Raw genomic sequence first — 250,478 nt, 5'->3', positions numbered from 1 at the left:
GGTCACTAAGATGGGGAGTAGGCAGGCAAGAACCAAGACAAGGAGCACAAACTTGGCTCTAGAGGGTACCACCCCTGCCCCTCTGCAGCAGGGATCTTTGCCAAGAAAACACATGTTGTCTGTCTTAGGATTGGGGCTCCTTTGCTACTATACTTCTAAGCCAGCCATGAGTATGGAGCAGAGACTACCTGCCAACCACCAGAACACAGGAACAAAACACGCTTTCACTCGTGTGGAGGTATGGCATTCTAAAAAATATTCTTGGAAAAAAATTATACTAAGTGAAGTGAGCCAGACCCAAAGAAACATGGACTCTATGGTCTCCCTCATAGGGAATAATTGGCACAGGTTTAGGCAAGTCACAGCAGAGGATCACAAGAGCCTAATAGCTATGCCCTTATGAATGCATAAGATGATGCTAAGTGAAATGAACTCCATGTTATGGAAAGAACTGTTATATCACTGTTGTAATTACTTTCAACATGCCATGTGAAACCGTAGCTTCTATTGTTGATGATCCTCTTGTATCCCCTTCCTGTGGTTGTACCCACACTATCACTGTATCTTATCTGAGTACATTGGAAACCGTGTGTACAGGTATTAGAACTAGGAAACTGAAAGGGAATACCAAAATCGAGAGACACAGGGTAAAAAGACAAACAACTCCAAAAGCAATACTTGCAAAACCATTTGGTCTAAAACAACTGAAACAACTCATGGGGGGAGAGAGGGGGGAATGAGGGAGGAGGTAACAAATAGTACAAGAAATGTACCCAAGGCCCAACGTATGAAACTGTAACCTCTCTGTACATCACTTTGACAATAAAAAAGAAAAAAAATCCTTTTGAGATTCAAGTAAGCAAGAGAAGGAGCAAGAGTAAGCAAGAGTAAGCTTATGGGTAGTCTTTGGGCCTACCACAGGGGTTTGAACACAGCACCCTGTCTGCTTTTCCTAGCAGTGTGGTAACATTGGATAATTCCAACCCCCAAACAGGAAAGCTAATAATACTCATTTTTATAGGCAAAGAGCCAACACTGGCATATGCTCCTGTTTTCTATGATTGAGTTTTAGTAGTGGTACTGGCAAATCTTTCTCTATGGTTTCAAGGAACAGAAATTAAATGCACGGAACAGAAATAAAATGCATGGAGGGGTGGAGGAAGCATTTTTCTTAGCTCTCAGTATAGCCTGCTAACTCCAATTTAAGTTGTGCTTCATTTTTAAATGCATGGTGCATAAGGTTGTCTTTTTTTTTTCTTTACTGAGTAGAATAAGTAAATTTGTGCTAAGTGAAACAAAATTAAATAGTATAGCTATAGTATCTTTATATTTTTGTTACACGGGTTTTAAAGTCACGCAAAGCACTACTCATTCCTGATTGCCAAAGAAGAGGAAATGATCACGTTCAATAGACTTCACACTCCACAGACAGCTGTGTAATTCAGCATTTGTGTTCTCTCCCACCACCCATCTGTCCAGTGTGGCTTCCTAAATCTCTGAGGCATGTCAGTGGCAACACATGTCATATTTACTACTGAGTATTTTGAGGATTAGGTAACAATCATTAAAATACTAGCAATTGAATGAAAAATATTTATTCAAAAATGAGAGGGGAAAATAATGCTTGCAGAACGCATTCCGTTTTTAAGCAAGAATCCTGGAATTGTTTGAAGTACAGTTAGATTTCTACACATCTTGATCATGACCTTCCAGAAAGGCATACATAAGTCTGATATTTCCCAGAGTGCTTTGCCAAAAAAATCAGTGCTGAGTTACCAGAAAATCGATAGGACATGTAGTATGCATATATCCAGACAGTAATTCAACTTTCCCTCCCTCCCACCCCCCCCAACCCCCCCTCACACACACACCATTCATTGTTCATGGAGCTTCAATTCAGGAGAGAGGTGGGTGTCCTAACTAGATGGAAGGATTCATTTATAAGTTGCTTTAAATAATTGCCCCAAACTGGGAATACCCCTTTGTTTATGATAAATAACAAACTCCTTAATGTATAATACTCATCTTGAAAAGAGATCTTGCAATGTCTTTTGAATTTATTTGTCTTAGAATTTGTTTATGCAATTCATCATACAATTCCATGAAGACCTGGAGTCCTGCTTAATCATTAATGCAGACTACCCTCAATTTAAATTCCATTTTCCTTCCTCACATTCTGTGTGTGTATGTGTGTGTGTGTGTGTGTGAGAGAGAGAGAGAGAGAGAGAGAGAGAGAGACAGACAGACAGACAGACAGACAGACAGACCGAGAAACAAAGAGACCAGAGTCAGAGAGACAGAGACAGATTCATTGATATCCTCTCAGCATCAGTGTTTCAGAGGTTCACACTCCTAGCTCTTTTATTCTAAGAGTGGGGGTAAAGTTTCCACAAATCTGGCCAGGAATCCCTGGCCACTGGGGATTGTGTTTTCTTTCTGGGTCTGCTTGTTTCCACACTGTTTCAGAAGTCTTTTCTGTGCCTGGCTGAAAGCCCAAGATATTTAGATAACTTGTAAAATAAATCCTCCCATATCTGGCTAGTAAGGTCCCTGAAAAGCCCATGTGTTCTAAGAAGATCCCAGGGTTAAAAATGAAAAAGGCTGGGGGAGGGGAGAAAGGAACAGGAGCCTGGGAAAAACTGGTTAGGGGACTTTGGGCTCTTCCTCCATCTGGGCTGTTACTGAATCATTGCACCTTCAACCAGATCCTTAAGAGACCTCAAGAGAATTCCTGGACTCAGTAAACAGATGACTCCCATGAGCGAATCTTCTTTGGAACATAAATTAAAGAGACAGAGGGGGGGGGGATGTTTCAGGCTCCCATCTGTCTATTTCAAATAATTTATCTTGTCTTCTGAAAACTTGAACATCTTCATGTGTTGGTTTTATTTTGTTGAAACTAAAACTCCAGTGATTACTCATAATGCAACAACCCAGATTCTGCCGAGTTTGTGCTAAATAGGTACTGATTGTCAGGCACTGTAATGGAATTTTCCTATTTCTTCAAGGCAAAATGAAGAAATAACTCAGTATTATTTTTTTAAATTGAAATGATCTCCAGTTGGAAACAAGACTTATGAAATATACTGGTACTGGTCATGAAAGTTCAAAATGCAGCAGTAAAATTGATGTATTCTGCTATGTCATTTTAGGATAAGTTACAGTAATTATGTCCTGCTGTCTACATTTGACCAGAATGTGAAGTTGTGTGTGTGTGTGTGTGTGTGTGTGTGTGTGTGTGTGTGTACAGAAGAATTCTTAGATTTCCTCTCCTTGATGACTGTTCTATCTGCACTTGAGGGCTTTATAGAGTTCTTTATTGCTCACTCCTCCGGGGAGGCGATGGGAGAAAAGAGGAAAAGGAGGAAAGATCGCTAAGTATGAAGAAAGGCCAAGGATTTTGAGGGTGGTCATAAGCCAGTTGCTAACCTGGACACAGAGGCTGAGATGTGTTTGATCCCTATCCAACCATTAACTAAGTGTGCGAATTGAGCATGTCGTTTAAACTCTCCAAGCCTCACTTTCCCCATCTGCAAAATGGGGACACTAATGTGATCATAGTTAACTGTTTTGTATATCTTGTGTGTGCCAGGCAGTGTTCTAAGTGCTACTATGGCCATATTACCACCACGAGGCAAGTTCTCAGGGTTGAAGAGAGAATTCATATTATTATAGAATTATAGAATTCATATTATCATAGAGTATGCCTTTTGTTATCTCTCTTATCTATAATGTTATTTTTCTCACCACGTCTATGAAGTTACCATCATCCACCTTTACTCATGAAGAACTTAAAGAAGGCTAATTTCCTTGCACAGATTTGCTTAGCTGTTAAGAGACAGGATTCAAATTCAGCTCTTTGTGGTTTTAACCTTTTCCCCTTTTCACTATATTACAATCCAAATTCATTATATGGGAACATTGTCTCTTGCCCTGTGTGGTATTCCTTCTTATGGCTGTGATCCTGCTTTAAAGGTCAGAACTAGGTGCTGGAGACAGGAAAAGGCGGCATTCACTGCAGATGGGTTTAGCTGGTTCTGTTGTCACTCCCCACTCAGTTCCTCACCTGGGATAGCTCCTATCCACCACGCCAACTGCCTGTCACCACTCAAACCACTGCCACCACCATTGCCAACACAGTTACCACTACCACCATCATCACTAGCACCATAACCACCAACACCATCAATGCCACAATCATTACCATCACTGCCATCACCAGCACCCACACCCAAAGGCCCACCACAACTACTATCACAACTAAAACCTTACCCTCCCTTGCCCACCCTCTCCCTACTATGTCCTCATTAACCCTTGCTCCTCTTCCAGGGCTTGTTTCAAGCTTAGGGAACTCTATCCTAGACCATGATATATTCTTTTAGTCCTGCATTCAGCAAATATTTTAGAGATGGTTCATTTTGAATCAGGACTCTTATAGAAGCTATGGTATTGAAACAGCAGATAGTATTGAAGTAGCAGATATATCATTGAAACACCTTGCCTGTAGGGCGCTTTCATTGTTCTTTAGGTAAGTCTCCCCCACGGCATTCTGAAATTCTCCCTTACTACATGACATTCTTGAGCTTATTTATGGGTACGAATAGGAATGACTTGAACTCCTCGCCAATAGTCTGTTGTATCCATGCCCTGATGGCACCTTTAGGTCACATGGCTTGCAGAGGTGTTTGGAGTAGCTTGCACGTGTTTCTTCTTCCACACTGGTCAATCTCTCATTGTCCCCGTGGTGACTATCTGAGGGCTCTGAGGGTGCCCTCTCTGCTGCTGTCCTGCATACTGAGGAGGTAGACGAAGCTGACAAGTCCCCGAGGTCATCGGAGCTGCTTCTGTTGACCCTGAACCTCTGTGGAGGAGCTGCCTCTGCCTCTGCATGTGGAGGTCTCACTACCCACCTGGGGCACCTGGAACAGGCTCTGGTCTCTCGGTTCTGTAGAAACAAGGTCACAGCTCCCACTTAGTTCTGAGGTTGGTGACCTGTAAGCACAGCTATAGCCTCGGGCTGTATTGCAGGTGTCCTGCTTAGTGGACTGTCCACTCCTGACACTGTTGTTCTGTATCACTAACATGCCTTACCACAACTCATGTATCAATGTTTGTGGAACCTTCACTCTCCAGGCAAGATGCCACCACAGAGATGCCATATCACCATGGAGCAGAATCAGCCTTTACTGTCCCACAACAGGCAGCCATACTTCTTATAGTCAGTGGTAGCTGACAGAGGCCACACCTTCCATTGTGATGGTCACGGGGCCCAAGTAGCATCCCGGTAACTGTGAATCCAGAGATCAGAGTGCCAGGTGAGAAAGTCTGAAAGAGGAAACTGTAGGGTGGACAGGTAGAATGAACGTAACTACTCCAGTGTATCTTACAGGAGTCATCAAGAACATTTGTCAGGCATGCATTCTCAGAGGGCCTCAAAATTTGATTTTTGACATTTTTATTGCCAGTATTATAGCTGAGGGAGTTTGTATTGAGACTTGGATAGGGTTAGTAGAGGAAGAATGTTATACCACTGAAAGTGGGGCACCTTATTCATGATACAAAATTTTGTGGAGTGCTTTTTGATGACAAAAGCACTAATTTATTAAATGGGAACAGTTATAGTAGACTACAAAAATTTGAAAGCCTCTTGTTTGTTGATGAATATGCTTTTTATATTTAGAGGAGAATAACAAAAATGACATACATGTGGATATGTATGTGTGTGTATATATGCATACATATACCTATCTTCTGTCTGTCTATCTGCTCAGAACCACATGAATGGAAGTAATTAGAATACTTCTACCTCTGAGAAGCCAATGATAAACACACACGCATGCACACACACTCACACTCAATCCTCTTCATTTACACAAATAGAATCAGAGACCACAGTTTTTCCCCCACTTGGTAAAATACAAACATCAATCCTTCTATGTCTATCTGGATCCATAGCCTGCTAGTTAATGGCTTCACAATTTCCTTCATGCAGAGAGACCATAATTATTTATATGCTAACTAACTGATCAGTCCTATAAACTCTAAGTTAGGATGCTGTAGGTCATTGTAGCACATTTAGCCAGCTATATGCATAGGGTCAATCTCTAGGCATAAGATTTCCTTTGACTTGTCACAGATTTTTTAAAAGGCCTTTTTATATATTGCTGACTTCCCTGCAGAAGTTCAGTCATTCACATTCCCACCAGAAAGGCAGTACATGGGCTGCTTTCCCCCAGCTGGCAGCAACTGGCCAATGCCAGTCTATATGTGTGGGTCTGTGTGTGTGTGTGTGTGTACTAGGGCTTGAACTCAGTATCTCATGCTCTTTGCCTTTTTTTGCTCAAGGCTAATGCTCTACCACTCTACTTCTGGCTATTTGCTGATTAATTGGAGATAAAGAGTCTAACACACGTTTTTTCTTGGGCTGGCTTTGAACTCAAGCTTTCTGAGTAGCTAGAATTACAGATGTGAGCCATCGGGACTGGGTGCCAGTCTTCTTGATCATTCCCATTCTGATATCTGGTTCTTCTTTAGGAGCCTCAACTCTAGTACTGATAGCTTGATCCTTTTCAAGGTTAAGCAGGCTGGACACTATTGTTTACAAAAGCTGACAAATCTGCTTTCTCCACAAGCCAGTGAATGTTTGCCTTGGTCCTCAAGGTTGAGCTAACTTTCCCTTAAATGTGGTTTCACTGGCAAGGACAAATTGAGCTCATCCCCAAGCTGAATAAAACCTATGGGCAAGTCAAGGATCGTGTGCAATCAGTGACAACCCAAACTAGAAAACCACCCTGGCCACCAGCCCTCTGAGTTATCTGAGAATTCCAGCTAAGCAAAATTCTATATGCTCTTAAAAACCTATCTATTGTTCCATCATACAATTTTTTTCAGGCATTTAAAACTTTGTATATAACAAGGCATCTTACTCAGATCAAACAATATTAACATTTTGTATTTGCTTACCATTTTGCACAAAAGTAATTGTAAACTAATTAGAGAAAATATTTAAATGACAGTTGATCTACTAGGAATGATTAAATCTTGTAATTTGTTTTGCTTTTTGTTTCTGAATATTCAGAGTATCACTTGCATAGATAAATGTAAACACACATGCATATATATAATAGGGTAATTTCCTACCAGGATTCATTTATCCTATCAAGAATTTATCTTTTGTCTTCTACTGTAAGATGCCTTGAGAAGCAGAGCTGCCCACTTCATTCTCCCAGTGACAGGGATGGCAAAGCAGTTCATTCTCTCTGACTCAGCCCTTTGTGATTCAAGGACCAAGTTCAGGGTAGGGACCCTGCTCTACTCTAGGGTAGCACAGTTGCTTCTTTTTAACTTGAGCTTCAGGAACAAATTGTAAATGGTAGTCAACCTACTTGCATTAAATATGGAGTATTTTTGTTGTTATTTCTTCCCTTACCACCACACACACACACACACACACACACACACACACACACACACACACACACACACACAATGAATTCAGGGCCTAGGTCCTATCCCTGAGTTTTCTTGCTCAAGCTCATTGCTCTTGGAAATAAGAGTCTCATGAATTTTTCTGCCCCAGCTGGCTTCAAATTGTGATTTTTGGATCTTAGCTCCTTGAGTAGCTAGGATTACAGGCATGAACCACTGGTGTTGAAGTTTTGGGTTTTCTTAGAGTTACATTTTGATGACGTGACTTAGCATATATTACTGTTCTTGTAGGGTAAGTGCATTGGATGGCTTTAGGGTCTGACAACCAGAAGAGCAATGTTGCCTTTGCCCACAGCGAATGCAGGAAAAGAGGCCCCTGTAAGCAATGGGAGGAAGAGGAGGAGCATATGAATTGGAGGCATATGTTGAAAATTCTTCCCTGTAAAGCAGATTCTGGGTTTCAGATAGGCAGCATACGTGAAAGGTACAAGCTTTCAAATTAGGCAAGAATGTGTCCAAAACAGAGCCAGCTCAGCCATGTTCTGAGTGACTATGGCTCTGTTGGTTTCATTTCTTTTTTTATTTTGTGTCAGACCTGAGGCTTGAACTCAGGGCCAGGGCATTGTCCTTGAGCTTTTTTTGCTCAAGGTTAGTAGTCTATCACTTGAGCAACAGCTTCATTTTCAGTTTTTGTTCATTGGAGATTAGAGTCTCGTGGACTTTCCTTTCCTGGCTGGCTTTCAACTGCAATCCTCAGATCTTAGCCTCCTGGGTAGCTAGGGTTACAGGCTGAGCCACTGGCATTGTGTCTTCTTTAAGCCTCAGCAGAATTCATTTTAGGGTCATTTTAAAGATTAAATAAGCAGATGCATGTAAACCTTTTAGTACCTCAGGTGTAGCACAGACTGTTCAATAACTTGAGTTATCACCAGTATTTGAGATGTGAAGACAAGCACTCTTTACACATTGCCCAGTGTACCATACTTCAAAGCAGCATTAGGAAATTGCAGCCTGCAAAGCACATCGAGTCTTCTGTGTATGAACTGAGAACACTTTCTGCATTTACAAGTGACTGTAATAAGAACAAAAGAAGAATGTTTTGTGACATATGCAAATGATGTGAAATTCCAACTCCAGTGTCCACCAATAACATTCTTCTGGAACGTAGCCACACCCAGCACGAATGCATTGACTGCGGTTGTTTTTGCGGCACAGGGAGCAGAGGGGCATAGAAGCAAAAGTGGCCAGATGCCCTGCAAAGCCAAGAGCATTTCCTCTCCATCCCTTTATGTCTGTGGTTGGGAGTGCCATTTTTCCTTTCACAGGATAAGAGAGAATGCTGCCTGTCATCTTCTGCATGTCCTCTGTGGGTTTTTCTCCACATGGTTATGTTGTTCCCTGAGACCCAGAACAATCATCCCCAACAACATACTAGTTTATATGTAACAGCTGACTTCATGGAAGGAAAAGAAGCTCTGCTTGGTAGTGTTGCTGAGTGCTATGGTTTGGCTCACTCAAAGCTCACCAGCAGGACGTCAACTGGCTTACCACATTCTCATGACTTTGATCATGGATTCTTGTGAATGGAGCCAGCCAGCCAAAGCACACCATTGCCCTTGATCTCAAGTGACAGCCTCACCTGCTTATTGCCCTGCTCCCCAGATCACCAACTCTGTGTTATATGAGGGGGTATGACTGGATTTTGAGCACAAAAGAGCAGGGAGTGAGGTACCCTTCTAAGTGGGGCTTATCTCAGGATCAGTTACACAGACAGGCACCCAAGACACATCCAACATGGGGGAGAGTTCACACATACCTGCAGAGAGAAAACACTGTGAGGGAGGAAGTGATATGGAGAAAGATCTGGTCGGTGGAGATTTAGGTTGGAGAAGCTCAGTGGATACCATAGACGCTACAGACTTGTCCCACTGATGCTGTTTGTTTTTTGAGCATGCCTGAGGGAGTGAACCACGAAGGTATCTTTTGAGTGAGCATTCAGTTAGGGAGATTAGCAAGTGCAAGGATCCTAAGACAATTGCCCTTTTGATTCACTCTGTTCTGTGTGCTTCTTGTGGGGTGTGATTTTTCAACACTGGTGTTACTTTGGGAAAGTATTGGATCGATTGTTTACACAGAAATTGGACTGTTAGCTCCTGAAGTTAGAATTATCATACTTGTCTTTGTATCTCTGGCACTTGACACATATATCACACTCGCTGGATACCTAGCAAGTGTGTAGAAACAGGACATCCAGCACACAGCATCAGATCAGAGTAACTCCCTCACCTACCTCCTCTGTGTGTTCTTACCAGTCATTTGTCTTAGAATCCTGAGAATCATGAAGCCCTACAAAGCAAGCATTTTCAGAGGCCCATGAAGCCTCTTTCCCCATCCTTCCCACCTCCTCCCCCTCCCCACTCTTTCTCATATCCCAGGAGAAAGCTGGAAAGTTAAGACAGAGAGAAGACCAGCAGGGGATTTGAAGCAAGTGCACAGAGCATGGAGAATTTGCTACAAGTTTCTACCTTCAAATCAAGTTAGGAGTTTTGGGGGAGAGGGGTGATGGTGGAGAAACAGACTGTAGTCTTCCATGGTTCATCAGTGTGTGAAAAATAAATTAATCCTAGTCATTGGAAACCTTCAGATTCCACCCTTAGAAAAGGTGGAGTGGGGCCAAGGGGAGAGGGGTAGACAAATGAAGAGAAGAAGGGGAGAATGCAGTTAGGAGTTCAATGTGAAGCCTACAAAATTAGTAAGACTGAGGCAAGGGTGGGCAGGGAGGGATGGATGAGAATGTTGACAGGGTGACATTGATCAAGATGCATTGCATTCATAAACTGCTTTGTTAAATGGCAAGTCCTTTGTACAACCACTTGAAGAGAATTTTTTAAAAGAAAACCTTCAGAAAAGTTTGCATCTAGTCTTCTTTTTGCCCATCAGCCTCATAGCCATTGCTCTGTCTTCCTTCTTCCCAGCGCTCTGCCCTTACTAAGCGACCAACACTCCCCTCCCCCTTCCCCCCTTTCCCCCTTCCTCCTCCTCTCCCATTTCACCTCCATTTCCTTCCTGTTTCCTTCCATTCCTTCCCTCCTACCTTCCCTCCCTCTCACCCTCTCCCTCTCATTCTCCAGCTCCCTGTCTCTCTGTCTCTGTGTCTAGATGTCTGTCTGACTCTCTCTCTCTTCCCTCCCTCCTTCCCTCTCTCCCTCTCTCTATCTGTTTTTCAGTGACTTGATACAGAGCCAGGCTGTCATGAATCTTCAAGTTATGTCATCTCTTCTAGGTTGTTTCCCCAAGGTGATCTAGGCTGGGCTACGCCAGTCCCAGTAAGCACCTATTTTAGGCAGAAGGCACATTGACTCAGTGTTATTTTTACATTCCTTGTTTTTCTGATTGTAACCATACTCCAGAAACACACTTGGATTGAAACTTATGCATGACGCATAAAAGCCTCCAGTGTTTTGTGTAGAGTACAATTTTAGTTCAGACCACCAGTCATACTAACAAGCAGGGGAACTTTCCACTGCACCTTCTCATTCCCTCTGTGTTGGAGCAGAAAGCAGACTTGGGATTTGCCTGTGGCTTGTGTGCCAGGTTATGTTGCCCAGAAAACTAGAAGGGATGAAATTAAGACAGGCAAACGAACCCAAAGGAAAGATGGATTTCCTTGGGGCCAATGTCCATCACTCCTATGATGACTTCTTGTTTCTTATCCTTTCCTAGTGAGTGTGCATGTGCGCACGCACCCCTGTGTGACTGTGTTCATTATTAATGTTGACATTACAGCCAAGGACAAAGAATGTCTGTAGGCGTGTAGATCTGTCACCTCACATCCTATGGTGCAATACAAATATTCAGCTTCCTTAACAAGACATGCTTCCTTAATTAAGACTTTCTCTTTTTATTTTTTTTCCACTTTTTTTTCTGTGGGTACTAGGGTTTTGAACTCAGGGTTTTGAACTCAGGGCTTTGAACTTGCTAGGCAGTCTCAGCCAGTTGGATGATACTCATAATCTGTTTTGTTCTGATTATTTTTCAAATGAGGTCTCATTTCTTTTTTTTTTTCTTTTCTTTTCTTTTGTGGTTGGTCATGGGGCTTGAACTGAGGGCCTTGGCACAGTCCCTGAACTCTTTACTCAAGGCTACTGTTCTACCACTTTGAGCCATACCACTATTTCCATTTCTGGTGGTTAATTGGAAATAAGAGTCTCACAGATTTTCCTGCCCAGGCTGGCTTTGAACTATGATCCTCATATCTCAGCCTCCTCAATAGCTAGGATTACAGGTGTGAGTCCCCCAGTGCCTGGGAGGGTCTAGCAATTCTATGGGGCCAGCCTTGGACTTTGGTCGTACTACATATGGCTTCCCACAAAATAGCTAATATCACAAGTATTCACCATCATCCCAGGCTTGTTGGTTGAGATGAGGGGTTTTGCTTTTATCCTGGGCTAGCCTCCAGCTGTGATCTTCCTAAACTCTACCTCCTGAGTAGCTGGGATTACAGGTGTGAGCCACCACACCAGCCTCTTTGTCACATCTTAACATCTTTAATACCAGGCTAAGCCTCAAAATCTGCAACATACCATAATCTAATCGGTAGTGGATTTTTAAAATTTTTCCTAGTAAAACCCACAAAATTAATAATGCGACAGTCAATAGCGTTGCATTCAATGTTATTGTCTAAATGTTTTTCTGAGGCTCTCTTTGTCATACAGCTGACATTTATTGAGCTCTTACTACAGCCAGGCAAAATTTTAAGTACCTTTCTTATCTATCTTCATGATGCTATCTTATCATCCTGTTTTGTTTAGGGTCAGAAACTGTACTAGTTATGTAAACAGAGAAAATTGAACAGAAAGAACTCCTTCTCCTTCCTTCCTTTCCTTCCTTCCTTCTCTCCCTTCCTTCCTTCCCTTCCTTCCTTCCTTCCTTCCTTCCTTTCTTCCTTCCTTCCTTCCTTCCTTCCTTCCTTCCTTCCTTCCTTCCTTCCTTCCTTCCAGGAAATTTAGATTAATGCATTACATATACATAGACAATGTCTCAGGCAGTAGGCTACACATGCTGGGAGTCAAAAGAAAAATACCCCTCAGCTGAGGTGAGCTGGATGGGCACTGCATGGAGGGCCCTGCATTCAGAAGCCCATTGTGGCTCCTGCTGAGACATTCAGACATTATAAGAAATGTAAAGGAATGCTACTGGTCCACCAAAGAGGGGCCTTCTGGAGGTGGACATCCAGGGAGTGTCTCCCAGAAGAATGGCTCTGCACATGGATTTCAGAAAGATTTTGTGTACATCTTATTCTCAAAGTAAATTGACATGTATCAAAGAAATACATACTGACTAAATATCTTGAAGCTAAAAACATGTAGATCATGAATACATCCAAGTAAATTCCAAAAACATACCACTAGTCCTATATTTATTTATGGGTACAAAATTAAATGGCACACACACACACACACACACACACACACACACGGACACAAACATGGACACAAAGAAGCTGTAGAAGAGTAGTGATTTCAGCTGAGCACAGTACCTCACACTATAATTCCAGCTATTTGAGAGAGTGAGGATTGTGATTTGAGGCCCACTAAGACAAAAAAAGTTAGCAAAGACCATAGTACCTTGCCTAGCAAACACTAGGCCCCGATTGCTAACTCGAGAATGGCCAAAGGCATGGGGAGTATCTCTGGCAAGGAAATACAACTAGGAGGTCTGAAAGGGCCTGCAACTGGGTCATCTTTACTGTTTTATTAAAAACAGAAATGAAGTAATTATGTATTGACTTACTTGATTCATATGGTCTGAATTAAGGATGCTTGCTATATTGTTTTCTGTACTACTCAAATGTTTCATAATAAAGAAAGAATCAAAGAAGGGAGAAAAACATCTCTTTACTATTTCAAATACAGGAAGTTCTTTCTCTCCCCAAATCTAGAAGCCTGGAACCTGCCCACGGATTGCACCTAGCTGAGCCATTGTAGCGTGGGGAATATGGATATTCACTTGCATTTGGCTTGGCACTGGGCTTATTTGCCTGAGAGAATTTCTTTATCTCTCATTGGAGGTAAACTTGTCAAAAGCAGGAACCGGAGCAGCGATACTTAAGGTTTCCTCATTCTCCCCAGGAAGAGCAGTAGTATCTTGCTTGCAGTGGGACTTCAATAAAGGCCAGTTAGATAAAGGAATTCAGGCTGATGTTCCATGTGCTCTATGATATCATCCACTGCATAGTGCTCACAGACTACACCTCATGAAGAGTCACCTAGAGCGGGAAATGGGCAACCCAGTCCACTCATTCTGTCAGGATGCCTGGGCAGAACATACAGCAATCACATTTCCTGTGAATAAAAGATTGTTCACCCTGGAGACTTGATGGAGGTGTGAAGCTCTTACCTGGAGCGGGTAACCCATCATGTCATCATTCTCCATCATCACATTGGCAACTTACCTTTATCAGATTGGCTTGAGACTTAAAATGGAGGGGAAAAAACTCCTTAGTAATATAAATGATTGGCTTCTGGGACCAGAGAAAAGTAGGGATATCTAATGAGAAGCTGGGAAGAACAGCGTGAAAACAGCTATGGGAGGATGCCAAAAAGACACTGAGTGAGAACCATTACGGCAAGGAGTAAGGTAGACAATAATAAGAAAGTAGGATAGTCACAGATTTGGGGCACAGGCTATGGAAGGCAAGCAGTGACAGATTCATTTATTCATCAGAGTTAATGCAACCCAGCCCCCCGCTGTGCTTTGTGGCCTGCTGAAAGTTGTCAGAATCAAAATGGAGTCATTTCCACCAGATCCTATCATCATGGAGTCAAGCAGCCATAAAAGACAAACTCTCATATGCCCACATGCATATGACCAGAGACAACGCCAAAGAATCTCTGAAAATCACACAAGGCCATTGTAACTTTCCACAGAGAATACTTCTGCAAGGACATCTGCCTGGTTAAGTTTGGAGAGATGCCACCCTCGTTATTGACCCTTCTAGCCAAGGATAGTTGTTTCAAAATAACTTATAAGACCTTGCCCGTTTTGCCTTTAAAACTTTCCTCTGGCTTCAGGCTCTGCATATGCCTATGATCCATCACCGGATACATATCCTGGATTATAAACTGTTAGTTCCTGAAGGAATCCTTTTCCTTGGAGTAGCTCTGAGTATGTGTGGTTGTGGTAGGCCATGGTTTATAACCATACTGTGAGTGAATGTCCACATACTGCCTGGGAAAGGTGCTGGTGCCCCTGGTGGCTCCCCAGGAGGCCTCTTGCATTCTGCAGGTCTCCCAGAGAGGACAGCGCTGTCCATTCGGTGCCAGGACCTGCCTGTGCCTCCCTGTGGCGATGTAGGCTCAGACTGAACATTGTAACTGCGCCTCCAGTCTTTTGGCCTTTTCTAAGTCCCTGTGCTGTGTCTGTAAATGACTGTCCGATTGCAGAAGTGGGTGAAGGCAGCTTTGGGGGGATGCTCTGGAAGGACTCCCATATCATAAAACACCTTACACGTGCCCTGATTTCTTCTTCCTGTCTGTTACCTTACTCAGACTTGGCAGCTCCTCTAGGAAAGTCTTCACTCCCTGCTCTTTCTAGGATGTGTTTATGAGGGTGTCAACCAGGACATTCATGCACACCATGATAGTACCACAGAACGATGGCACAAAGCATGCCTGATGACTTCCTGCTCACAGAACAATGTTTCCCTTTCTTTCTCTTCCTTCTACTTTCCCATTCTTGGTCACAGAAGCAGCCTGAAAACAGGCTTTTGAGGTGGAGGGCCAAGTTTCATAAAAGAGTTTTACTTACTCCTGCACTAGGCCACCCGCAGGCAACTGATCAGCCTAAAGAGGAAAGAGCTGTTGAAATAAATTCCTGCCTGGGAAGCAACCAGAAAGCAGGCCAGCTGTGCTTCAGGGACCTGCCAGGCCATTAGAGGGGGAAAGCCAGCTCTGGCCCCAACTTCCCAAGAAGCAACCTCTGTTTCCTAGGAAGATTCAACCTTCAACCAGAAGTCTGTGCTGGATTACAAACAGACACGACTGCATCATGAGCTTTCATTTTCTAAAAAAAGAAAATCTAGATGTTTTCAAGAATACAAAGACCATGTGTCTCCCCTTTTCTTAAAAAAAATGTAAAAAGCATTAACTTGTTAAATGAAAATAATTAAAATATGACCTATTAAGAAACTCTTGTTTGGACATATTTGTGTATATTTTAATACAAACAACCTTTCTAAGCAGTCCAGTAAGTACTTCTAATTACTTTCCACTTTAAAGTTAAGAAAGCAAAGCAATTGGCCATTTGTTGGCTTGCCTTATATCACTTCTTCCGCCTTATTTTTTTTCTTCCTTCTCTCCCCTGCCCCAATATTCCCAGGTCATTTTTGCTCACCTAGTCCAGCTGTGCTCTCCTTTATTACCTTGGATTGGGTGTATTTATCTAACTTTTCAACATGCTCCCAAATCCTCTCAGGTGTGGAATTTCTCAGGGACCTTTGGGTTCTCTCACCCTAAGTCCTCACTACCCCCCACCCCCAAGCTTTATTTTTTCTCTCCCTTCCTTTCCTGAAGCCTAGCAGTTCTCCTGCTCCTATGCCAGGAGCACAGGTGGGAAAGTTCCCTAACTTGAATTTTACTGCTGGTGTTGCCAGTTGAACCATTTTGCAATGTTCCACAGTAGAAGTTCTGTCTGCTGTGTAGACACTTTAACAACCCTTTTTGGAGGAGCAGTTGAAATATGTTGATTGGTGGCAGCTGTTGCTAAACAGCTCCCAAGTGAGTTTAGGCACTGCCCCCCCCCCACCCCCCAGGCCCTATCCAGAGAGAAGGAGGCCACACTATTCAGAAGGAAATTGTCTGGGAGTGAGGGCTTAGAGTCCCTTCAAGACTTCACCTCCCAGGGGGACTGGAGGAAGTATTTTTGAGAAGCTAAATAGCCATATTCTGATTAGTGGCTGAGGAGATAGATGGACTAGGCTGAACAGATTCCAGCCACTTAAGGGTGCTCTCAGTGGGAGAAGACAAATAATTAAATATTGATCTTGCAAGAAGAAGCGAGGTTAAGAGTTAAGTAAGAGCAGTAAATGCACAAAGAGTGGTTCTCCTGTATTTCCTAATTATGAAGTGGACAACGAAGTGAAACATTCGGAGAAGTGGGGCTTCTCAGAGGGTTCTGGGTGCAGAAAAGTGAAATAATGACCAAACAGGATTGTACAATGTGTGATGCACCACAATTTTCTAGGTAATAAACTCAAATGGGAACAGGTTGACTGTCTGCAAAAGAGGAGCAGGCAGTCTCACAACAGTGTACTTGAAGTGTCTTTTCAGAAAGCGCAAGTGTGGTTCAAGTGGCAGAGCCCTAGCCTTGAGTGAAAAGAGCCAAGCAAGAGTGTGGGGGTCCTGGGGCTGGGAAGGTGGCTTAGCGGTAGAGTGCTTGCCTAGAATGCATGAAGCCCTGGGTTCGATTCCTCAGTACCACAGAAAAAGCTGGAAGTGGCGCTGTGGCTCAAGTGATAGAGTGCTAGCCTTGAGCAAAAGAAGCTTAGGGACAGAGCCCAGGTCCTAAGTTCAAGCCCCAGGACTGGGAAAAAAGAAGAGTGTGGGGCCTTGAGTTCAAGCCCCAGGTCTGACACAAGATTTAAACAACAACAACAACAAAACAACAACAAGATTCTGATGAGGAAGTGAAACAACATTCTCCAAGAAAAGAACATACACAAGGCCCCAAGTTCAATACCCCCCACAACAACAACAATAACAAGTAACAGAAATATAACAACAATGACACCTTAATCCCAAACACTGAGAAATATAGAATAGAGAGCTTTAATGTAGTCACAAAGTATAAAAAAATCAATTATAGAGGGATGTTAAACCAAAAATGAACTGAAAGAGCACATTTGAAACTTGAACAGGAAGACTGGAAGTTTCCAGAACTCAATATCAAGTAATCTACTCTTCTCAGAAAAAAAATCATTGCATTGAAAGTGCATAACATATTTTGATTGTTACTCTTTTATGAGAATGTTTCTATAAAGTTCATGAATTTAGAGAGGCTCCTTTTATCACACCAAGGGTTTGTAGTTGGTGAAATGTGATCATTTGAATTGTTTCTGTTAAAGGTCACTGAAGCTAGAACCCAAACCAATGAAAAGATTTGATTTCTGGTTAACAGCAGGCTAACAAATACTTATAGGCCAAGACAGTGACAGTACGGACAAAGACTGAATGGGACTCATTGGACACAGAAGTCTTGTTTCTAGCTCGCTCTTGGAGGTCTTCTGGTTTATGCTGCAGTGAAATTAACTTATTGGGAACCAATCCCTGGCAGACCTTAGAGAGTGAGAGTTGGCTTCTTGAAGGGCGGGAACCATTTGGCAAAGATCCTGAGAGAACAGTGAGGTAGTGGAACAGGGCTGAAAGCCAGGGTTCCACATATAGAGCTGCAACTGCAAGACTTGCACCTGAGCTCCTGCTCACCGTGGGGAGGAGCCAGCCCCACCCAACGCTGAAGGAATGTGGACATGGCAGAAGAAAGGAAGTCCAAAAAGGCTAGGACCCCAGATCCTCTGCACAGCAGGGACACTGGTGCCTCCCAAACAGACAGCTATGTCTACAGCACTGTCCCAGAATGCAACAGGCTCAGGGAGAAATTCACAGCTGCTCCTCCCTGCTCCCCTCTCCCCTTCAACTGTCAAGTGTATGCAGTGTTAGACCACTATTCAGACATGGATGTGCAGACATGATCAATCCCTCTTCTTTTTTCTTCTTCTTCTTAACTCACATTTTGGGAAGAAAAGGGGAAAGCAGGAGAGGAAGGAAAAAGGAAAAGCAATGTTTTCCTTTCCATCCAGGATCACGTATTATAATGACTTGCTTTGTAAAGCTTTGAGGCATTGACTGCACTTCTCAGTCCAATGCCTCCAGGAGGAGGCTGGACACATGAAGGTGTTTTGTTGTATCAGGAAGCTATGGCTGAGTCAGGGAGGGAGGCCATGTGTCCATCACACTCTGGAACTCATGGTGGACAGTGAACTTACTCTTTTTTCTGCTGAGTTAGCTCAGATGATATGTATAGCACTTTAAGTTAGAGTTAGTGCCCGATACCTTCATGCATGTGGTGTGTGACAAACAATGCTTTGTCATGTAACTCAAAAAGGATGAATCCTGGCCGTCCAACAGTGAGTAGGGGGTGGTGAAGTATATCTGAATTTTTTTAGTGTAAAAAAAGCAGCAATAAAGCCAGGCACTAGTGGCTCACACCTGTGATCCTGGCTACTCAGGAGGCTGAGATCTGAGAATCACGGTTCAAAGCTAGCCAGGGCAGGAAAATCTGTGAGACTCTTATCTCCAATTAACTGCCAGAAAACAAGAAGTGGCACTGTAGCTCAAAGTGGTAGAGGGTTTTCCTTGAGCAAAAGAGCTCAGGGACACTGCCCAAGCCCTGACTTCAAGCCCCATGACCAACCAAAACAAAAAAGAAAAAGCAATAAAAGATTGGAAATCTATTTTGATTCTCCAGCAAAAACGTAGACCAATGGGATCTAACAATTTTCTTGTTCCTACTTCATTGCTACTGGTTATGGATTGGCCTTGACTCATTTGATGTTGGTAATATTTAAAGAGAACTATAATTCATAGGTTTTGTTATGTTGAGTCCACCATGAAATAAAGCCATTGAGATTACTGTCGTTCAAAAGATACTCTCAGTACACAATTGTAGATTGTCAGACAGATAGGAATCTCTATCAATTACTCTCATAGTTCTTAAATAAGGCCTACCATATTCCTAACCTCAGTTCCTTTTTGTATGTGATGGAGAGCACTAACAATGCTGAAGGTAATTTTCATCTACCATATAAAGTTAATATTGCATGTAAAATATTTGGTATAGAATTTGGAATACAATTCGTGCCTAATTATTGGTAACCATTACTATAAATATACAAGTGACATATAACTCTAGGCCTTGTGATATTTCCCTAACCTAACGTTGACTTCATCACTCGCTATTACTTCCTACTAAAGAGAGAAAAAAAAAATCCTAGCAGCTGCTTCCATGTGGATTTCTGATCTTGTGAGTCACTATTTAAAACTTTGGCTGCCCTGACCAAAACTTCGATAGTTTTGCAAGCTGTTCAAGAGATGAATCACAGTCTTTAAATTTTTTTCTTTTGCTCTTTTATTGGAGAAATGGAAAAAAAGGAAGACTTCTTTTTGTTTGTGTATTTTCATTTTTGTCCTGAACTTCATAAAGTTGTACAAGGATGTTGCAGTTTAACATCTGAGAGTAATTCTTCATGATCAGTCCACCCCACTAAGAGTTACAGTCTTTTCTGTGGAAGTGGTTGTTTGAGCAATTCCTGCTTTGGCCAGATGTCCTGGTACTGGTTGATTATTTAGACAAACTTTTAACCACTCACACAAGATTATGAACCTAAATTCTGAGCAGTTGAACATTCTCTATTTGTGAATGCTATACTTTAGCTTCTTTGTTCCTTTAGAACCTAAGGCCTTCTAGAAGGGAGAAATAGATCAATTTTAATCATGATCACACCCCTGTGATAGACATAGTTATCACGAACTTTGAGGACTGTTCCTAGCTAGTCATCTTGGGCGCAAAATAAAGGAGGGAGTTTATCATCATGTTTCCAGAACCCCAAACATGTATGGCATAAAGGTGACATCACTACTGTTGGAAAGGCTTTCCTAAGCCTCAAAGAACACGAGAATATTTCAGCTTCCTCCTTTGCCTGCCTTCCATTGGCCAATCAGCCACACCACCTGACAGGATGGCCTGTCAGGTGCAGGAGGCAGGCCCCAGGAAAGCAGCATGCCAAGAGGAGGGATGGATCTGAGGACCAGCAGGAAGTCAATGGACAGAAGATCTTCACTTCAGTTTCTTGAAAAGGCCATTCCAGTGTCAGAATATTTACATATCCTGTGTCTTCTGCCTATCATTGCTCCATTTGTGTTTTTCTGGTTGTTAATTGGAGATAAGGGCTTCACAGACTTTGCTGCCCAGGCAGGCTTTGAACCATTATCCTCAGATCTCAGCCTCCTGAGTAGCTAGGATTACATGAGTGAGCCACCAGTGCCTGGCATTCTTGTGCCATTTTTATTTTTTATTTCTAACACTTGATAAACATAAATTGTATGCTTCAGTTCCACACATACTTTTAAAATATTGTCTAGAATGCCAAATTTCTACATTTAAAGGCTTCAAAGCCCATTAGGAGAAAGTTGATATATTCTGTGATCTGTCAAAATAAAAACTATGTTGGCAAATTTTAAAGAAAGATTCTCTTCCTCAAATATATGTAACTGGAAAGAGAAAGATGTGTACAGGGAAGCAATTTATCAGCTGCAAACTATGCTTAGGTTCCGCAATCTCTTGATTTCTGTTCTTAATAAACTGTAGAATGATGCGTTTTCCTTGACATTCCCTAGTATACCTTCATTATGTTTCTTCCACAATCCACTTACCTTTTAAATTTTTCCCTTAGTAAAAGCAGCTTCCCTTTGCTTTCTAAGCCCCTTATTCTATCTGCTGTATGGAAGCAGGGTAATGGCCCATGTTTTACAGATAAAGCAAGCTGGGATTCTATATCCTGTTTTTCCTTAGATTCTGCCCTGAAGTTTCAAGGCTTTCTTTAGTGTTAGTTTTTCTAACCTCATTTACCATGAAAAGAAAAACCCCTGCCATCTCAGGAAATAAAGAGTTAGGGTGGTCAACAGGAGTCTCAGGTGACTGGCAAGGCAATCAGCATGAATAGAGCTAATGCATTCATGTCACAATGATCTTGGTTGATACTGTGAGATTTATTCACTCATATGCCTACTGTGATCCTCTCCTAAGATCCTCTTTGGAGATGATCACAAAGGCTCAACAGTTATGGGCATATGATCATATAAAATAGTATTTATCCAGAAAAACTCCAAGAAATGGAAACAAGAGTTGTTCTTTCCTTTGTTGCTGTTTTTGTTTTCTTTGCCTTCTGTCTTGTTTGTGAGTTTATCTGTTTGGAGGGAGGTAAGGGGAGCACAGAAAGGGTGGGACCAAGGGTGAACAAATGCAGCAGTGTCTCTCACTAGATACTATGCTGAAAATGAACAATACAGGGTGGGGACAGAAAGGAAAACCTGGAGGAGAGCTAGGAAAGGAGTGACACTGTTCAAAAAGAAATATACTCATCTATGTTGAAAATGAATAATACAATTTGTGGGGAGGAGGTGGGAGTGAAAAATGGGAGACTGAGGGAAGGGGTGACATTGTCTAAAAAGAAATGTACTCTTTACCTGACTTATGTAACTGTAACCCCTCTGTACATCACCTTTACAATTATATATGTGTAATAAAAATGCGTACTATGTGCTAGCCACTACGCTTGAGCCAGAGTTGTAATCATCAATAGCTATAGTTTCAGTTCTCTAGGATCTCAGTGTGCACAAGACAAAGAAACAGGCAAGTAACAAGAGTTAACAATTTGTTGTGTCAAATGCTTTAAGGAAGGAAATGCAAAGCACTATGGGAAGACACAAAGAGTTCCTAAGCCAAGGGCAGGTGGTAAGGGTGAGGCAGTGAGGGATGGTTTGGCAAAGGCTTCCTGAAGAAAATGATGCATCATTGAAAAATGAATAAGACTTGCTACCATTCAAAGCATAGAAGAAAAAGTAGACTGTATGTGCAAAAACCCATATTGGGGGGAATCATACGTTACTTAGAGTCAGGTGCAGGACAGGAAGGGAGCAGGAGAGGAACTGAAGAAGGACACTGGGGGCTGAGTGTTGACAGTTTTTACAGCAGGTAAGAACCTGTTCCTAATCATCCAGCCCTTCTCGGCTAAGTCAGGTGAAAAGGAGTTGATGACAGGCAAGGGGAGGAAGTCAGACTTTGTAGTCTGGCAACCAGAAGTTGAACCTTGGTTAGGTCACTGTTTTTGTGACCTTGAGCAAAATTACTTAGCCTCTGTTGCTTTGGCAATAAAGAGAGAAAGAGAGAGAGAGAGAGAGAGAGAGAGAGAGAGAGAGAGAGAGAGAGATAATATCTTCTCTAAAGGGTAATCATTAAGACTAAATAATATAATGTGCATAGTCTCTAGCACATTGCATGGTGCCATGTTAAACCTCAGTAACTATTATAGAATAAATTGCTGTAATCACGAATAACCTCACAAAGCCTTGAGTCACATACTTAAAGGAACATAAACATGACTGGATTGTCTCTTGTTACCAGAGATATGTATCCTGCCTGAACCTGTTGAAATCCTCTTGTTTTGTCTCGTTGGCTCTGTGCCTTTAATAGTAACACATGTATTTCACAATTTGGTGTCATTTCACTACCTAACAAACAAATGAGTTGTTTGTAGTGAATTGTTGTGTCTTCAGATTCACAGCAATTTCATTTCCTTTTTGACTGAGAATATTTTTTGGCTAAAGAAGGTAATTGGGATTCAGTTATGGAAGTTAAGAACATAGCACCATGGTAGAATTAATGTGTGTGCTTAGCAAACAAATCAAATACCCAACCTCAGTGCAATGGTGTCTTATGCTGCTATGTCTATGCTGTGCGGTGCTACGGAGTAGCTAAAGGGAATCACATCACTGTCTACGTACTAACGTGAAAGATCGCCAAGACGCATTAAGAAATAAAAAAGTAAGCTTCATGAACGATTTTCACAGTGATGTACTATCATCCTTTAGACCATTGGTACTGGAAAGTAAATGATTCCAAGAAGATCACCATTGAGGAAAATCCATGAGTGCTTAGGAAACAGAATTAAGTCCTGTCTACAGATGCTCAATTCATTTGTTCCCAAATGTTAAGCACATTTATAAACAAAGTTTTATGCTCTCTATGGTTTAAGCATAATGTTTAAGTACATTGGAAAAGTCTAGGAGGATATATGCTAAAATGGTAAGTGGATATTCATTGTAACATGAACAGATAATTAGCTTTTCCAGAAACATTTTAGTTTTTTTATAGGTAGTACTCATACAAAGAATGAGAAATGGCTTAAACAGAGAGTGAGAATGAGAAATGGCTTAAAAGTTGAGTGAAATTGGCTTAAACCCAGGCTTAGCAGCTTGTTAGCTCTATGATTTTTCAAAAGACAGGCCTCTTCTGTGTCAGTTTCTTATCAAGAATATAAAGCTATTCCTCACTACTTGTCTTGCAGATTGGTTGTAAAGACTGAAAGTAAAAATTCAGTGTCCATATCCAGGTGCTGGTGGCTCACACCTATAATTCCAGCTACCCTGGGAGCAGAAATCTATAGGATCATAGTTTGAAGCCGCCTGGGCAAAAAAGTCTGTCTGAGTCCATCTCCATTTAACCAGCAAAAAGTCAAGCTGGTGACTAATGCCTATTATCCTAGCTACTCAGAAAGCTGATATCTGAGGATCATGGTTCAAAGCCAGCCTGGTTAGAAAAGCCCATGAGACTCTGATTGCCAATAAAATACTCAGGAAAAAAAAAGTTAGGCTGGAGCTGTGGAATACCAGCCAAACAAGCAAACCAAGCAAGTGTGAGGCCCTGAGTTCAAACCTCCATACTGTATACGTGCGTGCACACACACACACACACACACACACACACACACACACATTCCCGGTAAGTTATCATTACTGCTTGTTCCCCTATGCTGAATTCAATGCTTCTTTCTTTTCTTTTCCAAAGTTTTATGGTTTTACAAATTAAGAAGCAGAATACAAAGTGATTAAGCCATTTTTCTGGAAGTCACACTGCTGGCTAGTGTGAAAGTGAGGACATAGCATAACACAGGAGTCCCCCTTTCAGTCAGCATTGTTCAAAACAGAGGAACTGGAATGATGTGGAATGTGGCTGTTTCTAGTAATAGTTCCAGCATTTAGATTCCATTTTACAGATTTGTTATGGAAAATGTGGCTTTCTAGGCCTGGGCGGCAACTGGACAAACCAAACCAAGCATGGCCAGAGTGTGCTGGGTATATGTGCAGGGTTATGTCTACTGTGAGTGTTCTATTGATCTTACTAACACAAAAGGAGCCAGTCAACAAAATTTCCCCCTTTGCTTGCACTAAACAAACTTTTTTGAGATATTTGTGTGACTTCTTGATGGACGAGCTATAGGTCCGAGTTCAGCTAGAAGCTTTGAACGTGGTAATGGACTCTCCCATTGGCTCCAATTTTTCTATTTCTCTCCCTCTGCCCCTCACTCCTGGAATTGTGGTTCCTAAAAACATAGAGGAACCATACGTACATTGCCTCAGATGCTGTTTTCTGGGTTATATAGGCTGAAAATACCACAGAATTCCAATGGCAAAATTATACCAATTGAGCCTTCTTTGGTAGTGTTTTTCTTCCCTGAGGGATCCTTTCTGTGTTGGGAAAGTTACCACATCTCCTATATTAGCAGAGAAAAGAAAGGGGCTTCCATGTTCACTGGCTTGTACTTAATCATTTCACTTTCTGCACTCTGGGCTGATACCGTTCTGAATGGTGCAGAATTCTCTGATCTGAAAGCACATTCCACTGGTTCTGAGCTGTGGAGAAAGAGAGGCAGAAGGAGAGGTCCTGACCATACTTCACCTGCCTCTCACAACTCACTATCTTGGATTCTAGAGTTTCAACTGTGTTGCTTTTAGCTTTTACTTACTTATGAAGAGACATATGTGGATTTAATGTTCTGTCTCCAGCAGTCAAAGATTTTGGTCATTGTGATGTTTGTGGGGAACTTGATCAATGACAACTTCTCCCCCTCCCCCCAGGTGTAGATTTTCATAGTAGCAGGTTTGGAGGTCACTAATTTTTGGTTTTGTTTAACATGTAATTTTTACATCCAGTGAAAGTGAATAAGGTTCAAGTATTTCAGCACCTCATATAGGAAGCTAGGATGAAAAATCCCACTGTCTACAAACCATTGCATAATGGTTTTCTCAGAAACCACAATCCTGATTCTTCCTCCAATCTCATTTTGTCCTTGAGTCTGGAATTCTTTTTAAAAGGAGAAGAATTGGTGCTTATTTTCCTTTGCTAATATAGCAAGTTCAAAATACCCCTCACATTTACACCCCTGTAAAGCAGATATCTTGTCTATGATACCTCTTGTCTAAGGTTCTCTCCCCCAAAATCCCGTAGCCCTCTAAATAACAGAAAATCAAAGCTCAATTTTTAGGCTACCTTTTACGACCACTTTACTGTGGTCCAATCACTGAAAGTTCTTTATGCCTGGTGTTAACTCAGGAAAATGTTAAATACTTCCATATTCTTTTTGCTCCTCTTCTAATGGCACCTGGATATGGGCATGTGGGTATGGATTAGGTGCCAAAACAGGGGTAGTAAAATCTACGCAGTGTTATGAATCCTCATGTCTTCAGATGTATAAAGGGCTAGAACAGCACCCCTTCCTGAGGGCTATAGCTCAACCCATCACACTGTTGAAGGATGAATCAGCACTCACCCTGAAGTCTCTGTTTTTTTGATACTGGTTTGGCTCCTGGGGTAGAAGAATCTCTGTGCTTTCCTCTAAGCCTAGACTTCTGCTGATCTGCCATTATGATCGTTCATGAACTGAATTCTGGTTCTAAAATTATAGGAAGCAAATTCCTCCTCCTCTCTCATTCCATATTTTATAGATACATTGCTCAGGATAGCCTACCAGAAGTTGTACAGTGAGATGAGCCAATTCTATTAAAGAACTCCAATACTAAAATTTACCAACACACACACAACACACAAAATGCCCACAATTTCCATAGAAACCAATCTCCTGTTTCAAATTCCTCATGCACAAGCGAAGTCTAAAGATTATAATCCTTTCATATGAGATCCAAAAGACTGTACATCTGAAATCTGATCATCTGGTTCTTTGTTAAACTTCAAAGGAATTAAATTCTGCTCTCCTTGTGCATCTGTGCAGTCTACCATTCGAGACCCACTGGCAGAGCTGAGGTTCTCTTGCTTGCTGCAGCTCTAGTAGCTGCTGTGTCTCTTGTAGCAGGAAGCAGTTTTCTTAGGGACTTGGAAGCTAAATTCATCTTTTGTGAGCCTTACTTTATCATGATTCTCCTAAAGAGAAAATTGGATGTAAAAGGATTAATACAGAACTCCCTTTTTAAAAAAAAGTCAATGCCCACAAACTAAAGTCTTTACAATAGGCCCAAAGGAAAAGTATCCTAGAATTTCAGAAATAGGTACTGTCAAAGATCATAGAAGACAATCAGCAACATCTTCTAAAATGGAGTAGATCTTTGAAAGAATCCCGATTCCAGCCTCACCAGCAAACCACTCAGATTTGGTTGGTTATTTGTAACAAATGTTATACTTGCTGGGATTAAGGATAAGAGCAGCAGGTAGAATCTATCTATGCAAGATCGAATTAGCCATTTTGCATATTCAAAGCCTGTTAATTCCCTTATGTCTAAGACCTTAGTGTTGCCAGGAGAGGGGGGGTTTGCCTAGCAATAAAGCTTGCATCAGGCTCTTTTGTGGAGGATTTTCAGCCCTATGTGCCAGAGGCTGCTGCCACTGCCTCATGCCATGGATGTAATAGGGCCTGTGAAGACCCCTCCTGGAGGAAGGGTTTCCACTGATCTTCATATTTGTTTAGATACTTCCTTTCCTTCAAAATCCAGTCCTTCACTTGATTGGTCCTGCTTACTAAGGCTCCTGCAGTCTACCAACATCTTCTCTGCTCAGTCTGTACTTGCTTGCTGGGCCCAACACTATATAGTTAAAAGCCAGGTTCTAGTGGTTCATGTCTTTAATCCTATTTTCATGGGGGCTGAGATCAGGAGCATCCTGGTTCAGGACTGGACAGAAGAGTTCGTTAGATTGTTTCTCAATTAAGAGGACTAAGAGCTGAGCAGGGTGGTTGGTGCATGCCTGTCATCCTAGTTCTGTGGGAGACTGAGATAGGAAGGCCTAATCCAGGAAAATCCCAATCTCAACAGAAATGGGTTGTAATGGCCTGGGCTGTTCATCCCACATATAGTGAGAATTGAAAACTAAGAGGATTGTTATACTCCAAGCACATGAGATCCTCTCTCAAAAATAATCAGTGAGGAAAAACAAAGGAAGTGTGGCTAAGCAGAAGTGTGAGGCCTGAGGTCAAACCCCAGTACCACCAAAAAAGTTGTGATGAAGAAATCCATGATCCATGGCACTTCTAAATATAGGCAGAAGATGTAGATGGAAAATTTCCAGAGCAAATATAGATGGCTAGTAAGGATATAGTCTTAACATAATATATGAACAAAAATATGAGTTTTTGCCCATACACGGATAAAATATTAAGAAAAGTTATTTTGACCATGTTAAACACTGTAAATTGATATGAATGAATGAATAGGCTGAATGAATCCCTGCGATAAATATATATATACAGGCCTTCCAAAACCTTCATTTGTCTTAATTTTTTTTACCATTTGTTTCAATAGTTGACCCTGTAGACATACTCAGAAATGCAAAGACTCATGGATTAATCATTATAATATTTAAAATAGTGAAGAGGTAAATATAAACTGGAAATCACAAAATAAAGAATATTAAACTTGCAAAACTGGGATTTTTTTCTGATTCTATCATCCATGCATTCATTGTTATTAGTTAGACTTCTATTATAAGAATGCCTTCACCTTTTCCTCTCTATAAAGACTCTTCCAATTCAGGAGTATTATTCCTTTTTAGAATTATACAACTGCATGATATATTCATTGTAGTTTGTTTGTAACACCCTATTTCATACATTTGTGTATTTAGGTAGTCTCCAATATGTTGCAATTATGGTGTAAAGAATACCTTGGGCATATGTATTTTTATATTCGTGAAGAAGCAATCCTTGAAGTAGGATTACTAAATGGAAATATAAATATACATAGGGTTAACAGATTTATGTTATATCTCTCTCCATAGGGAGTATACCATTTTGCATTCCCTCCACCAATCACTGAGACTTCCTAATTCCTCTCAGCTTTGCCGAGTTTAAAAAATCTTTCTGAATCAATGAGTTGGATACAGAACTTTGGTGTTCTTCAAATTTGCATTTCTCTTATAAATAAAACTGGACATCTCTTTACATGTTTAAAGTATTATGCGTATAATCTATCTATCTATCTATCTATAATTTACATTCACTTTTTTAAATTTTGTTTTTTCCCCTGGGTCTTTAAAATTCTTTAGCTGTTATGGAAATTAATATTTTATCTGTGATGTATGTTGCAAAGATCTACTCTCTGTTTTACTTTTGATTTTACTTGTATTGGGTCTTACTATGTAAGAGTTTTGATTTTCATATAGTACAACCTAGTAACATTTTACATTATATCTAAATTCTAAGCCATGGATAGATAGCATTCCATCTACTCAGGCTATAGACAAAAGCATCTGTTTCCTCTAGCATTCTATAGGTCATTAAAAAAAAAAATCTAGGGGCTGGGGATATAGCCTAGTGGCAAGAGTGCCTGCCTCGGATACACGAGGCCCTAGGTTCGATTCCCCAGCACCACATATACAGAAAATGGCCAGAAGCGGCGCTGTGGCTCAAGTGGCAGAGTGCTAGCCTTGAGCGGGAAGAAGCCAGGGACAGTGCTCAGGCCCTGAGTCCAAGGCCCAGGACTGGCAAAAAAAAAAAAAAAAAAAAAAAAAAATCTAGACTCCCTACCCATTAGGGCTTATTTGCATGTGTGGTATGATGAACTACTAAAATTTTAGCCTTTTCTCATTGCAAAAAAATTTTTAGCAGGGGGCTGGGAATATGGCCTAGTGGCAAGAGTGATAGATTCCTATACATGAAGTCCTGGGTTCAATTCCCCATCACCACATATATAAAAAATGGCCAGAAGTGGCGCTGTGGCTCAAGTGGCAGAGTGCTAGCCTTGAGCAAAAAGAAGCCAGGGACAATGTTCAGGCCCTGAGTCCAAGGCCCAGGACTGGCAAAAAAAACAACAACAAAAAAAAAAACAACCACTAAATTTTTAGCAGAAAAAAGACTTTTCAATAATGTGCAGGAATGTATCTAATAATGCTAATTCAGAAATGGATTATTAAATACCTGATATGATATATACATCCTCACATATATAACATAAATCACATTAGAAAGAAATGCACCAATAAGTTACAAATATTTGTGTCTAGTCAGTAGTGTTATATGGAATTCAATTTTTTCCTTAATATGATTTTCATATGAATACTCATTATAATCAGAACTCTATAAACAAAAAAGGCAGCACATGGTCTTTAAATTTAAAAGACTTTTTTTTGTCTGAAAAAGACATTTAGAACATATATACTCAGATAAGGTAGAAGGGAATACAACCAGTCAATATATGCTTTTCCTTTTCTCTTTCCACATCTCTCTGCCCTCTTCTCATGTTTTGACTCCCATCCTCTCACTCTCTTATGTCTGCAATAAAACACATGCAGAAAATGTGCAAGCCTTCCACAGCTTGTTATTTTATGGCTGCAAAAGCTACTCGGGGTTAATTCTTTCATAAAACATGGCTGCAGGTTATGACAAGAACTCAAGGAGACCACAATGCTAATGGACAGTGTAAAGCTCTCTAGCATACCAAATACTTCCCCTCAGCTAACACTCATGAAACAGGCAACAGGCACCCTATTTCAAGGGGTTCTGTGTGTTATTCAAAAGGCTGTAAAATTTCAGCCCCCCCCCCCCCCCCCCCGCCTTTTTTAGCAGCTGAGTGGTCAGAGGAGAATTACTGCTTCCTTTATTTTATGGCCCTAGTGAGTCTCCGGGAGGTGCAGCTGAAAAATCAATGCCAGATGGCTCAGTAGGAGACATGGCTAATGGTTCTCTGTTGTTTTCAATCTCCCTAAGAAGAAAGCTTGCACTGGGCTACTCGGGACTGCCACATCCAGCAGTTAATAATAACATTTGTTCAATATGCAAGTGTATCGAGGTTTGTTTTACATGTGTTATCTCATTAAAAAAAAAAATCTCTGCCATACTACAAGGCAAGCACAATTACTGATGTCATATATTTTATACATGTCACAGGCTGGGATAAGTAACTTTTCCTAAATGAAAGAGCCTGGAGGTAGCAGAAAAAGAATTTGAACCCATTCTTTCTAGGTTCCTAATTTAATTCTTTAAAGACTATTTTGATACCGTTGAATGAAGCCTTAGTACCAAGACACAAGAACTTATCTCAGTATATTTCACTCGTTCACAAGACAAAAATCTCCTTCCAAAATGTTTTCTTGTGGCCTTTCTAGAAAGCATCTTCTTATTTTTTCCAAGAACGATAACAAAAAATTAAGTTTTATACATGTAAAGACCATCAATTCATTTATTACCTACAATGAATACCTTAGAGCACTAGGGCTTCTCTCTCTCTCTCTCTCTCTCTCTTTCTCGCTCTCTCTTTCTCCTCTTTCCTCCCCCCTTCCTTTCATGTTTGCAAGGGCAATAAATATACACTGCAATTACCAGCTTGAATGCTTGGAGGTCTTTTTAAAAATTACAATTGTATTATCTTTAAGTAGTTATACACTGAGGTTACCACCCAACAAATCAGTTTACAAGTGCAATGCATGTTGGTCAATTTCATTTCCTTCATCATCCTCTCCCATTCTTCTCAAACCAACCCCTCTCCTCAATTTTCCTAGTTTCATGTTATTTGTAGATTGGTGATAAGGGGATAAATTTATCAAAGTAGTCTGTCATGACAGAGTAAAATAATATGTGGATACTTCTGGTATTGAACTCTAATCCATCCATCATTGTTAGATGGGCGAATCCTGAGCTAAAAAGACCAAAGAGCAAGTTGCTGCCATTACCCTAATTCTCTTTATTTGCCACATCCTCTGCTTTGTGAAAGTAGGGTTCACATATTACTATTTACATCTAGGAAATGCCTGAGTTCAACTACAAAATCATTATCAAAGGTAATTTATATTTCTAGCTAGGGTTGCTTCTAATGTTCTAGTCAGGAAATAGCACTTGGATAGCTGTGCGTGCTCTGTATCTTTTTTAGAAAGTAATGTGTGTTCTGTAAATACCAAATAATCAGCACTTCTTTTTTACTTTCTCTTCCTCATTGCCACTCTTTTTCTTTCTCAAGAGAGATTAACCTTCATGGCAGATGCTGGCTGGAAAGCCTTTCCCTTTAAAGGTACTGCTATCCCCAGAACTTAACGAGAATCATTGTTCTTGGCTAGATGTGACAGGTTTTGTTTTTGTTCTTTTTTTTTTAATTCTTGCTGGCTTTCTCTTAAGTAAAATCAGCATTGCTATCAATAATTGTTTAATGTTCCTTAAAATATCTTCAGGCTGGGTAGTTCAAATGCTAATGGATGTCTTTTTTCCAGCAAATATGAAACGTTTTAACAATATTTGATTCAGGGGAAGGAAAAAAGCATTCATTTCATGAAGAATTTTCAGGGAAATTTCTAGTAAATGTTGTTGACTGCAACTTGGATTGAATGGCTTAAATACTAGCAACATGCGCAACAGCATAAACATGTCAAAGGACATTTTAAACTCTCCTATTTTTCACTCTTGAATATAAGATATAGTAGGACAATAGTAGAACTCCTGAACTATTTGCTTCATTCACCCTCTGTCAAACCCTTAGTCAGAATCAGAGTGTTTCATGTACGGTTATATCATTCCTGGGTAATAATACTACCATACAGCGAGGGTGAAGAGAGAAGATGATCCATCATGTAGCACAGAGTAGCTGGCATAAAGTCATAATTGCTCTAGTTATAAGCATGAATGACATTACTGAATGCCCACTCAGTGTCCAGTTTTGTGCTGATAACCTCTATGGATTGTGTCATTTATTCCTCACAGCTTCCTTATAAGTAGATTCAATAATCGCTTTCACTGTTTAGGTGAGGAAACTTAGGTAAGGCGGGGTTGAGTAACTTGTGTAAGGTCACAGCTTGTGTGACAGAGTCCAGATTCAAATTCAGGCAGTCTGATTACCTTATACTACACTTTTCTGCTAGAATAAGGTGATTATCCTTGTAAACAGCTTCAAGTACTAGACATTTAAGCAGAAATGCCTCATTTAAAGAACTGAACTCAGAAGCTTTCAATGGTACTGTCAAGGTTCAGTTTCAAAAGAAGCATCATCCTTAATCAGTAGACACCTTCCTTGGAAAGGTCAATTTAAAAAAGAAAAATATTTGTACCAAGAATAATTTTGCAGAGGAGGAAGATGGCGCCGTCACAGTAGGGAGGCACCCCGACTCACTCCAACTGAATAGCGAGCTGGGAACTCCAGCACCCAACACCCCATCAAGAACCCAGCAAAACCAGCAGCCAGAAGCAGTGGAGAAACGCAGGAAAACAAAAAGGAGCAAAAAAGAAGAGCCGAAAACCTACACGGAGCCGGAGAATCTCCGGGGCACCCTCCCCCCACCAGCCGACCCTGGCCTGAACAGGGCCAGGCCGGGAAAGGGGACCTGGCGAGCAGCAGACCGACTGCCGAAAACTCACACCAGGAGCGCAGAGTCCAGACAGCGGGACTCCACAGACACCAGGGAGAGTTCGGGTCTACACGGCCAGGAACGGACATAAGCGGCTGGGGAACCCAGTGGTACAGAAGGAGAGAGCTGGGGATGCCACCACGACCTTTCGCCCCCCCCCCCCCAAGGACCAACGGCGGCACGGGACACACACACAATCCAGGACCAGTGAGTCCCCCATTATCCCCTCCCCCAACGGGAGACCAGCTATCAGAGACCCAAACCCTACAAAGAAGCTAGATCTCCCTCCCACCCCCTCCCCACCATGAGGGAACAAAGAACCCCCCAAAAAGGCGGGAAGGTCCCATCAGGTACTGGGAAGTCACAGGAGTTTAGCAGGGGAAGGGCGGAGCAGCCCCAAGGCCGCCCAGGAGCCTGATCTGGTCGCACAGGCCCCACCCCCTTCCCAACAGGGGCCTGGGGACGGCAGGCAGTGCAAGCCCCACCCAAGGCGCCTGAGCCTCACGGACTTTTACAACTAAAATCACAGGCGCTGGTGGGCAATACCAGCACAGCAGGGACACCTGGGCCTGATCACATGCCACTCTCACAGCGGAGGCGCAGTCTGAGGGCGCTAACCCGCGCCTGGACAGTTGATCCCACTGGGCCCCACACATACAGCCCCACACAGCGGTCTTGCGGGAGGGCGCAAGCACAACCCAACAACCCGGGGCTCGCTCTGGTAGGCGTACCCTGCCCAGGTGGACGGGGCCACAGCGGCAGCAACGCACAGGTGTGCGGGGCCCCCAGCAACAGCGCCCGCTCTGGTAGGTGCACCTACACAGGAGTGCAGAGCTCTCCATTGGCCCATGCCCACTCAGTTTGGCACACTTCGCACAAGTGGGTGGGCCGCCCCTCAACAACACCAACCCCGGAGCGGTCCACACAGGAGGGCAAACCGTCTGAGAGGTGAGCTCCTCTGACCAAGATACAGAGTGGAAAAAAGAACCAAAGAACAGATAAGCCTCCACGCCACATTCAATCAGCAACCAGCAAACCCCCAACAGGGGCACGCTAGGGTCAGCACAACACAGCGGCAGGACACTTTCCCGCAGAGAAAGACACAGAACCTACCGGCCCCCAAATGCAGGGAGAGTGACCACCTCAGCAACATCCAAGAAGGTCACGCTCACCCATTGGGAAGCAAGGTTCAACAGCCAAACCCAAACCCAGAGCCAGGACACCAGGACACAAGGCTCCCACTGACGGACCAGTGGGAACCAGCACAAAGCCAAACCAGGGAAGCCACCCACAGATCTCCAGATGCGCAAATCACAAAGAAATATAACACAGTTCATCAAAGGGCAAGCCAACTCGCCAGCTCCAAAAAGCAGCACGACTGAAGAGGAGATGGAGAATAAAAAAGCAAATGAAGCCTTGTTAACAGAAATGATGGAAAGCGTCAGAAACAAAATCAGAAAACAATTCCAGGAGTTTAGAGTGGAAGTCTTGAAGGACATCCAGGAAGCCAAGAAAGAAATGGAAGCAAAAATGCAAACCTCGGTTAAAGAAGACCTTAACATCCTGAGAAGTGAAATGCATGAAAAAATAGATTTAAAATACAACTCTTTTTTTTTTTTTTTTTTTTTGCCAGTCCTGGGCCTTGGACTCAGGGCCTGAGCACTGTCCCTGGCTTCTTCCCGCTCAAGACTAGCACTCTGCCACTTGAGCCACAGCGCCGCTTCTGGCCGTTTTCTGTATATGTGGTGCTGGGGAATCGAACCTAGGGCCTCGTGTATCCGAGGCAGGCACTCTTGCCACTAGGCTATATCCCCAGCCCTAAAATACAACTCTTTAAAGGAGGAAATTTCCACGATCAGAGCTGATCTGACAACCATAAATAGCTCTCTGACATCCATAAACTCCGCAATTGAATCCACAGCACAAAAAATTGACCATATGGAATCCAGAATCTCTCTCTTGGACCATGAGGCAGCCGACAAGAACCAGAAAATTACCACACTCCAAGAAACGGTGAAGCTTCAGGGCAGACTAATCCAGGAACTAGTGGACAAAGACAAGAGATATAATCTGTGCATAATTGGAATAGAAGGAGCCAAATACCAGAGCAGAGGGATTCATCATATTTTTAATAAAGTTATTGCAGAAAACTTCCCCAATCTCACAAGGGACCCCATCCAGGTAACCGAAGCCTATAGGACACCTGGCAGACCAGACCCCAGAAAAGCCACCCCAAGGCACATAATATTCAAGACTTCAGATCTCAAGAATAAAGAGCAAATTCTGAATGCTGCCAAAGTGAAGAAAGAAATTTACTACAATGGGAAGAGGATCCAAATAACAGCAGGCCTCTCCACACAAACCTACCAAGAGCGAAGTGAGTGGAAGAACACCATCCAAGTTCTACAGGCCAACAATATGCAACCTAGGATTAAATATCCAGCCAAGTTGGAGTTCACATTTGAAGGGAAAACCAGATCTTTCCATAAGAGGATCTAAAGGAGTATGTGAATAAAAAACCAGCCCTATAGCCAATTCTAAGAGGGGACTCCCACCCAACAGAAATCATACAGGACACACAGACAGAAACAGAAAGAAACTACAATAGCCAGAGCCCAACAGAAAGAGCAGCTCACTAAAGACAAGAAAAAAAAAGAGGAACAAACAGCCCAACAAGAAAATGGAAGGAGAAAAAACACTCTTATCCTTGATCTCTTTGAATATAAACGGTTTAAACTCTCCGATAAAGAGGAGCAGACTGGCAGAGTGGATCCGCAAACAAAAAGTTGCCATTTGTTGTCTTCAAGAGACCCATCTTACGGCAAGGGATAAAAACAGGCTCCGAATGAAAGGATGAAGCAAGATCTTCCAAGCAAACGCACCTACCAAAATGACAAGAGTAGCCATCCTGATCTCAGACAAGCTGGACTTTTCATTAAAATCAACTCAAAAAGACAAAGAAAGACACTACATTTAAATACAAGGAAAAATCCAGAATCAAGGCATCACGGTGATAAATGTATACTCACCAAACAAAAGAGGCCCTACATATGTCAAGCAAATTCTCACAGAACTGCAGAACAAGATAGACACAAACACAATCATAGTGGGAGACTTTAATACCCCACTCTCTCCAAGAGACAGATCCAACACCCAGAGGATTAGCAAGGGAGCTGAAGACCTAAGTAACACCATATCCCAAATAGATCTGACAGATCTAAACAGAATCTTCCACCCTACAGAGACCCAATACACCTTCTTTTCAGCAGCCCATGGATCATACTCCAAAATAGACCATCTCATAGCCCACACAAAGAGCCTCAGCAAATACAAAAGTATTGATGTCATCCCATGTATTATATCTGATCACAGTGGATTAAAGGTAACCCTCAATAACAACGGTTACCACAGAGGCTATACACATTCTTGGAGGCTAAACCCCACACTGTTATCCAACACTTGGGCCACAGACCAAATAAAAGATGAAATCAATGAATTCATAAGCCACAATGACAATGAAAATACATCACAAAGAAACCTATAGGACACAGCTAAGGCAGTACTGAGGGGCAAGATCATTGCCCTCAGCACTCACATTAAAAGAATGAAAGCAGAGCAGGTGAATAACCTCACAATGAAACTAAAACAACTGGAGAAACAAGAAATGATCGAACCTAAAATGACTAGGAGGAGAGAGAGCACAAAGATTAAAGAAGAGATAAATCTGATTGAAAATAGAAAGACCATTCAACAAATAAATAAGACTAAAAGCTGGTGCTTTGAGAAAATAAATAAAATCGACAGACTCCTTGCAAGACTTACAAAAATAGAAGAGAAGAGACTCATAGACGTAAATTCAGGGACTCCACTGGAAAAATTACAACAAATACACACAATATTCAAACAATCATAAGGAACTATTTGCAGAACCTCTACGCACTAAAAAACAATAATTTTACAGAAACGGATCAATTTTTAGAGAAGTATAAACTGCCCAAACTGAACCAAGAAAAAATAAATCAACTAAATAAACCAATAACTTATAGCAAGATACAGGGGGTAATCAAGAGCCTCCCAACAAAGAAAAGCCTAGGCCCAGATGGATTCACCAATGAATTCTATAAAAACCTTTAGTGAGGAGCTAATATCAATACTCCTCAAACTCTTCCGCGAAATAGAAACAGAGGGAGAAATTCCAAACTCATTCTATGAAGCTAATATCATACTAATTCCCAAATGAGGCAAAGACCCAACAAAAAAAGAGAACTACAGACCAATATCACTAATGAACACAGATGCAAAGCTCCGCAATAAAATATTAGCTAACAGGATCCAGAAACTGATCAAGAAAATTATACATCATGACCAAGTAGGCTTCATCCCACAGTCACAAGGATGGTTCAACATCCGTAAATCAATCAACGTAATTCACCACATAAACAGAACTAAAATCAAGAATCACATTGTTATCTCAGTCAATGCCCAAAAAGCCTTTGACAAAATACAACATCCATACTTATTAAAAACTCTGGAGAGAACAGGAATAGATGGAACATTCCTTAAAACAATAAAAGCCATATACAACAGACCAACTGTTAACATCATACTAAATGGAGAGAAACTTAAATCATTCCCCCTAAACTCAGGAACAAGACAAGGATGCCCACTCTCCCCACTTCTTTTCAACATAGTGCTGAAATCCCTAGCCATAGCAATAAGGCAAGAGGAGGACATCAAAGGGATCCACATCGGCAAGGAAGAAATCAAGTTATCCCTATTCGCAGATGACATGAACTTATATCTGAAGGACCCAAAAAACTCAGTCCCCAAACTCCTACACCTAATAAACTATTTTGGCAAAGTAGCAGGATACAAAATCAATCCACAAAAGTCAACAACTTTTCTGTACATCAGCAATGTACAAACAGAAAAGGAAATTATGGAAACAATTCCATTTACAGTAGCCAAAAAAAGAATAAAGTACCTAGGGATCAACTTAACCAAGCACGTGACGGACCTATTTAATGAGAATTATAAAAATCTAATAAGGGAAATCAAAGAAGACACAAGGAGATGGAAAGACTTCCCATGCTCATGGGTAGGCAGAATCAATATAGTGAAAATGGCCATATTGCCCAAATTGTTATACAAATTCAATGCAATCCCCATCAAAATCCCAGTCACATTCTTCACTGAAATAGAGAAAGCAATCCATAAATTCATATGGAACAGCAAAAGACCTAGTATAGCCAAAGCAATTCTAGGCAAAAAAAGCAGTGCAGGAGGTATCACAATACCAGACTTCAAGCTCTACTACAGGGCCATCATAACAAAAACAGCCTCGTACTGGTATAAAAACAGACCTGAAGACCAATGAATTAGAATTGAAGATCCAGAAATAAAACCGCACTCTTACAGTCAGCTGATATTTGACAAAGGAGCTAAAGACATACAATGGAATAAACATAGCCTCTTCAACTACTGGTGCTGGGAGAACTGGGCAGCCATATGCAGAAAACTCAAAGTAGACCCAAGCCTATCACCATGCACCAAGATCAACTCAAAATGGATCAAGGACCTCAATATCAGACCTGAATCCTTGAAACTACTGAAGGACAGAGTAGGAAAGATGCTAGAACTTATAGGCACAGGAAGGAACTTCCTGAATAGAGTCCCAGGGGCACAACAAATAGGGGAAAGACTCAACAAATGGGACTACTACAAATTAAAAAGTTTCTGCACAACTAAGGACATAGCCACCAAAACAGAAAGACAGCCAACCATATGGGAAAGGATCTTTACCAGCACAGCAACAGACAAAGACCTAATATCTGTCATCTACAGAGAACTCAAAAACTAAGCCCCTCCAAGCCCAAGAAACCAATTAGGAAATGGGCAAAGGAGCTAAAGAGAGACTTCACAAGAGGAGAAATAAAAATGGCAAAGAAACATATGAGGAAATGTTCAACATCCCTGGTAGTAAAGGAAATGCAAATAAAAACAACCCTGAGATACCACCTCACCCCAGTTAGAATGGCCTATACTCTGAACTCAGGCAACAACAAATGCTGGAGGGGGTGTGGGGAAAGAGGAACCCTTCTCCATTGTTGATGGGAGTGCAAATTAGTACAACCACTTTGGAGAACAGTATGGAGGTTTCTCAAAAAGCTCAATATAGACCTACTCTATGACCCAGCCATACCACTCCTAGGCATCTATCCTAAACAGCAAACCCCAAGATATCAAAAAGACATTTGTACTTCCATGTTTATCGCAGCATTATTTACAATAGCCAAAATATGGAAACAACCCAGATGCCCCTCCACAGATGAATGGATCCAAAAAATATGGTACCTATACACAATGGAATACTACATAGCGATTAGGAATGGTGAAATATTGTTATTCGCAGGGAAATGGTCAGAACTTGAACAAATAATGTTGAGTGAGACAAGCCTAGAACACAGAAAACAAAGGGGCATGATCTCCCTGATATATGACTGTTAAGAAAGGGAGACGGAGAGACAGTAGAGACCAGGTCTGTGAAACAAAAAACTGCTTGTCAAATAGTATTCCCCACAGGATTGGGGCAGCGACCCAACAGTATGTAACTAAAACCAAACAACTACTCAACATGTAAAGGTCAAAAATTGACCTCTCAGTGGAATACAATAGCTCAAAAGCTATGTATGTACGTTCATATAAGACTACTGTTGACATATTGTCTAATATCGACATTACATTTAAAGCCCTAGGCGAATTTTCTTGGGCTTGGCCACATGGCTACTGTATATGTTCTTGATACATTGTGTATTGTATATATGTCTACCTGACCTAGAGAAGGGAAAGTAAAACAGGGCGTAAGATATCACAAGAAATGTACACACTGCCCTAATATGTAACTGTACCCTTGTTGCACAACACCTTGTCAAAAAAATTGTGTTCAATTAATAAATAAATTAAATTAAAAAAAGAATAATTTTGCTAGGTTTTAGGGAATAAGAACTTAACCTAAATTGGTTGCCCTTGGAATGACTAGGACAAGGGGCCATTCTAGTACAGGAAGCGGTAGAAGGTGTAGACTGTAGATTAGTTGATTTCCATTGCAAGAGTATATTTGCTATCTCTGGGAATTAGCTAACCTTGGGTCAGGCAGACTCTCCCTAGAAAGCAAAGTTCCATGATGTCAAAGCATCATAAAATGCAAAAAGTTATTTTGTAAAGTATGGTTAATAATTATAGTTGAAATGTTGTATCTCCATTTCTTGTAGACATTGCCCTTGGTTCTTGCTACTTCAATACTTAGAGTGTCTGCAATGCATGGCATACGAGCTTGACAGGAGCAAAGAGTCTGCTTCTAGCAATTCTCTATGGCTGGCAAGGCCTTGATCTCTGTTCTCCTTTGTACCAATGATTGTTCACCCTCAAGTTATACAGATAGTGAGGGAGTTGAGGACCATGGCAAAGAGAAGGCAGCTTTGGAATCAGTGGCCTTTGGAATCACTGAGGAGGTTGCCTTGTACAATGTCTTCATTCTGACTACACTGAGATGGAATAGTGTTAACATGGCAGCATGCTATGTTTAAGCCAAGAGAAGAGCTTGATCTAGTACTCACACATTTTCATTAGTTCCTGTTTGACACAGATCCTGAGTTGTTGTTGTTTTTTAGTGTTTTCTATAAGTGAGAAAGAGGATATTACCTAGATTAGAAAAGAATTTTGAATGACTCTTTTCTTGCATATCAGATGAAATGTGTCAATTGTCAATTCAAACATACTTGGTAATTGTCAATTCAAAAATGTTTGGCAATAGTAACACTGAGAATAGTCATCAAGTAGAAAAACTTCTGACTGATCAAGATAAGAAGTGACAAAGATGATGTATACCTGTAGTCTTACCAGTTGAGAGTCTGAGTCTGAGGAGGATCACTTGAGCCAAGAGTTCAAAAACAGCCTGGACAATGTAAAAAACACACAGCTCAGGAAACAAAACAAAACAAAACAAAACAAAAACAAATATACAAAATAACTAATAAGAAAAAATGAAAAGTGACAAAAAGTAATATTAACTATTGTAAATACAAGTTTTAAAAATAACATTATAGATTAAGTGTAATTTATATATAACTTACATGCTAATACATGTTCACATTTTAATGAAACAGGCACCAAAATATTCTCCAAATATGTCAGACATGTTCCCACTTCAAGGTTGTCTAACTTCTGTTCCTTTTGCCTGGAATAGTCTGCTTCCAAATAGCTGAATAGCTAGGTTCCATTCCTTCCTTCCTTCCTTCCTCCCTCCCTCCCTCCCTCCCTCCCTCCCTCCCTCCCTCCTTCCTTCCTTCCTTCCTTCCTTCCTTCCTTCCTTCTTTCCTTCCTTCCTTTTTGCTTTCTGTTTACATTTCTGTAAGGACTTTATTGGCCCTTCAGTTTAAAATCTAATCCTTCTCATAGATTTCATATCCTTTGCAGTTCTTTTCTTTAATAGTGATCTCTCTCTCTATATATATATATAATATATAAAATAACTAACATTATATATTTTACTTTTTATTTTGTTGACTAGCCCATTTGCTATAGTCAATATAGGACAAAATTTTAAAGAATTTTTTTTTGTTGGTTGTGGGGCTTGAACTCGGCACCTGGGCACTGTCCCTGAGCTCTTCTGCTAGTACTGTACCACTTTAAACCACAGTGCTACTTCTGGTTTTCTGGTGGTTAATTGGAGATAAAAATCTCACAAACTGTTCTGCTGGCTTTGAACCATGATTCTCAAATCTCAACCTTCTGAGTAGCTGAGTACCTGGCCATTTTTAAAAAATTATTTTGTTCATGGTTGTAATTTTATTGGCCCAAGTCCTTGGCACTTGTGTATGTGTGCATGTGTGTTCATATATGTGTGTGTATGTGAGTGTGTCATATGTGTTCCCAAATAGATTACATTAGGTCAGCAAAAATTACTTAGAATAAGAAATAAACTGTAACATCAAAATATTGTTATTATAATAAAAATTGGAAGAGAAATGCCATATTCTTTTTTAATTGAAGAAAATAAAAAATGTGTGGGGGCTGGGAATATGGCCTAGTGGCAAGAGTGCTTGCCTCATATACATGAAGCCCTGGGTTCGATTCCTCAGCACCACATATATAGAAAACGGCCAGAAGTGGCATTGTGGCTCAAGTGGGAGAGTGCTAGCCTTGAGCAAAAAGAAGCCAAGGGCAGTGCTCAGACTCTGAGTTCAAGGCCCAAGACTGGAAAAAAAAAAGAAAGAAAGAAGGAAATGTGTGCTTAAGTCAACACAATGAAGTCAATCTACTAAAAACTGGCAGCATGTTTGGCTAAATGTTGAAATGTTTTCCATTAAGATAAGAAATAAGGCAGATTGGCTATAATCATCTTATTAACCACAGAACCAGTTTCATGTGTAGACTATACAAATAAAGAATAAAAATAATCTTTCAGGTTTCCAATAAAAACTTTAAGTGAAATTAAGACTTCAGAAATTATGTGATTTGATGTCAACAGACAAAAAGATACTATTTTTTGCCAGCTATACTGATTAGAAAATATAGCACAATTATTTTTTTAAATCAGTCAAGACATTTATGCAGAATTTTATAAAACTATATTGAAGTACATATGTTCCAGAACAACCTGGCCTCAGTTGTGAAGATGTGCCCCTAATGGCATGAGACTGAAGAAAGAGAGCCAGACAGATCTAGGATTGAACATAAAACAATTTATTGGAGGCCTTTTAAAAAGTTTTGATTGTAAAGGTAACAGACAGAGATTACAGTTACATAATGAGTACATTTCTTTTTAACAGTGTCACCTCTTCCCTCATTTTCTCCCAGTTTTTTCCTCCAAAACCCTCTCTCCCACAAGTTGTATACTTCATTTTCGACAATCACTGCTGCATTTGTTCACCCTTTGTCCTACCATTTCTGTGCTCTCTCTTACTCTCCCCAAAACAAACCAGCTTACCCACAAGACAAAAAATTCAGAAACAAAAAAACAGTGACAGAGAGAGACAGAGACAAAGAGAGAGGGAGAGAGAGAGAGAGAGAGAGAGAGAGAGAGAAAGAGAGAGAGAAAGCAACAGCAAAACCTCTTGTTTCCATTTCAGAAAAAGGAGTTTATTTGTGACATGGTCAAGACAAAAGTGACTTTATCCTGCTAGAATGTAATGAATTTATCAAAATCTAATGTCAAAGAGTCAGATATATCCCTAATGACAAGGCCCAGTTGTAGTTTCACATATTACGCTAATGGTTTTTTTTTTCTATTTATTGTTTATTGTAAAAGACCAGCTAGGTTTACTTAGGGCACAATCCTGGTGACTATGACTCAAAGTAGCTGTAGTCATGTTAAGTTGAATCCATACGAGATAAAATATATTAAGTACAAATACAAAAATATAATTGTGATACACACAATGATTATGCTAATCTTTGGGAACAGAAAAAATGAGACTGGAAAAGAAAAAGTAGAGTTTTTTAAAGCATCTGAAGGGTATAAAAATTAATATTCATTATAAAAATAAATTTAGAAAGAATCTCATTAACCTCAAAAGTGGGCGTTTTAAAAAATATTAATATTAATATATTCAATCACCACTAAAAATGACCATTTTGCACTCATGACCATTTATAAATATTTCTAGAAATGCTACAAAAATCCTTAAATACCATATCCTGAGACTTTAGGCATGATCTACTCCTTGAGCTTCAAAAGTACTTGAGGCTAAATAAAATAAATTATGATAATTATTCCTGACTTTATTCTCAGATGGCATTTTTTTTTTGCCAAAATCTATACCTTAGTCTTTGAAGTTACATGCAGAACCAGAGCCCCATGTATTGGGAAATGGGTGAATGTTGCTATGAGAGTGACACAGGACTGTACAAGCTGTAAGTCTAAAGTCACAAATCCTTTGAAGTCTCGTTAGAAATGGCATAATGTAGAAACAGTGAGTGCAGCATTTTCCCCCCTCTCAGATCCAAAAGTTTTCTTCTTGGGGGAAAAAAAAGACCTACCAAAGAACAAGTCATGTTGACTTGTTCCTGAGAATTTCAGAGAACAAAGCAGTAAAAAGAACACAGATAAATTATAATATTGGAAAAATACTTTCTGAAGCTCAGAGCACACTCTGAATATCATAATAATTTTATAAAGCCCACTGGGGGCCTCTAGAGAGGATTATCCTGAGATTTGAGGAAGGGGCGATAAGTCCGAAGTTACTGAAAGCCACAGGAAGAAACTCCTTTGCAAATAACATTAGACAATTCCACTATCTTGCAAGTAGGCAATAGAAAGAGCATGGAAACTATTTCTAAGGTGGATATTAAAAGATAAAACAGTTCTTGTTAATTTTTTTAAAGTGTAGTTAGGAGGCAATGCTGTAAAATTCAGAATAAAGGCTGGATATCTAGTCTGTTTGTTTTTTAAAGCCTCAGTTAAAGATTTTAGAACCTATGTTTGAAAATGAAATCCAAAGTAAACCCAGCAGGAAGGAGGATTATATGGTAAATACAGAGATGTTTTGAATGAAACTTTTTCTTAGAAGTAATACATTCATGAAAGATGATTGATTAGTACCTAAACAAGAGTATGACCCTGTTGTTGAACCTACCTGTGTGTTTTCTCTTAAGATGTGTATGTGTATTATGTGTATGCTTGGCAAAATGAATGATATTATTAGCTTTTCATATGAAATACCTAACACAAAAAAAGAGAGGTTTACTTAGCTCAGAGTTTTGGAGGTTCAATGTCCATGACTGGGCAGTCCCATTGGCTTGGTTTCTAGAGAATGCAGTACATGGTGATGTATCATGGCAGAAACCTGTGTATGTTTATATGAGGGTCACATTGCCAAACAGGAACCTCGAGAGACCAAGACCCCACAATCCTTTCCCCAAAGTATACCCTGACCCGAGGACCTCCCAGGAGACTCCACATCCTAAGAGACTCAACTCTCCTTCAGGAGGCTCTCACCTCCCAAAGGCTCTTCCACCTCAACCTCATCACCTCAAGGACTAAGCTCTTAATCCCTTGGGAGACACAAATCATTCTCAAACCACACCATTCATGTAAAGTGAAGGGAACAGAATTTTCTGAGCTTAGGTGACTTTATTTATATCTGTTAGAAAGTCACAGCTACTCGTTTCCCACTGTAATCTTCTACTTCGAGAGGTAAACACACAGACATCTAACAGAAAATTTAAGGACCAATGTCATATCATTCTACCTCTTTTGAGGAAACGGGAGATTTTGAAGAAAATCAGAATACACTGCGCTGAAACTTGTCAGTTTAGTATATTGATTATTTTGAACTAAAAGTCACTGGGAAACAGTCAATGTACTAAAGGCTTTCTTTAAATCATGGTATAAATGAGAAATTTATGTACAAGTATATTGTACAAGTACAAGCAGAATCTTCTTCTTCCTTCCTTCCTTCCTTCCTTCTTTCCTCCTCCTCCTCCTTCATCTCCTGTCTCGTCATGCCTCCATTAGTTACTGCTCTTTTTTAGAACTGCATATCAGACAATAAGTCTATTCTGACCTCTCTACAAAGCCTTTTGTGCCACATAAAAATATGAATATCCAATAAAACTTTCCCTTATTAAACTACCTTTTATAAGTTCAACTTTCAGCTTCAAACTAAAAAACCTAACAAGGGAGAAAAAATGTATTTCTTTCCTCACAACTATAATTATAAGTGATTTAGGTACAAGTATCAAGTGCTTAAAATTCAGGAAATGTTTCAAATGAGAAAAATACTGATCTATATTTCTGTCTCTATGAAATGTTTACCTTTATAGCTATTTCTGGACTGTGAAGGCCAACTATCTTAAAAAATAAAGGTGGAGGAGGCAGAGGGAAGATAGAATTTATTGTTTCACATGATTCAGAAGTACATTTAATTTTAGCCATGACTAGATCAAGGAGCTAATGGCTCTGGGTTTTGTTTTGGGGATTTTTTTTTCTGCCTTGTTTTACTCTTTGACAGACTCTCCTTATATCAAGGTGACTAATAGAAGCACCAAACTAATATCTCTATCAGTATGACAACCCTAGAAGAAAAAATTCTGTTACATGATTGTCATTATAAAAACTCTAGAATTAAGTCTCATTCAACCAACCTAGAACCATAGGAAAAAGCCTAATGACAAAGGGTATGGTGGATACAGAACACCAAAAAAAAAAAAAAAAAGTAGGTCCTTTGTCATTCTGTGGAGCTGAAGTGGACCAACTCTACATAAACCACATGGACTAAGAATTAAGAAATAATTTCTCAGGCTGGGAATATGGCCTAGTGGCAAGAGTGCTTGCCTCCTACACATGAAGCTCTCGTTTCAATTCCCCAGCACCACATATATGGAGAACGGCCAGAAGGGGTGCTGTGGCTCAGGTGGCAGAGTGCTAACCTTGAGCGGGAAGAAGCCAGGGATGGTGCTCAGGCCCTGAGTCCAAGGCCCAGGACTGCCCAAAAAAAAAAAAAAAAAAAAGGAATAATTTCTCTGGGCTGGGGATATGGCCTAGTGGCAAGAGTGCTTGCCTCCTATACATGAAGCCGTGGGTTCGATTCCCCAGCACCACATATATAGAAAATGGCCAGAAGTGTCGCTGTGGCTCAAGTGGCAGAGTACTAGCTTTGAGCAAAAAGAAGCCAGGGACAGTGCTCAGGCCCTGAGTCCAAGGCCCAGGACTGGCAAAAAAAAGAAAGAAAGAAAGAATTTCTCAAAGGAAAATAAAAATGGTTCTTAAAAGAAGAACAAAGCTGGGCACTGGAGCCTCATCCCTGTAACCCTCGCTGTTAAGGAGGCTGAGATCTGAAATTGTGGTTTTGAAGCCAGCCTAGGCAGGAACGTCTGTGAGACACCACCTAACCAGCAAAGAGCTGAAAGTAGTGCAGTGGCTCAAGTAGTAGAGATCTACCTTTGAGGGGGAAAGAAAGCTCAAGGGCAGCACCTAGGCCCTAAGTTCAAGCCCGATTCAGTATACCCAGTCAGTATAAGCACACAGACAGACAGACAGACACACACACACACACACACACACACGCCTGCACAAATTAATGCTAAATAGATAAAAGCAATGCATGGTTACCATTTCCCCATACATAACCGAATTCTAACCATCTCTTAAGATTAAAAAGATTCTTTCTTTATTAGTACCCTATCAATAAATCCCATTGGACACACAAGTTTAGTAAGCAAGATAATCAGGACCACCTGGAAAGTCTTCATCATTGTTATCTTGTATATCTTAAATCTCGGCAATGTAATAGCTACTATATAGCTAGAAACATTTTGGTGATTTTAACCATAAATTATAGATATCCTGACTCAACTTAAACAATTCAGGTTGGATAATAATAGAAATCAGTTTATAACATAACAGCAAATACTATGGTGTACTATACAGCTAATTTACCAGTTCAAGCACCCAAGTTCTTACCACTTTTTGACTTTACCATCTTCAATAAAGGTGTCATCCTCTAAATGAAAGGATGGCATCAAAACAACAGTGAAAAGAAAGTGAAAAATGGTTTCTTCCTGTGATTCTAGCTTTGAAAAAAGGAAGTCCCCAAAACTTTACCCACCTAGCATATGCATATTTCCTCCTAAATGCTCGTTCCCTAATTGTATCCTAACTATTCCTGAGGCTATGTTTAGCCAGAACAATGGCCTATACCTTAGAACAATTGGAAAAGTCCTTAGGATTGAGGATGGTATTCACTTTCCAATATTCATGACTATATAGTAGTAGATGCTTGCAGAACAGAGGTTTATATTATGAAGAAATAAGAGGGAAATGTTGAGTAGACAGTGTCTATTGGACTGTCCTCTCAGAACCATGGAAAGATTTAACTAGGAATAAGTTTGCTTATCATGTTTTAAATACAGTGTGTCCACTTTACTGGGAACTTAGATTCATACAAACTAAATGAGTTATGTAAGCTTACAAACGTTTTTTAGCTGCAGTTTAAAGCCCACATATAATCAGATCTCTTCATTAGCTGAGCTATTACAAGCTGTTTTCCAGTATTTAGAAGAAGGGATGGTGTCTTTTGGATTTGTATTCCTATATACCTTAGAGTGGTAGACAGAAAACCTATTTCTCAATCATCTTCAATATACAGAAAATTATCTTTGATTTCTCATTCAGAAAACATTTACTCTATCCTGAACATTATATAACTTTATCTGATTAACAAAGTATATCTTAAATAGTAAAACTATCTTTCATCACTGATGACATAAAAAACTACATCTTTTGATATAAAAAATTGAAAGAATCAACAAGACTGTCTTGGAACTATAGCAGTGTAAATATGCAATGGTTGGCCATTTTCTTAGTAATGAACAAGTGAAATTTGAAATTAAAAACTATCATTTTATTAACAAACCCCTCAAGTTAGGCATTAAGTCATTAAAAATGTATACAACCTAAACAGAAAAAACTACAAAACTCTTATAAAATAATTTTTAAAAATCTAATACATGGAGAGATACTTCATTTTTATGGATAGAAAAACGTAATAGTTGAGATGTCAGTTCTCCCTAACTTAACCTATAGTTTTAATGCAATCCCAACCCATATCCCAAATTAGTTTTTGTATATCAACAAACTTATGTCAATGTTTATACACAAAAGCAAAGACCCAGAATAGCCAATACAATATTGAAGGTAGACTCCTTCAATACAAGTTGAAGAACAATGAGTCCTCCTGGAAGACTGGAAGACTAACTTTACCTAACTTCAAAACTCTACAGACAAAGTATTGCTGAACACACACAAGTACATCGATGAAATAGATTACAGAGCACAGAGAAGGTCTGACAAAAGGGCAAAGACAGTACAGTAGATAAAAGACAGTCTTTTCAACAAATCCTGCTGAAATAGCTGGACATTTACATGCAAACAACAGAGAGAGACAGAGACAGACAGGGAGAGTGATGCAGAGAGAAGCTATGAAGGGTGACATATGTCTACAATCCAATTCTCAGGAGGTGGAGGTGAGGAGAACTACAGTCTGAGACTAGCCCCAGAAAAAGAGACTCCATCTGAAAAATAAACTAAAACAAAAAGGGCTGAGGGGGTGCCTCATGTGGAAGAGTATCCTGAGTTCAAACCTCAATACCACTAAGAAACAAGTGAACACATTTCACAAAAATTAACTCAAAGTGAGTCAGCTGGCCCAAATGTACAGTTTAAAGCTATTAATCCTCAAAAGGCAACATAGGTAAAAATCTAGTCAACCTTGGTGTTGGCAGTAATTGTTTTAGGTATGATATCAGAGGCCCAACCCCCTAAAGAGTTGGTAAACTGGACTTAAGTTAGGATTCTATAATATGTAAGACATGATCAAGAAATGAGTAGATAAGGTACATACTGACAGAAAATTTTTACAAGTGAAATATTTGATAGAGAACTCTTAACTAAAACACAAAAGAACACTTAAAACTTAGAAATATTGAAAAGATACAATTTCAAAACATGCCAAAGATTTTAACAGATACTGTCAGAGGCTACCTAAAACATGCTTTTGCTGGGCCCTGTGAATTAACCAAAAGTCCTCCAAGTTTGTATTTGTGCCCTTCGATCTGAGCTATTTTTGGCTTCTACCCCTTGTAATCACCTTAGAAAAGACAAAAATTCAATGATAAGCATCTTGAGTACAAGGCAAACCCTCCTCAAACAGGCAAGGCTTTTCTCTTATCAACTTCAAGCAAAGGACCAAAAACACTTAGGAAATCACCCATGAGGCAACTTGTTCCTGTCCAGTTCCAGTAATAAAGTGGTATCCTCTCTATAGCTCATCCAAGGACAAAGACTGAGATAATGATCAACCAGGCCACACCAGTGACCTGAGATTATTTTAACTATGCTTATCTTTCTCACACACTGCCCTCGGCACTCTGCTTAACCTCAAGCCTATGTCTGTACTTCTGAAGATGTCCAGAAGTGTCTCCTCATGGCTTCTCATGTCATCTAAGGGCTTGGCTGGACCTATCTTGGGATTATAGGACTTTGGGCTTGGGGTCTGAAAACCTGGTTTCAATATGTAACCAAAGAAAATGGACAAATTACAAATAAGCATGCAGAATGATGCTCCCCATAACATATGTCACCAGGGAAATGCAAATGAAAACAAAATGAGATACTGTTACACCTATAGTTAAATAACCAAAAACCCAGACCACAGACCACAATAAATGATGATGAAAATATAAATCAACAAGGACATTCTTTTTTCTTTTGGTGCCAATACTAGGGCTTGAACTCAGGACCTGGGCACTGTCTCTGGGTATTTTTTTTTCCTCAAGGTTAACATACTTCCACTTGAGCCACAGCTTCACATCTGAATTTCTGAATTTTTGGTGGTTAATTGAAAATAGGAGTTACATGGACTTTCCTACCCAGAAGGAGCTTTATTCTATTGTATTGCTAGTGGAAATTGAAAATAGTCCATTCACTTGGAAGACAGTTTGGCAATTTTCTACTAAGTCAAGTTTATTCTTATAATATAGTTCAGGAATTAGACTCATTTTTATTTGGTAAAAAGTGTTGATAATTGGTACACATACACCAAAAACAAACAAAAAAATCTCTTATACCCATAAAAGCTTTGTTCATAGTTGCCAAAACTTAGAAGATGTCCTGCTGTGGGTGAAGAGATAAATAAACTGTAGAACAGCTAAACAATGAGATATCATTTAGAGAAATGAGTTATCTAACATGAAAACACATGTTGGAGCTAGAAGTTCAAGATGGCAGATAAGGATACCCAGCACCTTCATGAATCTGGCACCTAATACCAGTTACATAGCTACAGGGAGGGATGCGTGACAAGAGAAGGAAACAGAAACAGCAGTTAAAGAGAAAGCAGAAATTTGGAAATATTGAACTTCACATTGACAAAACAAAGCATCTACAGAATGCTAAGCAAACCAGTAGAGAAGAAGAATTCCAATAGATCTACATGGAAAAAACAAACAAACAGAAGCTTCTTGGAAGACCCAATGGCCTACATAGGCATTCCACAAAAATAAATAATAACCATAAAATTAAAGATGGGAGATCTGCATGTTGCACAGGAAACAGATGCCCCAAAAGGGGCATCCTGAACCTCATAACTAATTATGTGGTTGTGGTGGAGAGTCCTCTTAGGAGAGATCTTAAAGACTAGCCTCTCAGTGAGAAAGAACAAAAGATCCTGCTTTTTTATATCTCCAGTCCAAAGGCCTCCACAACTCCATTGGCTAAGTGACTGACCAGACCAAGAATGTCTGTGGAACTAATGAATTGGTTAGAGATTGAGATTTGGACTCATATTCACGACACAGAACTACTTGGGTAGATACAACAAGCTGTGTACTATGAGCTACCACCACATTACCAGGAGCTACCATTGAATGTTTAGAGAGATGTTGTGCCTGAGGACCACCACTGTTCTGGAAAGGGAAAGTGCAAGCTCAGAACACATTAAGGGGAATACAGATAGAACCCTGGGGGTCAGGGAAAGAAACACCTCCCACTGCTGTGATTGAACCCAGGCTGCAAACAGTCCTTACAGGTCTAACCTGTTTGGACTTCTGAGAGAAATAAACAACTTTCCCACCCACAAAGCAAACTGCCTTCAGGGTGGAGTACTTACCCTTCTCATCATCAAAGAAGCTTTGACTCTAGTGCTTTTATTTTATCACTTCTTCGTCTTTCTTTCCATCAAGTTTACTGTGTTTTTCATCACTATTATTTCTCATGCCTTCATCCCATAGTACTTCTTTACCTTTCCTACTGTGCTTCTTTCTTTTATCCTACCTTGTCTTTTTACTACTATACCTTTAACAATTTTTATATGTTTATTAGCACATACTAATTATACAGTGCAGGAGGTTTCCTTGTGATAATTCCCTATGTGCATATAATATACCTTGGTCATATCCAGCACCTCATTACTCTTTCTTATTTCTTCTCCCCTACTGATATCTTTAATAATTTCAAAAATCCCACAGTATCCTAAATGAATACTCGCTTCTTTTCCTGGCCAGCCTTCCTGAGGGGTAAGTGATGCTTCTGATTTTTTTGTTGTTACATTTAAATACCTGATTTGACGCTGGGTGCCTGTAATCCTAGCTACTCAGGAGGCTGAGATCTGAGGATGATGGCTCAAAGCCAGCCAAGGCAGGAAAGTCCGTGAGACTCTTTTATCCCCAATTAACCAACAGAAAACTACAAGTAGTGCTGTGGCTCAAAGTGCTAGAGTGCTAGCCTTCCACGAAAAAGCTGACAGACAAAGCCCAGGCCCTGAGTTCAAGCCCCGTAACTGACAAAAATAAATAAATACATAAATACCTGATTCATTTTTGAACTTTTGATTTGTTACTATTGTCTGCCTTCTCTCCTCTGAGTAGTGTGAAAAAATATTCACACTCTAGCAGATGCACAAACTGTAATGGAGAAACATAAGAAATATGCAAAAAATATGACATCCAAAATTCAGAAACCCTCAAAAAATGAATCTAAATATATTGAGATGGCTTAAGTGTCAGATAAGCAATACAAAAGTCTAATTTTATGATCAACTAGTTACTAGGGATGAAAATGCTTGGAGTACATTACATATGTATGAAAGTAGCGAAATTATATATAAACAGATATGTATTTTTCATAATGAAACTCACTAAAATCTATTAACCTTAGGGGATGAGGATTAAGAAAGAGTAACAGGTGAATTTGATCAAAGTACAATATATGTATGTATGGAAATATCATAGTGAAACTCCTTTATAGAATTAATTTATACCAATAAAATATTTTTTAAATAATAAATTTTGCTTCAGACTTTTTAAAAAATGATTTCTAAGAAGATTTAAACAGATGACTGAAGTATGAAAGTCAATGCAAGACTGAGATGAGAAAGTCAGAAACATAGATGAGAAGTGCAGCAAGAAAGTTGAATTCTGAAGACAAAACAGAATAAACAAAACCAAAGAAACAACAGAAAGGTTGCAAAGGAAAAATTCAAGCAAGGAAAACATAAGCAATAGACTAGCTCAAACAAAAGAAAAAATATCAGGGACTGAAGACAAAGACTGAGAAATAGTACATTCTGATAGCAATGTAAGAAAAGTTCTTTGTTTTTTTTAAAGACAAGAATTACCACAACTTTGAGGAACTTTGGCACATGACCAAGAGACAAAATCCTCAAATCCATGGGGGCATAATAGACATAGAAAACCTGTTCATTGTGACATTACAACCAAAAAGGAATGGCATGGAATTTAAGGAAAAGAGAAAATAGTATTTAAATCAACCAGGAGAGTCCGGGCACAATGACTCACATTTATAATCCAGCTACTCAGGGGGCAAAGATCAAGAAGATTGTAGTCCTCTCAGCCTAGGCAAAAAATTCAGCAACCTCCCCCTCCCACTTCAATTAATAATCAGATTATGGCATAAATGAATGAGATAAGATGCATAAAGTACTTGGTAAAAAGTAGATACTCAACTAATCAGTAAATTCAAATATAGGCTAGACTGCTCTTAAAGAGACATCAAAACACAGTGGACCAAACAGTAGTTGATTTCTTGATGATCACAAATTGGTGGGTAGGCTCCATTTGATGACATCATGCTGGGACTCAGATTGTTGTTTCTGCCATTCTTCGTGTTAAGGATGTCACTGCAGTAGTCGTCATTACCTGGCCAGTTGATAGAGGAAAACCAAGTCCTAAGCAAGCATCCAGGGAAATGATGCTTAAGTTGCCCACATCATTCCCAATCACTTCAGTGAAAGAAACATAATCTTTCATAGGCCACATCTTCCTGAAAGAGATACTGAGAAATAAAGTCAGGTAAACATATAACAAGCTAAAAGTAACCATTCTCTTGTTATAAGCAAGAGAGTCTAGCAGTCCCTAACAGTAAGCAGATTTCATTGCAGCAAACAGATCATAAGAGACATGCCAGAAAAGCTATCAAAATAGAGATATGTCAGAAAGTAGATGAGATTAAGACTCAGCAATGTGTAATTCCAGAGCTAACAATAGTCACAAATGTATGCATTTAGCAACAATTGTTAATTGTAGATCCTGATGTCTTCAATTGGTAGACTCATTGGTATTGAGTTCATAAGTCATATCTAAACAATAGAAAGAAGCAGTAGCTGGTTGGATCTGAAAATATTCATGCTGTTGTATTGGACATGATTCAGGAAAGCCCAGGGACCTTAGCCTTCTCTTCAGGACTTCCACAGTGCATTCTGTACTGACTTGTTAATTAAATCTTTATTTGCTCTAAAGAACCTGTATACTTGATTACTGTCCCAATCTCTTGCCTACATCTTCTAGCACTCAGCACTAGGAAGTTGGGCAATGTCTCTTTGTACTCAAAATTGCTAGCTAGCATATTAGAAAAACAATCCAAGACCTAAATCACAATGTGCCTGCCCATTGGAGTTTTACCACTTCTTGATTTTGCACTTCAATTTCCTATCAAATAAAACTATCCTTGACATTAATGCCATTTGGAAGGAAGTTTCAGGGTTTGCAATATCCGGAATTGACTATGAATCTATTAGAACTCAGTGTGCTTGATGCAAGGTAAAAATACATACATGCATACATACCTCAGCCTGCAAAAACTACTAATCCCGTTACTGCATTCTTTTTTTTTTTTTTTTTGCCAGTCCTGGGCCTTGGACTCAGGGCCTGCACTGTCCCTGGCTTCTTCTCGCTCAAGGCTAGCACTCTGCCGCTTGAGCCACAGCACCGCTTCTGGCGGTTTTCTGTATATGTGGTGCTGGGGAATCGAACCTAGGGCCTCGTGTATCCAAGGCAGGCACTCTTGCCACTAGGCCATATCCCCAGCCCCCGTTACTGCATTCTTCTTTCTGCCTGTCTCTGCCACTAAAGTCTCAGCATCCCTTTGAGTTATACTTGGCTGAATGATGCCTATAGTAGATAAGAAGTGTCAGGATGGAAGGGCCAAGAACTCCTTATGGACAAATGCCAGTTTCCTAAGAAGGAACTGATCAAAGTAGTAACCTAGAGCTAGAGCAAACTTGGCTTGACACTAAATTTCAGGATAGAGGAAATTATATTTGGATATATTATATTCAGTTCCTATCAGACTTTAGTACCTGGTAGGAGCCAATATTTACAGATTAGATGAATGAGGTACTAAGTAGGGCTGTGACTTCAAAGAAAGAAGAAGATTTAAAAACAACAACAACAGAACCCCACCAAATCCACAAAATATTCCCAAACAGCCAGTCTCCTTAAAAAAGTCTACTCTTAAGTTTTACCCTATAGCTAAGCCAGTAACATCAGGCTCAGCAACATAAATTAGAGAACCTAGTGCAAAATGACAACATGAAACCCTTGTTAAAAGAAAATTAAAGCTGGGAATGTGGATTAGTGGCAGAGTGCTTGACTAGCATGCATGAAGCCCTGGGTTCAATTCCTAAGTACTACATAAGCAGGAAAAAGCTGGAAGTGGTACAGTGGCTCAAGTGGTAGAGTGCTAGCCTTGAGTAAAAGAAGCTCAGGAACAGTACCCAGGCCCTGAGTTCAAGCCCCAGGCCTGGCCAAAAAACAAGCAAAAACATCAAACACAGGTTAGAGGCATGGTAAGAACACTGGTTTAGCAAGTATGAGATCCCAGGTTCAAAAACTAATGCTGCCAAAAAAAAATTAAGAATATAATGACACTGAAAATACAACATTAAAGTGAGCATGCAGATAAATGTTTAACTCAACATCTCAAGAATTGAGTCTTATGTTTTCATAGGTCTTTTGTGGTTTTCTTTCTTACATTGGGTCTAAGAGCCATTTTGAATTAATTTTTATTTACTTAATTATCATAAAATGCAACCATTGTTATTGCATTTATTTGTACAACATTGTATAACTGTACAATGTTCAAATAATATCATTGTAAGTGCAACAGCTTGGTGAAGCACAACTGGATGCTACTGAACTATAACTATATAACAGACCTGCAGTTTACTAGAGAAGAGCCTCCTTAGCCCAGATTCTTCTGCAGTCTTCTCTGATGGATAAGTGCTAAAGGAATGGAGAGCTTGATTAACCTGGCTTATAGGTGAATAAGAGTTGCTAAGTCAGTTGTGTGCAAAATAGTCCCAAATGATGTCTGCTTTTGCATTCCTCCTCCTCCCCCTCTCCCCCCTCCCCCTCCCCCTCCTCCTCCCCCTCTTCCTCCTCCTCTTGTAGAAACTGTTCTTCTGAATTCAAGCAGAACCCTGCTTTTGTCCTGTTTTGACAACATATTCCTAGAAAGGATTTGCAGCAGATAAACAGCCATGTTGGCAAAAACATTGAGAAACTGACCACCCAGCCTTTTCCTGGAACCACTAGCCAAACTAAAACTGCAAAACAAAACATGAGCAATACATTCCTTCCACTCTCAAATGCTTGTGAACCCCAGTGCTAACCACACTTGGGGCTAATGCTGCCTCTGGTACCCGGTCTCTTTTCTCTCCTAGAGGGTAAATAAACCCTCATCTCCTTGCTTGGTATGCTGCCACTTGATGGAATTCTTTCACACTTCACGCACCCTAACCAACTAGGATAATTTATTGAGTTCCATGATTCTCAGCAGTCATCATAAGAATAACCTCTCAAGGTTCTTAGTGGAATGGACCCCTTCTGCAAAAGACTGATAAACAAGAGAAAAATAGAAATGTATTTAGTATGCATATTTCATATGCATGTAAATAAATCTACAACAGGGTATTGTTTTAGATGAAACTATAGCACCTTGCCCCAACAGATTAGATAAGAATCAAAATGGAACACCTGACCTTCCCAAAAATCAGGGGAGAGAAAAAAATAGCCAAATTTCCTCAACAGACAAGCTTTAAATGACATACTAATGAATTTTCTCTCCTTTAATTTTTCCTCCCTGCCTTCCCCAATAACTTGAAGTAATCTAATGTTGACCAATCTTACTTTCAATTGTTTATGTTTGTCTCCCTGCTTACAAAGGAAAGTAACCTCACAATGACCAATCTTTTCGTTCTTTGTTTCTGCCTATATTGGTCCTTTTCTTTTTTGTCTATAAGACCAATCTTTGCTGCCTGTTCATTTATTTTATTTTAGGACAATTATGTTTTTAGAGTTGAAAATTAAGATTTTAAAGCAGAATTGTTATCATCTTGTGTTTTGACAATATGCACATGACTTTTGGACAAACAGGGCAGAAAGCTGCTTAATTGTCTTTAGCTCAATAATCCTTCATATTTTGAGGTAGTGAACTCTGGTCACCACATACTTCAGTAGTATTCAAGTCAAAGGGTTTTTTGTTTGTTTTGAGGCTTTATCCTCAACACCCTAAATAAGTGAATATACAAACAAGTAAATGAATACCAAGGACTCAAAAATGATTAGGAGTCCTTCCTACTTCTTTACTTGCCCGATCAAGATAAAGAAATCTAGTTAGTCCATAAAGTTTCAATAGTTACTGTAGAAAAGGTTAAAGCATCAGGAAAACAAGGCTGAGATTCTTTTTTCTTCTAAGATAAATGCTTTATTAGGGGAATGTTAAAAATTGTTCTAGAGGGGCTGGGGATATGGCTTAGTGGCAAGAGTGCTTGCCTCCTATACATGAGGCCCTGGGTTCAATTCCCCAGCACCACATATACAGAAAATGGCCAGAAGTGGCGCTGTGGCTCAAGTGGCAGAGTGCTAGCCTTGAGCAAAAAGAAGCCAGGGACAGTGCTCAGGCCCTGAGTCCAAGCCCCAGGACTGGCCAAAAAAATAAAAAATAAAAAATAAAAAAATAAAAAAATTGTTCTAGAGTTCAGAAGATATCTTCTCTGTTTTATTCAAGTCCTCTTTACCTAATAGTTAATGTTTCTTGCATTTTTGTTTTGCTTTCTGTTTTTAACTGACACATAGTAATTGTGAACATTCACAGGGGTTCCAATGTGTTTCTTGCATCTATATACATTGTATGACGTATTATTTACATTGTGATCAAATTAGAATAAGTAGTGGAGACTTACTGAGAAACATTTAAGGTGCTAATAAAGATTTGACTGGCCTTGGCAAGTACACATAAAACTCAAAAGAAGCTTAGTTTCTTTTTCAGTCATAAGACAATCCTCTAATTCCTCCCTAAGCATACCCCCTTTCTTTACATTGCAGAAAGTGACTAAGGGGTAATAGGAATCAGTAATAGAAGGCACATGATGTTACATTGTAAGTGATCATGCAAATTAGAGTAATTACATTTCAACTCTTTTGTTCTTACAAAACTAAACGATGTAGATGGGTTGCTACAGCACCCCTGGTAAGGCTCAAGCTCTCACTTTCTGCTATTATCAGGGAATATTTTGACTAAGGAATTTTTAAAAGGTGTCATTTTCACAGAACATTAACATAAGAAACAGAATGTAGTCCTGTGATATGTGATCAGTATGTAAATACTTTGTAACAGTCACTTTATTCCTATCAGAGAATTCCTTTCTCTCTCTCTCTCTCTCTCTCTCTTTTCCAAGTCCTTTGCCTTGAACTCAGGACCCAGGCACTGTCCCTGAGCATTTGTATTTATGGTTAGCGCTATACCACTTGAGCCATAGCTCCACTTCCAGCTTATCGTGGTTAATTCGAGAAAAGAGTCTCACAGATTTTACTGCCTGAGCTTGCTTCAAATCATGGTCTGAAGATCTCAGCCTCCAGAGTAGCTAGGATTACAGGTGTGAACCACCAGCACCTAGCTCAAAGATTTCTTTTAGTTAAAAGCAATTTCAATTACCATTAACTGCTTTTTGCTCTCTCTCTCTCTCTTTTTTTGAGGTGACATTACATTATATTTCACAGGTTGGCTTCAAACTCCTGAATTTAAAAGATGTCATTCTTCAAACTGAGTGTAAGTGATTCTTTTGCCTCAGCCTCCTAAGCAGCTTGAACTACAGGCATATGTCACTATATCTATCTTCTATTAACTTCCAGTGTATGAAATGGGATACATTAATAAATATTGCTTATTAAATATGAACTGATATTTGTTTAAATCAGCAAAACACTGTCAGTATAGAATTCAAGCATACACAAGTCTATTAGCAATTAGGTATCTACTCACTTTATTGAAAAGACAAATAAAGGTAAGCAAGTAGAGTACTGGATCATTCTTCTTCAAAAACCTGTCTCAAAATAGTCTGTAATGTGTAAACAAGAAGACAAAAGGAGATTGCATCAAAGAAGGGGAATAAAATATAGAAGGACCTATGATGAGGTCAGCTCTACTCAACTATGGCAATTGGCCTCTATTTGTTCTGTCTATTTTGCGCAGTAGGGTTCTGACTGCAAATGTTAATTGGGTCTTTTACCTAATAAAACTTTTGCTTACAAAAAGAAAACAATTTAAAAGAATGATGCCTCCCTTTTGAAGATTAAATTAACAGGCATAAGTATATACATAGAAAATTATAAATCATAATTGGAATAAATATTTACAGCACTATAAGTCACAAGCCTGGGCACCAGTGCAAAATAAAGCAGGGTGATAAGGATAAATTCCTTATCCTGATTGAAATATAATTTTTCAAAGTTAAAATGAACTGTCAAGTACAAACAAAATGAACACATGTGTAAGGTTTTATTTAGCCATGGAGAAAAACCAGCAGGATGTTACAGTATGACTGCAATCCCACACTCAAGAGGCTGAGGCAGGAGGCATCACTGGGTCTAATCCATGGAAAGAGATGAATAGTCAATTGACTATGAGTTTGCATTCTCTCTACCCATTTTATTTTTTAACAGTCGTTAAAAGAATGACAACAACAAGTTAGAGAATGGTAGCTTTCAAACCTAGTTATATTTGATAAAGAGCACTAATCACCCAACATCACAGAAGAGGGCCTTTCACAGGAAATGTGGAAGTTACCTGTTTTTTCCTCTGGCTTTTACCATTCTTGGGACATTGATGTTTCTGAGTATATAAATGCTATTAATTTTTCTTGGTCCATGTGCCAAAGATATGTTTTAAGAATGTTTCTAAGGTCTGTGTAATTAGTGGATATTAGAATGTCAAAGTGTCTAGTTGGTATTATATTCCTAATTATAAATGAAACTGATTTTGTACAGCTTATGAGCAGTTAAGTATAACTAGTCTTTAAAGATGATCACCCTTTAATAATTTATTGGGTTTTTCCCCCAGGAGAACGATAGATTAGATTCCCAGATACATACACTATATGTATCCATTACCCTAACTTTTCACACAGCATTTATGTGTCCTTCTCTGTGTTTCATTTCACACAAACTAAACCTTCAGCAGACTCAAAGAAATTGCAACAACATTAAAAGCCCAAATGTGCTCATTTACAATGTACTCTATAGGTAATGTCCTAGGCATGGTGCTAACAAATCTTAGGATTGGAAAACATATACTTAGTCAAATGACATCTACAGAATTACTTTATCAGCCCACTAATCTGATAATATTTGTACTCACTATCTATTCTTATTCAGTTTTCTGAGAATTCTAGTTCACTTTATCTGGATAACACAGACAATCTGTTCTCAACCTTTCTATCCCAATGAGAGATGTTCTTGTTTTTCTTCATCCTAATGATTTTAACTAGCCTAATACAGAGGCTAAGATCTCATTTAAGGTAAAGTCACTGAAAAGAAAAATAAGAGTTTGAAGGTAATGAGACTTAAATATATTGCCTTGGATTCTGGGTGGAGAAGAACTGAATTCTTGATGTACTTTTCCAAAAAAAAAAAAGTACATTTGAAAGCAAATTATAGGTATTCAAACAGATATAATCCTAAATCCATCTATCAACTCTTTTATTTTCTAAACTACTTCATTTACTAAACTATATAAACAGACTTTTTTTTTTTTTCTGCCAGTCCTGGGGCTTGGAGTGAGAGCCTGAGCACTGTCCCTGGTTTCTTTTTGCTCAAGGCTAGCACTCTGCCACTTGAGCCACAGCACCACTTCTGGCTCTTTCTATATATGTGGTGCTGAGGATCAAACCCAGGGCTTCATGTATAGGAGGCAAGCACTCTACCCCTAGGCCATATTCCCAAAACAGATTGTTTTATACTGCTGTTTTATTGTTACTTTTTGTGTTTGGTATACTTTTTCCATTTTAAGTGTAAAGCAAAGAGCCAAATAGAGAAAAATAACACCACTGCAACCTAAACCTCAGAGACAACCTCTGCCTTATCAATCATAACACAAAAGGCAGATGGTACAGAAAAAGTTTTATACAAGTATTTTAAGACAAGGATATGTAGTGGCTAAATCCCAAATTATTCTGTTGATAAAGTATCAGAAAGATACAAAGGTTTAAAGGCAGACACTAGTCACTATGTGTCCTTGGCCTAAAATAATTGAATCTAGAGAAAGTAATCTAGCAGATATAAAATCATTATCCTCCAAAATCTCTCAAAATCATTTTGTTCCATTATATTAATCTACTTTATGAAACAAAGAGGATTCAGGATGATTAGAAAGCTCTAGATTAGGAGAATCAATCTAGAGGCTCAGATTCTAGGCCATTGTAGATTATTGCTAAGAAATTGTAACCTTATCTCTCTAGGCTTCAGAATTTGTATCTGTCCTTTGAAGGAATTATATTAGATCATACTAAGTATCTTGCCAACTCTAATGACTATGCATTAAACTTCCCAACAAACTTCTAACATTCAGTGTTTATTACTCCCCTTAATACACGCATCCTCATTCACATTAAATACTTTCAAACTGGGCTACTGCTAGTTGAAAACTGAATGCACAGAATTAAAATTTTTTGTCTTTTATATGATATTCTCTAGACATAATCATTATCTTTTCTTTCTGATATATGTTACAGGTAGAACAGTGGAAATGCTAGGTTTGCAAGTAATGAGCTTATGATCTTGAGAAAGGCAGATAGTCTCTCTGGGATTTAGTTGCTTCATCAGTTAGTGGGCAGATTAATAGTCTGTATTTCATAAGGTCCTGTGAGGATTAAATTAGATGATATATAAACAGCTTTTGCTGTGGTACCTTTCACTTGGCAAGTGTTCCATTACCGTTATGGATTTTTTTCTCCTAAGTTTGATGTATTTTCTAGGTTTAGGTGGTTGGGGGTGGAGTGGGGAGGCTTTAGGCTCACATTTGAAGGTCACCAGAGGTTGGCAGAGTAAAGTAAGTTAAAGGGACTGAGGCTGAAAGGAGCAAATGTAAAACAACAAACAAGATTCAGGAAGAAAATCTGAAGTGTGATACTTTTAAAGTCAGTTTATAAAGCCAAATTAAGAGCTCCCAAGGAAACTCTTGTTTTAATTTTTGTCTGTTTGAGAAGTTAGTAACTAAATTCACATTCACAATTAAGAATTCCTGAATTATGTGTAGTAAATCTGGAAGTTGTACTATTTTATAGAAACCATCTTCTGCAAACTGAAATAACTATAGAAAAATGATAATAGTGTTTACCTCTATGTGGTGAGCAACAAGGTAATATTTATTTGTTGCTTTTAAACAGTCAATTCTCCCTATCTTGAGTACCACATCCATAAATTCAATCAACCACAGATAAAGAATATTTTCAAGGGGCTGGGGATATAGCCTAGTGGCAAGAGTGCCTGCCTCGGATACACGAGCCCTAGGTTCGATTCCCCAGCACCACATATACAGAAAATGGCCAGAAGTGGAGCTGTGGCTCAAGTGGCAGAGTGCTAGCCTTGAGCGGGAAGAAGCCAGGGACAGTGCTCAGGCCCTGAGTCCAAGGCCCAGGACTGGCCAAAAAAAAAAAAAAAAAGAATATTTTCAATAAAACATCCGCATTAAACATGAATAGCTTTGTCATTATTCACTAAACAAAATAGCACAACAATGATTTACATATCATTTACATTGTATTAGGTATGACATGCAATTTAGAAATGATGCTAAGGATGTGGTAGGCTATGCATAGGTTATATGCAAATAAATAAAAAATAAGAGACTGGAACAAAATAGCTCTCCATTTCGGTAGCCATAGGGATTCTTGAAACCAAATCCTGTGGTTAATGAAGAATGATTGCATACTTCATATATTTTCCAAGTTTTTGTTTTCAAAAATAAAAGTATTCAGGAGGCTGAGGTCTGAGGATTGTGGTTCAAAGCCAGCCCAGGCAGAAAATTTCTGTGTAACTCTTATGTCCAATAATGACTCAAAAACCAGAAGTGGTACTATGGCTCAAAGTGCAAGAGTGCTAGCTTTGAGCACAAAGAGGCTCAGAGACAGTGCCAAGGCCCTGACTTCAAGCCCCATACCGACTATGATGATGATGATGGTGATGATGATGACGACAACAACGACAATGATGATGATGATGATGATGATGATGATAAAAAAAATGCAACCCTTAGTCCTGGAACTTATTAAATTCTCTAATAGTTGTTTAGCTTTTGCACCTTTTATTTTTTATAAAAATGTAGTCCTTCTTGGAGTGTGCAGCTTCAAAATTATTGCCTCAAAGACTGAAATTCTAAAATGATTTTAATATATTAAACACTCCCACGGAGACATAGCAAGAACTCAACTTAGAGATGAAGGATTAAAGAAGCCAAAAGCAACAAGATTGAAAACAAAATGTCTACATTTTCTTTCTTATACACACACACACACACACACACACACACACACACATATAAATTCATATATACACTGACCTATCTCACTTCCTATTGCTTTCTTTGTATTGGAAAAACTTTGATCATTGCTAATGATATGCAACTGTGCCAATTCTTTAGGCTTTTTACCCATGTTTTCCTTTCTCAGTTCTAATTTCTCTGCTATTTAGCCTGTCAGAATGAGGCTATCCCAACAGACCCTGGTCTAGCATATGGTTGGCAAATATCCAATGAGTACAGACTGCTTAGCAAGATAATTCAGATATCACAGATGTGGCTTCTGCTTAAATGACCTTAAAAGGACCCCAGGGCCTAGAGGCTAAAGGCATGCTAAGAGGCCAAATTAGAAATCATAGTTAATAGAAAGGTGCATTAGCCCCTAATTCATTCCTCTAGGAATAAGCTTATGTTCAGAATGGTTGAACACTTCCAAGAAAAGCTCGTCTTATATATTCCCTTTTTAGAGTTAACAGGGAGATTAGAAAACATATAGTTAAACCACCTTTTCACATATACAAATAAATGAACCAAAGGTGCTCAGTTTTTCACAGAGAGCCACACATAGCCAGATACCTTGAAATGGAATTGAGTCTAGTTCTAAGCCACAGAAACTGTCCTGGATAAACTGAACAAAAAGGAGTATGCTGGAAGATCACTGGGTGCTCATAGAAATAAAACCAATCCTAGAGTGCCAAAATCAGAAAAGATAAAAGTGAGGCACTTTCTGTAATCTCATAAATGACTACTGTCCAACACTTTGACTGAGAGCCATCAAGGAAGAGGAAAACGGCAACTGTTGTTATACACTTATCCTTTCAAAATCCTTTTAAAGGATTTTGGAATTTAAAGGAATGTCCTGGCTGTACATTGGTGGCTCATGCCTGTAATCCTAGCTACTTGGGAGGCTGAGATTTGAGGATTGCTGTTCAAAGCCAGCTGGGGTAGGAAAGTCCATGAGACTCTTATGTCCAATTAACCACCAGAAAACAGGAAGTGGTACTGTGGCTCATAGCCTTGAGCTGAAGAGCTCAGAGAGAGCCTCTAGGTCCGAGTTCAAGTGCCACGACTGACAGGGGAAAAAAAAGAGCTAAATAACTAGGAATAAGAGTTAGATTGACCTACTATGGGTTAGCTGCTACTCCTAGACTTGTAGAGTCAGATGGGGGGAGATAATTTCATGAAATTGGAATACTATTATTTAGAAATGAAGAAAGGATTTTTAAAAATAAAAATATATGCAAACTAAGAAAATTATAAAATTGGAAATTTATATGCTGCCCTGATTTTGTGTTTGATCTTCACATTAGTCAACTTCCTGTCACTGTGACAAAATACCCTATAGAAACAACACTGTTAAAGGGGACCTGCAGCCGGCAAACCAACAGCTGAAAAGTCACACCAGGAACGCAGAGTCCAGACAGCACGAACTCCACAGACCCCAGACGGAGCACAGACCACTGAGACAGATGGCGGCGAGAGACGGGAGCTGTGGGACCGAACAGCAGGGATCAGTTGTAAGCAGCAGGGGAACCCGCGATGCAGACGGGGAGAGCCAGGGCCGCCACCACCAAACGACCAATCGCCACACCCCAGCGCCACACCCCCGAAAAGCCCACAGCAATGCCGGACACACACACAACCCAGGACCAGTAAGTTCCCCGTTACCCCCCGCCCACCACCACCAAAACGGGAGACCAGCTCTAGCAGAGATCCAAAATCTACAAAGACGCTAGCTCCCTCCCATATCTGGCGGCACTAAGACCTCTGGGAGGACGCGGGAACTAACAGAGGTGGAGCAGCACCAAGGCATCCCCCCCAAAGCCCCAGCTGGGGAGCCAGAACCTGGCTACACCAACCCCGCCCCCTCCCCAGCAGGGGCCGGGGGACTGGTAGGCATTGGAAGCCCCACCTGAGGCGCCTGGTCCTCCCGGGCTTTTTGAACAACAGTCACAGGCTCGCTGGTGTGCAATACCAGCACAGCAGGGACACCTGGGCCTGAACACACGCCCCCTCACAGCGGAGGCACAGAGAGTCTGTGGGCACCAACCCGCAACCCAGACACCTGAACCTGCTGGGGTCCACGCATACCACCCCCCACAGCAAACTCTCAAGAGGGCACAAGCACCCTCCAACAACTCGGGGCAGCACGTCCCCAAAGGAAGCATTTGAGTGCACATGTACACACCCCCCGGAGGGCCAGCGTGGGCCAACGTGCTACCCCCCAGCAGGAGGATCTCCTGCACAACCCGCTGCGGGAGTGCACAAGCGGGCAAGCTGCAACACCTGCTCTGACAGGCACTCCCGCACAGGTGGGTGGGCTGCTCTTCAACAGCAACAACTGCTCCCACAGGAGCAATCCACACAGGTAGGTGAGCCGCCTCTCAGTGGCAAATCTCAATCTGAGAGGTGAGCTCCTCTGACCAAGGTACCGAGTGGAAAAAAGAACCAAAGAAGAGAAAAGTCTCCACACCACACTGAATCAGCACACCCCCACCAGGGGCACGCTAGGGTCAGCACAACACAACGGCAGGACACTATTCTGCAGAGAAAGACACAGAACCTACCCACCCCCAAGTGCAGTGAGGGTGACCACCCCAGCAACAACCAAGATGGTCACGCTCACCCATTGGGCAGTAAGGTTCAACAGCCAAACTCAAACCCAGAGCCAGGACACAAACAAGTCTCCCACTGATGGACCAGCAGGAACCAGCACAAAGCCAACCCAAGGAAGCCACCTACACATCTCCAGATGTGCAAATCACAAAGAAATATTACAAATTACATGAAAGGGCAAGCAAACTCACCAGCTCCAAAAAGCAGTGCGACCGAAGAGGAGATGGAGAATAAAAAAGCAACTGAGGCTATGATAGCAGAAATGATGGAAAGCCTCAGGAACGAAATCAGAAAACAATTCCAGGAGTTTAGAATGGACGTATCGAAGGACGTTCAGGAAGCCAAGAAAGAAAGGGGAGCAAAAAATGGATACAATGCAAACCTCCGTTAAAGAAGACCTTAACAGGGCTGGGGATATAGCCTAGTGGCAAGAGTGCCTGCCTCGGATACACGAGGCCCTAGGTTCGATTCCCCAGCACCACATATACAGAAAACGGCCAGAAGCGGTGCTGTGGCTCAAGTGGCAGAGTGCTAGCCTTGAGCGGGAAGAAGCCAGGGACAGTGCTCAGGCCCTGAGTCCAAGGCCCAGGACTGGCCAAAAAAAAAAAAAAAAGAAGACCTTAACATCCTGAGATGCGAAATGCACGAAAAAATAGATTTAAAATACAACTCTTTAAAGGAAGAAATTTCCACGATCAGAGCTGATCTGGCAACCATAAATACCTCCCTGGCATCCATAAACTCCACACTTAAATCCACAGCACAAAGAATTGACCATATTGAATCCAGAATCTCTCTCTTGGACAATGATGCAGCCGACAAGGACCAGAAAATTACCACACTCCAAGAAACAGTAAAGCTCCAGGGCGGACTAATCAAGGAGCTAGTGGACAAAGACAAGAGATATAATCTGCACATAATTGGAATAGAAGAAGGAGCCGAATACCAAAGCAGAGGACTTCAACATATTTTCAATAAAGTGATTGCAGAAAACTTCCCCGATCTCACAAGGGACCTCACCCAGGTAACCAAAGCCTATAGGACACCTGGCAGACCAGACCCTAGAAAATCCTCGCCCAGGCACATAATAATCAAAACTTCAGGGGCTGGGGATATAGCCTAGTGGCAAGAGTGCCTGCCTCGGATACACGAGGCCCTAGGTTCGATTCCCCAGCACCACATATACAGAAAATGGCCAGAAGCGGCGCTGTGGCTCAAGTGGCAGAGTGCTAGCCTTGAGCGGGAAGAAGCCAGGGATGGTGCTCAGGCCCTGAGTCCAAGGCCCAGGACTGGCCAAAAAAAAAAAAAAAAAAAAAAAAAACTTCAGATCTCAAGAATAAAGAGCAAATTCTGAATGCAGTCAAAGCGAAGAAAGAAATTTATTACAATGGGAAAAGTATCCGAATAACAGCAGACCTCTCCACACAAACCTACCAAGCGTGAAGAGAATGGAAGAACACCATCCAAGTCCTACAGGCCAACAATTGCCAACCCAGAATAAGATATCCAGTGAAGCTGGAATTCATATTCAAGGGAAAAACCAGATCTTTCCATAGCAAAGAAGATCTAAAGGAGTATGTGAATAAAAAACCAGCCCTACAGCCAATTCTAAGAGGGGAACACCACCCAACAGAAATCATACAGGACACAGAGACAGAAACAGAAAGAAACTACAATAGCCAGAGCCCAACAGAAAGAGCAGCTCACTAAAGACAAGAAAAAAAAAGAGGAACAAACAGCCCAACAAGAAAATGGAAGGAGAAAAAAACACTCTTATCCTTGATCTCTTTGAATATAAACGGTATAAACTCTCTGATAAAGAGGAGCAGAATGGCAGAGTGGATCCGCAAACAAAAAGTTGCCATTTGTTGTCTTCAAGAGACCCATCTTACAGCAAGGGATAAAAACAGGCTCCGAATGAAAGGATGAAGCAAGATCTTCCAAGCAAACGCACCTACCAAAACGACAAGAGTAGCCATCCTAATCTCAGACAAGCTGGACTTTTCATTAAAATCAACTAAAAAAGACAAAGAAAGACACTACATTTTAATACAAGGAAAAATCCAGAATCAAGGCATCACGGTGAAAAATGTATACTCACCAAACAAAAGAGGCCCTACATATGTCAAGCAAATTCTCACAGAACTGCAGAACAAGATAGACACAAACACAATCATAGTGGGAGACTTTAATACCCCACTCTCTCCAAGAGACAGATCCAACACCCAGAGGATTAGCAAGGGAGCTGAGGACCTAAGTAACACCATATCCCAAATAGATCTGACAGATCTATACAGAATCTTCCACCCTACAGAGACCCAATACACCTTCTTTTCAGCAGCCCATGGATCATACTCCAAAATAGACCATGTCATAGCCCACACAAAGAACCTCAGCAAATACAAAAGTATTGATGTCATCCCATGTATTATATCTGATCACAGTGTAATAAAGATAACCCTCAACAACAATGGTTATCACAGAGGCTATACACATTCTTGGAGGCTAAACCCCACACTGTTATCTAACACTTGGTCCACAGACCAAATTAAAGATGAAATTAATGAATTCATAAGCCACAATGACAATGAAAATACATCACAAAGAAACTTATGGGATACAGCTAAAGCAGTACTGACGGGCAAGATCATTGCCCTCAGCACTCACATGAAAAGAACAGAAGCAGAGCAGGTAAATAACCTCACGATGAAACCAAAACAACTGTAGAAACAAGAAATGATCGAACCTAAAATGACTAGGAAGAGAGAGATCACAAAGATTAAAGAAGAGATAAATCTGATTGAAAATAGAAAGACCATTCAACAAATAAATAAGACTAAAGCTGGTTCTTTGCGAAAATAAATAAAATCAACAGACCCTTCACAAGACTTACAAAAAAAAAAAAAAGAAGAGACTCATATACGTAAAATCAGGGACTCCACCGGAAAAATTACAACAAGTACACACGATATTCAAACAATCATAAAGAACTATTTCCAGAACCGCTACGCACTAAAAAACAATAATTTTACAGAAATGGATCAATTTTTAGAGAAGTATAAACTGCCCAAACTGAACCAAGAAAAAATAAATCAACTAAATAAACAAATAACTTACAGCGAGATACAGGGGGTAATCAAGAGCCTCCCAACAAAGAAAAGCCTAGGCCCAGATGGATTCACCAATGAATTCTACTAATACCAATACTCCTCAAACTCTTCTGCAAAATAGAAACAGAGGGAGAAATCCCAAACTCATTCTGTGAAGCAAATTTTTTACTCATCCCCAAACCAGGCAAAGACCCAACAGAAAAAGAGAACTACAGAACAATATCACTAATGAACACAGACGCAAAACTCCTCAATAAAATATTAGCTAACAGGATCCAGAAACTGATCAAGAAAATTATACATCATGACCAAGTAGGCTTCATCCCACAGTCACAAGGATGCTTCAACATCCGTAAATCAATCAATGTAATCCATCACATAAACAGAACTAAAATCAAGAATCACATTGTTATCTCAGTCGATGCCCAAAAAGCCTTTGACAAAATACAACATCCATACTTATTAAAAGCTCTGGAGAGAACAGGAATAGATGGAACATTCCTCAAAACAATAAAAGCCATATACAACAGACCAACTGCTAACATCGTATTAAATGGGGAGAAACTAAAATAATTCCCCCTAAACTCAGGAACAAGACAAGGATGCCCACTCTCCCCACTTCTTTTCAACATAGTGCTGAAATCCCTAGCCATAGCAATAAGGCAAGAGGAGGACATCAAAGGGATCCACATCGGCAAGGAAGAAATCAAGTTATCCCTATTCACAGACGACATGATCTTATATCTGAAGGACCCAAAAAACTCAGTCCCCAAACTCCTACACCTAATAAACTATTTTGGCAAAGTAGCAGGATACAAAATCAGTCCACAAAAGTCAGCAACTTTTCTGTACACCAGCAATGTACAAACAGAAAAGGAAATTATGGAAACAATTCCTTTTACAGTAGCCAAAAAAAAAAAAAAAAAAGAATAAAGTACCTAGGGATCAACTTAACCAAGGACGTGACGGACCTATTTAATGAGAACTGTAAAAATCTAATAAAGGAAATCAAAGAAGACACAAGGAGATGGAAAGACCTCCCATGCTCATGGGTAGGCAGAATCAATATAGTGAAAATGGCCATATTGCCCAAATTGTTATACAAATTCAATGCAATCCCTATCAAAATCCCAGCTACATTCTTCACTGAAATAGAGAAAGCAACCCATAAATTCATATGGAACAGCAAAAGACCTAGTATAGCCAAAGCAATTCTAGGCAAAAAAAGCAGTGCAGGAGGTATCACAATACCAGACTTCAAGCTCTACTACAGGGCCATCATAACAAAAACAGCCTGGTATTGGTATAAAAACAGACCTGAAGACCAATGGATTAGAATTGAAGATCCAGAAATGAAACCACACTCTTACAGTCAGCTAATATTTGACAAAGGAGCTAAAGACATACAATGGAATAAACATAGCCTCTTCAACTACTGGTGCTGGGAGAACTGGGCAGCCATATGCAGAAAACTCAAAGTAGACCCAAGCCTATCACCATGCACCAAGATCAACTCAAAATGGATCAAGGACCTCAATATCAGACCTGAATCCTTGAAACTACTGAAGGACAGAGTAGGAAAGATGCTAGAACTTATAGGCACAGGAAGGAACTTCCTGAATAGAGTCCCAGGGGCACAACAGTTAGGAGAGAGACTCAACAAATGGGACTACTACAAATTAAAAAGTTTGTGCACAGCTAAGGACATAGCCACCAGACGAGAAAGACAGCCAACCATATGGGAAAGGATCTTTACCAGCACAGCAACAAAGGCCTAATATCTGTCATCTACAGAGAACTCAAAAAGCTAAGCCCCTCCAAGCCCAGTAAACCAATTAGGAAATGGGCAAAGGAGCTAAAGAGAGACTTCACAAGAGAAGAAATAATAATGGCAAAGAAACATATGAGGAAATGTTCAATATCCCTAGCAGTAAAGGAAATGCAAATAAAAACAACCCTGAGATACCACCTCACTCCAGTTAGAATGGCCTGTACTCTGAACTCAGGCAACAACAAATGCTGGAGGGGGTGTGGGGAAAGAGGAACCCTTCTCCATTGTTTTTGGTGTTTTGTTTTGTTTTTTGGCCAGCCCTGGGGCTTGGACTCAGGGCCTGAGCACTGTCCCTGGCTTCTTTTTTGCTCAAGGCTAGCACTCTGCCACTTGAGCCACAGCGCCACTTCTGGCCATTTTGTGTATATGTGGTGCTGGGGAATCGAACCCAGGGCCTCATGTATATGAGGCAGGCACTCTTGCCACTAGGCCATATCCCCAGCCCATCCTTCTCCATTGTTGATGGGAGTGCAAATTAGTACAACCACTTTGGAGAACAGTATGGAGGTTTCTCAAAAAGCTCAACACAGACCTACCCTATGAGCCAGCCATACCACTCCTAGGGATCTATCCTGAACAACAGGTCCCAAGATATAAAAAAGACATCTGCACTTGCATGTTTATTGCTGCACAATTCACAATAGCCAAAATATGGAAACAACCCAGATGCCCCTCCACAGATGAATGGATCCAAAAAATATGGTACCTATACACAATGGAATACTACATAGCGATTAGAAATGGTGAAATATTGTTATTTGCAGGGAAATGGTCAGAACTTGAACAAATAATGTTGAGTGAGACAAACCTAGAACACAGAAAACAAAGGGGCATGATCCCCTTGATATATGACTGTCAAGGTGGGGGGAGGGGGAAACAGTAGAGACCAGGTCTGCACAACCAAAAACTTCTTGTCAAATGGTATACCCCACAGGTTTGGGTCAGCGACCCTACATTATGTAACTAAAACCAAACAACTACTCAACATATAAAGGTCAAAAATAGACCTTTCAGTGGATCACAATAGCTCAAAACCTACGTATGTACGTTCATATAAGACTATTGTTGACATATTGTGTACTGTCGACATTACATTTAAAGCCCTAGGTGAATTTTCTTTGGCGTAGGCCACGTGGCTACTGTATATGTTCTTGGTACACTGTGTATTTTATATATGTCTACCTGACCTAGGGATGGGAAAGAAAAACAGGATGTAAGATATCACAAGAAATGTACACACTGCCCTACTATGTACCTGTACCCCTTGTGCACAACACCTTGTTAAAAAATTTTGTTTAGGTGCTGGGGATATAGCCTAGTGGCAAGAGTGCCTGCCTCGGATACACGAGGCCCTAGGTTCGATTCCCCAGCACCACATATACAGAAAAAACGGCCAGAAGCGGCGCTGTGGCTCACGTGGCAGAGTGCTAGCCTTGAGCGGGAAGAAGCCAGGGACAGTGCTCAGGAACTGAGTCCAAGGCCCAGGACTGGCCAAAAAAAAAAAAAAAAAAAATTTGTTTAATTAATAAATAAATTTTAAAAAAAAAGAATTTTTTAAAAAAAGAAACAACATTGTTAAATTGGGGGTGAAGCCTTCAATACAAGTGCCTTTAGGGCACATTCCAGATGGAAACCATAGCAATCACTTATTGACAAATTGAGAGAATTATTTTATATAATTATTTTTACAGAACCTTTTCTAATGAAGAGGAAACATTTATATGAGAGTCCTGTTTACACAAGATAATGGAAAAAGGACAGTGAAAGGTAAGGACAGAAATACCAAAGATCCAAAGATATGGAGAAGGGATTTCTCCTCTTAATGAAAGAAATAGGAAAGTCACAGCTGCAAAGTAGCACCTGTTAATCTTTGTAAACATAGCCAAAGAATGCCATTCCCTAAGAGCTGGTGTCAAAGCTGACAAAAATCACAACAGGCCTCCATACCAAAAAAAAAAATCACCTAGTGTATTTATAGCGGAATCTTTGAAACAGACTGAACTGTTGAGTGTTTAGATATAGAAAGAGTTAGAAAACACATTTTTCAAGGAAAACTGAAATTCTTCACTCAACCAAATATTACCAATTCTGAAATAATCTAGAACTAAACACAGAATAATCATATTTAGCAATCAAACCACTTCTCAAATATTTGCTTGATTTATCTTAAATGTTTTTGTCATACCTTCAGACAGATGACTTCCTCACAGACCTCAAGGATTATTTCAAATTTTGCCTGTTCAATCAAACCTTCCCTTGAACTGACAAAATTTGAACGAATTGAAGTTACTCTCCTCCAAACCACTGTCACCTTTCATTCAGAACAATAATACAACTTAAGTGAATGTTTGTCTGCTTGTATGACTTATTACCATCATTAGAGGTAAGTTCCATGAGAGGAGATTGTATTCATTGGTTAGCAGGGTAAATCAGCTAGTGACTAGAGCTTGAACAGGTAGTGAGGTGAGGATAAGAAGTTGCTAATCACCCCCACTAACATCCCAGGTTTGGTTTATCTTAATCTCTACTATCAAGCTCAAAGTGAATGAAGTCATCTCTTGGGCTCAGAGCTTACCAAGCATTTCCTGTACAAACATGCCTGCCCAGAACTTCCCATTAGGTTACAGGTTCAAGTGTTCTGAATGGACACCGTTTACCTCAATTTCCTTCTTTAGAAAAACTAGAAATAGTCACCTCTCTTATTTTATGTACTACATTAAAACTATATTCATAAAAATGCCTACTTTAGTACCTGGTTTAAGATTGGTGATCAATAAATGCTAGTTGGCTATTATCCACAATTCATTTGTGAATAATTGTGCACAACACAATCAATATTCCATTACTATTTGCCTTAAATGGTCAATTTCTGTTTCATATTTCTGATGATTCTCCAATTCCTCAGACAACCCTAGAAAAGATCTAATTATTGCTATTTAAAGTTTTTCAATGCCCCATAACAGAAATACAACCCTACTGGCAGCAGAGTCAGAATAACTCAGAGTATCAGATGAAATGTTGCTTTTACATGCAGCCACTAGTGTTCTGAACTGATGAGCAGTCTGCCAAATTCCTTAATCTTCTGGCAATCTAGCCATCCCTTTCCCCTTCTCCACAAAACCCAGGCCTCCTTCACCTAAGCTCATGTTACTGAACAGGTGGTGATCTCCCCACTTTCTTTCTTCCTTACCATTCCACGTTACATCAGTAACTGCTCTTAGAAATGTTAATTTAGACTACACATGCCTTAGATATCCTATCATTTTACTTCTATTAATGTTATTGTAATGATTTCTAGTCACATTTTGCAGTCACTGCATGAAATCCTTTTCATTAAGCTAAATTTACATTAATGTAACAGCGGAAGCATCTGAGCTGAAGAGCCTGCTGTGTTTGCCCCGTGAGGGTGTTTTCCCTAGATGCCAGAACATTAGTTGCTCAGCTCCCAGGCTCCTTACCATCCTCCTGTTGAGATACTTCCTGTTTATTCTTGTAGATACACTAGACCAGATCCCACAGGAGAAGACAGCTTGTGACAAGTATTTCAGGATCCTTAAAAGTACCATCTTGGACTCTTGTCATTTCACTGCATTCATGTCTTAAGAGATGTTTCTCTAACAATTCCTTTATCTTCTTTATTTCATCCCTGTGAGGAGGCAAATAGTGAACCGTTAGGTATGGTTGTGTCATAACTGACCTAACTAGCTGATATAAACAGTGAATGGAAGGTTTCATGTTATAAGCTAAGAGTTCCTGATTTCAGACATGGGCTTCAACAAACCACCTTCAAAAGATAGATTTTTTTTAAAGGAGGTATAACAGTCCTCAAAATGAGTGAGCTTGCTTGCCTGCTTGCCTGCATCGGTCATGGGGCTTGAACTCTGGGCCTGGGCACTGTCCCGGAGCTCTTCAGCTCAGGGTTCATGCTGTACCACTTTGAGCTACAGCACCACTTCCGTTTTTCTGGTAGTTAATTGGAAATAGGAGTCTCAGGAAGTTTTCCTGCCAGGACTAGCTTTGAACCATGATCCTCAGATCTCAGGCTCCTGGATAGCTAGGATTACAGGCACATGAGCCACTGGCGCCAGGCTAGATTTGTTTTTCTTTTGGTTAAGAATTAGTAAATCTGACATAGATAATTTTAGGAATACATATGATAGTATCTTTATCAATCCTATGCCAGGATAAATCAAAATGCTGAAGAAATTATGCAACTTGGGTTCCTTCATAAAAAATCATATTCTTTGAAAATTTGAGGTGTATAGTAGACTATCATATTTACACAAATGAGTTTCAAACTTCAAGAGTATAAAATCTATTTTGTCTGCCTCCCATGGGAATTGGTTTTAGCAAAATACAGAAGTGAGGAACAATATCTTAAGTTTTCTTCCAGCTCAGATCCGGTATCATTTTGTCTAATGTCTGTATTCTTTACAAGAAAAATATTTTAATGATGTGCTCTTAAAAAAAACAAAAAAAACAAGGTAGCCTATTTGTCTTGTTAAGCACTTTACTGGGTTTGGATAGTCCAAGATGTTCCTTATTGTATTTTCATACAGTAGCTCAAACCTATAATTCTGGTTCTGTGGGAGGCATAGGTTAAGAGGATTGGATTTTGAATCAAGCCCTGGAAAAAAGTTTATGAGAATCTATTTCAATTAATAAGCTGGTCATTGTGATGTATACCTGTGGTCCCAGCAACATAGAAGGCTATAAATAGGAGGATTAGAGTCTGACGCTGGAACTAGAAAACTAAAGCAAAAAGAATGTAGGTGGGAGGTTTGGGTAGTGGCTGAAGGGATGAAGCACCCACCTATCAACATGAGGCCCTAAGTTCAAATTCTAGTATTTTTCACTCAAAATAAATAAACTTCTTTAACCCATATTCCTACTATCTACTATTTTCAGCCCTCACATAGTCTTCTTCACCTAGCTCACATAGTTCCTGATGTGGTCTTTACTCCCTTCTCAGGGAACGTATTCTGTTTAACCAGTATTTCTTTAACAGCTTCTGTGTAATACCAGCTATGTGCAACCATTGCAACTTCGCTTTTGCCCAGGCTTTGCCTTTGATATTGTACTGAGTTACTTTAGATGTTTCTAATGCCAAGATTCAAATGATCTGTTTTGATCTTTATGCTTTTTTTTCTTGTCCTGGGACTTGAACTCAGGGCCTGGGCACTGTCCCCAAGCCACTCTGTGCTGAAGGCTAGTGCTCTACCCCTTGAACCACAGCTTCACTTCCAGCTTCTTCTGAGTTGTTTATTGGAGATAAGAGTCTCATGGACTTTCCTTCCTGAGCAGGCTTCAAACTGTGGTTCTCAGATCACAGCCTCCTGAGTAGCTAGGATGACATGCATGAGCTCCTGTCTTCCTTATGCTTCTTAACCTGTGCAGCATGTGATGATTTTGTTCACTCTCATTCTCTTAGAATTCTCTTGTAATAGGTGACAGCTCATTCTCTTTCTTTGTCTTCTTCTTTGAAGTGTCTTCCTTACATTTATTTAGTGCAAAGGCTGCAGTAAGGATGCTATGGAGAAAGTTATTCTGCTAAATGTCCTCTTGGCAAAAAGCAATAGGACTGAACCTATGTTATCTATCTGGAGCACATGCTTAGATTTAAGAGGTACTTCATTTTATTATGGTTTTCCAGAACAGGACCTTTGATATCTTTATATATTATTCTTAGAACAATTTCTAGCACAGAATAATCAGTCAATATTTTTGTAACAGACTTGATGGAGAAATAATTCATATACCATTTAATTTGCCCTTTGAAAGTACACAAATCATTTCTAAGCTATTCAGGGAACTGTGTAGCTATCACTACTACATAAATTTATAACATTTTATCACCTCCAAAACAAATTCTTCACCTATCAGCAATTCCTTTGTATTGTCTCTCTCTTTCTCTCTCTTCCCTCCTTCCACTTTTCCTTCTCTGTCTTGTTTTGTTTTGTTTTTTGTTTTTGGTTGGTCCTGGGGCTTGAACTCAGGGCCTGGGATCTGTCCCTGCACCTCTCTGTGCTCAAGGCTAGCACTCTACCACTAATTCACATTCTCAGCCCTCTTCTCTATCTTTTCAAGGTCTAAAACCTATTTCTATTTTCTGTCTTTATAGATTTTCCCCGGACTTTTTATAGAAGTGCCATCATGTAATATATGGTCATACCTGTGTCTCTTTCATAGTTCATTTTTTTTCTATGGCTGGATTAATATTTCACTATAAGAAGATCACACTTTATCAACTCATCACATAGTGGACATTTGGCTGTTTCCAGCTTGGAACTATGAGATTGGTTGCTATGAGCCACTATGTAAAAGTTTTTGTGCAGACGTGTTTTCAAATTTCTTTTTTTTTTTTTTTTGCTAGTCCTGGGGCTTGAACTCAGGGCCTGAGCACTGTCCCTGGCTTCTTTTTGCTCAAGGCTAGCACTCTGCCACTTGAGCCACAGGGCCACTTCTGGCCGTTTTCTATATATGTGGTGCTGGGGAATCGAACCCAGGGCCTCATGTATATGAGGCAAGCACTCTTGCCACTAGGCCATATTCTCAGCCCTTCAAATCTCTTGAGAACATACCTGTGAGTGGAATTTCTGGGTCATGTGATAACTTTATATTTACCACTTTTACAAACCATTGACTTGCAATTTCCCAATTCCACCAATATAAATAAGATTCCAATTTCTGTTTCTCCACATCTTCACCAACTTTTATTATTGTGTCTATTTAATTTTAGCTTTAGGAATAGGTATGAAGTAGTTTGTACTTGTGGTTTTGATTTACATTTTACTAACATTTAATGATGAGGAGCATCTTTTAACATGCTTATTGGCCATTTGTTTAGTGAATAGATACTTCATGAATGTATGAATGAATGAATGAGTAAATGTATACAATCTTGGACAATATAACAACTCCAAAAGATCCCATCAACAGTGATTGAAATAGCAATACAGAAGCAGCAGGAAGTGAATTATCAGATAATTGTGGACAGTTCAAAGAGAAGAAAAAAAAGAAAGAAAGAAAAGAAAATGAAACCCCAAATAGAGACAACTCTCAATGAAAGACAAATACTGTGTTGCAAGAGCAAGACAAGTGTCTCCAGTAGAATGTGCAATAATAAACTTCTCAAAAAGTTTTGGAATTTTACTGAATTGGGATACTAATGGTTCTTAGGACCACATCTAGTAAAAATGCACTTATTTCTTCCAAGAATGGTTTGTGATTTACACATATTTGGTTTTGCAAAGAGGTTAAAATGCTTCTGTAAGAAATTGATGTACATATAATAAATTTAGATAATTTTAATGTATTATGTAGGTGAATACAGTAGGAGAAAATTTTATATTTTTGTAGTCTAAGAGACTAGCTTTTGGCTAAGAAGTACATTTCTGGGAAAGCTTGCTCTATGTGAATCAGAAAACAGAGTAAAGAAGCAGTCAGATCAGCAGGAAGAACAAATGTTGCAAGTGGAAGAAAACACGGACAGATGGTTGAGACTGTATTAGATCACACTGAACCATGGCAAAGGCAAGTAAGGACATCAGTTGTTCAGGGCATTCATATAATGAAATGGTTCAGCATTTGCAGATGGACTCCATTATACTCTATGCTGAAAGATTACAAATTCACCTGCACAGTGTTGCCTCGGAGCAAATGAAGCAACTTGGCATTTTCCCTTGCTCAACTTATTTTCATATTTCCAGAGAAGGAATATTCATTGGATCATTTATCCTCATTTTTTTATGGCCTTAGTTCAAGGATTGGGAAACAGAAACTTTTATTTTAGCAAAACGTCAGGTTGCAAGGCCTCATTATTTCAATGAACAGTTATCGAATAATTTCAATAATTGATATAAAAATGAGAAAACTTTGTCTAGCAAAGGCAATGTTGTAAAGAAGGTAGCCCTTCCTTCACCAAAACACTACATTAAAAATTAAACATTTCTAGCTCGATGCCAGTGGCTCATGCCTGTAATCCTAGCTACTCAGGGGGCTTAGATCTGAGGATCATGGTTCGAAGCCAGTCCAGGCAGAAAAATTCATGAAATTCTTATCTCCAATAAGCCACTCAGAAAAAGCCAGAAGTGGCACTGTGGCTCAAGCAGTAGAGAGATAGTGTTAAGCACAGAGAGGTTCAGGAACAGTGCCCAGGCCCTGAGTTCAAGTCCCAGGACCAGCTAAATAAATAAGTAAATAAATAAATATTTCTTTTGTCAACATCTTCCCCAGGACTATTTTACCTCCATAGACAAAATTACTGTTCTTATCTATATTATCTCAGTGGGGCATCAAAAGAATTCAGTGTTATCTAACTGATTTATGCTGCATTATTTCTAACTCATATCCCCTCAAGTATTGCATTTTTAAAAGAATTCCTCAACAGGAATTGACCAGCTGTTCATCTGAGCCCTAAGTTAGGGTGGACCTCATAAAGGCTCATTACTAACACCACCAGTGGAGACACCAATGCTTTTTAAAATGACAGTCATAGGAAGTAGAACTAAAATGTAGTCACAATTGAGCAGAGAATACCTGGTTTAAAAAAATCATTATTTTAGTACAATGGTTCTCAAACTTGGCTGCTTACTGGAATCAGCTAGGCATCTCTGAAAAATAGTGATTTTCACGTCACCTGATAAATGATGGTAGTTTGAATAGCTCTCTAGATGATTCAGTGGATAGCTAAGATAGAAACCCATTTTCATTTATTTTATTTTTATGATTTTACTTAAAATTTTATTTATTAATATTAAGTAGGTGTATAAAGAAATCACAATTCCATATGTCAGGTAATGACTACACTGCTTTTTGTCAATGTCAGTCATTTTCTCCTCTTGTCCCTACGCTCAAGTTTAGGATAGTTCATTTTTTACATAATGCATGTTGGCTATAATGACTGCATTTTCTCACCCTTCCTCCCTCCATTCATGTGTTCCTGCTTTTCCCTCCCCCCTAAAACATGATTCCACTTCTTGGTAGTCATTTTGTTCAGAGGAATTACATCTTTGGATTCCTCCTCTGAAGTATTCCACCCTTTAGTGAGTGTGTAAATGCATAGAGACATAGGGATGTTATCATGCGTATTTGTATTTAGATCTAGCTTCCACATGAGAGAGAACACATGCCATCTGTATCTCTGAGCCTGGTTCGCTTCACTTAATTTTTCTTTTTTCTTTTTTTGAGAGGAATGGGGGAAGTCCTGGGGCTTGAACTTAGGGCCTGGTCACGGTGTCTGAGATTTTTTGCTCAAGACTAGTACTCTACCACTTGAGCAACTTCTGGCTTTTTGGTGCTTATTTGGAAATAAGAGTCTCATGGATGTGCCCATCTGGGCTGGGCTGGAACTGCAGTCCTTATCAGCCTCTTGAGTAGCTAGGATTACAGGTGTGAGTCACTGGCATCCAACTTAACGTGATTTTTTTCTCGGTTGGAAATCCATTTTTAAATTACAATTTTATTTTTATCTATGCATAAGCACTTTAGTAATAAGACTGTAAGACTAAAAGTTGAAAAACTGGTATTATGTCTAATATGATCCAGTGCTGTGAACCATCTCTGTATTCTTGAGAAAGTCACTTCAGAGTTTTTTCATATGTAAAATTAAGATGCTCAGCTAGTTATTCTCAATTGCTGTTTTCCATATACATTTTATAGGTAATAGATATAATACATACTACATAAGTATATCACAATAAAAGTTCTCCATATGATACCAAGTGACAATTACTAATTCAGGAACAGTATTACAAATACTTTCTTTTATTTATTTTTTGAAGATGACAACTTTTATTTTATTCAAATGAATGGACATTTAGGGCAATGTAAAATATTAAGACCTTTAACATTTCAGATAAAATGAGCACCATCATTATTTAACCAGTTTTTTAATTTTATTATGTTTTTAACTTTCTAAAATTATCATTGAGTAAGTACTTTTACAAAAGACTTTCCATTCAACAAAGCAGTTTCTGAATACAACATACTTTGATAAATGCCACCCCTCAACGTTCTGACCAATTTATTTTACATCTGTGAGTATACATACTCATAATTAATCTTTCAGAATTATGAATAATATACTAATGTTGATGGTAGTAGATGGATCTTGTCCTCTAGGTGTATATGTCTGTCTGTATGTCTGTCTGTATGTATGTTTCCCTCCCTCCCTCTCTCTTTCTCTCTTCTCTCCTCTCTCTCTTCCCCCCCCATACATACAGACACACACACACACACACACACACACACATATATATATATATATTCTCTTTTTTTTAAGAGGATGGTCATATTCTTGGTTGTTTAGAAGGTGAAAATAGCCTCAAATATTTTCTTTTAAACTAAATTTTCACAAATACATATCACTTTTCCCTCATTATACTCAGTAGTGAAAACAGTTGACACTAATTTATACTTGATTTCAGAGCATTGTATGGCTGTCATTTCTACAAAACTTCACTTGTTAAATTATAACCAAGAAGACAATGAAATAGCCCAATTTAGAGTTATTATTCCCCCAATAGTGATGATAAACAGTTCCTAAGCCTTCTACTGGCTCTGTGCCTATTTTTTTCTATAAGCAGAATCCTCTCTCAAGATGTCTGCCACTAGCAAATTTTAAGGGGCAAATGTCTTAAGTTCAGGTAAACCAAAGCAATTGGCTAGAGTGGTAGCAAAGTTCCCTGGTGATTCCTCATTACTGAAAGGCCTCACCTTGATTTTCCTGGAGGTTTAGAATGATTGTGTTTTTAGTTCTCAAGTATGAATACTAACAAGGATATAGATCTGAGACATGGATATATATCATATGATATGTATATCATATACATATACATCATACATATATACATAGTATGGGTATTTCCACATGTATAGTATATACATTTATATAACTTACTATTTGCCTTCACAATATGGTTTCTTTAGAATTATCAGTAGTCAGTTTTCATTTCTTGAATCAGTAGAGAACTAGTATTATGTAGGCAGAGAAAGTAAAGTGGACTGAAACAAAAAACAACAGTCACAATTAAAGATGTCTTAGCAAGACTTGGTTGTTTATAAAAGTAAAACTATTCATGTATATGTGTACATGTCTGTGACTTTAACCTCCTGCCTTTCAAATTTTGGCAGTACTGGGGTTTGAACTCAGGGTCTCATGCTTGCTAGGCTGGTGTAATGCCATGGAGCTACACCTCTAGCCCTGTTTTTCCCTAGGTATTTTCAGGATAGCATCTTACTTCTCTCCCAGACATATGCCTGAGCTGCAGTCCACCTACTCTTCAGGTCCCCAACATCACTAGAATCATAGGCACATGCCACCATAACAACTTTCCCTTCCATGAAACAAGAGTCTTGCAGAATTTTCTGTTCAGGATGGCCTGGAACCATGGACTTCCCAATCTCAGCCCTCTGTTAGTGTGGGATGGCAGGGCCATGCCAGTATGCCTAGCTATGGGTTGAGAAGAAGTATCACAAACTTTTCTGGCTGAGCTGGCCTCAAACTGTGGTCTTAATATGCTTGGCTTCCCAAGTAGCTAGGATTACAGAACAGGCATGAGTCATTAGCACCAACTGACTTGCCTACTAAGGAAGAAACTGTTTTTTCCCTGGTGGAAATCAGAAGCTATAGTAATCTAATGCTGAAACTAAAGATGAACTCTGAAATGAAATGAGGTCAAAGGCATGTACCATGATCATGCATGTAGGTAGTTTAAATGGACTGAGAAGTCACTCTCTGGTAGGAAGTATCTTCAAGAGTAGACACCTTCTGTTGGACATAAAATGGGTCTTTTGTTATTTCTTCCCATTTGTAGTTGTGTTTTGTGATTCATTTCCAGCACAATGTGTCCATCTTTTTTTCTCACATTTTTAGAATGCATGGTCTTATCTGATATGGAGTCTGATATAATCATTTTTTAACTGAGAAATTATAGGAGTTAGTCCCTTGTCTCTACCCATTTTCCTAATCTTCCAGGTAAAAGATGAACATATTATTAGAAATTAGGCCCCATTGTCCACCTTACCAGAAACACTAGTTGAGAAATTACAGGTAATATAAGTGAGGTCAACATCAAAAAGAAAAAAAAAGATAGTGGCATGTTTTATTTTGTTTTTGGAGTCCAGAGTAATCATACGTCCAATTACCCTGCTGGAGAAAGATGCCCAAAGGCACCATAGCCAAAACAACATAAGTAAGCCTTACAGCCCAAATTGCAACTTAGGAGCACATAAATTATTGCTTTTATTTTAAGTCCTTGTGTTTTGGAGTTGTTTTTGTTTCTGTGTTTTCATTTTCATTTTTAAAGCAGTACCTGAGATAAAGACTGTTTCTGGTGTATAGTAAACAATTATGTATGCCTATCTAAATGTATTCTTGGAAAGATGGTAGTTCTTCTCCATTCTGTGGTTTCGATTGTCAATTTATCTTAAAGATTTTACAAGCATAGTCATCAATCCAGGGACTAAAGAAAAGTTCCATGGTAAAGTATGTTCTCAGCATGCATGAGATCCTAGGTGAGGATACTGAGCACCACAACCAAAAACAAACCCCAAACAAACAACAAAAAAACACCCAGAAATCCTATAAAGTTAAGCATAACATTTCCCAGAAATCTCTCTTCTGGCCTTAGAAAAACAAAGATACCCTGTACAAAAACATATGTGTAAATATAAAAATAGCTATATACATAATTACCAATAATTTGTCTGTTTCTACTGCTAAAACCTAATACCATAAACTAAGTAAATTATAAAGCATAGAAGTGTATTTGGCTCATGGTTCAGGAGGCTGGGAAGTCCAAGGTCAGGACTGTATTTGGTAAATACCTGCTTGCTGAATCACAAAATAACAGGAGGATAGGTACCCACTCATGAGTCAGGGAAAAATAGGGCTGAACTTGTCTTTTAATAGGAGCCCTCTCTCACAAAAAACTGACCACTCCATTGATAATGACCTTACTCTATTCATGTAAGCAGAATTTTCATGACATAATCACCTCTTAAAGGTCTCACCTCTAAATACTGTTACACTTAGATTAGATTGTTGCAATTAGATTTTAACATGAGTATTAGAAGGATTATGCAAATCACAGCATATTCCAAAAACAAATTGTAAAATATATGCACCAAATTTAGGCACACCCAGTTTTGTAAACAAACATGATGAGACATAAAAACACAGGTAGATACCAACACAGTAATACTGGGAGACTAATGTTCTCCATTCTCATCAATAGGTATGTCATACAGACTGAAATTCATCAACAACAACAAAACAACTTCAGAATTGAACAGATCAAACATACAAACAACAGAATATTCCACTCAATGGTTTCAGAATGCACATTCTTCTCATCATCCCAAGGAACTAACTCCAAAGCAGACAATATTTTAGGACACATAGAAAGCTTTGACACATGAGAAAATTAAGATATCTTCCTATATTTTATCTGATCCCAATGAAATAAAAATACGAATCAATAAAAAGTGAAAACACAGGGCAAAACCCATTCCTATTAGCATCAATTAGTTGTACAAGGTTTCACTTTTACACATCCATATATGCAAACAATGTATATTCATCAGACTCACCTTCTTCATCATTCTATCTCATCTTTCCTGTCTCCTTCCCAAGCTAGTCTTGGCAAGCTTCATTGTTTCACTTCACACATGTACTTATAGTGCATAAAGGTAAATAAAGTTCTATATTCATACTCTTTTATGTTTTGCATTCATTATCTCCCTCTCACTAGTACACCAATCTCAGACAGGGCCTGTTTTATATTCCTGACATTCCCTTTTCAGTGTATATTCCGGACATTCTCTTTTTATTTTTATTCAAAGAGATTCCACTGGGATATTTCACACATGCATATACAGTTCTTTAATCAGATTGACCTTTCAACTCTTACTTTCCCTATACCTTCTACCCCTATTATTCAACTATTTTCAGCGAGTTTCATTTTGCTATCATCATTTGCTATCATCATTCACAGTTGCAATGTATTTCAATACTGTCATTCTATAACACTCTCTTTACCCTTACAAAATCCCCTCAGATAGTTCCACAATTACAAACATGATGGTGTGTCTGTGTGTGTGTTTACATATATGTGTATCTAGCATCCACATATGAGAGAAAATAAGGCAAAGGGACCCAAAGCAAATACAGAAGAAAAGATAGCCTCTTCAACAACCAGTGTTGGGAAGACTGGATATCCACATTCAGAAAACTGAACCTAGATCCTGTTACCTTGTACCAATATCTGTTCAAAGTAGATCAAAAATCTTAATGTCAGACTTGAAACTTCAAAACTACTACAAAAAGAATAGCAAAAACACTAGAATTTATAGGCATAAGCAGAAAATTCCTGAGTAGAACTCCAAAAGCTCAGCAAGGAAGGAAAAATGGGATTGCATTAAACTAAAAAACTTCTGCATAGCAAAGGAAGGAGTCACTAGATTGGAGAGACATCTACAGAGTGGAGAATATGCTAAAATGCAAACTGCCCATGTTTATTAATCCAATTAAGAGATTTGCGCACTGTTTTCCAAAGTGTGCTTCAAGTCCCAACAGATAATACATGTTCCATGGTCAGAAACTGGAAAATATGTTTGGAGATGGACACCATACATTGAAGTTTTCAAGGTATTATACCATAAGGAACTATGTTGATATCACATTTCCTGAACTTTTTAAACACTAAATATTTCTGCTAGAATAATATAATCCATCAAAAATCTGCTAGAAAACTCTTTAATATGCCACATAAGACCTCTACTATCTGGCTCTGCCATGATCAGTCTATCACTTCCTAATGTCAATGTATTCTTAATACTAAAGCCCTGTTGCCTAGCTGTTGGTTCTCTTTGAAGCTCTTTCTTCAAGACTTGTTTCAATAGTCACTTCTTGAAAAAAACTTTTCCAAAACCCTTATCACCTTCCATAGCACTCCATATTTGTCTCTTCAATTGTACTTATCACATGGTCATTAAACGATAGTTGTCTGTTGAATCTTATTTCCCACAAAACCTCTTGAAGGCAATGGTTATATTTTATTCATCTTTGTATCCCAACATGAACATATGCTATGGTCTGAATGATTATATTAAAATGTAATTTTCTATGCAATAACATTTGAAAAAATGGGTCTTTGTGGGGAGGGATAGTTAGGTCAGGAATGCTCTGCCTTCGTGAGTGGAATTAATGTTCTTTAAAAAAAAAAAAAAAGCTTAAAAGAGCTTGTTTTCCCCTCTACCATGGGAGAACTCAGTGAGAAGGCATAATTTTTGAAAGATAGAATGAGCTTGCCCCAAACACTGAATTTTCTGATCACTTCAAGTGGGACGTTTCATCCTCTATAGCTGTGAGCAATATATTTCTGTTGTTCAAAATTACCTAATCTATGGTATTTTTCTTATTGTAGCCCAGATGGACTAAGAACAAAATGTACTTGGCTTTAGTAAGAACCAAAATGAAGCAAATAGTGTCTGGCCCATATAGTAGGTACTATAAATAACCTTGAATTAAATGAATTAGAAATAGGTTCCTTTTAACCATAACCACTTTTCTTTGAATATAAAATCTACCTTTCCAGTTATGACTTTGTATCTGCACACAGCAAGTTCTTTGTAAGCAACACTGGCCACACAATTTGTCTTCCTTTTACCACTCTGACAGCACATATGATGTTATTGTTCTATAAATCTAAAGGGTATGACATTTTTCTCACTGAGTTTCCTTTCAGGCTAAATATTTCAGATGCACAGAACTGAGAAGGCAAAGGGAAAAGGATGTGGTTAAAGATTCCTTGGATTGGTTCACAAAAGGACATAGTGAAGTGTATTAATGCTGATGCCCTCTGTCAACATAGCCTGCTGATTTAAGAAAATGATCACAAGCAGCATATGTGCTGGTTAGGGAAGAGAAGAGCATTCCAGATGGCTGTGTTTCATTTGATTTTTAAACAGTCAGAGTTTTAGAAGGGAGAGGGGGAAAATATGTATCCAGGTCATTCCTAAGTCTTCTCCTGGGAGATCATCTGAAGTTTCTGCTTTTAAGCAGACTCTTGACTCATAAAAAAAATACTGCCTCTGCATGTAAGGCTGAGCACCACCTCAAAACTGGGGGCTCAATGGATGTTTACCAAAAAATGTCTTACTGAAGTATCTTTTTGTTTCTCTCAATTCTTATCACACAAGACTTATACTTGCTATTATATTTTTGCAGAGCAACTGAAATATTACTGACCTTTGACTTAGTGTGTGTTTATTGCTTAATATTTCTGCATAAATTAGCCTTTAATTTGAAAATGTCTTGCACTCTAATGGATTCTTTCTGCTATGAAATAAAGATTATCTGCTGAAAAGAACATCTGAATTACATCATCCACTTGTTCAGGGAAGGTCTGTCTCTTGTCCAATGACATTTGATTTCTACCTTATATGCTAAATTTTATAAATGCTATTACACAGTGGGCAACTTCCAAGTGCTCTGATCAAAGCACTTTAATAGAATTTTAACCCCACATATTCCAATATCATGATATGACAACAAAACAATATTTGCTTTTCTCCCTAGAATATGAAGAGTAGATATAGGACTACAGAGGAATTTCAACTGACCACTTGCCTATAAATAGTGGTAGCTACAGCCTGGTTGCTCTTTTCTAGAACTATGAATTAGGAAGAAATTATTAATAAAAAATGGTTTTTTCCCCCACAGTGAAGCAATAGAGAGAAAAACAGACAAAAAGAGGGCAGAAGCACAAATTTCCATCCTTTCTTTCTCTTGTTCCAATTTATTTTTTTTTACTTTAATTAAAATTGGATGCCAAGAATACTATTAGTGCTTTAAAAATGAGCTTATGGTCCATTTTATATATAATTTATTCCTTAATTTTCACTTTGTTATGGCTTTCAATCCTGCATCATAAATATTTGTATTTCCAATATAATAAGACATCTATTAATAGATTTTGAAATTGTAGATTTATGGAAATGTACTTTTGATTTTCCAAACTGTTATAACTAACGTTTTTTCTTTTTCTCATTATGACTTTCTCTACAACTTTTATGATCCATTTTCATTTTAGACTGTTCTGAAGTGAACTCTTAATGTATCTTCCAGGTATATGTGTTTGCACTTGTATTTACTTTCTTTTTACTTCTCTATTTTCAGTCAAATTAACAATGCTTCACAATTTAGATTATCAATGGACCTCATTATCTTGCTCTTTGTCTTCTTTGAGTCTTAGGAATAAGTGTCCAGTGAAATAAACAAGAGATTATTCTGACTCTATGGCACTCAGCCAGGCATCTTGACACAGCAGAGTCATTTTTATTCTTTGTATAATGACTCCAAATTACAGCCCACATCAGAAGAAGCCAGATTTCCAATCATCTCATAAAAAGCAATCATTCCATCCAAAATAAAACAAAAATACAAGTAGAAAACCCATTCACAATACAAATAGATAGATTTGACAAATATATACAGCTATTCCTTCTTTTGTTTAACAATGTTAGGAATAAAAGTTAGAGTTGTTATAATTTACTTTTCATAAAATACAACATGGCTTGCAATTCCATTCTCCTTAATGTTCCCCCCAATGTTCGATGTCAAACCTCGTCTATCCTTTTCTCTTTTATTTTCTGTATTCCTCTCTTCTTCTTTCTTTCCATTTTTTTGGCTCACTTTGTTCCATGGGGTACTCCTGGACTTGAGTCAACATTTATATTGTGGAGAGTCTACTAGATTAGCAGTTTATTAGAATAGTAACTCTCCTTTTAACTAGTTATTCTAAGTCAGATAAATTGTCAGAACTTCAGGTTTCTTTTATCTCTAAAAAAATAGTAGAGCTTTGATTTATTACACATTTATGTCTTCTGATTTTATTGGGAAAATAATTTAGTAGTATAGTATGGTAGTTCTCTTTTAAGTTTTTTGAGAAACCTCCACAATTATTTCCATAGTGGCTACACTAACTTATAGTCTCACCAACTTAAAAGGTTCCTTTTCCCCAAAATTCTTACCAGCATTTGTTGTTTATTATTTCCGTCAAGATAGCAATTCTGACTATGGTAAGATGAAGTTCCAGGGTGTTGTCATTTTTGTTTTTCCAGTAATGAGGTTTGAACTCAGGATACTATGCTTTTTCTGCAAACAGTCTACCACCTGAGCCTTAGCCTTTCTTGCTTTAGTTATCTTTCAGATACAACCTCATGCTTTTGCTTGGGGCCAGCATTTGACTATGGTTATCCCACCTACCTACTGTGCCTACTGTGTAACTGGAATTACAGGCAGGTACCAACAAGCCAAGTTTGGGCTTGAGATAGGGTCTCAATAACTATTTTACTGGCTTGGTCTCAAACTATGATCTTTCCAGTCTCCTCCTCCTAAGTAGCTGGGATTATAAGTGTTGGCTATTATACCCCACCAAACTATAGCTTTGGTTTCCATTTCTTTTATGGTTGAGGATGTTGAACATTTTCTCATGTTTATTGGAGATTTGTATTTCTTCCTTTGAGAACTATTTGTTCATTTACTAATTTGGATTGTTCTTTTGGTGTCTAATTTTTGGAGCTCTTTCCAAAATATATTCCAACATATTATGGATATTTTAGAGTAATATTCCACTGTGTATATACCACACTTTTCTTATCCACTCATCAGCTTTTGGATAGAAACATGTGTTCAATAGTTTGCCAATTATGAATAGTTCTGCCATAAATAAGTATGTGGTTGTGCAGGTGTCTCTTCTGTGTGATAATTTACATTCTTTCAAATTAAACCCCTTAATTTGATTTAAAAATAACATTTGTGCAAGAGTGATAAAGCAGTATGATATAAATTGTGACCTTCTTTTGTGCTTCTGTGTTGGGATTTACACATCTGAGGCCAAGTCTTTGGCTTAAAGTTTTAGTTACCCATACTTTTTCAGTTGAACTAGTCTCAGCGAGTGGCAGAGATAACGTGCTATTTATCTACTCTGGGCTAGCAGTATGCCAACAGTAGCCAAACATTTTCCCACATGATCAAGCTACCCAGCCTGATCCCCAGCACTACTCAGATTGAGTAGTGGGGGGTTTCTTATAGAAGTATTGGTTGTTTGCTTCTGGACTACTTTCACTATATAAGTTTCCCTTCTTTGTGCACTAGGAGCCACAGCTGGCTGCAGGAAGCTTTACAGCCTGTAGGACAGGCAGATTCTTACTCATTCCATAAGTTTTCCAATTGTGTCTCCAGGGGCAGCAAGTTCCAAATTTGAGTGATGCCAGTCTCACTCATATGAACGATTCAGAAGCACTAGGCTTGGGGTTCTCAAGCCCATCTAACAGCATACACACATGGGAACCTCAGTGCTTTCAGACTGTTCAGCAGTTCTACTCACTTTTGGAAAAGGAGGAAGGGAAATCATGTGATTTCCTAGACACTGGCTTGGGGCTCTTAGACCTACTTAGCGATAAACAAACACTAGGATGCAGTCCCTAGAGTTGGGCCTTAATGCTATAAGACCCTGACCAGGAGTTTACTTTCTTATGGTGAAAGGAGTTTGTAAATATAGCATGATTTGGAAGGCCTGGGCTCTGGGCTTCAAGACACACATAACCAGGAGGCATGCCTTCTATTGCTACCCTCAAGCAAGAAGTCTGGGTCCTTACCAGGGGGGAGCAGGGCTTTCACAACATCATTCATTGCCAGAGTTCCAGGCTTCCTGAACTTCTCTTCAGACACATCAGCCCTTTTCCTTTACTACAATCACCTTTGTGGTCATCTTTCACTCAGACACTGTCAGGATGTTCCAAGATTCCCTGACCCATAATTATTCCTTGTTTTGAAATTCACAGAAAACCCAATAATAGGTCCTCTTTCAAGGTGACATCTTGTGTACATGTGTGTGGTGAGTGTGTGTGTGTTTCTCTGTGTGACACACCCAGAGCACAACTGGTCCCGGGGCTTGAACTCAGGGCCTAGATGCTGTCTCTGAGTTTTTTTTGCTCAAGACTAATGTTCTACCACTTGAGCCACAGCTCCACTTCTGGCTTTTTGGTGGTTAATGGGAGATGAGTCTCATGTTCTTTTATGCCTGGGCTGGCTTTGAACTGTGATCCTCAGATCTCAGACTCCTGAGTAGCTAGGATTACAGGGGTGAGCCACCAGTGCTCAGCTCAAGGTGACATCTTGCTATAATGATCAGAGATAAGGGGAATGGCAGAATGCTTGTTTCCACCAAACTAGCCTTCTGTAATAGAACAGTCACTATCTCACCAAATCCTCAAAATCATTATTATCCTGTTCAGATTTTCATGGTTTAACCTTGGTAAATGGAAAGTTTCTTTCTTTTAGGTTATTAAGGTTTGGCATAGTTCCTGGGTCATATACTTCCATCAGGTCTGGCGTTTATGTTCATGGTAGTTGGTGTGGAACCTGAGTCTTTAGGGAAAAGATGTTGGCCTTGGATTTAAGGATATAAGGAGTAAAGCATGAATGTGAAAGCTGGCCTGGCACTGGGTTTACTGAGGCAAGCCTAAAGCCTGGGTATTTTTCAATCTTAAGGCTGCAGAGCCCAGGCTGGCACTGGAGCCTGTGTCCATGTGAGTTTGTCTAGGACCTGAGGCAGTGAATGATAACCTGGTGCTGGGCTGGGCCTGTAGCCTGGGACTGCAGCAGTCTATGTGGCGCCTAGAGTATTTGGGGTCTGTGTGGCACTGGGGTTCCTGCAATAGGTTTGGTGTTAGATTTTATGGCCACTGAAGAGGTTATGGCTCTGGAATGTTGCACTGTGAAAACTTATGCGAGAAGTGTTGTAGTATCTTATTCTATTTTTATGTCACATTGCAATACTCAAGACTGAGTTAATTATAAAGATCAATTTATTTTCTGCTTATTCTGGAGGCTGTAAAATCTATGATCAAAGGCACCAGAAGGCTTAGTTGTCTAGCGTGTACTGCTTTTTGCTCCCAAAACTTCACATTATTGTAGTGTCTAGAAGTGAGAAATACCATGTCTTCACATGTAAAAAGGCAAAAGGAAAAGAAAGTAAGCCAAATATTGCATGTGGACTCTTTTTCGAAGACCTTCATCTCATTCACAGAGTAGAAACTCTCAAGGATGGGAGCCTCCCACCTCTAACCATCACATTTGCCATTAAATTCTAACACTTGAATTTTGGAGGGGACACATTTGAATAACACAGTACCTGAGTAATGTGGAACTGTCCTTTGTACCTTCTTCAATTCATCCTTTCTTATTTCTATGATCATTTGTTTTATAATCTCTTACCCATATTCTTTGCTCTTGTGAAAGCATTTATAAATTTAGGAAATTACTCAAATTTGATGTTTCTGTGAGGAGACAGGATCTGGAAATTACATCCATCACCTGGATACTGTCTTGATGTTAGTCCCCAATAATTAATTTTAATCTTTCCACATAATTTGTTTGTCAAATATTTGACTTATTTGCCAGTAGGTGGCACTCCAAAGTAAAGTTAGCATGCTGTCACTATGCACCCCTCCTACCCAAAATACCTTAAATATTTTTCCTAATTTGTTATTGGTTAATTAAAATAAGGTAATTAATAAGGAAAGCATTTTATATTTTTGGTAGTAAAATTTTCTTACTTGGCAATTAGATAATTCTTGTTATAGAATTCCTAAGTAAATTCATATATGACATGTAAGAAATGCTAAGAAAAAGAATAAAAATAAAAACATTATGTCCTTCTTTCTAACAAAATTTAGAACTGAGATGTGATAAATAAAAATAAGATAAAGGGGCAAGTGCTGGTGGCTTACTGTAACCCTACATACTCAGGAGACTGAGATTGAGATATAAGGATCACAGTTTAAAGCCATCTCAGACAGAAAGTCCATGGGACTTATTTCTAATTAGCTACCAAAAAGTCAGAAGTGGAACAGTAGCTCATGTGGTAGAACACAAAAGCTCAGGGACAGCACCCAGACCTGGAGTTCAAGCCCAGGAACCGATAGGTACAAAGAAGGAAAGCAAGTGGTGGAGGGGAGGGAAAGAGAAAGAGGGGGGGGGGGAAGGAGGGAGGGAGGGAGGGAAGAAGGAAGGAAGGAAAAAAGGAAGGAAGGAAGGAACGAAGGAAGGAATGAAGGAAGAAAGGAAGAAAGAAGGGGGGAGGGAGGAAGGAAGAAAGTAGGAGACAGTTACTGGAGTAGGTTAAGTAGATTACCTGCTTAGCAAGATCATGGCCATGAGTTCAAACCTCATACAAGGTGGGGGAAGTGGAGGGAGAGAGAGGAAAGGAAAGAGTGTAGGGCTTTAGAACTGGATAAAAGTGGATAGTTTGAAGCCAGGCCCAGTGGCTTGCGCCTGTAATCCTAGATACTCAGGAGTTTGAGATCTGAGGATCTTCGTTTGAAATGAGCTCAAGCAGGAAAATCCTTGAGATTCCTCTCTAGTTAACTACCAAAAAAGCTGGATATGGAGCTGTGACTCAAATGGTAAAGTGCAAGCCGAGAGCAGAAAAGCACAGGCACAGCATTCAGGCCATTTCAAGCCCTAGGATCTGAGTACAGACACACAGACACATACACACACACATGCATGTGCACACATACACACACAAAGTGGCTTGAAATGATCTTGGCCAATTTCTATGCATGATACTATGTAAGCCATTGACCAAGTTTCTCCATTTAAAAAGTAGGAATAATATTTATTTTGTAGTATTATGATGAAAATTATATGCACAAATTTTGTAAAAGCACCTCATATATAATAGGTGCCAAATGAATGGTATTTTCTTCCTCCTCAAATAGTATATTAAATGGTTTAAAAATTTATTCATGGTGATTATCCTAAGTTCAACTTTCAATTTCTCCTCATATTGAATAAGTCTACTACTGTATTTATTACTAAGTAAAGAGCTTGCTGATGTTTTGCTTTCTATATATGCCTAATTGAAAGTTATTTAAATCAGTGTATGACTAAAGGAATTTCCAATAAATATTCAATAAATACATTATATTTATACATGTATTTCATATATGTGTATATATGTATATAAATGTATCAGCCATCTTGATTTACACATGACTTTTTGGAACTGACATAAACCTAATGAGTGGGCACAATGCCCTGTAAACAGATGGATGTGAAAACTCAGGTGCCAGAAATCCATCATGTTCACATAGAATGTTAAAATAGCAACAGTTCTCACAATTGGTCATCTGATCTTTCTAAAAATTAAGTCTATCAGAAATATAAAACAAATTCTGAAATATGTATTTATTCAGTAGTATTTATTAATAACATTTATATCACAGAAAATGTGAAAATATGTAGAGGTCAACAATAGGGGAATCCTTAAATTTCTCTATTTATATAATGGTTAAATTGTGCTCTATTAAAACCATGATATGTAGCCACAATATTGTGCTTCAGGAGAATTTTAAGAAATGGAAAATTATCCTAATATATATGTGAAGATACTGAGTAAAAATTGTCTGGTATGCTAACTTCTGAATAGCTCTATAATATATACACATTAAGAAGGAATCAAAGACTATCCATCAATGCCAAGAATGAAGTTCTGAGTGATTTTTGCTTTGGCATTTTTAGCTACTTATATTTTGTAAGATTTTAACATGAAAAAAATACATATATGTCTTTATTTGAAAACTGTTTCTCATCAAAACCCTGCTATAGCACTTATCTTCATTTAAATGAAATATTGCTGCAGGATACTAATTGGTCTTTCTGCTTCTGCTTCTTAATCCTTTGCAGTCAGACTTTAACACAACAGATCATGTCACTAGTCTACTACAAATGACATATGTCACTTAGGGTTAAAAAGTCAGGATCAAAACAGTGTACAGTGACTTATGGTTGAGACTTTGTAACTCCTCTCCACAGGACTCCCAACATTCTCACATCTTTACCTTCTTACCTATCTGCTAGTGGGATCTTACTTGCTTACTCATTTCTAGTCACACTAGTCTTCAGGATGGACCCCAAACAAACCAAGGTTTTGTATTTATGGTTCCCTCTGCCTGAAATGCTCTTCCCCAGATATTCAACGATGAATTTTCTTATTTCCTTTGGTTTCCTAGTTAGTCATCACATTAGCGAGGACTATATGTTCATCCTGTTTAGCATTATAATCTTCCATACACGCGATCTCTACCCTGATTCTTTATATCCTGCTCTGCTTTGTCTTTTGCCTGTACCTAGACACCTATTACATATGACAAGTTTATTTTCTTTCTGTTGGATGCCTTACTTGCTTAGAGTTTTAGCCTACAAAGCAGGGATTAGAGGCTGTTTTGCTATCCAAAGTATCCCCATCTGGGGGCTGGGAATATGGCCTAGTGGTAAAGTGCTCCTCTTATATACATGAGGCTCTGGGTTCGATTCCTCAGCACCACATATATAGAAAAAGCCGGAAGTAGTGCTGTGGCTCAAGTGGTAGAGTGCTAGCCTTGAGCAAAAAGAAGCCAGAGACAGTGCTCAGGCGCTGACTTCAAGCCCCAGGACTGGCAAAAAAACAAAACCAACCGAAGTATCCCCATCTGTCTCATGGTAGATTACTAAACAGGAGCTCAAGGTTGGCAGTAAGTTCTCAATGTCAGCCAAAAGCAATAAAACATCAGAGAGCAATTTAGGAGGATTGAATCTTGAGTTCTATGTTTATACTTTGGGGGGGGGGGTACTGGTGATTGAGGGCAGAGCCTTGTACTTGTGGGGAAGGTACTTTACCACTTGAATCACACTTTCAGCACCTTTTTAAAATTGCTGGTCCCGAGGCCTGACCTCAGGTCAGGGCCTGCAAGCTATCCCTGAGCCTCTTTGTGCTCAAGGCTAGTACTCTACCATTGGGCTACAAATACCATGTCTGGCTTTTTTCTGAGTAGTTTATTGGAGATAAAGTCTCATGGTCTTTCCTGTCACGGGTGACTCTAAAAGGCAATCCTCAAATCTCAGCCTCCTGAGTAGCTAGGATTACAGGTGTGAGCCCCTTTGTGCATTGGTTATTTTGAGGTAGGGTGTCAATTTATGCTGGGGCCAGTGTGGATTGCAGTGCTTCTGCTTTTGCATCCTTACGTTGCTGGAGGTGATAGGTACCCACTACTGTTCCCAGCCTTGTGCTTCTACCATAGCTTGAGAAGGCAGAAGAGGGTCACAGCACCCAGCCATTGACTGAGATAAAGTCTTGAAAGCTTTTATGCCCAGGCTTCTCTTGATCGGCAATCCTCTGATATGCCTCTCCATTAGCTAGGATGATGAGCTTGAGCCACCTGGCTATAATTGGTTTTACTAAGAACTGTCACAGTAATAACTGTAATGCATATTTATCAGTCTCATCCATTAGTTAACGAGTTAGCTTAAAACTTCAAATAGAAAGTGAAAAATATTGTGTTTTTTTTTTAACTGTTGTAACATTTTAAGGGGAGAAGGGCTATTAATCCATTGTTAGATTAGATTGAAGGGCTCTTGGTTAATGTCACTTTCTACATTATAAAAAATGTAAACAAACTTGATTAAGTACATTATGATTTAAGTGTTGTACTTTTTAAGTTTTAAAGTAATAAACTTGTCTGACAATATGGGATTATTTTTCTATTTGTCTGCTGATGATTAATGATCAGGCCAATGAAGCAATCATTTCACATACTAGTAGGGTTCCTTCATTAGAGCATACTTTTTTCTTAATTAATGAGGCTAAAGAAATGTTTTATTGAAACTGACAAATTCAAGCTGATGCCAGTCATTTACATAAAGGATATCTAAGATTTTTTTAAAAAAATCGATCTTTTCAATAGAACAAAAAAATGTCTTTTTTTTTTCCTCCTTAAGAATTCTGAGGGCTGGGAATATGGCCTAGTGGCAAGAGTGCGTGCCTCGTATACATAAGGCCCTGGGTTCGATTCCTCAGCACCACATATACAGAAAATGGCCACAAGTGGCGCTGTGGCTCAAGTGGCAGAGTGCTAGCCTTGAGCAAAAAAGAGGCCAGGGACAGTGCTCAGGCCTTGAGTTCATGGCCCAGGACTGGCCAAATAAAAAGAATTCTGAATTTAAGAAGTGGAATTGTGGCTCAAATAATTGTACCAGTCCTGAATGAAAAAGCCAAACAAAAACACAAGGCCCTAAATTTAAGTCCCAGTAAAGGGACCATAAAGTAAATAAATGGATAAGTAAATAAGTCATTCAATTAACTAGTCTGACTTATATTTATTGCTTAGAAAAATAACAAAAATTATGGTTTAACACACACTTATCTTGAAATATTAACACAGCTATACATTTTAATTTAGTTTATGAAAAATATACCATCAATAAGTTTATAGTGGCAAATATTTTTTCAGGTAACTTTAATAATTACATGTACTCATAGATCTCTATAGGAGACAAAATCAGAAGTTCTGATAGTTGAAGTAACAGATTTCTAAGATTTTTTTATTTTGTGCATTTCAATTGATTACCCACTTCATAGACATGCAATGGCTCTGTGCTTCATTAGACTGGATTATCAGATTAACTACTTGAAAGCCTTTTTAAAATACAGATCATGTATAGATCTGAGAAGAAGCAAATTTACACAGAGAATATGTATAGGTAAAGAGCAATATAGCAAGCAGCTAAAAATTCCAGGAAGCTGGAAATAATATAAACTGATTAATCCCTCCTCACTTACAGTGTCCAACTAAGCCTCACCTGAAGCTCTAGTTCTGCTCCAAATTCACAGTTCAGTAATGTTGTCCCTAGTCACGAAAAACTGATGGCACATAATATGCATAGCTCAGTTTTCTTTGCATCAGTTTAATCTTCCTCAAACTTTCTACAATAATTTTCCTCAAAGTAACTGGATCCCTAGGCCTTGTTAACTTGTGCAGTGCTCTAGTTCTCTAAAATTAGAATCTGTTTATTGCACCCCACCCCAATTTTCTAGGAAAAGGCACATAAGTAGGGGACAGATAGATCAATGATCAATCTATGAGTTTTTTCTAATGATACAGTTATAAATGAATCTTACATGAGATCCAATTTAGAGTGAATAAAGATATTTGTTGTTGGATCAAATGAGAAGGTGTTACTTTAGTTACTCAAAGATTAAACCTGGCCATGGTGGCTCAGGCCTGTAATCCTAGCTACTCAGTAGACTGAGATCTGAGGGTTGTGGTTCAAAGCCAGCCTGGGTAAGGCTGAACAGTAAAGCTGAGGGACAGTGCCCAGACCCTAAGTTCAAGCCCCACAACCGATTAAAAAAAAGAAAATAAAAGATTAAATCTACCTAAAAAACAAGGTTTTCATGGCTGGTTTTAAAGTACAATAGTCATATTTTAATTATCAGAATAGTTCCACTATTATTTTGAACACTTATGTATATTATGGAAGAAAACTAAATGAAAAGCCCTTTGTTTTTCTTTTGAATCTATACACTTTATAGATATAAAAGCAAAGTATTGTGGTGCCAGTGTAAAGCACAAAAATGTTGGGCTTAAATAGTGCCAGTGTAAAGCACAAAAATGTTGGGCTTAAACAATTTCTTTCTAGTAATCTTTTTTTTTTTTTTTTTGCCAGGCCTTGGACTGAGGGCCTGAGCACTGTCCCTGGCTTCTCTTTGCTCAAGGCTAGTAGCACTCTGCCACTTGAGCCACAGTTGCCACTTCTGGCCGTTTTCTATATATGTGATGCTGGACCCAGGGCTTCATGTATACAAGTCAAGCACTCTTGCCACTGGGCCATATTCCCAGCTCCCCTAGTTATCTTTAGGATCAACTATTTATATATAAATCATGGGAAATACCACTTTGGTTACTTAGCTTTTCAGGTAATAGAACTATAACTTCCACAGAGAACAGATTTCTCTGATTCTGTTCCCTTACTCAATAAAGTATATTAAATATAGTCTCAAACTTATATAGATTTCAATCTGAGTATAATTTAAATATCATAATATAGACATTCATAGCTAAACATGAAATATAGGTATAGAGTAAGTTTGAGTTGTACAAATATAGTGAACAATTACTTTGTGAAAAAATGTGTTAACTGGTAAGAATTTGTTCTTTGTCTTTGGAAAATGTATGGTCTAGTTATAGAAACTGAAATAGACACACGACAGCCTGACCTATCAAATAAGTAATATAAAAATACATTTAGGAAGGTAGGGAGACAATGTAGACTGAACTTGAAAGAACTGTTTCATGGAGGAAAAAAAAACCAAGTCTTTAAAATAAACATTAATTTCATATTTGTAAGCAAAGTGTACAAAGCATACGTATCATGAAGGTATAACTGTATATAACAATGTACTACTTACTGCAAAGATTAAGTTAATTGTCATGGATTAGAATGCTGGCAACATGAAAAAAGTTATCTTCAAGGGATGTTGAATTAACAACTTGAAATCTAAATAACACACATATCAACTTGATCCTACCTCAGTTCTTTTTTGCCAGTCCTGGGGCTTGAACTCAGGGCCTAGGCACTTTTTCTGAATTTCTTTTTGCTCAAGGCTAGCACTGTACCACTTGAGCCACAGCATGACTTCTAGTTTTTTTCTGTGTATGTGGTACTGAGGAATCGAACCCAGGGCTTCATGAATGCTAGGCAAGCACTCTACCACTAAGTTACATTCCCAGCTCTGCTACTATCTCAGTTCTTGTAGATCTTTGTGCTGAAATGTTGCCTACTCAGAGACTGTTTCAATGACCACCTTATCTGAAAGAGAATCTTACTTCTTTGATATTCTCTAGCTTTTATCTTGCTTTATACTTCTTTTCACTGCACACTATTATTGAATATTTATGTATTTATTGTCTATTTCCTCCACAAAACAGAAGGTTTATATATCGTTCTTACTGCTCTATCTGTTCCCTCACCAATAAACCAAACAATCCCAGTGCTTTGTACTTCATACTATATCACTAAACCATTTTATAGTTTAAAAGTTTGACTAGATATATGCTAGATATTATTGCAAATATCAATAGAATTATTGACCTTGAATATTAAATCTTAAATAATATTAAAGTATTTGGTTTATTCTTTGCCCTTTTCTGAGCAAAACTGTATTGTTTTGTTAGGAACAAAAATGCTGATTTAAAATATTGTAAAAATCTTGGAAGTAGGTGTGACTCAAGTAGTAAAGTACTAACTAGCCTTGAGTGAAAAAGCCAACATCAACATACAGATAATTCAAAGCTCTTCTCACCTTTTCTTCCCCTTCACAAAACTCTAGTTCGTGGAGACTTGGAAACTGGGTGGGAGAAATATGGTTTTCCAAAACTTAGAAGTTTAGTCCTGTTGGTTTGTGGCAGAAGAAGAGTAAAAAAGACAAATATTTACCCTTAACTGGGTGAGATTAACTGATAATCTGTGTGACAGTGTCTGGAAGCTGTATTTCCAATGAGGCTTCTTTGCAGAGCTTCTGATTTTCCTGGGTGGCCATCTAGATCAAGCTTTCTTCCATTCCCCTTGCTGTGATCTTATGATGGTAAGTTAGGGCTGGTTGTGACAGTATTTACTTTAGTACTATGGCATTATATAGAATGTGAAGAATGTAGTACATTTTATTTTCAGCTTTGAGGCATAATCACAATTATATGGCAAAGGGAGAACTCCCACTCAATATTATAGTAGAAATGTATGTACAAAAATCTCTAGCTATATGTGTGCTACTGTTGTGCTGTTGTTAGTTTAATTCCTTGCTTAAGGTATTGTTAAACCTCCAAGAGTAACCTCATTAGAACAAAGGATTATCCTACCTTTTAGGAAATTCTAAATAGTTAGGGAGCTCTGTGCCAAGTCATAAAAACACCAAACTAAAATAGAGCTTTCAATAAACATGCCTACAAAAATGACAATTAGATATGATAGAGATATATCTAATAAATTCACAGGCATTTCACTCTCAAGATATATATATATATAATAATGTAATTCCCCATTCTTCATATGTCATGTGTATGTAGCACATCTCTGTATTGTGTGCTTCAAATTTTTGTCCATATACTGAATTTTTCTTATTACTCACCACCTTTGGAATCAATCGTAGCAATGATAAGGCCACTAAATAAATTATTATTCTGTAGCGATTGCGTGAATAACTATGATCATGGTGTATAGTCACAGTTCTTCAAAAGTGTTTATATTACTGAAGATTGAAAAACAGAATATCGTCTGTAGATCTGTAGTATAATAACTTAACACCTCTGGGGAGGTGAGTGGGCTGAAAGTTGAGTTTATCATTGGGCAATGATGTAATCAATCATGTTTACGCTTTGAAGGCTCCTTTAAAAGGACTTGGTCCAAAGAGCTTCTAGGTGATAGATTCCTAGAGAGGAGTACACCTGAAGAGAACATGGGATGTCCATGTTTTTCTCATACTTTGCCCCAGGTGTCTCTTCCATCTGCCTGTTCATCTGTGTCTTTTGTAATATTCTTTATAATAAATGGGTGAACATAAGTAAAGTGTTTCTCTGAGTCCTGTGGCTTTTTGTAGCAAATTAATCAAACCTAAGGAGATGGTCATAAGAATTCTGGTGTATAGTCTATCAGTCAGAAGGGACACTGACTACTACATCTGAAGTGGGAATCAGTCTTACGGTACTGAGTCCTCTGATGTTATCTCCAAGTAGCAGGTGTCAGAACTTAATTAGATGGTCATAAACTGTAATGTCCTTTCCTACACTGTCAGCTGGAGAATTGACAGTACGGTATGTTGGGAAATAAAACTCATATATCCATTGCCAGAGGTAGTATGTGTTGAGTGGTGCATGGATAGGGGAAAAGTTTGGTTTTCCCATCTCTTAGCAGCAAAACACAATGACTAGCACATAATAGAGTCAATCACTTAAACGATGACAACAAATTAATATTAAGTACAGAGCTACCTTATTAAGGAAAATTTATTCTATCATTCTCAGACTGGTTTTATTAAAAGCATTTTTATGTATCTGGAATAACATTTAAAAAGGATAAACTTTACAAAAAGTTCAGGAAAAGTGGCATGAAAAATAATGCAGTTTTGAAAACCCCCCATTATAAGAGATCGTAGAGGCTCAATTTCCAAATGTAATCATGCTACTCAGTATACCTGATGTGGGAAACGAACTATGTAACTTGTGGGCGGTGATGTGCGCGGGAAGGAAGGGGTGACTGTCCATAAAAAGCAATCCGGGTGCTGGTGGCTCACACCTGTAATCCTAGCTACGCAAAAGGCCGAGATCTTGGGTTCAAAAGCCAGCTCATGCAAGAAAATCCACGAGACTCTTATCTCCCAATTAATCACAAGAAAACCAGTGGCTTTTTTCTTGTCAGTCTCAGACTGGCAAGAAAGAAAGGAAAGAAAGGAAGAAAGAAAGGAAAGAAAAGAAGAAAGAAAGAAAGAAAGGAAGGAAGGAAGGAAGGAAGGAAGGAAGGAAGGAAGGAAGAAGAAAGAAAGAAAGAAAGAAAGAAAGAAAGAAAGAAAGAAAGAAAGAAAGAAAGAAAAGAAATTTACTCATTTCCTGACTTATGAGATGGAAGCTTTTCCGTATACAACCTTAATAATAATAAAATTATATTTTAAAAACAGAATTCCAAATTCCTTTCACATACCATTTTGGTATTTTAAACATCACATATGATTTGAAATATATAGGAATATACATATTCTGCATATGTTTGCTTGATATACTATCACTATAGTCATCCTGAGATTTCACAAAAGGCTGAAAAATTTTAACAAAGATACTCCAGTAATACAAAATGCTTTTATAAGTAAACAGTAACCTCAGTTTGTATAGAAGACAGATCCACAGTGATTTTAAAAAGAATATGTACGAAAGAACATGCTTCCTCTGCCAAATGAGAACATTATTAGAGATGCTGACTACTTACTGCCATATACTTATTTTAGAATGGTGATTATTTCAGTTAAAGTACACTATCGTTAATGATTTTTTTTTGGTGGGGGGAGGCCTGGGGCTTGCACTCAGGGCCAGAGCCCTTCATGTACATGAGGTGAGCACTTTACCACTAGGCATATTTGCAGCCCTCGTTCATGTTTTCAAAAAAAACATACTGTTTTAGAACATATGCTTTCATGATTTTAAGCAATATACAAAGAAGCTATGCCTATGGGCCAGTATGTTTTTAGGGGTGCTACTGAATTTGTTACAGATTGGGCAGACAAGCTACATTCTTCTTGTCCTTTATATTTTGAATGGTTTCAGAGTTGAACACTGGCATCCTTAATTTGTTGTCGATTTTTCTTAAACTTCAGTCATTTTAGGGATCCTGTTAATTCAGTGAAACATTTGTCTTACTGAAGACTTACTTGTAATCATAACTGTTGTTTGTTTAAATCATTTGGGACTTCACAGAAAGTTTCCAATGCAGGTTTTGAGAACTAATTCTATTTATGCTTAACCACATAATCTGCAGGAAGTTCCTTTTTTGAAACAAACTGCTCTTCAGCTATTGACCAAATCATTTACTTTTGATTTCAGAAGCTGTTGTTTCTGATGTGTACTAAACAAATGTGTATAGTTTTCTGAGCCAGACTTGTTTCCTGGCATTATAATGTAATGTAAGATGGATGGTTAGAAGCCATGTGTCAGGTTTTCTATTTAACCCTTTCAGAACTGAACTGTTTCCTTTTATTGATTTCTCTTCATTGTGATAAATGTTTACAAGCACTCAGAAGTAGGTTAATTCAGATGTCGGTTACCATACTGTTTTAGGTTATTTCTTGTACCTTGTATTATGTTCTACACATTTAGTTCTTCAGGGATTTATTTCACAAACTGTGTGATGTAATTGATTAGCAATAGAATACTGAGTAAGATTTTATCATGTTTGTAGAAAAAATACTCAGCTATGTTTCACCCATGAAATATTTTCAATTGAACACTTTCAAAAAATAACTGAGGCCAAAAAAAGGGGAAATTTGAGGTTAAATATAAAAACAGTTTTTGAGCTAAGAATTATAGAATTAACTGTCTGTAGTAGAGGATTTTTATGTTGTCTCTTCCAAGCCCAAGATTTTCCTAGAATTATATATACTTCATTATCGTCACTTCATTTAATTTCTATTTATACTGAATGTAACTTTGCTGTTAGTTTAGGTTCTGCATTTTAAAAAGTAGGCTAATATTTACCATTTTACCATTTTATTTTATATTTTTTGCCAGTCCTGGGGCTTGGACTCAGGGCCAGAGCCCTGTCCCCCCTTTTTTTTTTTTTTTGGCCAGTCCTGGGCCTTGGAATCAGGTCCTGAGCACCTTCCCTGGCTTCTTCCCGCTCAAGGCTAGCACTCTGCCACCTGAGCCACAGCGCCCCTTCTGGCCGTTTTCCATATATGTGGTGCTGGGGAATCGAACTGAGAGCCTCATGTGTTGGAGGCAAGCACTCTTGCCACTAGGCCATACTCCCAGCCCCCCTGGCTTCTTTTTGCTCAAGGCTAGCATTCTACCACTTGAGCCACAGCACCACAATCTGGCTTTTTCTATATATGTGGTGTTTAGGAATCGAACCCAGGGCTTCATATATGCAAGGCAAGCACTCTACCACTAGGTGATATTTCCAGCGACCAATATTTATCATTTTAATGAGACATTAAGGCTGTTACTCCTTAAGAGGCAGAAATAATTCTTTCATTAAACCTGGTATGTATATACAAGTTACTTTCACTATTTTACTATTTAACCATGTGCCCCTTTTCAACAGATTTAATGATGTGTCTTTAAACTTGATTTACTGAGATATATATATATATATATGTATGTATGTATGTATGTATGTATGTATGTATGTTTGTTTTTTGCCTGTCCCTTCATGTATGCAAGGCAAGCACTCTACCACTAGGCCATATTCCCAGCCCTGTGTTATGTATTTTTCTATTTTGGGGGGAGTTAACTTGACTCAAGCTTGAATGGAAGGTTTCCAAAGGTATTTTTTTGTTTTTGTATAGGGTCTTGCTAACTTTGCCCAGGCTATCCTTTTGCCTCCAACTCTCAAGTAGCTGGGATTATAGGCAGGTAGTACCCTACCTGGCTGAATTTTTAAAATGAAGATACTTGTAATTTATATGTAATGAGCAAATAACTGGTATTTTGACTGATAACAATCACGTTTTAAGTTATTTTTAATGTTAAAAATGGTACTTTTAACAAAGGCTAATTGACAAAATAGCCTTTGATTCTTCTGCATTGTACAGAAATGTTTTATTGTAAGAATGTGAATGGATAAAAACTTACATTGACCTTGAGATGTGTGTGATATATAAATTTAGTGGGATACAATAATGTGAGGTATCAAAAGTGGATCTGATACCACATCTAATGGCAAACTATTCTAACAAGTGATTTTCTCCTTTTTGGTTAGAACTAAATCTTAGCAATGATTTACTTATAAACACCCATTTCAACAGTCACCCATATCATCCATAGCACTCCAAATTCCTACTACCCTAGTCTATCTAAATCCTATTAGACCCCTCTGATTCTGACCAACTGGCTTACATTCATTTCTGCTGCCCTGTGTTATGGGATGAATTCTGTCCTCCCCAACACAATTCATATGTTGAAGTCCTAATCCCCAGTACCTCAAAATGAAACTATTTCAAATGGCTACTATTATACTAAGAAATGTTCAACATATTTAGCCACAAAGAAAACACAAATCAAGACTACAATAAGATTCCATTTCACTCCAGTCATAATGGGAATCATCAGGAAAACAAGCAACAACATGTAGGTCAGCATGTAGAAAAAAGGAAACCTCATATCTAGTGGGAATGTAGACTAGTATTACTACTATAGAAATCAGTATGGCAGTTCCTCAAAAAATAGAACTACCAAACAACTCATGGCATACCATTCTTGAACATATATCTGAAGGAGTAAATCTGTATATAAGAAAGATACCTGTATACCCATGTTTATTGTAGCTCTGTTCACAATAGCCAAATTAGCAAATCAGTTGAGGTGCCTAATGAAGGGATAAGTATGATGTGTATATACACACATACTATGGAATATTACTCCAATGTAAATGGAAGAGATGTCATTTATAAGAAAACTGATGGAACTAGAGATCATGTTGAGATAAGCTGAGCTCAAAAAGCCAAATAGTTTTCACTCGTTTATGGAATATAGACCAAAAATGATTACAGTAGGTTATGAATGTAAAAGGGTATGTAGGTGTAGCAGGGCACCACTGTGAGGGGGTGGGGAAAAGGAGTTACTGAGAAGATGATCCAAGTACATTAATATAAATAGATGATGTCAGGACACAGACCAGGACAGAAAGACCATGCATGTGAAGACACTTGAAAAAAGACAGCTATCAACTAGCCAAGTCAGATCCTCAGAAAACCCCTTAATACTTGCATTGTAGCCTCCAGAACTGTGAGAAATAAATTTGTTTTTCTTTTTCTTTTTTTTTTTTTGCCAGTCCTGGGCCTTGGACTCAGGGCCTGAGCACTGTCCCTGGCTTCTTTTTGCTCAAGGCTGCACTCTGCCACTTGAGCCACAGCGCCACTTCTGGCCATTTTCTATATATGTGGTGCTGGGGTATCAAACCCAGGGCTTCATGTATGCGAAGCAAGCACTCTTGCCACTAGGCCATATTCCCAGCCAAATTTGTTTTTCTTAAGTGACCCACACTAAGGATTTTGTATGGGAGCCCTAGCAAACTAACAGTCTTTTGCTCATGCTACTACCATCACTGAAAGTTCTCTTCATTTTATTTATATTTAACTAAACTATGTGCCATTCAACAAGGCCATTTTGTGAAGCTATTTCTCACACAACAGCTTTGTCTAAACTTCCCTCTTTTGAACTAATAGTTTCTAACCTGTAGGAGATTTTTATCATTTCATACTACATAAGATCATGAGTTAACCCAGGTAAAAGCCCTTAAAACAGTGCTTAGCTTACATTAAGCCTTAACTATGTGCTACTTCTGCTGCTATTTCTTAACTATTTATTTTTCCTAATCAAATTTCTTTTCCTTCTGGAATAAAGTTTGTGCTTTCACCTTATAAGTGATAAAATTGCCATTAAAGAGGTTTTTACCAAGTGGATAAGTAAATTTCCTAAGACATATATAGTAGAAAGCTAAAGCACGAAAGAAGCACTGGATATTTACACGTATTAAATATTAATGTTCTTGTACAACCTTTTTTTTGTTGTTGTTGTTGTTGCCAGTCCTGGGGCTTGAACTCAGGGCCTGAGCACTGTCCCTGGCTTCTTTTTTGCTCAAGGCTAGCACTCTGCCACTTGAGCCACAGCGCCATTTCTTGCCATTTCTTATATATGTGGTACTGAGGAGTCGAACCCAGGGCTTCATGTATACGAGGCAAGTACTCTTGCCACTAGGCCATATTCCCAGCCTGTACAACCTTTTGAAGTGTAGAAAAAAAAAAAAAAGAAAGCCAAAACTGATGGTAGTTTGGATGACTACAGACTTGCAGAAAAACCCAATTAAAAAGAAAAAAAAAATTCCAAGCGCTGATGGCCCATGCCTATAATCCTAGCTACTCAGGAGGCTGAGATCTGAAGATTGCAACTAGAAGCCAGCCCTGGGAAGAAAAGCCTGTGAGACTATTATCTCCAATTAACTACCAAAAAAGCCAGAAGTGCAGATGTGGCTCAAGTGGTAGAGTGCTAGCCTGAGCACAAAAACTCATGGACAGAGCCCAGTTCCTCAATCACACACCCTCAAAAGTTCAAATAGGGGAAATGAATGGTAGGATGAAGAGAATGGCTGTTGAAATGAAGAGGTAAGGCTGGATCTTAGAAGATTAAGAAGGAAAAATATACAGGAACTAGTGCTTATTTGTGGATGAGAACAAGAGGGAATAGGTTCCAGGTTTGGCAACTAGGTATATGGTGCTGTTTTATAGAATTATCCTTTTATCTCTTTGTACTTCACCATTTATTGTTATATATTCCTCTATATCGGGTGTGTGTGTGTGTGTGTGTGCGCTCCCCCATGGAGCTTGAACTCAGGGCCCACAGTGCTACTTCTAGTTTTCTGGGAGTTAATTGGAGATAAGAGTCTGACAGACTTTCCTGGCCCGGCTGGCTTTGAACTGTGACCCTTAGATAAATATCAGCCTCCTAAGGAGCTAGGTACAGGTCTGAGCCACCAGTGCTAGGCTCCTCTATTATCTAATGAGTTACTCTACTGTCAATGAACAGCACTAATTGCTGAGTGCTGTTGATTGCAAATATGTTGCTTATTCTAGAATACACAATGCAGCAAAAACACTATTGAAATCCAATTGTTACAGGAATCTTTTCTTCAGGAAACATTTTTAGAAGAGGAATTGCTGGGTCAAGAGCACATGCTCAAGCTTTGAGTGTGCTCAAGAGCACATGCTCAAACTCCAGTATGTTGCCAGTTTATACTCTGAGAGTAAGAAATCCTGCTGTTTTTTTTTAAATTTTTATCAGCACTATCAAGAAAGTTACTTGATAAAATAACACCTGAAGACTAATGGGTAACACAGTTACTTATAAGCTGCAATACTGAACTTGTTTATATTATCACTCAAGTTAAGACTAAGGCATACTTTAGAATTCAAATTCCAGTAAATTTTAACAATTAGATGATTAGTCAGTTTCTGTTTCAAATATATAGCAGTGCTGTCTTAATTTGCAGTGTGCTTCACCAATTAATCTTTTTTTCCCCTTCCTGTAATAATTTAACAGGTTCCTTAGAAAATAGGGAACACAGCTGCATTAATGATCAAGGGTTGGAAGTAAATGGTAAGAATACAGAAAATGTAACAATATGGTACACCTTTTGACCTTAACAAGGTCTTATATGTAAGTCAAACTAAGTGTAGAATGGTATTATTTAATATTATTCTATACATGTAGTGTACCTTACTTTGTCATTTCTTTTTTATGGTTCCAAATCATTAACAGCATAATGTGCTTAGTAATGCATGTTCATATCTACAGGTATTTGCATTTACACACACATATTACATACCCAAAGAAGCATACCCAGTCCTTTTGGTAGTAAATATTAACATGATAGGAAGACAAAGAAAAAGAAGCAAAAAATTGCTGGTGAAGACTGGGAGAGAAGGAGGGACAGATATGAAGAATTGTGTCTGTTTTCCCTGAATTTTCCTGAAGTTAAAAAAGACAAAAACAAAACAAAAATATAGGAAAGGATAATGTTTAATGAAATGAATAACCTGGAAAGATATCTACTCAGGCTACCCCAGCACTATTTGAGATTTAAGTATATTTATACAACATCAGCGAATATGTCAAAAATACCTTACAATATAAAACATGTTACCTTTATTTTAAGGAATGCTTATTTTTCTTAATATTTCTTTCCTTAGGCTTTGTATGGTAAGTTTAAGGTGGGTTATAGTGGGGAGTTTTTTGGGGGAGGCGTAGGAGGAAGGCAAAGAAAAGGCAATTTTACAAAAGAAACGACCAAGGAAAGCAGAAAATTTATTTACTTCAAATTCAGTGTACTTTTACATCAACAAACGGTATAACTTAAATAGAAATAACAATTTCCACCTTATGAACCTACACAACTTCAAAAAAGCGGAGCCTCCCTTCAAGTCTGAAATATGTAGGAATAAGAAAAAAAAGTGAAGTTTATAGATATACAAAGGAATAAAGAGATGACTGTATTGCAAAAAAGAAAAGGGGGGGTGGAGTTTAACTTTACTTTGACAACTATTCTTTTGGAGAGCAGAGACTCCACTCAGAAGTTTTTCTCTTCAAGCCATCATTTCAGAGTCTCGGGGATGGCAAAATCAGGCAGGTCAAAGCTCCCAAGGGGATCTGAGGAGTAAGAGGCTGAGCCTGAGTTGTTTGATGTGCACGACATGGCTTTTCGAACTGTGCGCCTATAACTTCCTCTCCCCGCCCCCCACTCCCCATGTTATTTACAACAAAAAGGAAGAGAAGAGGGGGCGAGCAGACCCACTGGTTTCGGCCCGAGGGGAACTCACTTCTCTGGTGACGTTGTCAGCTGCCATCCCGGGCCCGGGACGTGTTCGCAGGGGCTGAGGGAGGAAAAAGGGACAGCGGTCAGATTGGCGGCGGGAAGTGGGAGTCAGCCGGGACCCGGCGCACGCAGGTGTCGGCCACCGACTCAGACGCCCACACGGCACACAAACACGCTCCGCACTTCCCGGTGGGCGGGCCGCTGCCGCCGCCGCCGCACCACTCCCCGCCCCTAGACCCCCGGGCCCGAGCCCAAGCGGCCCCGGGAAGACGGAAGCCGACACCGAGGCCCCCGGGCCTATAACGGCGGCCGAGGACCGACGTGCCTCCCGGCGTCAGGAGGTGCCGCCGAGAGGACGCCGGGGGACGGAAGCGCTTCTTCCAAAACGCTCACCAGCTCGCAGGAAGCGGTCCACCCACCTCCTCCCCGCTTCCAACCCCGTCTAGCGGGCCTTCGCCGCTCCCACCTTCCGCCGCCGCTGCAGCCACCGCCTTCAGGGAAGCCGGAGCGACGGGGGTCACGGCGGGGGTCAGAGGGTAAAGGTCTTGCTCCCAGCAGCCTCCGCGGTGGATACGTCGCCATCTTGGATCCGCGGGACAAGAAAATTCATGCGGTGAGTTTTTGGCCAATTTTCGGAAGTCTGGCAGCGGGGCGCGCGGCGGGGGCAGCGGAATCGGGGCTCCCGCAAGGCAGGGGAATGCCTCGGGGCCGGTCCGGTTGTTCCCGGGGTCCGCGGGTAGCTTCCCGGCCCGCCGCTTCCCGTTGCTTTTGTCTGGGCTCCAATCGAGAGAGGGAGAGCGGGGCGGGCGGGGAGGGGGGTGGCGGCGGCGGAGGGAGGGAAGGAAAGAGGGAGGGGGTGTGTAGGGGGGTGCAGACGGGACGTAGCGCGCTGCCGTGCTCGGGCCGCTCGCCGCAGCAGCTCCAGAGCCCAGGCCCGGTCCCGGCGGCGGGGCTCCCCGAGACAAGGCTCCCACCCCGGGCTCCCGCCAGCGCCGGGAAGCCGCCGCCGCCGCCGCGCTGCTTCCTGGGCTAGAAGGAGAAGGCGGCCGCAGCGGGCACCGGAGCAGCCCAGGCCCACTTTAGTTAGCCCTGCCAACCTTCCCGGCAGCAAGCACCTGGTCGGTCCTCTGGCCCTGCAGGGTCCCAGTATATGCACATCCGCCACTTGTGTGTTTGTGCGTGCGTGTGTGTGTGTGTGTGTAATATTTATGGGGGGGGGAGGGCACTGGACCAGCTAACGGGCCTCAGGGGCCTGCAGGCCCTAGGGTACCGGAGGCCGTGCAAGGAGGAGGGAGAAAGGAGAGAGCAACTATGATGCTGCTTCTGTCACTGTACCCAGAGATCTCCCGGTGTTATAACAGACATGAGTCTCGATGGTCCTGAGGCGACAGAGAAGCCCGAGACACCCCTGACTGTGAAGTTGCAACCCTAGGTTTTACTTGCACTGGGGCCCTTCCACCTTTGCTGCCTTAGATCTATCTACCTAAAACTTGAAGTGCAAGACTCGAGTCGGTTAAGGACCTTCCCCCCCCCCCCCCCCTTATAGTTCTTAGTTGAGATACTGTTGTTACCTGTGCAGGAAAAAGCTGCTAACTTTACTTCGTTACTCTGAGTCTCAGCCAAAGTGAGTTGTGTTCTTTTGTAACAGCATTTCGAAGTTTTTAGAAATTTACGTTTATTCTAGGACCTGTGAGTACCATATTAATACCACAAAAGTCGTACTTGTGGGTACCACTGCCTCGGAATGAGCATAAACATCCACTTCTTTCGAATACTTAGACAGCTTCATTTTCAACATCCGGAAGATCAAGTGTAACATTTTGTTTCATTTTCATACAACTCTTGGTCAGAATCCTACTCCTTTCTTAACCATCTGGACAGTTCCCCGTGAAGTACAGTCTTTTGAACCTGTAGATTTTGGGCAAAAAGAATAGAAAGTGCTACTCTGAGTTAACCAAATATGTTCATGATGGAAGCACTATTGAGCTTAATGTTCATAAATGAACACATTTCCTGTCATACTTGATACTAGAAACTTGTGGAACTCCTGAACTGCTAGTGCTAGTATTGATATTTGTCTTTCGAAATAGCATCAGTGGAGATAATAAAGTATATAGTAGACTGGATACAAATTTAAAAGTACCTATTTACATACCAGGTTTATGTTGAGTTTGAGAATGCTTAATATTTTTGATAAGATTTCTTCCCCAAATGTCAGTGAGTACTTTTGGGGATCTTAGAAGGTAACTTTATCCCAGGTTTGAAGGGTTGATTAAGAATACCAGCACATTGCAATGGTTCAGTGTCTACATTCAGATCATGTTTCATTGAAATGTTTCTTATTGGATCAAGATTTTTAGTAAGGGAATGTATGTTGCACTTCTTTATAGTTTGCAGTTCCTTTGTAATCATAAATCTAATGGAAAAGAAGTACAAAATATATTGAGGAAGACAAAAATAAATCCCTTCTACTCTGCCCACTTTTCTTGACTTTATTAGAACTACTTTAATCTTAAAATGGTACTTCTTACCTCATTTTTTCCAAAGACTTGAATTATAGTGATTTTTGTGAATTTTTGCATTGTAGGCAAGGAAATATAATACTTTATCATACTTTTTTTTGCATTCTAATTCATGTCTAACTAGTCCAAGCAAGTTAATGAACATTTCATTTGTTAGCATAGTCCTTTTTTTTTCTAATTATACAGAATAGAGGGAACTGTAACCTAATCTTATTTGAGAGACTTAAGAATTTAACCAAGCAATAAATGCAGCCCTAATTTTTTTTTAAGTTTCCATAATACTTTAAAGGAAGTTTATATGATAGAAAAATGAGGGCAAAATGTATGTGTGAGTGATTTGTAACCCTGCCATCTAAACAGTACCTGACAAAATAAAGATAGAATTCAAAACGCTGTACTTCCCTAGAAGTAATTCCTTTTTTTTTCCCCCCACTTTGTAACTCTGGATGCTTACATTTTGATTTCTCAGATATGCTTCACGGTCCTTAGTTTAAGACGTGAACATTTTCTTTGATCAAAAGTAAGTACTTTGATTTATAAGTAGATTTTAGTTAAAGAAAAGTACTTTGAATCCACATGTTCTAGTTTTCATTTCTTTAGTAGATACCATATTGAAAATACTTGTACTTTGAAAGATCATTATAGAATGTTTGCCCTATTACACTTTTTTTTATTAGTGACAAATTTGCTTCATAAGATTTTTCTAATAATGTGGAAAGAAAATAAAAGAAAATGCGTCCTTTTCATATATATTATGAATAGATATTAATAAACTCGGAAAACTTACTTTACCATCTTTTGCTCTTTAAAAATAATAGTGAAAGTAACAGTATTTTTAGTTAAAAATTTCAACTAAATTTTTTTTGGTTTATTCTATTTTCACACAAGCAAACTTGATCCCTTATGTTTGCTTGAATAGTCATTTGAGGAAACCTTATATAAGTGTTGATAGTCTCAGGAAAAGATACTACCAAATATTTGTGATTTTGTTAACCTGGACCTCCAGTGGATTTTGTAAGCAAGCAGAAGAAACCATAGTACCAGGTTTAGAGGCAGAGCTCTGTTGTGCTGTAATGTTTGAATGGAATTACATACACTATTGATCAAGGAATCTAGTGTTATGATAACAAGTCATTCTGTTTGTTGATATTGATAACTTCTTCCTGACCAAAGATGGTTTCTGCCTGGGGTATTAATGAAATTGAATTTCATTGTAACATAATGCTAGATATTTTGAAGAAAAGTATACTAAAATATATATCTGGAGTAGAAAGTTTGCCTTTATAAGTGGAAGGAAAAGTAGAGTTTTAAGTTCATTTTTGCAGTACTGGGTTTGAATTTAGGAGCTCGTGCTTGTTAGGTAGGCACTCTATTACTTGAGCCATACCTTTACCCCTTTTTTGCTTTTAGTAATTCTTCAAGTATAGAAAAGATGGCATTTAGGCCCATGGATAGTGATCCTGTTTGTGTTTGTCACTGAAATGACAATCACCACCATGTCTATACTCAGTTTTTTTGGTTAAGTGGGAGGGATCTCCGGAACTTTTTGCCCCAGCTGGCCTTTAATCATGATCCTTCTTGAAAAACCAGGATTACAGGCGTGAGCCACCACCTCAGCTTGTTTTTTATTTTTTTGCCGGTCCTTGGGCTTAGACCCAGGGCCTGAGCACTGTTCCTGGCTTCCTTTTGCTCAAGGCAGCACTCTACCACTTGAGCCCCAGGGCCACTTCTGGCTTTATATATATGTATATGGTGCTGAGAAATAGAACCTAGGGCTTCATGTATACGAGGCAAGCACTCTTGCCACTAGGCCATATTCCTAGCCCCACCACCTCAGCTTAATTAATTTTATAATTTTTACTTTATTAATTGAGCCCTTTTGAGTTAAGCAATATTTAATTTTATTTTTTTCTTTAGTTTTTCTCTTTAACCTTTGACTTCTACTTTAAAATTCAACTCTTCAGATCATGCTGATATAGCATCTTCATTTTATACACTACTAGAGGTGACCTAGAAATAGGATCATTAGTGTTTTCTGACAGCTTGTTTTCCTGAATACAAATGCAGATATCTGCAAATCACTTGGGGGACTATGCTGTAAAATAATAAGATGTTTTACAGTATCTTAGGGAGTAAGTAGAAGCAACATGTAAAATGCAAAACTGAGTTATTTAGAATCAAATAGATGTTTTCCTTTTCTGGTCATTTAGTAATTTGTATGTACTTAAATATTTGGGATATATTGTCCACTTCTTACCATTCATGTGCATGTTTGTCTGGGAGGCAGAGATGGGATATCATGTGTGGTGCATACTCTATTTTGCCTTCCTGAAATCTGAAAAACATTTATTTTGAGAAGCATCTGTTCTTTTAGGGTTTGGATAAGAGATAGTGATGCAGCTTTGTGTCTGTTTTGGAGAAGTAGAAACCCAAATAGCATAAATGATTCCCATAACTTCATATAGGAGAGATTCTAGTGTGTGATTTATAATGGTAGAAATACATTTTATATTATACTTACCTATATATTTTCCAGAATTTTTTTGATGTTTTGATGATTAGGAAACAAAGAAGGTGCATTATTTTTTAAGAGGATTTTAGTGCTTAGGAGCTAGATTTTCTCTGCTTTTACATAATGGAAATGTCTTAATGTAAAAGCAGGTCCCCACTTACTAAGTTTTACTATGTTGGGGAATGATAAAATGAGCAAGGAGATGTATCTTAGCAATTTAGTAACAATGGTAGTCTTGCTTTATTTTTCAAACATTGATACACTATTCTTTTGTTTGAATATTCAGATTAAAAACTCCCTTGTTTATCAGTATCTGGACAAAAATGTAATGACTGGTTATGTAATACAATATATTTGTGTTACTTTTTACATTATAAATTGCATTGCTTATCCTGAATACATATTTAATATGTAGATACTTGCTTTTAAGAGTTTCGTTAAGTTGGCCAGGTCATTCAAAAGACTGATTCCTTGATTTATTTGCTTAATGTTTTTATAGCTTGCAGAGCACTTCCATATGATTTTATTTCATATGATTGTTGTTTTGATGTTAACTTTTAAAGTACGTTTAAATTGTAATATTAAAATTTATAGAGCGCAACTGAGAATCCCTCTGTTTTGGTCAGTATGAAAATTATAAGTTGGGAATCATGAGGGGCATTATCATCCTAAGACCAAAGTCAGTCTTAATTTCTCATTTATCTTAGTGTATTACTTTGTAGGGAAAATTGTGATTTATCAAGTTATGTAGATAGAATTTTACTCACATCAGTAATCCTGGCTAGTCAAGAGGCCAAGATCTGAGGTTCAAAGCCAGCTGGTACAGAAAAATTTGTAAGGCTGTTTCTAGGACAAAATCTAGACTTAGACTAGCAAGTGGTAAAGCACCAGCCATGAGCAAAAATGCTGAGCAAAGAGTACAAGAATCTTAATTTCAGGCCCTGCTCCCACCCCTGCTTTCCCAATAAGGTATTAACGACACAGTTTAGGTACCTCTTTATTACACTTTTCTCTGAGGAGAGCATATGCTGAGCATGTGGGCTTTGAGTTTTGCCTGGTGTTAGCAGTGTGCAAAATAGTGCTTTAGTGATGTAGTGTGTGTGTGTGTGTGTGCTTATGTTTATGTGCTGGTCCTGGATCTTGAACTCAGGACTTGGGTGCTGCCCCTGAATTTTTGTGCTCAGTGCTAGCAGACTACCCCTTGAGCCACAGCTCCAAATCTTGCTTTTTGATGGTTCATTGGCGATAGGAGTCTGATGGACTTGTCTGCCAGGGCTGCAATCCTTAGATCTCAGCCTCCTGAATATAGGTAGGATTACAAGTGTGAGCTACTAGGTGCCTGCCTGGGGGTGTAGTTTTTATGATTATGTATGAGTGAGCCTGTGGGGGTAGAAAAAAATTCAGAAAATTCTAATTTGTATTTGCCTATGAAAAATTATAGGTATATTCTTAGATTGTCAGGCCAAACTTCAGAGTCTGCAGCAAAACTACATAGCCTGGCAGCTGAATCTTCAAAGTGTTTTCTAATTGACACAGTGGACGTGTGTGTGTATGTGTGTATGTTTGTCAGAGAGAGAGAGAGAGAGAGAGAGACACACACACACACAGAGAGACCCTAAAATAGATGTGTATCTGTAAAACAATTGTAATCCAGTGTTTCAGGGATTTTGTAAAGCACAACTTTGTGAAACACTCAGCTGTTTCAGGATATAGTTTGAAACTGTTGGAGTTGATCTCTAAATGTCCTCAAATCCTAAAATTCTGTGTTTTGAAAGAGTTAAGACTTGTTCTTTTCTCTGAAAAATATATAAAATTTGGTTTTTAGTAGCATTTAGATTGAATTTAAACTTTAGGCTCTATGAATTTGATAGTCTTAGCACTCTTAATGTTTATTAAACTCAAGTCTTTAGTAATTTGAGTTACATAATTAGACTTTATAGATGCTGCATATATAATTATGATCCATATTTTCACCTTCTTGAAGTTAATATTCTGGAGAAGATAGATAAAAATACAAGTAAACAAGCCTCATTTTAGATAGTAAGAACATAAAATAGCATTTGACTAATGTTGAAAAAAAGGATTATTTCAGTAGGATGTTCAAGAGAAGACCTTTGTAGAGATTTCATTTGAACAGAAACCATAAAAGGTAAAAAGCTGGCTGGGAATGTGGCCTAGTGGCAAGAGTGCTTGCCTCCTATGCATGAAGCTCTCTGTTCGATTCCCCAGCACCACATATATGGAAAGCGGCCAGAAGGGGTGCTGTGGCTCAGGTGGCAGAGTGCTAGCCTTGAGCGGGAAGAAGCCAGGGAAGGTGCTCAGGCCCTGAGTCCAAGGCCCAGGACTGGCCAAAAAAAAAAAAAAAAGGTAAAAGCCATACAGTAATCAGGATGAATGTTTTTCTAAGAGGAAGGAGTAGAAGTCTGAGGTAGGATCATGATTTACAAGGTTCAAATAAAAAAATATTTCATAAACAGTTTTTTTGTGCTTTCTGTATAAATGGTTACCGTAGGGGAGACGTGTAATTAACACATATTCCTTGTCTCTTAACTCCTGAAAATATTATGGCATACTATACAGTCTTATATGTCAAGATTATTGGAAAAGGTGTGTGTGTGTGTGTGTGTGTGTGTGTTGTACTAGGGCTTGAACTCGAAGCTCTCACTCAGCTTTCTTGTTCACAGTTGTCAGTCTACCAGTTGAGCCATACCTCCAGTCCAGGTTTTGCTGGTTAATTGAAGATGGAGTTTTAGAAAATTCTTCCCAGGCTGCATTTGAACTGTGATCCTTCAGGTCTCAGCCTTCTTAGTTGCTGGTGCCTACTGTAAGGAGGAATTTTTTCTTGAAAGTGTTTTACACCTGACTTGGGGAGTCTGTTTGTCTTCATGGAAAATTATATAGGAAAACATGTAACTTTCCACAGTTTATATTTCTGAAGTACTGAAAATATCTACAAGTTTTTAGTTTTGCAGTTTTAGATAGTAGACTTCCCTAAGAAATTAGCAATAGTTTTCATGTTTAATCCAATTTCCTTGTACAGTTCAATATTCGTGTGTGATTTGCTGTTAATTTGCATTGAATAATTCTCAAGTTTTGAGCTTTTGTGCATGCAATAAAAACATGCTAATGTAGAGAAATCTTGTTGAAGCAGGTAATGAGTTGGTTTCAGGGAAGTGATGCTTGAGCTAGTATGGAGGATGATTTGGAGTTAATTCTGTAGGAGAGCATATGGAAGTGGAATTGTGTCTCTCTGGGAGACTGCTAGGTTTGAAAACTAGCAAAGTAATCTTCTATAGCTCTTACAATTGTAGAATTGCGAAAAGGATGGCTGAAGAAATGGAATAGCCATTATGTGGTACCTTTCATATTCACTCTTTGGAGCCAGGTACCATTTTTATTTAGTGGCTTTTTTTTTTTTTTTGTAACAGTGGAAATAATAAGATCTATACTTCAGGGGCACACTTTAGTTGCTACAGTTTATTTGTAGATTGAAATGACTAGTTTCATGGTGTAATATACTTTTTGTGTTAGATGAAAGTATTTTGTATGCATATTTGCTGGGCTTTTTTTTTTTGGCCAGTCGTGGGCCTTGGACTCAGGGCCTGAGCACTGTCCCTGGCTTCTTCCCACTCAAGGCTAGCACTCCGCCACTTGAGCCACAGCGCCGCTTCTGGCCGTTTTCTGTATATGTGGTGCTGGGGAATCGAACCTAGGGCCTCGTGTATCCGAGGCAGGCACTCTTGCCACTAGGCTATATCCCCAGCCCTTGCTGGGCTTTTTAATATTAAGAACTGTAGGATTTTGAAACCCTGTGACACAGATAAACCAGAGCCAGTAGTTCAGTTTTGATATTAATGGTACTTGGAGTTTGGGTCAGGCAAAATTTCAATATTGACATAATTTGTAGTTGTAAGATTTAACATTATTGGATAGAATTAAAATAGCACCAATAAGGGCTGGGGATATAGCCTAGCGGCAAGAGTGCCTGCCTCGGATACACGAGGCCCTAGGTTCGATTCCCCAGCACCACATATACAGAAAACGGCCAGAAGCGGCGCTGTGGCTCAAGTGGCAGAGTGCTAGCCTTGAGCGGGAAGAAGCCAGGGACAGTGCTCAGGCCCTGAGTCCAAGGCCCAGGACTGGCAAAAAAAAAAAAAAAATAGCACCAATAAAAATCTAAATTTGTAATAAGAATCACTAACAGAAGCTAATACCTGTATTTTGAGTGCTTGTTTTCCAATTCTGTTATAGATGTATGTGTGTGTATATATCATTCAAAATGCTACACAAAACTCTTGTACATTATTTTAGGTTGTCAGAATTGTTAAGTCTGACATTCAGAACTCCAAAAGAATTGTTTTTAAGAAGAACAATTGATTTCCTATGAATGTAATTTGAGCAAGGAATTAACTTTGATAGTATTTGTTATATGCCATTTTATATTAGTGAAAGTTATCGTTTATACCATGATGATGATTTGGAGCTGCCCACGTTGAAGTGTTTGAAACTAAACTAGTCGTCCTGAATTGAAGTCACCACTTAATGATTTTTATTTATTGTGTTGATACTAGTTAGGGCTTGAACTCAGGACCTCATGCTCCCAATTGGCTTTTTCACTCAATGGTCTAGCTTTTTTGCTGGCTAATTGGAGATTGAGCTTCACAGACTTTTTAGTCTGCCTGGGCTGGTTGAGAAATATAATCCTCAAATCTCAGATTCATGAGTAGCCACCATTATAGGTATGATCTACACTGGCACCAGGCTCATTTGACTGATTTTAACTGACTTATCTTTCCTTCAGGTTTCTGAAAAAAGCTTCAGGTTTGAAAAATGAGGATGAATAACTGCAGATACTCCTAGACATAGGTTCTTGTAGGCATTTTTTTTTGGAAGGTACTTGTTACAGTAGAGATAAACTTTGGAGTCAAAAGAACTAGCAACAATTTATTTTAGCTTGTACTATGCCCTTTTTGTATCACATTTATAAATGTAAACAAGAAGAATACAGTCTTGCACTTTAAGTCTAGACATGTGTCTCCAATCAGAAATTTGGACTAGATAACATGAGTAGGTTTGGGTACTGTAAGTAAGGCATAGCATTGCTATATCTACAGCACTTGGAAATTCAGGGAAAACATGTAATGTAGCACCTGTTGTTTGTTTTTTTAAAGTTTAGGAAATTGGATCATATATATTTTGAACATATTCCTCATCTTCAGTAGAGAATATTTGGCAAAGATTCCGTAGTTAGGCTCAGAACATGGCTTTTGATCTGGAATAGATTCTAATCTGAGCTCTAATCTATAACCTATGTACTAGAACAAGTCAACTAGTATGGAAAATCCTCAATTTTAAAACTAATACATGCTGCCAGTATTGCCACTGACACTTGAGTTAATGAAAGCAAGAGAATTTAGTTAACTAAGAAGTATGTTGAAAGTATAACAGTTCCTAATTACTAGTTATAATGAACCAAGTAGTTTTAAAAATATGTGTTGTTCCATTGATCATTTATCATTTATTTTATCTTGTAATGCTATTGTATTCATGTACAACGTTGCTATTTATGCATTTTTATTTAATTAAATATCTGACTTGTTGAACTTGAAAGGGGAATTGAGAGATGGAGTGTTGAAAAATGATTCCATACCAGCCAGTTTATGTACTTTGGGTACTTTTGTGTGTGGAAGACTTAACATTTATGTTTTGTAACTATATGTGTCAGGAAGTCTGTTTCACTTTCTTCAGTAAGGGTGTAGATATGAGTATTTCTTGAGTTATTCTCATTTTTAATAGCTATATTGTTTATTTATCATTAGCCAACTATTTTTGTAAATATCATGATTGATTTAAAAAATACACTTGTAATTTATGAGCCTTCAAAATCCCAGTGCAGTAGTATGTTGCTTATTCTTTATGTATAAAATAAATGTAAAAAATTTCCACTCTTTCTTCCTTAAATTTGTAAGATCTCTTTTGTGTATTGAGCTGTTTCAAGCATGAAAAGTACCATATAAGGAAAGCAGAATAGTATTAAATTGAAGCAGTAAGTAAAATGAATTGGAAAGTAATGAGTCTGAAAAGTGTTGTGTATTGAAGGAAAGGGCATCATATTTACTTTCATTCTGGTAAAATGTAGTTATTTATTTTACATGCTTGTTGGGTTTGCTGATTATTTAATTTTGTACTGGTATAGAAAGTTTATTTCAAGTAAAATTCTTCTAAGAAACTAGAATCCTGCTATCCTACGTCTTAAATTACTCTTCCATTTTAAAAAAACATTAAATAAGGCAGATAATTTAAACCTAGACAAGGATAAGTATGGTGGCTCACACAATCCTGACTACTTGGAGGAATTATGGTTTGAGGCCAGTCAGGCTGTTAGTGATAGTCTATCTCACGTTAGAGTTTGTCTAACATAAAAATAATACATGGTTCAAGTGGCAGAGTTCAAGCCTTGAACTCCACTTCCACCAAAAAATAAATTGATAGAAACTCATCTAAAACTTATACAGTTTATGAAGTAAACTTAAGAAAACCTACAGATTCTGGTTGTTACACTCCTTTATAATTACAGTAGTTTTAATGATAGGCATAACCATGTTCTCAAGCATCATATATTTAATATGCCTGTTTTTCTAAGAAAAGCCATTATTTAGCACATTTTAGGAGACCTTCAAAGACTTTGTTTAATTATGGAAATTAAAATTAGAGAACTCATTGTTCATAATGGTCTATGTCTCAAGATATAATATTAATAAGGCTTTTAGTTTTAATTTTAGATGCCAGCTTTAGATAAATAATATTTTTGTTAAAATGTCAAGCAGGGTAAAGAAAAATTCTTGTCTACTTTTATATTGTCAGTGATAGTGTGTATAGTTATATGAAAATTGTTCAAGATATAAAATGGTAATATTTAAACATTTTATTTTTTAATTTTCCTGAATGATGAATCTAAGCAGTTGTCATAAATATTGAAAGCATTTTTTTTTTCTAAATTCATTCTCAGTAATATGAAGCTAAAGACAGGGCTGGGAATATTGCTCAAGTCATAGAGTACCAGCCTAGCAACTATAAGGCCTTGAGTTCAAACTCCAACATTGTTCTAGCCCCCCAAAAAAGCAAGACTAAATATCTGGTAAAAGTAATAATAGGTCCCTGGTCCCCTGGCAAGCATTATTTCATGCATTCTGTGGAATAGGTAAATAATGATTAAGGTGATACACATATAAGGTGTTGTTAGTACACAAACATATCACCCCAAGATTGATCAAGTGCTTTGAACTAGGTAGACCATCACATAAAATGTAGTGAAGATATTGAATGCTAAAATTAGGTTTTATTTTCATTAAGCTTAGGCTGTTTGGAGAGTTTTAAAATCACTCTTAATATTTATGGATTTGAAAATGATTTGTAGGCAAGGCAAGTAGTAACTTTTGCTTTCTTTTTAGATACTTTTTTTTTTTTCTTGGCCAGTCCTGGGGCTTGAACTCCAGGCCTGTGTACTGTTCCTGGCTTCTTTTTGCTCAAGGGTAGCACTCTACCACTTGAGCCACAGCACCACTTTTGGCTTTTTCTCTTTATGTGGTGCTGAGGAGTCGAACCCAGGGCTTCATGCATGCCAGGCAAGCACTCTAACAACCACTAAGCCCCCAGCCCCTCTTTTAGATACTTTATGTTACTGACTGGTTAATTTAGCAAATCTTTGGCTTCAGTGTTCCAGGCACTGTTCTAAGACAATATAACATTATACAAAATGAAAACCAAAACAAAACCCATATAGTATGACAGATAGTGGTAAGGATATGGAGAAAAAGAAACCAAAGGAGTATGTTGTATATATGGGGAACAGATTTAAATAGTCTGGTCAGTGAAGTCCTTCCCAAGAAGGGCAATGAGTGAGCCCTGGAGAAAGCAATCCTGTGCATATCCAGGACAAACGAGTTCCATGAAGGGGGGTAGCAGTAAAGAGTATATACCCTGCAAAAGGAGATTTACTGTCTTTTGATTGAAAATGGCAAAGGAAGTTTGAGTGACTAATGTTCCACAGGAAAGGAAAAGAATGGTAGATGGATTCAGAAAAATGAGGCAAGACTCTAAGACACCATAAGGATTTTGACTTTTACTCTGACTAAAATTATCTGATATATATACTCTTTATAGTTGTTATAGAAAGTTAATTGAAGTCTTTCCATTTTACGGATAGAATTAACTTGTCAACTTTTGCAGAGAAGCCAGGTAGCTTTTGTTGACTCAGTAAAACAGCTTGTAGTATATTGATATCTTAAGTCTTCTATGAACATGGCCTATCTTTATGCTCTTTAACTTCTTTCAACAAAGTTTTGTGTTCCAGAGTATGAATCCTATACCTTTCTTAAGCTTACTCTTAACTAGTTACTCTCTTTGATTATTTGGAAATGGAATTGCCTTCTTAATTTTAAACTAGAGTCAGTTTCACTTTCCAGTCTGAGTGCTTTCTATTTTGTTCTGCCAATGGTCTTCAGTGCAGTATGGAATGAAAGAGGCAAGAATGCACACTTTGTCTTGTTCCTCATCTAGAAGAAAGTAGTCTTTTTCCTTTATTATGATATGAACTCTTGAAGGAGGGCTGTACTAGGATTTTGAACTCAAGAGTCTTACGCTTCCTAAGCAAAGGCCCTCTACCTTTGAGCCATATCTCCTGCCCTTTTTGTTCCTATTTTTTAAGTAGGGTATCCCTTCTCGCCCATTTGTGTGCCTGGATTGTGATCCATGTAGTTTGTCTCCCATTGTAGCTAGGATGGCTAATGTACAGTATGAAATCCAGTTTCTTTTGTTGAGATAGTGTTCATCGATTTTTATGCCCATGGCTGTAACATTCCTTTTGATTTCAGCTTTTCTCAGTTTGGAATGACAGGCACATGCCACTGGCCTACTTGAGACCAGGGATCACATGAACTTTTCTGCTTGAGCTGCCCTTGAACTTCAGTCCTCTTAGCCTACCAAGTACCTAGGATTATAGACATGAGCCACTGGTGCTTGATTTGAACTCTTTATTTTATCATGTATCTCCTATCAGTTTGAAGAAATTCTCCTCTATTTCTAGGTAAGCTTTTTTGATTGCTTACTGTACTCCATGTTTTTTAAATTGTTTTATTACCTTAAGCAGTTGAACAGATTATGAATACAATGCATCTTCACCAGTGTTACCTCTTTCACCATTCTCCTTCATTCCCTCCCATCCCAACCTTTGTCCTCAATTTCCTTAATTTTGTAGGAAACGCATTGAATATTATGACTGCATTTCCTCTCTTCCTTTGTCTAACCTCCCCCTCATGTTCCAAGTGCCAGTTTCCTGGTGCCCATTACTTTCCATATTTTGAGAGTACTTGAGCAACACTCTGTTCCAAGTAAAGTAAGTTCCCTAGGAGAGTTTCAGAGCTCTCTACTCTTAATATTCTCTGCTGCAGAATCTCTGGACATTACCCTGATCTAGGGTAGTAGTAGTTCTGGATCTGTAGGTGAGATGGACTGGAGGCAAATGGAACCATAGTATTCTTGGTCTTTAATATTTAGACTGCCTATTTTGTAAAGTTGATGGAAGAAGAGGGGCCAGATATAAGAAATCCTGTCCAACATTTCCTGAGGAGTACTGTAGAAGGAAGGAGCAATGTGGTTAGGTTCTTGTTTTCTTGTTGAGACTCATATATAAAATCTTAAATGTATAGTTTCTTTATTTGCTATATTTCTTTAGAAAAAGCCCCTTAGAGGACTAAGTGGAAATTTTTCTTTTATTGTTGTTACATTTCGTGCTGTAGCTGTGGCTTGAACTCAGGGTCTCACACTCTGCTTGGCTTTTTTGATTAGTGTTCTTCCACTTGAGCCAGGCCTCCAATTCTGGCTTTTTGCTGGTAATTGGAGGTAAGGGTTTCATGGATTTGTCTGCCCACGTTTGTTAAAGATGGTGATCCTCAAGTCTCAGTCTCCTGAGTAGCTTGGATTATAAACATAAGCTATTGACCTACAGCTTTTTATGTTGTTTTTAAATCATGATATTTTTTCATTGATTTTAAAATATTCAATCAGCCTTATTTTCCTCAGCTAATGCTTGTTCTTAGTGTATTGACCTTTGTCATTTTATTGAATATGATATGAAGATGTTTCCTTGAATAGTTTCACTTGTGTGTTTCAGTCTACTCTTTTTGCTTCTTGATACCTTGTTTTAACAGTTTAGTGTAGCGCTATTCTTATAGAAAATACTTTAAAATATTCACTTACATTGTATTTTCCAGAGTACGTCATATCATTTAATTTTTTTTAATAGTTGGTAGAATTTGATGAAGAAAACTAATTGGGCTTAGAAGTTTATTTGGCTTAAATGTCTTTTTTTTTCTTTTTTTGCCAGTCCTGGGGCTTGAACTCAGAGCCTGATCACTATTCCTGGCTTCTTTTTGCTCAAGGCTAGCATTCTACCACTTTGAGCCACAGTGCCACTTCCAGCTTTTTTCTGTTTATGTGGTGCTGAGGAATCGAACTCAGGGCTTCAGACATGCTACCACTAAGCCATATTCCCAGCCCTATCTTCCTACATTTGTAAATAAAGTTGTAAATAAAGTTGTCTTGGAATATAGCTCACTTGTGACATTTATGTAATTTCTGTGTCTGCTTTCCCACTACAACACAGAATTGATTAGTTGCAAGAGACTGACCCAGAAAGCCTAAAATATATCTTATCTTCCTGACCCTTAAAAAGAAAAATTACAGATTGTAGTCTACTATATATATGTATATATACATATATATTTACAGTGTTTGTTTTTTCTTTAGTTCATGAAATTTTGTTTCCTACTTAGGATTATTAGTGTTAGTTCCCCTTTGATGTTATTTTGTTAGAACATACATATTTATGATGACCTACCTTTGTTTTATTTATAGATGTCTTTATTTCACCATTTTTAAAGGATGTTTTTGTTTTGTATAGGATTTGAGTGGAGCGTTCTTGGTAACAGCAGCTAGAGTTGGGTAGTAGCAACTATATTCATTAGGTGGTTCAGTCCAGTTTATACATTCCCAACTACTTTTGGTTAATACAAACTGCCATTTAATATTTACTATTGTGCTTATGTAGTTTTTCTTACCGTAGGATCAAGAGGGGTATAAAATTTTACTTATATTTCTTAGTAGGTGGCAAAATTAAACAAGGAATGTATGGTTTAAGTGGGAGAGATAGAGTCTAATGGCATTCATAATATTTCAGCATATCAGATATGCAAAGATCATACTAATTTTTTTCAACACTACAAGCTTTTTGTGTGGGAGTAGCTTTCAAAATGCTTTAACATGTTAAGACGTAATTTTCATTTTTAAATCAGCTCTTTATTCTTTATAGTTTTATTTCTTTCTCAAGCAACTTATTGGCATGTATTTTCTGACTAATCTTTATATTGCCTTTTTTGATGGTACTGGGGATCTTGTGTGTGCTAGGTAGGTGCTCTACTACCAAGCTACACCTCCATGCTCTTTTTAGATTTTGAACTACTAAATATAATTTCTTTATCTCTAAAAACAAGTTATGTCTAATAAATAGGCTCTGAAACTTTTTCAGTTCTTAGAAGGCATTTTTATTAGGTTATCTTCTGCCAGCAACCTAGTGCATGGTTTTTTGCAATCTAGAGAATCTTTTCTTTTTTCTTTTAAATTTGTGGTTGTGCGGCTTCAACTCTGGGCCTTGGTGCTGTCTCTGAGCTCTTCAGCTCAAGGCCAGTGATCTACCACTTGAGCCACAGTGCCACTTACGGTTTTCTGGTGGTTAATTGAAGATAAGTGTCTCATGGGCTTTCCTGCCCGGGTTGGCTTTGAACCTCAATCCTCAGATCTCAGCCTCCTGAGTAGCTAGGATTATAAGTGTGAGTCACTGATGCTCAGCTTTCAGAAAATCTTTACTTTTTAGTTTCTTGCACCTTTGTGGTTCTCTGAAGCATATGAACCCTTTCTCAAAATAATATTTTGCACATAGAGTATTAAACATATGCTTAGCAAGATAACTTTTTATTCTATAGTGTAGTTAAATATTGATTCAATAAAATCAGTAACATGAATGGTAGCACAGTATAGTAAATAGTAATTATGTAAAACAACAAAAGACTACGGAAATATCTGTTCCCACTGGTTACAAAATTCACAGTTGTTAATACCTCTGTGGGCTTTTTGCCCTTATCGTTAATTAAGGAAATCCCAAGGTTTACGTAGTTAGTTAAATAAAGATGTAATTTCTCTTCCTCTTTCCCCCTTTAATAACTAATAATTCAGTTATGAAAAGGTGGTAGAATTATAATATTGATTCAAAGGTGGGAAACCTTTTTTCTGCCACAGGCCATTTGGATATTTTGAATGTCAGCCACTTGTTATACACAATTAACAATACAGTCAGGCACTGGGGGCAAACCTACAAGAAAATCACATGAGAAGTACATGTTTGTCATGTACTGAAAGATTTCAAGGGCCTTGGATAGTTGGGCATTTCCCATGCCTGGTGACCATTCACTGTTGAATCACGTGGGAAAGTTTGAGGGTCTGAAAACCCATTGTAGCACAGTAAAATGGCTATTGGAGAGTTAACCAAGAGTTTCTGAGATGTTGCATCAACAGTAAAAACAAAAACCCTGAAGAACATTAGTTAAAAGTTCAGGGAAGATTCTGCTGTTAAAACACTTTTAAGGCTTTAAATTGGAAATCTTAAATGATATGGTTTACAAAAAAGAAGATCATGTGAAAAATCCACTTTAATATTAAACTCAAGGATCCTGGTCCTACGTTACGATCAAAGGAAATAAATTGAGAATTGTATTTTTTAAAAGTTTGTTTTTAAATGGTTCTTAGTAACCAACTTTAAAAATGAAGCTGATTGCTGATCTTATTCTTCTGCTTCTACTGCAGTCCTTTGAAGGAAATGATACTTTCATAATATGAAAGTTAATAAAGGATTTAATCTTTTTTGTGGTGCGGTCAATATAATTTATCTGTTGAGTGCCTCTGTTTGAGGTACTTGAAATAACAGTGGTAAGCATTATAGACAGAGTTCCTCTGTTTAAGGGACTTAGGTTCTAAGAGAATAGAGACAGAAAACAAATGAAAATTTATGCAGTTGGAAATTCCATGAAGGCTTTTCTGAATACAGATAGGGGGAAATGTTAATGTCACTAAGGCATTTGGCATTGAGAAATGAGGGTAAGATCATCATAAAGGAACAATAAATGTGAAAGCCCTAAATGGAAAACTAAGAATATGTTAGAGCAACACTGAGAAAGCTGGTGTGGCTGATACTTACTTTGTACAGGCAAATGTTAGCAATATCCTTACTTTTTACCCATCGTTATAATCATTACTTTGCCTATGCTCTTAATCTTGCCTACCTAATGCTTCATTATACTCACTAGCTTTGCCTAGATCCTTGTAAGATGGCACTGTTTCTGTATCTCTGCAGCTGTCTGTCACTGAGTCTAGAATCCTTGAAATATTTGTGAGAGAATAAGACACACATATTAGAAGTAGTATATTATGATTCTGGTCATGATCAGGCATATCTGTAATCCCAGCTTCTCTGGAGGTAGAGATTGGGAGGATGGTGGTTTCAAGTTCCCTCACACCATGCCAGAAGTTACTCACATCTCCATCTCAGCAAACTAGTGGGTGTGGTGGTCAGGCCTATAATCTCAACTATGGGGTGCAAGTAGGGTATGGTCTGAAGCTAGCTAAGGGCAGCGTGGAGGACTGGGCAGTGGGGAAGTGACTATTTGAAAAAAAAGCAAAGAAAAAAGATTGCAGTTGTAACTTAAGTACATACCTAGCAATTGTAAAGCTTTGAGTTCAATTTCTAGCATTGTAAAAATATAGTATATTAGGAAGGCTACCACTATAGAAAATAGAAGGCATACAGAAATTATAAAACATTGAATTACGATTTCAAGGCAGTATTGCTGATTAAATTTCATTTTTCTTTGTCAATATAAACAACTATCCTTTGCATGTTAATTATAGAGCTGTAGGGTCTACATTATAAAGATACTCAAAAAATATTTATAGTTATTGTGGCACTTTTCCTAGACCAATATGAAACTGGAATTGTGTTTTATTATATCTGCCCAGTTTCTCATAATGTTCTATAGCGATCAGTTCATGATTTTGAAGACATTTATTCATGCAGCCAAATTAAAAATTAGTTCATAACAATAAGGAAATATTTTTGTGAGTGCATCTTTGCTGGGCCTGTTAACAAGAAAACTTTGGTTAACATAGTTGTAGAATTTTAAAACCCTAAGGTTTAACAATAAGGGCTCACAGGAGCTTTTATTAAGCTTCTATGAAATTAATCATATCTTGTTCTAATTAATAGCCAACTTCAAATATATTCTTTGTATTAAGTAAAACCTGCCCAGCAGGTTTAGTAGTCTTAATCTAAATAAATTTACATTTTAACTTAAAGACTTACAATGACTACTAAATTTTAGGTATCCCCACTTCCAGCCTCCAAAATATTGGCTATTTCTTTGAATACTACTGAGCAGTGAAAGGGGAGAAAAAAAGAAAGCATGGTAAAAGCTGTAATTGTCCACTTTTCTGAGGTAATTACACTGACATGGAATATTTCAAAAATTTTTTCAGGGGCTGGGAAAGAGTGGCAAGAGTGCTTGCTTCCTATACGTGAAGCCCTAGGTTCGATTCTTCAGCACCACATACATAGCAAAGGCCAGAAGTGGCCATGTGGCTCAAGTTGGCAGAGTGCTAGCCTTGAGCAAAAAGAAGCCAGGAACAGTGCTTAGGCCCTGAGTTCAAGCCCCAGGACTGGCAGAAAAAAGAAGAAGAAAAAATAAAGAAGCAGCTCAGAAACAGTGCCCAGGCCCTGAATTCAAGCGTCAGGATTGGCAAAAAAAAAAAAAAAAAGTTGAGGCACTGATACTTCAAAATTTCATGTAGCCAAACACTTGGTTTACAGTATTTTAATCCTTTATGGTTCTGCCTCTCCTAGAATATTGTGTGAATGAGTTAAGTATCTTTTCCATATGAAACCTTTTACATAGCAGAATTTCATATTGCTTCTATCAGTTTGATCTTTTTGTAGCTTGTTTTTGTTAAGCTTACAGTGCTGATCCAGGGCATCTTTAAAGCTTATTTGATTTGATTGCTTAAGCACTCATTACCTTCTGAACCATACCCTGTGTTAAGAGGTCTTTCTCTTCTGGTTGATGTGAACATGAGCTCTCAGAATTGTTTTGACTGTTTCTCTTGAAAGGCATTTTCTCCAGACTGTTAATGCCTTCAGAGAATTTCTTTAACTGGGATTTCTAGAGTTCTTTAACTGCAGTTTCTGTTTATTCTACAAATTCTAGTGCCTTGCCATCCCCCTAACTTGGAACTCCTTTAGATGGTTGATTTAACTCCATGAGAACATTAGGCTTCTGTTTAGATTCCACATACCTCTTCCTAACAGCCTTAAAACTACATGCAATGAGCAGGGAGGTCTAGATTCTTGTTATTTAAGATGGATAAAAGTAACCTCTTCTAGCCAGGCACCAGTAGCTCGCTTCTGTGATTCTAGCTAGATAAGAGTCTGAGATCTAAGGATCATGATTCGAAGTCACTATGGGTGGGAAAGTCCAAGAGATTCTTTATCTCCAGTTAACCACCAAAAAGACGGAAGTGAAGCTGTGGCTTAAGTGATAGACTTGAGCAAAAAAAAACAAAAACAAACAAACACACACAAAACAGTACCCAGGCTCTCTCTGTTCAAGCTCTAGGACCAGAGCACACACAAAAGGTTTCTTTCCTATTATAGAAGACATCCTTATCTTAAAGGAAGTTTCATTGTAGTTTATAAATATGTACTCGTCTTTTCTGACTCTTGAACATTTATAGGGCTCTTTAGAAAAACTGAATAAACTTAGTAGTGTTCATGTACTCTTCCCCCCCCCCCCCCCGTTTTTTCTTTTTTGATATTGGGGCTCAAAACCAGGACGTTGCACTTGCTAGGCAAGCACTTTGCCACTGAGCTTCTTTGCTTCTTTGTACACACATACATCCTCTTCCAATATGAGGATTATAAACACAATATATTGGTAGAACATTTGTATTATAGTGAGGACAGTGATGACATTTTTTCACGTTTTCTTGGAAGGAAATTAAAGTGCCTCCAGTTGATTTCCCCATTGCTTTCTAGAAAAGATAGATTACAGTATTGGTTAGAGTCCATGCTGCTAGGTCATGGAATTTTTGAGATTATTTCTAGACAAGTTTTTCCTTTATACTAAAATCTGCAGTTCTCCAAAGTGAAGATTTTTACTTTTATTGATTAAATAATTTCATTGTTCCCATATTATTTAGTACATAAAATTTCATTGTTATCTTTTCTTATTTAATTAGATTGTGTAATGAATGATTGTACAATATTTTTGTATTGAAAATTGCTTTGCTTTATTTTAGATTAAAAAATTTTTTTTGGTGCTAGTACTGGAGCTTGAATTCAGGGCGTAGGCTATACACCTGAGCCAGAGTTCTGCTTGTAGCATTTCCCTACCTATATTTGTTTTGAACTGCAATCCTCAGATTTCAGTCTCTTGATTAGCTAGGATTATAGGCATGAGCCACTGGCACCCAAGAAACACCTCTTGGTGAAAAGGTACATACACTACATGGACTTTAATATCAACAGAATATATTTATAAGGAAAATGTGAGTAATGACTGAAATTTTATACAGTTGTCCATTGAGTTTAGTCAGCATGATGCATTAATGGTAGTACAGGTACCATTTCAAAGCTTAGGTTACATGGCTTTAATATCAAAGCAGGGTTAATGTTTGGGGCATGCAATGACAACAGTTTTGTTTTCTTTTTTTGCGACAGTAATGAGAATTAAACCAAATATGTTACTTAACTGTTGGACATCCACTTCATTTCTTCTGAGTAACTAATTCTTCTTCTTTCTGAGTAACTAATTCCAAGTTGGGAATATGTAACTCAGTGGTAGAGTGCTTGCCTATCATGTACAAACTCTTTTCTAGATTCAGTAATATAAATAAATGAATGATCAAGTAAATGACAAATTTCCCAATTCCTTGCCTAATGATATGTGATACTAAATACAAAAGGCAAAAAAATCTTTCTGTTTATTATTTTTGAGACATACTTAATTTCAAATGTATGTTTAAATTTGTACATATAAATTGTATATATAAATTGGTAATGAGCAATTACAGATTTTCTGTAGAGTCAGACATTAAAGTATTTAATTCAAATGTATACAATGTAAGAGGCTAAAAATTGAGTAAAAACTTAGTACCCATTGTGCTACTACATATAAAAGTGGAGCTATTTTCCCTGGCTTATTTTTAAGAACATTTTCTCTCTATCTTAAGTTTTTAGAGGTATCCCCTATGGATATTTTTTTATTTTAATAATACTGATATGCTCTCTTTATGATAATAAATGTATTCTTTGACTTCTAAGGTACTTTTCTTATGATATTAAATTATTACTCTAAATGAAAATATAAATTTACTAGTTAGCAACAATACGTTGTAGGTATAGATACTTCTTTTTGGATTTATTTATCTTTATCCAGGTTAAGAAGTGGGGCCCCTCGCATACACACATTGCCCACTTGTCAAAAAGTGATTCTTTAGGAATGTGCTTACAATTGAAGACCCAAAAAGCATCAGTGGAAGTTGGCATTTTTGTTTTTGTTGTTCATTGGCGTGAACTTTACTGAATTGAGTTTATATTAACAAATCACCTTAAAATAGGATGCATTTATTTTATAGCATAGAAATAAGCTTTGCATATGTCAATAATCAGTAGCTATAAAAGTAACTTGTATTTTTAGCTGCGTGCTGGTGGCTCATGCCTGTGGTTCTAGCTACCCTAGAAGCTGATATCTGAGGATCATGGTTTGAAGCCACCTTGGGCAGGAAAGTCTATCTCCAATTAACTACCAAAAAGTGGAAAGTGGAACTATGGCTCAAGAGGTAGGCTGCTAGCCTCCAGCAAAAAAAAGCTCAGGGACAGATCCCAGACCTTGAGTTCAAGCCCCAGGACCAACACCAAAACAAAAACAAACAAACAAAAAAAACCCAAAATGTAACTTACACTCCTATTATCAGCACATAAGAATTCAGTTAAATGAGTGAATCTGAATTAGTTTAATATTGCTGAAACTAAACAGGCAATATTTAAGAGGGAAAAAATGATTTCAAAGGGTGAGCTTTTTTATATACTTCGATTTTCTCACTTTAAACTTCTTTGTGTGTGATATTCTTTGTGTATATAATATTGGATGTATTTTGTTGTTGTTCATATGTTTACCTGTTAGTAATTTTGATGGCTTTTGGATAATTCTACTCTAGAGGGAGAACTGGTGGGCGGTCCTTCCTGTGACACGACCCTTGAGTGACAGTTCTATTTGATTGCCTCCAGTACTGTGAGGAAAGGACACGACTCTATGGTGAGGACTGATGGACATACATTATCTGAGAAAAGAAACTACCAGGTAAGACCTTCTCCCTGCCCCCTTCTATATTGGCTATAGCTACATTTGGACTGCTTAATTGCCCTGTTTAGTTGGAAATATTCTGTTGGATATATGTGAATTTGAAAAAGTTGAGTTGCAGTCATAAAGACACGTTAGAATTTACAGTTGAAATGGTAACATTTTTCAAAATAAAGCATGTTCTTAAGGTTTATTTTTCAGTATCAAAACAGTTCTTTGGATTTATAGTTCAAAATGTAGGTTGTCTGATATAATTTATTACTTTATGCCTGGATTTGGAGGTGAAAACAGAAACAAAACAAAATATCAGAAAACAAAATATTGATTCTTTTAAAGTATTGACTTGTATTTTTTATAAGAGTATTACAGAAATGTGGACAAAATTGGATTATAGTAGAAAATGAATGAGTTTCAAGATATTTAACACCCAAGCTTTGTGAATTTGCCATTAGTTTACTGTCCTTACAATGTTTGTCTTGTCCTTTTAGAGATAGTACTATAAACTTTTTAACTTAATATTTAAATCTAATATTTTAAAAAGAAAATCTGCATTATTCATTTGTAATGCTTCAGCAGTATTATCTAGTAATCTAAAAGGCTGAACAGATTAAAGCTCAAGTAGAAATAAAGTTTCAGGCATCTTTCACAAACATATTCATATCTTCTCTTTACCTCAACAATTCCATTCCCCTGGGCCTTGAAGGCACCTAATATGATAGCAACAGCTTTGGTTAGCTACTCAATTTTATCTGCCAATTATTTAATTCATTTTTTTATTTATTCCTTCACACTGAAAAAGTGAACAGCAGAAAATTGTAAATGAGATTGTGAGGTTTATAATAGCACAGAGCTTCTATTACAAGATCTGGGTTCTGGTTTGAGAACTGTCTCTAATTTTAAAATGCATATATATTTAAACTTTCTAGGTTTTCAATTAATTCAATGTATGAAGTGTCTTGCCAGATTATAATTTTAATCATCCAGAGGAAGTTGGAACTGTACTGTAACCTTTTTTTTTTTAATTGTCCTCATAGACTTGACCAACTTAGCCTTTGCTCATTATTTGTACTTGCTGTAGCTCTTCCTCATTAGATTTTTGATTGGTTATACTTCTTGGGCTTTTGGTAGATTCCACTACATTATTCTAAGAATATTATGATTCTAGGTTATGTGGCATTTCAGCATTCATAATCTGGATCTTAAAGTGTGAGTATAGAAGTTTTGTATGGTACAATATAGTTTGACTCTTACACCAATATTCATATAGTGTCCCAAAATTGATAAGAAAGGAATAAAGCTGGATTATGTTTTACATGTTAAGAGATTTGCTTGTTTATACTCCTCTAAAAGTACTCTTTCATTTCAGTTACAATTTCCTAATACTACAAATTTAGAGCTTTTCTAGAAAATGTACTCTTGGTTAGAGTTTGCTTTGTAAAAACATTTTCTTTGTATCTTTCGTGTTTCATAGTGATGCTTAATGCATATTGAAACTTTAAATATGCATTAAATAGTTAAATCCTTAAAATAGTTCAGATCTTGGCTGTAAAATTATTTTATCTTTGAAGCCTTCTTGAAAAGGACAGAGATTTAATTTTCTGTCTGGTATGATGAGCATGTGGATATTCAAATGAATATTAAATCAATTAGAAAACTAAAATTTGTATTTGTACTAACTTCTGTTAGAGTTTGTTTATACTAAGAAGGAAATTTAGTTACACTTTAGAATTTTTGACTTTGGAGGAATTTGTTATTTTTTTCGTAGTTAAAGTAGAAGTTCTTGATATCCAAGTTTATAACTTTTCATTTAAACTTGACAGCTTTTACTTTTAGAGCACTCTAGATTCTTATGTTTATTTAAGCATACTGATAATATGCTGATATTCAAGTTTAACAAAAATAGTATTTCTCTGGTTCCCTTTGCTTGTAGACCTGATTTGAACTGCGGGAATTTAATCTAGGAAGGTACATTTTCTCATGTTTGGCATGGATATGGATATGTTTGAATGGATATGAATTGAAGTACTGATTTCTATTGCAGTACTTCTTATCCTTTGTTTTTTATTATACATTCAGTTGAATATTTGGAGTTTGAATATAGTAAATGAAGTTTATTTTGATAGATAGGTTAGTGTATTAGCCCAAATGAGACAGTATATTTAAATGTTTCACAATTTGTTCTTTTTACATACATTTTAAAACTTTGCCAAGGAAATGTTAATGTCGTGGGGTTTTTTTGCCAGATGTTCTTACATATATTAACTTATCCTGGATAGAAGCCTACACAAATCTAAATTATTTTAATTACCAATTTAACTCATCAGTAGCTATTAAGAGTCAGACTCTTAAACATTTTGGCATCACCTGTTTGCCTTCTCATGCTCCACATGCTTTAAAAAATTTATTAAATTTTCCCCTTAATGCCTTTTTGTGTTACTTCCTTGAGTAGGTTTTTCTATTTAGTAATAAAAACCTGCTTGAAGATCCCTGGCATGCACCTTGTACCCTTTCAAGCCTTTAAGTATATTGGTTCTCTTCATTTAACACCTTACCTTTCTTTGCATGATTCAGGAGTGTCAGTCTTTCCAGAAGCCATTCTGCTATGGGCTCAATGCTCCTTTCTCTTGCTTTGACAGACCTTCTGTATATTTCTAGTTTGATTTTTACAATAATACATTGCAGTCATTAGTTTGTCTTTGTCTTCCTGTGGATGTGTGCTATTTAATAATGTAGGTACTAACAAAAAATGGCTGTTTCAACTCAGGATAATTAATACTACAGTTTGGATATCCAGTCACATAATCTGTATTTCAAATGTTTAATAGCTATGTGCTTGCTGGTAGTGAAGAATATAGATGAGAAAGCTTCCATCATTGCAGAAAGGTGCAAGATTTTGCTGCTGTGTGTAAGCTTTTAGACACTAAAACCATATTTATTTGTCTTAGTTCATCTAGTATCTAGCATTGTACCTAGTGTAAGAGTTCAGTGTATATGATTTTCATAATAAAACATTGAAAAAACTGACAGGATGAAATGGGGAAATATACCAAGTATAACTTATTAGTAATATTTTCACAATTTTTTCTGAGTGGAACTTTTCAGTAGGAGATATTTTGTTTTTTACTGCTATTCTTTAAATAATAAAAGTAACAGATGCTGCTTGGAAAAATGTTTAAGAAAAATATAAAATACAACATGAAAGTTTACCTTCACAGCTTACTCAACAGTTTCGTGTGTATCTTTTCATACCTTTCTCTGTTTAACTGCAGGTGTGATTTGTTACCTTTGTTTTTTTTTTAACAAATTGGTATTGTGCAGTTTATTTTTTATGCTTTCAGAAATACCTCGTGCCACAGCTCCTCCCTGCCACCTTTCTAAGAAGTAATCACTAGTTTGCCTTTCGTTTTTCATTTTTATTTTGGTATTTTTATTTTATATGTGTGTTCGTATATACAAATATTTATTTGTTTTGGAAAGTGTTGCCTTAACCTATTATTTTGAGTAAGACAAAGGTAATGATTTTCTAGCCCACAATCCTAAACAATTTCCTAGATAATCTATCAATTGCTTAAACACTTAAACATATCACTTAAAATCTGTTACTTAAACCTGCCTGACAAATCCATAGCATAAAGCATTAAAAATGTTTCCTAATTACTTAGCATATAGAAATGCAGTGGTATTTGTATTTCTGTTTAGAATGTAAGAGTATGTAGAACTTTTTACAAATTAATATTTTTCTTTAAAATTTTAATTAAAATGTCTGTAAATAGGCAGTCTCAATTTGCATTTTTATAAGTTACATATTATTAAAATTCATTATCTACAATCCAGATATATATTTTAGAGTTATAATTGTGTCATAGTTGTGACTTCCTGTAGATTCCCTCTGATATACTCAAATCCACTACTTCAAAGTACCCTAGGATCTATGTCATGTAGAATGCTAAAGTTAGCACATAGTGAATATAAAAGAAAATAAATGGGAACTTTTTCTAAGTGGATATTTAGCAGTTGAAGATTTGTCATGATTGATCTGGTGCTCTGAAAAAAAAGATACTTTAGTTATTATGGCTGTTTGATAATAGGAAAGGATGAGCTGGTGAAGAAATGAATTTAATAGCAAATGCCTAGAATTCAGTGAATTGACAGTTTTCTCTTGAAACTCTTGGAAACTAATGGCCATGATTTACTAGTGAGAGATAAAGAAAACAGCGATAAATGCAAAAGTGATGAGTTATGTTCCATTTACCCAGAGCAATAAAGCTGTTAAAATGAGGTTGCTTCTTAAGACATTTTAATGTGATGCTTTGGCTCATGGCACGATCATACAAGTCAGCAACAGAAGTCACTGACTCCATAACCTAAATCATTTGATACTTTAGCCGGGTGCCAATGGTTTTGCCTATAATCCTAGCTACTCAAGAGACTGAGATTTAAGGATCATGGTTTGAAGCCAGCCAGCAAAATGCCACAAGTGAAGCTGTACCTCCAGTTGTAAAGCACTGGCTTCTAGCAAAAAAGTGAGGGAAAGTGCCCAGGCTCTGAGCCCAAGCCCTAGCACTGGCACCAAAGGGGGAAAAAGTCTCTTTCCTATCATAGAAGACCTCCCTGTCTTATTAAAAAAAAAAAAAAAAAAGGAGAAGACATTCCTGGCTTTTCTTTCTGGTATAATGGGCAACCAAGAATCTTCTTGAGTTGTTCATTGGTTGGCTTAGTGCTATCTGATGCTAACCTTTCCTTGAGTATGTTACATTCAGACATATTCTTCTTTACCTTCTAAAAATCATCAGTTGAGGTAACATTTGTTTTCTTTTACTGATGGTGCTGGGATTTGAACCCAGGGCCTCACACTTCGTAGAAAAGTGTTACACTACTTGAGTACTTTTGTTTTTATTTTATTTTAAAATAGTTTTCACTATATTTGTATTAACTATAATGACCTCAAACTTGGCATCTCTTATTTTCTGTCTCTTGTAGCTTAGATTATAGGCATGTTCCATCATGCCTGGCTGAACTTGTCAAATAGCAAGTTTCACCAAGAGCCTTGTTTCTCTCTCTCTCTCTCTTTCTCTCTCTTTCTTTTTTTTTCTCTCTCTCTCTCTCTCTCTCTCTCTCTCTCTCCCCCCTCTGTGTGTGTGTGTGTGTGTGTGTGTGTGTGTGTGTGTGTGTGTGTGTGTGTGTGTGTGTGTGTGTGTGTGTGTGTGTGTGTAAGTCTTGGGGCTTGAACCTCAGGGATTAAGTGTTGTCCCTGATTTTTTTTTGCCAGTCCTGGCCTTGAACTCAGGGCCTGAGCACTATCCCTGGCTTCTTTTTGCTCAAGGCTAGCACTCTACCACTTGAGCTACAGTGCCACTTCTGGCCGTTTGCTATATATGTGGTGCTGGGGAATCCAACCCAGGGCTTCATGTATATGAGGCAAGCACTCTTGCCACTAGGCCATACCCTGAATTTTTTTGCTCAAGGCTAGTACTGTACCACTTGAGCCACAGCTCCAATTCTGACTTTTTTGGTGGTTAATTCTTAAGGATTTTTCTATGTGGGCTGGCTTTGAATTGCGATCCTCAGATCTCAGCTTCTGAGTAGCTAGGATTGCAGGAATACCCACTGGAATCTGATGATAATTTTTTTTTTTAAATCCTCTAGGCCAAAAGAAATTCTGTTACTAAGTCACATGGTTTCTGACAGAGGCTGTTGTGTTTCCCAAGAAGATTTACAATGGTGCATCTGTGTATTCATTTTGGAACTGTGATTCTACCTTGGGCATTCAGACACTTGGCTTTAAACATAAAATATATTCTCACAAAATTTCTTACATAAATTATTACAAATATGGAATGCATTATTAAACTAAAAGTTAATACGTTAGTACAAATACTTATGTGGACTAAAATTTTATAGAAGCAAGCAGAGCAGATTCTGAGATAATAATACTGGCTATTACAGGTTGGTCTTTTTTTTTTTTTTAATTGTTCTTAATTCCTGTATAACATGAAGCTAGACAGCAAAACCAAAACCCACGAAAGTGTTTGTAATAAAACTGGTGAGAGTTGGTCCCTGGTGGCTCACACTTGTAATTCTAGCTACTCAAGAGGCAAGATCTAAAGATCAAAGCCAGCCTGGGTAGGAAGGTCTGCAGCCTGGACAGGAAAGTCTGAGAGACTCTTATCTCCAGTTAAATACCAAAAGGCACAGAACGGAGCTGTGACTTGTAGAGCATTAGCTATAAGCACAAAAGCTCAGAGACAATCTCTAGGCGTTGAGTTCAATCCCCAGGGCTGGTGCAAAAACAAACACACACAAAAAAACCAAATACATATATATGAGAATGTAAAGATTTACATTAATCGGTTTTTGTGGATGTAGAGTAGAAGCCTTGAGATGTCTAATGGATCTGAGAATAGAAGCACCCAAAGTAGTCAGCAGATACTCCACTGGTATGTTTTAACCATTTTGAAACTGGGATAGATTTTGCCAACCACACTACATGAGGATAAGGGGACTTCATGGTAAAGTTATAAAGTGACAGTAGAGACAAGTTTCTTTTTTTTTTTTTTGCCAGTCCTGGGGATTAGACTCAGGGCCTGAGCACTGTCCCTGGCTTCTTCCCGCTCAAGGCTAGCACTCTGCCATCTGAGTCACAGCGCCCCTTTCTGGCCGTTTTCCATATATGTGGTGCTGGGGAATTGAACCCAGGGCCTCATGTATATGAGACAAGCACTCTTGCCACTAGGCCATATCCCCAGCCCGACAGTAGAGTCTACCTCTGTGAACTTTTTGGAGTGATCCACCCATATTTCCTCCTAGGTTCTCAATGATTAAAGGACTAAACGTGGATAAAAGACATTGGAATAAAAATGATAGGGCAGTAGAGCCAGAAAAGAAAGGCATCGTATTTTCAAAACAGTATATGAAAATAACAAAAGAGGGAGGTTTATGAAGTGAGAAAAGTTGTCTCAGAGTCATCTTAAAATATCAGGAATATTAAATTCAAAAGATCTTCTAGAAATATGGGACTATATATGATACCAGTTTTTAGTTCTATCCATAATGCTTATGCTTATCTACCATTCAATGTCAGAATTAATTTTTTTCCCAGTTTGTTCAGATGTGATGTTAGAGACAGCAAATAAAGATATTCTGTCTATTTTTCTAAAAATTTTCTTTTTGCTTTTTCATATTTAACCTTAATCTGATTTTTATAAACAAATCAGCAGTGCTCTCAGGCTCTTTGGTTAGTAGGGCTTCTCTTATATGCATGGGTTTGTTACTTGTTTGTTCTGTTATTTTGATGTGTTCATGTCTACACCTGTATCATGTTTTTTAAACTATTGTAGTTTTGTTTTACATAATTATGTCTGTCTGTTAATGTTGCTCTTCATGAATGTTTTGACTTTTCATGATCATTTGTTATATGGTGAACTAAGAATATTGGGGAAAAAAACTCTCCTATCCCCAAATTGAATTTATAAGTGGAATTGAATTGATCTTTTTTGTTGGAGATGATATATTTATAATTTCTGTCTGTCCTTGAGTTTATATATTAAGGTCTTTTACATTTTATCTCACTTTTATATGTTTAGTATATTTTATGTTCTTTATGCATAAGTATGTCTGTTGATTTGATTATAAATGCTATTTTAAAAAGATATTCATTGGTGTTATTGTTAAGTTTAAATGGTTAACTCTCAGAATTGTTTTTAAAAATTATTTCTTAGTCTTACAAAACTTGTTTTAGGGGCTGGGGATATGGCCTAGTGGCAAGAGTGCCTGCCTCATATACATGAGGCCCTGGGTTCGATTTCCCAGCACCACATATACAGAAAATGGCCAGAAGTGGCGCTGTGGCTCAAGTGGCAGAGTGCTAGCCTTGAGCAAAAAGAAGCCAGGGACAGTGCTCAGGCCCTGAGTCCAAGCCCCAGGACTGACCAAAAAAAATAATAATAATAATAAAATAAAAAACTTGTTTTATAGTTTATAATTTATTTGTAGTCTTTTTGATATTTTCATGTGAATCATTTGGAAATGACAGTTTGGGAACTTAACAATTTTGATGACATATTTCTTTTCTGAATTTTCTAGTACCTCTGTTAAAATACTGACATGGTAGTAGTAATCTTTCGTGTTACTACTTGTCATAGACGAAAATATTTAAATTGTCATCAATATGAGGCATAATATAGGAATTTTAAATATTGTCAAGGTGATATACAGAGGGGTTACTGTTACATACATAAGGTAATGAGTACATTTCTTTTTGAACATTGTTACTCCTTCCCTCATTTTTCTCCCACTTTCCCTATGTCCTGACTCTGCCCCCCTTCCAAGTTGTACAGTTCATTTCCAACATAGTGTCTTCTGAGTATCACTGTTGTATTGGTTCACCCTTTGTCCTTTGTCTCACCATTTTGTTGTTCCTCTTCCCTTCCCCAAATCATATAAATGTATATACAAGACACAGGGTACCAAACTCACAGTGACAACAGGGGATAAAACAAAGGGGAAGAAAAAAAGAAATAACCTCACACATTACATTAAAAACAACAACAAAGAAAAACTTCTTGTTTCCACATCTTGGATTTCATTTTGCTTAGCATCATTTTTATATGGTCGTATGTACAGAGAGCTATTGAGCTATTGTGATCCTCTGCTAGGACTATCCTAGACATATACTAATTATTACAAATGAGGGAAACCATGAAACTTGTGATTCTTTGGGTCTGGCTTACTTCAGTTAATATGATTTTTGCCAAGGCTTGCCATTTCCTTATGGGGGCAATGTCATTCTTTCTAATGCAAGCATAGAATTCCATTGTGTATATATACCACATGATATAGGAATTTTTATAGGCATGTTTATTAAGGGTAAAGAAATTGTTGCTAATCCTACTTTCTGATATAGAGATTTTTTTCCTTTGAGGAATATTTTTCCTACTGATATGTGAATTTTGCCTTGCTTCTTTTTTTAAATAATCTTCAAATTGATATAAGAAGAGTTTTCAATTTAACATGTTCATTTATGTATAGCCTGCACCTTTCTATCATGCTTCTTCCCACTGAAAGAATTTTTTTCAGTCCTAAAATTGTTTATTCTGCATTTTCCTCTTTATTTTCATTAGTTCTGTTAGAAATTTGTCTGTTTTACCAGGAATGAAATGTTAGCCTGTAGTTATTTTTTAAATTTATTTTTATTATATGTTTTCATTCATAATTGCTTTCCTAAGTGACTTAAAGTTCCCAAACTTAAGTTTTTTTTGTTTCTGTTGCTTATTTCTTTTATAATCTCTTGGTGGCTAGAGAATGTAGTTAATATAAAAATTATTTATATGCCTAAAATACCTTTGGATGCTAAATTTCCCTGATATGCTTAGCAATAAATTCATATTTCACTATTATATCTCTTCCTTCTGATAATAATACCTAACATATACGACAAGTCAATAAATATTTATTGGTTGGATGAATCATGAAGTATTTTTAGTTGTTTTTGATTGAGGTTTTTGGTTCTTTAATTGTATGTACTCAAAATGTATATGCATATATACTTGCTTGTTTAAAATACTTTTTTTAGATCTCATCTGGAATTTGTCTTCCTATGAGAAATTTTTTTTTTCTTGGATCTGTGTAATGCAATCTCATCATCCTTTCTTTGAATGGTTGTGATAGTGATAGTTTTTGTTTCTACTTTTTGTCATCCATAATTAAATAGATTCAGTGTTCTTTCATTTTCTTTCATTTTCGTCCCTTCTCCTTTTTTTTTTTGTAGTTAACCTACCTTTATATTTTTCCTTACTTTATTTTCCTATTTCTTCATTCATGGTATATTTCTTTTCTATCTAAAGAATTAAAAAGAAATTCCTACTGCATTTCTGATAGCAATGAATTCTTTAGGTTTTAAATACCTTAGAAAGTATTTTATCTTCATTTATAAAGATACTTTTCTGGGTAATGAATATTTTGACAGTGTTTTTTGTAGAACTTTAAAATACGTTGCTATACATTTTTGGTAGCTCATACTTATAATTCTAGATACTCAGGAAACAGATCTGGAAGATCATGTATCTAGGCCAGTTGAGTGAAAAAGTTTGGGAGACCACCTTCCAGACTGGATGCTTGTCAACCCAGAAGTGGTTAGAAAGCAAGATCCTATCTCAAAATAACCAGAGCAAGCCAGATACTGGTGGCTCACACCTGTAATCCTAGCTCTCACAAGGCTGAGATCTTGAGATCTGAGGATCAAGATTCAAAGGCAGCCTGGGGAGAAAACTCCCTGAGACTTTGCTCCAGTTAACCAGCAAAAAGGCCAGAAGACGGGCTATGGCTCAAGTGATGGAGTGTGAGCCTTGCAAGGAAAAAGCTAAATTGAGGTTAGGCCTGCCTTCCCCCACCAGGATATACACATATGCATGCAAATAACCAGAATAAAAAGTGCTAGAGATGTGGCTCAAGTGATAAATCCTTGCCAAGTAGGGTGCCTTGAATTTAAACCTATGCAATGCCCCCCTCCCCCAAATAAAGTAGTATTGCAGCTGTACATGGTGCCACATGCCTCAGATCTAGAGTCTAAAGCAGGAAAATGGTAAGTTTAAGGCTAGGCTGGCAACATACCAAGATCCTGTTTCTAGTGAAAATATATTTTTTGTTTATTTGTTTTTGTTTTGTTGCCAGTCCTGGGGCCTGAGCGCTGTCCCTGGCTTCTTTATTTTTGCTTAAGGCTAGCACACTGCCACTTGAGCCACAGCGCCACTTCCGGCTTTTTTCTATGTCTGTGGTGCTGAGGAATCAAACCCACAGCTTCATGTATATGAGGTGAGCACTTTACCACTAGGCCATATTCCCAGCCCCCAAAATATATTTTTCTAATGAAAATATACTTTTATTTTGGGCTGAGTGTATCTGATGTATCTTTTCTTTCTGGGTAATTTTTTTTTTTTGGTCATTTTATTTAGGATGTCTTTTTGATGTATGTTTTGATTGTGATGTAAGCTGGTGTAACTCTAGTGCTTTGAATTTGTTGTGCTTCCCAAGAAACACAAGATCATCTTTATAGCCTTTATAAAAATTAAATTTGTTTATTTTTTTCTTCCTTTATTTTCTTCTGTACTGTATTTCCTGTATTTTTTCTCTCCTCTCTGTCCTACGGGAACTCCAGTTAAGTTACCCTGAAATTGTTCTCCAGCTTACTGACACTCATTCACATTTACTTCTTCAAGTTTTATTTAAGATAGTTTTTTATTACTGTTGTCTTTCAGCCTTGGCAGTTATTTGGGGATGAAATTTAATTATACTGTGCTCTACTAATTATATCATCATTATCATTGCTGTCAGAAACAATGTCTGTTTCTGTTGATTGACTTTTTTTCTTTGTTTTTTTAATTATTTTTCATGGTTGATATTTGTTTGGGCATCAGCCCTTTGTAACTTTATTCTGTTAAATGTAAAACATTGTTTTATGCTTCTGTTAAAATTCTTGAGATTTCTTGGTGTTGCAGGTAAATTACTTAGAAAGTACTCCTTTAGGACTTTCATTGTTTTTGTTTCTAAAGTTTCATTCAACAGAAAGACTCTTAGTTTAGGGCCAGTTTTCTTGCACCTCCTGAGCCAGCCCTTTTCTGAATATTTTACTTGATAGATATTCTATGACTTAGAATACTTCTCTGTTTTGTTTGGTGAAAACAGATGATTCTTAGCTCTGTGTCAGCTGTAAGAATCATTTTTTGTTGTTGTTATTTTCAGGGTTCTTATAGTTCCTTATATTATTTATTTGAAGACTCCAGAGATCCTCTTCAAATCACCACAGGTCTTTCCTGCACAGTTCTCTTCTATCTGATATTTTAGTGTAGTCTGTTTACTCTAGTTACTGTGGACTATCCTAAACTACACTTCAGTTCACAGAGATTCTTGGGTTCTGCCTACTTGGGCTTCAGTATATCCCAGACTCTTTCAAGCTAGGACATTATTAGGCTCTTACCAGTTCTATATGTCTAGAAACCATTGTTTAGTGTATATGTGTTTAAGATAGATAGTGTCTGCTTTTCAAAAATATATTTCTTTTTTTTTTTTTTTAATTTGAGCTGGGAATATGACCCTAGTGGCAAGAGTGCTTGCCTCTTATACATGAATCCCGGGGTTCGATTTCTCAGCGCCAGTGGCGCTGTGGCTCAAGTGGCAGAGTGCTAGCCTTGAGCAAAAAGGAGCTCCAACCCCAGGACTGGCCAAAAAAAAAAAAAACACGAAAAAAAAACAACAACTCTTTTTTTTTTTGTCTTTGTTTTTGGACAAGGCCTAGGTTGGCCTCTAACTTGGTCTTTCTCCTACAGTACTTTGTCCACTTTTTAAATTGTCTTGGTGGACTGGGGAATGTATTGTTCTACCACTCTTCCTCCATCTTGATTGCAAGTTGAAGTCTTAAGATTGTTTATAATTTAGTTTTAAGCTAGATGAAGATCATACCATAAAGAGAATAAGCTTTTATGTCAGTATTCAGTCATGGCTCAGATAAGACATGTAATCTTATAACACAAAAACCTCAATATATATATATATGAATAAAAAATCTGATCTAAGAGCTTACAGTAATTTGGAAAAATATAAAACAGCACATATTAAACATAATGCAAAGTATTGGATCGTTTCTTTGAATTCTCTCCCTGAAGATGCTCTAGAATCTAAGAGTCCCATGAGTATATCAGTTATTCATCATCTTAGCTGTAGATACTGTATTATTCCTTTATTGTTTAATCTAGATGGAACATTAATGAAATAGGAAGTTGTTTTTTAATGAACATAATAAGAAAGTTTATTCGAAAAGGAATGCACTTTTCTGAAAGCAAGTCAACTCCAGAGAGAGTAATGGAAACCCTTTTTTGAAGAGAAAAAAAAAAAGACTTTAATACTTGAGTGTAGAATTGTTAAGAGAGGGTGATTGGGAACATAGGAAATTTAAAACCTTCTACAGGGAGGTGCTAAAACTAAAAGGAATATTGGTAGAAGGAAGAAATTGAAGTTTGAGCCATTCTTGTCTCCTATTTATATCACTTTGGGCTGTTTATATGTGCTTATATTTAAGAGAGTGATGTACTTTGTGAAAAGCATTTCATTTAACAAATATTGAAGGAACAAGAAACATAAAATCACTATAAGAACATTGATATAATAGGTGCTACAGACACTATGCACAGATGGATGCTGTAATTAGTGGATGAAATCTTAAGTATTTACATCCTTTGAGAGCTCTTTAAAACATCTTAAATTTAAAAAATGATCATTTATACTGGGCACCATTGGCTCACACCTGTAATCTCAGAAAACTGAGATCTGAGGATTACAGGTTGAAGCTAGCTTTAGCCAGAAAGTCTTTGAGACTTTCATCTCCAATTATCCATTAAATAGCTGGAAATGGACCTGTGGCTCAAGTGGTAATCAATAGCTGTGAGCAGAAAAGTTCAAGGACAGTATCCAGACACTGAGATAAAGCCTAGCACTATGACAAATAAAATAAATGTACAATAGAGAACATTTGAAATTGTATCTCCTTTACCAAGATCAAGGTTAATGTTACCTGTAATAAATATCTTATGTACTAATATTGGAAATGTGTGTGGTCTATAAGCTGCACTTGAGGAAGGTGTTATCACCTTTATTGGTATGACATTAAAACAGTAACTTCAATATGGTTATGAGAAAACAGATAATGTCATGAAAAGACTCAAGTCTCAGGGAAAATGACAAAGGTAACTTAGAAAAAGTGGTTGGAAAAGGGGTACTTTCAAATAGGGAGGTTCTCATTGATTGAATACCAGAAGTGGGTAAAGTAGGAAATCATTAGATACATCTAAACAAACAGCATTCCCAAACCAGTGCAAAGACCTGGAGATAGGTCCAATAAGGGGAGAATTGTAGTAAAAGGCCTTAAGGACACTACAGCAAATGTGTTTTGTTTTTCTTCATTTTTATTTGTGATACTCCTGTTTCTGAACATTGAGTGGATAAACATGGAGTCTGAAGAGTAATATCAAGCCTATATAAAACACTTTGTGTAGTATAGTTCAGTGAATGTTTATTGAATTAATTTATGTGGACAGATGTTTAGAAACCTTTAAAAGCCCAATATATCCCTGTTGAAAGAAAACATTTCAGTTTTGCTTTCTTCTTGCATCATTCAGGATTTTGATATATCTTTATAATTTTAAAATATAAAGATTATAGGGTTGCCAATTTCAATATTGTGCTGTTGAATAGTCTTGAAATAATGAGCATGTATTTGTATTAATATTTATACTAGAATTCATTTTTCTTTTAAGTAGTAATTTACTTTTTATATTAAACAAGGATTTACATTTTTATAAAAGTGAGGAGAGGTGGGAATGTAATTCAGTAGTTGAGTACTTATCATGGATAAGGCTCTGACTTTGATCTCCCACACTGCAAAAATAATAAGAAACAGTAAACAAAATTCATATTTCTTTTAAAATTCTATAAAATGTTAAAAAAAAACTTCTGATTTTGTTTCTCCTTTTCACGTATTTTGATTAAAGTAGCCCCCTAATGAAAGGACCTTTACAAAAGTATAGAAACTTGAATTAATTTCCTCTCAAGGAATATACCAAGTCACCAAGTCATCTCTAGTTTACTGGTCCTTTTTTTTTAAGGAAGTACATCCCATGCAGTCTGACTTTCATTCTGCTGGTTGATGGTGTTAACATTTATAAGAGCCTTAGCACTCAGGAGAGCAAGAAACTGTCTGAGGAATGACTAGGCATTTATTTGAACATATTGTACATGTTTTCATGATGGCCAGGTAAGCACTATTCTTGAATATTCTGGACAAATGTATACAAGTTTATCTTGAGAGTGCTTCCTTTTTTGTTTGTTTTATTAGTACTTTAAATCAGTCTGAAAGATGATTCTGGGGTTGGATGATAAATAATGAAGGTGAACAGGGAGTCAATATTGAAACTGGACATTCAGATCTTTATAGCATGATTTCCTTATTTTTCAAAGAGCAGAAGAATCCCATCGTTTATCATGTTCTGGTTGGACTCCTTTCTTATCGTTTGCTGGAGTTTGAACTTCAGAGCTATGGTGTCAACCCTGCTGTAATATCTCAGGGGAGCTCCTAGTGTGGGGCTGGTGCCATGGCTCACCCTCCAACCTTTCCTTCTTCACTTCAGCCTCCAGCTCTGAGCTTTCCAATCCCCAGAGTAGCAAATGTTGAAAGAAGTTGCACAGGTAAGTATACAGTGGGAAAAAACTGGGGGAAATATTGGTATTTTTGAGGGTGGATGTTGGGCCATTTTACTAGTGAGTCATTTTGTTAGTTTACAAACGTTTCTCACAAATGTTTCTTCATAAAATTGTCTTTAAATTTTTAAAGTGTTCTAATAAATTGGTTTAAATTGAACAAACCATTAATATTACAATGTAAAGAAACTGTTAATTTTCTTTTAAAACTTGGTATTCTCCACATATTATATCAAACAGAATACTCATGTTCAGAAAAGAAGCTAAGACCAAAAAGAAAAAGCATGATCCCATTGGAGACAGTATACCATATGTAATTATCTCAGAAGTTGGCAAATCTTAACATTTCCCTGGTATTGAATGTGTTGTTGTCTTTCCAGTGGTTTTTAGGTAGGTAGTTACATTTTTACTCTCTACAAGAAAGAAACTTCAAACATAGTTTTCTTTGAACTCTTGACAGGAGGACTGGAACATTTCTTCCAATTTTTACATTGAGAGTTAACAAAAATATTTATTTGGAGAAGACACCGTATCTGGTACACAGTTCAAATGTTCATTGAATAAACTAATATATTAAGCCAAATCCTCATGTATCCTCATGTATATAGGAGGATGAAAAGCCAATATTCCTAGTATTTTCTGTTTATCTTAAGGTATGATTTTTAGAAGTAATTTGAAAGCAATATAACCAAAATTGTTACTACCTTACTTACAGTTACTACTTTTTGAGGCTCTTGCTTCTCAAATAGTTTTTGAAAATTTTTTTTTAGCTCTCTCAGATTTATTTCATATCATCCATATTGCAATCATTTGTAAATTCTTTAGTGCATAGTAAGGCATTTGAAAATAAGCCAATGATAAAAAATGAGAGAGACAAAAATACCAAAATATCACCTGCATATTACTTTCAAAGAAGACAGGCTAAAGAAAACACTGGCAGATTGCTGACCAGACTTAAAAGGACTTTTTGAATTGATAACTGGCTTTTTAAAATTGAGGTTATTAATTGTTTTCAGTTCCAGATACCAAAAGCAACATTTTGTCTTCCAATGCCTTTTACCTATTATTGGAATCATTTCTTGATTCTGAAACTTTTTTCTAAAGACTATTCTACTATTGAAGACTCTCCTACTACTATTCTGTGAAGACTGTTATGAATCATTGTACTGTATTACTCTGATTTGTTTCTGTGACTGAGGGTGGAATAGAGTTTTAACATCTACAGAATCATAGGCATAGTCATGTGGAAGGGTCCCTTCGAGAAGAACAAGGAGATTATATTTGTATTGTTTTGAAATATAAGAGTCAGATACAAGGGTCACAGCAGAACAAAGAACACATTGGGACTGATTGGGTAAGAAAATAATGTATTTCTAATACATGTTATGCAAAATAAAGGAAATTAAAATTTTAAAGCACATTCTTAATATAGTCTGTTACTGATAACATTTCTTCAGATAGTATGAGAGGCTTAAAGAGATCAAAATACCAAGTGTTTGGCATTTTGGGTCTCAGAATGCAGATTTCTCACTAACGTATTTTCCCCTTTCCTCTTGAATTCTATAATTTTTTAATTTATTAAGTCTTATAAAAATGTGTCCCTCAGCAAAGGAGATGATACATCTGCTTTTTTTTTTTTTTCCAGTGTATATTTAAAGTCTCTTCTCCCCAGCCTTTTATATTAGATCAATCCCCTTCTCCTCTTCAAGAACTGGCTTAAGATCCCTCCCCGCCCTCCCTTTTTTGGTCCATTGTGGGGCTTGAACTCAGGGCCTGGGTGCTATCCTCGGGCTCATTCACTCAAGGCTATAGTGCTCTGCCACTTTGATACACAGCACCACTTTCAGTTTTTGAGTGGTTAATTGGAGATAAGAGTCTCATGGAGACTTTTCTCCTCAAGCTTCCTTAGAACCTCCATCCTCAGATTGCAGCCTCCTGAGTAGATAGGATTATAGGCATGAGCCACTAGTGCCTGGCTGATACTCACTTATCAGAATATTTCCTTTATGTATAGTGGATTTGTTTTATATCGAAAGCTTAGGGGCTTTTTCTATGCTGTTACTTGTCCTTCCATTTGTATTTTATAATTTCACATCCTAACATTTTATAAGAAAGTACTTAATGTTGGCTGTATTACAAATCTGTAACCTGTTGTTTTTAAAGGATACTTATTAGAGTTGATGTTTTAGTTGACACATGGTTAATTTTTTTTTAAGCTTTGGTTTTACTGTGTGATATACTTATCTCCCCCCACCCCCCACCCCCAATAATATGGAGGTTTGAACTCAGGGTTTAGAATTTGCTAGGCAGATTATCACGTCTCTTATCAGCCATAGACTTACTTGTAAAACTTATATGTTGGTGATTCTCATTTGAATCTATATAAGTCTTAGTAGTATAGCCAGTAAGATTAAGACATTAAGATTTTGGAAAAACCACAAAATCAGTTTATTCTAACTGAAGCACTTGCAACACACTGTCCCTAGATTAAAGTCAATATCAGAACATTTTATAGATGGAAGCACTTTTCAGTTTACAGATTTGGGGGCTGCATAAGTGGTATGATACATGTGCTTCTTTGGAAATATGCGTTCAGCATGCTACATTGCAGTTTGGGATTAAGAAAAGTGGTATTTCCCCTTCTCCCTTCCTCTCTCTCCTCTGCCTTTCCTTTAGGCACAAGCTATCGTGTACTTTTGGATAAACCCTTAAAAAATACACAAAATATTTCTGTAATCCTTGAAAAAACTCTAAGAAACTTACCTGCTCTTACAAATGATGATTGTGTAAATGTTTATATAGGCCCTAGTTTTTTGCTAAAGCACATTTTCAACCAGTCATTTTTCCTGTGCATCTACTTGTTAACTTTTTGTTTTAAGAGGGAAGAGGGTGGCAGTAAACTTGGAGCTTTTCTAGTAGCATTGATGGTTCTTGTCCCAGATTATGTACTTCGGTGACAACACAAATTCACATTCTACTGCTGATGTTTCAAAGGAGTGTTTATAAAAATTCATGTCAGCTGCTTTTGACCTTAACTTCAGTTCTTTGGTAGCATAAATTGCATTTAGTTAGCAATATCCTTTATAAGAAATGACTAAGAAAGGAGTCTCTTTTTCTATTTCTCGCCCTCTTACCCTTGTTATAAACTTTAACAACAACAACAGAAAAAAGGTTGATTAAATGACATGGATCTGTTCAAATAAAATTTACCCCACAGGCAGATATTTTCTTGTATTGGGGTTTTCTGAGAGTTGTTTCATAAAAACAGGCCTTGGAAAGGGACACCATTGGATTCAGTTGTTAATATTCCAAGGAACTTACGTTGAAGAGAACTAGTCATTTGAATTCAGGGTTTCTAGTATATTTTCTTCCCAAGTTATAGAAGTATTCCCTTGAAGATATTATTACTGACTTAAGAAATGACAGATTTAGAAATTTATCTAAACTTTTAGTTTGCATACATCTAAGCAGATAGATTACTGAACTATTCAATGCAATTACTATATTAGAACAGTATTTTAGAACAAGGAGACTTTGAGTAATATGTTTATGAAAAGCTATAGCCAAGTGTGTCTCATTTTGTTTTGTTCTTTGCTGTTACAGTTGATCCTTTACTGCTTTTCTCTGTAGTTTGGGATAGGAAAACATGCTAACTGTAAATTGTATGTTTGAGTCTTACAGTTACAATGGCTAAAAGGAGGACTTCATTAGATTGGTGTCAAAACTCACCTGTTTATGTATAAGTTATATAACTTAAGGCAAATTATCCAACTTCTCTATTCCTTAGATTTTCCCAGCTACAAGATAGGGTTAGTAATTGCTATTCTGTATTAGCATAATGATTACATAAATAAAATTTAGAGCCTTAGAATATTTCCTGATGCATGGCCAGTAAAATAAATTTTATTGTATAATTATTATGATGAAGTATTTTTAATGACTAAGCAGGAGTCCTAAATTAGCATGAAAGTTTCAAAGAGCAATAGAGGAGGAATAATTTGAATAGCATAATGCAAATAGACTTGAAGTTGTAAAGAACTTACTCCTACTTGGGTAACTATGTGGCCAGACTTCAGTGGTATGAAGGGACCAGGAAAGAGAGAAGGTCAGAAAGATTACTATAAGGTATATTGAAATTTAGAAAGTTTTACTTACAGATATCAATTGGAATGGTGTGGGAATGTATATAGAAGAGGAGCAGAACATAGATTAATAAAGATCTACATGGAGGTTATTGGAACCGCTGTGCTAGTAAATAATAGAAATGGAAGGATATAATTACAGAGGTGTAGAAGAGGGGAATCTGGCATTGTTTATCACCTAAATTTTTGTATTTGATTTCTCTGCCTGTCCTTTGGCTTTCATACCCTATCCTTCTAAGGGGCCAGAAAAAAATAGTACCTATCTGTTTTTCCCAGTTAACACTTTTCTTCCAGACACTTGTTGTGTTGACCATCCTGAAAGTTTTGGTGTCTGGTATTTCTGTCATTTCTGAGCACTTGCATATGAAGTTTGTTACCTCCTCCATAGAATCATTCAAAACAAAACAAAAGCCAAGTTATGTCACTCTTAAACTTTTTCCAAATGGTTTTTCCATCTTTCACAGAATCAAGTCCAAAGCCTCTCAGAATTTCAGGGTACTCAGTAATGTCACTCTTAGCTGGTACCCAGCAGTAAGTTCAAGTAGTTTCAGTCATACCATGTAGCTTGCTTTCTCACTCTTAATTGAATGCTCTTGCTACAAGTATTTGCCTGTGTAGTTCCTTTAATTCTCTGCTTTAAAAAAAAAACAAACAAAAAACAAGTTTGACCATCCATATCTAGTCTGTTCCTTTATTTTATATATAATAAAGGAGAACCCTTTAAAATTAAATAAGTCTAGCTTTATGAAAAACTGTTGTCACTATTTTTTCTTTCTAATTATGCATTGGATCAAAATTGTCTCATTCCAGTGCCATCCATTCTATTTTTCCCTGTATTCTGTATTGAAGTCACACAGAGAAAAAAATGAATTCTCTCCCTCTTCTCACCCCTTTCCCTCTACATAAACACTTGAGAAACTTTAGCATTCTTCTAAAATGAACATTTCTGTGATTTTCTTTAAGATATTTTTATCTTCCACACTATTAAGCATTGATTTTTTAAAAAAATACTATTGCAGTTAGTTTTTGAATTCTGAAAGTTTATCATTGGTTTTCATGATAAATATACAAACTGTCAAAAGAAGAATTAAGTTTGAGCTATTTGAATTTTATACAATTTAATGAGAAATGCCCTGGTATTCACCTGAAATTTCATTGAATTTTGTATTTTATATAATATTTTTCCATATTCTTAGAGTTAGGGCTTAATTATAAAGATCCTGCAAAGAGAATTAAATATATTCTTAATACTTGAAATCTAATATATAGTAAGTATTAATTTGCAAACTGTGAAGTCATTTTTTGCTACAATTTATTTGCTGAAGTTCAACTCAGTGAACCCTCCTCTCTCCTAAAAAAATGAAACACTTTTTGCCCTTATTAGGGAGTACTTAGAAGATTGGTAGATAGACATGTGGGACCTGACTCCGAAATTATATTCAGAATCATAGAAGGGTTTTTATAAGATTCTTCAGAAAGTCCACTTCTGCAAGAAGATCATTTACCTTTTAATGAGTTAATAGATTTTCAAGAAGAAATCTGTATTTAACACCATAAGAAATTAGTGGCCTAAAAACCTATAGGAAATTAATGGTTTTGGTGTCTTAACGATTATGTCTACTTAAATAGCTCTTAGAGTTTGTTTAGGAAGCATAGCTAAGTAATTGTATTTCCTACAAAATTGACAGGGAACTTAAGGTATGAATTGATTATTAAATAGAATAGATGCTTTCAGCCAAGTTTCACTTAAAATTTGGCTTAAGCCTATAATATGTTCATTATGTCTTGGTAAATAACATTTGACCATAGTTGTTTATCTCAAAATAAGAAAAAAAGAGGGAAACATTGCTTATTTGTAATGGAAAATATGCCCTTAGTCATAATGAATGTACCGACATCACATTTGAAGTGACTTTCCCTTCAAAGCAATACTTGTGAAAATATGTAGCCATCATATTCAAATCTTTACAAATTTCTATACCATTTGGCAATTCAGTTTGTTTTGAATTTCAAAGTACTAATGGGGAAAGCTCATTGGCCTTAAATTAACATAGTCAGTGGATAGTTTTGGAAACTGTAGAGGAAAAAATAAAAGACCGTAAGAATTAGCACAGGTTTTAGAAATTTTAGGGTAGACTCCAAATTGGTAATACTGTGATAAAGACTTCATAAACAAAAAGTAAATAATAGAAGTTATAAGTTTACACAGATATGATGAATGAAAATGACTATTGTGGCCTGAGATTAGAATTCTAATATGCCATTACATTAATGATTTAAAAATGCTGTATCTCAATGAAGTTGGGTTATAAGAAAAATAATATACTTTGGAGAACAATTATTTTAAAGTAGGTCAGTTAGATTATCTTAACTTCATGAAAGTAAGCAGAACTGTTGCATGAGACAAACTTTAAGATTAGCTTCTTACTTTTAGAACCTGGAAATAAGCATCAGTTAGAATCAGATATCTAACATCATGAGCCCCATCAGCCCTCAGTTGATCAATTTCTAGATCTTGACAGTGCTCTTTCTTCTGTTTTTCACCTAAGAGTAAGGGTAAGCTGGATATTTTCCAAAATACTATTCTTGATAAAAGTAATATTTTTGTTTAGGTGACAAACAGCATGTTTGGTGCTTCAAGAAAGAAGTTTGTAGAGGGGGTCGACAGTGACTACCATGATGAAAACATGTACTACAGCCAATCTTCTATGTTCCCACATCGGTCAGAAAAAGATGTAAGTTAATCAGTTACATTGTATTTACTCAGCAGTATCTATCTGTTTCTGGGTCCTGAAAAGTCATTTTTAGTTTCAGGGTATTATCCATGGTCCAGTGACCCTGTGCTAAGGCATAGTGGTAGGCTGTGGAGATAAAGACTTATTCTAATGGGAAACGAATGGACTACAAATGTCTTGTGATTCTTCAGTTGAGATATCATAATACTATGCTAGGGATGGGATAAACATTGTGTAACTTTTAGCTCATCTTTTTAAAAAAATTAACAAGGGAAGTAACTTCTTTGCATTACAGCAAATATATACATGTTAAGCAGAGAACAGATATAAAGATGTTGGTGAGCTTCTTTAAGCATCCTTGCTGGGCCCTGGTGGCTCATGCCTGTAATCCTTTTTTATTTTTTTTTCCTTCCAGTAGTCCTGGTGCTTGGACTCAGGACCTGAGCACTGTCTCTGGCTTCTTTTTGCTCAAGGCTAGCACTCTACCTTTTGAGCCACAGTGCCACTTCTAGCTATTTCTGTTTATGTGGTGCTGAGGAATCGAACCCAGGGCTTTCTGCATGCCAGGCAAGCACTCTACCACTAAGCCACATTCCCAGCCCTCGTGCCTGTAATCCTAGCTACTCAGGAGGCTGAGTTCTGAGGATCATGATTCAAAGTCAGCCTGGACAGGAAAGTCTGTGAAACTCTTATGTCCAATTAACCACCAGAAAACTGATAGTAGTGCTGTGGCTCAAATTGGTAGAACATTAGCCCTGAGTGAGAAAAGCTCAGGGACAGCGCCCAAACCCTGAGTTCAAGCCCTACAACCAATAAAAAGCAGTAAATAAAATCCCGTTATCCTTACAGGGTAATCTTCTGACTCATATCCTAGACCTTGAGTAGAGTATCTTTCTTTTTCAGGTCTAGGAGATACATAGAATATACGTATTCTAAAGGTAGAATGTCTGCCTATTACAGAGATACGAATTGTGTACTAGTATTTTAGTAGTTTTTTTTTTTTTTTAATAAGGCTTAGAATGAGCTGAGCACCAGTGGGCTCATGCCTGTAATCTTATATACTCAGTAGACTGAGATCTGAGGATCAAGGTCCAAAGCCATCCCCTTCAGACAACTCTGAGAGTCTTTACCTTCAGTTAACAGGCATCAAGTGGCAACTCGGGTCTTGGCTCAGTGTTAAAAAGTCATCTATGAATGAGTAGAAAAAAGAGTCCAAGCTGGAGGCCAAGTTCAAGCCCTGAATACTGGCACCAAAAAAAAACAAAACCCAATACAATAGTACTAACAACTAAAACACAAAGAGAGCTTTAGAATGTGGCCAAGTCATAAGTAGTGACTTTCTAAAAGATTTAAATAAATTTATTTTTTTCAAATTTAATTAAACTACCTTAAATTGTATTTTACACTCTTTAATCAAACCAGTTTCATTGTTGTACTTTGTTTCTGCTCTGGTCTTTCATTTTCAAACTTTACTAATTTGCTATTTCTAATTTGCCTATTATATAAATATAATATATGTCTCTATATAATCTGTGGCTATTAACCTTATGATATTCTAACTGATTTAAGGCCTGCAATGTTCTAAGGTATGTAACAAGTATTGTCCTCAAGCATTAAAGTTAATTATGATAAATCATTTTCTATGTCTTTCTAGAATATCACAGATGGGTTTCACCTAGATTTAAGTCAGGATTTTGGTTTTGGTCTTTGGTTCCCACATCCTCACCTGGTATTAGTATATCCTCCACCCCTTTTATTTTATTTTAAAATTATGTCATTATAGAAAGAAATTGTTACTTCCTTGGGCCTATTTTCAAATTATGTGAGTGATAATTTTATGATTAGTGTACACTTAAATACCTTATAGAATGATGTCATCTAATTTTCTCTTGCTTGCCCTTCAGTTGCTTACTACTTAATGTAAATTATATTGAATTACTATTTATATGTCTGTCTATGTAGATAGAAAATTGAGGATGTATATTTGATAATATTGTTGCCGAAACTATTCAAGTACTATTCAAGTATTTTACTGTGATTGCATATCTAAGTTAACTTTGCTAGAAAAATAGTAATATATTATTGATTGATGAAAAGCAATTCTAACAAGGAGAATATGAAGATTTCCAACTACAACCTGAGATTAGAGCATGTGAAAAAAGGAACCATGGGCAGGTCCTGGTGGCTCACACCTTTAGTATAGCCTTGAACAGAAAATCTCAGGAACAGCGCCCAGGCCCTGAGTTCAAGCCCTAGGACTGACCAAAAGAAAAAGAGCCCCAGTATCTATTCTCTAGAATGCAGAGTTTTGGTATTACTATATACACTCAAACTTATACTCTGAATGCTGGTTGTCATACCAGTCTAATCGATTCATCACAGAAGTAGCATAATGTTTTACTCCAAGAAATTTTTGGTTTTAAATTAATAAGGTAATAGGACATGCAGAATAAGAACTTGGACTCTAAAACTATGTAGATTTATTTTTGTATCCTCAGTGGCCTATTAGCAAGAACTTTCTCTGATTCTTAGTTTTCATCTCTAAAATGATGGTAATTACATAGTAGCTATCTAAAAATATGCTGTTGGTATTTTAAGGTTATATACATTTCTGTAGTATATATTGTTGTAATTTGCACCAGGAAGTCTGTACCAATTTTTATCTTTATCTCCTTAGCATTCTTTATGCCATCAAGAATATTAGCCAGGCACTGGTGGTTCATATCTGTAATCCTCACTACTCAGGAGGCTGAGATCTGAGGGTTACAGTTTGAAGACAGCCTGGGCAGGAAAGTCTGTGAAACTTAATCTCCAATTAACCACCTGAAAATTCTAGTGGATCTGTAGCTCAAAGTGGCAGAGTGTGGGCTGGGGATATAGCCTAGTGGCAAGAGTGCCTGCCTCGGATACACGAGGCCCTAGGTTCGATTCCCCAGCACCACATATACAGAAAACTGCCAGAAGCGGCGCTGTGGCTCAAGTGGCAGAGTGCTAGCCTTGAGCGGGAAGAAGCCAGGGACAGTGCTCAGGCCCTGAGTCCAAGGCCCACGACTGGCCAAAAAAAAAAAAAAAAAAAAAAAGTGGCAGAGAGCTAGCTTTGAGCAAAAAAGCTCAGGGACAGAGCCCAGGCCCTGAGTTCAAACCCTGACCGACCAAAAGCTAAATAAATAAAATAAAAAAATACCAGCTTTTTTTGTCTTGCTAGTAGAAAAATGTTACTGTTTTCATTTACATATATCACTAATTTTATACACATACACACATGGAACAATATGACTTTGCTGTATAGTTACTTACCATTTGTCTTTCTTCCTTTGTGGATTACCTATTTTTGTGTCATTTGTTGTTTCTCTGTTGAGATTATTAGTCTTGGTATAATCTCCGTATATTAAGGTTATCATTTGTTATAAGAATTCAAATATTTTATTAGTTCTCACCTTTTGCTTGTGGTATATATACTACATAGTTTATCTTTTCCTTTCCTTTTTTTTTGGGACAGTTTTGGGGCTTGAACTTGAGGGTAGTGTGCTGTCCCCACATCTCCACTTACTGGTTTTTGTTGTTTAATTGGGGATAAGAGTTTCATAGACTTGGCTGCCTGGGCTGGGTTTGAGCTGTAATTGTCAGATTTTAGTCCCTTGAGTCGCTAGGATTACAGTTGTGAGCTACTGTTGCTAGTCAAAATTTACTTTTCAAACTGATACATAATGACATAAAACTTGATTCTATGAATGGTATACTTTGGAGTTGTTTCAGTGCAAGCAGTAATTGTATAAATGTTTACATCAGGTTAAACATGTCGCCTCAAACATTTAGCCTTTATTTATGCAATTTAAATTTGTTTTTGTTTTTGTTTTGGGGATCAAGACTTTTTCTAGTACTTGTAGTACTTTTATGTTTTATTTCTCACTTAGGAATTTATAGCTGTTAGGAATATATGTTTAAAGTGTGAATTGTTAGGTGTCAGACATTTTTTCCCCAAATTATGATATACAGTTATTGTAACACCATTTTATACTTCAGGTAATGGGTCAGAAAATTTTTCTTAAAAGACCAGATAGGGACCAGGCTTTGTGGATGAAGAGGTAAAATTATGGATATTGTATAATCATTTATAATGTAAAAAATGTTCTATTATCATGCACTTCACAAAAGCCATGTGCCAGATTTGGCCCACGTGTTGTGATTTGCTCACTACTAAATTAGGCCATTTATGGCTAATTGAAATCTTAAAATATAGTATCTTATATCTTCTTGGACCTGTTTTTAAGCTCTTAATCTGCTTTGTCATGTTTGTGTCAAAACTACAAAAAGTTTTAATTACCATAGCTTTAGCTTTATAAAGACCATTTTAGTATCTTAACGTCCTCTATATCCCTTTTTCTTTCATAAAGGTATTTTCAACTATTGCCTATCTTTACCAATATTGACTTCTTTTCAGAAAGATATTTCTATAATCCTGCTAATTTTTGTGTCTTTTAAAAGGACTGTTTATAGTTGCCATTTTCAGATTGAGCTTTTACTAATCTATAGAATACTCTGTATGTAATATTTAGTGTATATCCAACTGCCTAGCATCATTCTTATATTAAGTTTTGGTGGTAGAATGTGGGCTCTGAAAATCCTACAGTGAGTTTCTATCTCAGAGCTATATGTTTACGTGGCTTAGGGCTTATTACTCAGTTTGTGTGCATCTCAATTTCTAACTCACGGATAGGTAAAAGGATTGAATAACTGTAAAACTAGATGATTAAGTAGGTTCATTAAATGTTTCTCTATATGGTTATCAATTGTAGATCTTGTTTTCAACGTTTTAAATATATGTATAATGATTATATGTATATGTGTTCTACACATATACATACATATAAAACAATCTGCAAATAATTGTGGATAATTCTTTGGGAGTAACATACTCAACTGAAATCTAGAGTTAATATATGCATTTCATGCAAGCATTTGAATATTTTTCTGTGCTTAAAAGATATTTAGGTAAGCTGAATGGTACTAGTTCTGCCAAATATTTATTGAGCAGAACCAATACACAAATGAAGGACTTCTAACACTTGCTGACAGCAAACTCTCTTGACTTCTCCTTTAATGAAACATAGCCTTATTTTTTGGCTACATACCAACACATACTAGCTAAGAATAGGAATAGATAGGTAACATTTACTGAATCCTAATTTTAAATGCATTGTCCTTGTTTATAACCACCTGTACAGTTACGGTTTCATATGATTATTGCTGTTTTCTGGAAGTTGTTGATTATTTATATTTACAGAACACCATATTTCATAAAATTAAAATAAGCTTGACAATGGAAAAGGGCCTATTGGAAATGTGTATTGAAGTTTCAATAGATTTCTTTTAATATATGCATACCTTTTTATGTGAAGAATTTTTATGAGGTAGAGAATGGAATTATAGGAAATATTATTAGTTTCAGTTATTAAGCTATGACACCTTTATAAGATTTGTGCTTAAATAGTTTGATACATTTCTGAAAGTGTTTAGATTTGTTATTACTGAAATATTTGGGAGCAAATTTGTGTTACTTTAACTTGTTCTTTTTTTTTTCAAGAGTAATATTGCTTTAGTTGTTAGGAATTATTAAATTTTATTATTGAAAACAGAAAAAAAAATATATGCATTTCAGACTTATTAGTCTTTTTGAGTGTGTACTCATTTCGATGATACATAAGCATAATAATATGAGAAGAACTATGCTGTGGGGACCTCTTTTAATATGTCTCAAATTTATGAAGTATGACACCTTCACTGTTTATAAAAATTGAAAACTATAAAGAGTAGGTTGTATACTTATTCTGAGGAATTAGTTGGACTTCATATAGTGTTAGCCTACATTGCTTGAGAAAACAAAGGTTTGTCCCATGACAGCAGTGTTTTGTACTATTGGTGTTTAGCTACATACAGAAAGGAGTTTGGTTAAGTCACCAGATATTTGAATCCTTTTCTCTTAGGAACATGGTGCTTACAGAGCTTGCCATAATTTTCTGTCTTGCTACATCTGGGTCTCTGTTAAAATATCCCATCCAAGAAGCATAAATGGCTATGTATATATCAGTATTCTTCCTACTATCTTCTAAATTTCTTACCTGCATTTGAAGTATTTATAATATTTCTCTTTACCTGAAAGTACCTGGTTATTAATTATTATCCTACTTGCTGCACTAGAATTTATGCCTAAAAGGTGCAAAGACTTGATGTCTAGTTACTTCCATGCTATTAGAATCTGTATATTTAGGTAATAACAGCTTCCATTTTCAAAGAGATGTACTTGACATTTCTTAAAATATGGATACTATTGAAAAATCATTTGTATTGTGTATAGAATTACCAATAAACCTTAAAATTATAAACTTCTAAAAGAAGATTTTCTTTCTCTTCTGGTTTTTTTTTTTTTGTTTCTTTTAGAAAAAATCTTTTCACTGTTTGTCTCAGGCTGTCTTAAAACTTGAGAACTTCTTGCCTCAGCCTCTTGAACTCTAGGATCACAGGCATGCACCACCTACCCAGCTTATTTTCTAATTGTTATATGACATATAATATAACCTCATCACAGTATTTGCAAAAGAAGTTAGAATCAGTTGCCAAATTATTTGTTATAAATTTATTCATTGGCATCCACATATTTATAAACTCAGTGATTTTTGTGTTTTTTTCTCCCATGTGTGTATGTGTACAAGCATGTGTGTGCCAGTCCTGGGGCCCTGGGTGAGGTCCCTGAGGGTTTTTTTGTTGTTTTTCTTCTCATAGCTAATCCTCTACCACTTGAGCCACAGCTCTACTTCAGGATTTTGGTACTTCATTGAAGATTGGATTTTAACATACTTTCCTGCCTGGTCTGGTTTCAAACTGTGATCCTCAGTTCTCAGTCTCCTGAGTAGCTAGGATTATAGGCAGGAATCACTGGCACTGGGCTTTAATTGAATAGTTGAAAGACTGAAAACTTAGCTGTAAAATGGAGGTGAAATGATAAATCTTTGAAGTGTATCCAATTTCAGTATACCTAAAAATAATTACATAATGTTTAGTCATAGTCATTCAAGCAACAAGAAAATGTTCCTACAGTACAGGTTAAGTTATTCCTATCCAAGTATGCACATGTTTGGACCATTTGTAAATACTTCAAAATAGGTTTTCAGTGATTGAGAATCTTTTATGCAGAACTATCCAAAATTTAAAACTCATGTGTCATAAATATGATTTTAAAAATTGAAGAGTTTTGAACTTTTTGGATTTTTTAATTACATAGATGCTCAACCTAAGCAGAAGTTTTTTTCTGTGTATGTCCTGGTCCTGGGCTTGAATTCACAGGCTTGAACTCAGGGCTTGGGTGCTGTTCTTTGAGCTTTACTGCTCAAGTCTAGTGCTCTAACACTGAGCCACAGTTCGACTTCCAGCTTTTGGTGGTTAATTGGAGAAAAGTCTTTCTTGTCTGGGCTGGCTTCAAACCACATTCCTCAGGTCTCAACCTCCTGAATAGCTAAGAAAAATCACCTTAATTAAAGTTTAAATTACTAGAAGTGGAGATGTGGCTCAAATGGGAGAATGCCAGTCCCAAGTGGAAAAACCCATGCAAGAAATCAAGACCTTGAGTTCAAGCTTTAGTACTAGCACATACATAAGCAAATTTTAAAGTTACTTATTTTAAAAAATTGGCTAAAGAGTTGCTATTTAACACAGTTTTCGGTTTTAGAGTTCCAAGACAATTCTATCTTCACCAAACTGACAGTAGTGTTTCCAAATAATCATTGCATGATTGGTGGTACGTTTGTTGGAAGAGATACATATTTGAAGTGGTCACTAAGATGAGGGAAATGAAAGACTTAATGTATGTGTTATTGTAGAGAGTAGAGCCAGATTTGCCTATTCATTTTCAAATACACATTAAAGATTTAAGACTGTTAAGGGGTCATAAATGTCAGTGTTGTTATCAATTAACTGTGGAAATCGCCAGGCGCCAGTGGCTCATTCCTGTAATCCTAGCTACTCAGGAGGATCATGGTTATAATCCTGCCTGGACAGAAAATTCCCTGGGAAACTTATCTCCAATTAGCCACTCAAAAACTGGAAGTGGAGCTATGGCTCAAAGTGGTAGAGCTCTAGCCTTGAGCAAAAGAGTTCAGAGACAGTGTTCAGGCCCTGAGTTCAAGCCCATGACAAACAAAACAAATTACAGTGGAAATCATTTTAAAAGTACAGTTCTATAACTAGACATGGTTGCAGACTCAATTTCAGCTCTTAAAAGGCAGAGGCAGGAGGATCACAAGTTCAAAGCCAGCCTGAGCTGTATAAGAAGTAAATTCCAGGCCAGCCTTTTCTACATATGATTGGAAAAGAGCCTGTGTGGCCTGGGGATATGGCCTAGTGGCAAGAGTGCTTGCCTCGTATACCTGAGACCCTGGGTTTAATTCTCCACCACCACATATACAGAAAATGGCCAGAAGTGGCACTGTGGCTCAAGTGGCAGAGTGCTAGCCTTGAGCAAAAAGAAGCCAGGGACAGTGCTCAGGCCCTGACTCCAAGCCCCAGGACTGGCAAAAAAAAAAAAAAAAAAAAGAAGAAGAAGAAGAAGAAAGAAAAGAGCCTGTGTAACAAGAAGCACACAGTACAGTCCAAATTTATTGATTTCTTTCAAATATTCTCTATGAAAATGAAAAGGATGCCTTTTGGTGGGCCAGGAAAATAACTAGAATTGCATTGTTATCGTTTCTATTTGCAATATATCATTTGATGGCAATATATACTGTAGATTGCTTGACATTTGGAAGATGTATTATTAGTATGATTAACTCCCATATTTAGCTCTTTTGACAAAAATATTAAAGAGGGTGTTATTTAATAAATTTCTCAGAAGATGAATGTTTTTTCTGTGTTATTAAGAGAGTCTTGTACTGGATCACAGATTAGATGATTATCAGCAGCTCTGTTATAATTTTGAGTATTTTGCTATGTTTCTTATCTACTTTAATCTTCACTTCAACTCTTATGAGGTGGGGGTGGAATAGTTCAACTTACAGGAAGAAAACTGAGGCACTATTCATAGGTAAGTGACAGAACCAGGATTCACACCCGAATTATTTTCTGACTACAAGCCAGGACTGCATTTCTTGCTGTAAGGCGTTCTTAATCTAAGGGTTTATATATATTCTTAAAAAGCTCACTTTTATCACTAACTTTGACCAGACTTTTGTTGTGTATTAGTAATATTTGAGGCTGTGCTATGTTACTTTTCATATGAATTTTTTTGCTCCCAAGAATAATAGCAATCCTATCCCATTCACATTCCTTAACTGTTTAAGTCCATTCTTAGCACTGATTTATTTCATTCAGAATTTATAAATATATGAATAGAGATCGATTTTATAAGAATATAATTTGTAGTTTTCACACATCTAAGGGACTATACATCTGTATACCTAGCTGAACAATACTTGTTTTACATGGATAAATGCTTAAAGGATTATATAAATACTTAAACACTAAACCATTATTCCTGTAATGCATTGTTTACTAACCTTCATGTAGGAGCAATAGAGAATATGATAATTACTATTACATACTCTGGTGTGTAGGATTACTCTTACAACTCCTGGATTCCAGTACCTAGCCTTAGGAGACACAACCTGTCTGCTTTTGTGATGTACCTCTCTCCTTCCTTATTCCTTCTACCATGTCAGAGGGCATTTGGTTCAGTTGTCACTCATTTATTTACTCATAACCTTTGTAGAAAATAGACTAAAATGACTTCATATTCTAAGAATATATGGTGTGAATGTTAGTATAATTTCAAGATTGTACATTTGAATCTGAGAAGGAATATTTCATGCCTTACTATAAAATTAATAAGTTATATTATACATACTGTTGTTTTGTGGGTATTGTGCATGAGTTTTAAAGCTACAATTGCATAAAAATGCAAACTTTAGAATATTTAGAGCAATTTATGAATTTTAACAAGAAATACAATCACAAAACCTTATAAGACTTCCATTGTTTAAATTTTCTTTTCCTTTGGTTTTCTTAACTAAGTCAGTGTCAGCATGATTTCTTTTTCCAGGAAAACATCAGAGCAACCTCTGATGTTCTTTTTATAATTCTTTACTCATTTCCTTTTTCCTACTGTTACTTCTACTACCAGAGTACCTTTGTTTCTAGTCCCTTCTATCCTGATTGGTATCTCACTATTTCCATTTCCATCCATTGATGCTTTTAGAATTATGTTCTCAAAGCACATTTTGATTATGTCTCTTCCTTGCTTGTTTTCTCTTTGTGTTGCTAAATTTATATTCAGTTACATATTGCTGGCATTGAAGAGTCCTCATCTGTACCTTCTTGAAATGTTACCAGCTTCCAAAGTTTTACTGATCTTTGGACAAAGAATGATATTTTTAGTAATGCTTTATACTTGCTTTATATTTATCATACTGTACCTCCGAATATAATAGTATAATTCATTCTCTTTCCCCATAACATGGCCCTTGTTCAATTAAAATATATGGTTATCTAATACAACTCTGGGAATACACAAATATAAACATGTACATTTTCATTTATTCAGCTTGTTATATGAGGTTCTTGTGTATTTTTGTGAGGAAATAGAAAAATAAATATACCATTTATCATGAAAATAACATACCTTCAAAGAATTTAGTCTATTAGGTAAAGGATAATGAAGCAGTAACTTCAAAGGCATTATGCAGAAAATGCCATGAAATTTATATTATTAACAAATAATATAAATCATGGACCATATCTACATTTTGGTACTTTCTTTTGTCTTTTACTATTAGATCTTCTTCACTTGCATGGTTATGTACAAATAAGTTTTCATCCCATTTGATAAACACCATATTCATGTGTGAATAAAAATCAAAATACAGTGTGACAAAGTGCAAACTTTTGCTTAGGTAATATTCAAGTTAGAATTAATTTGTTTTTTTTTTTTAAGTCATGTAGTTCATAACTGTATAGAGCTGACTTTCTGAGATTTTAGCTTTGTGCTTTGTTAGCTTAGTTTTTTTTTAAGTGAAGTAATAGTGCATATATAGTTTAATTTTGTGTAGTTTTTAAAGACTCTTTAACAATGCTACTTTAACAAGGCTACTTCCATTCTAGAGTTTAGTTTCATCTGATTTTCTCTTAAGAAATGTGGAACCAATAAGTGTTTGTTAATGTTTTATGAAGAATGAGAACTATATGATGTACAGATTTGTAAAATACAAATAAGTGCAATGCTCTCTGTTCTTGCTTTGTGCTCTAATATAATTAATTTGTTTCTAGATGCTGGCATCACCATCTACATCAGGTCAGCTGTCTCAATTTGGGGCAAGTTTATACGGGCAACAAAGTAAGAATTTCATATTTATTCTGGTATACTTTAAAAAGAAAAGTAAATAAAAACAACCACTGTTGACCCTGTTGATTTATTTTGCAGTTTAAGAGATTTTAATTTTGCTTACATTAGCAAAACTTCATCTCAAACCTTACTAATTCTAAATTGTTACTACTTGTATGTAACATATATTGAAGTTCATTTTGACATCTTATGTCTCTGTATATTCGTCTACATTTATTTTTTTAATTTGCTAACAAAAGTAGGCATTTTGTGTTTTTGTTAGAGGAGGTTAAAATAAATTTTTGTTTGACTGGCTTAATAGGTTGCTTTATTTGTATTTACTCTGTTGTAAGCTCTCTACTTAGCAGAAATTGTATTTTTTTTTCTTTAGCAAATATTTCTTTTGCTTTAGCTCTTTCTAGTGATAGGATCTAAATTTTTTGACTCAGTTCCATTCTTTTTTCATTGTACAAGATTATTATTTTTTAAGTCATAGTACTTGTAAAGCGCTTAGCACAGTGCCTGGCGCATAGTAAGTGCTCAATAAATGTTAGCTATTGTTATCAGTCAAAATTTTAATAAAACTTGAAATTATAAAATATCTTCCTATTTTCCCAAATCAGTTTGCCAAAATATTACGATAATAAATGTTAACATTTTTGTTAGAAAATTAGCTGAATTCTTACTGCAGTTAATAGTATCTCTGCTAATAGAAGGGGAAAATTGAAAGTGCAATAAATTCCCATGAAAGACCACAATGATTAACTTGAGAAGACATTTTGATGACTGATTAGCTTAACCATCTTCAAATAGAAATTGGTTATATGATTTGGAATTTTCTCTGTTACAAGGAGAAACAAGATTCTGATAGGCATCAGAATAGCTTCTCACATCATTTTGCCTTTAATATCAATTATAGCTTAGTGGGAGGAAATTACTTTGTATACAAACATTGTTTCCTTTCTTTTTTTCCTATCATTTCTGTTTTTTCTTTTTTCTGTGAAATATAATTGGCTAATACAAGATTACTAAATAATAGTTATTAATTCCTTACATATATATATATATTAGCTGCTTTACTCCAATTAAACAAACACTTTAAAAGCTTCTTATTGACTAAAACAATGTAGCTAATTTATCCACACATGTATACTCTAGTTGTTTAGTCTACTATTAGATAGTCAAGTGCTACATTTAGACTGTTTTAAAAGTGTGTTTTTTACCATTCTGGGAAACCTTACCATAGAAATATCTAGCTATTTTAAAGGTGTTTGTTATTTCAATAGAGAAACAATAAAGACATTATTTTGCTATCATCATAAAGCCCCCAGTTTATAATAGCAGAAAATAGATATGGAATGGAGTAGAATTTCTCATGAGAAACTGATCTTATTTTGTAATGGAGAATAACATTGATAGTACAGCTATATAGACTCTTTAAAGTCCAATCTGCCTAAGAAAATACAGTATGAAATAATGGTTTGGCAAGACACAAAATTTTTTTGGGTTGACATAACAATAACATCCATTTTATGATAGATCTTTGTTTACTTACTGGCTTGTATAAATCATAGTGTTTGATATTAAGAACATACAAAGATTAATAAAATAAATAAGCAAATTTATTTTTCTTAGAAAAGTATTTTGAAAGTACTTACTAATTTAAAAAGAAGCCATATATGCCTGCCATTTCTTGTTGAATTTCACTATATTAAATGAGTATTTTTCAATTAACATGGTGAGACAACATTTTGAATGCATAGCTTACTCTTAGAAATTGACATTTTAGATATTAACTTACTGAAAAATTGAACCTTAGATCAACTGAACTGATCTTTTGGGGGGTCAGCTTACAGGGTTTTTTTCACAGTGTAGATTTAGAACCTGCTACTAAAAGGCAACTTAATTGCCAGCTTCTTTTAGGAGAGTTCTTAAAGGACTTAATAGTTTGATGCAAACTCTGAACAAATATCCTTTTAGACAGAACCCAAACTCCTATACTTAGGACTTTGAGTGTCAAAAGTTTTAACTGTTTAAGTCAAAATGATGAAATATGAGGGTCCACCATTAATGAAGGATGGATAAATAAGGAATTAGTAGGTGGGAATAGATGAGAGGTATTATGATAGTATTATAATTGTACACTGAGATTGATATAATTTGAAGTTCTTTTTTCTACAAAGTAAAAAAAGTAATGAGCACCATTAACTTTATATTATTTGCAAAGTTTATTAGGAATTCATGCCATTCAAATGTGAAGTCTACTATATGTTGTTTATTCTTGATGATTAGAATATAAGAGGTAGAAAGATGGAAAAGGAAGGATAGCTCTTCAGAACTAAAAAAGTTTCTCCTGGAATAGATATACGACTTCAAAAACCTATGTTTTGTTAGATTTGGGTAGATGTGATTGTGTAGTTAGTTCATACTTAGGAAATTCTAGACTGCGGGATTGTATGACCTCAGGTCCTGGTATAGGATAGATTTTATCTACATGTGTAAGTAACTTTTCATCCAAAGGTTCATGTGACGTCTGTGCACTAAATAATGTCTATAGAAACCAGTATACTTGCTCTCTATTTGCATTCTTTTCATGTATATTTAAGATTTGAGATATTACAGGCTTAAAGGCCTCTGGGTTTCCTGTAGTTATCTACTAAGATTGGAATCAGCAGGGAACAAGGAATTAATTTCTCTTCCGCAGTGCCTTGAGGTTAGAGGTGACCTTTCCTTATTCTTGTAGGATTTGGGAATATTGTACATATATTGATTGCTTCCTGTACACATGTTGCCTCATAAGCAACATGGTTAATTAGGTATGTGGATGACTCCATAATATTTATTGGTATTAAATTCTTAAAGGAACTAGGGCTGTAGTTGAAGAAGATTCAAATCTTTCTGGGATCTAGACTTGGGCTTCAGATTGATAGCCTAATCTAATGCTTCTAACAGTCATCCCTTTGATTTTTTTTTTTTTTAAAGAACTCCTACGTGAAGGCTGCTTGCTTTGTGGAGAACCAGATCTTAAATAGGTTCAAATGTGATACGATTGAAATTATAAATGAAGGCACATTTTAGTTGCTTAAGGAACTGAATTTGATGGCTATTTGGGAGTACCTAAAATACATGGGGTTATGTCATTATGTCATGCTCCATAATGCAGATTGTGTGTAGAAGAGAGCATTCATCTCTATGCACTGGACATACTGCTGTGATGTTATACTGTTCATTGTTTTAATTATTAGTGTGTCTAGTATTCTGTATAATAGATAAGCTTGGTAAATATTTGTTGAGTGCATATTAAGCAGGATATTTTATATATAATCTAATAGTGTAAGTACACAGATGATTTTACTATGAAGTAAAGTGAGAGATTGATTCTTCTGGTTATTGCAAAAGCAGGAATAATTGTCTTGGAAAATGGTCAGTAAAAAATTCACATATGAGGTTATATTTGATACTGGTTTTGAAGAAACTGCAAGTAAAGTTATTTTAGCACGGGGAACAACATTCTCAGCATAGTATAGACTTGGGGGTGGTCCACTCTATCAAAGTAAGAAAATCCTGTTAGGTTATCAAATTGATTTCAACCAAAAAGTACAATTTACTTTTTGGTCTGTGCCACTTCTCAAATTCAATAGGAAATCTGTAGCATAAGATTTTCATCCACAGAATGTCTGTTCTCTGCTGGGAACCTTCAGTTAATTGGACAATCTCATCTCATCTTCATTAGGGTTATCTATTAGTGTTCTATCATATGCATGTTTTACTGTCCCCCTTAAATAAACCCAAACCCCCAAACAGCTTATACTAAGTATTTTACTGTGTGGTTGATGCTATTTTAAGTACTTTATATAAAATAACTTATTTAATCTTCACAAATCCCTGAGAGACTAAGAGACTTGAAGGTTATATGGATAACATTACTTTGTAGGACTGACTATATTATCAGTTGAGAACTGATTTTTTTTGACACGTGGAAGTTACGTAGTACTTACTGAAAGTCATAACCCTAGATGACTGTATGGTCTACTAAACTGTCTACTGAAAACATTATGAAACTATTTTTTATTCATCGTGCATGAGTATTAAGTGATACCTTGAGTGTGGTATTATTTTAAGAACTAAGAAGATGCAAATAACAAAGTTCCTTGTGCTTAACGCTTTCATGAAAGAATTTGGAATAAATATGTTTGGTTTGTTGGTCAGTCAGTTGATTGGTGTATGTCAGTACTGGGGATTGAATAGAGCCTTGAGCTGTCACTCAGCAATCTTGCTCACAATTGGCACTCTACCCCTTGAGTTGCACCTCCAGTCTAGCATTTTGCAAATTAATTGGAGATGGACTCTTGCAGACTTCTATTCCTGGGCTAGCTTAGGACTGTGATTCTTAGATCTCAGCCTCCTGATTAGGGTTACAGACAAGAGCTGCTGTTTATTTGTTGGTGGTGCTATAGTTTTGAGTTCAGGGCCTCAGGCTTCCTAGTGATTCTACCATCGGAACCATGCTTATGCTTCCTGTGTTGCTGGAATTCTCACAATTACACTCAGATTGTTCTGAACTTTTTTATCTGCGCTGGCCTCAAATTATAATCCTCCGATCTCTTATCTTCTAGGTAACTGGAATTTTAATATGAGCCACTCACTGCACCTGACCAAAAACAAAACAAAACAATCTAGTATGTTAAATGAAGAGTGAGAAAGCTAGTAAACTGAACTAAGAAAGAAGGCAAATGAAGTAGGATGTACCAGACCACAAAGATCTGAAAAAAATTAGTGAAGAATTTAATTTTTTTCTAAGTTTGACAGAAATTTTAAGATACACTTTTATTTAGTTTCCCTTTTTTAACAATTATTTTGCTCTGTGTAAAGTGGATTAGATTAGGGAAGAAACAAGCATCAAAGCTACTACTGCAGTAGTAGTCTGAGCGTGAGGACTTGGACTAGTGATGGTGGTATTGGGAAACTGGTCAAATTTGGATATTTGATGTAGGATGTATGTGGAAAAGAAGTTCTAAATTTTAGTACCTGCATTACATTGTGAGTGAATGCCACTCATCTATAATGGAAATGGAGGTTGAAGGGGAATATAAAGTATACTTGGGAAATGCACGTAATGCATGTAATGATCTTACAAAAGTCTAAAAAAGTTCAGCCACATGTTGTCTGCAATTCTAAAATGGTACTGACAGCAAAATCTTCTCATAATTGGAGTTGTTGAAATCAGTTAGCTCCATCCATGTTTCTTCTCTTATCTTTAACACTGGGAGATCAAGCTCCTCTTCAAGTCCTTAACTTGTCCTTTTTTTTTTCCTTTTTCTTTAAAAAAAAAAAAGTTTGTATTTAAGACAGGGAATAAAAAAATTTAGGGAGGGCTTGTTGCCATTTTGGACCTGAGTAGCTGGGATTATAGTCATGGCATTGTACCTGTTTCACTTGTCTTCACAGGATTTGCATTCTCTTAGACTCTGAACTTTAGTAGCATCTCCTTGTTTCCTTACTAATACCACCACCAAAAACTTTATTAAATCTATTTTACTTATGGAGGAAATTTGTTCTGATCCTATTCAGTTCCTAAATCTGAGTTAATTCTTTCTGAATACACTTAAATACCTCAATAATAGCACTTATTTATATGTTTATTATATATGTATTTGTTTATTTTAATCATTCCCGAGTCTTGAACGTGGGGCCTGGGTGATGTCCTTGAGCTTCTTTGCTCAAGGCTAGTGCTCTACCACTTATACTACAGCTCCATTTCTAGCTCTTCTGGTAGGTAATTGGAGATAAGAATCTCACAGACTTTCCTGCCTGGCCTGGCTTCAAACCAAGATCCTTATATTTTAGCCTAGGACCTAGGATTACAGGTTTCCCAGTTTGTGTGTTTATTTTTAAGTAGTTTGTTTTGTATCTCTGAATTTAAATAAATGGGAAAAAAATTTTTTAGTTAAAAATTGTTTTTGTGGGGCTGGGAATATGGCCTAGTGGTAGAGTGTTTGCCTCCTATACATGAAGCCCTGGGTTCGATTCCTCAGCACCACATATATAAAATAAAATAAAGTAGAAGAAAGAACAAGTCAATAACTTGAGAGAAGGAATGGAATGAGGAATGATGAGGGAGAACTCAACCTGACTTCTAAAACTGAAACCCCTTTGTACAACTATTAATAAAAATATTAAAAAATTATTTTTGTAAAGGTGATGTACATAGGGGTTACCATTTCCTAAGTCAGGTAATGAATACATTTCTTTTTGGATGTCACCCCTTCCTTTGCTCTCTCCCATTTTTCCCTCCTGTCCCTACCCACAAGTTGTATAGTTCATTTTCAATATAAGTAGTGAGTACCATTGCTGCATTTGTTTACCCTTTGTCCCTCCATTTCTGTGGCCCTCTTTTCCTACCAAAGATGATAAACAAGACAGAAAAATTCTTGTATGATCAGAGGTACAGAGGCATTATGCCTCTGTATTCCTCTCCTGAGAGTGTCCTTTGGTCTCACAGTGTGTGTATCGCCCAGTGAATTTTAGATCTAGCTTCTGCACGTGAGAGAAGAAAACATACACCATTTTTCTCTGTGTTTGGTTTACATTGTTTCACATGATTTTTTTTCTAGGTCCATCCATTTCCCTTTTAATGGCATAATCTTACTTTTGGCTCTATCAAATTGCATTGTGTATAAGTACTACATTGTTTGGATACACATCTATTGTAGGGCATTTGGGCTGCCTGCATAACTTGAGTGTTGTGAATAATGCAGCAGTGAACATGGATGTGTAAGTCTGAAAGTAATTTTGGTAGGAGTAGTAAAGTGAGTAGTAAAGACACAGGGACAGATTTGAAGAAGGGAGTAGGCAAACAAGGAGAAGATTATTAATTGAATATATAGTATTAGAAATGCTAGACTAATAGGAAATTTTTGAATCCTATCAATTCTATATTGTGACCATGCTATGAAATGGTTTTCAACCCTGGCTACAACCCACACCCTCAAAAAGGTTACTTAGAGTCAGACTAAGTCACAGTTTCTGGTGATGGGAGCCAGATATTAAAGTTCCTTGGATAATATAAAAGTTAGCAACTACTATAAATGATTATAAAAGGGTATTGAAAGAGGAGTCGGAAACTGTGTGGTTATCTTTATGCCTTACTACTCGTGATTTTTTTTTTTTTTTTTTTTGCCAGTCCTGGGGCTTGAACTTAGGGCCTGAGCACTGGCCCTGGCTTCCTTTTGCTCAAGGCTAGCACTCTACCACTTAAGCCACAGCATCACTTCTGGCTTTTTCTGTTTATGTGGTGCTGAGGAATTGAACCCAGGGCTTCATGCATGCTAGGCAAGCACTCTACCACTAAGCCACATTCCCAGCCCGACTGCTTGTGAACTTGAGCAAATAAATTTAATGCCCAGTTTTGTTTTTGTCTATAACTTAGTTGTATGATGTCTGACATCTTGTGTACTTTTGAATCCTATAAATTTAGTGAAGAAAATTGTATAATGAAACAGTATTTATGTATTCATTATTTCCCCAGTCCACAGCCCCTTACTGCTGTCTGTCCTGTCCACCTTCTTGCTCTCTAAGGTCACTTGCAGAGCCTGGGGCCCAGACTCAAGCACAAGATAAACTTGCCTAGGGTTGCATCCCAGGGGCAACAGGGAGGCTTCTTACTGCACTAGCCCCAGTAAAGATTGTTGAGTTACTTGTTTCAAATATTAACTTCTCTTGTGTCAAGTCCTCTACCCTGTGTTTAAGTGGTTAATTTCTTTGAATCTAAAATGTAGGAGTGTCGGGATCTGAACGATCCCTTTCTCCCCAATCTCCCGGGTAGAATGCCTGAACCCCAAAATCTATGAAAGAGCACCCGGCCTTGCCTTCCGCCAGCAGAAGGCCAAAGGCATACTCTCATGGACTTGTGCTAAGTTGAGGAAAGGTTGCTGAAGCCTCCCCTCCCCCCAGTCCCCTCACATGTTACCAGGAGCATAGGGGTTCTCAGTGAGCTTTTTATTTAGCTCACTGAGAGTACTTATGATTCAACTTGCTAGTAACTATACCTCCCATTACTTTTACATCAGTTATTTAAAATTTGGTAAGGGGCTGGGAATGTGGCTTAGTAGTAGAGTGCTTGCCTCCGTTCTTCGGTACCACAATGCCAAAAGTGGCACTGTAGCTCAAGTGATAGAGTGCTAGCTTTGAACAAAAGAATCTCAGGGACAGTGCCTAGACCCTGAGTTTAAGCCCCAGGCCTGGGGCGGGGCGGGGGAGGAGGGCGAAGTTGGGTAAGCACACATCCATGTGAGAAACTGTGAGAGAAGCTATGTGAGTGTTTGCTGTAATGTGACAACATGTTTGACATAACTTAAAAAGATAAAAACGCTAAATCCCAGTTTCTGAGGTTTTCTGTAATGACAGGGTAGGCATGACAGAGAGCAGAACGATGTGAGTTATGTGGCCAGAAAGCAGAGAGAGAGATCTACTACCTCATGAAACCATTTTACAGGAAAGATTTATCAACTGCATGCAGGACAGGTTGGAGATAAGACATTGAAGTAAAGCATCATTTAGGACTGGCACCCTTCCTCAATATGGGCATTACAGTGAGTTTCTACAGCAAGGTGAATACTAGAGAATGGAAAGGATACTTTAAACTCCCTTGTGTCAATTAAGGATTCCCCTACATACATTCCTTAAAAATGTCAGGGAACTTCATTTAAGTATGACTATTCAGGGACTTGGTTGCTGTTCTTAAAATTTTATTTTCCATATAACTTGTATTGCTAATACTATTTAGCACTAGTAAAAGATTGAATCTTAGTTACAAAGTATTTAGAGATATATTTGTGCATCAGAAATAATTAATGCAATAATTTCTTAGATCATATTTACATTTTCTGAAAAAGCATCAATGAAGAATCTAATTCATTAATAATTGATAAAGAATTCAGAGGCCATTTATTTAGAGTATGTTCATATAATCCTAAAAGAAAAAAATTATACCCCCAGTTTCACTGTTGTTCATTCTTTAATATCTTATTTATAAAACGGTGTGTGTGTGTGTGTGTGTGTGTGTGTGTGTGTGTGTGTGTGTGTGTGTGTGTCCTTTATAGGACTGTTAAAAAAGAAGAAAATGAGATAAAGTAAATGGCATAATGCTTGTTTTTTCCAGTGGTCAGTAAATTTTAATCTTACTTCCCTTGTAGTCCTTTACTCTCACATAGGATCTTTCTCTCCCCCCCCCCCCCCGCATCTCCTCTTGTTCCTTTTTCTCTCTCCCCTAGTCTGGACTCCTAATATTTTGGAGATGATTTTGTGAGATTATTCCCAATTAGATTAGTGAAGTATTAACTTTTCTCTTCCCCTGAACATATACAGTTGTAATGTTTGGATTACTTAATATATTTTTTCTAAAAGTAAACCTTTGTATGTGCTTATTCGTACTGTTAATTCTATTTACAGAACTTGTTTTTAAGTTAAATTTAAAATAACCAAATGTTCAGGATTGATAGTTCAGTTGTTGTTGTTGTGTGTGTGTGTGTCTGTGTGTGTGTGTGTGTGTGTGGTTTTGTGTTTTTTTCCTTTTGTGCCATTCCAGGAGCTTGAACTCAGGGCCTTGGCATTGTCCCTGGGCATTGTCCCTGAGCTGTTTTTGCTCAAGGCAATTGCTCTACCACTTGAGCTATAGCTCCACTTATTCTTTTTGGGGGGTTAGTTTATTGGAGATAAGAGGCTTGTGCACTTTGCTGCATGGTTGGCTTCAAGTCGTAATCCTCAGATCTCAGTCTCCTGAACAGCTAGGATTATAGGCATCCAACTGACAATTCAATTTTTAGTCATGTACTTTTTTTGATCTTTTCATACTTAGTTCAACAAATGATGCTCAGATCTTTTGAGTTTATTAGGTGTTTTTATGAAGTTGAATTTTGAAAGTTAAAATTAAACTATTTTATCTCATCTTTTCCACTTTTAGAATTATACATTCAAATGCCAATTCCTAATTGAGTGGATATCTTTCACTATTGTAGTTTTTCCCCAGGAATTTTGTTTGCCAATATTGTTTATCTCCCTTATCTAAAATATTTTTGAAATAACTTATACAACAGCAGGATCATAGGAATGTAGAAAGTAGTGTTTATCAGTATATGTGTATAGTAATTAATGTGTGAAAAGAGTAAAAAGGTAAACTAAAAAGACTGATGAAGAAGGAAAGATGACAGAAGTTAACATTTAGAACAATACCTGAAGAAAATAAAAGCATACTTTAAAAAGAAAAAGCTGGAGAAAAAAATTCCGAGAGGTTATGATTCAGTAGACCCTCACATTGCTAATAGAGATTTGTTCTTGGCTCCCATAATGCTGCCATTAAAGAAGAACACAAGGACTTAAGAGATCTAAATTCTAGTCCTGGTTCTTGATGTCACCTTGGAGAATTCAGTTAACTTACCTGAGGCTCTAATTCCTTATCTGTAAAATGTCAACATTGGACTAGGTGATTTTTTTTACCTAAAATTGGATATGTTTTGGTGATCATTAACTGGGAAGCAGCTCCTATTGGAAATTTGCAGCCATAGCTGACTTTAGGGTCGTGGGGTTTGGGTAGTAGAATTTAAGCTCTGGGGGCTAGAGTCTACTTTGTCCTATTCACTGTTGTATCCCTGGCAGCTACCTCTGTGCTCACCACATAGTAGGCACACAGTAAGTATTTGTTCAACAAGTTATGAGAAAAGCTGAATTTTGGTGGTTCATTATGGAAGCATCTAGGGAAAACATATATTTGAAGAAAGGAGAAGACTGAGTTCTTCTAAAGGAACCTTAAATAGACTGATTTCAAATCTCTACTTTGTCATAGACAGTGAGTGGCATTCTCATTGTCATAGAACTTAGCTGGGTGCTGGTAGCTAACTATAATCCTAGTTACAAAGGAGGCTGAGATCTGAGGTTCATAAGCTGTCCCAGGCAGCAAAGTCTTTTGAGTTTCTTACATCCAGTTAACCAACAAAAAGCTCGAAGTGTATCTGTGACTAAAGTGATAGAGAAGCCAATCCTGAGTGGAAAAGATAGGGACAGCACCCAGACCCTGAATTCAAGCCCTAGTACCAATGAACACACATGCACACACGTGCACACAAACACACAAAACTATCTTAACTAACATACATACAATGACTAGTGTAGAAGTTTGAGGTTGCCAATTTTCAGGTACTTCTCTGCGAAATCTTTATGATCATTTTGAAAGCTATACAGTGTTATGCCAAAAATAAATTTTGCAAGGATGATTGAAAGAAAATTTGTATATGTGGGCTGGGGATATAGCCTAGTGGCAAGAGTGCCTGCCTCGGATACACGAGGCCCTAGGTTCGATTCCCTAGCACCACATATACAGAAAACGGCCAGAAGCGGCGCTGTGGCTCAAGTGGCAGAGTGCTAGCCTTGAGCAGGAAGAAGCCAGGGACAGTGCTCAGGCCCTGAGTCCAAGGCCCACGACTGGCCAAAAAAAAAAAAAAAGAAAATTTGTATATGTAGTATTCCATTTATTTAGAGGTCATTGTTTCAAAATCTGGTCTTTGAAAATTTTAGACCCAAAATTAGACCAAAAGAAGAAAAAAAATACCACCTTAAATTCTTAGCACTAAAATCATCTACTTATTCATTCTTACTCTGTTTTAGTTTTCATTTAGCCACAGTTCAGAAAGTATAGTTAACCAGTATTCCATTCTTCAACAGGCTAGAAACAGAAAGCATTAAAAGGTGGGTTGGGAAGATGGAGACAGGAGGCATTTATAGATAGGATAATTACAATGAATGACAGCTGTATAATTTTCTTTGAGAAATAAAAAGGGAAAAAATTAATGTGTACAAAATTAGCTATCTATAATAATTCTGTATTTTTAAGAAAGTCTATATTTCTTCTTTTTTTTTTTTTTTTTTTTTTTTTTTGGCTGGTCCTGGGCCTTGGACTCAGGGCCTGAGCACTGTCCCTGGCTTCTTTTTGCTCAAGGCCAGCACTCTGCCACTTGAGCCACAGCGCCACTTCTGGCCATTTTCTGTATACATGGTGCTGGGGAATCGAACCTAGGGCTTTATGTATGGGAGGCAAGCACTCTTGCCACTAGGCCATATCCCCAGCCCCGAAAGTCTATATTTCTTATCTGAATAAAAAATAAATGTACCATACATTAAAGAATAAATGTGTCCAAGCTGTTTGATTTTTAGAGTTTTATATCTGAATTATTAACCTTCAGTATCCTAAAAATGACACCTATGAAACACATCTATCCCTTTATCTAGCCCCAGATATGCTACAAAAAAAACACAGCATCATTATACTTTAAAATCTATTTACATATCTTAAATTTTTGTCTCATATCTATACCAGATTGGGCTTTTTAATGGCTGCTGGCATTTTATGTTTGTTAATAAACATAATAGTGAAAATTATCTATTCAATAATAAAGAGACTTTCTAAAATGCATTTGAAAGGATCAAATAAGTAGTAAAGTTACTTCAACAAAGTGAGGGTGAATGCTTTTTCTGTTTATAACACGCACACACACAATTACAAAATTTCTTAAAGGCATATTTGTATGTATAAATTTTGCAAGTATGCCCTTAATAAATTTAAAAATAATACTCATTCATAATATTGCAACATTTTGTTATATTCCTTGGCAAACATAATTTGTTATAAAATAGAGCTATGAATCAGTAATACAAAAGATACGTAAAATAATACATTTTGGAGTAGAACTTTTTTGTTAAAATCAGAGTCCATTTGGAGTGAACTGAATATGTCCACTTAAAATCTGCATATTACATTAGATCATTTAACAGTGTTTAAAATTGCCAACTCCAGAAGATGGATTTCAACTTCATTCCTGATGGCAATGAATTTCCTTCTTCTGAATTTTTTTATTAGGTGCACTAGGCCTTCCAATGAGGGGGATGAGCAACAATACCCCTCAGTTAAATCGCAGCTTATCACAAGGCACTCAGTTACCGAGCCACGTCACGCCAACAACAGGGGTACCAACAATGTCACTTCACACGCCTCCATCTCCAAGCAGGTATTTATTGATGGACTAGAATTATTTATCAGAATGTATCTTTGTAGAGTAAGCAAGCTTGTAGTTTTTTAATAAGGTAATTATTTGATTTTTCTGGCTCAGTGCCTTTCACTAGGAGAAAAAAAATCTGTTTATTTTAATTTGCTGCTAGCTAATAAGTATTGTACAAGATGTTTTTATCATGCAACTAGTATACTAGTTGGTCAACTGAGTGGATCAAGGTTTAATCACCTCCTGGGGAAATTTTATAAAATTTATTCTCTTTCCTTAAAGATGTACAAATTAAAATGACTCCTTCAAATAATTCTAATCCTTGATCCCTCACCACACATCCATTGCTGTAGTGAAAAGAAAATAAATAACAAATTATGCATATTAATATGGAGAAATTAGAATGACATAAATTTTGAATGAAATTCTAAGTGTATATATGAAATACATTTGTAATTTAGTAGTCAGTCACACTAATGGTTCTCTCATCTTAGCACTTTATTTAGTTCCACTATAATTTGCCCATTTTAATTTTGTTGTTTATTTGTATAGAAAATGACTTACAGGAATTCAAGAGAAACTAGGACTTCAGCTTAAAATATATTTGAGATTCTAGGATTAGACCAATTATTTGTAGAGAATTTTAATGAGTGATTTTAGAGAGCTTATTTAGTATAATGGACTTCTTTTTCAGGGGTATTTTGCCTATGAATCCTAGGAATATGATGAACCACTCCCAGGTTGGTCAGGGCATTGGAATTCCTAGCAGGACAAATAGCATGAGCAGTTCAGGGTTAGGTAGCCCCAACAGAAGCTCGCCAAGCATAATATGTATGCCAAAGCAGCAGCCTTCTCGACAGCCTTTTACTGTGAACAGGTAAGATGTTTATTGATACTGTGTATAACTGTCTTTTGGGGTTTCCTCAGATTTTCCTTTTCATATTCCTCACTTTGTTCTTAAGTCTTGGCTTCTATCTCATCAGTGTGTTTCATTTCATATTAGTAAGCAAAGACTGTTAAACATCACAACTTGAACCTTCCTGAAACTAAAAAGTATTTTTTCATGAAATAAGTGTGATTTTAGAAAGCACATTAAATCTTGGTGTTGTTAGAAAGGGATCATTCTTAGGTAAGCACCATAAAAGCTTTTATTGATATGTCTTCCTTTTTTAAATGAGGTTGGTCACCTGTGTGGTAAGAGTTGTAGGTTCATGAATAGGACTGGAAGGAGACATGTTGACGTTCATAGCTGTCTTTATGTAGTTACACTTTGGTTAAGTACTTTGTCCGCTAAGATACAATTTTGTGCTATGGATACTTATTAACCTAAAAAGATTATGTCTGAAGTGTTTAAGCACAATGTTGTGTCTGAGATTCAAAACAATAATGAGCTGTTTTGCTTTTTCATTCCCTTTTGTACTGTCCATTGCATATACTATATAAATGGCCATTTTTGGTAATATTTTCAAGCTGTTTGGTTAATTTGTATAAGAATTATTTCTAAAACAGGAAGTTTTCTTGAAAAACACCATTTAAGCTTGATATACACCTACATACGTACACATGTACACATGAGTGCGTGTACATATACGTGTGTATATATATACATATATATGTAATGGGGACTGTAGGAAGGAAAGAGCCTGTTCCAGTTGTCATCCTGTACTCATTTCATTTACTTTCTTCTATATAGTACTTGTAAAATCTGGCTAAAATAGGTTATAGCACATTTCCTGTTCAACCCATATCCCATGAACTCCCAATTCTTTTATGTAGACTCATGAATATTTTTTCTATGGTTTTATTGCTTAGTTTTAAAAATTATTGTTTGTACACAGTTATCAGAATTCTCATCTTGATAGCTTCCTAATCACATAATATTGCTTGGGCAATATTAATTCTACATTTTTGCATTATTCATTGAATGTATAAATTTTTGCCTTTCCACTTTTTCACATTTTAATTGCTTTTTTAAAGTACCTTGCATATAAATTGTCAATATAACATGAATCTCTAAAACCCTGATAATTTCTATCACTGATGAATTGTGTTATAAAATAAATGTTTTTGTCTCTTAGCATTTACTCTATGTTTAAAGGTCCTTATGTCTTCCGTAGTTCAAATATGATGTTAAATACTTATTTTCATTGACTTACCTACTCTCTTCCAGAGTACTGTTTTACCAACTGCATGTTATATCAAAAAGTTCTACAGATTTAGGCTGAAAGTTACAAAGGGTCTTCAAACAGTTTAACAATGTTCAGCACTAATCAACTGTCTTTTATCAGACAATTATTTGATATTAAAGATATGTAGTCTGATTTTAGAATCTACATTAGCCTTCTTTTGATACACTTAATTGTTTGGCCTCACTCTTAAGTTCAGCCTCAGTGTTTTTTTCTTGTCATGCTTATTGGGCTTGTGCAAAAACAGGGAAACAATATAAGATGTGTCCTATTCCCCAGAATTGAGGGTATTATAGACAGATTATTAATGTGTTGTAGAACACTGAATTCAGTTAAGGAAAATCTTAATTCAGGTCAGTGTAACATTTGTAGAATGCCTCTTATGTCTTAATGAACACTTAAACAGAGGATGCAAGGATGGAGATAGCACGTGGACTCAGTCAATGAGGAGTTTATACTTTAGTATGGAGAGAGAACTCTGTATGAGAGTATTCACATGTTGAAAGTTAATAGCATGCTTCAACAATAAAGCAAGGAAAACCAAATATGCTTAAGATTAGGCATATCTAATATCCGGTAAGGTGATTTCCCAAGAGTATAAAATGGTACCCTTAATTTCTGTTTACTTCAAGGTTCATATAAATTCCTTGTATTTTAATTGATCTATTTAAAATATCTTGGTTCTCACTTGTTCATGAAAGGACTCTAGAGAAGTTTTAAAATAAAGATAAACATTAAACTCAGAAAAATATGACATTAGTATTGATTTTGAAACCTATTGTTGTTTTGTATGAGGAGACCAAAAGTTTACACTTTTGTTTCTCTTCATCTCAAAATTAGTGTTCTTACTGCATATCTAAAATTATTTTCTATGTACCCAGTATGTCTGGATTTGGAATGAACAGGAATCAGGCATTTGGAATGAATAACTCCTTATCAAGTAACATTTTTAATGGAACAGGTAAGCTTATTCTGGAGCTAGTATCCTGTAAAAACAATACAGTAGATTTCTGAAATATGAACAATTCAACACACTGGTCTTTATTATAGAAAATTTTTATTGTGTGAAATGGTAGAATTTAGTAGAAAATTACCAGGAATAAATTTTAGTTAAATAAATAATAGAGATAGTTAAACTTTTTCACCTGGCCTAGTAATATGATAGTGATTTGTGTTACAGCAGTTATTTTAACATGTAGTGATAGCAGATAAACTTTTCCTGTCCTCAGCCTTGTCCCTGTTAGAATAAGTTAGTTTTGTATGGTGTGATTATAGAGACCCAGATGTAAGAAATGTTTACAGTTGCATGAAAACACTTACAATTTAATAGTTCTAATACTAATTTTGGCATTTAACCCTTATGGATTTTGATCCAGCTTTATGTATATGACTCAGAATTGTATATGTGAAAAATGAATTGTGATTTTGAAAACAGCTGTCTTCAGCCTGTTGGTTTATTTCTTTTATCAACTGCTTCAGAGGGAAGAGAATAGGGAGCAATACTGCTACTCTGTTGTGAGTTTCACCTTTGTCTCTAGACACTTTTCTGAGGAAAAGAAGCGAAGGATATTGTTAGGATTATTGGGATATATATATGCATATATATGTATATATACATATATGTGCGTATATAAACATATATATGGTAGATAAAAATATTGAGATGGAGCATATGTTAGAAACCTGAAAGACAATGTCATTTGTGGATGTGGGCTTTTAATTTTTAAATGTTACTGTATATTTAACAGCATATGCTGATTAAACAAGATTAAAACATTTGAAGAATTCCAAATTTTAGCATTCAAGATGTTAAAATACTACAAAGTAGTTCTTAACTGTATTTCATTGTATTGACATTTTTCATATTTTAATGTCTGTGTGCTCAAACTGTGACAGTACTGGGCTTGTGAGCCTCAGCTCCACTCCCAGCTTTTTTGGTCGTTAATTGGAGATAAGAGTCTCACAGCCAGCCCCAGCTGGCTTTGAACCACAATCCTCACATGTCACTCTCCTGAGTAGCTATGATTATAGGCATGAGAAACTGGTGCCTGGCTAAACTGGAGTTTTTTCCCCAAACGTAAATGAAATAAAAAGTAACAGAACATCTGGCAATATTGTCATAGTTCTTAAGTATGGTTGTATACATAGCTTTAGAATTTTATGATTTAAGAAAATTGTATTTTAACTAAGTGTATTTTATACTATGAAAATTATTTTCAAGTTTTTCCCTAAAAATGTAAATTTGGGGGCTTATTAACTTTTTTAGGTTAAAATACATTCAGTATCTGTTTTGGAGTATTACTAGGTTTATCAAACATGTTATCTTGAGATAAAAGTTGAGATTCTTTTCATTATGAAATTTGAGGAAAAATAAAAATTAATTGGAAAATGGCAGAAACCTAAAATAATTGTAAGACCTGAGGTGAAACAAAGATTAAACAAAAACCATACATAGGCTAAATTATAGGTTGAAAATTAGGCTCTTGAGACATTAAAAGTTTATAAGACTACTAAAAGTTGAGGGAAAAAAGAATTGAAATAGGCAAGGTTGAGAATTTGGCTCAAAAAAATTTTAAACAGACTGATTTTAGTTAAATGAGAGTAAAAATTACTCAGTTTGTATTTATTGAGCGCCTACTGTGTAATAGGTAATAGAAATTTATATATTTTGTATACCATATTCCCCACCTGCTTCCCAGATATGGGAGCTCTACTTTACCCCCTTCTTTTTTCTCTATTACTCTCCCTCACAACACATACAATCATACATACTTGTCTATGAAACTGCCAAGTTTCCACTGTCTGTGCCTCTGCATTTTTCTGGCCATTTGTGGGAGATAATGTCATTCTTATCTCCAGAACCTCCAAGCATTCCAGAGACTATACCTATCTAGATAAAATGAAAAGGGAAGTTACATTCCAACAGTTTACCTCTTGTTAACAGACGACCTATAATTTTAGATTGCCATCTTCCACCTAGACATGATATACTATTTTAACTCCTATTATCTCTTTAATCTCGAGGATTTGGGATTTTAGATATGTTGGTTGCTTATTGTTTTCTTCAATTGTTAATGAAATTCTTAAGAAATTAATCCACTGGTAGCTTTTGAGTACCTACATACAACTGCTATGGTGTTCTGTTTAGGAAGAAGGCACTGTTCCTTCAAGTTATTTTGCAATTGTTTTTAATAGTCTTTATTCTAAATGTGTGTAGAATCAATAACTAGTATTTATTCTTATTATTTAGATGGAAGTGAAAATGTGACAGGATTGGACCTTTCAGATTTTCCAGCATTAGCAGACCGAAACAGAAGGGAAGGAAGTGGTAACCCAACTCCATTAATAAATCCCTTGGCTGGAAGAGCTCCTTATGGTAATTAAGCTTTATTATGATGGCTCATGGAAATTTGAAGTTACACCACCTCATACACACACGCATGTGTAAAAATATGTTCGTATACACATTTATTTGTGCATTTTCCTTAGCTTTTGTCTTAATATTGATTTTCCCCCTGATTTTCATGATAGAAAAATTTACTGGTAAAACTGTACAGAAACCTAAAAAGTAGTTAGTTTCCATTGGTAGTTAGAAAGTTATTTTCCTCTGGTATTTATTAGTTTACCTTAAGTGATTTATTTTGTGGCCTTTCTTTTGTATAATTTAGTTTTGAAAGAGTACATTTCCAGTAATTAATAATTACTGTAGATTGAGGATGTTTCAGCCAAAATTTCTCAGCGTTCACACTACTAATATTGAGGCTGGATATGTCTTTGTAGAGAAGGGATATGGTGTGTAGGGGGAGTCTATCCTCTCTATATAGAATTTTAGCAACTTTTCTTGCTTCCTCCTACTGGATACACCACCTCTACTCAACCTGTGACAGAGATGTTTCCAGACATTAGCAGATGTCCCCTGGCAGAAAAATTGCCCACACTGCTCATGAATTAATGTATAGTTCTTGCAGATGCTTGGTCATCATTCATATCTTTCATTATCTTTAATAGATAAGGTGTTTGGCTAAATAAAAATAATGAAAAGGGACCATATACAATAACAGTACAAAAATATAGACCTGAAAATCCTCTAATGACAAAGTAATCAATACTCTTTTAATCACATAGTTGTTTCCTTTGGGGAAAACCTGATGGTGATAATAGAATAGTACTTGAAGAGATTAGTTCATCAGCTATTCTAAAATAGACATAATATTTTTCCCATTGTCAGCCATGAAGGATTTATTTGACTTTGAAATATATGAAGGAAAAGGTTTATTTTAATTTCCAAATTAGTCTTCTAAAAACAATAAAAAGTGATCCTGTGATGGAAGTTAAGCTACTATTCCTCAGATTGTAATGTTTTGAGTTTTCCCATATAGGTCAGTTTTTTTTTCATCTTTATAATCATTTCTGTTGCTCTCCTTGGAATATCTCTAGTTTCTCCAGATTGTTCTTGAATTGTGGAACTTGACCTAATAAGAGCCTGACTAATGACAAGTGTAATGGGAAAATTATTTCCCAGTTTTTGTATACTTTACATTTATAACATGAACACTAAAAAATTCTAAAATAAAATGAAATTGTTTTATAATTGACCGCAGTTTTTCTCGCTGTACATAACTTTGAAATAGAATACTAACATTTTCTCTTAAAATTTATTCTGCCTATTTTTTTCTTAGACAATTAGCTAGTATTTATAATATAGTCAGATATTTAATGCAAGCCTTTAAGTCAAAATTATTAATAGCTATTCTGATTTTTTTCATACATAGTTGGAATGGTAACAAAACCAGCAAATGAGCAATCCCAGGACTTCTCAATACACAATGAAGATTTTCCAGCATTACCTGGTTCCAGCTATAAAGATCCAACATCAAGTAATGATGACAGTAAATCTGTAAGTAACTGAGAATTATTTATGTGAGTGATATAGTTTTCTTCCCTTCATACTTCTCTTATATTAACAATTACTTACTAAATAATATTACAAAACTGTTTATCTTGAATATGTGTAATAATATTCTAACTTCTGAAGAATGTGGAAAAGCTTTAACTTAGAAGATAGCCTATTTTTTTCCTATTTCATATAGGTTTGCAAATTTCTGTTGAACTTCTCAGAGTTAATTTAGACTTTTATTGTAGTCCCTGTCAGCTGGATCCCATGAAGTTTGATAATATAGACTTCTAAGGAGCTGTATTTTTCTTGAGTAAGTTTTCTCCTTGAAGAATCTTTATACACATTTTTATACCTGTGTTGATTCAGCCAACTCAGCTTCTTTCTGACTTAACAAATGTGTTTATTTCGTCCACATTTACTGAAAATAGCCTTTTGTGTGTGTGTGTGTGATGGGAGATTGTATATTAAAGTAAATTATAAAAATTATTGGGTAAGAATTTTTAAAAGTATGAATTTTGAAAGTGCGCACATTCCTAGCTTATTGTAAAGATTATTTAGGTGAGATACTTTATACCTATGTGTAGTGTCTCATTTACTTTAAAGCCTTGAAGATGTAATCTGAAGTATGTCCCAAAGCATAAAGCCCTGAATGAAAAAGAGGACTTATTTTTTTCCCCTCTTATTTAAGATCTGAGATAAAATTATTTTCCCCCAATTCTTGTCCTTTACATACTAAAATGGAGTGATAAAGAGCTCATTTATATACCAGAGACAATTATTCAAACTATTTTCACATAGAACTTGAAAAACAGGTAATAGTGTACTACCAATTTAAATATAATGAAGAGCTGATAGCAAAGCATTAATATTTAAAACTTGAATTTATACACAACACATCCTAATGTCACATTTAATTTTTTTCATATTAGAATTTGAACACATCTGGCAAGACAACTTCAAATACAGATGGACCCAAATTTCCCGGAGATAAAAGTTCAACAACACAAAATAATAATCAACAGAAAAAAGGGATCCAGGTGTTACCTGATGGTGGGACTTTATAAATATATCAAAGATATTATATAATATATTTTTCTACTTTTCCTCAAAAATAAAAATGACTACTTTTCTTGACCAGGTCGGGTTACTAACATTCCTCAAGGGATGGTGACGGACCAATTTGGAATGATTGGCCTGTTAACATTTATCAGGGCAGCGGAGACAGATCCAGGAATGGTACATCTTGCTTTAGGAAGTGACTTAACAACATTAGGCCTCAATCTGAATTCTCCTGAGTAAGTTGGTTTTTCCTTCCACGTTTGAATGTAACATTTCTAATATTGAATCTAAGACTTGTACTTTTGTTTTGGTTTGATGTAGGACCATGGTATGTAATCCAGTCTTTGAACTTGGAATCATTTTGCCTCAGCCTCCTGAGTGCTGGGATTACAGGCATTCCATATTATGCTTAGTCTCACACTTCAATTATTTATTTATTTATTTGTTTATTTGTTTGTTTGTTTATTTATTTATTTATTTATATTTGCTGGGCCTGGGTGATATCCCTGAGCTTCTTTTCGCTCAAGATTAGCACTCTACCATTTGAGCCACAGTGCCACTTCTGGCTTTTTCTGAATAGTTTATTGGAGATGAGTCTCAAAGCCTTTCCTGCCTAGACTCGCTTCAAACCACTATCCTCAGATTTCAGTCTTCTGAATAGCTAGGATTACAGGTGTGAGCCACCAGTGCCTGGCAAACTTCAATTTTTAATTTCATGCCATCACACTCTATTGCTACTGTTGCTGTTGCAACTCATTGCTGCTGTTATCAGCTTAGGCTTTGGATTCCTCCTTTTTATATTAGTCTCTAGGTTATTTTCACTTTGAAACAGTATTTCTCGTATAATTTTGCAGCTTTAATATACGCACATTTGAGATTTCCCGAATCCTGAAATCTTAATTCTTTGAATTTCTTTTCTCCAAAAATCTTGTTTTTTGTCAAAATATCAGCTGCATACATCTTTTAGTCATCCTTTGACCTTATCATTACTGGTAACTGCAATTTTCAACAGTTTTAAGTTTAATGCTGCCATGCTCTCTGCTTGATATCTGTTCCTCTCTTAAGACTATGGCTTTTGTAATCACTGAATTCCTTTGGGATCTTTTAATACGTTGATTCTTGTATCTTCACTGTTCCTCAGTATCCCTGCCTCTCTATTCCTCTTCAGTGTACTTGCTTGCTTCTCATCCATATATTCTGTGGTTTTTTTGTATATGCCTTTAATACTTTGCCCTTCTTTCTCTGTCATACTTGCAGGGTAAAATCTACAACCCTAGTTATAGCTTGACAGCTTTACTGCTTGGTCTTTTCTTCATATTTTTGACCAGGTATCTCAGAATTGGGGCCTTAATATTGCCAAACATAATTGTACTTGATATGCTGACTTGCTCTTTTTTTTCTGGGTGGAGACTTGAACTCAGATCCGGTGCTTTCATTTATATGTTGATATTGTGTCTCCTGAGCCACATCTCTAACTCCCCATTCACTCTTTCATTGTTCCTTATAACTATTTTACATTTCTGAAACATCAAATACCTTCTATTCCTGTCCTTTCTGTCTGATAATTATCTTGTGTTTGTTTTTTTAGTTTACTAAGAAGCAAAAGAAAATATCAACATAGTTCTGTCCACTAAATCTATCTACTTACTATGGCTTTCTCCATATTCTACTTATTACCATAGCTGATCCACACTTTATACTTAAAACCTTTCTTGAAAACTCAAGAACATGACTCTTAAACTGTTCTCACAGTCTTGTAAGTTGGAGAATTCTAGGTCCTTACCTTCCCTTGAACAATTCAAAAGCTTTATGTCATTTTTACCTCTCTCTACTTTGTTTTAGACCCAGTCTTTTCCTAAAATACAGAATATAACCACATCGACTAAATTGCAACCATTCTGGTTTGAATCATAATGCTCTATTACCGGGATACTCTCTTAGCCAATCACAAGGTATCACCAGTTTTTCCAGTTTTGTCATTTAGCACCCAGAATCTACCTTTTTTTCCCCCTCAATACCCTATAAGAATTTGAGGTTTAAGTATTAAAAATACCAATATTTTTTACAACCCTACAAGATCTTGCATGGGGAAGATCTGTCTCCTGCAATACTTCTACAGCTTTTCCCATTGTTTACTATGTTCTGGCTTCAGTTGGCCTTCTTGCTATCCCTGAGACATCAATCATGTCTTTGTCTTAGTTCTAGCATTTCACTTTCATTAGAGTAGTCTTCTACTGGATTATCTGCCTCATATCTTTGATTATTCTGGTTCACATCTAACCACCTCTTTGAGACCTAAGCTGATCATCTTTCTTACTTATGCAACCAGTTTTCCCTTCCAGACTTTCCCCTAATACATGTTTGTGTATTAAGCTAGTTGTCTACCTCTATCCAATCATCCATTCTTAACCAGAAATTTTTATGTTGCTAGCAATCTTTATTTTGCTCATTTAATATGTTCTAAACATCTGAAACAGTTCCTGGAATATGATTGGAACTCAGTAAATATTTGATGAATCCAAAATTTTGTTCCTAATTACTGATTTAGGAAGTAGGGTCACACATAAATGTGAAAGTAATTTAACTTAGCATAGAATTAATTGATGGGTTTAAAGCATTCTCTATTCTTATTAAGTCAATTAAGAATAAAAAATTTAAATTGTATACTTTGTATATTCTGACATTTGTATTATTTGCCAGAAAACTGCAATACAATACATATACATCGTAATATTATATATACATATATGTGTGACTATGTGTGTTTATAATACATGTGTATGTTTTAGCTTTCTGCTATAAAATCAAGAAAGGAAGCTAGAAGTAAAAAATGTTCATCTTGCATTTGGGGGCTGTTTTTCATAGTTTTCTTGATATATAGTAAGAAGTCTGTTTTCTACTTTGTACTTCAGAGTGCTTCTTTTTTTCCCCTTATTCAGAAATCTCTACCCCAAATTTGCATCACCCTGGGCATCTTCACCATGTCGACCGCAAGACATAGGTAGGAGAATCTTTTTGTGTTCAGAGCTTTTAAAAGATTTTTCTGAGACTCAGTTAATAAGGTTTTCTTTTTTTATTTTATTATCCAGACTTCCATGTTCCATCTGAGTACTTAACGAACATTCACATTAGGGATAAGGTGAGTGTAGTTTATTATTCTACTCAGACAGCATGAATTTTACCTATTTTTCAGGTGCCATTTCAATTCAGACAGCAAAGTATTTTTTAATAAGTAGCAGTGGTCCCAGGGATGTGTTTTTGTATGGTCATTCAATTATATATAGTGATTTTACTTCAACTTTTGTTAATTATTTTAATGTTTTGATGACTTGATTTATACTTTTAAAATGAAACAATATAAGAACAGATAAAATACTTTGCACAATTTAATAAAAGGATACAGCCATAACCACAGTTGATGAGAATAAACTATTTTGGAAAAATGATAGATTTTCTTTTCATTTATTGCTCTTACAAGTAATTTTTGTCAATACTATATATACCTGCAATTAGTATTCACACAACATATTTTAAAATTATAACCCTGGACTGGGAATGTGGCTTAGCAGTAGAGTGCTTGCCTAGCGTGCATGAAAGCCCTGGGTTCAGTTCCTCAGCACTACATAAACAGAAAAGGCCAGAAGTGGTGCTGTGGCTCAAGTGGTAGAGTGCTAGCCTTGAGCAAAAAGAAGTCAGGGACAATACTCAGGGCCCCGAGTATAAGCCCCAGAACTGGCAACAAAAAAAAAACCCTACAACCTTGACTTTTTTTTTCCATCATTTTAAGTAATTATAGTTCTAATCATAAGGTAACTATTAACCAGATTACAGTTTTAATCTCTATTTTTAACCTGAGAAAGAAAATAGGAAACAGTTTTTGCTTTACAAGGATAATTGTAAAATAGTTACAGGGATAAACTGATAAAGCAGTTTATTTCTGTGAAGAAAATATATAATATTTATATTATTTAGCCTAGGGAATACATACAGTAAAAGCATATATATAACAAATCTATCTTTATAATTAAGTTACAGCATCCTGAGTATATGGTAATATACAGCTATGATGTCAAATAGATACTGATATTGTATATAGGCAAAATATCAAGGTATATCCACCTCAAGGTGTCTTTAGTATCTGAGAAATGGAACTCAAGAATTACAGTATAGAGAAGGCAGGTATTTTTTATGTGCATAGTATGATTTGCTGCCTCCTCTGTAGAATTCCTGTGCTGCCAGAACCTTTTCTTAGACTAATTTGTGAAATGCTGGAGAATTTTTTTATATTCACAACTGCTTACATGAATGAGTAGAAAAACCGTATTCAGAGAATGTGTAACAGCCAAATAATTATGTATAACATCAGGTAAAAAACATTTTGTTTTGGAGTGCTCTCTAAGGTTTATTTTAATTTAAGACTATTAAACTCCCCTATAGTTTTTAGTTTGGTATTTTCTACTTTATGGAAAGAATTTTAAAATGTCATGGTTGTATTTATCAAAATAAAGTCATCTCCAATTTTTTTTACTTTTATCTGTGAATTGCTGAAAACATAAAACTGATGGGTGGCACTGTTAAACACTGATTCTTGTAAACCTTCACTTAAAAATTTCTGTGTATCTGAGATTCTACTGGGATATTTTCATGTACTCATTAGTTGTATTTACTTTTTAAAAATATTCCCAATAGGGCTGGGAATATGGCCTAGTGATAAAGTGCTTGCCTCGTATACATGAAGCCCTGGTTCAATTCCTCAACACCACATATATAGAAAAAGCTGGAAGTGACACTCTGGCTCAGGTGGTAGAGTGCTAGCCTTGAGCAAAAAGAAGCCAGGGACAGTGCTCAGGCCCTGAGTTCAAGCCCCAGGACTGGCAAAAAAGAAAAAAAACACAAAAAAATAATCCCAATAGTTGTCATTGTCTACATTTTACAGAACAGTTTATAGATTTTAAATACCTTGAACCTGGTCATATTAATAAATAGTACAATTGGGACTTGAATACAAACCCTTAAAGATTTTGAAATGATTTTAGTCATTTAAGTAAACATTTTTAAAGATAGAACTATCTAATTACATAATAAGTTATCTGAACTTAATGAAGAAAAATCATATTTTAGGAATTTAACATTTGTTTTACATTTCAGAATATTTTCTTTTCTTTTCCAGCTGGCTGCAATAAAACTTGGTCGATATGGAGAAGACCTTCTCTTCTATCTCTATTACATGAATGGAGGAGATGTATTACAACTTTTAGCTGCAGTAGAGCTGTATGTTCAAAATACTTTATCAGCTGTTTATTATAGTGGATTTTTTTGTAAAAATTGTGACTAGATATATTCCTTTAATTCATTCATAGAAAGATACATTCATTAAGTCCCTAATGCATCTGTTATTGGAGTTGTCTTATCTATTTTTGAAGTCTGTAAACTATCTTAGTGTGTTGGTAGGACATTTTATTTACATATGGAGGTTTATTTTTGTGGGATGCTTGCCTCCTTTAAATATTACTCCCCAGTTTATAAAGTGGTATACTTCCTTATTGCTTCTTGCATGAATTCTGATATCCTGTTAGTTCCTAAGGATTTAGGAGCAATAAAAGTTTGAACTTTTAATTCATTCAAAATTTCAAGATGAATATTCTATTGTCAATAGTTATGATAAAAATTATATTTAAATATTTACTTCAAATAGACTTAGGTTTTTTTTATACCAAATAATAGAAATAGTTGGATTGATGTTTTAATAAACGTTACCAATTTCTATTGACTCTTTTAGAGCAAGAAATGAAGTTTCTAGAACATACTGTACTTGGTCTGACATGGTTTTTAATCCTATCACTCATTTACCCATAGAACTTTTTTTTTTTTGGTCAGTTATGGAGCTTGAACACTGTCCCTGAGCTGTTGTAGTAAAGACATTGAGCCACAGCTCTACTTCCAGTTTTCTGATGGTTAATTGGAGATAAGAGTCTCATGGATTTTCCTGCCTGGGCTGGCTTCAAACAGTGATCCTCAGATCTCAGCCTCCTGAGTAGCTAGGATTTCAGGTGTGAGCCCCTAGTGCCCAGCTCATAGAAATTTTAAAATCTTCTTTTGTTTGCATAGAAATTTTCTTCAGCTTAAACAAGGGTGTGTGTGTGTGTGTGTGTGTGTATTTCAATAGGATTATACTTAATAAGTCAGGATTAAGATACCATCTATATTTATGTATTTTACCAATAATTTTTTTGAGAAAAGTTATACAAACCCTTTTTTAAAAGTGTTTGGTGTGAGTCACAGGAAAAATAATCTTTTTCTTTTAAAAATTGAAGTTTTAACCGTGATTGGAGATACCACAAAGAAGAACGAGTATGGATTACCAGAGCACCAGGCATGGAGCCAACAATGAAAACCAATACATATGAGAGGGGAACATATTACTTCTTTGACTGTCTTAACTGGAGGAAAGTAGCTAAGGTATATTTTTTTTCCATCTGCAAATGTATAAATACTAGAATTTATGAAGGAAGTTGCTTATTTGTCCAGTACATCCATTCCAGTAATGTGTTAGCTAATGTCAATTTTTGGTCTAGGAAAGTATCCCAGACAGTTTATTTCAAATACTAGAAGGAAAATTCAACTTAGTAAGAGATTTTGTGATTTTGCATAAGTGTTGAAACCATATAAAACATTTTTATTATATCTACTGAATACAATCCAATAAATTAACCCCATCATGTATTTGGATATTATCACTATGTTAAATTGTACAAATATAAGATTTTCCTAAAAGCAGTATATAATTGGCTTTTTGTACTTCCAGTCATTGCAGGAAAAAGGTCTGGGTTTTAATTTGCAAGTCATTTATAAAGAAAGAAGGTTGCCAACATTAACTAGTTGACTATTCATTACTAAGTATTGAGAGAGAAAAAGCTGTTGAAAAAAGTTACTTTATTCTATTTTGCTTTTGTAACTTTGCTGACAAGATGAATTTTTCAACTACCCCATGTGCAAATATTTCATCAGTGTTTTTGTGTGTAGGACCTTGTGTGTTTACTTGTTCATAATTTAATTCCCACTAAAAGTTAATATGTACTCAGACCCTCTAATATATGTTTTCTAGACATCATTTGAAAAGTTCTATTCTATAGCAATGAAGTACACTTGTTTTTATTAGTTCCTCAGATGGTAATTACATTTACGCTAGGGGCTCAGTAATAGTCCAAGCATTCGGACTGGTGTAAGACCAAAGTAATAATTTCTGCTTTACAGAATTAATACATGCCTGATTCTGTGTCAAAAACTTAAATCATGTGTCCTAGGTTTTTATTTTTAATTTTATAATGAAAATTTTCATTTAATTTACTAATGGAATCATCTACTATGAATGTTTGAAACTAGAAACATCAGGTAAAATATGTCAATATATGGTTATTAGTATTACTTGTTTATTCATCAATACAAATAAGACTTTTAATACCGTAAGTGGAGCTCTAAAATAGTAGCTTTAAATTCACATTAGAGAATCGGTCATTTTAAAGCATCATCTTTTTGGAGTTCATTTGGTTTGGATTTTGTTGTTACTGAGATTTGAACTCTGGCTTGAGCTTGCTAAGCAGGTTCTCTACTACTCTTAGTCATGTTTCCTGCCCATGCTGGCCTGGACTAGAACCTACCCATTTTAGGCTTTCCATTGTATGTGGGTGAACAGATGTATACCACCATACCCAGCTTTTTCTGTTGAGAACAGAATCTCAGAGTTTTTTCCTGATTAAAATGAGCAGTATAGTCTTTCAGATATGCCTACAACAAAACTACTGTCTATTTTTGAGTGGCAGATGAATTATATATATATATTTTGGGGGGGGGGGCAGTCCTGGGGCTTGGACTCAGGGCCTGAGCACTGTCCCTGGCTTCTTTTAGCTCAAGGCTAGCACTCTGCCACTTGAGCCACAGCACCACTTCTGGCCATTTTCTGTATATGTGGTGCTGGGGAATCGAACCTAGGGCCTCATGTATATGAAGCAGGCACTCTTGCCACTAGGCCATATCCTCAGCCATATATTTTAAGTCAGGATTTTGAGACTCAGATATTGGAAGTTCTAAGATATAGAATCTTCAAGCTCATTGTTGCCCTCAGATTTTAATGAAGTTAGAGTGTGTGTGCTTTTTTCAGCAAATAATTGTGTAATATTCATTATAAATTTTACATAGACTAAGGCAAATATTTAGATTTGTATACTTCACTAAAAGGGAAGCATAATGTGTTTGTTTTGTGCTGTTTCTGTGCTTGAACTCAGGGCCCCTGCGCACTGTCACCAAGCTTTTTTCTACCACTTAAACCACAGCTCCATTTCTGGCTGGGTTTTGTGGTTTTTTTTGTTAATTTGCTGGTTGGTTGGTTGGTTTGGGGGAGTTGATAATTGGAGATCAGAGTTTCCCAGACTTTTGGCTTCAAGTCACATTTCTCAGGTCTCAGCCCCTGATAGGTACAATTATAGGTGTGAGCCATTGGCACCCAGCAGAGACTATATTTTAAATATCCTATTGTTTTCAGTGCTTCATATTAGAGATATAGTAATTTCCTCCTTTTATTTTTAGTAAAACAGTACACAGAATTTCAGTGAATAAGTTTTGCTGAGTAGTCTCCTGAATTTCACACAGAAAGCCTGTTTCACTTAGAGGAGCAAAACTGGCCCATCTATATGTGTGGAGTTATTGTGATGATAAGATTTAAACTCAAGACTTCACAGTAGCTAGACTTGTACTCTCCCACTTGAGCCATACCTCCAGCCTTCCCATTTAGTAAATATATTTTGACAAAATTGAGATCAAAAAAAGATAAAATAACGTAACTTCCCAATTTTTACTTGTAGGAGTTCCATCTGGAATATGACAAATTAGAAGAACGGCCTCACCTGCCATCCACCTTCAACTACAACCCTGCTCAGCAAGCCTTCTAAAAAGACTTCCCTTTTCTTAGGGTATGGCTGTCTCAGCACAATACTCAACATAACTGCAGAACTGATGTGGCTCAGGCACCCTGGTTTTAATTCCTTGAGGATCTGGCAATTGGCTTACGCAGAGGGTCACCATTTGAGGTCCTGCCTTACTAATTATGTGCTGCCCAACAACTAAATTTATAATTTGTTTTCTCTAGTTTGAGCAGGGTCTGAATTTCTTCATTTATTTTCTTTTTTTGCCAGCAGACATACTTGGGTCTGTAAAGACAAGCAAGTACACTGACAGAAGTTTACCATTTAGTTTCTTAAATGTAAAAAAGAGAACCCACAAAAGACTCAACAAAATTAGACCACAAAATTTGCATTGTTCATTGTAGCACTATTGGTAATAAAATAACAAATGTTTGTGCATTTTTATGTGAAGATCCTTCTCGTATTTCATTTGGAAAGATGAGCAAGGTCTGCTTCCTTCATTTTACTTCCCCTTCTGTTTTTGAAAGGCAGTTTCGCCAAGCTTAATGCAAGAATATCTGACTGTTTAGAAGAAAGATATTGCCACAATCTCTGGATGGTTTCCAGGGTTGTGTTATTACTGAGCTTCATCTTTCCAGAATGAGCAAAACACTGTCCAGTCTTTGTTACGATTTTGTAATAAATGTGTACATTTTTTTTAAATTTTTGGACATCACATGAATAAAGGTATGTATGTACGAATGTGTATATATTATATATATGACATCTATTTTGGAAAATGTTTGCCCTGCTGTACCTCATTTTTAGGAGGTGTGCATGGATGCAATATATGAAAATGGGACATTCTGGAACTGCTGGTCAGGGGACTTTGTCGCCCTGTGCACTAAGGGCCAGATTTTCAGCAGCCAAGGACATCCATACCCAAGTGAATGTGATGGGACTTGAAGAAGTGAACTGAGACAATTCACTCTGGCTGTTTGAACAGCAGCGTTTCATAGGAAGAGAAAAAGATCAATCTTGTATTTTCTGACCACATAAAGGCTTCTTCTCTTTGTAATAAAGTAGAAAAGCTCTCCTCATTGCAGTGTTGACTTTGATTTGAAATTATTTCTTCAACATGAGAAATAGGGGAAAATATTGAAGTTTTACAAAAATGAGATGGAATGGGCATATTAAAAAATAAAGATCTTCATTTAAGCTTTCAACAAATAATCTAATGAACTATAATGGGCCATTTTACTGACAGGTTAAAAATCCAGTCACTTGCCAAGCACTTAGAGGCTCACTCCTGTAATCCTAGCTACTTAGGAGGATGAGATCTGAGGATCAGGGTTCAAAGCCAGCCCAGACAGAAAAGTTTGACTCTTATGTCCAATTAATCACCAGAAAACTGGAAGTGACACTGTGGCTCAAATGGTAGAGTCCTAGCCTTGAGCCGAAGAGTTTAGGGACGGCGCTCAGGCCCAGAGTTTAAAGCCCTGTGACCAAAAAAAAAAAGTCACGAAGTGTTAGCCAACAAAAACTTCTCTTAAATTATAGCAGCATTACAAATAAGACATCTTGAACACTCTGAGACCAAAACAAAATGCTTTTCTTCCATCAGAAATTTATAAGAAATTTCTTGATAGACCTTTGAGATTTTTATCTTTGTGAATTTATGTAAAAATTAAGGGGAGACAAAGTGACTTTACATTCACGTTGCTGACAAACCTTTAGTTTGTTTCATAAGTATGTTAGTAGATTTTCACATCTAAATACAAATGCTATATTTAAAAATATCTGCAGACAAGCTACCAAAGCAGAATTAGAGATGGAGGGTAGAAAAAAGGAAATGCATTTTGATTTTTCTTCACTTGTAACTATAATGTTTTGGGCATTTACCAAATCATGTTTGAACATGAAATGTTTATGTCACTATTTCTGTATCAGGAATGAGAAGTGACTTAAAATTTACCTTTTGTATGTATTTTGAGATACTAGAAGCTAATGAAAATATCAAGATATTTGGATCTTTCAGAATGTAACCAAAGCATCTCCCCAGTAGGAGAAATAGCACTTAGTAATTATAGTATAGACCATTACAGAAAACCATTACAGAACATACTTGACATATATTGAAGTCAAATTACTAGCAATTAGTTTACTTATTTAACAGAATAAAGATGACATCTTTTCATAATAGACTTTATAAAATGTAACTTCTGTATAACTAAACAAAACAGATGGGAAGAAAAAAGCTGTGAGTGGGCATTTTTACTATTTACAGACATGATGTAAAATTTCAGCTGAAACATGATTGGTACTGTCTGGCTCAGAAAAAGAAGATAGTTCATTTCCAGTAGTTTTGATGGTTTTAGTTTTCTCTTTCCTTTTAACTGCCATAAGCACATTTTATGAATTCTTTACAATTTTCTGTGTTCTTTTTATCCTGAATCATTAAAAGTAGGAAAATAGTTTTATAGCAATATCAGGAGTGTAAACATTCTTATTTCAACTCTTAAAATACTACATTAAACTTTAAATGTTACACTCCTTGATTTTATAATGTGGTTACACACATACAAAAGTTGACCTAACCTATATGCTTCACATTTTCTTAGATTTAATTCCATCTATTTTTCCAGATACAGCAAGTAAAGTACAAAGACTAAATTACAAAAAGAAAGCTGTAATCTAATTGTCTGCAAAAACCTGTCATCTTTGAAATGGTACTACCTACAATCCATATAAGAAAATTCCATTTTCACTGTACCACTAGACCATATTCCCAGCCCTAAAATTCCATTTTCAGAGGTTTTACACTGACATAGTTTCCTGAGATATAATAAACCTTAGGACCTGAAAGTTTAAGTTCTTAACATATATAAAGCCATTTATCTTGCTTGTCCTTTTGCCAGTGAATTTGGGACACATCAGGTGCTTGGTAATACTTGACTGATTGGATTTGATATTTCAAATTCAAGCAGTGGACTTTGATATAATTTACTATAATTTCAGTTTTGCAAAAATCATTTTAAGCAGTTTTTAATTAGCTTAATATTTTTTTCCTCTTAAGAGTTGCTCCTGAATCCTTTTTGTTTGTAAACCATAGATTTTTCCATTCCCAAATACCCATTGCCCATTAAATATGAAACATTTGAGCTTGGCTGTGAAGATGGACATCCTTCCTTTGACTTCAATTTGTATTAATACCATCAAGTTTGCAAGAAAGAGTTCAAACATTTCAGCAAGAACAGTTGCCCCAGTGTTTCCACAGTCAAGGAATGTCTCTTTAAAACTTTCTTAAGCATTGTTTGTATTCTATAAAGCCATTTTTAGTACCATTTCAGTAAGATCATCTCTTGGGGCTAGGGTATAAACTTAAGAGTACTTACTACCTAGCTTGTGGGGTCCCTTGATCATTTAAACACACCCCCCCCCAAAAAAAAAGAAGAAAGTAAAGGGAAGGGGGGTGGGTGGAGAGAATGTCATCCAGGATTGAGAGAAGGGAAAAGTCACTGAAATACCTTTACTTTGTAAAAGCCAGGTCCTAAGGGCATGTCACAGGCTCTCCTTGCTGCTGGCATTACCAGTAAATTAGTTCATACTATGAAGATATGACCAATCTGGGAGATAAAGTACATAAACAGTAAAAGTCAAAATAAGGATCCAAATCTGACTCAGCTGTTTGCTAGGTTAAGTTGAATCAAATAGAGTATACACTGAATCCAGATAATCATTTGGGTTGACAGTTTGGACTGTAGAAGAATAAAGATTGGTGGGCTGGGAATGTGGCTTAGCAGTAGAGTGCTTGCTTAGCATACATGAAGCCCTGGGTTTGATTCCTCAGCACCACATTAAAAACCAAAAAAAGCTGGATGTGGCGCTGTGGCTCAAGAGGTAGAGTGCTAGCCTTAAGCAAAAAGAAGCCAGGGACAGTGCTCAGGCCCTGAGTCCAAGCCTCAGAACTAACCAAAAAAAGAATAAAGATTGGTAGAAGACATGATTTCAAAGTGTTTCATATGTAGATCAATGTAAATATAAATTGTGATCCTATTGCTGAAAGTACTAATGTAACCTTTCAATACATTAAATAGTGTACAGAGGGCTGGGAATCAATGGCCTAGTGGTAGAGTGCTTGCCTTGTATGCATGAAGCCCTGGGTTCAATTCCTCAGCATCACATATTTAGAAAAAGCCAGAAGTGGTGCTGTGGCTCAAGAGGTAGAGTGCTAGCCTTGAGCAAAAAAGGAAGCCAGGGACAGTGCTCAGGCCTTGAGTTCAAGACCTAGGACTGGCAAAAAAAAAAAAAAATAGTGTTCAGATCAAGATAACCCCTGTGTTTTGGGGATAATCATCACATACCTGCAATGTCAGATCCAGTTTGAATACTGTATCTTTGGAAAGTAATGCTAAACAGATGAAAGATGGCAACTTTACCCGCTTTTCAGTCCCCCCCTTTTTTTTTAATGTTAGGAACAGGACTATGAATAAGGCACAAATAATGTTTATTAACAGCATGCATGTATGTACTTTAGTTCTGCATTCAAATCTGGGAAAAGACAGTTTTTGTTAAATGTGGAGTGCCCTGAAACTTGGTTATTGTGTGATCTGCTTTGTGCTAAAGGTGATCACATAAATTGAGCACTATTCCTATTATCAACCATTTACTTTGGTGTAGAAATAGCTTAGTTTGTATTGAAATAACTCCCAGGACTCAACAGTCAGACCTCTATGAAATTCCTTTGTACAACTATTTGTCTGTATCTACCTCTACCTACCTACCTACCCACCTATCATCTATTTGCCAGTCCTGGGGCTTAGACTCAGGGTCTGAGCACTGTCCCTGGCTTCTTTTTGCTCAAGGCTAGCACTCCACCTCTTGAGCCACAGCACCACTTCTGCCTTTTTCTGTTTATGTGGTGCTGAGGAATCAAACCCAGGGCTTCGTGCATGCTAGGCAGGCACTGTACCCCTAAGCCACGTTCCCAGTCCCTACTTAATTTAAAATAACTTACCCTCTAGTTATATAATTCTCAGAACTAATATGCCTGAGACTAACCTGTGGGGTGTTAATCTCCATTTTAGAGCCTAACTTCAAACATGTGGATGTTCATCGTCCTTTTGTGCTGGTCCTGCTTGAGGCTTTTGAAGTCCTTTTGTGCTGGTCCTGCTTGGGGCTTGGGTGCTATCTTTAAGGTATTTTTGCTCAGGGCTAGTGCTCTGCCCTTGAGCCACAGCTCTGCTTCCAGTTTTTTGGTAATATAGCAAAGAGTCTCACAGACTTTTCTGCCCATGCTGGTTTCAAACTGTGATCCTCAGATCTTAGCCTCCTGAGTAGGATTACAGGTATGAGCCACCAATGGCTGTTTTAAACAGATGCTGGTTTTCAAAGTCAGTGGAGAAGTCAGGAATATAACAAATTCCCAGAATCATCTTTGAAGCTATTGAGTTACACAAACTGCACTTTGCCTACAGAAAAATCTTCAGATTCTGATGAAATTTCAAGTTAACCTTGGAATAATTTCTTTGTGCTGGGGGCATTTGTTTGTTTTGTCCTGTGACATCCATTGTTTTAATTCAGTGACCCTATTATTACACTAGCCTTTATTAGCAGAACAAGAGGAAAGCTGAATCTATCCCTCAGCATAAAACAGTCATTGTTTTTGCTAGATTTTAGATTTCTAATCCAGTTCGCCTTCCTAAAAACTACTAATGGAAATTATTATCAATTTATTCATTAATTGGAAGCTTTTAAAATCCATTCTCTAGTTATGTAAATTCAATGAGGTTTTAATATTCTTTATCTCCTTAACAATAAGGACTCAGTACTCAGTAAGAAAGTTACCTGTGTAACATAGCTTTTTGTCAAACATTTATACGACTTACTGAAAAAATCATAAAATTCATAATGGTGTTATCCTAATTTTGTATCTTAAAAACTCAAACCTTAAATGGCATGTGATCACCAGTTGGCACATGCTAAAACACTAGCTAATAAACTGCTTATTAGGTCTCCTGAAGATGTTTATATAAGGTGCTTGCAATGTTAAAAGTCTACTCAGATTGGATGGTTCATGCCTGTAATCCTCGCCACTTAGAAGGCTGAGATGTGAGGGTTGCAGTTTGAGACTTACCTACAATTAACCACCAAAAAGGTAGAAATGGAGCTGTGGCTCAACTGGTAAAGCCTTAACCTGAGCAATAAAATCAGGGACAGCACCCAGTCCCTGAGTAAGCACACACACACAATGTCTATTCAAGACCAGCCAAGAGGCAGACTCTGTCCAGGTTAGAGGAGGTTTACTGAAATACAATTGACTTCTAGGCCATGGTGTACTGGCCTAAGTACATTAAAGATTTATTGTAGCATCTTGTGACCAGGGTGGGCTACCATATGCCGATCTCCTTTAAGTTGGAAAATTTATTCATATTGTTTTTTTTCTCAGAAAATGTTGTAATCTCATCTTCCATTTTGTTTCCTTTGCATATCCCCAGTGCTCATCGCTAGCTTCTATCATTCTCCTTTCAAGGATTGGAATCTTTTAGGGAATGGAAGTCCAAACCAGTCTTTGGCTACTGTCTGCTGGTTTGGGTCATAAGCCTAGATCAGGAATCTCTTGCCTTGCTCTATCTCTTGAGACATCTGAGATCCCAGGTCATGATGGATCACAAGGTAGTTGCATTCAAGGAGGAGCCATTCTGTGGAAACAAAACAGGTTGGGACTAGTGAATAAAAGCAATGAACAGAAGTAGAGTAAGATTCCCCCACTGATGATTTGGCATCCAGTTAGAAAAGGTGAAATAAAACTGGCTTTAGGTATTAACTGAGTTCATTAAATAATAATTAACGATATTAGCTGATGAAAACAAATCAGTGTGATTAAGAACTGGTCTCCAGCTGGGTGCCCTTGGCTCACACCTGGAATCCCAACTACTCAAGAGGCTGAGATCTGAGGATCATGGTTCTAAAGCCACGCTAGGCAGGAAAGCCTAGGAGACTCACTCCACTTAATCACCAAAAAGCCAGAAGTCTAGCTGTGGTTCAAGTGGTAGAGTGCTAGCCTTGAACACAAGAAGTAAGAGGACAGCTCTTAGTTCAAGCCCTGGGACAGGTACCCTCCCCCATTTCCCCCACCAAAACAAACAAAAAACCCACAACAAAAACCTATCCTCTGATTCTGCAAAAGAATTACACGAAATATATATAATGTTTGGTAACTTGCATCTGTCTTTGACCTAAGTAAGATTTACCACATAATTAAATTTAGTTTTCCTTCCAGGCCAGCTTTTGTAGTGCACATTGAATATAACTTCAATAATAACATGTAAAAGTTCTTTGAACATTTTAGGAGAAAGGCTTCAAATTTCAAGGGTTGTATGATGTTTACAAGTGATTGAGTTGGCTTGATTCTTTTAGAAACCAGCCCTCTTGATATTTATAATAGAAAAACTTTCAAACTATCTTCAAGATTAGACATCTCAACAAAACATTACATGAAGGAATGACATAGTTTCATCTTCTGTATAAAAATAAAGATTTGGGACAGCCAGAATGTTTCAAAGCTACCTTCAAATCTGATACATACTGAACATTTATTTTAAGATGTGGCTTTAATTACCATATGTAGCTGCATGGAAAGTGGGCTGCCTCTGGGTTGTGATAAATATTTCCCTTCCTAAGAGACTTTATTTTGAATGTTTACTGTCTTTAAATAATATTCATGTATTTCATACTTACCTCTATTACATAACATTTTAGCTTTGATTTTTTAATGGATATTATGCTAAAATGTTCAAAGATAACCAGATTTCCTTCTCATCTGAAGTTTTGTCTGTTTTTTCAGTTGTGTCTATAGATTACAATTTTAAATTAAAAAGGCAAATTAATTGACTTGTGAAAAACTATTTTGAATACAAATTCTATCAAGTGAAGATGAGAAAAATATTTCCCTGGCTTTTATACATTTGTGATGGAATTTATGAAGAACAACAAAATCCATTATCCTGAAACTGTTTTATTGAGTAGCATGGAAAAAAAAGGTACAGATTTAAGTTTTAAAGAATGTTAAGTGGGTACGCTTTCCAAACTCCAATTAATTTTTTTTCTGTTGGTGGTGGAGGCGAGGTAAGGGCAATACCTTAGTATCCTAAACCTTATCACAAGAGAATAGTGGAGAAACTGAAATGTAAGAAAAAGCATATTATGAGGGACATGAGAACCATCTTCCTGCATCTAACTAAAATGGAGTCTTTTGTAAGGTTTTATTCTTCACAAGTTTCTTTATCTTATGTGACATGAGAGCATAGACTAAGGACCATTAATTGCATGGTTGTTAAGACAAACATCAATGTATACTAGTTACTACTTCCTAATTTTTAAGCACCCTGCCCAAAATAAATAAATGGGTATACTCGATAGGAGTTAATCGTTTTCCATCCCTGGAAGGCAAAGGCTAGAAAAGCTCTGATCCAATTTTGTCCACGAAGATAGAATTTTCCTATACCCTAAGTCGTTTGATATTTTTAAACTGTATATTACTACTTTCAATCTAGTTTAAAATTTTAATGAGCCACTTGAAAACTAAATACAGACATTTAATCTCTCTGTCCTCCATAAGTCAGTACTATTCATTTACTATGCATCTGAACAAGAGCTGTTTTCAATGCAAATATGATTCATAGTAAAAATTAAACTGCAGGGCCATATTAAGTCATTAGCTCCAGTATCTTGTACCTACTGTCCCCTTCATAAACTTTACAATAGTATTCTGGCCCATCCTAACTATCTTTAACTATAAGTATAGACATACTTTGTGAGTTCATTTGAAAATGCTTTTGCTTTTACACTGCTTTTATTAATGAATATAGATATTTGTTATTTATTATAGGACAGTAGAAAATGAAGACTTGTGATCTCATGTAGTCTCAACTAATAAACTCACTTTTCCTTTCAGGTAATATAACCCTAACAATTACCTTTATACTAGCAGAGAAAGAAGCAATGTAATTCCTAGGTAAAATAATTTTTCTAAAAGTGGTCTCCCCCGGGGTGCAGGAGGCTCATACCTTTATACTAACTACTAAGGAGACTAAGATCTGAGGATTCTGATTCCAAGCTTGTCGAGACAAAATACTCTTCAATTAGCAAAAAGCCAGAAGTGGAGGTATGGCTCAAGTGGTAGAGCACTAGCTTCCTAGAAAAAAATCCACTTAAGTTTCTGAGGCCCTAAATTCAAGCCCTGTACTGGCAAGAGAGAGGCGGGAAGGGAGAGAGAGAGGAGAGAGAAGGAGGAGGAGGAGGAGGAAGAGGAAAAAGAGAGGGGGAGGAGGAGGAAAGAAAAGGTTAAGTTCTGTTAAAACGTTAAAAGACTAAGAACAGGATCTTCTGGATTTGGAGGTTTTCCAAACCCTGCAGGTTCTTAATGTATTCAGAAAAACACAAAAATGGCTTAAGACATTGCCGTCTTGTGATTAAGCTTCGTTTTCCCCTTGCTTGTTAATATTTGAACCTAACACATGACTTCAAAATGACGCGGGAGAATTACAGTGGAAAGTCAGTACTAGCTAAGTAACACTTGACGTCTAGGAAAAATAAGCATGATTCCGTATTTAATATTCATCAGGAACACTGAGTTTATTTGGGAACTGCACTAGAAAAATATCTATATTTTGAGAAGTGAGCATTCTGACTTCAATCTTCAAAGGGTGTTTTGAAATAGTTCAATAGTTCTCAAGTTTGATGTCAGATATTTGGTTTGGTAAAAGGCAATTTTAGCTTACAAAAATTATCGAAAAGGAATAAAGGCTGAAGTTATTATGCACGATTAGGGTAGGGAGGGAAGAAATGACGGGAAGCATTACAAAAAAAAAAAACAAAAAAACGCTGCTCTAAAAATGGTACCTGTCCCAGAGTGGTTTGCAAGCCGCTGTCACCTCGCATGGCGCTCCCAAGAATGCTCAGGTACAAATCCCAAGGGTGGCAAGATTCTCGAAAGAACAAAAATAGAATTTGTTCTCGGGACGCCTGAAGCTGAGGGAGTTATGATGGGGAAAGTTACGTCTCTCCTGAGCTGCAAGCCTCTCCAACGGTTTCCTTCAGCCCAAATCTAGGCGAGGTCGACGGCCAGAGAGATACCTAAGTTTCCCACGAGGTTGTCCAAAGACCCAGGCAGCAGGTGGCCTGGATGTTGCTAGTCGCCAGATCCCGTCCTCACCGGGCGATGCCGCCGCAGCAAACTGCACCCCACTCCGCTGAGCGTCTGGGTTCGAGACGGCGCCGCCGAGCGCGCGCGCGCGCGCGCGCTCAGCTACGGGAATGCCGGGGACCCCGTGGTGACGGCGTCCCACTAAGGCGCCGCGTGGGAACCTGCGGGGTAGCGCCCCCACCCCCACCCCCCGTTTCGCCGCTAGCCGTCCTGCCAGGCGCCGGTTGCCCTCCATCCTACCCGACCACCAGTGCCCGCTTCCCGGGAGCGCCCGCGGCTCTCCCTCCAAGGAGGCTGCCCAGTACCCGTGTGGAGTTCACCATGCCGCCGCGCCACGTGCTTCGCACCCCGGTTCGCTGCGTGTTGAACTTTCGCTCGGGTCCGCTGGAATGATCTTAAACCTTCACTTCTGATTCCAAGAGCACGTCGCCTCTGTTCCCGGTGCCTACCCACGGGAGCCTCCCCCGGGCGGGGCGAGGCGGGGCGGAGCGGGGCGGAACGGGGCGGGGCGGGAGGCCCCGGGTCACGGGCGCCGGGGGCGGGGCCGAGCCGCCTCCCGCGCGGGGGAGCCCCGGGGCTCGCCCCAGCCCAGCCGCTCGTCCCCTCGGGGCGGGTACTCCGCGAGTCCGCGGAGGAGCGGCTGGCAGGCGATGGAGCCCGTGGGACGGGCGGCGCGTGAAGGCGGGGTTGGGGAGGCGGGGAGAGCGCGGGGGCGGAGGCTGGCCGGGGGCGTCGGAGGCTGGAGCGCCCGGTGCGCTCCGTGCGCCCCAGGGTGCAGGCAGCTCTAACGCGGCTGCTGCACCGGGGACTTGGGGTGGCGGCTGGGGCTGGGGGCGCTGCCGCCGCCCGGGGCGTCACCGGCCTCGGCCCCTTTGTTCTCGCGTGCTCCCCCTCGCCGCCCACTCCCCTGCTGTCGCGCGGCGCCGGCGGCGGCGGCGGCGGCGGCTCCTCCCGCCGGAGGCAGTCGGGCTGGGCGCCGGGGGCGGGGTGGGGGGCGGGGGGAGCGCGCCAGCCGCCGAGAGCGGGGGGCGATGGCGAAGCTCCGGGTGGCTTACGAGTACACGGAAGCCGAGGACAAGAGCATCCGGCTCGGGTTATTTCTCATCATCTCCGGCGTCGTGTCGCTCTTCATCTTTGGCTTCTGCTGGCTCAGTCCCGCGCTGCAGGATCTGCAAGCCACGGCAGCCAACTGCACCGTGCTGTCGGTGCAGCAGATCGGCGAGGTGTTCGAGTGCACCTTCACCTGTGGCGCCGACTGCAGGGGCACCTCGCAGTACCCCTGCGTCCAGGTCTACGTGAACAACTCGGAGTCCAACTCCAGGGCGCTGCTGCACAACGACGAGCACCAGCTCCTCACCAACCCCAAGGTAAGGACGCCCCGCGCGCGCGCGCTCGCTCGCTCGCCCCGCTCGTGCCCTGAAGCTCCCGCGAGGGACGCCTCGCTCCTGCAGAGCTCTGGAGGTTTGGGGGAGTATCGGAGTTAGACCCCCGCGAGGCGGGGTCGGATGCTGCGGTTGCTAGGGGGAGACGGGCATCGCGCGGGCTGTACTCCGGTTGGGAATGAGTGCGCCGGGTGGGGCACCTTTGAGCCCTTCGGGTGCCTTCGTGCCCCGCGCCTCTCTTTATAATGCCTATCTAGCCTGTACCCGGATTTTCAGGCCCAGCGTAGGTCCAGCGTCTCCAAGGTTGGGTTTATTTAGACAGATGCTAGAAGCCGAGAGAAAGTTAACTTTCACTTGGATTGAAGACCTTAGGCTAAATCAGGGATCCGCCTACTACCACACATGGGCAGCCCAAGTCCGAGTTTCTGACCGCCTGGACTGTGACGGAATGACCTTGCTTGGGAGGTCGACAGGGTCTGTCATCATAGCTCATCGGAATCCACAACTCCTTGCCTTTTACCCCTAAGTAGACGTTTTTGATTTGAGGTCTAAAGATGGGGGCGGGGTAGGGTGCTGGACACAAGCCTGGAATCAAATGAGAAGTTCAGTGCAGGTGGCGGCGGCGCGAGTGGGGAAGTGAGGGGACCTAAAGGGATAGAAGGACCTTAGAGAACATTCTGTGTCCTGGGGACCACCAAGGAGCCTTATGGGCAACAGTAAAACTTGCTGAAATAGAAAACTCTCAGTGAAATGCACTAAAACAACCCTTTCGTGACAATTTTTGATATCACAAGCAAGAGAAAAAAATGAAAACACACACACACACACACACACACACACGAAGCCTGGTTAGAACTCACAGGCTGGAGAGCAGAGAGGGCGACTCAGAAATGTTCCCAGTGGAGCAAAGCGCTTATAAAAAGCTGTGTCCTCGCTCCTTGCACTAATTGAGCTTTGTAGCACACCTGCTTCTGCAAGAGGGGTTCCATTTCTTCCCTTGCACTTTCCCACTATGTTTGTCCCTTAACTGTCAAAGTAAAGGTGTGTATATGTTTTAATGTTCCCGACTCTTGTCCTCTTTGTGAGGGTCTTGCTTGAAGACCAAGCAGGAAACCAGTCCAAAAGAAAAAAAATGAATCTTGTGTACACAGGAAAACTTCCGATGAAAGGTCACAAAATACGTTGATACGTTGATTAATCCAAAGAAAGAAAATCTGGATTGCTATTTTTGAAGCATTTAAAATAAGCATGCCATTCCTCTACAGTAAAAACCGTGCTTTTGTCTTTTAAATAGAAAATTTCTTAAATCTGGAAATTAAAAATAAACACGTTTTAGGAGTGGAGGTGTGGATCAGCAGTGGAGTGCCTACCTAGCAATGAAACTGAGTTCAAACCTCAGTCCCACAAATAATAATAATAACAACAACAACTTTGAAAACCATGAGTTATTACAAAAAAAAGTCCCTGCTAACAAGTGAAGATTTGTCTTAAAAACAAAGGTCATACAAAGGTAGTAAATATGAGAATAAGAAATATGAGAATAAGAAAGAAGATTTAGAAACATTTTTCTGTTTTGTTGGGGGGAGGTGGGCTTCAATTCAATCCCTAGGCAATATCCCTGAGCTCTTTTGTTCAAGGCTACTGCTCTACCACTTTGAACTAGAGCTCTACTTCCAGTTTTTCAGTAGTTAATTGGGGATAAGAATCACAGACTTTCCTGAGGGAGTCAGCTTTGAACTGCCATCCACAGATCTCAGCTTCCTTGAGTAGCTAGGATTACAACTGTGAGCCACAGCCCAGGTCTAGAAACAAAGTACAATATAATGTTTAAGCTCTTTAGCAGAGTGTAATGTCTCCAAGATAAATATCGTAAATTAATCTGCTTACGGCTTAGGAACTTTAAAAAAGTAATGTTAGGGTTTTATACACATTTTCATGACTTATCAAAAAAAGCTTGCCATGCACTAGTAAAGACTTTTAAATTACATAGTAGTTCATCATTTAGGAGTTATTATAGTTGGTGAAACATTGCTAAATATTTTAAAGTAGTTATTTCATTGCTAATAAATACACAGATACAAGTAGGTGGTTTCTACCTACCTAAGGCATTGGCAAATTAGAATTTACGAAAAGAAAACTTGCTCAGAATTTCTAAGCACTGGGGGATCTGGCAGAGAAAATAAATTGGAATCATGAGGACATTGATTTTTGCATTACTTGGAAGCAATCATCATGTAATACTAAGATTCTCTCTCTTCTTCACTCATAATCTGTCCCCCCTCCCCAGTCCCCATGCAGAACTTGGCCATAGTTGTTTTGAAGAAGTCTTTGAACAATTGGTGTTCTATAAAGTGAAACATTTAGGAAATGACAGACCTAGAAAATGATACATTTATTCTACAGAAAGTGATCCATCAATTTAGACAAGATTTTTTTCCCCAGCCAAACCAATATACCTCTCTTTATTGAGAGTACAATGTTTTACAGCATTTATGGGACATAAATTTGTTCTTTCCCATCATCTTTCTATTTTTTATCAATTAATTGCTCAATCTGGAAACTTTTGCAAACAGTTGGTAATGGAAAACTTTGATGCAGCCAAAATACTGTGGCAGAGTCAAGTGTGTAAGTAGATTAAATTCTCATAGTGCCCTTGCAATTACAGTCCTCTTGGCCCGGTCTTATTGCATCTTGGCTACAAAGGTCTTTTCTGTGCTTTACCTTACACTCTGATTAGGGGCCTAGTTTCCCCACCTCTTCGTTTAGCATCACAAATCACAACAACCTTCTACCATCTTCAGAACCCACCATAGAAACCACTTAGGAAATGACTTAGAAAAATAGAACAAGCACATTTCCTCCTCCCTTGAGTTTGCTGCATTAATTACAATAAAAGGAAGAGAAGGGAAAGACTACTACAAACACATAGCTTGTTAAGCACTAGACTATTAATGAGGATACTGATCTTTGACTAATAACTTTTAAAAAGTATTTTGAAGTCCTATTCAGATTATTTAGGTTTTGCAACCCATTCTAACTGTGAAAGCAATCACTGGATCTAGTTGTATGAAGTATTATACCAGTCAACGAATTACTTGATTAGAGAAGTGGTCTATATCTGTTCTATAGATTAATCAGAGCAAAATCTGAATTATGAATCAGCTTCCTCTTTGTCAATTCTCTTTGTGACTCATAGGTGTGCATCCATAGAGTTTTGGTCCTCAACTATGGTACCAGGAACTTACCTAGGAAGTTCTACAAGTGATTCTAATACGTATGCATGAGATGAACACCTCTGTCTTGGAATATGTCCTTGTATACTTTGTAATAAAACCAACATCAGAGCCACAAAGAATTTGCTGTGGCTAATGATTGTACTTTTGGGTTAAAAGATGTTGGTACTACTCAATATAAGGTGTTGGTATAAAGAGTTACTCAAGGAAATTATGGGAAAAAAAGAGATGATTGAAATAAATTTATAGAATTCCAGATGCTTGTTTGTGCATCTAAGATAGATAGATAGATAGACAGAGAGTTAGGTGCACACACACATCTATATATAATGAGTTTTATATACTCTCTTATAGTGGGACAGGAGTGGGTGTTTAGAGATTACTTAATTTTTGTTTTGATTGCTTTTTTTATTTCCTCCAGTAATAAAAACCTAGAAACAAAGTTTCTAGGAAAATAGTTCTCTACACGTGAGAAACATTTATCAGAGAGAAGAAAACTTAGATAGGACTAGAAAAAACTATGGGCTCAACCTATGTCTTCCGAGATGGATGTACTTAAAGAGGGGGCACTCTATGACTTACATTCATTACGCAGGTGGCACCCTTCAGACTCACATTGGCTTACCCTACCTCACATACAGCTGAAACATGGTGATTTCTGACACCTTTCATATGCAAGTTCAATTTGATATGCACTGTGTTCAGAAGCTCATAATAACAAGCCAAGCTGAGTTATGACCACGCTCCGCTGTCTTTATGTCTCCATGAAGAAGTAGTTTTCCTTGACCATTTTTTCTTTGGTGGTTATATTAAATAATACTTGGTATGTACATAAAATTCAGTTAAGCAAATAATTTCTTACCATTGCTTATAATCAGAGAACTGGGCAAGAAGCTAGAAGTAATTCATTTAACAACACACAACTTGGTGCTATGCCTGCTTCAAGGTCTTCTTGTACAGTTTATATTTTGTCAGAGGATAACAGATAAGCAATACGTTTACAATGGAATGTCATGGAATAATATATGGGTAAGGGAAATTCAGATAGAGTAAGAGTGTAGACTGTCCTGGGGGAAGCAAAGTGCTGCTGTTTGGACAGGATGCCCAGGGAGGGGATACCATTTACCTTTATGACATTTATCTAAGAGTAATTCAGTGGCTGAATAGGATATAAGATAGATATTCAGAGGCTGAAAGGGCTTTTAAAACAATGAATTGTGTGGCTATCTGGAGAAAAAAAGAGTCCACAGATTTAACCAATAGCCAAGTACAAAGGCACTGAGTTTTTCAGGTCTGGGTCACAGAGAGCCAGATGTAGAACACTGAAAGGTAAGATTAGCTATAACTAATAACAAATTCAGTAAAGTTGAAAGATAGAAGATATAAGCCCAATATACAAAAATAAGTTATAATTTTAGACACTAGCAACACAAAGCCATCCAAAAATGAAATTATAAAGCATTCCATTTGGAATAAAGTTCACAAAACCAAAACAATGCAGTATCCTGTAAACTACTAAACAACACTGACCAAAATTAAAGTAGATACATGGAAAAGGCATTCTTTATTCATGCATCGGAAGACTACTTATAGTTAAGATGGCAGTATTCCTAAATTGATCTACATACAGATTCATTACAGTCTCTAGCAAAACTCCAGCTTGAGTTTTTTCTCTATAAATTGACAAGCTGATCCTAAAATTCATATGGAAATACAAGGGACCCAAAATAGTACCCAAAAAAATTCTTGAGAGAAGAGAATTCAACTGGGAGAGATATTTCCTTATTTTAAAACTTACAATGAGATAACAGCAGCCAAGACATTGTAATACTAGTATGAAAACAGATATACTGATTTAGAGAAAAAAGTTCAGAAATAAACACATAACATTATGAACAGTTGGTTCTTTGACAAGAGTTTCAAATCATTCATCCAAGAAAGCACATTCTCAGGCGATGATTCTCCAGTGACTGGATAGGTACATGGAGAAAAATTGTCCAATGGCTGGATAGGTACATGGAGAAGAATGACTGTCATCTTGTATTGTATGTAAAAATTAGCTGAACAGGGCTTGTGATCAGGCCTAAAGGTAAGTGCCAAAACACATGTAATCCAAGGTCATCAAGATTTATACCTTAGAAAAAATACATATAAATCTTGATGTCCTTGGATTATAAAAACACAAGCAAGCAGGGACAAATGGTTGCATTGAACTTAAGAAAACTTGAAAATACTTGTGCTTCGAAGGACACCATCAAGAATGTGAAAAGATAATCACAGAGTGATAGAAAATATTTGCACATTGTAGATCTGATAAGGTGACATTTTTCAGTGGGGGAGCAATTCATCCAAGAACATTATGCATATGCAGTGACCCAGTAATCCAGTAATCCTGTACCTGACAGCACATCCTTAGGGGAAAAATAATGTAGGGTTGAAAGATATATCTACATATTTATAAGCATCACACAATATTGCAGAACATCTGAAACAGCTTAGATGTCTGGTAGTAAACTGCCATTTGTATAATAGTATGTCTGCCATTAATGTATATCACAAATGTATATGTTAATAGGTGAACACATATAATATGATGAAATATTATCTATTAAATTTACTTAACAAACATACCATAAGAAGTGCTTGGGAAGTTGAAGCAGGAGGATCAAGAGTTCAAAGACAGGCTGAGCTCAGACTATCCCTGGCTTAAAAATGGAGGTAGGAAGGGTGAGCAAATGCAATCATTATTTTCAATGTACATTATGTAAAAATTGAACTACATAACTTGAGGCTAGGAATGATGAAGGAGGAATGGGAGAGTGACATTAATCAAGAAGCATTGTACTTATGGAATTGAAACACTGATTTTTAACTGTACCACTCCTTAATGCTTTTTAAATAAAGGAAAAAGAACTTCATAAATGAGAAAAGAGAACTTAGGAACCTTCTCACCAACTTTATTGGTAATTTGGAGACAGAAAATTCTCTAGAAAATTATCGGTAAGCCATCAATCACTTCAGCAGGTTTTTCTGGGTCCTGCTGTGTGGCAAGCACCATTGTGAGTGCTGGGAATGCTCTCAGAGGTGACCAAACCCCTGTGGGGTTGGAGCTCCATTCTATTGCCATCTTTGGAAGTGTCACTGGGTGCTGTAGTAGAGCTTAGAGCTCCCTAACTTTGAGCTAGGCTGTGCCTTCTTCGTACTCTGTCCCCCAAGCTGAGCCTGGTATCCATGCATATCTCCCCATGTGAATGTGATGCTCTGAAGGTCTCACCTAAGTCAAGGTCAAACTTTGCCCTTCAGTGCTTGTCAACTGACATTTATTGGATATTACAGAGCAGCTAGACAGGAAATTCACAACACAAATTTATGATATTAATTTTTTACAAGGCTTCAAAATTCTGTCTGGAGATATGCCGGGTATCTCTAAGCAGTGCAAAATTACTGTGTTTGCTTTCAGAAAGATAAATCCAGATATGAATACCCAGCAAATTTTGTTACCAAAGAAGTGCTTTTTAAAAAAAATATAAAATCAGAAACAAGAAGGGGAAAAGAAATACAGATACAGGGAAAGTTAAAATAATTCCAGTTACATACTTTGATCGATTCTGTACCAATAAATTTGAAGCTGCTTGATTTTTTTAAAAAACTATATTCATAATAACAATAACAAACATTCATCTAAGACTGTATTTGGGGGCAAACGTAAGATACCTCTGACCCATACTTGTTTTTGAGTTTTTGCCTCCATATTTCTAATTAGTAGGCTCCCTTATGTGTGTGTGTACACGCATATATATATAATATAATACAAAGTAATTATATAAAGTGTATGTGTGTATATATGATATATAATATAAAGTAATTATATATATGATATCTAGTCTGCCTATGATAGAGTTCTTTAAAGATTAGTGATTAGGTTCTTTTATACCATTCCACTCCACATCATTTTTTCCTTCTTTAATTCTTTGAAAAGGATTCTATCCTACCTTTTGGTTAAAGTAATAGAGTTCTGTTCATCTCTGTAATTTTTTGTTTTTCTTAAACTAATAATCCTTTTAATTTTCTTACTGCCTTATGTTCCTTTCTCAACATTCTCCCACAGAATTATGAAATTCTTTTGTATATGTTTTTATATGGCCATTTACAGTAAACAGCTCTTTCTTTCCTCCTCCTCCTCCTCTCTCTCTCTCTTTTCTCTCTCTCTCTCTCTTATCCCCTGAGACATCTCTAGACCGTCTGCCAAATTAACTGCACCTGAGGCCAGCTGTGTGTATTCTGTGTTGGGCATCCTGTGACCTTGTATCCATGCCTCCCTCTTTCTTAGTTTATTCCTCCTCCTCTTCATTGTTGTTGTTGGAATACATCCTCAAGTAGGTTACTGAGAAAAGGTGCAAGGGAAATACAATTTTTAGATCTTATGTGTTGATCAAAGTTGGGTTTTTGCCGGTCCTGGGGCTTGAACTCAGCGCCTGAGCACTGTCCCTGGCTTCTTTTTGCTCAAGGCAGCACTCTGCCACTTGAGCCACAGCTCCATTTCTGGCCTGAGGTGGTGCTGAGGAATCAAACCCAGGGAGGGCTTCATGTATACAAGACAAGCAAGCACTCTTGCCACTAGGCCATATTCCCAGCCCTCAACGTTGTTTTTCTGAGGATTTAACACACAGTAAATAGTTTAATGAAAATACATTTTATTATTTGTTAGCCAGTGTCTACAAATTCATGTTGGGCTGTACTTTCAGTATTGTTCTTTCAATAGAAATAAATAATGAGCTGTTCTTCCCAAAGTTATGCTCATGAGCTCAGTGTTGTTGTTGTTGTATCAATTAAAGTCTTCACATGCCCCTAGCACTCCACAGTTTTGTGGTAGTAGCCAGACCTAGATGAACAACTATACATTGGGACAAGTTGGGGATGGTGGTAGTGCCAAGAGAGGAGGTGCATTGGGAGCATGAGCCATTTCTTTATGAAACTAATCTGCCCACAACATTTGCTTCATTCTTGTAAATTCCATGCTTATATTTTGATGAGATGAACAGCCCAGTACTCTATGGATAACATGACGTCTTGATGTTCAGGCATTAAGATTCTACTGGACCACAGTAACAGATCAGAAGAATAGTCATTTGCCAAAGAAAGCACAATTTGCTTTATCCTATCAGAACTCTTTGTGAGCTTCATAGGTGTCCTGTCTGTCACAGACAGCTGGAAGTCACTGGGTCACAGAGGTGAGTTGAAGTGCCTTCCTGCTCTGTGGCCAGGAGCAGGCTTTCCTGCTCGGGATAGCACTGACAGCTGGCAGGGTTCTGGGTTACTCAGTAGATGGGTCCCAGTAACAATCCCAAATGTTGATATGTATTTCTTCCAAAACATAAAGAAGCCCAGTAAGCATTGTTTTAAAGAGTGAAAAGTACAATGATTGGTTTTCCATTTTGGAGGAGCATCCAGAAATTATTAGATAGACCTCCCCCCCCCCCCCAATAAAAAGAAAAGCATCACTGAGGTAATAGAACCTTGAATTTCGACGTTCTCACACATCTGTATTTTACCAAGGACTCTAGGACACTTTGTACTCCCTGATTTCTAGGCCCAATCAGCACAATATCAGCATTGTACAATGCTATGTTCTGTGGGCTGATGAGAGAGAGGGTCAAGGTCCCTGCAGACAAGAGCATAACAGAATCAATGTCGTCTTGAGTAAGACGGTACTGCCTGTGGTGCTCGTATTAGCCAGATCAATAGCTGGTACCAGAGGTAAGCTCATTTGTTCCAATAAAAAGACTGTCTCTGAAACAGTTAATGAAAGTAGAGTCATAACTGATTCATTCAACAGTACGGTCATTGTCTTAAGATTTGTGTGCCTTTTTCCAGAGGCAAATTAAGTAGGGATGAACTAGGAATGTTCACTCCTCTTACCTGTGTGACTCCCCTAGAGATGTAAAATTGTTCTGTCCATTTTCTATTTGGGGAAAGATTGAGTACTGTCAGAGTCATCCACCCACTTACTTTATGGGTAGGAAGGTCAAAGTACAAATTAGGACAATTGCTGGGGGTGAGTGTTTGTTCATGCTATATATCTACATAGGTAAAGCAACTCTATTTCAGGATCTGTAGTGAAGTTCGTGATTCGCAGAGTCTGTCATGATACAGACTTGGATGAAACCCCATTTTCGTCTACCCCCATGTGTTCTCATTGTGAGTACAGTCACATTTACAAGCCCTCACAGAGTAAGCAAAGAGCCCATCTCCGAGTATGCTAGATGGGTACCTGTCCCATCTGTGTGGTTGCTCCGGAAAATGTCTTCATGTTTCATTGGAGAGAATTAAAAGATTTTCATCCAGTAGGCACTGGGTTCTACAACAGGGTCTTCCTTCATGAATGAGCAAACCTTTCTTCCATACATGCAAGGAACTGGGATTATATGAAGATCCATGCCTTACCTCTCCTTGAATTCACTTTACCCAAACTTAAGGTATGTAGATTCAAGAACCTTAGAGGATTGTCCACCTATTTCAGTCCCTTGAGTGTCTAGTAATATGTTTGTCACTGTGAAAATCCTTGTGGATCATACTGCTTTTACTAAGTTCACCAATTCTGAGAATCAGAGGTTCAGGTAGAACACAGGACAGTTTATCTCTGGTCCCTTTTACCTAAGGTCCCAAAGTCTAGAGCCATCAGAAGGCACATTGACTCATATCAGTCACTTGATGCTGGCTACTGGCTCAGGCCCCAGCTCTTTACACAGGCTTCTCCATATGCTCTCTCTGGTGAGTTAGTTTGGGCTTCTCAGAATGGAGTTATGGTACCAAAGACACGCCAAGTGATACAAGAAAAACTTTCACTGCCATCTAGCCTTGAAAGTAGCATTATTTCAGCTGCAATGGTGTAATGACTCATTACCCATATTCTAAGAAAGAGTATGTAGACCCTCCCCCTCTCATGAGTACCACCAAGTTATAGCATAGAGTGTGGAAGATAAAAAATATATGTATATATACACATATATACATATACATATGTATTGGTGCAACTGCCTGCCAGAAACAGAAGCATCAGTTTGTCATCACTGTCCTTTTCTGTGGTACGGAACTTGTGGACAGGTTAATATTTTAATTTCTGTATAGCTATACAGGAAATGCACATCTGAATGTGAGCCTGAGCATTTAATAAAATTTTATCTTATTTCAGTGTGCAATACAGTTATAAGGTATTATCTGTCTTCTTGGGGATTTAATTTTGCTGCTTAGGATTGAAACCAGGCATGCTGAACATACATTCTATTGAGCTGAATCCTCAACCCATCTTCAAGGATTGAAAATTATGACCATGAGCCATTAAACCAATTTTTATGTGTCCAATTATGCACATTATAAATAATAACTGTTGAACTTTATCCAAATGAAACTGCCCCATTTTGATCTATTTCTATTTGGACTCAGCTTCTATTTTTGGCACAGTTGTGTTTGTATTTTCTAACTTTAAAACTAAAGGAACTATTTTTCTCTTGAAGGTGGAATATCATTCCATACTCATTTTTCACAATATCATCAATCATAGCAATCTTCATAAATCCAGAAGTTAAGTGGCTATTATTAAATTTAGCAGCTGAAGTAGCAAGAGACTTGGTAGAACTACTCTCTGGGTAGTGAGCAACTCTCCCAGAAGCATTTGAAGAGAGAGGAGCAGTTCTTCAGGAAGTAGTAGGTCAGACCATTTGGACATTTTCCCATGCCATCTCCAGTGTCCCATCTCCTTCAAGCATATTAGATGATTCAGTCTTTCTGGAATATTTGCACAAGTTTTTTTGTACATCCCACTTCTTGGAATGTCACTTCCAATATATTCAGAGGCAAATTCCTATAACTTTAATGGCCCAACAGAAAATTATCTCTTCTGAGAAGTCCTCTCTCCCTTGTGGCCAGAATAGTCCCTTCCTCAATTGTGATCACAAACACTTTGTATCTGGGCAGCAATTACTATACTTTATGGTACTGGGGAGAGGGAAGGGGGAAAGGGCATAAGTAAGATCTCATCTTTGTATCCTAGCCAGTACTCAGCAACCAAGAAGGGATTGTTATGTAAATGATCAATTATTAAAAATCTGTCATTCCACTCACTGTAGGAGAGCTGTTCAAACTGCTTAAATAGATCAAGCTTCTAAGAAAGTGGATAGTGTGTGTGTGTGTGTGTGTGTGTGTGTGTGTGTGTGTGTACACTGAATCTTGAACTTAAGACATCACTCTCATTTGACTTTTTCATTCAAGAATGGTGCTGCACTACTGGAACAAGACCACTTCTTCCAGCTTTTTGCTGGTTAATTGGTGATGAGTCTCATATACTCTTCTGCTTCAAACCATGATCTTCACATCTCAGCCTCCTGAGTAGCTAGGATTATAGGCATGAGCCTGTAATATCACCAGGTCAAGGGCAGATGTTTTTGACAAGCAATCCACATGGTCTGTAGAACACACATTAAGTAATATTTGTCTGAGGTGGGGCATTACAATGTTCTTTATTTTTTTCCTGAGGCTGTTCTCACCAATAAGCTCCAAATGCTTCCATTCCTAGCCTTGTTTTTACATTTTCTAAGCCATTTATTTGACCTTCACATTCTTCCATAAGATTGCTTTTATTTAGCTTTCAGATATACACATTCTGGAACCTCCTGCCCTAGAATTTAATTTTTTAGTTGATGAATAATTTTATATGTGTTTCTCCAATTAACCTACATTCACAAGGACTGTGTGTGCGTGAGCATGTGTGTATGGGCATGGCATTTGAAACATCATGAAGTTTATAAATGGCTTAATTTTTATTTGACAGAGCCTTTCTGATAATATGTTTATGTCATCAAAAATGCGAAAGTTACAACCATAGTGGGCACAGGGATTTTATTTTATTTTTATTATTATTATTATTATTTTTTTTTTGGCCAGTCCTGAGCCTTGGACTCAGGGCCTGAGCACCATCCCTGGCTTCTTCCCGCTCAAGGCTAGCACTCTGCCACTTGAGCCACAGCGCCCCTTCTGGCCGTTTTCCGTATATATGGTAGGTACTGGGGAATCAAACCGAGAGTTTCATGTATAGGAGGCAAGCACTCTTACCACTAGGCCATATTCCCAGTCCTCAGAGATTTTATTTTAAGTGAAGGATTATGATATGAAATAACCTTGTGTCCCAATAGAGAAGTATTTATTTTCTAACCAAATATTTGGAAAGTATTTTATAAACAAAATGCATTGTATTATTATGTCCTTTAGTTCTATCATCCCTAAGTTAAGAAAGAAACAGGAAGAAAATAAAAAAAAATCCATTTCTGTTTCTTAGAAGATACCTTCCATAACTAGGCACTAATGGCTCATGCCTGTAATCCTGGCTACTCAGGAGGCTGAAATCTGTGGATTGTGGTTTGAAACCACCATAGGTAGACAAATCAGACTCTTATCTCTAGTAACCATCAAGAACCAGGCATGGAAGTATAGTTTAAGTAGTAGAGATCCAGTCTTAAGAGGAAATGCTAAGGGAAAGGAGAGGCCCTGAGTTCAAATCCCAGAACCAGCACACACACAAAAAAGAGAATGCGAATGCTTAACATAGAATCCAGTGCCTAACATAGAACCAATATTTAGTTAAACAGACCACGTGTTTTATGCAATAATGTTTTAAAATGACTCATAAGAGGAAGAAAGTGGATTCTGCCTACTCTGCCCACATGATTGAAATGCAATCTTCAAGACACTTATGGCAAAGAGCCCACTCCAGAACAGTTCTATTAAAATATAAACTCATTGTGCAGTCTATAGAAGAATGCTATTATAAATCTTGATAAACCCTAAAACAAGACAATGGGAAAACAGGTAATACAGATTACATAATGAAACATTCCACCTCAAATGATGATAGTGTCTATTCTTAATCAATTCACTAGATACCTTCATGTTATTATACTCAAAATAGCTCATTCCAATCCATCAGTATTGTTCCTGAATTTAAAAGTTAACAAACTTTTTCTGAAAGGAGGCAGTAAGGAAATACAGTTTTTTTTAATCAAATGCTTGCTTGTTTCTCCTAAGCTTTTAAAGAAAATGTCCTCATTACAGACAACAGAAGACAGCTCTGACCCAAGTGAAGGTTACTGGAGTCATCATGTTAGAATTTGGGAAATGCTGCCTTTGCAAATGAAAAATAAAATAAGTCAGAAATACATGAAGAGATTTCTCCCAAGTGAAAGCATCTTCTTCTTCATAATCAAAAGCATTGTATCTATCCATTTACCTAAGTGAAATTGCATATGTGGCACCAGAATCCAAGTTGAGGCAGGTAGAACAAGGGAAGACTTAAAATTGAGTTTCTCAGAGGATAGAGGGGGACTGCCTCAGCTTGTCAGTCCTCAAGAGGACTACAATTCCATTCCAACAGAAACTCACCATTAGGTCTCCAAGAGCGAATGTAAAAGGCAGGACATCCTCTTAGCTCCAAACTAGGGAACTCCATGGAGATAAAATTGGCAGGTTGTATAGGAAGAAATTTGGAAGGTAATGTAGGGCAGTGTTAGGAATACTCTGCTGTCTGAGTCCTAGATTTTCTATTTGTTATCATAATTTGCCATTGTGAAAAAAATGCTTAAACCACTTTCATGCAGTATCCTTATTGATATCATGAGGATGATTATTTGGGTTAATGATTAATGAGATGCTTGATATATAGGCAAGAGGTTGTAGCTATATTGGTGACAGTGGTGATCATAATAATATGGGAGAGATGATTGTTGATGGCCTCTCTGTTGATCCTTGTGGTGGAGTTTCTACCAAGCCTGGGAAACCATCAAGCTTGAATAACTTAAATAGGAAAAGAGTTTGTATGACTGAATTTCCTATTTCTTCTAGAACACGGCTTTAAAATTTTGTTTGTGATTTGTTTTAAAATTCTGGCAATCTACTACCTAGAATTGAGAAGGGATCTAGGGAAAGCATAAAATTAGCTTCACAGAAAACTTAAAGAAAAATTAACCAGAGAATTGAGATTTAAGAAAATGAACAATATTTTTAAGAAGATAAAGTTTAGACTTAAAAATGTTTCCCTTTTGAATTGGATATTGGTGGCTCATACTTGCAATCCTAGATACTCAGGAGACTAGGATCCACAGGACTGTGGCTTGAATCCAGCCCAAGCAAAAAAGATCTGTGACTGGGGGCTGGGGATATAGCCTAGTGGCAAGAGTGCCTGCCTCGGATACACGAGGCCCTAGGTTCGATTCCCCAGCACCACGTATACAGAAAACGGCCAGAAGCGGCGCTGTGGCTCAAGTGGCAGAGTGCTAGCCTTGAGCGGGAAGAAGCCAGGGACAGTGCTCAGGCCCTGAGTCCAAGGCCCAGGACTGGCCAAAAAAAAAAAAAAAAAAGATCTGTGACACTCCAGCTCCAAAATAACCAGCACAAAGCAAACTATCAAGCAAAATAACCATGTTTGAGACATGGCTGAGATGGTAGAACATTAGCTGTGAGCAAACAAGCCAAACAAGTCAAGTAAGCATAAGGACCTGATTTCAAACCCCAGTACAAAATTTCCCTTTAAAAATCATGTTAGTTTTATAAAGTTGCTAGAGCATTATATAGAGTATTATTTAACTTATGATGCTCTTTGGGAAGATTGCAATTCATGAAAAAAGAATGTTATTAATTCATTCAGACAGCATTTTTTTTTTTGTTGGTTGGGGTGCTTGAACTCAGGACCTGGGTGCTGTCACTGAGCTCTTTTGCTCAAGGCTAGTGCTCTGCCACTTTGAACAACAGCACCAACTAGTTTTTGAGTGTTTAATTGGAGATAAGAGTCTCACAAGGACTTTTCTTCCTGGACTGGTTTCAAACTGCAATCTTCATCCTCCTGAGTAGCTAGGATTACAGGTGTGAGCCACCTGCGCCCGACCAGACAGCATTTTTGAATCCCCATTACCAGATGCCATCCTCAAGGCAAAGGTACAGAAAAGAAAAATAACAGTCCTTGTTCTCAATACATGAATGAACTAGCAAGGCTAACATACCAAGGTATGTGATTTCAACCACGATTCTTGCGGCTGCATGAGGGAGGGACAGGAGAGAGGATCAAGAAAGAGAAGCCTTTCCAAAACAGCAAATGCCAGACCTGACAGGAATTGGGGGAGGGGGAAATTGAGGTAAAAGGACATTAAAAAGAAAGAAACAGCCTGTTGTTCCAGGTAGGTGAATGGGACAGTCAGTGGAAGACCTGGGAAGCAAGTTGTCCCAGGATTATGGGGGTGGGGGCAGCAGAGATCAGATTATGAAGATTGTTTTCATGTTAAAAGATTTTAATTTCACCAGAAAACAATGAGAAGATATTAAACAACAATAAAAGATCCAAATGAGTGAGACTCAGTTTTTTCCCTCTTTAATATCAGACATCATGGTATTCATCTGAGAATAGAGTATGTGAAAAATCTCCAGACTCTGGTTCTAGCTGTAGAGCTGACAGAAATCTCAATTTCCTCATGTGTAAAATGGAGATCATTAGAAGGCTGTTGTAAGAAGTACACAAATTCAGTCCCATGAGGCATTTATTACAGTATCTGGAACATTGCAAACAATAAGTGTTAGGTGGCATCATCATCATGATGAAAGACTGTATCAGAGAAAATGACTTCGAATGTGAAGGGCTCATTTCAACATCTGGAGTGAAGAATGGTTTTCTAATGTGCCAAATCTATGTGGCTTATTTGAGTCCCTTTAAGAGAACTACTTTGTCAGCAACATGGTCAGAAAAAAATCATCCTCAAAACCCATTGATTTTATACTTGAGAGGAAATTTTCTGCTGATACTGTTGTCCAAGACAATGTAAGAACACTAGCTTTCATTGGTTGAGAGCGGCATGCAGGAAAGAGTTATGTACTCAATTCATTCATTATAAGTAGAACAGGAATACATCAAGGCCCACAGATAGAAATTGGGAATCCAAATTGATTTTTTGCCTCCTTCTTTTGACCGGAAAGTCCTTAAGGACAGAATGTACTATGTTTTTAATTTGCTCTAGTACTGTAACTCATTGCTAATAAAATGCCTTTCTATCCTAATAATCAGAGGCAGTTTTTGTATTGGAATGTTTTTGTCTTTGTGCCAAATGGGAAATTGAAATATGAGGTAGAAATTTCAGTTTCACTATGTTAAAAATTGGGTTTAGATTAGATTTACTGTCTGTACGACACCCTCTCTCTATAAAAAGTGGACTGGGAGCTGAGTGACTGAGGGCACACATGAGAAGCTGGTGGCTTGGGCTCTTTGTGGGCCAGCAGAGTTGCTTTGGCCAGATTAAGTTTGCCTTCTGGTGGACTGCTCCATTCCTGGACCACCATTCAATATGTTCTCCTGTCTCAGGACCAGAATGCTGGCTTGGGATATGAAGATGGATGGAATTGGGAAAAAACCATAATGCCTTGTGGGTACACATTCATGGCCATTGAGATGGACCCTCAATGCTAACCTGCCCACAATCATCTGCACCTTCCCATCAGACCCAGCCTGTGTATTATAGTCAAAGTCTTTGACAAAAAAGAACTGTATTTTAATATTCTATAGAATAACAGGCCTGCTTTTTGTATTCTATTTTTGTTAGTGCTCCTATATCCCTCCCTGTAAGAGAGAAAATCAGAAGAACTTGGAAAGTGTCATGAATTGGCAACAGTACTGGAAAGATGAGATTGGTTCCCAGCCATTTACTTGCTATTTTAATCAATATCAAAGGTAAGTCAATATGTATGAATGTTTATAGCCTGGGTAGCTTATTATTCTGGTGCTCATTCGACAAAAATACACAACCTAGAGATCATTCCACTTCTCCATTCTTTCTTTCTTTCTCTGTGCCCCTATCAGGGCTTGAACTAAGGGCTTTGCATGCTTGCTCAGCTTTTTTTGCTTAAGACTGGCACTCTACCACTTGAGCCAAAACTGCACTTCCAGTTTTTTGCTAGTTAACTGGAAATAAGATTCTCAAGGATTTGTCTGCTCAAAAAGGTTGGCTTTTAACTGTGATTCTCAGGTCTTAGCCTCCTGAGTAGCTAGGATTACAGGCGTGGCCCCAGTGCCTGGCATCTCCACTCTTTCTAGTATGTAGAAACTCCTTGCTTTATAGGATGGAAGGTATATAAAGAACATATAGGGATGAGAGAATGTGTATTGGAGACATTACTCATTGGATACAGTAAAAATAGTAGTGCTTTTCCATAGGCACATCATATATTACTTGTGTGCTCTCAGTGTTACAGATGAATGCACAATGTACAGATTTGTCAGCATTTTGGCCTACATCAAACCTTAATCTTCCCTTTTTCTTCCCTGATGAGGATCAGTGAAAAGAGTTCACACAGTTAAAACTTTACTTGACTTAAAAGGCATCAAATTATAGCCAAGTCAAGAAGACTCCCTGACTGTAGCAACCCAGAATAATCATAGTAATTTATTATTCAAATACTTACTGAATATTCAGAACTCCTTGCTGTGCATCTCAATCTGGAGGTTCCACAGTTACTCTAAACCACCCCTTCGTCCCGTAGCCTCTCTTTTAGTAGTGCCTAAATGCGTTTTTACCTAACCCAGAAACCTTTGAGGCACTTTAAATTCATTTCCCCACTTTAGCCATGTAACTTGCATCCAGCATTATTTGGAGTTTTACTTCTAGGAGGATTCTTCTGTGTCTTCCCACCGACTCTGTGTGTGTTCTGATTTGCATGATTTCTTAGCTCCATTAGTACAGTAGTCTGACAAGTCAACCCTGCCCCACCAAGCAGTTCTCCATTCTGCTGTCCAGTTTTTCATACTTTCTAGAGTAAAGTTTGAGTATCTTGGCATGGCCAAGTACCTATTGCTCATGGCAAACCACCCTAAATCTGGTGGCTCACTAACAATGATGAACATTTCTTATAGTCCTGTGAGTTAGCTGGGCTCATCATGCACAGTGATGAAGGCTGAAATAGCAGCACAGTACCAGGCAGCCTCTTGGCTCGCAGCCCAGTCCCTGGTGCTGGCTACTAGTGCTACTAGGAGGGCTCCTTTTCCCCTCTGTGCATGGTCTTCCATTTTTCAGTGGGATAGATTACTTTCCTTACAAGCATGCCAGCTTCTGAATAGTATTCAGGAGAATTATCTTAGTTCTAACACATTCTATTGGTCAGCACAAACCACAAAGCCAGAGGAGGTGGCAAAGGATCAGGGCCATATTTAACCTCTGAGGTCTCCTCGAGATCTCATTCTGACTCTTATCTGCGCAGCCTAATCTTCTGATTCCTAGTCTGCAGTAGCCACTGACCTATATGCAGTGCCCAAGGGAATCTCCTACTTTATAGTCACACCATCTAATTTGCTCCTCCTGCTTCTTGACTGCCTTGCTGAGCGAGGCCTGCCATGCATGCCACCCTCGGTGCTGCTTCCTCACGTGGTTCCTGCTGGTCAGAAACCAACTGCTGTAGGTAGACAGGAAAGTCTTACCAGGGTAGTAGTAACAGTTAGGAAATATACTGTTTCTATATAAAGCAATGTATAGGCAGACACTCTGACATCAGAATTTTTTTTAAAAATCATAGTTGAGGCAACTAGAACCCATCTCTTTTGAGGATCTCTGCCCTGTGTCAGGGTGGCTCCCTTCATGGCTATCATACTGTTTATGCAGTACTGAGGGGCACAGCCACACACACCAGTATGACTATCCTGGCATGTATTTCTTGGGATTGGAAAACTTTTTCCTAACCTCTAGTGGTCAGCCTCTGGATGGATCCTTGTTTAAGAAGAGTTCTTTCACCTAGACCTAGTTCTGGCCCTGAGTTCAAAATGGGGCAGTGTTTACTCAGTCACTTGGAGGGGGCTGCTCCTGAGTAGATTTGAAATGGAAGAAGAAGGAGGACACAGTGTTGTAGAACAGAGTACCAGTGGTTAAGCATCTCCATGTCCATAGGCTTCGAATAGCTGTCCCAGAGATCTTACTGCTTGGCTTCCTAGAACTGTGCCAACTGAACTTCTTAAAAAAAAAAAAAAAATCAAGCCAGGCAGCTCACACCTGTAATCTTAACTACTCAGGGGGCTGAGATCTGAGGATCATGGTTCAAAGCCAGCCTGAGCAGGAAAGACTATGAGACTCTTATCTCCAATTAACCACCAGAAAACCGGAAGTGGCACTGTGGCACAAAGTGCTAGAGTGCTAGCCTTGAGCAGAAAAGCTTAACATTAGTGCATAGGCCCTGAGTTCAAGCCTCCTGACTGACAAAAACATTATTTGCCAGGCACTGGTGGCTTGAGCTTGTAATCCTAGCTTTACAAGAGGCTGAAATATGAGGATTGTGGTTTGAAGCCTGCTAGGGCAGGGAAGTCTGTGAAACTTTGATCTCCAATTATCCACCAGAAAACCAGAAATGGAACTGTGGCTCAAGCAGTGGATCACTACCCTTTATCATAAAAGCTCAGGGACAGTGGCCCGGCCTTGGGTTTAAGCCCCAGGACCAGCACACACACACACACACAGACACACAGACACACACACACAATCATTAACAAGTTTAATTAGAACATCTCAGGTAGTCAACCCAGTAACAGCAGGTGAATGATGTTCATTGGGAAAGATCCTGGAAGATACCTGGAAGATCACTGAACCCTGTCATTTGAGGGGTCATTTGGAGGTCTCATTTAGTAGGTGTGGCAGAATAAATCATAGACCCTTTGTGATTAGTCAGTGTCTGTCCCCTTTCCTTCCCCCAATATCAGGGGGGCAGAACTGAAGTTCTAACCATCCAATCACAACGTTGATTTCTCTGGTAACCCGCGCCTATCCTCCAAGAGCCACCATTAACATTCACCCAGGTGAGGTGTAAAGAGTTTCCCTGAAAAACACAAAGAAGCTCCACTCACCTCTACTAATCAAGAAAATATAAGGGTTTTAGAAGCTCTGTGCCAGAATTAAGTGGCAGAGACCAAACATAATTCTCATTAGTGTTACATATACCTTATGATAATTTTAGTGCAGTAACTTTAAACCCACCCTTCAGAAAAGATATACGTTCTTTATCTTTTATTTTCCTATCCTAGGGAGAAGTGGGGGTGGTCTGTTACTATCTGGCAGCACTCAAGACATGAGTACTGAGGAGCAGGGGTAATTGAACTCAGGACCCATTGCTACCCCTTACCTTTTTTTGCTCAAGGCTGTTTCTCTACCACTTGTACCACCACTCCACTTTTGGCTTTTGAGGTGGTTAATTGGAAATAAGTCCCATAGACTTTTCTGCCCAGGCTGGCTTTGAACCTCAATCATCAGAACTTGGTGCCTGAGTAGCTAGGATTACAGGTGTGAGCCACTGGTGCCTGGCTTACAGGACATGATTTTTAAGTGACTGAGGAAGCAAGAATTTAGAGTTTGGCTCTTTCATACTGACATATGTGTGAGGAAACAAGGTTGCTTTGAGGGGTGTGAAAAATGGCAGCTCTCTGGTGCTGTCTTCTCTGCGTACACTTTTTACTACTGCTAAATATGAAATTAAAATACACTCACTATATCGACTTCCAGATGCTCTTTGATAAGATGAACTTTATATTTAAAATAACCTTTAGATTTCATGCAAAGGCAGGAAATTAGGAGAAGAGTTACCAAGATGTTTCTCCATTTTCAAGGAAAAGATGTTATTTTCAAAAATCTAAGTCAAACATGATCAGAGCCTCAGCTTCCACCGGTATCTCAACTTAGCTGTCTTCAGGAGTAGAATCAGCAGTGGTTCCAGCTGCCCCCAGAAGCCCTAGTTGTCACAGGGATCACATCAAGTCAGTGCCCATGGGGTCATCTGTGTGACTTAGCCACAGATTGCGAGATTGTGTCTACTCATGGTCTTGTGGACATCTGAGTGGATAAGGGTCAAAGAGCATACAACGCAGTCTACACACACACACGACCTCTCATCAGATAAACAAATCTGATCATTGCATCATGTCCTCTTTATTTTTTTTCTTTTTTGCCAGTTTTGGGGCTTGAACTTAGGGCCTGAGCACTGTCCCTGGCTTCTTTTTGCTCAAGGCTAGCACTCTGCCACTTGAGCCACAGCGCCACTTCCACCTTTTTCTGTTTATGTGGTGCTGAGGAATCAAACCCAGGCTTCAGGCATGGTAGGCAAGCACTCTACTGCTAAGCCACATTTCCAGCCCCCGTGCCATCTTTTGAATTCACTGTTCTGCCACCATCCTGGTTCAGGCTGTCATCCACACTATCAGAATGAGCCTCAGTTGAGCTGTACTTTGGTGTTTCTCTTCTCTGTCATTCATAATTCATTGGGGTTTGCATCACTTCATTTAAGCCTCTTATTTGATTTTGTCATCACCCTTGAATATGGTTTTTTGCCTCCTTATTGTGCTAAGGATAGAAACGGGACTTTTCTAGCTCCAGCTTCAAATTCTGTTAGAGAGTTATGTGTGACTCCTGGGGAAACAAACACAACAACAAGGGAAAAAGAAAAGAAAAGCAGCAGTTGTTGCTCAAGTGGTAGAGTTCCGGTCTTGAGTGAAGAAAAGAAAAGCAAGAGTGTAAGGCCCTGAGTTCAAGCCCTAGTACTGTCACAAAAGAAAGAGGAAGGGAGAGAGGCAAGGGAGAAAGGAAGGAAGAAAGCAAACTAGCCAACTAGATCCAGTCTCAGGCTTCCTGGAGCATTTGGTTTTGTTCACATTAGTATAATTACAAAGTAGAATTAGCTACAAAATGGAAAAAAATGGTTGCATGGTTACTAAGCAGGTTATTGTGGGGATCTCAAAGACTTGTCAGAGTGGATCATCATTAGGTCAAGAGTTGGCTAGGTGATGAGCGGGAAAAAGCCAGGGACAGTGCTCAGGCCCGGAGTCCAAGGCCCAGGACTGGCAAAAAAAAAAAAAAAAAAAGAGTTGGCTAGGTGAGAGGGGAGGAGAAAAAAGCTTCAGAACAAAGCCCTATTGTGTCCAAAGTATCAGAGGCAAGAATGAACTCAGAAGAGTAGAGTATGCTGCAGAATATAGCAGGAAAACCATTAAAATAGAAAATTAAAAGCATCCCGTTAGAAAAAGACCTCTTACTTGCTTAGGGATTAGCTTTCTTATTCATAAAATGTGATAGACTGATAGATTAAATGGTCTGTTAGATCCCATTAAGTTCTCAAGTGTTGTGCTGCTATTTTTCTCTAGTTTTGAAGGCTGGTTACAACAACTTAAGATGCTAGATAAAATCTGATGCTGCTTGAGAGAAAATTAGTTTAAAAAAAAAAAAACGCCACAATGTCAACAGTCCAGAGCCACTGAATGGTGCTGCAGAGAATCTACTTTCCTAGCAATGACCTTGAGTTATCAGGAAAGGTTACATTTGGTTCAACAACACTCATTTTGAAAGAAGAAAATGGGCAGTACATTTTTTTCTTTTTAAAATAGTTAATATTGAGGGCTGGGGATATGGCCCAGTGGTAGAGTGCTCGAAGCCCTGAGTTCAATTCCCCAGCACCACATATACAGAAAACAGCCAGAAGTGGCTCTGTGGCTCAAGTGGCAGAGTGCTAGCCTTGAGCAAAAAGAAGCCAGGGACAGTGCTCAGGCCCTGAGTCCAAGCCCCAGGACTGGCATAAAAAAAAAAGTTAATATTCAGGAACTGTAAAAAAGGGTTACAATTCCATAAATCAGGTTATGAGCACAATGCTTCTTGGACAGTATCACCTTTTGAGCAATGCATTTTTAGGAAAGATATCTGCCAGTGCTATTTTAAATATTTTTACTCATTTAACAAGTGAAACTTCAGTTATTTTGCGATTTTATATATGAAACAGGCCAATGCCATACATAGGTCAATAGCCAATGCATGCTAAGGTTTTTTTTTTTTTTTTTGGTCTTTCTTTACTTGTAGTTTGTAAAATATACTTTAGGTCTGTGTCAAGAGATTCTCCTTAGTTTCTTTCAAATTTCTCCTAGGCCCCCATAGTCCGGAAAGCAGAATCAAACTGCTTGGGACAGTAAGGAAAGGGAGCCAAAGCATCACAAGCCGAGTTTTTATTCATCCATTGGGGCTGGAAAAAGCCAGAGCTGGTGCCTCTCACTTAAATATGCCGTCTTCCCGGCCTCGGCCAGCTCTTTCTCAATCCATTTCAGTTCATCTCGCCTGTTCTTCTCCTCTGCTGCTATCCTCCTCTCCTCCTCTGCCCGAAGTTTCAGGTGGCTGTGGCGCTTGCTTGCGCAGGCCATGCCAAGGACCAGGGCGGAGTAGCAACCGAGCTTGATGAGCGAAGAAACTTGCACCGGCTGCACCATCTTGTCCCAGACCTTCGCACCGGAAAGCTAAAGTCTTTTTGACACATAATAGATGATCAGTTCTGTTTTGTGAGGTTACCCTTTTCTGTTTCCTGGAGTTCACCCATCAAAATGCCATCACTTCACACATTTACTCCTATGTATCCAACAGGCATTTATGAGGCACCTGATGTATACAGGCATCAGTGGCAAATAAGACTTTGCCTCTGTCCTTGAGGAATGTATTGCCTGACATGGATGACAAACCTATAGCTATATAATTAGAACACCTACCTTCCTAAGTATTGCCATTTCCTGCCATTACCTTTGTGCTGGCACAAAGGCTATGTCTGATGCCACAATTGTAAAGCCACCATGAAACTTGCCTGTGGCTCACACCTGTAATCCTAGCTACTCAAGAGAAAGAGATCTCAGGATCCAGATTAAAAGCTAGCCCGGGCAGACAAGTCTGGGAGAATTTATCTCCAATTAACTGGCAAAAAGCTGGATGTGGAGGTGGGGTTGGCTCAAGTGGTAGAGCACCAGTGAAAAAGCTAAGCAAGAGCTCAAGGCTAAGAGTTCAAACCCCAAGACTGACACCATCTTTCAGTCACTGCCCCTCCTCTGCTGGATTTCTTATTTGGCTTAGATATGTGCGTCTCAGTTTTTTTTTTTATAACCAGTGTAGTCAAAAACATCAATCAGTTGTAGTTTATTTTCACCATGTCTTTGCACAGACTTTGCTCTAAAAATAGATGAAGCTTCAAAAACATTTTAAATATACTTACATGTTGAATTTAACTTCAGCATATAATATTGGCAGTGAACCTGAAGAGGTTGGATGTGTTAAAACTGTGATTTTTTCCCTATAAAGGGCCTTTAGAACTTATTTTCCTTTTAATTCTCTAAAGAAAAATTCTCTAATTATGAAAGAAAAAACTTGATCTTTACTGTGAACTTCTGAGAGTGCAAAGCTTATGTGCATATAAGGATGAAACCTGATTCTGAGTAAATTATGTAGGGAAATTTTTGCTGCCCTTTGAACAAACTAATGTTTTGATATTTGGTAAAATTTAGTGACTTTTGTTTTCTATTTATGTTGAGAAATATTAATGATGTGCTAGTAGAGAAGAGATTGGTCCCATCATTTTTTTAATAAGAATATATTGATTTACTGTTTAGACATTGAGATCAATGACATATCCTTAAGTTCGAAAAACAGTGAATCTGGAATTCTTACTCAAATTGAGTTTTCCATGTACGTTTGTGTCTGGTTCCATATTAAGAGAGATTACATCAGAATTTAAGGCTCTATTTGGTCTCCATCTCTCTCTTTCTCTCTCTCTATCTCTCTCTCTCTCTTTCTCTCTCTCTCCTTTTTAAGCAGTCCAGCATTCTGTGGAATACATATAGAATTCACTCCAACATTCTTTCTCAGTCTGACATCCAAACACCATACATTACTTAAAATGTGAATTAGAGGGACTGTTTCTGATGATCCATCAAAGTGATCTTGTGTTTGCAGATTCATCTCTTAACAGCTTTTGTCATCATGACAATAAAGTGAAGAGTTTGATATTATAGCACATCACTTTTTATTTAAGATCTTTTACGCAGCCTTCAAACAAAGCCCTGAGGGACCTTGGGAGGAAAAATACAAGAACCATCGGACAAGTAGGTCACGGAGTGCAGCCCATCAGCTGGTGGAATGCAGGGCAGGGCTGCGCGTCAGGAGACTTCAGTTCTATGCTTAGCTTTCTTCATGACTCAGTGAGTGACCTTGGGCTACTTACTGAATGACTTATACCTCAGTTTCATCTTAGGTAAAATGGGGCCGGAAGGAGCTTGTGGCACACATGGTATGTCCTGTCTCACAGACTGGTGTCTCACAGACTGTTAAACCTGGGAGACCTTTTCCAGTCATTTACTCCCATCCAAATGAATCTCAGACATATCATTTTTTGAAAAGCATTTTCTGCGCTACCTGAACAACTCTGGTGACCATGAATGTCACCTCTTCCTGAAGAAGCCCATTCCAGCTTCAAACATTTTGACTCATCAGAAATTCTTCTTGAGAAATACCTAGAATACAAAATAATCCACAGAGGCAGAAAGCCAATTGGAGGCCATCAAGAACTAAGCAAGAATGGAGAAAGGCATGGTTCAGGGGTAGCAGAGTTTCTGTGTGCTCTGATGAAAAGGTTTTGGAAATAGGTAGTAGCGTCTAGTATTGTAGACTAATTCATACCTCCAAACTGTACCCTTCAACTGGCCAACTGTATGTTGCATAGGTTTTGCCACAGTTGAAAAAAAGTTCACCGTGGTTAGTGCTGTGTGGTCTTAGTGTGAAGGCAGAATACATTGTCTGAGTTGGACAGCCAGGGTCACAAAAATCATAGGCCAGGGAACAGCCAGGGTATGATCTGAACCTGAACCCCTGACCTGCAGAATGTGGGCACTGCCAAGTCCACACTGAACAATTGCTGTTGGGACCAATGCCTTCTTGCTGTGATGTGCTTCTTACTGTGCCCAATCTGGCCTGCACAGAGGAGGATAGAACATCTCTACCACCACTGTGAGTCAAAGAGGTATAACAGAACATTAGCTTTTTGGGCAAGTATAGCACACTATTGATTCATCCACAATTGATCATGAAACCTACCTACTCCAAGTCCATCCTATCTGTGTTGCTCTTAAAGCCATGCTCTCCATTCCTCAACTTGTGACATTGCTGTTTTTTGGATTGGAATGTAAACAGTATACATTTATTCCCATATAAACCCATACTCTCATTTCTAATTGATTGCTCCAATCTCTTATGATTATTTTGAATCTTGATTCTGGCTATTTCTTTTCTCTTAATGCTGTCTGAATTAGAAGCCAGAATAGCTTTAATTCCCTTATTCAAGTTATTGGTAAATGTGCTGAAACTGACTGGGACATGAGACCTGAGTATTTCATTCTGCCTTATCTGATAGTAGCCAATACCTACATACTCTGTGGCCTCTGGGCCAGGACCTATTGCAGTGCCTTATATGTATCAATGCCCTGAATCTGCACAACAGTCCCACAGACATCATTATTATCAACCTCACTTTATACTTTCTTACCGTAGAGGTAACTTGCCCAGATTGCAGGTGATAGGTTTTTAAACAGAAGCATAGCTGTATGTATTTGTGTGATCATTACATAAATGGATACTATATAGGCAGTGATCAGGCGAGGGTGTTTAGCATCTCCAACTCCTCATACACTGAGCATTACTTTGTATTTGGAGCTTATGAACTTCTGTCTTCAAGCTATTCATAAAATCTATTATAGGCTCTTATAAACGAAAGCCACACTACCATGCCATAGAAAACTGCAGCTTATTCCTCCAATCAAACTGCATTATGGGACTCCTTATACTCAGTCTCCTTCTATCCCTCCCTACCTGGCTTTTCACTATTCCACTCCTGCTATCTTTGGAATCAATTTCCATCCAATTATTAAAGCTTCCAGAATCAGTGCTAGTAATCTCTCTATCATAGTGCCAGATTCTCTCCCATATTGGACTAGGAGAATATAAGGGTGTGTTAAATCTAATCTATGAGATTTCTTCTGTAATATTTTTGAATTGTACCATTGGCAGAATAATCTGAAATGCCAGACCAGAGCAGTGGTGCCTTTATAGGTGTAGTATTTTTTTTGAAATTCATTGTACATCTGTTCCCCAAAGTCTGCACCCCTGTTTTTTTCACACCTGTTCTCAAGGTTTTACTTATTTCCCCAAACTTAAGCCCTCTTCTCTTTCATTCCCTCTGCACTGTGTACAAATGTCTGTTGTGTTTTCAAAATGGGTTTCAACCCTAAACAGACAAAAAGCTGTGACAAAGAACATGCCAGCATCTCCCCTGGTGGTGGGAATGCATTCAGGATAGGGAATGACCCTGCCCTCAGGATTAGCCCTGGACAAGCCAGAGCTGACCAGCACAGCTGACTTCTGTGATCCCAAGCATAGGAATTATGCACATGTTACTAACAAAGTGGAAGAGAAAGAAGTACAAGAAAATGGTTATTTTTTTCCCCTTTTCCCTCATTTCATTAACACTGCTTCAAGGAGATTCATTTTGACATGTCCACATATGTACCTTGATCAAACTCAACCTCCTTCATCACTCTCCCTTGCCCCTTCTGTCTAAGTACACATCTGTCAACTTTTGGGAGGATGCTTTTGTGCTTTCCATTTAAGGAAGACTAATTTCTATTGTGATGGTTGTCTGCTTTGTAAAATAAATTGCAAGAATCTCCAGACCTTACCATAGCATGACTATCAGCTGAGATCTAATTGTTGTGGAACAACCTGGAAACCTCAGCAGTTTATAAGAAGGAAAGTTTATTTCCTGGATGTATTTGTGTGGGGTCATCTCATATCACTGCCTCATACCACTGTCACTGCTGGGCTCCAGATGAACCAGTAGCTTCCATCAAGAATATAAATGCTAGTCTGAGGGTAAAAGGAAACGTATTTCTTCAGCAGTACCTTCCCTGTAATTTTTAGCAATTTCATAGTCTTTCTTCTCAGGTTCAGGCCACTAATCTGATGGTTATTTTCAGATGTTTTTCTTGAATGTTGAACATCAGATACCTCTAGGATACAGTGAAGCTGCTGGACATCTGAGAGAAAGTAAAGTTGATTGATAGGGTCTTCATTACTCAGGTTTTAAAGTTCTGTTATTCAGTCCTGTCACCGCTTTGTTATGCATTTTTCCCTGTAGTACTTTTGTTCTCCAGCCACATTTATAAGCAGTTAATCATGTTAAGAAAAGAGCCTCAAAATTAATTTAGCAAGATTTACTATGCAGAAGTATTTCAAGGTCTCTTTAATGCATTTTAACCAAGAGATACAATTGTGTAACAGACTATGACAAAACTGAATGTAAAGCTATTATTCATGTACGCTTGGCTATATAATTTAGGGGTTAGGCTGAATGAATGATTCATTGCTAGCCTTGCTAGAAACACTAGTCTATTTCTATCTTTCTACTTGCAGTAGTTGTTAATTATTTAAATTAAAAAAACTGTTTGGTGCACAATACATTGTAAAGAAATACACTTCTAACAACTATGAATCTTCTAGAATAACAGTATTACAGGAAGTAGACCTCCTTGGAACTTCTATCACAAGTAAAATAACACTCCGTTGCCTTTGTCTTCACCTTGGATACATAGCTCAAATCTTTTTTTGTCACAAGAAGGGTACAGCACTGATGTTTATGGTATATGAAAGAAACTGGCAACTGACTGATTTTTTTCTCCTTGAGGATCTAATTACAGGAAATGATACTTAACCAGATGTTAATGGTGATTTACTGAGAGTAAATTATGGAATGATTCTCTGTAGTATGTTACTGGATCATTTTCAGATGTTTGGGGGAAAAATAGAATGTCTATCCTGTCCACCTGCTTGGGTTACTTTGCTTTTGGATGCTGACAGCATTTCTGAACATAGTAGTTCTGAGTGGTGACAGTACAAGAGGTCCAGCCTTGGGAGTCTCCTGGACCAGGGCAAAATCACCTGCACACACAGGGATGGGGCAGGTGAGTCGATGGAACAGGAACTGCTGGGGTTAGTTGGGCTAGAGATGGATTTTTAAAACCAGGCAAGAGGAAAAAAAAAAAAACCAAGAATGGCAAAAAGAACTATAAATACGACCACTTGCTCTTGGAAATGATCTGAAACTAGTTGGCACAATCTGCAAAAACACAAGCAAATACCCATGACTGTTGATGCAAATACACCCATGGCATTTGAAATTTCAAACAAATATGTGTAGCCTTTGAAAAAGAATTCCGTTAAAGCCTAAGATCCCATCCCCCCAACTCACAATTGGTTTAACTGACATGGATTTCTGACTCCCTTCTTTGAAACCCCAAATGGTCCTATCCCAGTCACATTTACCAAGAGCACATTTTGAACTTAGCAGGGCATTTTTGTGCTCAGCACTGGAGACCTTGGAATCAAATCCTGCTCTGTGGAAGACCCTCTCAGGAAAACCCTCTTAGATCTTGCAAGTTCATGAGGGCATTTGAGCCGTGGCTAATGCTTTGAGCCTCTATTGCTCAATCCTCCCTTAAGCTTAACTATTTTAGAAGCCCTTGCCTTCTTAATTTTATACCATAAGCATGGGGAGGAAAAGGTTTCTTGACCTCCTTCTAAATGCCATATTTCAACTGAGTACAATACGCCCAGTACTTGTTCAGACAGGAAGAAGCTATGGTGACACTTGAGGGGATTCCTTACCCACCTCATTTCCTTGAGAACCAAAATTCTGAAGCTCTTGCCAGCCTTCCAAGCACCCAATGGAATCCCGGCTCATGTGCATATTTTGGGTGCAGCGATGTGTTTGTCATTTTCTCCCTGGAAACGGTTTCTCACACCCACGTTGCAAGTGTGCGATCTGTGATTATATTGCCTGCTCGTTTTCTGTGTCCTCTTTGCCTGGAGCGAAGGCTGAGAACATGATTCAGCTCAGGGAAGTGACACAGAACGAGACTGTGAAAGTGATCTTTCAAAAAGCATCTTTGCCATGTGTGCGGTCATTGTGCTGGCAAGCCTCTGCCTTCCTCCACCTGCAACAAGCAGGTTCCAACACCTGGCTCTTAAGAGGGTGGTGTGAGATGGATCTATAAGATCTACTTCTAGACCATTGGGTATCACCTTGTTTCACTTCAGAAGAGACCCTCTCTTATTTTTGACCTTTTGGAAAGGAAGACACGTATGAACTTGCTCATTGACTGATCATTTCAGTGCTGGCTACTTTTTTTTTGTTTTGTTTTTAAATAGGGAAGCTTCTTTTTCCATTTTTGTGTTTGACTTTACAAAGTAAGTAAGGGTGCTTTTCTTTTTTCTTAGCCAGTGAGGGGCATATGAGGTGTCTGGGTTTAACACCTGCTGTTGTTACAGCCCTATCCAGCCCCTGGCTTGTTTTGGGAGTCTCTTTCACAACCTTGAATTCTCAGATCTGCAGTGTCACATCATGCAACTTTGGGGGTTTAAGAATGAATTCCTCTGCTTATGTCTATAATTCTAGCCACTCAGGAGGCTGAGATCTGAAGACAGATGGTTCAAAGCTAGCCTAGGCAGGAAACTCTGTAAGATTCTTTATCTTCACTTAACCACCAAAAAAGCCAGAAGTAGAGGTGGAGTTCCAATGGTAGGGCACCAGCCTCAAGTAGAAAAAGCTTAAAGGCCTTGAATTAAAGCCCCAGTATTAACACGTACACATGTGCATGCGAACACCTGCATGCGCGTGTGCACACTGACACACACATGCACAAAAAAATGGACTCCTCTATAGGAATAAGGAGTTAAAAATAAGTATTTTGAGCACCAGAATCCTAAATCAACACCCCTGTTTTCTGTGGCATCAGTAATATGGGAAAACAAGTTCTAAGAGACTTTCCTTGGAAACATAATGGCTCACTCTTAAACCACTCCATTTTTAGCTGATCCCACATGTTATCTTCTAATAAAATATTGATTAAAAAACCATTTTATGGAGGATGTGGGTTATTAAAGAATAGAATGGATTGGATAGAGAATTTGTGGTTTTGGGGAATAGAAGTGTAAAGATCAGAGATCCACTGTATCAAAATAGCACACTTTTTAAATCTGAGATTTTCCTAGGTGGAAATTCTACCTCAGTTTTATAACTCAATATTATTTAAAAAGAATCTGGTTGCCACTAGCTCACACTTGTAATCCTAGCTACTTAGGAGTCTGAGAGCAAGAGGACTGTGATCCAAGGCTAGTCTAGGACTTACGTGCAAGCCCTTCTCAACCAATAGCCAGGCTTGGTGGTGAGTTCTAGTCATCTTCTGAAAAAATCAAGATTTTATTCCAAAAAAATAACACTAGTGGCAAAAAGGGAGACACATTTAGAGAGGACTGTGTTGAAATTATAGAGTTCCATTAACAGTGAAGTTAGAAGCAGTGATAGGGGAGTAGATAGTAGAGCTCTAGCTAGGCAAAAACAATCTGTAGACAAATGTGTGGATGAAGGAATTATAATTGTGACCATCTTTGGGCAGCTCTGATTTGGATATAAATTTCCTGTGTTATTTTTTAAGGCAAATTCCGTTAAAAATGTAAATATATTTTATACCAGAGATTGAAGTAATAGAAAAAATTATTATTATTCCTTAGATATTTTTTAGGCATTTCTCTTGATGATTTAATCATATCCCTTGACTAATTTCAGCAAGGGACAGAAAACATGTGTTTGTGAGGAACTGACTATAACAGAGGAAGAGAGTTTAGAATGACGTGGTCTCCACAGATGTCTCCCTTCTAATAGCCATGGATGTAAGTTATCTCCTCTTGTCACCTGGTGATTCCCTATAAGGTAAAAGGAACTTAGAAGACATGATTTAAGGAAGATTTTTAGCATGGGGAAGTCTTGGGTTATTTGGATGGGCCCTAAATATAATGACAGTTCATGTAAGAAGGGAGATGAGATCAAAGTCATAGGGATTACATTGACCAAAGCAAGATGGAGTGAGGGCAGGAAGGGAACCCTTAAGCCAAGACACTCTAGTAGCTTCTAGAAACTGGAAAAGTGAAAGACATATTCTCACAGAGATGCTCCCAGAGAACATCCAGAAGGAAAATGGCCTCACTCACTATACCTTCACCTTAGCCCAGATTTCCGACCTCTGACTTCTAGGGTCACAGGGGAAATAAGTTTATGTTGGTTTAAGCTGCTAGGTTTGTTACAGCAGCAATGGTAAGTAATACAGGCAGTAATGCAGTATTAAGTGGATTTGCATGGTCCCCATGATGGTGGCATTACTGTAAGGTGTGGTACTTCTGAAAGGTGGAACCTAGTGGGAGGTCCTTAGACCATTGTGGGCATGCCCTTGAAAGGGGTTTTTCTTCCTCTTTTGCTTCCTGGCCACAAGGAGAGGTTTTTGTTTTGTTTAGTTTACTTTTGTTTTTGTACTTTGCCACACACTCCTGCCACGATGTGCTGCTGGCTTACCACAGGCTCAAGTCATGTTGGGCCAATTACTCATGAACTGGAACCTTCCAGGCTGAGCCAAAATAACGTTTTTTTCTCTTCATAAATTAATGACCTCAGGGTTTCACTTCACTTTATTTTGATGGAAGGCTGACTACATCAGACTTTTATAGACTAGTTATCATTTCTGTCTGGAAATATATGACACGGTCCCCTCTTTCACCAACAGCATTTCATTTAAATATTTATACATTTGAGACTTTTATAGAAAAGTTTCAGAGGCTGTCTAAAACTCAGCTCCAAGAAGATCGAGTTAACCTGGGAATAAACACACCCCAAGGTCTTTGGTTTTCGTCATAAAATTTCATTTTGTCACCTCTGTGTCAATAATCTAACCTGACAGAGAACATAGAGTGATTGCACTGCACTGGGGTTTCAGTCTGGAACATTTGCTCTTCAGCTGTTGTCAAAAGCCAGACTGATGCATTTGTTATTTTAAAAGCATTGTTTAAGCTATTTGTTCCCAGATGCAAGGAACTGTAAGCATTGCCTGGAAAACTGCTGGACCTGAGTCAGACCCAACAGATCTGAGCTGAAGCCTTAGAGTCAATATTCTTGAAAAAGAAAAAAAAAAAGAATTGCTCAAGTGATTTTTATCATGAGACAGCTTTGTAAAATTGCTACTCATGGCATTTTAAATGCATTGTGGAGATTATTTTATATAGAAGTACACACAAAATAATTTATTTCCAGTTTAACCCTAGCAACAAGTTTGTTCTGATAGATTGTTATATTTCCTTGGCTTGTATCAAGGCAGTTGGGTAGCTCACATGTCTTCCGCCTTAGGTGTCAGGAGGCTCAGAGATTAACTTCTCTTAAGGTTAAGTTGGTAGCTTTTCTTAGCTTGAGGTGTTTTGTTTTGTTTTCTCCTTGCCTAATTACTAAGGAGTTCTTGCTCCTTAGAATTTTATTGTATTTGGATATATTGTTCTTACTATCTATTTCACATTTTTTTTTCAAAAGTCCCATGATAACTAGCAAACAAGACTTAAAACAAGCCTAGATAGTCCCTGTTCAAAAGCATGGGAGATGCTAGCGGCACAGACTTGGTGTGTGTAGGCTGTGCTACTGTGCCAGAGGCCTGGCATATGGGCCTGAAGTTATCCTTGCAGAATTGTTTTGGTTGAAATGATGATGAAGTGTTTTTAGACTTTTAAGTAAGGTTTCATCAAAATTCATGAGTTCAAATTCCTTGATGATGTAGTACATTATTTATCATGGATATAGGGATGATGCTTGACAAACCAATAGTTTCCATAGCTTAAAAACACACATATAGAGGCTTGGTAGATATGTGTATCTGTTGTAAAAAGGGGGTTAATGAGCTCCACCTAATGACTTAAAGGACCAGGGCAGGGGTGTAGCTCAGTAGTAGAGTGTGTGATTAGCAAATCCCCAGCACATTAGAGACAGAAAGCAGAGGACAGGGGAAGAAAGGGAAGGGGAGAGGAGGGAAGAAAGGGAAGGGGAGAGGAGGAAAGATAGGAGGAAAAGGATTGAGAGAATTTACTAAGACAACTTATAAAAGTGTGAGGGGAAAAAAAGACAAGGCAACAGGAGTGTGGTTGGCATAAGAGCACCACATCATCTTGCTGAGATGGGCAGCCTAAATGAAAAGATAATGTCTCTCTGTTCAGAGAAGTGATAAATAAGACTAGAAAGATGTCTGCTTCTTAAAGTATCTCATGGAGAAAATACTTGGAATACTTGGAAGTGGGTCATCCTGACTCTTGGTTAATGCAGTTTTCATCATGATATTATAATGAAATTAAAATTTTTATATGAACTAAATACATTTAAGAAATTCCCCATCCCACTTTAAAAAGAATGATTATTTTCTCCCCCTGTTAGCCAACAGAATTAAAGGACTTCTATATGGTAAGACATAGTCAAAGTGAATATATTTAGGGTGATATACACCAAACACATTCAGCAAATCTCTTATTTTCTCATTTTTTTTCTTTCATTTGCCTAATAAAATTTAGCATCATTGTCTACATTTCTACTTTATAGCCATCAACCCCTTTCCCATACTCGTAACTCTCTCCCTCTCAGATCTCCATCTTATCCTGGGTTTACTTAGTCAGTGTGCATTTTGCATAAGACCATGTGGATACCGTGAAAGTTAACTGGACGTACATGTCCATTAGAATTAGCCTAATAGCCAACTAAGTGGCTTTATGGTTTATACTACATTATTTTGAACCATTAAAACCTTTTTTGTTTTTGGTCATCGGGCTTGAACTCTGGACTTGGGCACTGTCCCTGCGCTCTTAAGGCCAAGGCTAGTGTTCTATCACTTTGAGCCACAGTGCCACTTGCAGTTTTCTGGTGGTCAATTGGAAATAAGAGTCTCACGGACTTTCCTGCCCAGGCTGGCTTTGAACCACACTCCTCAGATCTCAGCTTCCCAAATAGCTAGGATTACAGGCATGAACCACTGGTGCCTGGCTACCATTAGAACTTTATGCAATGTTTTGTTGTTGTTTTTTTAAACTTAGTTTACTGAAAATTCCGAGTTTTTCAAAAATGCTAATTTGTGGACCCAACAATCTCAGATTCTAATAGTCAATCTACTGATGAAACCTAGAAAACGGTAGTTTAGTAATAAGTGCCATAGGTAAACCCAATTTGAGAAAATCTGGCTTAAAGGTAAAGTATATAGATTTAAAAATCTTGTAGATGAGGACTGGGAATATGGCCTAGTGGTAGAGTGCTTGCCTCATATACATGAAGCCCTGGGTTCAATTCCCCAGCACCATATATACAGAAGACAGCCAGAAGTGGTGCTACGGCTCAAGTAGCAGATTGCTGGCCTTGAGCAAAAAGAAGCCAGGGACAGTGCTCAGGCCCTGAGTCCAAGGCCCAGGACTAGCAAAATACAAAAAACAACAAAAAAAAATCTTGTAGATGTCCATTTAAATCCATTTGTCATGGTGTAATTTCAGGGGAATTAATTAATTTTCCTTTGCCTCAATTTCTTCACTTGGGAAAATGAAATTAAAAAAAAATTTCAATCATGGGACAGTTCCAAGGATCAACAAAACACTCAATAAATGTTGACTTTCAGAAAACAACAAGCAAAGCCCCTGACTATTATGATCACAATAGTCCTTCAAAGTTGAACTCAGCACAGGGCCAGCCCTCTGGCAAGTCTTTCTAAGGTTACTTCTTTTTTTCCTCTGGCAAGTCTTTCTAAGGTTACTTCTTTTTTTTTTTTTTAAATAGTATCTGTACCTTCCTCTTCCAAGGTCAGTGCTTTCTGCTGGAATTCTGCATGCTCTAAAAGAAACCATTTGATAGTTTTTTTTTTTTTTAATTCTCAGGTATGGAGTATTTATCCTTTTTTCCCCCTTTTCATCTGCATTCTTAAATGTTCTTCTTCAGACCCCTCTATGCAATTATTGAACCCTGACTTCTGAGCTAAATTGTTTTTAGTAAAGCAATCTGAAAGCTGCCTGTCTGATAAAATGAGAACAAAGAAGGCAGAGGAGGACGTTCAGTTAAGGCACTACAAGCCCAATTGGAATAAGCCAAAGTTAGGACACAAGAAGAAATTCAGAGTTCATCTCAATAAATCATACAATAGAGTGGTGAATTTAAGCATTGTGTAATTTGCCTATTGAAGTAGTCTGTGGGGTTGGGGACAATGTAGAGCATTATAAGATGAAAATAAACTTGAGTTAGATTTAAGGAAACACCTATGCTTTCATTTAACTTTTTCGACCTCAGAAAGGCCTTTGAAATAACTATACATTCAATATGGCTCACACAAAATAAAAAAATGCTAATTTGTATTTCAAATATTCAAAGCAATTGCTACCCAAGGGCAAGGAAATAGACTTCCAAGAAGTATCATTTAGCACTTTCTAATTATTGTATACACCTCCTCCTCCTCCTCCCCCCATTCGCTTTTGTTTACTTTCTTTCTTCATTCCCCCACCTTTTTTTTTGCCAGTCCCAAGGCTTGGACTCAGGGCCTGAGCACTGTCCGTGGCTTCTTTTTGCTCAAGGCTAGCACTCTACCTCTTGAGCCATAGCACCACTTTCTAGCTTTTTCTGGTTATGTGATAATGAGGAATTGAACCTGGGACTTCATGTATGTGAAGCAAGCACTCTACCACTAGGCCACATTCCCAGCCCCTCTTTCTTCATTTTTCAAACTGTGTTTTAGAAAGTATGTGTAATGTTTCCAACTGCCTTCATCTAGGCTATTTTTTGGGCCCAATCGTGTAATATTATGGTAAAGAGTCCCACATCTGCTGGGACCTATCACTTATGTCTGTAATCATAGCTACTCAGGAGGCTGAGATCTAAGAACCACAGTTTGGGGGCTGGGAATATGGCCTAGTGGCAAGAGTGCTTGCCTCCTACACATGAAGCTCTCCGTTCAATTCCCCAGCGCCACATATATGGAAAACGGCCAGAAGGGGCGCTGTGGCTCAGGTGGCAGAGTGCTAGCCTTGAGTGGGAAGAAGCCAGGGATGGTGCTCAGGCCCTGAGTCCAAGGCCCAGGACTGGCCAAAAAAAAAAAGAACCACAGTTTGAAGCCAGTCCAGGAAGAAAAATTCTTGAGACTGTATCTCCAGTTAGCCAGCAAAAGTGTTGGATTGGAGGTTTGGCTCAAGCAGTAAAGCACTAAAAAAAAAAAAAAGCCAATTGATGAATATGGGGCCCTGAGTTCAAGTCCTGGTACATGCACAGAAAGAAAGAAAAGAAGGAAAAAAGGAAGGGAGGAGGAAGGGAGGAGGAAGGAAGGAGAAAATTCAACTTCAGTAATAACTGGAGAAAGAATAAGAAAAAGCATTTACAATGAAGCATTGTACTATAAAATTTATTTTAAAATACATTACTTATAGAAATTATTTATGCCATTGTGGGGTCCATGGATTGACAGGCAATGAGACACTCAGATTAAAAAAAGATTTCATTGAGCCAGAAAATACTGGCTGGCACTCCAGGGCTGCCTGCACTCAAGATGGGGATCTCAAGATTCAGCCCCGGGCCATCTTCGAAGGCTGCTTATATACCCCCAAACTACAGGAATTTTCCCTTTAGCTTAGCAATAGGGGCTTATTACTTCCAAGAGGTATCAACTACAGGGGCTTGTTACTTCCAACAGGTGTCAGTCACAACAGGTCAGGGCATCTTGATCTTCACTGGAAGTTACCTAACAACCAGGTAGCCAAACAGGATGAAACTGGGTGTGTGTGGGGGGGGGAGGTTTAACAGGTGTGATCAATACAATTCAGAGCAAAACAAGTTCAAAGCAAGTTGGATAAATACAACTATATAACTTTACAACAGGGGCCAGCTTCAGAAAAGTTTTACATTGAATGCTATGGAAGAGTATTAGCAATACTTTATTGTTGAAAGCTAGCATAGCCACAGATTAATTATCTTCATCACTTCAATGCATTTGGTAAACTAGTGTCAAAACCCAAGTTCCCTCCCCTTTTCCTTCCTTCCTTCCTTCCTTCCTTCCTTCCTTCCTTCCTTCCTTCCTTGCTTGCTTCCTTTTTGTTCATTCGTTCTCTTTCATTCTTTCTTTCTTCCTTTCCTTTCTTTCATCAGTTATGGGGGCTTGAACTCAGGTCCTGGGCACTGTCCCTAAGCCTCTTTGTGCTCAAAGCTAACACTCTACCACTCGAGCCAGAGCACCACTTCTGATTTTTTAGTGATTCATTGTAGATAAGAGTCTCATGGAGACTTTCTACCTGGTCTGGCTTTGAACCTTCATCCTCAGATATCAGCCTCCTGAGTAGCTAGGATTACAGGCGTGAGCCACCAGTAGTGACCAACTCCTTCCTCTGCTTATGTTTTGTTTTTATTCTTTGTTTTTAGCATTTAAATAATGTTTAGGTGTACAGTTTAACATTGTTATATGCCTTAACCCTTATGATGAAGAATATATAACCCACCTTTGTGGCAATAGGTTATTCTTAAGAATTAGAATGAGAGAAACAGAGGCAAAGGGAAAGGGAGGAGAGAAGGAGGAGGGAGTCGGAAGAAGGTAGGGAGGAGGGGTCAATCTAGCTTTCTATGAAACAGCCTTTACCGTCTCTGATATAGTGAAGTAAAGGTGTATGAGAGCTCTGGACACCTATAGTTGGAAAAAGAATCGTAACAGTGCTAAGGATGCTCATTTCAGTCTCTAAAATAGAGCTATCTTTTATTCTCTCTCTACCTTCTCAATCAATCAATAACCCCCCACCCCTTCCCACCTCTCTCTGCTGGAAATCAAACCCAGGGAAAGCACTCTAGCACCAAGGCCCTAGCCTGTATTTTTGAACCTTGGTCTCTAGTTTTTCAAACATTGAGCATAGAATCCATCCTTCCTTCCTTCCTTCCTTCCTTCCTTCCTTCCTTCCTTCCTTCCTTCCTTCCTTCCTTCCTTCCTTCCTTCCTTCCTTCCTTCCTTCCTTCCTTCCTTTCTTTTTTTGGCCAGTGCTGGGGCTTAAACTCAGGACCTGAGCACTGTCCCTCTTCTTTTTGCTCAAGGCTAGCACTTTACCACTTGAGCCACAGCGCCACTTCTGGCTTTTTCTATATATGTGGTGCTGAGGAATCAAACCCAGGGCTTCTTGTATATGAGACAAGCACTCTACTATGAGGCCATATTCCCAGGCCCTAGAATTCTTTTAAAAATTAAATAATAAAACTACAACAATGGCAGGCTCTTTCACCAGTGGCAAGCAGTTACTTAGCAACAATTATATGTTGAATTATAAGTAGTGACAAAACCATAAACCCTGTCTTCCTGGCCTTACTGGAGAATGGAATATGTATGTTGCGTATTGGAATGTGCCTCACAGGAGAGTTCTTGCCTAGCATGGACAAGGCCATGTACTATGCCCAGCACCTCAGAAAACAACAACAACAAAAGGGGTATATACATGGATATGTCCACTTAAATTAATGGGAGCCTAAGTCTTGAAGACAACTTGTTACTATAAGTCTAGAAACTGGCATGGTTTCCACAAGCCAAAATGTTAAATTGCATACGTTTAATCTAAAATTTAATTGAAATTTTGTAAAAGAAAATGTCAATTGGAAAATCTGACTTTATGTACAAAATTTCAATAATGCATCTTTAAAGGAAAAATGTGCAAAGGTGTTAAGTAGCATCAAAGTTAGTCTTTACTGCTGTTTCTGTTCATGCTACGTGGTGGTAGCTTCACTACAGGGTAAAGAAAAATACCAGCAGCCTTTATCAGTCTTCTGTGAAATAGGAAGAATTGTGAGAGTTATGGCTCTGCTTCCCTGATAAAAACACCACCCTTATGTCCCCAAACCCTGGATGTGCTAGAGGAGAATTGGACTAATTGTTGTGCATTATTTTCATTTTCATTTTTTCCTGGAGAAAATTGAGCTATGCTAGTATAACAGAACAAACTTTCCTCTGAATGAAATGGAAGTATTTTGTAAAATGGAAACCTCTTGTAGAAAACTGAATTCCCAGAACTTCTCTCTCTACTGCAGCATGAGAGACCATGAGTTATGAAGCATTTCTTGTCTTCATTTCCTATCAGGAAAATCAAATTAGGAATTGGACAGTAGCGCCCCCATTGATAAGATAAAAGTCGATTGCTGAGACTTTGAAACATGTGTCAGAAAAGTGGTTAGTGGTTCAAATGATGGCTATCCTGAAGGATAGCCTGCCTGTTAATGAAAAGCATGTAGTTCACATAACTATTCCATCTGTCATGCTGGCTAATTCAAACAGTGCCTTTAAGGGACTTCTTTAAAAATTAAGATCATTTGGTTCCCACTGAAGCACAGACATCTACTTTAGTTTTGTTGGAGAATGTACCCACCCATTAGTACTTCTTAAATCCCATCCCTTTGCTATATAAGCCAGGTGGCTATTAGAAGCAATCTAAGAAAGGGCACTGTTAAGCAACCCAGATTGGGGGGAAACAGAACATAAGTGGCTGCTATACTTTTGACATTTTGCAACATGTCAATTCTCAATGAGGTGAAATTTGCACTAGTTCCTTGATGCAGGACCTCACAGCTCTTTGAAATAGGTTTAAAGCATACAATGCAGTAGTTATACTCAGAATGAAGCCTTCACTTTCCAAGGTAATTATTCCCTTTGAGCTGGAAAGCTTTTGATGTCTTGCAAAGGTGAGTGACGGCTTTCTTTCCTGTTCCCCACTGCCTTGCAGACCAGAGGATGTCCTCCTGCATCGCACCCATGACGAGATCGTGCTCCTGCACTGCTTCCTCTGGCCCGTGGTGACATTTGTAGTGGGTGTTCTCATTGTGGTCCTGACCATCTGTGCCAAGAGCCTGGCAGTCAAGGCAGAAGCCATGAAGAAGCGCAAGTTCTCATAAAGGAGAGTAGGCTGGTGGGAAGCAAAGCACAGAAGCCGCACACGTGGGAACATGCCCACCTGCAGAGCCCGTAGGTCCTGGCTCAGGAGATGGAAGGGGCCATGCCAGGTCTCCGGGAGGCTCCTCCCTCCGTGGCAGCAGACACAGGCACAACCGGAAGATTTGGAACCTCATTGCTTGTGGTCCATGTGACCATAGCCGTGGCTAAAGGATCGAGACATTAGCCATACGGAATAACTGTTGCAGAAAATCCTACAAGTTGATTTTTTTTGAACGTTAACAGTATATTATTTGTATAGTGTAGTATACAAACCATTATGATTTCTGCTACTTAAAATTATTAAAATAGAGTGATCTGTGTTCTTTTCCATTTTCTTTTTTTATGCCTCGAATATCACCGTTATTTTAAAAAAAAGAGAGAGAGAGAGAGAGGGAGGGATCTTCTGGTTATCATTAGACTTTGCTAGATTAAACATCTACTTGATAGTAAAGATTCCTGCAGAACTCTTGACCTTACAGCATAACCTTGAGTTTCTCTAAGTGAAGAGTATCTTCGGCTCCTGATTGAGAAAGGAATTCTTCACTAGAAACTCAATCTCTGGTTATAAAGACTATCCTTCACTGCCTGCCAATCTATTATTTGGAGCCAGATTTCTTCTTGAGAGGGTGGTGATTCTAAAGACAACCTGTGCTAGCTCTGAGAACACAGGATGCTTGGATTCATTCGTTTTATGTACTTGTTTGCAGTAGTGGAAATTGAACCCAGGGCCTCCAATAGGCTAGGCAAGTACTTCAACTATGGGCCTTGGGAGAAAAATTTC

At 37.8% G+C, this 250,478-nt stretch overlaps 2 protein-coding genes and 3 long non-coding RNA genes across 10 annotated transcripts; all 5 read left to right on the top strand.

Annotated features, from left to right (window-relative positions):
- The first annotated feature begins 84,258 nt into the window (after nt 1-84,258).
- LOC125361292 lies at nt 84,259-106,456 on the top strand. The gene is made up of 3 exons (XR_007212933.1): nt 84,259-85,193; nt 86,583-86,585; nt 106,335-106,456. It is a non-coding gene; the product is annotated as an uncharacterized LOC125361292 (long non-coding RNA).
- Nucleotides 100,247-102,260, top strand: LOC125361284. Its single transcript, XR_007212931.1, has 3 exons — nt 100,247-100,996; nt 101,187-101,191; nt 101,563-102,260. It is a non-coding gene; the product is annotated as an uncharacterized LOC125361284 (long non-coding RNA).
- A 4,086-nt stretch (nt 106,457-110,542) lies between the features above and the next one.
- Cnot2 (CCR4-NOT transcription complex subunit 2) lies at nt 110,543-198,258 on the top strand. 6 transcript variants are annotated; one of them, XM_048359552.1, is made up of 17 exons: nt 110,635-110,649; nt 119,872-119,891; nt 133,446-133,588; nt 155,586-155,708; nt 167,019-167,085; nt 179,981-180,128; nt 180,814-180,996; nt 183,187-183,266; nt 185,556-185,681; nt 187,078-187,202; nt 188,132-188,252; nt 188,341-188,497; nt 191,201-191,262; nt 191,351-191,400; nt 193,432-193,532; nt 194,576-194,720; nt 197,120-198,258. In XM_048359552.1, the coding sequence occupies exons 3-17, from the start codon at nt 133,541-133,543 to the stop codon at nt 197,204-197,206; spliced, it is 1,623 nt and encodes a 540-aa protein (XP_048215509.1). In that variant the 5' UTR covers nt 110,635-110,649; nt 119,872-119,891; nt 133,446-133,540; the 3' UTR covers nt 197,207-198,258. The 6 variants fall into 6 exon arrangements, with proteins under 6 accessions (XP_048215502.1, XP_048215491.1, XP_048215529.1 ...); XM_048359545.1 differs by lacking the exon at nt 119,872-119,891 and having other exon boundaries at nt 110,543-110,649; XM_048359534.1 differs by lacking the exon at nt 119,872-119,891 and having other exon boundaries at nt 110,590-110,649; nt 133,516-133,588.
- On the top strand, nt 178,038-179,971 carry LOC125361278. Its single transcript, XR_007212926.1, has 3 exons — nt 178,038-178,354; nt 178,571-178,960; nt 179,200-179,971. It is a non-coding gene; the product is annotated as an uncharacterized LOC125361278 (long non-coding RNA).
- A 10,136-nt stretch (nt 198,259-208,394) lies between the features above and the next one.
- Kcnmb4 (potassium calcium-activated channel subfamily M regulatory beta subunit 4) lies at nt 208,395-250,250 on the top strand. The gene is made up of 3 exons (XM_048349794.1): nt 208,395-208,732; nt 225,609-225,736; nt 249,489-250,250. Exons 1-3 carry the CDS (start codon nt 208,397-208,399, stop codon nt 249,655-249,657), a joined length of 633 nt encoding a protein of 210 aa, XP_048205751.1. The 5' UTR covers nt 208,395-208,396; the 3' UTR covers nt 249,658-250,250.
- Nucleotides 250,251-250,478: the final 228 nt, after the last annotated feature.

The sequence above is a fragment of the Perognathus longimembris genome, chromosome 1, assembly GCF_023159225.1.
Source record: "Perognathus longimembris pacificus isolate PPM17 chromosome 1, ASM2315922v1, whole genome shotgun sequence".
Classification (NCBI taxonomy): Eukaryota; Metazoa; Chordata; class Mammalia; order Rodentia; family Heteromyidae; genus Perognathus; species Perognathus longimembris.
This window is presented reverse-complemented; position numbering and strand designations above follow the sequence as displayed.

What these genes read in the sequence shown, in the direction of transcription:
- Kcnmb4 (XM_048349794.1), top strand. Translation starts at nt 208,397, where the DNA reads ATGGCGAAGCTCCGGGTGGCTTACGAGTACACGGAAGCCGAGGACAAG. An exon ending in AGCTCCTCACCAACCCCAAG is followed by an intron (nt 208,733 to 225,608) that starts GTAAGGACGCCC and finishes TATTTTTGTTAG; the next exon opens with TGCTCCTATATCCCTCCCTG. An exon ending in TATTTTAATCAATATCAAAG is followed by an intron (nt 225,737 to 249,488) that starts GTAAGTCAATAT and finishes ACTGCCTTGCAG; the next exon opens with ACCAGAGGATGTCCTCCTGC.
- Cnot2 (XM_048359534.1), top strand. An exon ending in CTGAGAAAAGAAACTACCAG is followed by an intron (nt 133,589 to 155,585) that starts GTAAGACCTTCT and finishes ATTTTTGTTTAG; the next exon opens with GTGACAAACAGCATGTTTGG. An exon ending in CTTTTAGCTGCAGTAGAGCT is followed by an intron (nt 193,533 to 194,575) that starts GTATGTTCAAAA and finishes TAAAAATTGAAG; the next exon opens with TTTTAACCGTGATTGGAGAT.